The 229,547-nt window shown below is 42.9% G+C and overlaps 2 protein-coding genes across 3 annotated transcripts; both read left to right on the top strand.

Annotated features, from left to right (window-relative positions):
- The first annotated feature begins 38,410 nt into the window (after window positions 1-38,410).
- Window positions 38,411-179,824, top strand: grin3ba (glutamate receptor, ionotropic, N-methyl-D-aspartate 3Ba). Of its 2 annotated transcripts, XM_033643141.2 has the most exons (13): window positions 38,411-39,216; window positions 109,712-110,415; window positions 120,511-121,007; window positions 123,444-123,715; window positions 125,915-126,151; window positions 130,650-130,796; window positions 131,083-131,228; window positions 142,004-142,119; window positions 165,359-165,510; window positions 166,738-166,902; window positions 171,309-171,376; window positions 174,669-174,889; window positions 175,016-179,824. In XM_033643141.2, the coding sequence occupies exons 1-13, from the start codon at window positions 38,683-38,685 to the stop codon at window positions 175,642-175,644; spliced, it is 3,888 nt and encodes a 1,295-aa protein (XP_033499032.2). In that variant the 5' UTR covers window positions 38,411-38,682; the 3' UTR covers window positions 175,645-179,824. The 2 variants fall into 2 exon arrangements, with proteins under 2 accessions (XP_033499032.2, XP_033499031.2); XM_033643140.2 differs by having other exon boundaries at window positions 174,669-179,824.
- A 10,546-nt stretch (window positions 179,825-190,370) lies between these two features.
- Window positions 190,371-220,055, top strand: LOC117266604 (phospholipid phosphatase-related protein type 3-like). The gene is made up of 9 exons (XM_033641859.2): window positions 190,371-190,969; window positions 199,152-199,255; window positions 199,679-199,864; window positions 202,987-203,116; window positions 205,563-205,758; window positions 213,004-213,061; window positions 216,407-216,580; window positions 217,513-218,343; window positions 218,897-220,055. The coding sequence occupies exons 2-9, from the start codon at window positions 199,175-199,177 to the stop codon at window positions 219,914-219,916; spliced, it is 2,676 nt and encodes an 891-aa protein (XP_033497750.2). The 5' UTR covers window positions 190,371-190,969; window positions 199,152-199,174; the 3' UTR covers window positions 219,917-220,055.
- The last annotated feature ends 9,492 nt before the right edge of the window (window positions 220,056-229,547 follow it).

Raw genomic sequence — 229,547 nt, forward strand, 5'->3', positions numbered from 1 at the left:
GCCACTGGAGTACAGTGAACTCATTGTCATGTTCAAGAAACCAGTTTGAGATGATTTGAGCTTTGTGACATGGTGCGTTATCCTGCTGGAAGTAGCCATCAGAAGATGGGTACACTGTGGTCATAAAGGGATGGACACGGTCAGCAACAATACTCAGGTAGGCTGTGGTGTTTAAACCATGCTCAGTTGGTACTAAGGGGCCCAAAGTGTGCCAAGAAAATATCCCCACACCATTACACCACCATCAGCCTGAACCGCTGATACAAGGCAGGATGGATCCATGAGGCCAAATTCTGACCCTACCATCTGAATGTGGCAGCAGAAATCCAGACTCATCAGACCAGGTCACGTTTTTCCAATCTTCTATTGTCCAGTTTTGGTGAGCCTGTGTGAACTGTAGCCTCAGTTTCCTGTTGTTAGCTGACAGGAGTGGCACCTGGTGTGGTCTTCTGCTGCTGTGGCCCATCTGCTTCAAGGTTGGACGTGTTGTTGGTTCAGAGATGGTCTTCTGCAGACCTTGGTTGTAACCAGTGGTTATTTGAGTTACTGTTTCCTTTCTATCATCTTGAACCAGTCTGGCCATTCTCCTCTGACCTCTGGCATCAACAAGGCATTTTCACCCAGAGAACTGCTGCTCACTGGATATTTTCTCTTTGTCGGACCATCCTCTGTAAACCCTAGAGATGGTTGTGTGTGAAAATCTGAAATACTCAGACCAGCCCGTCTGGCACCAACAACCATGCCACGTTCAAATCACCTTTCTTCCCCATTCTGATGCTCGGTTTGAACTTCAGCAGGTCGTCTCGACCATGTCTACATGCCTAAATGCATTGAGCTGCTGCCACGTGATTGGATTATCAGCTATTTGCAGTTGAACAGGTGTACCTAATAAACCTGGCTGCTGAGTGTATAATTTTAATAGTAAGACAGAGAGCAGATGAATAGATGTAATTTATAAAAACCAGGATGGAGACATGGACTCGACTGCCTCGATACTCATTCTGCTTGAGTTTCTGTTTCAACAAGTGCTGAGGGGAAAAGAAAACATTAACTTCTTCCGGATGTGTCTCTTGGATGAGCATTTGGAAGGCAGGCTGTAAACTTAAGAGAGGTAAACAAGTTAATGGGGTAACATGGGACCAGCACCCAGGGGTGTCGGCTCATTCCAGGCATGTCGTGCTTTCTTCTCATTCCACTGCTTTAACATTTGACTTAAATTTTCTGTAGCTCCAGCACAAAGACCCGAAATCCCTTTCAGTTTTTTGGTGTCTACGTGTAGCAAAGCTCTTGATGTGTGTTTTCCAACATGGCGTGGTGTGTAGGATCATCCCCGGTGATTTCTGAACTTCTATGGGTTGAATGGAAGCAGTGGTCTTCAAATGAAAACTGACAGTTTGGTTTATTCCTTCGTCTCAGTGAGTTATCAGTCCCCATCAGCTGCCCCTCAAGCACTGTGGGGTAGAGAGCTTTTATTGGATGTGTGTGTGTGTGTATGTGTGCATGTGTGTGTGTGTGTGTGTGTGTGTGTGTGTGTGGTTACTGACACTAGCAGAAGGACAGAAACATCCCCAGGTTAAGAGAGGATGTAGCATTCTCTGATTTATTTTCATTTCTCGACCATACCTCACAGGAGCACCTCACCAGCCCTCATATTCATTTACAAAGACGGCCTCACACACACACACACTGTAAACACATATGCACAGCCTCACCAAAATCCGGGGATTAAAAGCTTCTGTTTGGTCACAAATTAAACGTGTGTGCCATCCCGCGCGTGTGTGTGTTAGTGTGTGTTATTAGTGTATGATGAGAGTGAGAGTGGGGGAGATTTTTTGGCAGTGTGCTGAGCAGAGAGAAGGTTCAAAGCTGTTGGCTTTTTTTTTTTTTTTGCCGTCTCTCTGCTTCAGCATGTGCACCACCAATGACCTCAATTAGCTCCGCGTCTGATAGACACACACAGAGCATCCTCAGATCACACACACATGCATACACTAGCAAATACTGGGATATAAGTGCAAAGAGAGAGAGGGGGGCGGCAGCGGCGATACGACAGGATTAGTGGGAGGAGAGCGTTTGAATTTGCTGCTCAAACATGTTTGTGTGCTTCTCCTTTTCATCATTAAAGGTAAACTTTCACTTTCTCCCCCGTCTTCTGTCCACTGGCTGCAAATATAAGGATTGTGACATAGAGTGAGAACGTGACAGAAGACGAGACAGACAGAAAATCACAGACCCTATCTACAAGGAGAGGGGCGAGACAGTGAGTAGAAGTTGGGCACAGATCAAAGAGCGGCTTTAGAAAAAAAAGAAGAAGAGAGGAGACGGAGAAGGGAGTCACAGAGCCAAAAAAAAAGGAGAATAAGTAGAAAAACGCAAAGGGACTTTCAGTTCAAAGACACCAGAAAAGAAGGAAGAATAGCACAGAGGGAGAAGATGGAAAACTTAAAGGCAGGGAGGAGGATGAAATAGGGGAGATGAATGAATGAAAGGGAAGCAGCAAGGAGAGCTGAATGAAAACCAGAAGCGAGGAAATGAAAATATGGAGGAGGATGGATGAGCGAGAAGTCAGAGCAGGAAGAAGCGGGCTGTGCACAGATGTAGACAGAGGAAGCGGGGATCTGTCAAACGGCAGGCTCACTGAGAAACAGCACTCTGACCTTCACGAGACAAGCTGCTACCACTGACAGGAATTTATGCATGCTCTCACTTTGTATTATTGGCTGAGTAGAAAAAAGAGAGTGTATATGTGTGCACAGCCATGCATGCATGCGTGGAAGTTAGCGTGCCAATGAACATATGAGGATGAGCGGGAGTGCGTGTGGGCTCTGTGTGTGGGCGCACGGCAGCCACAGCGTGAGCAAGGTAAAGATTGAGGGTTTTCCCTCCATCACACATGTTCTCTTTCCCTCTCTGTGCTCTCCGCGGGAACTCCATTAGACCTTGCGCTATGTTATCTTATCCTGGAAAAATAGCTAAACCGCCTGCGGTTCAGAGCAATTATTGTACACCATATCTCAGGAGGTGTTACAAATTAAACATGGCTTGGGTCATGCACGTTCTAGCTTTAAGCAACGGCATACAAGGGGATGTTCATGCTGTAACATCCCACTGTATCACATGTAATCATAAGCATCCCATCCCACCTGGTGCACACGCTTCTTTCATGTGTTTCTTGTGAAATGTTTCCATTTGTCATACAAATACGAAGATGTCAGCACAAGGCCGTAGCCATGGAGTCAACACTATGTGGGAGAGATCTGCCACAGAGGTCTGGGGTTCCCCTCAGGAGTAAAAATCAAAGTCTGGAAACTTGTTTCCTACCAGCGTATAATCTATGTTATTTATCAGCTACCACAGCTGTAAATGAAAGTTACTGCTGTCTACATGAATTACATGATTGACACAGTTGGGACCAAGACGGTGAGCGTGTTTACATGCACACTAATAAACCGATCATTATCTGATTTCTGGTTTTACCTGATTATTCAAGTGGTCATGTAAACAGTATTATCCGATAGGCTTTATCAGATAAAAGCCATTATGAGAAATCAGATAAACACACCTAGCTTTTTCCCCAATAGTCAGATTATTCGGTGCATGTATACCCTTTAATCTGGTTTCTTTTGGGTTTTGCTATTTTATACTCCCACTCCACTACATTTTAGAGGGAAATATTATACTTTCTACTCCACTATGTTAATCTGACAGCTTTTGTTTCCTTTCAGATAAAGATTTTACATAAAATAATATATTTTTATATTCTCAGTGTTTAAATTGTCACTTTTATTTTATCTTACTTATATGTTATGCACTTTGTGTGACAAGTTTATATACAATACACTTGCATATTGCTCTTTGCAGTACTTTTACTACGAATCTACCCAAAGTATGTAATATTGGCTCCACACTGATAAACTACACATTAGAATGCTCTCACATGTATTTGTTAATGATAAAAACAAACAGTACTGTAAGAATATAAGCTGTCAGCATGATGAGTGCTTTATTTTGCAAATATATGACGTGTACTTTTCAAGGTTTTTCAAGGATATGAGTACCTACTGTAACAGGAAGTTTGAGTTTTATGTCATGTACTTGAGGAGAAATCCATCTGAAGGACTGAATCATGTAAACCAGGTTTTTCTGATTATCAGATTATTGAAGTGCACGTTAACGTGTCAAATTGGATTATTACCATTACCTGATTATTCCCAGTTATCTGATTATTGTGTGCATGTAACCGTGCTCATTGTTCAGTATGTCACAAGTAAGGCTTTGCACTCAAGTCTCAAGTCAAGACTGACAGGTCCTGAAAGTTGAGTTCTGAGTCCAAAACAAGTCATGATGTTCTCTTTACCACATTTAATGTAAAAATATATTGTATTTACAAAAATCTTAAATGCTGAATAACTTTGGATTTATTTGTTAACCCATTCAGAGCCCAGTTACGTTGCAAACACGAACAAAAATACTGTCATGGTGAATTTATACTCTAAGTGCTCGCATAATAAGCTTTGTTTTTCATTAGGAAACTAGATTATGTGTTTGATTATGTGTTTGATGAAGATTCTGAAACATAGAAATCACCAGATTCCAAAAAAAAATTCCAATAAATGGTCTCAGCATACCTTTTGACCGAGACGAGACGAGACGAGACAAGGGTTAACTCATATGAAATTAATAAAGTGATGCTTTAAAACACCTTACATATATATGTTGCATAGTGTTCATCATCATGACTCAAAATATCCTTAATTTGTGAAGTATTTCCAGAAAACCGTATAATGACAACCTCCTGGGATTAATATTGTGTGTGCATAATCAATGATATGCAATATAAGCTGATTGTTTCATTAGAAAATCACAGAACAGTTTTTCCTCTGTTCATTTTCTGGTGACATTCAGATTCCCCGTCCATTCCAACAGAGGTGGGTAGTAACTAGTTACATTTACTCAATTACATATACTTGAGTAACTTTTTGGATAAATTGTACTTTTCAGAGTAGTTTTAATGCAAAATACTTTTTACTTTTTTTTGAGTTATATTGTTTTAAAGCAACAATACTCTTACTTGAGTACAATATTTGGCTACTCTACCCACCTCTGAGTACATAATTACATATTACAGTATATGTAAGAATATATTTGTGTTTCTTGTGCCTTGATTTATGTTATGTTTGTAAAGATTTAATTTATTTTTGTTTTAGTTAAAGGGGTATCGTTTAAAATACATGAATTTGCAGATTATTATTTTTGATTGATTGATTACGTTCATGTTCTTATTTTACAAATAAATCAGACGTGACTCAACAGTTACTCAGTACTTGAGTAGTTTTTTCACCAAATACTCTTTTACTCTTACTCAAGTAATTATTTGGATGACTACTTTTTACTTTTACTTGAGTAATATTGTTCTAAAGTATCAGTACTCTTACTTGAGTACAATATTTGGCTACTCTACCCACCTCTGCATTCCAGTGAACAGATTTTTTACAAAAAACCTCATGCTTACTTTAAAGACAGTCTAAACACAAATGATGTATTTCAACATCATTGTGCACTTGGGTGGAGTCAGATGACCGTAATCATAGATCTAGACATCCTAGTAAAGTTATGTCCATTGGAAGACATGGGGGACCCGAATGGTTTTAAAAAGATTTGTTGGAAGTTGTTGCTTCACACGTTTTGCATACTGCAATTTGCGTTTTGATCACCACTTGGTAGTTTTTGAACATTAGATTTTCACGGTTCCCTCCTGCAACTTGCTTGGATGCTTTTGGATCGGTTGAAACAAAGTGGATCTGGGGAATGAAGTGTTGTTTTTTTGGGAATGAATAGCGTTAACGTTGATTTGGGACATGAAGAGAATGAATTGATTTGTGCCATTCTTTTTTAATAGCACAATTGTGACATCTTTGGGCTTTGGGGGAAAGGTGTCAAGTATGTCAAGTCAAAAGGCTCAAGTCCAACTGAAGTCATGAATCATTGGCGTTAAAGTCCAAGTGGAGTGACAAGTCCTTTTTGATTTTGTAAAGTCTAAATTAATCAAATTTGTGACTTGTGCTTGACTCAAGTCCAAGTCATGTAATTTGGGTCATCACATCTCCTCTTCTTAAAATTTGTTTCATTTGATAGGGACAATTAGCCTGGAAATCCAGACTCAAATCTAGAAAGATTTTGAGTCTGGCCCTCACCGATACACCCTTCCTACCCAAGGGGTGCCACTAACTGAGGCATTTCAAATGCCGCCGCATGCAATTGGATAGCACGATGGCCAATCAGATCAAAAAACAAGGTGACATATTCATTGCACTAAGCCTCATTTGTTTGGCGAACAGTGGGGCTAACTGATATATTATGCTTTTGTCGTATCCCGTTGGCAAAACGGCAAAAAAGTCCTTCCTGGAAGCGAAGGCTTCTAGGGCAGTCTTCTGTTCCTCTCTCAAGGAAAAAGATAAGTGTAGTTGGCTTAGCGTTTCTGCCAAAGCTAAACTGAATAGACGCAGTCCTTTTTACTATGGCGCAGTGCTGTCCTCATCATGTTACACCCATCCAGAGCCCGCCTCTGTCAGATAGACTGATCTGATTTGTCCGATTTGTGATTCAACAGGCTTTGCTCATCGGGGCCAGATTCCCATGCAGTGCAAATTCGAATTTGCTGGGGGCGGGGCATCTGGATTTCCAAGTTAAAGGGATAGTGCACCCAAAAATGAAAATTCAGCCATTATCTACTCAACCATATGCCGAGGGAGACTCAGGTGAAGTTTTAGAGTCCTCACATCCCTTGCGGAGATCCAAGGGGAGAGGGGGTAGCAACACAACTCCACCTAATGCAGGCTGACGGCGCCCCAGATTAAAACGTCCAAAAACACATAATTGAAACCACAAAATATCTCCATACTGCTCGTCCATAGTGATCCAAGTGTCCTGAAGCCCCGACATAAAAAGTTGTTTGGAAAAACGTCATTTAAACTCTGTTTTTAGCCTCATTGTAGCCTGTAGCTCTAACTGCCTCTCTGTGGACCGCGCTCACGTGTGTGCACTTGTGCGAGACCGTGAGACATGGGCACCGCCTTCATGTGTGTTCACATGCTTTCGCTGGTCTCGTGCGCAAGCGCGCACACGTGAGCTTGGTGTACACAGAGGCAGTTAGAGCTACAGGCTACAGTGAGGCTAAAAACAGAGTTCAAATGACGTTTTTCAAAACAACTTTTTATGTTGGGGTTTCAGGACACTTGGATCACTACGGACGAGCAGTGTGGAGGTATTTGTGGTTTCAATTATGTGTTTTTGGACGTTTTAATCTGGGGCGCCGTCAGCCTGCATTAGGTGGAGTTGTGCTGCTACCCACTCTCCCCTTGGATCTGCGCAAGTGTTGTGAGGACTCTAAAACTTCACCTGAGCCTCCCTCGGCATGAGGGTGAGTAGATAATGGCTGAATTTTCATTTTTGGGTGCACTATCCTTTTAAGGGACAATGCAATTTAACATAGTTCCAATACAGAGTATGAGACTGATATGTTGCAACAGAGAGTTTATAGCTATTGCTAACTTTCAACTCTTGTCCCTAGTTGGGCTTTTACATGTAGATCTAAAATGTTATTAAAAATGTACAGTTTTAAACAACATTAAACCACAGTTCACTATAAACATGGCCAGCACAATAAAATACAAATACCACAATACATCTGCTACAATAGACATTCCACTACACACATACTACAATACACTAATACCCCTTAAAAGTTTGAGCACATTTAGCAAAGAGTTGGTTCAGCTCTAGTTTGCTTTTAGCCAGCACTGACACTTTAACGCTCATATCACATTCTAGTTTTCCATTTTTAATACATTTAAAAGTAATAAAACAGAGACAGTACAGTGTTTGACATTTATTGTACCCACCCACAGCAGTCAAGCAACGGCTTCTGCTGGGGACACACCAAACGCAGCACTGCAGTGTACACCCTAATGCTACAACCAGTGGCAATAATAATGGCAATTTCTCTGGGTTATATATCATTATGATTACATTAGCTAATGATTATTTTGGATGGCGGTGCAGAGTTGCCCGCTGCAGCACAGTACTTTCGTAAATTTAAATTTTTTATCAATATACTGGAGGGACAGTGGAGCATATTTGAATATTAGGGGTGATGTGTCCCCTACAATATATATTATGAGCACTGCCCTGTGTCAGCACCTCAGGTGTAGAGTATAGGAAGAGGTCATGCTGTATTGTTAATAGAGTTACAAAAACCCCAACCGTGATTCATCTTGAATGAGGGATAAATACAAAGTAGATTAGTGTGTGTGGTATCGGTGGCCTCAGGAAAATTTAGTTAGTGACTGAATTATATTGTGTTTACTTCACAACCGTTCGTCAGTAGAAAAATGATTGAATTTTTCTTCAAGAAGTTGCTCAGAATTAATTGTGATCTATCTTATTTCCCTCTGTGGTCAACATTTTAACCCCCGAGGACTAACACTGAAAACTGATGTGAGCCCGGCAGCAGTATTCCCTGGTACAATTAAGGCTGATGTATTAAAGGAGGAATGAGTTTCTCTTCATAAACAAGTGGTTCACGTGTTGTGAAAGCTTATCAGTGAGCAGCGAGATCACAAGTGAAACCTCATAACAAATCTTCCAAGGTAATTGGGTACTGAACAGGCACGGCTGATCATGCGTTGTGAATACTTATTTCTTTCTGTGTATTAAATTGTGCTACATTTATTATTATTTCTTTTACATTTTATGTTCTTAATTTGTAGTGTGAAATGACAGGAATTCTTTCTAGCTTATTCAGCTTATTTGCTGAATGTTTCCAATGAGTTTAGAGGTTTATGGTCAGTTACTTTTACAGCTCAACATTACATAACTGAATTAAATGCAGCCCCGTGGGGATGAATACAGATGAAGTGAGAAAGACATATTTTAGATGCTTTCCGCACCACTGCTGTACTTACGGAGGGAATACTGTAACCAAAACAAATTGCTTCCTTGTAGCTATCCTGCAGCACTAATGCGGGATAGCTGCACGCAAGGCGGAATTTCTACAATAGCCACCACTGCAGGCTCATTCTCAGCGAATTGAATAAATATCTGCTGTGCAGTTCAAAATGTCAGGGAACTTAAATAAATGTACACCAAGGGAGCAAAAAAGAAGTTTGCAGCGTCTGCTTTTTTTATTGTTTATTCCCCCTCCTGGTATCTTTTCTGATCTGCACGTGTGTGTGTGGATCATGCCTCAGTGTGTATCTGTGTGTGTGTGATGCAGATTGCAGGAAGCCCGCGCTAGCAATCTGGCTACTTTAGAAGCATCTGCACCGATGACGGCAGTCGTCCACCTGTTGTGCGAGCCAACAGTACAGACGGCTTTCCAAGAGCTCGGAGAGAAGGGGGGGAATTATCACAAACACAGACTGATAGCTTCTGATGTCTGGCCATGGAGCCAGTTGGAGGCTGGTGGCCACACCCCAACACGAGATTGGCAAAGCCGGAGGATGAAACTTTTAGCTTCTTTTAACTTCTTCTCAACCGGTGTGAAAACACACACGCAGGAACCTGCTGGCTTCACATGAGCACACTGATGCCCGCGGACACTCAGCTGGGCTTAAAATCCACACACACACATGGAGAAATACACACACATATATACACACACAAGTCAGGGGCTGTTCTGACATGTGATTAGTGATGACTCCTAAAAGTTAAACCAGCCCCTGGTTGCACACACACACACACACACATATACACACACATACGTGCTTTCTACACAGACACTCGGCTAAGTTAAAGAGGTTTTCTGCCCTGTGGTTGTCCTTGGGCAATATCATCACAGAGAGAATCAATAGAGCCATCGCTCAGAGTGAATGGAAAGAAGGGGAGAGACACTGAGAAATATATGAGGAGAGAGGGGGAGTGTACAGAAAGATAGTGGGAGAGGGGGGAATAATAGATGTGAGGCACGGGGAAGGAGGAGGGGAGGGCGAGCACGGAAGAAGGAAGGAAAAGAAAAAAGCAGAAAAGTGAGTAAAAGACTGTCATTAGAGCCAGCGAGAGCAGGAGAGTATCACAGAGGGATAAGAGGAAGAGAGGAGTAAGGAGCTGGCAACAGTGTTTGAGGCAGATGAGTACAAAAGGAAGCTGAAGACAAAGTGACAAGGATGGATGAAGGAAGCGAGTGAAAGTAGAACAGATGGAGAAAGAAAACAGGGAGGGAGCAAAGGGATGATTAAGCAACACATGCGAGCAAGTGGTGAGTGGAAGAGAAAAAAGGATGTAAGGATGCAGGAGCAGATAATCAGTCTGTGAGGAGAGGAAGAAAGGACGTAGGGAGAAGGGAATAATGAGAGACAAGGAAGGAAAGGATTAAGGATAAAGATGGACTGACTGAGTCTGAGTGAGTGAATAAAAGAAGGGAGAAGACAGGAGGGGAAGAAAGTTGCAAGGGAAGAAGAAAAGACTGAGTGAGGCAGTGACTAAGCAAGACAAATCGACCCCGCAATCAGGTTTTGTCAGACTCACGGTGAACTGTACATGAATGACACTATATTACGTCTCAGGATCAAATTGTGATGTAGCTGCTCCTGTCAACATGGTTCCTGCCCAGGCAGCAATAAATTCCATATAATAAAGTTGAAAGTAAAACACAGCCATAGCTACACCTCTCCTCAGCTCTACGGAGCATTGTAGCGTCTTTCAGTTCATTATTTTGATTTTACAGTCCTTAACTTCACTGTCTTGTCACTTTTTCTGGCTCTCATTAACCCACTTCCAGCTGCACCAGACAGCTGTGTTCAGTTCAATCAGGAGAGACAGAGGAATGAAGTAAAGATGATATTTAATACAAAATATGAGTGTACAGATTAACAGAGGATTTGTGCTGATTAAGATTTAACAGAAGTCTTTGGCGCTTGGACACCAGAGGGAGATATTTTGAGATTGAAGGACATCTGAGCAGCAGCGAGATAAATCCCCCCCATGGAGTCCAGACACTGGTGGTGGAGGTGGCTGATGACTCTGAGGCTGCTGACTGCTGAGGCAGATGAGGCTGATGAATCCATAAAGACTAGGTGGTGATGGGGAGGTGGAGGGCACGTACTACTACAGCAGAGAAAGAACCATATTTAAAATAAGGAGCAGGAAGATCATTCTCTGACAGAGAAGGTGTGTTGCTGTGGTAATGGTTGGATGTGAATCAGCTGATGACTGGACGATGACAACTAGAGATAGTGAGTGAGCATGTGTGCAAGGAGTGAATGGCAGGCTGAGAAAGAAAACTTACAGCCATGAAGGTATTGTCTTCCTGACTGAACTTTCCTTAGAGCTTCATTTAAACAAAACCAGCCCAGCACCAAACAGCAGACAGACAAAGTTAGCAGCTAGCTGGTGAACACAGCAGCATATTTAGCGCTTGAAGAGCCGGATGTTTTTCTCAGTAGCAACTAGAACAAAGGAGAGTTATTAGGCCCGTTTCCACCGCAGGAACTTTGGGGTAATTTTACGGGGCCGGGGGCGTTGGTGCGTGTCTCCACTGCAGGAACCACCCCCCGAAGGACAGAGTTCCGGAACTTTTACAGGGGCTAAACAAGTCCCTGCCTCAGAGTATGTACTCAGAACGGCCCTGAGAAACTCCTGGCTGGGGCTTGGGGATCACTTGGTGCTGACTGGATATACTCAAGGCGGGATGTGACGTTTTGTAAATAACAACATGGTTATCGTAGATTAGCTGGGCTAACCGTTAGCTGTTAGCGGTGTCTGTAATAACTCAAACGGTCCGTGAAAAAAATATTTTTTCCAGCGGATATCTTAGTTACAACATGATTGAGCTAGCAAAGCAGTTTTGTGTTGATATGTGTAGTATTTATTCAGTTTTGGGAAATCATGATGTCTAGAAAGCATCAGCTGACAGGGACAGCTAACAGCAGCAGCAAAGCTAACATTAGGACGTCATCTGTTAAAAGCCTCCCATTGTCAGATATGACATGAAACTACTCCAGTTAGCTCAATCATGTTGTAATTAAGACATCCGCTGGAAAAAAAATTTTTTTCACGGACCGTGACCGGTGTTATTACAGACACCGCTAACGGCTAGCGACATCCCTACGCCCCTACGTCACCCCAGTCAAAACGGTTACATCACATACAGAGCCCAGTAACTTTACAGGAACCTTCCTCCTACTCCGCTCTCTCAGTGGAGACACGGCGGTTGAGAAGGCCGAGCGAGAGGATGTTCCTGTAGTAGTTCCTGCACCCCAAATATTACCAGGAACTTCTTCAGTGGAAACGGGCCTATTATTGGACTTACATTTATTGGGTGGCCGAAGATGATACTAAATTAATGCTAATGTTGCTCCATGTCAGCTGAATGCTGAAAGCAGGAACCTGTATGCTAATGCCTTTACTGACTCTACGCTATAAGGTGATAACATTTCAACATTTGCTGTGTTTATATTGGTTTTGGATGTGGTCAGAAATGTGCTCTGTTTTAACCTGGGGGTCTGAAAAGTGAAGTCGGTACATGTGCCTTAAACCTGCATTCTTTCTAATGGCAAACAGGGGGTGACTCCACTGGTTTCAAAAAGAAATTGGATTGCGTACAAGTCTATGATAAAATGACCCTATTTCTCACTTGATTTATGACCTCAGTGAACATTTTCCTTATGAGTTATGCTCTCAGTTGCTATCTTCTTCTTGATGATAAGGCAGGTTATGCTTTAGGCCATGGTAGCCGTTCAGTCAGGATAGAGGTGTAACAATGCTTCATTGACACTGTGTCAGCCTGATCCACCCTCCCATTTAAATATGGTCACTTCTGGCTCCGAAACGCCAAGAAGTTGGTGTCCACAATACTAGACTCGAAGCTTCAAAATGGTAGTCCACAAACCAATGGGGATTTGTCACTGTGGTTACATTCATTTCTTTTATAAAGTCTATTGTTGCACTTTTAGCCTCACCCAAGAAGTGTTGTCTGTGGGTCCTGCAGTCAGGGTTGCAACTAATAATAATTTTCATTTTTGATTAATCTGCCCATTATTTTCTTAACTTAATTGCTTAACATGCCCTGTGTAATTTCTCAAAGCCCAAGGTGACATTTTTAAATCCATTTTCAACCGCTTATCCGAAGCTGGATCGCAGGAGCAGCAGGCTGAGCGAAGTATTCCAGATGCCCCTCCCCCCACAAATGCTTTCCAGCTCCTCCTGGGGGACCATGACGCGTCCCCAGGCCAGACGGGATATGTAATCCATCCAGAGTGTTCTGGGTCTGCCCCGGGGCCTCCTACCAGTGGGACATGCCCGAAACTCCTCTAACAGGAGGCACCCAGGAGGCATCCTGATCAGATGCCCGAACTACCTCAACTGACCCCTTTCAATGTGAAGGAGCAGCGGCTCTACTCCTAGGTCTCTCTGGATATCCAAGCTCCTCACCCTATCTCTGAGTCTGAGCCCAGCCAGCCTTCTGAGGAAACTCATTTCGGCTAATTGTATCTGCAATCTCATTCTTTCGGTCACTACCCAGAGCTCATGACCATAGGTGACAGTTGGGACGTAGGTGGAACAGTAAATCCAAAGCTTTGCCTTCTGGCTCAGCTCCCTCTTCACCACAGCGGTCCAGCACTACACCCGCATCACTGCAGACACCACGCCAAAACACTAATCCATCTCACACTCCATTCTACCCTTACTCGTGAACAAGACCCCGTGATACTTGAAGCCCCTTGCTGTGGGAAGTAACTCTTTAACCCTCTTTAAATGGTATGTTTTATTCAACCTGCAGTCTAAAAACCTAGAAATGTTCTGTTTGTTATCATGTACATCAAGAAAAACATCAGATTCCTCCATTTAAGGAGCATGGAACAAGGTAATGTTTGGCATTACCAAAACGATCATTCAGTTATCAAAACGGCTGATTAATTTTCTGTCAGTTGACAAATTGATGAAACAGCTAATCATTGCAGCTCTGCCTGGAGTACACCTGTACGTCACTGCAGCAAAGTGATAAGGTAAATCTCTGGAGGGCAGGAATAACAAGATCTTCAGAGGATGTTAAACTACTCTTTAACAAATTAAATAGCCAAAGATCGTTGACTTTACAGTGACATACAGTACAGGCCAAAAGTTTGGACACACCTTCTCATTCAATGCGTTTTCTTTATTTTCATGACTATTTACATTGTAGATTCTCACTGAAAGCATCAAAACTATGAATGAACACATGTGGAGTTATGTACTTAACAAAAAAAGGTGAAATAACTGAAAACATGTTTTATATTCTAGTTTCTTCAAAATAGCCACCCTTTGCTCTGATTACTGCTTTGCACACTCTTGGCATTCTCTCCATGAGCTTCAAGAGGTAGTCACCTGAAATGGTTTTCCAACAGTCTTGAAGGAGTTCCCAGAAGTGTTTAGCACTTGTTGGCCCCTTTGCCTTCACTCTGCGGTCCAGCTCACCCCAAACCATCTCGATTGGGTTCAGGTCCGGTGACTGTGGAGGCCAGGTCATCTGCCGCAGCACTCCATCACTCTTCTTCTTGGTCAAATAGCCCTTACACAGCCTGGAGGTGTGTTTGGGATCATTGTCCTGTTGAAAAATAAATGATCGTCCAACTAAACGCAAACCGGATGGGATGGCATGTCGCTGCAGGATGCTGTGGTAGCCATGCTGGTTCAGTGTGCCTTCAATTTTGAATAAATCCCCAACAGTGTCACCAGCAAAACACCCCCACACCATCACACCTCCTCCTCCATGCTTCACAGTGGGAACCAGGCATGTGGAATCCATCCGTTCACCTTTTCTGCGTCTCACAAAGACACGGCGGTTGGAACCAAAGATCTCAAATTTGGACTCATCAGAGCAAAGCACAGATTTCCACTGGTCTAATGTCCATTCCTTGTGTTTCTTGGCCCAAACAAATCTCTTCTGCTTGTTGCCTCTCCTTAGCAGTGGTTTCCTAGCAGCTATTTGACCATGAAGGCCTGATTTGCGCAGTCTCCTCTTAACAGTTGTTCTAGAGATGGGTCTGTTGCTAGAACTCTGTGTGGCATTCATCTGGTCTCTGATCTGAGCTGCTGTTAACTTGCGATTTCTGAGGCTGGTGACTCGGATGAACTTATCCTCAGAAGCAGAGGTGACTCTTGGTCTTCCTTTCCTGGGTCGGTCCTCGTGTGTGCCAGTTTCGTTGTAGCGCTTGATGGTTTTTGCGACTCCACTTGGGGACACATTTAAAGTTTTTGCAATTTTCCGGACTGACTGACCTTCATTTCTTAAAGTAATGATGGCCACTCGTTTTTCTTTAGTTAGCTGATTGGTTCTTGCCATAATATGAATTTTAACAGTTGTCCAATAGGGCTGTCGGCTGTGTATTAACCTGACTTCTGCACAACACAACTGATGGTCCCAACCCCATTGATAAAGCAAGAAATTCCACTAATTAACCCTGATAAGGCACACCTGTGAAGTGGAAACCATTTCAGGTGACTACCTCTTGAAGCTCATGGAGAGAATGCCAAGAGTGTGCAAAGCAGTAATCAGAGCAAAGGGTGGCTATTTTGAAGAAACTAGAATATAAAACATGTTTTCAGTTATTTCACCTTTTTTTGTTAAGTACATAACTCCACATGTGTTCATTCATAGTTTTGATGCCTTCAGTGAGAATCTACAATGTAAATAGTCATGAAAATAAAGAAAACGCATTGAATGAGAAGGTGTGTCCAAACTTTTGGCCTGTACTGTATGTAAGGCTACTGTTACTGGTCAGTGACAGCTTTTTTCCCTTTTGTTTAACCCTACAACATATGACTGTGGACAAGTCAGAGGTCTGGACAAGGCTGTAGAGGAGGAGTAGTACGAGGTGGACAGCGTGGATGGGGTTCTGTGAAGGCCTAATTACATCGGAAAAGTCCCGGGCCAGGAAGGCAGCCTGTCTGTCGTCAACTTCATTAGCAGGTCCCATGTTAATGCAATGACAAATGGCCTACACAGGAAAGAGGCTGATTAGATTGGAACAGATCATAGAAGACACAGATTAGCTCATATTAGCCTCATACAGGACCTCTCATTATTACCCAGCTGGCCTGTGCTCTTGCTCTGAGGTGAGCTTCAGCCCCCCTCCTCCTCCTCCTCCTCCTCCTCCTCCTCCTCTTCCTTCCTGTCTCCCGCTCTTCACATTGCAAAGTGCTGTGAACGCTTGGGGAGAAGCATAGTGGCCTATATTAATGTAATCCCCTGCACCTAGCACTGCCAGCTCAGCACAGTGCAGCCTCCTCTACGACAATAGGAGTAATGGGCATGGCTCTTACGTATTATCACCGCTCACTGTTAGCCAGGGAGACATTAACCTGTGGAACTCAACATGTACATCTTTCTCACCATGACAGTCTGCTGCAGCCTGATTTTTATTTTTTTTTTCTTCCGGCGGCACAGCGTGAAGAAACTGATCCAGGAATGTTAAATGTGGCTGCATCATTACTGCTGTTCCAAGGGATTCTCTGTCTAGCAGAGCAAGTATTGGGTACATTTATTTCTCTGCAGCTAAGAAAATTGCAGCTGAAAAACAGTTGCAAGGTAGAGCTAATCTTTTTACCCTGTAAATTAACAAAAAAAAGTAATTAACCCACACCTCCCTCAGGCATGAAATGACAAAAACACACACACACACACACACACACACGCCATTAGTTTACACATATCAGGTTGATCAAGGACAATTTGCTCTTTATTTGTTCAGATCTTAAAGATACATGTTCTCCACTGAAACAGGTCTAAAGCTTAACTTTAACAGGCCCAATCAATCTACGAAGATTGTATGGAAATGGGCAAATATTGAGGATCAAAGGCTTGAATGTGATGATGAAATGAAGAGCATGATGGTGAAATGAAGAAATTAGGCTTCTTGAGAAATATAAGGCAAGAATTCAAGTCAGCCAATCTTTTTTTTTGAAAGGCTAAACTTAAGGAACTTTAGACCAAGTGGACTCTCATGAAAGAAGAGCTTTGAAACATTTACAGGATATAATTGATGAGTGCTCAATAAAACAACATAGAACAACATTTACAGACCTCATCTTATGTGTTTTACACACTCTGCATGAAGAACCCAGCAACAGATGTTAAACATCGTATATCATTGTGAAATTAATTCCGAAGCCCTGCTGTAATTACCCCGCACAAATGAAACCATGGTTGAGAGGATTGGTATAGACTCCATCTCATGCTGCTCGTCTTGTTACTGTAGTGCTGCTAGTGCTTCTCCAAATTAACATCACATTTCCCACAAACCTCATTACTTACTGCGGTAAAGCGGCGTTGCGACTTGTCACTCCTCCTCCTCCCTAGCATCGCTCCATGCACACTTTTTTTTTTTTTTCATGTTTTACTTAAGAGGATAAATATGTTGGAAGTGATTCTTAAGCTTTTCATTCATTCTGCCATCTGCCATCTCATGAAACTCTGAAGGCTTTAATTAAGCTTCAGCCTCTTCCAGTTATGTGCTGTAGAATAAGTTTTCTGTCAATCTGACCCAATGACACACTTAAGGTGCCCACAGTTTCCCTGCATATGGTTTTTATTTTTAGATAGTGAGTCTATTTTCTGAAATGTCTTTATAGCTGCTCTCAAGGTGTTGACTTAAAGCTGTTTCTTACTGGTGCAATGAGAAAATGTAGTGCAGAAATACAGGCATGACCACCATGCACACCGGGTCTGGCGCAAATGATTCATGTTGCTGTGGGGCCCAGGCCAGGCCCGGTCAGATATGAGAGAGAGAGAGAGAAAGTGTCAGATATGAGAGAGAGAAATGGCTACAGGTTGGGGGTTGCAATTCACACATACAGAAAGAGAGAGAGGGGGGTGGTGGTAGAGATAAGTGGGAGGGACAGCGGCTTTCCGTACCTCCAAAAAATATGCCTTATTCATTCAGTGTTTACCCAACAAGCTCAATACATGGACATGCAATGACAATTTGTCATTAACTTATTACATTATAAAAAACGATGAAAATATGGACTTACTCATGTTTAAAATTACCTGTTGAAGTGAAAAAACGAGTACTGACGGGAACAGACGAGTGGAGTCGATGTTTAACCAGCGCGGAGAGCGCAGGAGAAATGCGCTGCCTGTGTGGACAGTCAAGTGCCTGCGAGTACAGGCACTAACGCGCTCGGTGTGTCCTTAGCGTTAATTATAACAACTTATTGAAAAATGTCGGGTTTAAATTGGGCTCGGGCCCATAATTGCAGTTAATTGGACGGGCCGGGCCGGTCCCGGACATAACGTGCACGGGCTCGGGCCGGGTCGGGCTGAATTTTTTGGCCCAATCTAAGCTCTGTTCTATGTTCCCAATAAGTATGTAATGCACACATTAAAACGTATCCAGGCAGAGAATGTCAAAGGGACTAACGATACCTACTCAATACATAAACTAAATGGACCCCAAATTGGATTCTAATGTAATGTACTAAGCCATATATTGTCCTTTATTTGGTTGTTGAGGTAGTCGTTGCAGTGTTTGAGTTGAAAAACCAAATTAAAGCAGTGTTACCCCATGTTAGCGCCAAGCTAGCCGTGCCCTGAAGGTCTGACACAAGTTCAAACAAAGGACTTAATTGGTCAAACATTTCCACCGGCAGAAATTGGCTAAATATGAAGTCCGTCTGAATATTTTTCATCCTACAGGTGGAAGAAAGTGCTCAATTTTTTGTACGAAAATCCATGCTCAGTGTGAAACGGCTTCCAGTCAACATTTTAAAGCATTCATTCTTTTAATTTAGTTTGCATTTGAGATGCTACAAACAACGTGTTCAGCCCATGGCTTTATCAGGTTTAATGAAGTTGATGTGTGAAACACACTGTTTGAAACATTTCAAATGAAGACTAAATTAAAAGAAGCTATTCAACCCTCTCGTGTGTTTACTATCAGTCTGATGTTTCTTGTCACCTGCACCAAGTTAAAGGGCTGACAGCGCTGTGCACGGGACATGTGCTTTTAAACGAGTTAAGTAATTTCTTTTTCAGTCACTTTGAGACAGTGGCAACTGTGGCAACATCGGCAACACCTTAAAAAGTTATGCCAAACATCAATGTAAACTGTTGAATATTTACACACCCAACAGACATGGAGCAACATTTGCATTTGGAGTTCTGCTGCTGGCCACCTGAACGAGTAAAGTCCGATATTTAGTCTTCTTTTAGCTCGGTTTTGGTCTCCCCCAGTTCCTGAGGGTGAAGATAGCTCTTTAGCTGGTGAATGCTCCAATAGCCTATGTTTGACAGCTACTTGCTAGCAACCAACACTAACAGCGAATCGCTTGTTGCTGTTTGTTGTTTGGTGCTGGGCAGGTAGCATACAGGCAATTTAGAAGTTTTTCACTGAAAACAGCTGCAACTGGAGATAAGGTTTATGAAAGCAGTGAGCCTAAATTAGAAAATTTAAAGGGAATGTCACAACAGCATCTAGCATCTACTGCTAGCTCACTTAGCACCACTGAGCTAGTTAACGTTACAGCTCAACCAAGGACGATGCCATTAATGTTTACATCTCCTGCTGCTATGGTTACGAGCAGTTGTCCATTAAGTGCTCTGTGGCTCAGAAGGTAGAGCGGGTCGTCCACTAATCGGAAGATCAGTGGCTTGATCCTTGAGCCAGATACTGAACCCCGATGGGTGCTCCATCGGTATGTGAGTGTTCCACCAGTGTATGAATGGGTGAATGTGACTGGTAGTGTAAAAAGCGCTTTGAGTGGTCGGAAGACTAGAAAGGCACTATACAGGTGAAGGTCCAGGTCTATGAGTAGATGCACGCTTCCTTCTGCACAGTGATATAGTTGACAGGTGTAGCTTGGTTGAAAGAAAGTAGTCCCTACAAACTGCTTACAACAAGTTCTGTGGATTGTTTTGAGTAACCGGGTCATCATTTTTTTGGAAAGAGACATTGCTGCTGAGTGGCGCTTTGAGCACCACAAGCTGAGTGCCATCTAGCTCCATTATATTTGGGAGAAGGCAGACACGTCTACAGGTGATATCTTCAACAATCGGACTCAACTCACACTAAAACAATCTAGACTGATAAACAGCACTACAGGTAGGAGTAAAAGTGTGTATTTGTGATTTTGAGGTGAACTGTCCCTTTAAAGTTGCAGCTGCAGATGCCAAGATAATAAGCTAAACAAGGCTAAAATGCTCTGTAGAGCTAAAGGTAATATATTTGGGTGATAATCCTCTATTGGTTCATCACTATGGGCAACCCTTTTCACATTACATATAGTCATTTGATCCACTGTTAATATAGAAGGACTGATTATAGCAGCTTTAAAGTCTTACTTAGCTCAATATTCTGTCTTTGATCGTATGAATAAAAGACATGAAATCACTATTGTCACAGCAGTGTTTGTCTTGTAATTGTTGCATTAGCGTGTGAGTAATTTATTCAGCAGCTGTCATACAATCCCCAACAGCAATGTCATGATTAAATAAAACATTTAATTCTAACAGAGCTAGTCTTTTCATAACACAGTGGTGTGCGATTGTCAAAGACTGGAGTCGCCATGGGAATTTCCAGTAGCCAATAAAATCGAGTTTGTGACAAAGTAAGGAGGAATACAATAAATGTCAACAGCCTTGATGTCGGTTTTGTGCCCCAAACAATCTCTGTGTCATAATACCGATGACACAAAACTTGTCTCCTCTTTGACAAGAAGCTTAGTTGTTTCTTTTTTTTTTTTTCCCATTGAGCCAAATGACATGTAGCTTTCTCGGCAGATTACACAGCCATTTTATACATGGTTTATACTTGTGCATTTCCATCCGTTTTTCTGGCCTGCATAATCTGTTTCTTCTGTGAAAATTACAGAACAAACCACAGCAAGCTGTTCAGGAACAGGCCCACCACAAACAGCATCTGTCGGCTTTCCGTCTTTTGTTTTACACCAGCGACAGGTGTTGCGTGCACGCCTCGGCTGAGATAAAAGACAGAGGAAAATCTGCAGGTGTCATTCGATACATGCGCGTCTTTTCATTGTTGCCGATGATGAGCACATGCTCGTAATGAATCTGAAGCCATATTCCCAACACGATGAGATAATCAAAGACCAAATGGGGACATAAAGAGGAAGAAACACAGCAAAAGAGCTGCAGGCCAGCCCAAACTTCCACCTTGGAAAAGTTTAAATGATTTAAGGGCTCACATAACCCCCTCCACCTTCCTGCTGCTCATTATACGGCGTGTCCTACTATTGGACCTCATCATTTTCTATAATTGCCCCCATTGGCCGGACTCCTATCTGGCCCATTTTGTCCCATTCTGCTGAGAAATTAAGGCATTCCTCTAGTGACCCTGACCTGTCCCAGGCCTTGTCGTGTGACTGACAGCCCATTAGCGGGCCATTGATTGGTTGAATCTCAGAATGTGTGAGCCAACCTAATTAGGCCCAAGTCCCTCCTCTCTGAATATCAATTGAGACCCTTGGAAGAAACAAACCTGCAGGCAAACGAGGTCTTTTTAATCCTGTGGTCGGAGATGGCTGTTTTTACACAACAGGATCAGTTTAATTTACAGTACAGAGCCGTGAAAACAACACGTGCATTTATGGTCACAATCAGTGAATGTTATTTATGTACAGTAAAGCATAATATGCACATATTAATCAGTCATGTCTAAGCATGCTATGTAAGTAGATTTTCCCTCGGGTATTTACCATACATTCCCTCTTTTATAAACATATATTCAGTGAAACATTGCCAGAGGTCCTGATTAACGCTTCGCCTCAATCACCTGCACAAACCCACAATGTCTCAGAGGGAGTGGGTTGAACGAACACACATTGGTATGCATAAAAACTTTCTATCCGCCTTCTTTTCTCTTGCAAACACAGACGCCGAGTTGTGTTAGTGTGCTTTACTCTGTTTAAACACACACACACACACACACACACACACACGCACACATGGTTTGACACACTCTGGCTCGCTGAGATGGGATACATGCTCGCATGTTTTTCTGGGAGCTGGTTTTGCTTACAGCACGTTTGGAGACTATTTGGGCTAATCAGTGCAGCGCTGCACCACAGATGGTCCTTGACTGAATCTACTACTACCACACCATTACTCATCTCGCCTTCTTTCTCTTCCCTCTATTCACGCAACAACAGCAATGTATTCCTCCCAAAACTTACCTTGACAGTTTGGGTTTTAATGGGTTTGTGAATTCAATCATGAAATCGGAGCCACTTGTGTGGTCACAGGAGTGTTCAAGATGAATTTTTTTTTTGTACTCGAGGCGAGACGCTAATGAGACGTGTTGTTGATGATGCTTTGGTGATGAAAAATTGGTGCGAGTGACGATGACAGTTTAACAGGCTGGCTTAGGGTTAGAGCCATACATGTGTGGCGTTCATGAACCTTCTGTAGAGTATTTCTACCATTTCTTTGTGGAGCAGCTCTTTGTGTAGAGCTACATCAGTGTTTTTTGTTTTGTGTCTGAGGGTCCAAGGTCTTTTTAAGGACACCGAGTTAACTCGATTTGCTGATCAGCCTCAGCTCTCCCCGGCAACGAGGGAAAAGAGCGGAGACACAGCTGATCAGAAAGCACACCGGTCAGTGCAAACATACATCCTGTGACTTAATGTTGCACAATTATCAAGTGACACATAAAACATTGACGCTGTATTTTAAAAATACATAAATATAAACACTAAAATGCAACATCGGCATACTCTACTCTGAATATTTCATCCTCATACTCAATTGTTTAGAGCTTTTTGTGTGAAATAATTTACCACTTAAGAGCATTTCTTTGTTGTGGTCGTCAGAGGAGAGTTTGAGTGTCCCGTGACTCGGCTGTTTTCAAAAGCCTTCCTTTCCTGCCAGTGTCATGACAACAGCAAATTAGGCTAATTCAGTTGGCATATACATGGCAGCTACCCGACACCCGACACTTGACCTGCATCATATTTTGTTTTCTAACAATTAATAAAAGACAACTGATACATCAGAAACACTTAGGGGTTTGAGGATTGAGGGTGTTGTATGTTGCACAGATTGTAAAGTGCTCTGGAGCAAAATTGTGCATTTGTTCTCTATAAATAAAACTGGTTCGACCTAAAAACAGTTTAAGTTGTGACAGCGTGTTTTCCTTACATCTCAAAATTGTGATTTAAGTAATATTACATTGCATGAAAACACGTAGAACATGTGTGTGTCCAGTATGTACCAAAGCAACAGCAGCAGCCTCATCTTCTTCCAACCATTCATCAAACTAAGTCCGCTGTATAGATCAAAATTAACAACAAAGCCATCCCTTTTGTTGCAGTTGTTAGCCTTCTGGTGTTTGCTCTGGCAGTTACAACGTTGCCATGGAAATGGCGGAGTACTATTTTAAGTGATGAGCCAGGTGTGCTGTTGTGGTGATTCGAGCACATTCTAAAGCCCTGTTTCCACCAAACGCTTTCGGTATGGTACCTGTGGAACCAAAACTAACCTTTCAGACATGGTACCTAGACCCTAGGTCCGTTTAGCGTTTTCACCACAAATAGAACTCTTAAATGTGGGCAGGGTTGTCGTTACTCACTGTATTTCCTCATTACCTGTTACAGAGTGTGCATCTCGTTTATCGTCCACAGAATGAGGCTGCACGCTGACATCTTCAGAACAAAACAGAACAGGCTGCAGTGAGAGTCTCTCGCCATGGGATATTTAAAAATAGCATTTTTGTGCATGTAGTCATTCTAAGGCAAGCTCAGGGGTTTGGTGTTGCCTGAGCCCACAGGAACAATGCTCTGGGACACTTTTTTTTTCTCTGATTAAGGATTAGAATATATGCGGTTCACAAAACCCGGTCGAAATTTATATACATGAACGCTTTAGGATCCACTCATTACTAAAAGTCATATAAAAACTAAAGTAATGGTCAAAGTTGTCACATTGAAATTCAAGGTGTGTTGATTGATTCAGGTCGTCAACTCATGAATATATCTACAATAATATCACAAGTTAATGTTCCATCTTAAAAGTTGCCAGCACTGGGGCGTCGGTGGCTTAGTGGTAGAGCAGGTGCCCCATGTACAAGGCTGTTGCCGCAGCGGCCCGGGTTCGAGTACGGCCTGTGGCCCTTTGCTGCATGTCATCCCCTCTCTCTCTCTCCCCCTTTCACACTTAACTGTCCTGTCCATTAAAGGCAAAAAAATGCCCCCAAAAAAATCTTAAAGAAAAAAAAAAAGTTGCCAGCACTTAGTCCAGTGAATTATTTTTTTCAAATACTCCAGCTGCTGTGAGAGGCAGCAACATCCTTTAATTTTATAGTTACAGTCTACAAATAAAACTCTCTACAGTATGAACAGTGGTTACATGAGCCTCAAAACCAGCCACAACTCAGCCCTGAGCAGAGTGACCGTCCTCTATTGACCAATCAACAGACTGCAGTGTTCACAGGTCCACCTTTTAGTACCAGATCTGTGTGCTAGGTACCCCAACAGAGGGGGGACCAAAAATGGGGACAGTACAGAACGGTTCCATTGGTACCATCCACAACTTTTCACAGTGGAAACGAAAAAAAAGCGAACTGAACTGAACTGCACCGTACTGGTTTGTGGAAATGGGGCTTAAGTGTCTTGTTGACCAATGAGATTGCTTGGTTTAAACTACTTGTTGTATAATCTGGATTTGGTGTCAACTCCTACATGAATTAAATTGCGCAGGCAATACCAAGTGATAAATTGCCACATTGTGGGGACACATACATGTTCACACTCTTACATTATGGGGACCCACCTTCCTTGTAAGGACATTATTGAAAAAAAAGAAGACTTGGTGAAAGTAGTGTCAGTCTCATAGGAATGAATGTAAGTCTTTGCATTTTGCTCCATGTAACATGCAAATGTTAAGACTTAAAGCCACGTAGCGGTGTGTGATATGGCCAAAATCTTCTACCACAGGATTTGTAATTTAACATCACATTACCGGTATAAATCATGATATAGTTATTGTTGTGTAAATTCAATTAAGAAATGGTTTAAAATAACCATACTGCACTTCATCACATCTTTCCTCTTTCACTTGGATCTTCAGCTCTCTCACATGGGACGTAAGTTATACACAAAAGACTTAAAACAATAAAACCTATATTCTTTCAAAATGGAAGCTTTAAGGTTCTTGAGAACAATAATTTCAAGAGTTAAAGATTTCTGTACTTTAACTCAACTTTACTCTCCTCGTCCATGTCCATCCAAATCCCATTACCTTGCAAGACAGCTGGATTTGCCGGATGACGTGATCATACAAGAATCACACGATCATGCAAGGATACAGTGCAACATAGCCAAAGCCCCCAGTGACTGGAATTACCACTTTCGGGCCTGTCATGTGATGCCATTGGGCCCACAAATACTTTTTTCCATAGACTTAACAGTGTGAAAGAGACATCTGTAAACTAGTGGATACATTTTTTTTCACAACCCCCATTAAATGACTAATTTCACCATCAGAGTTTGATCCATTTTGTGCCATGTAGTCTCAAAAATCTTGATAAACCACCTGATTAAATCATTTTATCCTGTTTCAAGTAAATGTATTGCTACATCGTGTGTTGTTAGAATCATAAATCAGACGTGTTTTATTGATTCCAACGGGGTATCAAATAGATGTATGTAAATATAAATGAATTAAATAAAATTAAACAGAAAAGTACATTAAAATAAAAATAAATGTGCATTATGCTACAGTGTTTAACACTAGTACTTAAGATATTACAAATTAAAATATTAAAAGCTAAACGTATATTGTCACTGTGCTGAGGCTGTTGGTGTGAAAATTTAACTACAATTAAAGTAAACATAACAACTAGAATTTAGAATTTTTAAACTAGAATTAAAGTAAACATAACAACTCAGTACAGTTATGTGTATTCTATGTTGAATTCATTATATACATTTAAGAGGTGAAAAATATTGCACAGTTGAATAATTGAACAGAATATTGCGGCAGATGAATTATTGCACCCAATATATAATTAGGAAATATAAATTCACATTGGTGGAAAAAAAAGTTGGTGTTAGCTTCTCGGCCAGCCAAAGTCTCTGGTGCACATGCTCAGTGGTAATGTTATACTGGAGGTCTAGCTGTTTTGGCTTCATGCACCACTGAGCATCTTTTATAGGAATGAACTGAGCCCTGCCTCCAACGCTGTATCCAGTTCTCTTTATACATCCATGATATAGCCTGCCCCAAAAAGCTCCCAGTAGAAAAAGGTGTTGCCAGATCTCTACCAGTGATCTCATTTCTACCGTCACATGGTAAATAGGCTATAGCATCATATATCCCATATGCGAACATGCTCACTCCCTCACACTGGCTGCCAATCAGGGCTTTTGATGTGTCACACACCTATAATTCCCACATGTGCAAGGCAACAAATGGTTCCTGGTGAAGGTTTTTGTGAATTAAATTTAATTACATTTTTAGCTTGAGTTTGCCTCTTCATTAGGAAATGTCTGCGCACAACATTCTGATACAGTCAATTAAAAATCCATTCATAACTTTTTGCATAGACCCAGTTGAATATTGCAGTAATAATGTATGGTTATTACAAAATCACACGGCACACCTGGATTAGCATCATGGCACATCATTTGAGAACCACCGATGTAGCAGATTCGTTGAAAATATATGTTTCAACAATGCTGTGGTTAACATTTGGTGAGGTTTACGTACATAAAATACTTGGTTATAGTTAGGAAAATATCACTTTTGGGGTTTAAAATATGCCCTTTAGGGAGCAGGAAAAGCAGCAATGTCTGCAAAATACAACTGTTTTTTTTTTTTTTAGCAAAAAAAAAACTGCTGGAAACACAGCAACAAATCGCCACAAAAGTCCCACGTTTGTTAGCTAAAAAGCTGTTTGCAACACAGCGATGACTACCCTAAATCACAATTGATTTTGTTGTTATTTGTTCTCAAACAGTCTGCACTGGTCTGCAGCTCAGCAGGCGTCTCGCATAGGTGTCACGCCATCCACTGTCTCCTTCACCTCCTGATGACAGCTCATATACTACGTTACTTTGGAACGTTGTTACGATACATATGAAACTTGGAAATGTAACATATTCGTAGTTTGTAGAAACATACAATGCCTACATTTTCCTCTGGCAGCTGAGATGTAAATTATTAGTCTTCATCGTTTGGTGCCTTCATCCATGAGTGCCTGTGCAAAATATCAGGACAATCCATCCAATAGTAGTTAAGATATTTCAGTCTGGACCGAAGAGGTGAACCAAGCAACCAATAGACTGTGACTGCCATCCCTTGATGTAAAATAACATAAACTAGTACAGAATACTTTAAACTGCCTTCACAGTAGAAAACTGAAAAATGATTTAACCTCTATAAAAGATCTTATAACACCATAAATGTGAGTGAGTGTCTTTAAACAGCCTTCAAAAATCCACAATAAGGAAACCTGTAACCACCTGAGTGCTACACGAGCAGTGGCTGGAAAACAAAACAAGGAAATCTTGGCAGAAAAGGGAACATGCACACAAGCACACACACTGAAGCCCTCACAATGCGTGCACTTTGCCACAGACACATGTATGGTACACACACACAAAGACACACACACACACACTGAGGGTGCTGCTGTTGCTTCCAGATAAGTCTCTCTCCATAGACCAGTGTCTTTGTACATCAGGGGGAGCAGAGGGTGAAAGGAACTGCGAGGAATGAACTCACGTCGTTAATTTGTTTCAATTCTGAAGACACAACGCAGGCCAACGACAAATCCTCCGTAAACATTCCCACTCCTCCTCACTCATGCACCTTATTCCCGCTCCCTGCAACCCTCTCCAGCTTTGCTTCCCTTGATTATTTGTCTTTCTTTCTTCCTTTCTTCCCCTCCTTCCTCTCCGTCCCTCCCCTTGTTAGAGAGCATTGTACTAAAAGGTGATATTAGTGCCTTTAGCGCTGTGCCAGGAATACTAACTCACAGCTCCCTGGCATTTCAACAGCCTCTGTGCTACCTAGGTTCGTACTGCCAGATTATTTAGGATTACATTTGCACACACGCATGCACACACACTCACAATGAGACGCACACACGCATAGACACAGACTATTCCCCTCACAGAGGAGCACTCACCCTTACTCAAATTGGCAGTTGTTGTTGGCTCACCCCTCAGCTGAACCACAATGTTCTCCAGCAGTCTTCTACTAGTGTAATTGCCGTTTCGGCTCAGGAATTAATCACTGATGTGGTTTAATGGCGTGGGATGTGTTTTTGGGGGCAAATAGCACATTTGCTGTCTACCTCAAAGAGACACAAAATATTAAAAGGCAGAGTGAGGGGAGCGGGAGAGAAAGATCAGAGGAAAAAGGGGATGAAGGTGAAGGCAGGACCGAATGGGTGGAGCTGGGGAGATAAACGAAAAAAGAGAATAAATGGGGAGAGGATGTGTGTGCACATTTAAAATGCAAAGACGGAGGGCAGGGAGAGGGAGGTGTGGAAGAAACAGAGGGCAGGAGGTGATGAGTGAACAGGAGGAGGGATTGCACCCTGTGTAACAGAGATGTGGCCCTCACTTGCAAAGATGAAGGGCTACTTTAATTGGGTTTCTGATGCCTGCTTAATCCTATTCTCCATATTAATCCCTAACAATGTACATAATCAAAACAAATACACCCATGGGGGTAAAGCTATTAATAGGAAACAGTAATACAGATTAAGTGTGCATGTGGGACACCTGTATAGAACCTTTGGGGACAAACTAAGGACGTGTCCCAGGCATCTCTCTCCCTGTGCAGTGATTGGGTGCCAGAGGAGGAGGTTTGCGCTCACACCTGAGACCCTTAATAAGCACTCTCCTCCTGGAGTGTATTGAGCTGCTGCAGTGTAATTGTGCAATCATTCTATTCTTGAACACGGCTTGATATCCATGCAAGAGAGCAACAAGTGGAAACAAGTCACCTTGCCCAAAAATAAAATTACATCTGCGTCTACCTTTTTTCTCTGTTCTGTTTATGCCTACTGCTGAAAAATATCTATTCCCAGTGCTCCCAGTGCTTCAATTCATCATGCAGCCACTAACCAGCCTTACCCTCTTTAATTTATTTTTAGAGTGTTATGTACATTTTAGTGACAACTGGGGGAAAATGCTCCCCTAAAGAGCATTTTCTACACTAAACAATACCATAAGCTGCCTCTAATGTCTGAATTTGGCAGTACATCCAACCATTCTAGTGAGCCAGCCCAGCACGTCCACATCCAGTTCCTTTACCTGCAAGATTGTCAGTGACCAGCCTCTTAAGGTGCTGACACACCAAACCGACATCAAAGAACTAGCGGCGACGAAAGCCAACTGTTGCGTCGTCTACGTCACCTCACGTCGCCCTGTGTCAGTTGCATTTGAACACACTACAAAGACTACATCCGACGGCCAAGTGGCACGTACATTCTGCGCCTGCGTGAGAGGAAATAACGCAAAAAGGGAAACCGGAAGTCCGAGGAATGCATGAGATAAACAAAGTAGCGGAGCGAGAGAGTGGTACATCCTGTCAGCCGAGGGGTTTCCTATCTGTGCAACCGAGCACCGCAGCACCTCCACGGACTATTACATCCAGACGGTCCCGGTGTTTTCTCCGCAGGCTCCACTTCACTCAGCTGCCAGATAAACCCGCTGCTTCTTCCCTCTTTAACCTGAATAACAAACCGGGTCTCGGTGCTCCGGTTGAATCCAAATGGAGAGCCGGGACTAGCTGGGAGGCTAGCGGAGGCTAACTGGCTGTGCTTCCCTCCGGTCATGCTGCGGCTATTCAGGTTAAAGTGGGAAGGAGCAGCAGGTCTGGCAGCTGAGTGAAGTGGAGCATGAGGAGGAAACACCGGTTAGCCCCAGTTTCACTACAGGCGGATTCCCTCACTACAGGGGCGAGGAAATAAAACCTGAACAGCCAATCAGAGTGATCTCTCTCACCGACAAGCTCCGCCGCCGATTCAACATGCTCAATCGGCCAAAAAGCTGCTGACGCCAAAGTGCCGATGGTGCGGGACACACCGCAAAAACTAGGGCAACAGACACTCACCGACTTTGACCGACGGCCAACCGTCTGTCTGTTGGCTTGGTGTGTCAGGGCTTTTAGATGAGTGTCTCGGAGACAGTTTCTGACCATCTGTGCAGAAATTCTTTGATTGTGTAAACCAGTTGTTTGGTGGCTGGTGTCAGACAATCTTGCAGGTGAAGAAGGCAGATGTGAAGGTCCAGTGCTGGCGTGGTTACACATTGTCTTTGGTTATAAGGCTGATTGGATGTACTGCCAAATTCTTGGAAACGACTTTGGAGATGGTTTATGGTAGTGAAATGAACATTCAGTTCATGGGCAACTGCTCTGATGGACATTCGTGCGGTCAGCAAGACAATGGCACGCTCCCCCAGAACCAACACATTCTCACTTCCAACTTCTCAAATACCGATGCTCAGTCATAACCCTACATCAAACTATGACACTAGATATGCGTTAAGCGTCAGTTTTGGACACTCAGGCATGGCGTGTCAATTTATGCTAGTTACATGCATAGTGTCTTGGTTTAGTATAAATTGGGATGTACCAATTTGTTGGCCAAACATCAGTATTGGACGATAATCGCCTTGTTGACTTCCATTGGCCTAGTAGCAAAGAAGATGACATGAACAGATGGCAGTGGTCGATGTTTTTCTGTTGTGTCACACCAATTTTGTGCTGGCTAAAAAAAGCAGGTCTTGATGACAAACAGTGTTCCATTGTCCTGGGGACAATAGAAAACGTGTTTGGGACAAACGGAGATCTTCCCAGGGATGTCTTGGGATTAAAAGGATGCAGTAAACTCACTACAAACATATCAGGGAATGCACCCAGTTCTTTCCTGTGATAACTGCTACATTGCGAACAACAAATCCATGTTGAAAACGGCAGGAGGAGCGCTAGTTAACAGTAGTTTTAAGCAGTCTGGTGGCCAGAACTAACACTTTATTTTAATGCATTTGAGCTGTAATCAGTAATAATGAGCAAGGTCGAAGGTAAATTATAATGTCCTCAGGATGTGTTCAAATGTAGTCTTGTAAAATGTAATTTTTTTTGTGATTAAATACAGTCGTTTGAAGGAAAACTGTGTTGTTTTCACAGCAACATAAAATAGATATCAGAGAGGTTATTAAGCTTTTGAAGCATTTTTTAAAATGATGTTTTTCATATGAAAGAAGGATATAATAAAGGTTGTTTAATTGTGTATTGTAAATTTGTGCTCATTCAAAAGTAGTATAGTGAAGGCCTGAATGACTTTTTAAAACAGTTCAGTTATTTTTTTTTATAATGAAGATTTCTCTGTTTCTGTGGCACAAAAGGAGGGATAAATAACACCAAAAACAAAGTAACCAACACAATCAACAAAAAAACATCAGTATCGAGCAAATTGTTATCCTAACCGTCAGAACCCCTAGAATTTCATAGTTGGTGCATTGCTAGAAAAAACATCATGGTTTGGCTTAAAAAACATATGTTTATTTCTTATGTAATGTCATGTGACATACATCACATGCGTCACAGGCCATATGTAACTAGCATAGAATGCTAAACATGCTAGCACGCTATTGACTTTTGGTTTCACACGTGACACAAACAACGGTCTCTAGGGTGAAAGTCCGGGATTTGTTTGATTCATCCAATCTCATATGTTGACTTTCTTGCTGTTTATACTTCAGCTGTTGCTCAGAGCATCACCTTGCCATTAAAGGGTGCCTCGTTGTATTGGTATCTGATACGGAGAATCATTGACCAACTGTTCGTGTTTGAGTTGGGAGTGAGACCAGGTTGCCAAACCCCTCAATATCTGAGGCAATGTGTTGTGTCATGAAACACAACACATTTTAGAGAGGCCTTTTACTGTGACTGTCCCAAGGCACACCTGTGTAATAATCATGCTGTTTGAACACTATCCTGATCTGCCACACCTGTCAGGCGGCTGGATTATGGAGGCTAAGTGCTCATTAACACAAATTTCTGAACACAATTTGAGAGCACCTAGTGTCTGTGCATGTACAGAAAGTATAAGATCTTTTATTCCAACCCGTGTAAAATGGGAGCGAAACAGAAATGTTGTGTTATTTTGAGGTGTTTGAGTGTGATTGCAGTGTGTACAGCATTGTCATGCATAAACCTCCTCACTCCTTGGGGTAAAATAAGTCACTGTAAAGGGGCATCTTGCCTCCGGGAGTAATTTTGAATTTAGATGTTTATAGATTTTATAATTTACATAATGAATGCCATCTAATCAAGAGCATTGCTTTTATTGATTTCTCATTTACAGAGTAGAATAAACGTTTTTTAAAAGGCCGAGTTCATTAAGATAGGCTACTTTAGTGGTATTTAGTGTTCAAGCATCAAACAAACAAAATGACAAACAATATTTCAGTTCCAGCACCAACTCTCCATTTTAAGGGGAGATACTCTGGGTGAATAGGGTAAAACTTTTAACAAATAAATATCACCATGAAACTCCTCCAGTTGGTTACTGCACATTAGGACAATTATTTTTTGTATTACAAGTTTTCTGAAATTGTTTGTGTAAATATACACATGAACCATTATCTAATTAAATATATGCTTTTTCCATACATTTCCAGAACAGATATGTGAAGTAAAATAAACACCTAAATGTCTATTTTGGATGTTTTTTTCCACTAGTGTGAAAGAAAATGTGTTATGGAGGCAAAGTCACCCAAAAACTCATAATTGACCAATGTGTGAAAAACTATGTTTTCACCTGAAGTTTCTCACCTTAGAGAGGTCTGTGACTAATTTGCCATCAGTGCATTTGCCCCAAACTACATGGGTTTGTCGTGTTGTTATCTTTTTAAACATTTTTATATTTATCAGAATAAGCTGTATTTTTCTGAATGGTTCCTCAGTCTCCTAGTTGGAATTTACAAAATCTTTTACAGTTTGTAGCTGCAATACATTAGCTCATTTGTTTATAGTCTTGTTGTTTCGACACATTCTCTTTTCACTCTTATGGTGAATTTGAACTGGACTACTTTTTCTGTGTTGTATTCTTTTCTTTAATCAAGAGATCTTATTATTTTTAGAGTGATATGTACATTTTAGTGGCAACTGGGGGAAAATGCCTCCCTTAAGAACATTATCCACTGAACAATACCATAAGCTGCCTCTAATGTCTGAATTTGGCAGTACATCCAACCATTCTAGTGAGCCAGCCCAGTACCTCCACATCCAGTTTCTTAACCTGCAAGACTGTCAAAGACCAGCCACATTGATGAGCATCCTGAGCTGGCATGGTTACACATTGTCTTTGGTTATAAGGCTGATTGGATGTACTGCCAAATTCTCGTAAATGACTTTGGAGACGTTTTATGGTAGTGAAATGAACATTGAATTCATGGGCAACCGCTGTGGTGGACATTCTGCTGTCAGCATATCAGTGGCACGCTCTAACTCTTAATTCGGCAAGATGGCCCTAACATAAGTCTATGACACTCTAGGTGCCCCTCTAGTGTTAGTTTTGCACACTCAGAGATGACGTGTCAACTTCATTTGTTACATGCATTGTATCATTTCACAATAAACTTCCATTTTCCCAGGAAATGTACAGTTTCCGCTCATAAAGTGCACACAGTCTCTTTTCAAAATTAACTTAAAGGGTAGGTACAAAACATAAGCAACAAACATATGTGGTTAGGTTTCGAAACAAAACATCATGGTTTCGCTATGTTTTTATTCGTTATGTCACATGACATACGTCCCTAGTGTAGTACACTTTACATACTAGCAACCTACTTGTAATTAAAATACCTCAATTGATGAGTGGTTTCACACAGGACACCAACAGCGGACTTCTTGTGAAAGACCCACCCACCTTGTGCAGACTTTCTTGCTCTTTATACTACAGCAGTAGTATCCAGTTTTTAGGGCCACTGACCCAGCGTCTATATCTGATGAGTGGGTGTGAGACCAGGTTGGTTATGTTTCCTATCATGTGTATTAGGGTATTAGGAGGGAGCTTGGAGCAGAGCCGCTGCTCCTTCGCATTGAAAGGGGTCAGTTGAGGTGGTTCGGGCATCTGATCAGGATGCCTCCTGGATACCTCCTGTTAGAGGTGTTCTGGGCACGTCCCACTGGTAGGAGGCCCCGGGCAGACCCAGAACATGCCGGAGGAATTACATATCTTGTCTGGCCTGGGAACGCCTTGGGGTCCCCCAGGAGGAGATGGAAAGCGTTGCTGGGGAGAAGGGTGTCTGGAATACTTTACTCAGCCTGCTGCTGCTACTGCAGCCAGGCTCCAGATAAGCAGTTGGAAATGGATGAATGGATGGATGTGTATTACTGTGTTCTGTCAGATCTTGTAATGATAAATCACCTCTACTGCACTTTAAAGGTCTAGTGTGAAGGATTTAGTGGCATCTAGCAGTGAGATTGCAGAACTGAAATGTGCCAAGCGTGTAGGAAAACTGTGGTGGCCAACGCGAAAACACGAATAGCTGTATGTAGAGCCAATGTTTGGATTGTCTGATGTGGGTTACTGTAGAACAACATGGCATTGAGCGGAAAGATGACGGAGAGGAAGGACGTGCATGAGTGAGCTCTGCACTAGGACCTGTTGTTCTTAATAATACTGGACTTTAATGACATCAGAATGTGTTTTTGAAAAGGAAGTCTGATACATGAATCAAAACATTCAAAACTGGACCTAACATTAAATCTTGAAAGGCCTCAAGAGTTTGTTTTTGAAACGCTGACGCTGGTGGTAGTGTCCTGTCGCATGTGAAACAATGGCATGCAAAAACGTAATGGACACAATACTCCATGTGATTGAAGACAGCAAAAAAGAAGTCCTTTCAAATATCCAAGGAACAGACAAGGAAGTTAATCAACTTCACACCTCTATGAATATATATAAAGCCGAAGATGACGTGGCAGATGCGTAAAATGCATAAACATATTGGGGAAAAACATGTCTTCAATATAAGCAAAGGTGGACTCCTTGGAAATTAAATCTGCTGATTGTTGGAGTTCTGGAGGGATCCGAAGCAGTCAGTATGATGGCTTTCCTGTGACATCTGATTCCTAATCTACTCAGGAAGGAGAACTTTCCTGAGCCACTTTGCTTTGAGAGGAGCCATTGTATCACTGTGTGTAATAGGTGGACTGACTCAGCAAAGCAACCATGACCCATTGTAATGAAATTCCTGAATCACCAGGATAAAATGAAGGTGCTTCTGCTGGCACATGAGAAAAGAGAGCTCCACTTTAACGGTAGAAGTCTTCACCTTTTCCCTGACCTCAGAGAGGCAGTTCAGTCCAAACACAAGGCTTTGCTGTTGGTGAAAAAGAAACTTCAGAACAACATGGCAGGCTCTGTGGGAGAAGACCTGCTCGGAATGTAGATATAAACTGCTCATATCCTCCTGAATCCTACGTACTTGACCTTTAAGTGATATACCGCATATCATCCATTGTATGCTACCGACATGCACTCATCGTCCACTTTATTGGGTACACCTGTTCAACTGCGCGTTAACACAAATAGCTAATCAGCCAATCACATGGCAGCAACTCAATACATTTTGGCATGTAGACATGGTCAAGACGACCTGCTAAAGTTCACACTGAGCATCAGAATGGGGAAGAAAGGTGATTTAAGTGACTTTGAACGTGGCATGGTTGTTGGTGCCAGACAGGCTGGTCTGTCAGAAACTGCTGATCTACTGGGATGTTCACACACAACCATCTCTAGGGTTTACAGAGGATGGTCCGACAAAGAGAAAATATCCAGTGAGCAGCAGTTCTCTGGGTGAAAATGCCTTGTTGATGCCAGAGGTCAGAGGAGAATGGCCAGACTGGTTCAAGATGATAGAAAGGCAACAGTAACTCAAATAACCACTGGTTACAACCAAGGTCTGCAGAAGACCATCTCTGAACCAACAACACGTCCAACCTTGAAGCAGATGGGCTACAGCAGCAGAAGACCACACCAGGTGCCACTCCTGTCAGCTAACAACAGGAAACTGAGGCTACAATTCACACAGGCTCACCAAAACTGGACAATAGAAGATTGGAAAAACGTTGCCTGGTCTGATGAGTCTGGATTTCTGCTGCCACATTCAGATGGTAGGGTCAGAATTTGGTGTCATGGATCCATCCTGCCTTGTATCAACGGTTCAGGCTGATGGTGGTGTAATGGTGTGTGGGATATTTTCTTGGCACACTTTGGGCCCCTTAGTACCAACTGAGCATGGTTTAAACACCACAGCCTACCTGAGTATTGTTGCTGACCGTGTCCATCCCTTTATGACCACAGTGTACCCATCTTCTGATGGCTACTTCCAGCAGGATAACGCACCATGTCACAAAGCTCAAATCATCTCAAACTGGTTTCTTGAACATGACAATGAGCTCACTGTACTCCAGTGGCCTCCACAGTCACCAGATCTCCATCCAATAGAGCATCTTTGGGATGTGGTGGAACGGGAGATTCACATCATGGATGTGCAGCTAACAAATCTGCAGCAACTGTGTGATGCTATCATGTCAATATGGACCCAAATCTCTGAGGAATGTTTCCAGCACCTTGTTGAATCTATGCCACAAAGACTTAAGGCAGTTCTGAAGGCAAAAGGGGTCCAACCTGGTACTAGTAAGGTGTACCTAATAAAGAGGCTGGTGGGTGTATAGTCAGATGTTTAGGAACTAGAAATTTGAGCACAGGTCAAATGAATGTGACATCAGATGATATTATAGGCCTGCATAATAACATAGTGTGACTGCATGTGATTATGGTATAAAGAGAAAGTGCTCTGTTAGCATGTGATTATGGGTATTTTCTGGTCTTTATGGATTCCATATCTTGGATGTAGAAAATAGCTCCAGCAGCCTGGTACATTCAGACACATTTTATGTAAGGCACCTTGCGATGAACTTGACTTGACCCAATAATCTTCACATTTTACAACATAAACTGCGAGGAATACATTTGGAAACATTTAGTTTGTACTTGTTCCTGCCCAGCTTCAACAGGTACCTGAGGGAGAGTGTGTGAGGAGCATGCAAGTTTAATGTTGCTGGTTTCTGCAGTAGAACAAAGCCCACAGTGTTGGGTTTCATCTCTTTTTCTATATGGAGCAAGTGGAGCATGAGCAGACGGAGGGAAAGGTAAGAAAACACTTTGTGCCCAACTGGATCAGATTTGTCAGTAAAGCGCGCAGGTATCACGCCAGGTCACCCAGCAGGCTGTGAAATGACTTGTTGATCCCGGGGAAGGCGCGTGTATGTGTGTGAGGCAGGGAGAGAGAGGCAGAGAAACCTTTTCATGTCAGACCACACAAAAAGGGCCCTGCAGCTGCACCCCATGCCAAAGCCGCAGAGAGCGAAGAAAGAAAAGAGAGCAGAGGCAGAAAAACAAGAAGAGATAGACATTTAAAGCATCAGTGGTGTCTGACAAACAAGGAATTATCAGAAAAAGAGAATGCGGGGACCCCAGGAGCCACACACTGCTGCCCAGATTTCTGCCGGACATAAAGATTGACTGAATGTTCTGCTCTAACGATGGCAAATTAGATCAGGGGAAGGAGAAGTTGAGTGCAGAATGAATGAAGGAAGGACTGAGTGCTGTCCCTTGCATGAAGCCAAATTAGCATGCACAGTAGATCTCTTTTATGGCGTTGGCGCTGTCCGTGGTGCTGAAAAGATGTGGTTACACAACGGATAATGTTCTACTTGGACGGCTGGGAAGGAAGTGGGAATAAATCTGAGAGGAAAATTGAGATTTCAGCAAGCTATTAGCTTTGTGTTGGCCAACCTGGCAGGGACACTGTGGTCAGAGCTGCAGAGGTGCTTAAAAGTGGCCTATTACGGCACAAAACAAATGGACACCATTTATTACACCATCCACTTTTTGGGGAAAATCAATCTTTCTGAACCTTACAGCAGTTTAATACTGCTTATGCTTTAAATGTGTGTGTTTTAGAAAGTATTCTGCCCAGGGCACAAGAAGGATTTTGAGATTTAAGTGAGTTTATCCTCCACTAAAAATGCATAAATACAAGAGTCCAACAGGAGCGAGCTAATTTCTGAATTGGGTTGTCTATCTTATGATAAGATTCATAAAATAATTACTGGGAAACATCGTTGGCTGCTTGTAGTTTCAATTCTGAATGAAAACACTCAGAGCAAATTCTCTCTGGGACCCGAAGAAGCGGAAGGAAATGTTACCCGACGAATTTTCATTAAAATTCAACAAGAGGCAGGCTCCGTGAGAGGTTAGATTATTGGCCGGCAGAGGCATGGACACACACACTCTCCGAGACACACACACACACACACACACGCACGCACACACACTTCACAGCTGGTGTGCCTTCCTCCAGCAGAGACTGACAGAAGCGGGGCGACCGCTCTAAGCTGTGAGCGCTCATCTCTCCTCTCCTCCACCAGCGCGTCTTTTACTGTTGACACAAAAACTTTGAAGAGGTGAGAGCCGAGACGTCAAAACGCCGACAAATCACCGTCGACAGCGCGCATCAACAAAGAGAAAAGGGGGGTGAAAAGAAAAGAAAACCATCAAGTCCGAGGAAAGCGGTGGAGCCGGGAGAAAGAGGGAGCTATGCCATCTCCCGCCGAGCAGAGCCCAGTCCTCCTGTGTTGTGTGTCGGAGCTGCAGCATGGTGTCTCTCTCTGGACTCTGGACCTACTGCCTCGCCCCCGGGAGACCCCATCTCCTCTTCCTCTCCGCCCGACCGCTCCTGCTGCTGCTCTTACTAACCGTCCTCACCTCCCCGGAGCCGTGCTTCCCACACCCGCAGCCTTGCCACATCCTCGCCCGGATCGGACACACCGTGCGCCTCGGCGCGCTCTTGCCGACCCGCCAGCCGGCACGGATACAAAACGCGCTCAACCGCGCCCTGGCTAGCCTCCGGCACCAGAGCGGTGGGGCTGACTCCTCCACCACAGCCTCCCAAACACCTTCCCTGCTGCCCTACAACCTGAGCCTGGAGATGGTGGCTCGATCGCCCGCGGGAGGGGACCCGGAGTCGTTGTCCCGTAGCGCCTGCCAGGACCTGGTGGTCAGGGGGGTGTCCGCCGTGCTCGCCTTCCCCCGCTCCAGGGAGGAGCTGATCCAGGTGGAGTTCCTCTCGTCTTTCCTGGAGATCCCCTTCATCTCCATCCTGGAGGACACAGAGCCTCTTGTGACAAAGGTATGGGTGGATAATGTGTGTGTGCACCTGTAGAAAAAGCCTATGTCGCTTGATATCATTGTTTTATGCGTTCTGCAGCTTGCTCTTCAATAACCAGCAACCTGTGGCCAAACATATTTTCATTTGGACCTTTATCAGAGAGTTGACACTCACAGATTGCCCCTGGCAGGGATTTTGGTGTCTGAGCTCATGCAAAACTCATCTCACCAGCCAGATTTTTAACTCTGGCTAAAGGCAAAGCAGCACTATAAGGAAAGGTAATTGTACCAGAGATAATAGGAGCAATTATTCTTAAGAAAGCTCAACGTAATACAATTAGGAACGGTAATAGTAAGCAAATATAATATGGATAATTGGAAAAGTCGATTTAAGGAGCGTTTAGTGTCTCCGGCTCTTAAGTTGCCCGACTAAATGTCTTCCCCCAGCAAAGTCTGATGCTCAGATTGATCTCCGCTGAGCTTTTGCTGGTGCACCTGCAGGCCCTTCACATGCATGTTTAATATCTGGTAGCTCTGCCTCAGTATTGGACTGAACCCTCCAGCTCTCCAGCAGCAGAGCTTTAAAGTGCTTTTTTTTCCTCCTCCTCTCTTTAAGCTCTCTTCTTGTGTGTGTGTGTGTGTGTGTGTGTGTGTGTGTGTGTTTGTGTGTGTGTGTTAACAGACTGTGAGAGTAAATGTGTGTGTGTGCATGTATGATTGAAGACGGCTGTGTTTTGGCACCTTTCAGAGCGAATCATTCAAACAGTTGAGATACTGATAGATGGGCTGCTGTGGAGAGGTGTGGCGCCTGCTGTTGTGCTATTTGAGCGTGTGGTCACATATGTGTTGTTTACGTGTTGCGAAATGTGCGTGTGCAAATTTGCAGGTAGGCAGTGTGTGTGTGTGTGTGTGTGTGTGTGTGTCATGTTAGTATTCCCAGCAGCAGTCGAGCTGCTTGCCAGTCAGTCAATCCAGCTCCAGTCATATCCGCCTCTATCCAACTGAGAAGCCAACTGCATCCCTCTGTCACACACACACACACACACACACACACACACACACACACACACACAGGCACAAAAAGAGGACTTAAACTTTCACACAGGTTCAACTGACACACACACACGCGCAGGCTCAACTAAGAGGCGGCATTAGGGAGACAGAGAGGAGCGAGCGAGGGAGGAGTGCAGGGGGAAAGATCTATAGTTTAAGTCTGAAATCTTTGTCCTGTCGCGTCTCTTTGTCAACAATGGATTGCTTATTCGATTTCAATAAAGCTTGCATGAATGAGAAGTCACACCACTTGACGAATGTGTCGGCAGTGCAAGGAGATAAGCAGGGGAGAGCAGAGGGAGAGACGAGGGGAGAAAGAGAGGGAAGGGGGTGGGCCGGGAAGGAGGAGAGGGCTCTTTTTTTGAGCTGTGGGAGGCCTTTCAGTTCCCCAGAACTGTGCCAAGCACTCAGTGGGCAAAAGAGAGACAACCATCACTCTCAGTCTCTCTGTGTCTCTCTGCTTCAGTATTTTTAGCAATAATTCCAAGCAGCGTTTTCACATAAATGGTTGCCTGTTATTTCCTTTTATTATAGCTGTGCTGTTGATGCTACAGAAAAGTGCTTCGGCCTTATATTAAATTCATGATTTTCTTCCCCCCCCTCAGTGTCGGGCGATGTTGGTTCATAGGAGGTGACGTGTTCTAGGTGTCTGGCAGCAGCAACATCTGTTTGTTTGTAAGCCGTAGAGGAAAAACAGGGCAGCTGCAATGAGGAGTAGCAGGCAAATGAAAGACCGGGGACGGAAACTGGGAATTAAAAACGGTTAAAGATGTCACAGTATTGAGTACGGTGACCAAGGAGGAATGAAGTGCAGAGGAATCAGTCATGCAGAGCCAGAAATATAATATTTTAAGATGAATAAATAAACAGTAGGTGCGGGAGGTAGAGCAGGTTTCCCACTGATCCCCGGCTCCTCCTGTCCACATGTTAAAGCATCCTCACACAAGATACTGAACCCCAAATTGCTCCTGATGATTGCAAGGTAGCCTGCTGCCATCAGTGTGTGAGTGTGTGTGAATGGGTGAGTGAAAGGCAACAACTGTGAGTCCATTTACCAGGGATACGGCAATCGCAAAGACTTGCTCAGGGCTAGATATCGGTGCTCGATACCTTTAAGGTTTCCACCAAAATAACCCGCTAAGTAATATCGAAACGTCCCCAGTTAAACGATACCTGCATCTGATCCTTTTTGTACCCAGATCCAGAGAGAAATTAATTTGTATGGTTTTGCTCGCAGCCAATCACCGCCAACGTTCTTCCATTAAATGGGCAAATTTCCGGCCTACCTCTGCACCCTCCTGTGTCCGCTTCGGTTACCAGCTGCGCCCCTTCAAGTGGTTGCTTTTTAATATACCCTGGGTTTTATCAGATCTGGGGAAAACTGCATTCTCCTACTCTGCACCTTGGACATGGAACAATCTTGAAAAAGGATCTAAATTTAAGGGCATCATAAAGAATGTGGTGACAGAGACGTGCTTGTTTTTCTTGAGAGGCCACTGTGTTTGACTAGTCGTCGTTTTATTGTGGATCTTTGTATTATATGTTGCATTTGTTGCATTTTAAATATGTTTTGATTGGCTGCTACCTCGGCCAGGTCTTTTGTAAAAAAGATTTCCAATCTCAGTGGGACTTCCTGGTTAAATAAATAGATAAATAAAAACGCAGTGTGTGATTGGCCCACTACCGCAGCAGCTGCAGCCTAGTCTGGGGCCGTTTAGTGGCTGTTTTGGTAAGGAACCGGAACCAGGGTGAGAGAGACAGGATCCAGAATTCAATTGATGCGTCTTTCCGTCAAAATAAAAGCACCAAGCTAATAAAAATGCGGTGAAACTTTTTAATTTAAAGAATATAATTTACAAGAAAGGCCCAAGCCACTGAGTTAATCGATTTTCTTACACCCCTCATCACCCCAAATTGATGGTGCGCCAGAATTTAAGGTTTTACTTTGGTCAACACTTTAACTTTGGTGAATTTGGTGAATTCAGTATCCACTCTCTAGACCAGAACCAGAATCCAGACAAAATTCAGAGTGAATGGAAACCAGGCTCTTACCTTATGTGAAGAGCCTGGTGACGCAAGGCTAGCTACAACCATACAGTCTGTAGTGTGGTGAAGTCAGGTGCAGTGTATGTGAAGGAGTTAGTACAATTTTTTGATAAATATTTTAAATTATTTATCAAAAAATTATGCTGTCAAAATGTGTGAAATTTATTTGGATGGGTAGGAGTGATTGTGGCATTTTATGCAGCTGAATACTTGGATTTGCATGATGGGTATCGAATGAAGTACTTTGCTTGTAAAGGTGTTACTTTAAGGAACGGGGTAGGTTTCATTTTTTGGGGCGGCACATGAAATGGAGATTTGGGGTCCTCTACCAGAAAATTTTGAGCATCAAACTCATTTTTAAAATGTTTTATACACCAGTTTGAGCCTTTCCTGGATCAATTTATGGTGTAAATGTCTAATTTTGTTGAAGAAAAAGTCCTCTGCTACTTCATGTTTTTATATTGGAGGGCAAATGAACATGTTCACCTGTGTTCACACTGAAATCTGTGCCTATGACTTCAAGGCCACTGGTGCTACTGGTATCATAATATTTTTAACAACACCCAGCTCTACTTTTTCATAGTATTAAATATTAAGAATGCACCTGTTTTGTTGCTGTAACAGTGTTTGTTGTTGCTTGGGTAAACAGTGTAGTGTTGAAACAGTTGCCTGATTGATTAATCGATAGAAAATAAATCAAAGAGAAAATGGCAATTGTATTTTATCAAACAAAAATGGAAAACTTTGTCTGATTCCATCGTCTCATATTTAAGAAATTGCAGCTTTTCTCCATTTTATATAATTGATGTTCTTCTATTTTCAAGCAATTTAGAGGCATCTTCTTGTGAGGAATGTTTTTCACTTGTTTCTGACATTTTAGTCCATCAACAACTCAATCAATCAAAAACTCAAATTATCACCCATTTGCTTTGTCAGAGGCAACAGAAATTGTTGGTTGCAGCCCTTAAACTGTGAGATTTTTAGCACATGGCCAGTCTTTTCTTTTTAATATCCAAACTGACTTTATTCTTTTGTAGAGTTCTCAGTTACGAAACAGAAATTGTACCCATACACTCAGAACACTTCCCTGGGTGCTCTCAGAGTCATCTAGAACATCTTTCACAATTCACTGTCTATAGAGCAGCTCCTGACTTTATACTCTATTACATCACAGATTTGAGTTTAGCACTCTAGCTTTTGGATTTGGGAGACAAGTGTTGAGGTTAACCAATATTTCTGGACTGTCTCGGACCACAGAAATAAATGTATGGATGTTTATTTGCAATTTTTCTCCAATTATATCACCAATATTCTTTTGATTTTTAAGCAATTTGAAGGCATCTTCTTGTGATGATTTTACTCAGTTAACAATTTAGTCAATCAAAAAATAAAAATCCAATTATCTCCCAACTGCTTTGTTGAAAGTGACAAAAATCATTAGTTGCAGCCTTAAAAGCTGGAGTTTGTAACTTTATAAAAAATAACTGCTGAAACTGTCTTTATATTCACACAGAGCTGAATGAGACAGATAACCTGTGAAAAAAAAAATCATATTCCTCTGCTTACTCTACTGCCTTGTAGCACCCTCAACAGAGTTAATGCATGTGAAGGAAAACAACCAATCAGAGGCGAGGAGTCTCTAATACAGCTATCAATCATGTCAATCACTGCTTGTGAACAGTGGTCAAACTGTCAAACTAGGCAGCACTGATCAAATATAAATCAAGATTCATTTACTGCAACTGTGTCTCACTCCAGAATCCTCAAAAGCTGGTGCTTGGGCAGGGACTTGCAGCATCAGACACAGACGAAAAAGCTGTCCTTTAAAGGGATAGTGCACCCAAAAATGAAAATTCAGCCATTATCTACTCACCCTCATGCCGAGGGAGGCTCAGGTGAAGTTTTAGAGTCCTCACATCACTTGCGGAGATCCAAGGCGAGAGGGGGTAGCAGCACAACTCCACCTAATGCAGGCTGATGGCGCCCCCGATTCAAACGTCCAAGAACACATAATTGAAACCACAAAATATCTCCATACTGCTCGTCCGTAGTGATCCAAGTGTCCTGAAGCCCCGACATAAAAAGTTGTTTGGAAAAACGTCATTTGAACGTCATTTGTAGCCTGTAGCTCTAACTGTCTCTCTGTGCACCGCGCTCATGTGTGCGTGCTTGCTTAAAAACAGATTTCAAATGACGTTTTTCCAAACAGCTTTTTATGTTGGGGCTTCAGGACACTTGGATCACTACGGACGAGCAGTATGGAGATATTTTGTGGTTTCAGTTATGTGTTTTTGGACGTTTGAATCTGGGTCGCCGTCAGCCTGCATTAGGTGGAGTTGTGCTGCTACCCACTTCACCTGAGCCTCCCTCAGCATGACGGTGAGTAGATAATGGCTGAATTTTCATTTTTGGGGGCAATATCCCTTTAATGTCGGCATGATGCGCAGTTGGTCCCCGGGTGGCGTCAAGAAGAAATGCGGTGGGACAAGAATGAAAGTTAAGGTGGCGAAAGTCCAAGTGGGGCAAGCGGGAGGGGTTGTGGATCGGTCCAACAAACACCAACTTTCACCCGAAAGAGTGGTGTTTGGTTCTCCTAAGATTATAAAGCCAAACCCAGTTCTTTTTTCCTAAACATAACTAGGTGTGTTAGTCGTTGAAGGAAAAGAAACATCAATTGGACTGACATAGTGTGTTTATTTTGAAAGAGACTGTATGTAACAGGCAGAACTTGACATGGCGTCCCAGAACGTCAACAACCAACACACCCAGGGTACCTTTCATGTTGAATGCGGACATGGAAAGTCCATGACCAAACAATAGGTGATGAGGCTGGAGTGAGAATGTGTTGGTTACTGAATTGCTTCTCACCTCAAATGAAGAGTGAGAAACAAAATGAGAAACATATTTTAGTGCACTGTTTAGCTGTAAAATGAGAAAGTTTGATCCAACCAGTGGACGGTGCTTCGGTTGACTGTATCCAACATGGTGGCTGGGTTGCAAACTTTCTCATTTGACAGCTAAACAGTACACTAAAATATGTTTCTGAGAACATTTGAGGTGAGAAATAGGCAAAGCAGTAACAGAATATTGATCTGTATTTGATCAGCACTGCAGTTTACGAACAGTGATGGACATGACTGACAGCTGCGTTACACACTCCTCAGCTCAGATTGGCTGTTTTGGTGTGCTGCGGTCGATTCTAGCGAATGCCATTACAAGCAGTAAGAAGGAGGAGGAGGGACATGATTGTTTTCACAGACTATCTGTCTCATGTACTTCTGACAGATTCAGCAAAACTAACACAATGTTATTTCCATCAAAGTTACCAGCTGTAGCTTTAACCAGTCTGTTTTTGGCCGGTGAAGGATTGTTATGCATCCTCATTCTCTAATACTCCAGGGTGCTCCTCTATAGACGAGGAGCAGTGTGAGAAACAGAAGAAAGGGAGGCTGGTAGGAGGTAGGACGGCTCTTTAAACACACACAGAGAGGGCAGTGACGAGTGGATTGGGTCCACAGAGAGGCAAATTGTTACCCTGTATAAACAGGAGGAACAGTACACTGGTTTCTCTTCTGATAGCAAAATACACAAACAGAAGATATAATTCTAATTAAAAATGCTATTTACATTCGAGCATCAGTGGGGGAGGAGCACTCCTGAGAGGAGGAAGGAGGGCTGGAGAAATGCAGAGACAAAACAAACGCCTCTGCCAAAAAAATTGCCGGATCCGTCACAGATTGATCCAAATAGAGGAGGGTTCTTCTTCTATATTTTTTTTTTGTTTGTGTCTGGAAGGAGACTCTTCTCCCTGGAGTTTTTTTTTTTTTTTTGAAACTGTGGATATTTTTCTGCAGGGTGTTGGGAATTGAGCCCATGTTTTTCTGGTGAACAGATCCGTCCTCTGGACATCAGAGAGAGAGGTAGATAGACACAGAGAGACACTTGCACATGCAGCGGGAGACGCTTTTATGCTTCCCTCCGGCTGTCAAGTAAATTTCTACACAAATTTTAAAATGCCAGAAAAAATAAAAAGGTGACTTGTTGAGCGTGTTTCCATCGCGAGCTACATAGACTTCCTCAAGGTCAAAGAACACGAGAGGAAACACTCATTGAAGAATTAATTAGCCTTTGCCTCTGTACTGTTGCTTTTCTTTACTGTCAGCTAATTTTTGCTGTATTTCACTTTCTATCTGAGCACAATAACAAAGAAAAAAGCTTGGCACCGCCGCGATGGGGGCGTCGTTCAGCGTGTGTGACATTTCTTGAAGGTTGTGATGGTATGTTTCCCAGACTATCTTTCTGTCACCCAAAGATACCGTTGAAGGGCTGTCATCATTCTATGAGTGAGTTCCTTTTAATTATAACAAGTTTGCTATTGTCAAAATACTCCTGTGTTGCAATAGTGGGGAAATTTCAGCAGCTGTGGAGGCAGGAAAGGACACAGACGGAGAGACAGAGGGACAGGGGAAGCAGACGGAGACAGAGGTCGGTTGTCTGTCTGTGTTCGCCCCTCTCTGCTTAGTCAGACAGAGCTGTGGGACTCGGTGATGCATCTCAGCAAGGAAGTGCTTATTCCTCCCAACCTACTTAAGCTAATTAGAACCAGTGTGTGACCCCTAACTGTAAATCTCTGCCGTTCATCTGTGGCAGGGAGGATGGGAGGAGAAAAGAAAGAGGGACAGAGGAAAAGGGGGGGGGAGGAAAAAAAGGAAATGGGCTTCTAATTCCCATCAGGGCCATTATGGGCATTTGGGCAGGTGATTTGTTCATCAGCAGCGTCTCATAGAACCAGAGTAAGAAATGAAATCGAGGATATTTGATGTTTAAGTTAAGAAATTCAGAAATAACCTTAATTAACCCAAAAAATGAGTGATCTGGGTTTTAGAATTGGTATTCCACTGGTATGTCAGGCAGTGTTGGTAATAGTAGCGCAGTCATTATGGAATAAAGTAATTTGTTTGCCCATTTGCCAGCAGATTTAATTGAAAAAGAACATCTATGCAATCTCAGTCCATTTCTAACGCGGCCGGCCTTTTTAAAGCGCCGTCTTACCAAACAATTCTAGGTTCGCTGATAATATCACAGAAATTATTTTGTGGATCATGATTTCTATTCCGGAAATGTATTAGCAGGGGGAGCTGAAGGAAATGGTTTTGCTGATTCCTGAATGTGATTATGTGCGAGGGGTGGTATGGTGTGAATTCATTATTTGTCATTCTTCTCAGTGGAAGCTGTGTTCCTGCAGCTCGGTTACTGTCACTTCACTCCCAGCTACACCTTTTGGCTGCATATTCATCCATAAAGCACAATGTACAGGACTGTATTTCACAGAGTCTGATTCTCAATGCCATTCATATTTTTCTTCCTCTTTGTTGTACAGTTGGCTCCATTATTTCCACATTAAATGTTGTATTATCATATTTGCCACAAAAGAGAGGAGCATTTTATTCATATTTCACAGAGTCTACCCTCTACCCAGTGGTGCTCCTAAGGGAGGGCCAGGGGGGCCATTAGGAGGTTAGGGTTTTATACTTCTGCGTCAACACAGAGCCTATGCCATATCCTGACATGTACCTCCACAGAAATGAAACTACACGTCGTGGAGATGCAGACCTCCTGTATGTTTTTGTAAGCTGAAACCATTTCCCTCAGTGGAAACAAAGCTTTTATTTACTGTAATTTCACAGATAAATTGTGAAGACAATAAAGCCTCCACAAAAATAGCATTTTAAGTCTTGTGTGTGATTTATCCTGGCTTCATATGAGCAGAGGAAATCTCTGCTATTTGCTAAGCTAATTTATACAATGTAAAATGCCATAGGCTTGTGCTAATAACATTAGCATGTTATATTTGTTTGGAAAACACGTTTAGTATAAGACAGTTGTTTTGTCAGTGAACCTTGTGAGTTGTAATGAAGCTGAATTTTGTAATGTCACCTTTGTTAAATGTTGCTGCTGTCCTTGGCTTCATATGAGTAGAGGAAAAGTCTGCTAGCTGCTAGGCTAATTTATACAATGTAAAATGCCATAGGCTTGTGCTAATAACGTTAGCATGTTGTATTAGTGGGGGAAAATGTGTCCAGATAAAGACAAGTGTTTGTCTGTGAATGCTGGGAGTTACAGTGAAGCTGATTTGTGTACTTGTGTTTGAAATTGTCTCTATTACGCCATGTTTAATGTGTGTTTAATGTGTGTTTTGAATCAACTAAACTTTACAGCACTTGATAGAAACCCCACTGCCAAATAGTGTTTTGGAGGTGTAACTTAAGAGTGACACAGACACACCACCGCACACGTATAAATCCTCACAATGACATGGGCCACATGTGTAGGCTACGGCGTAGGCTCTGCATAGAACTGGTGCACAAGTATAAATCCCGCTTCGGGCAAAAAAGCCAAGGTTACTGTTTTTAGGAGGCTGTTTTTCAATGCACTATTTAAGCTGGACAACCTTAAGCTGCTTTCACACCACCACACGGTAACTGTCTTGACAGCCGCCTACCTGCAAGAGCGATCCCCCAAAAAGCAAAGCGTTTTTAAATGTGGCTCCATTCACTGTGGTCAATGGCTGCGGTGACAGGCAGGTGGCTCATTGAACATTGGCAGAAGTGCAAGTGAGCTTCTAGCTGCGTACTATAAAAAGACAACGGACATCACTGAAAATACCAAGGATCTATTCTACATATTCAAACAATTTACCAGTCGTTAAGTTTGGTTGAAATTAGGGCTGCCCCCTGATAGTCTACAAAAGGTAAGGCGGAAATTCATTGGTCGCTTAGTTGCAGAAAAAAAAGGAGAAAAAAAAAACTCAATTAGGAGCTGCACCTTGTCAAAATAATTAAAAACCTGTATGACTGGACCATGTGGGAATTTAATTTGAAAGGACAGACACAGGAAGTGTCCATGCTCAGCAGTCAGACAGGAGTCAGGTTAATTTCCAGGGCTGGTACCTGCGGTTATTCCACAGGCTAGTTACTAACATGTCAGGCAGGAAATCCAAAGTGTGGGATCATTTTGAGAAGGTGAAGGATGAACCCAAGGTGATATGTAAACTCACTAAGGTTTGTACGGTTTTGTATTTCTCTGTAATGTAGCACAGTGTTAACAATGTTACTGATACTATTCTTTCTCACACCTTCAACTCAAACCATTGTGTTGCCCAAAATATATCATTTAATTATAAAATTGATATCGTAATCAAAATATGGAGCGTGGACTGGTAGCTGGAGAGGTGCCAGTTCACCTCCTGGGCACTGCCGAGGTGCCCCAGATCACGGCACCGAAACCCCCAACCGCTCGGAGCGCCTGTCATGGGAAGCCCACTCTGACATCTCTCCATTTAGTGCACGTATAGGTCCAGTTTGTGCATGTGTGTGTTCGTACCTGTGTGTAATTGACAAACAGAGTGAAAAATGTAATTTCCCCTTGGGGATTAATAAAGTATATAAAATTTAAAAAAAAAAAAAAAAATGTGGGCGACTAGTTGAATAATGGCCCTAAATGATGACTATTGGTCGACTAGGAAAGTTCTTAGTTGGTGGCAGCCCTAGCAGAAATGTTATCCCAGGCCCAGTGTTTCTTCTGGTTGTCCTTATAAGTTTCTAGTGCCGTAATTCTAGGTGTTCAGTCACCAACATTATCGGCTGCTCTGTCTTTTATCTGCTCAAGTGATGCCTGCTATTGGATCAGCTAGGCAGGTGGCAACTGCCAGAAGTTCAACTCAGTTTGTGCGGTAAAGCAAAATCTGTGCAAATGTACGTGGACAGCAACCACGGTGTTGCTTTCCTTCTGCTGTCTTCCTCTCATTAAAATGACTGGAGGTGGTGAGTTCCCATGTGAAAAGCCCCTTATGGTGTCCATTGGTCCAAACGATGTCAGTATAGCTTGCCATGAAGGGGGCTATAAAATGCTCCAAATTTGGGCTAAATTTTGGCGAGGGAACACCTGGCATTGACCTTTTCAAAGGGGTCCCTTAAACTCCCACCCTAAGATATCCGATGTTCTATGGGTACCCACAAGTCTCTCCCAAACTTACAATCAATGTGCTCTTCAAATTAAAGTGGGATATTTGTCCTTTTAAGGAAAAGGACAACCAGCCTATTTGAAGAGCAATGGATCACCTAACATGTATAGGTACTTAACGTGTGATTCTTAACTCTCAATAGTGACTCAGTTATCAATTCGACTATATACTTCAACAGCATAAGTGAATTCCTGAAATTCAGTCATGGTTTCTTGTTTTGGTGTGCCACCCCAAGATTTTCACTGTCCTCATCTGGCCACCCCTACAAAAAAAATTCTGGGGTCACCACTGCCTCTACCTGTCTTGTTTTTCTTTAACCAGACCTTGATCACATGTAGTGCAAGTTAGCTTTTAGCTGCATACTATAAGAAGAAATGATTACCAAAGATTCCTAAAAATGTAGACAATTTACTAGTCGTCACATTTGGTGGAAATGTTATCCCACGCTCAGTTTTTCCTCTGGTTTCTAGCACCGTAACTCTGGGTATTAAATCAGCAACATTATCAGCTCTTCCATCTTGACTTTTTTCTGCTTCTGTGGTGCATGCTATTGGATTGGCCGGGCAGGTGGCAACTGCCGGAAGTTTGACTCAGTCAGTGCAGCAGAGCAAAATCTGTGCAACCAATGTACTCCTTCACTTTATATTACTGGATATTTGACATTTTAAGGAAAAGGAATGCCGGCCTTTTTGAAGGACAATGAATTGCTTAAATGTATAGATACATAACGTGATTCCTTAACTCTCCATATTGACTCAGTTATCAATTAGCTCATTTACTTACACAGGATAATTGAATTCCAGAAATTCAGTTGTGGTTTCTGGTTTTGGTGCCACCCCAAGACTTTTACCGGTCCTATCTAGGGATAGACCGATATGGATTTTTTAGGGCCGATGCCGATACTGATTTTTTTCCATCACCCTTAGCCGATGACCGATTATTGACTGCCGATTTTCTTGAGCCGATATTTGGGGCAGATACTGCTTTTGCTCCTTCAATTTACATAAAAAAAAATGACACAATGATAACAAATATTACAGGTCTCAAGTTTAAAATAAGAAACATTTATTGAACAGTAAAAAATACTAAAACAAGATGGAAAGTTGAGGTAGAACAGGTAGAATATTATTATTATTATTATACATTCAAATAAAAAAAAGAGTTCAGCGCTCTTAAATCTTCCAGTAATGTCTTTATAAAATAAACAAATATTTAAGCTGAAGCATAAATAAAACAACAACTACTGTACACAGTAGGATTCGCTGCATGTGCACTGCAGGGTCTTCCGGCAACACAGAGCTGCCCATGGATGCCTGTCTGTAAATCATGCCAGGGAAAAATAAATCCGCGAACCAACGCGCGTATCGGCCGATGCCGATGCAAGTAAAAAACTCAAATATCGGCCCGATATATCAGCCGGCCGATGTATCGGTCTATCCTTAGTCCTATCACTATGAAAATACCTGGGCCTCGACTGTCTCTACCTGTCTTGTTTTGTTAACCGTAAGTAGGCACATTTTAAGTACCTTATTTGTTTGGATCCTGTTGCTTCGACCTCTTGCTCTTGTTATTGTGCCATTAGTAATGTTGATAATTTGATCTGAAATTATTTGTAATTAAGCTTATTGTGCAGCTGCATTTTAAGTCCCTCTGAATCACAGCATTAGTGAAAGCCTAAACCGCCAGTGCTGATGTCATTGTCATTAGCGCTTTCCCTAAAACACAATCGCTGCAACACACACACACTCAAATACACTCATGTAATGTATTATTCATGTTTTTTTTTTTTACTGTTTATGATTCGGAATAACCTTTATCGTTCTGGTGGGGAACTACTTTCCCCTCTGCAATCTATCCATCCTGCATTCTTTCATTAAGTCACTTTTTTTTTTAATGACATACCTCATTCTGCTTAGTAAAATGAAGATTAGTACAGTAAAAAACCCAATTTGCGACTTTGAATGAAATTACATTTTAATCCAGGGACCCTGCTGAATAAGACGCATTGTGGCTCTGAGCTAGCCCTGCTCTCAGAGGACATGCACACTGCACACACACATTCGCACACACACATTCATGCACGCACGTATGCAGGGAGGCACATGCACGAGCCACACACAAATGTATACCTGCATATATGTGATTCACGCACACATACAGTGTCGGCTCTGTGCTCACTAAAGGTTATTAAGCCTAATGAGGCTTTACAAGGCCACGCTGCCTTTAGTGTTTTCTTTGAGATGATGAGGGGATTTGTGCCCCGACCACAGTGGAATAAACGAGTGGGACAAAACTTGTGCCGAGCCAGAGCCGCAGGCGAACTGACAGTTTTGAGACAAGCAGGCCACTTAATGCAAACAGCTCAGAGCTTTTTCTTTATTAGTGTTATGATGACAGTTCAGCGCAGTCTTGACTGAGCCAGATTAATTGAGCAGAGCAGAAACAGCGGAGTGTGTGTTACCAAAAGGACTGTGGGCCTATTTGAGCTGCTCAGTATGGCATTTGAGTCTCTGTCCTAATGTTTGGCTTGTGTTTTTGCCCCCGGTGAAACAAATGTTTCCAGTAGCTCCACACCAGTGCGATATTCCTCCAAATAACTTAAAAAAAAAAAGAGAGAATAAGAAGCAGCAGGCCCGTGATGGATAGAGGCGGAATGGAAAGGAGGGGCTGCACGAATCAGGGAGAGACGGAGATGTGGTTGTCATTATAGATAGTTAATAGAGGGATTGGGGGGTGGTATGTAAGGATCAAGGAATGAGGGATGAAGGAAGAAAGAAGGAATCAGTTGGTAGGGAATACTAAAAGGAGGGATCAGGGAGGAAAGGAGGGAAAGGGTGTTAGGGGAAGAGAGATCAAGAAAAGAAAGCAAGGAATCCAGCAGTTGGGTGTGAGGTATTGAGTAAAGGTAAGATCAAAAGTGTTGCAGAATGGGGTAGGGGGGATAGAGAAAGAAAGGTGGAATAGTATACAGTAGTAGGGAACGATAGATGTAAGGGAAAAGGAAGACAGGGGGAACTAAGGGAGCAGAAAAATAAGAGGGGGGTGAGATTTAGGGTTAAAACACAGCACTCTGAAAAGAGCACTCCGAGGGGCAGGGGCTCTTGGGAACTGGTGGTATGGGAATACTTAACAAATGTCCCTTAATGAGTCCCGACAGGGGTTGGAAGAGCCTTGTGAACATTACAATAATTAAGAATTTTGGATGAAATCTGAGGGTACTGGGCCACTGCACATGTGGGGCAACAGGGACTTTGTTATTTCTTGAAGATGCTCCCGTCCCCCAGGGTCTCTGGAGAAATAACCTAGCGACTGCCGATGAGATTTATGAGATAAATAGATAGGTTGTGAAGTAGGTTGGGTTAGGGTTTGGGTTTCAATTAGGGTGCACTGGCTTGCTGATTTGGTTTGTGATATGGAAGGAGTGGAATGGCAATGTGGAAAAGTTTTACTCTTCTTCGGAGGACTATGGTTCAATTCCCAAGCAAAGGGTAGACCATCGGTCCTCAGGACAGAGACAGAAATATGTCCAATTAATTTTTGAGTGGGTGGTGGCTATTTGATGGGGTGACTAAGGGGGCGGGGTCCTGGTCAAATCTGTGGTTATGGTGGGGGTGATATTGGATGATGTTGGGTTATGGTAGAGTTTTGGTGGCTTACCGTCAAAATGAGTGAGGGGGAATAATATACAGTAGAAGGCACTGATAGAAGTAGGGGACAGGGGGAACTAAGGGAGTGGAAAAACAGGAGGAGGGTTAGGGTTGGGGTTAGCGGGTTAAAAAGTTTTGCTCCTCCTTGGAGGACCAGGGTTCAGACCCAAGTAAAGGGTAGACCACCAGACCCGAGGACTGAGGAAGAGGCATGTCCAATTTTATTTTGTAGTGGGTGGTGGCTGTTTGATGGGGTGACTCGAATCTGTGGTTATGGTGGGGGTGATATGGTATGGTATGGTAGAGTTGCGTTGGCTTACACATATAATTAGATAGACACATCTAGAAATGATAACACTCACTGCCCACGGTTGTCCACCCGTCAAGGTGAGGGGAGACATGGGCGGCCATGGGTCCCCTAATTATGGATGAAGGTGTGAGTAAGTGCAGAACACAACCATGTGGTGCACTAACAGATAAGACTAAGACTAATAGAGTGGAAAAATAGGGTCAGGGTTAGGGAAGTCACTGGAGGAATCCAGCTGTTTAGCACATGCAGGTCTCCTGACTAACTTCTAACAATGGTTACATGGGTGCACGTTTTCATTCAGGTGCACCCAAATTTTTTCACAGTGACTTTTGAAACCACAATAATACATTTTAAGTATTATCGTTTTTGTCAGCTCCCATACACATTGCTGATGTCTTTACTAGGGGTGTAAGGATACAGAGGAGTCACAGTTCAGGTTTATACTCCAGTTTAGGAGTCACGGTTAGGATATAATTCTCATGGCACCTCCATAATTCACCTGGAAGAACACGTACCATCAAGGCTGAGTCCTTTCAGCAGCGGCTGAGGTTCAAGTCCAGCCCGGGCCCTTTGCTACATATCATCCCCTCTCTTTCTCTGCCTTTCCTGTCTCTCTGTCACTATCATTACAAAGCAGAAAGGTCTAAAAAATGATCTTTTAAAAGGAGATGATTCTTTTTATTAATTTCTAAATGGATAAAATCCTCTTGCTGAGGACCGCACAGTCCTTGCTGAGGAGTGAGAGCATTTTGCCCATTGGCAACTTTAGTAAACTGTTTTTATTTCCAACAACTTCCGTATTAGACACTGAACAAACATTTTAACAAAACGCGACAGGTCACATCAGGCTACAAAACCAAAAAGCATACTTTACGCTATGAAATTGAAAATGCAAAATACACCTCTTAATAAAGAGTAAAACTACATTAGGAGGAGTGTTTAAATTAGTTCCACCTTGGCTATATGGAAATGTAAATGCCGATTGCTTCAATAATTTTTTTAAAATTCTGTCCTGCCTGTGTGTCTTAAGGCTGTGCTTCCATTCACAGCTCCCTCCCTGTTTCTGTTGTAGCAGACTAGGAACCCTACGGTGGATCTTCCAGCTCTGGCATTTCATTTGCACTTGCTATAGTGTGACAGACTCACATACCAATCTGCTTGTTGTGCTGAGCATATGTTGCTAACGGCTGAAACTTGTACTTGTACTTGTGAACTTTGGTTCTGCATTATGTGCGTCAATGTAATACATGTCAGGCCCACTGGTAGGACCAATGAAAATGTTTCGTCACACTTGACACATCTTTGGTTGCACTCGAGCTCTGACATAGTGAGACGGGATCAAGGACGAAACAGTACTTGAACGGCAGAATTAAGGTTGAAATGAAGGAATTAGGTGATAGGAAATGAAAGAGTGAGGCACTGAGGGAGACGGGGAGAAGTAAAGCAAAGAATCGGTGAAGGAAAGAGGTAGAGGGTGTCAGGAATGTGAAAGAGAAAACGGGACATCTGATAGTCGGGAAGGAGAGCTAAATAAAAAAAGAAATTGATCAGCTCAGAACAAAGGAGGGAAAGAATAACGGGACAATTTACTGAATACCAGCAGCAAAATTACAGGTGTCCTGCAGAGAGGTCTGTCTGTTCTGTATAACAGTCAGGCAGTGATCAGGGCAAATTCCATCCTGTCTGATGGCGCCCTCCCCTTTGATCACAAGTTTCGATCCCTGCCCTCTGGCACCTGTTTCAGATTCGCCTCAGTCAAGGCAAACAGATACAAACACTCACTCATCCCCACAGCCTCCTAAACTCAGGGATGAGGAGGTAGCTTGTCCATTAGGCATTTCTTAGCCTTGTTATAAGGCAGTGTTCATGCTGATATCTGATTATGTTGTTGCCTCTGGATGATTTTGATTACATATATTGAAGAGGTGCTGTGATTTTGATTCTTACACAAAAACTGGAAAGGTTTTGAATTCAATCATCGAAGCCAAAAACAGGCTTTTTTGTTCCCCAACTGACAATGTATTTCATCTTGTGATGAATTTGACAATGTAAATGACAGTTGTCAGGGTACGAATCAAGACTCAATAGTCTAACAATGGCATAACCTTCAGCAGTGTGTGAACTATATCATGGCTTTCTGGTATGCTCACGGTGTGTGTGTGTGTGTGTGTCTCAAAGAGAAGACAGACTGTGTCTCTTGTTACAAAGAAGTATTCATAGCTGCAAGCATGTAGGTGTGATTGCTTTATGTCAGCACATCTGATATAGGCTTTAATGATTAGTTAATGACCACATCAAACCTCCACACAGGTATCAAACTGCAGCAGGCTGTAGAGGGCCAACTAAAGCTGGACATACATAGAGTATACGCTCTAAAAATGATGTACCATATTCTGTAGTTAATTTGCACAAAGAAGACATGGATAGATCAAGTTGCAAAACACCGATATGGCCCTACAATAATATCACGATATTTCTGGGTATTTTTGCGATAACGATATTCTTGATGATATGACACATTAATTAAATAAAAAGTCACTATTAATGTAAGAAAATAGAATTGCAGCAAAATAAGTGATATAGTTTTACAGTTTGCCTTCAGATATTCAGTAAAAACTAAACAAAAATCATTCTTTAGTTTGTAAACAACAACAGTAACTCAGAGTGAGATTCAGATTCTGTATACAATATTAATAGCTCAACAAAATAAAATCTACCCCAAATTACACATTTAAACAGCTACCAAACACAAAACATGTCCCCTGGGATCTATATATATATATAAATCAACAGGGGATTTCACCTGGACCTTTATGCTCTGCCATTAGAGTTGCCACCCGTCCCGTTTTTCCCAGAATTGTTCTCTTTTTTCATCAGCTGTCCCGGGAAAAAAAAATCTCTCCCGGGACACAATTTGTCCCGTTTTTTGGGGAAAATGCAGCAGCAGCAGGCCAAGGAGTCCGTCCAGAATCAGTGCAACAGGCTCAAGAACTTCTGTGTCAGAGAGACAGCAAAGTAAGAAGAACTGTGGGAAGTCCTAACAGTTCACTTAGTATATTTGCACATCCGATCATGTTTTAATTTGTATTTTTTCCATTTATATTTAACCCTACGGGCCCGAACAACGCATAGTGCATCCAAATTCACACCTGTTCTTCTCTATGGTTTTTCTCCGCGACTGTGCGTCATAGCGAGAAGCCATGCATATCACGTGAAACAGCGGAATCGTAGCTTTCCGAATGTTTTCACAGCGAAAAAAATGATAAAGTTACACTAAAATGATGTATAACAGAGCTTTCATACAGCTTTGCACACACATTACTGTTGGATGGATTACTCGCGAATGCAGGGTCGCACAGAAATGCCACACATATCACATGAAAGCGCAGGAGCAGAGCTTTCCAATGATACCACACACATCATTGTGCTGTCATCCCATCATGCTATAAATCCAGATTAAAATACCACATAAAATCCTGACGAATTTCTTTACAATCCATTATACAGATCTTGTTATCAGTCACTTCATATAGTGAGGAATATCATATCTTACCACGTCTTAGGCTTGCGTGTGTTTCTCCCTGTCTATCCACATTTGTAATCCAGCTTTCAAGATGCAAATATCTCCATATTGTCCAGTTGACGCTCCATCAAACTTTGTATGACAAGACCAGCCACTTCACCTTTGCCCTCCCAGAAAAACTGCAGCACTAATTATACATGCTGACAGGGCCATAGTCACCATATACATTGAGGGGGACACGTCCCCCCCCACCAACAACAACAAACTTTGTTTACTGCAAACAAAGTGGCAAATATTATCTTGGAGGACATCACTGCACTTTGCTGACTATTTTTCTATGATCTTAGATGTAAATATTGCATGTTTCTTTCAGATAAAACACATTTTTGACTGAGTGAATGAGTCAATGGAATTTCTTGCAATAATGAAAAAATCCTGTCAATCATGTCCGCCTGGCACAAACCACATGTTTTGGACAACTGTGAAGTGACAGAATGTCCCATCATCATGGTTCTTATATTGCCAGATTCCAGAGAGTCTCCCCTCTTCATATATGGCAGAATATGTCAACTTTCAACTTGCTATGGTGAGATACATGTAAACATGTAAGAATTTAGTAACACGGATTTGTTTTTTTCATTGATATAAAAATTAATATAAAATACAGGCACATAGAAGGACATGTAATGATGGCAAATCTGGTCTCCTATGTCCGAATTTCATGTTCATTGGTCAGTCTGAACTGGTAATAACAGCCGAGCCCTCCGCCTCAAACGTTTGGTCGAGTGTCCCTTTTTTTCACAAATCCAAGGTGGCAACCCTATCTGCCATTTCTCCTCTAATCATCACGCTGTAACCTGTGACAGGCTGTTATGATACCACAACTATCACACATTCACATATAGGAGTTTTTTGTCAAGTCGTAAGAGTCACGTAGGTTTACATTACCAAAGGTTTATGATGAAATCACTTGAGGCCACCAACTCCCATGTATGTGCGTGAAGCAGGAGAGGGAGAGACGCTGTGCTGCTGCCAGAGGAGCCGCTGAATGAGTTCCCTCTGAGCGGTAAGTCGCTAAAAGAGTCTGAGAAGTCCGGGGCTGTTCATAAGACATTCAGGACGCCACATTTTATTCCACACTACTGAAGCTGCTCCTCTTTTTGGAACCACCACGGAGTCTGAAATAATTTACTTTCAGCAATGCTTCTTGTTGCCGTGGGTAACAGTGTGATGCCAATATGTCAACAAGTCGAAATATTGCAAGTATCATATGAATTTTTCATGATATTAAAAATTATACAGGTATTATCGTGACATGATGATATGGCACGTCCTACAGCAATCTATAGAAGGCTAACTAAAGCAGGACACAGTACACTCTCCTTATTGATAGGATGATGACGATTCTATTACTGGTCTCCCGAAAAACACCACTGAGAGACTTCAGCTGATTCAAAGCTCTGCAGCTCTGCTTTTAACCAGAACCAAAAGGAAAGAGCACATCTGGCCTGTCTTACCTGCTCTGCACTGACTTCCTGTTGCATTTAGAATTGATTTTAAGCTCCTCTGCCTTGCTGGGATCGAGCTACATTGCTAACTCCCTTGTTAACTATTTGCCTCCAAGAACACTGCGATCATCTGCTGCTGGTTTATTGGAGGTTCCCATTAACAGCCGGAAGAAGATCAGGTGTGCAGCCTTTGTCAGTTACACCCCAAAGCTATGGAGCACACTACCTATAGATATCAGGGAAGCTAGCTCGCTGAATATTTTTAGAAGAAAGCTAAAAATGTATCTGTTCATTTTAGCCTTTAAAGGGAAATTTCGGTTTATTTCAACCTGTCTCCTATCGTCCTAAATTTGGTTCAAGTGACTAGTGACATAGAAATAATAGTTAGCATGTTAGCCTTTAGCCTAGATACAGCCGGGGCGCATAGCAGCGTCAGACCTGTTAAAACGTAAGTGAACGGGCATACTTCAAGTGCAAAGTCCACTAAACAAGCGTTTTTTCCACAAAGACCGCCTCATATCGTTAGGATAAATGTAGAACATATAGAAAACGACATGCAAACGTGTTGTCTTACCTTACCGGTGTGCTGCCATGTTTGTTTACCATTTAGCTCTGCTTTCCAAAGCGCGGCCAAAATATCACGAGAACAAGCAGCGATCTCATACCGTGCCTGAAATCTCGTGAGAACAAGCAGCAACAGCTGGAAGGCAGAACCGGACAGTAGCCTGAAAAGTTCATTAATTTATTTTATGAAAGATTTATAGAATAATGGCTGACTTTTTGCCTGGAGGAGGAATTTGATTTTGCAGAGTTTGATGGCCGCCCTTATTTATTTGAGCCAGAATACGCTGACAAAGAGCTTTGTGAAACTGAAGAACGGAGGAGGAGAGAGAGAGAGGCGCAACAGGTAGAGGACGAGAGAGGAGGAATGGCTGCTGCAAGGCTGCGTAGCTCTGGAGATTGGTGGTGTACCTGTGAATGCTGTGCCCCAGTGCCCACAGAAGAGGAATGCCTCTGTTGCAAGGAATGGGACCGGTTACAGCCTTATTTTCAAGGTCTGGATGTGACCGAGGACGAAACACCTCCACCTGGAGTAGTATCCAGCTGGGCTTTATCTAGAGCTCGCGAGATATATTTCGGCCACGCTTTGGAAAGCAGAGCTAGAGGGATAAACAAACATGGCAGCACACCGGTAAGGTAAGACAACACGTTTACATGTCGTTTTCTATATGTTCTCTGACATTTATCCTAACGATATGAGGCGGTCTTTGTGGAAAAAACAGCTTGTTTAGTGGACTAACTTTGCGCTTGAAGTATGCCCGTTCACTTACGTTTTAACAGGTCTGACGCTACTAATACGCCCCGGCTGTATCTAGGCTAACGGCTAACATGCTAACTATTATTTTTATGTCACTAGTCACTTGAAACAAATTTAGGACGATAGGAGACGGGTTGAAATAAACTGAAATTTCCCTTTAACTAACTCTGACTTTCCTGATACAGGTCTGACACTGTTTCTTTTTACGCTTCACGCTGCTGCAACTCTTTAAAATCTTACTTGATTTTATGATTTATAGTTTTACAACTCTGTGATTTTATGAATCAGTTCTGTTTTAAGGTCATTCTGTCTGTTTTATTGTGAAGCACTCAGTGCTTTTACTGCCCTTATTGTAAAGTACATTGTGCTGCATTTCTTGTATGAAAGGTGCTATATAAATAGTTATTATTGTTATAGATTATTTGCACAGAGAAGACAAAGATAGATCACATGGCAAAACACCCAAAGTAGTAAGTAAGTAAATTTATTTATATAGCACTTCTCACAGAGAGGACTCACAAAGTGCTTCACAATATAAAATACAAAAAATACAATAACAGAAACAATGCAAAATACACAAAAACAAATAAAAAATAAAGTGCAGCGAAATACAGAGATGATACAATGGACAATTAATGGAACACAAGCCTAAACAGATGTGTTTTTATCTGCTTTTTAAAAAAAAAAAACACACAAATGCAAGAGCATTAAATCAAAAATAGAGCAAGCCAACAAGGGATCGAATCCTCACAACAGTTAGTTATCCATCACATACAGATGAGCACAAAAGGTTCTAGTACAATTAAGATATCGAGCAAAACAGCACACATCAGTAATAGCCTGCTTTTACACGAGTCATGGTGATGAAAATACAAAAAAATAATGGAAAACATGACGAAAGTAGCATATTATCAGTATTTTAAAGACCCCCCCAAACCCTCACAAATCATGTTCTATTGAAAGGGGCCAATCTCCCCCTGACTCCCTTGTATTTTACATCCAACCTTCAGTGTCGGGAAAAAAAACAAGTTGAATCAAATTGTAGATTTGGAGAGCCAAGACATCCCTGGTATTCTGATTGTAATGTTATGCCGGTCGTACTTTATGTTTATGCTGACCTCTGATTATGTCGTTGCCTCTGGATGATTCTGTTGATGCATTCTGATCTTGATTGTAATGCTACGCTGGTCGTAATTTTATGTAGGTGAAGATGGGAAAGTCATCAAGTGTTGTTCTTATTGCTGTTCTGATGATTATGCTTCACTGATGCAGTGCCGCCTAGTCTGTGTTGCTCTGAATAATGTTATTTCATGTTTGTTTTATGTTGCGCTGTATGCGGCAAAGCTATCGCCATTTGGGGACAAATAAAGCTGAAAATTGAAGTTGAATTAATGTGTGAAGTGGTGATAAAATAAGAAGGGAGGAAGTTACAAATATGGTGTGAGTGAAGAAGGGATGAGCAGAGGAAGGGATAGATCAAAGGCTGCAGGAACGGAAGATGGGATGACGGAGGCTGGGAGGGGATGAGGGTATTGAGGGAATGCGAGGAGGGATGACGGGAGGCCGGGGCCTTGTGCTTCCTCTTCCATTGAGGAGTTTGATGGAGGCAGTTTTATCTAAACTGTGCCGGTTCATTAGAGGATTAGTGAGTGATAACTTGGAGCTATCTGTGACTGAAAAACACCCTCACACCTACATGTGCACGCCCACACTGATAAGTGAAGGCACACGCACCCACACATACACATTCTGTGTGATGCTTGCTCACACTGTACTCATGCAAACTCAATTCAAAACACACCAAGATGAAAATACACGTGTTGACATACTTTCAAACTTTGCACATCCTCCTAAAGTTACTTCCAGCTTTCACTACTGTAGAACTAATGCTGTCGACTGTGCAGCTGTTGTTTTGTTGGTGTGTGTGTGTGTGTGTGTGTGTGTGTGTGTGTGTGTGTGTACACACATGAAAATGTGTCATTGTGTTAAAGTAGGTGGCAACTGAGGCAGAACAGCAGAAATCTAGGCCAGGTGGGCTGCAGTGATAAGGGCAGACTGGCAGACAACACACATACACATATACACGGGGCCCTATAGAAGCTCCCATAGGTCACAGGTGAAAGACGAGCAGACGGGAGCGGCAGACAGGAGCGCGAGACAGGTAAGAGGAGGTGAGAGAGACATGTGCTGATGTGAGATTAAACAGATGCTGACAGATGGCTGTGAGACACGCTTGAACAAGTGCCAAAGCGACAGGTTAGCCAAACACCCGCGGGGTGACGGCGAGAAAGTGGGGTAAATGTCCGGAAAGGGGGGGAAGACAAAATGAGAGTAACAAAGGATAAAGAGTAAGCAAAGAGAAAGAGCTGCAGAGGCAAACAGGCTGCGACAGACAGACTGAGTGATCCAGACAAGTTGAGAAGGGGAAAGATTAAAAAACTGAGAAATAGACAGCCAAAGTAAAGTGAGCAAGCTAGTAAGAGATAAAGGAAGGGAAAAAGGGGGACCAGGAGGTGACAAAGAAGATGTGACAGTGCGACAAGCTGTCAGAGATGAAGTTATTTGAGAGGCGGGTGAGGCGCAGACAGGGGGATTGAAAGATGGTAGACCCCAAGGTAACTTCTGTGTTCCTTCTGGGATATTTATGTTGGGAGTTGGCAAGAAAACAGGGATGATTTAGAGCCCATCTGGATGGGCTTCAACACCACCTGCCCACAGAGGAAAGGCTGTCTGTACGGAGCCACACACCAGTGCACCAGAGGCGCTTGCACACGACTGTGCATCGTTACATCGTTTACATGAGTTACATGTGTAGAAATGCAGCCATTTCGCCCATTTGGCTCCAATCCAGCTCGTTGGATTCGAGATTAAATGATCGGCATCCTGTTGAAATGCTGGGACAATGATCCTAAACATATAGACCAGGCAACCAGGGAGTTTTTAGGTGGCGTAAAAGTGGAATAGACTGATGGCATGAATTCCAAAACCAAGAAAGTGGAGAAACCAGGTGTCCTCTGATGTCCATGGGTCGGAGACTTCTTTGAAGTCCTCACTTTTCGTATCAAAAAGCATAACCATAGGCCGGCTAGTGTAGCTTCCCTTTTTTAAAAAAGAAGATGAAACCATTTTTGATTTATTTGTTGAAACAGTGACTTAGCCTTGAGCTCTGCTAGGAGACGCTGTCAACTTCCGTACTGTGCTGCTGACTGATGATCGTCATATTGTGTAGCCTCCGATCAGTAATACAGCAGGGGGTTTTCAGAGTCTGACACTGTGGGCCCCCTGCAGACAAACACCCTCTGTTTACTGTAGTATAAAAGATATATAGTGATAGTGCAGCAGGAAAAAAAAGGGACAATAAAGGGACAGTTCAGCCCAAAAGCAAAAATATGTATTTTTCTTCTTATCTGTAGTGCTGTTTATCAGTCTGGATTGTTTTGGTGTTAGAGATATCGGCCGTAGAGATGTCTGCCTCCTCTTGAATATAATGGAACTAGATGGCACACGGCTTGTGGTGCTAAAAAAATATATTTGAAAAACTCAACAGCAGTGTCTTTCCAGAAATCATTCCTCATTCCACAGACCTTGTTGTGAGCAGTTTGACGAAGGAAGTGTTTTCTTTCTGCTGAGCTACCACTGCCAACTGTACTACCGTGCAAAAGGAAGTGTGCATCTACTCCTCAACGACTTCAAACATTAATGGCGTCCTTCTTGCTGGAACTCTGAACATTAGCTTGTAGGGGTGTAACGATTAATGATCAATGATGCAATATCATCATCACAAAATGAAAACATCGATCTATATTGTCATCTTTGGGAAACTTTTTTTATTATGACAATCTGTGTTACTGTCAAACAGTGGCAGGCAGATGGTAAGCAGCCAAGAGACAGATGATGAGGATAGCATAATGTTCTCGGGACTAAATCAGCGGTGTGGAAATATTTTCAATTTCGGAGAAAATACATAAAACACGGCATTCCTGCCTGGATGGGCATCTCACTCAGCTGACTCCTCACCAGTGGTGGCTCCTGCCAAATTTCTCAGGGGGGGCAATTGTTGTGATGTGAAATACCTTTGAATGTAAACAGAGACCTGTTTTACCATTAATCAAATGAAACTGAGTAAGGTATTCACCGAGTCACTGTCAGTCTTAATCAGAAAACATTTTATTATAGCTAAGTGGAAATTCATTTTGTGTTCTGGTTAAATGCAGGCATACCCCACAATTTAATGCAATGCACATCACATAGTATCACTGCTCTTTGACCTGAACAGGTTTTTTTTTTTTGTTTTGTTTTTCAGTTTCAGTTATATATTGGGAGGCATTTTGGGCATTGGGGAACGTGTTCCCCTCAATGTATATGTTGACTAGGCTACTAATGCTAATTAGGCTGCAGTTGTCTGGGTGCGCAAAGGTGAAGTGGCTGGTCTTGTCATACAAAGTTTGATGGAGTGTCAGCTGGACAATATGGAGATGTTTGCATGTTGAAAGCCGGACTACAAATGTGGATAGACAAGCCTGAGACGTGGTAAGATACGATATTCCTCACTATATGAAGTGACTGATAACAAGATCTGTATAATGGATTGTGAAGAAATTCGTCAGGTTTTTATCTTGTAGACACTTGATCTGGATTTATAGCGTGATGGGATGACAGCACAATGATGTGTGTCGTCACTGGAAAGCTCTGGTCCTGCGCTCCGGTTCCGCTGTTTCACGCGATGCGTGGCTTCTCGCTAATGGTCGCGGAGAATATCCATAGAGAAGAATGGGTGTGAATTTGGACGCACTATGCGTCGTTACTTTATAACCTATATGGTTAAAAAGCCTCTTGGATCTGCTGGAAACGTTAGTCATGTTGATCTTGGATGTGACCGCTGCGCAGTGGCGCTGCCTCATGTGATGTCAGAATAATCGGAAAAATGAGTTTCCGACCGTAAAGCAATATTTCAGTGGAAACGGTTGACGACGTGTTTTTTAAACATTTTGAGTGATAAAATACAACACATCTTCTTTGTAATGTCCATGATGTCTCCACATTATCACCTAAACGCTCATGAACACACAATGAAGTAAGAACGACTTCCCGACATGGGAAATCGGACCATCCAAGGAGCACATGAATGATACTTGGTGGTTTATGTATGACGAAAACACGTTGGGGCAAGCCCTCCCGGAACCCATAGAGATTGCGTAGGAGTGCCTGCATTTAGGAAAAAAAAAAAAATTACATGGAAGTCAATGAGAGTGAGTCGGGGCGATTTCCAGCCAGGCTGATATCGCCCCAAAGGGCCGGAACTTGACTTCACACTGCGTCTGATGGGATATTCAGAGGCAGGACGAGTTGTTTCAAGTGAAAATGATCAGAATAATTAATATATTGTGTGTATATATGACAATAATGATGACGATAATCATACATTTATTATCATCATCTTTCTTTTCTTTTGTGGCTCAAGGAGGGGTGGCACCCTATCGCCCTCTATTGGCCAGCTGCCCCTGCTCCTCACTACAGCACCATTAGCCGCTCAGTTTCAACAATGTTCGCTGAAAAAACGTACCGAGCTGATCTGTCGGGAGATGCAGTGACTTAAACCAACAGTGAGTAAGAAAAATAATAACGATACATTTAATCTGTTAAGCTATACAGTAAGTAGAGCGGAAAAAAGTCTGCTAGCTGCTAGGCTAATTTATGCAATGTAAACATGCTGAAGGTAATAAGAATCAATGTAATATCGTATCGTGATGAAACTGGTGATTTACACCCCTATCAGCTAGCTAAGTGGTGCTAGGTGAGCTAGCAGTAGATGCACACTTCCCTCTGCACAGTGATACGGTTGGTGGGTGTAGTTCAGTAGAAAGAAAATAGTTCCTACATGACACAACAAGGTCTATAGATTATCTGTGGAAACCATACATGATTTCTGGAAAGAGACAATGCTGTTGAGTCTTTCAAATTTATTTTTCTCTTCTTAGCACCACAAGCTGAGTGCCATCTAGTAAAGTTATATTCGAGAGAGGGCATCTTTACAGCTGATATCTCCAGCACTCTGCAACTCACATCAAAACATAGACTGATAAATGACACTACAGGTAAGAGGAAAAATATGAATTTTTGACTTTGGGGTGAACTGTCCCTTTATTACTAATGGTTTTTGACACTCCTATTATTTTTTTATCATGAACAAATTTATTTAACTTTTTTGCTTTTTTGTCTAACCTAAACAGTGTCACTGACTGTTAATAAATCAAATATATTCCCTTACACAAGAGGAAAAAAAACACAATAACTAAATAAAATAATAATAAAACGATGTATAAATAACAATGCATAAGTAATTCTTAAAAAAAAAATCCTACATAAATATGCACCACAATCTTCTCTGATACATCCACACCAGCACTGTACTTTAGTAGTAGTAGTTAGTAGTTTCTCCACTTCGCCACATATTTCTCCGTCCCGTCCTTAGAAATGAAAGAGATTTGTTCATATGATGCAACTTTTGCTAACTCTGTGAACCATTCTTTAACAGAGGGCTCACCTGGTTTCCTCCAGTTTCTCATTATAATTTGCTTTCCCACCTTTATATCGGTGTGAATAAAGTGCCTGGCTCCACAGTGGGATGTCATTTGTGGGTCACTAAGAACATACAGCCTCAGGCAGAACTCGAAATAAGTCTGTGTAATGTTTTTATACGTTGGGAGCTTTTATCCTGTTGCTCTGAATCATGGGAGACTCCCAGAGTAGGTGAAGAAGCGTCTGACACTCCTATTATCCCTTGTCTCACTTTGATTTGGGAGATAATGGTGCTCAAATATTTGGTTTTACGGTTCCAATGGTGCACTGGGACATGTAACAGTAGGAATAATTTTGCCATGGAGTCAGTTAAACTGTGGGCTACAACTAATATCCTGTTTCTGTAATCTGTATTTGTTTACACTGTGGTAAAATGACACCATGAAAAGTATGCCCAATTAGCCATTAGCACTTCCTGTTTGCAGTAAACCTATAGATGCAAAGACAGCTGTCACTGGATTACTTTGATACTGAAGAAAACCTAAAAACGTGATGATTCTTAGACAAGTTTTACAAGGAGCACAATTTTGCTGTAATTTGTAGTTTTAGTGAGTTATACTTTCGGGCGACACGTGGTGCAGTGCTTAGCATTGTCGCCTCACAGCAAGAGGGTTCGGCAAGAGGGTTCCCAGTTCGAATCCAGGGTGGGGGGTTCGAACTCCAGGTTAGGGGAGCCCCTTTGTGTGGAGTTTGCATGTTCTCTCTGTGTGTAAATTGATTGTAGGTGTGAATGTTGGGGTACTCCGGCTTCCTCCCACAGTCCAAAGACATGCAGGTTAATTGGTGACTCTAAATTGTCCGTAGGTGTGAATGTGAGTGTGAATGGTTGTCTGCCTCTATGTGTCAGCCCTGTGATGGTCTGGGGACCTGTCCAGGGTGTACCCCGCCTCTTGCCCAATGTCAGCTGGGATAGGCTCCAGCCCTCCCTGTGACGGTAAGCGGTTACAGAACTTCCCACACTTTCCTACACAGATAAATGCACATTGCACACTCCTCCTGTAACACACCTGTGATCTCCTGTAACTGCCATGTTCTACATAGACATATTGCTGTAGATGCAATCACACACACACACACACACACACACACACTTGGACCTGTATGCAAAACACAGCCAAACACACACTTACACACTCTGACATGACAGTCAGTTCTACCCCACACATGCATGGATACACACGCTCAGTCAGATAGTATCCGGGAGCATCCATCATACACACACGAAGTTGTCATTTGTTGGGAAGTCTTGTTCCGGTTCTGTCTCTCTTCCTTTCTCCCACTCTCTTTGTCTCTCTCCCTCTCCCACTCTTTCCGTATTGACCTCTGTGTTCGAGCTGCCTCCATAAAGCAGAGCAGAGCGGAACGACTGATAAATCCTTGAGTGATATCCCGGGCTGACTGCTGGTGCAGGGGAAACATCAAGACGACCTGATATTCATATGCACAACAACTAACACATAAACACTGTTTATGGGTTTGAAGGAGACACGCAGACACTGTGCAAGCGACGGAGAGTCACCGCGAGACACGGGGTGGCAGGGAGAAAGAGATTTGGAGGGGTGAAGGGAATGGATAGGTGAATTAGGCAAGGAGACAATAAATGTGAGCTTAAGGGTGTGGTGACACAAAAAGAAAAGAAGTGACAGAGAAATAAAGGGTGGAAAAGTGTGATAGAGGGAAGAGAAATGGGATGTGATCAGTTTTCTTTCCTCATTGCCCTTCGCACAGAGGACAGACCGTCCTCCAGATAGCGCTAAAGCAGCTTCCCTGTCGCACTTATCTCATGCCAAGTCACGCAAGAGAGCGGAGCAATATTTCACTCTAATTCAGGTCAGTAGCATGCATATATCTTGCATCTATCCCCGATTCACTCCGCTTTTTTTTTAATAGGAGAACCGAAGAACGCTGTAAAATTACAATTATTTATAACACTTTTGTAGATTTATTCCGTGACCATGATCTGGACTATTTGGAAAGAAGAAGACATCTATGACAAATAGTATGAAGTGGAAACAAATCACTTTTTGTCTGAAAGGAGAGCATAATATCTCTGTGGCTGCATGCCAAACAGTCTCGGCTATATTGAGCTACAAGACATAAGTTCTTGGTTGAGTTCTTGTGTGGTTGATACAATATAGTACGAGAAACACAAATGCTTCCGGTGTTGTAAAGACGCTGTTGCAGCAGGAAGCTACAGAATTGAGCAGAATCAATAAGTTCTGAACTACCTCGGGCGAAGAAAACAGTAGTGGAGCTTTTTTAATTGAGGAAAAAGGGAGCAGACAAGCATAGAATTTTTTAAGGTATAAAACAGGCAGTTGGCAATGTTTGTTTATTTTTCTGTTTATGAGCAGCTGAGTGGACTAACATGAGGGTTATGCCAGGTTTGATGTCAGGCTCAGTTGTAGCTGTTTCCAGTCATGGCACATGGGTAGAGTGCACTGGCCTTGAGGCATTCAGGTGGAATGGTTTGGTTGAAAGGTCCTTTTCAGGCAGGACAGCCGGGCAGGATGGTTGGACAGAGATATCTTTTTCATGCTGCTTGCCGGTGAGGACTGCTGAAAGAAAGTTGTCAGGTATAAAATTGGACTGGGGAAGAGATATCTCAATTTTTGTTGACAGGCCACAGAAGACTGGATTAAAATCTAACTTTAAAAGTGAAGTATCATATCAGGGCTTCAATTACTTCTTTCTCTGTACATATACTGGTGGATCTAACTAAAATTGCTTGCACCAGTGCACCTAGAGTTGAGTTGATTTCTGGTTTTGCCAGTCTGGTCTGGTGAAAGATCTTAAACCAGTTTTATTTTATACAAACTGGCTGAACTGGGATTTTTTTTATGACTTTTTCCAGCAAATTAAAAAGTAGATTACATCAGCAACCTGTGCAGACAGCATCACAGCACTATATCCAACTTGTATTGTGTTAGTTGCCAATAAGTGATATGACAATGTGATAAGCATAATGTTATGTTTCAATCAATCAATCAATCAATCAGTCAAACCATTGTTTAATCAAGGAAAATTGGCTGAGCATTAAGCTGTTTTGCTAGAGTTGATGATACCAATACCAGTATCGGAAATGCCTCTGATACTGCCTAAAATGCGGTATCGGATATCGGCGAGTACAGCCTATGACCAATCTGATACCAGGTAATACCTCACGTCATTACGCATACGCACGCTACAGGCAAACGAAACGGAAACGGAGCGGAGTTTAAAAAGCATTCTACTGTAGCCTTTAAAATGTCTTTTTTACCAAATTGTGTGGCTGCACTTTAACCTGTGTCTTGATCTGTGTCAACACTGGATAATAATAATCGAAAAAAAAGTTTCATGCTATTCATTCTACTATTATGTATTCATTTCTTAATATTTTACATAGAGTTTTAGGAGTTGAGACATACAACAATTCATATCCCATCCATTTTTATTTTACGCGCTGGTATCGGATTGGTACTTGGTATCGGCAGATAGCTAAGGTTCAGGGATTGGAATCGGTATCTGGAAGGAAAAAGTGGTATCGGTACATCTCTAGTAATCGCAATAAGCCTGCTCCAGCTGACATTGGGTGAGAGGCGGGGTACACCCTGGACAGGTCCCGAGACTATCACAGGGCTGACACATAGAGACAGACAACCATTCACACTCACATTCACACCTACGGACAATTTGGAGTCACCAATTAACCTGCATGTCTTTGGACTGTGGGAGGAAGCCGGAGTACCCTCCATGCTGACACGGGGAGAACATGCAAACTCCACACAGAAGGGCTCCCTCCTGGGATTGAACCAGGAACCCTCTTGTTGTGAGGCGACCGTGCTAACCACCCAATGACACATACCTGTCCAATTTAAATATTTCTTGCAACTTGTTTCATCTATTTGGTGCGACGCAACAAGAGGCTAATTTACCGAGCTCTGCACTGATCTGAGGAGTTTCAAGGGATAAAAATTCATGTGAGCGTGTGCTGAGAGATGGATTTGATTTTTAAAAGAGAAGTGAGGTAGAAGCAAGCACTGCCTTATAAACAAAAAGGAGACAATGTTTTTCCCTTCTGTCAGTGAGAGAGACAACCATCCCACATTCTGATACAGCACAGTGGTGAGATCTAAAACCATCCCCAGTGATATGAAGAAGAGAACTGTGGTCGACTGTATCAAGTGATTTCAGTGTGGATTGAGCTGCATGTATATACAAAATATCACCATAATTTCACTGACATTATAGTTGATTGAATAATTGCATGCCCTGAATCTGTACAATGCACCCAATTCAATTCTCACCTTCTTTGTGAGCCTAAGCATGTCTGTTTTAAATGAAATGGCATCTAGCCAGATGCCGAGATATTTGTAATCTGCAACACCTTTAATGCGCCCGCAACATGAAGGAGATTGAATTTCAGTAGAAGTGGGATTGTCACCAGGAGGTTCAGTGTGTTTTGAGGTGACAAGAGCACTATGCCAATGTTGCAACATCTGAATTTGAAGCTGATGAAAAAGGTCTCCTAACCCGCCATAGGTGATGGGCAGTGTGCCATTTTGACACGAAAGTTTGTCCAATGCCCTGTTTCTATTTAAACCTGTTGTTTGCTGTGAAAGCGCTGCAATGGATGATGAACAAAGTTGAAATGAGGAATTATCTACATGACTTTTGACTACAAAAAACTAAAGCTAGCTGGCTGGAGGGAGGTCGCCAGGGAGCTGAAAGTTTCTGGTAAATGTATCCAGTGGGGGACAGAGGGCTTCGATGGTACATGCTGTGCCGTGATAGCCAGACACTCGCATACTGTTGGGAGAAGGTGTCATTATGTTCCACTTAGGAGCAGCTGCTGGCTCAAGTGTGACACCTAGTGGTAAAATTCAGTATACCAGTCCAGTGGTTGGTCTTACATCAAACCGGTGTGAAAATATTCACATCAGCCCAGTCCTAACTCCAACATTTGGTGTATTTGTCCCTCTTTATCCACACTTATACTGTATCCATACTCCAAACAGCAAGAGTGTAAATCGAAAGTGGGTGTGGTCTAACTAGATGTTGTTATGTCAAGCCTGAAACTGATGTAGATTTATCAAAAGTTGCTGTACTTATTTTTAATTAGAAAACTATTAACAGAACAGGCAGCTTTGGAATAGTGGTAGAACAGGTCGTCCACGAATTGGATGATCGGTGGGTCGATCCTCGGCTCCTCCAGTCTGAATGGGAAAATATCCTAAGGCAAGATACTGAACCCCCAATAGCTCCCGATGGCTGTTCCATTGGTGAGTGTGTGTAAATGGTTTCTGAGTAGCAGATGGCACCATGCATTGTAGCCTTGGCCACCAGTGTGTGACAGTGTGTGTGAATGGGTGAATGTGACATGTGGTGTAAAAGCGCTTTGAGTGGTTGGAAGTCGAGAGAAGCGCTATACAAGTGCAATCAATTTACCATTTAGAAGAGCCTCAGAATTGAACTTTTGACTTTCCAAATGATGATTTTCCTTCATCATGAGTACGAATATTGACAACTTTCAATCTGATGATACATTTGTAAAGCGGACCTTATCTGATATTCATTTTGGGCTCAAACCTAGACATTACAGTAGATAATTTACAGTGATGCTATTTCAAATTTTGTATTGTCCTAATATTTTGAGCAGCTTCTCTGAAAATATAACGAGGAAACTTTTTTAATCATATCAGGGCTTAAGTGACTTATTTTCCTCTATTTTATGAATATGTATAGGTGGTGATAATGTACCAGACATTAGAGCCATGGAAAGAAAGGGCTGCACTGTTAGTCTCAACCACGTGGCTTTTTTCAACCGGCTGTCTACATCAAGAAAAGGCATTCAGCACTGTGTCTAAAAATATTTTCCCAGCCTTTTCAATGCTGAACTTTGTGAAGAGAGTATAAAACTAAAGTTTTTTTCCCCAGCCTTCTACCGATGCATCTTTGCACTTTGTGGATGTGAAGAAATGTCCTGCACAAGGGAATAAAATTCACACCTCTGTCCATGTCCAAAAAAGGCCACCAGGCCACCGTGCTGGAATATTATTAGCTATCAATAAATATAAATCAATTGTAGGCTTGAAGTTGCCAAAAATACTAAATCACTAGGAAACAGTGTTGTTGTGCCAAGGTTACGTAACGCATTATACATTTATCACTCGGGAATGAGCTAGCATAAATGTTGAATGCTCATCCCTCAACTCTCTAGCTGGCAATGAAAAACATTAGGATACAATTTCCATGGGAGATTAAGCGTTAAAAATACTATTTCATGCCTTGAATTTTTGTCACATTTTTGCTGCAGCTGAATAAATAGTTGGGTTTTACATGTAAGTCAGCAGGGAGACTGGGGACTTCCTCTCATCCGGTCACTAGTGTGCATGGCTATCCAGTTATAGAGTGATTTTTTTTATTTTTTTTATTGGTTTGTTTGCTTTTTGGCAGAGACAAAGCAAAGCTTATGACTCAGCAAAGCAATCATTGTTTTGGACATTCCAGTGGCAGTCACTCCCAGGCTTTGTTTAATAGTGCTAATTTTCAAAATGGCACTGTATTACAGTTGCAGCATTCATTGGCAGCCTTGTCTGCTCTGGTTAGAGGATGCCTGATAGATCGGGACGTGCCTGGTTCGTCTATTCCAGTCCTCTGTCCATTCTTTGTCAGTCTCAATCACACCATCATGACTAGAGCAGTGCTGGGCTACAGGTCCACTGCCAAGGCCTTCCCAGCAGCGGCGGGGCTCTGCCAATGTTACTGTTTGTGGGCTTGTGTGCCTTTTGTCATAATGTTGGATGTGAAAAATGCTTTGTGTGGTCTGTGTGTGTTTAGAAGTCTGTATATTCCAGTCCTGTCTTCCATCTGTTGTGCAGAAAGGTTGCGTTGGATCTGGTACCAACTCAGGGAGAGCCTTTGATTTATCGAGCAGTGAGCGTAAAACATTTTGTATCAACATCTGGGGAAACCTGAGCGCTTTGAATGTTTGATATTTAGTTTTTATGGCTGCATTAATTGATTTTTGGCCATCTGAGCAGCACGACAAGCTGAAAACACAATGTTGACATATTCTCATCTGATACAGTTGTTAGGGTTAACGTGTTTGCCAACATTTGCCTATTTACACATCCTGCAGGCACAGAGCAGTATCAGCATTCATTTGGAGCCATGTTTCTGGCCACCTGACAAATGAATGTCCAATATTTACCCCTCTTTTTGGTTTGTTTTGGTCTCCACCTACTCCTGAGACTAATATGTTGCTCTTAGCAGCCACAGGCCTGTCTTACTGAAACCATTAGACTGTTTTCAGTGTTGCCTGGAAAACCAACACCATGAATTAAAGATGTTTAAAAGCTCTACAGAGCTTTGAAATACTTCAGACGTAAGAAGTGATAATTCTCTGTGGGGTTGTCACTATGAGTGACATCTTTCACAAGGCAGGCTGTCCTCATGCAGAGTTCATTTGTATACCTACTTTATGTTAACTGAACTTTCTGTTAAACTATACCTACTTTTCATGACCTTAACGTTAAGTATGTAACGTGACAACATCCAACCATGTTTCTTTTCTCAAACCTAACCTGTGTAACTTTACTTGCCTACATCTGACCTACACAACCTTATGTTAAGTATGTAACTAAATGTTAAGCACGTCAGTAGTGTGTATTTATTCATGGGGCACTAAAGCTCCGTTTCCACCGAGCAGTATAGTATGGCACAGTTCAGTTTGGTACGCTTTTTTTCCATTTCCACTGTGAAAAGTTGTGGATGGAACCAGTTGATCTGTTCCGTACCGTCCCAATTTTTAGTCCCCCCTCTGTTTGGGTACCTAGCACACAGATCTGGTACTAAAAGGTGGAGCTGTGAACACTGCAGTCTGTTGATTGGTCAATAGAGGACGGTCACTCTGCTCAGGGCTGAGTTGTGGCTGGTTTTGAGGCTCATGTAACCACTGTTCATACTGTGGAGAGTTTTATGTTTTGCTACTTTTAGCAGCAGCTGGAGTCTGAGAAACATAATTCACTGGGCCGACTGCCTGCGACTTTTAAGATGGAACGTTAACTTATGTTGCTCTGACTTTGACCGTACTTTAGTTTTTATTGTCATTCTTGAATGAGTGGATTTTCAAACATTTCAAAATATATATTGATTTCGACTTGATTATATGAACTGCATTTTTCCCAATCCTCACTTGGAGAAAAAAAAGTGTTGCAGAACATCGTTCCCGTGGGCTCTGGCATCACTAAACCCCTGTGCTTGCCTGAGAAGGACTAAATGCACAAACCTGCTTTTTTTAAAATATCACATTGAGAGAGACTCACTGCAGTCTGTTTTATTTTGTTACAAAAATGTTGGCATGCAACATCGCTCTGTGGATGATCAACAAGGTGCCGATTGATAGAGGAAGAAGTACAGTGAGTGATGGACGGAGCAGTGAGTGACAACAACTGCGTGAAAGAGTACTGTTTGCGGTGGAAATGCCAGGGCCTAGGTACCATGTCTGAAGGGTTACTTTTGGTCCCAAAGGTACCATACCGAAAGTGTTTGGTGGAAATGGGGCTTAATTCATTAGATATATGAACTGTTGAATGTGCATTTTTGTAAGATGTGTGAGGATATGTTGCGCCAATTAATTTGATCCATTGATAATGTAAAAGTTTTAAGTGGAACTTGAAGTTATTTCTAACTATATTTACAACTTTACAACTATGTTCTTTAAGGGATACGCAAACATTGACATTTAATGATCCGATTCAGGCCTGGATTCAGGACCAGGTCTTGTTGTATATCAACAAACAGCATGCTCTTATCCATATACAGGTCAAACTGTACACTATGAAGAGCGCTGGTCAGTTGTAATTCCTGGCTTGCACTTAAAGGATGAGATATTGATCGCGGCACACACAACTTATTTTCCCGCTTTACGTAATTCAGTTTGTGATTGACAGGTCCCGGACCTGGAGCTGTCCGTGCCATCGACTGTGGACTTCATCAGCATACCTACCTCCGTTCTCCCGGAAACCAGTGGGTTAACCCTGCTTTCAAATCAGCATCAGCCGCTTCTCCAAGAGCATTTATTAACAGTGGATATTTTCCAAAACCTAATAATATTGCTGGTTGTCTCTCTATAGCATGCCTGAGATTGCACAAGCCTAAGTGATTAGTTTTGCAGCGGCACAAATCGCTTGGAGGTAGATTGTCAGCGGAGAGTGCAGGAGGTCCTCGGGAGGAAAGCATTCAGTCCTCCAGCTATTTAATTATGAGGCCGACAGACCCCTGGGCGCATGGCTTCATTCTCCCACAACAGTGGCTCGCTAACAAACTCCGTTGAGTGCCTTTGATTGATCTGAAGCCATTTGAGGTGGCCGTGAAAAGACAAAGGCAGTGACAGAAGGAGGGAAGGGGAGAGGAGGAGGAGGAGGAGGGCAGAGAGGTTTGGAGAGGGAAGAGGGAGGGAAGAAAGATGGAAGGAAAAAAGAAGGGGACAAGGGAGCAGGATGTCTGCAGGGAGGGAAGCGTGGAGGCAGGGAGAGGGAATGAGGGATGAAGGGGAGCAAGGCGTGGATGGATGGCTACAGGGATGGGCACAGAGAGGAGGTGGGGGTGCTGGCGTCTTTTCTGGCACAGCGCTTCCCTGCACGCACAGCTACACATGGACCCGGGAGGTGCATCGGGCTCAGCGTGCAGAGACGTAGAAACATTAACACATGAAAACACACTTGGTTAAAATGTTGTTAGAGCTTCCTCAGTATCAGGGGATGGAGATGTGGATGTATTTGCATAAGTGGGTATTATGCTCTGAGCCAGTGGACAGTAGCGATGGCTAAAGCCGATAAGATAAAGCTTTCATTCTCTCTTCCTCCTCTCCCGCCCTTACCCTGTTACCACACACAAACTCTCCATTTACTGCCCTTTTTTTGCTCTTTTAACCGTCTCCTTTCCTTCGTTTCCCTCCGCCTGCGAACGCTCACCGACCAACCACGCTGATTCTTCCTGTGTATTTGTTGTGCTGCTAACATCCAACTTCTCTTTATCTGGTTTACTTAACTCCCAGCGTGAGAACTTTTTCAATTACCCCTGCCTCTACCTCTGTGGGTTAGGGACGGAGGCACTGTTTTGGCAGGATAAAGCGTCCGCAGAGGAGAGAGGGAGAGGAAGGGAGAGAAGAGAAGGATGGAGGCAGGGAGAGAGGGGAGGAAGGGAGGGGATGAGAAGTTGAGGGAGAGATTCCGCAGTGACTCCGTTCCAACAAGTCATCTTTCATTTTTATGACTTCAATCAAGTGTCCTTGAAGCCTAAATATGCTCAGATCATGCACTCTTATCCTGGCTGGAAGGATGGGATACCTTTTAAGTATAATACCTGCGCTGCCCATTGTGTGCTCAGATTTTAATGACTGTCACTCTAATGTCGTCATTTATTAGCAAACACTGTCCTGTCCCTGCTCCGCTTTGGCACAAATACAAAAACATTTCCTGTCTTTTTTTTTTCTCATGGTCATTGTCTCTCGCTGTGCAGTTTCTCTCTGTATCCCCTCCCACACCTTTTATTCTCCACCTCCACCTCTCTCTTTCCTCCACTCTCACACAGTCTCTATCTTTCCCTTGGCAGGAGACCACTGCAGTTTGTCACACACTGTGCAATATGGTGCAGATTGGAATCACTAAAAGAGTATTTCTATTTCTCTCTGTTTCCCTCTTTCTTTCTGTGTGTGTGTGTGTGTGTGTGTGTAATTATTTAGTCTCAAAGTGGCAATTATCATTTTCGTAATATTTTTATCACAGAGAAATGTTTGAATTAAAGTTAAATCATCCATTTTTGGGAGAATCAAAGATAGTTGTTGAGGTAAACAAACACTCATTAGGTGAAAGAATGGGTGTAGACCGTTCCACTGCAGCATACAGAGGTCCCCTCTTTAATAGATTGTCATTTAAAGGATGCAGTTCCCCTCTTGGCAACTCTATAAATAATTAAAAAACAGAACAGTTGCCATAAAAATATGGCAAAAGACCCCAAAAATACATTTTCTTTGCTATTTTTGTTTTTCAAAATAACCAGAAACAGATGTCCACATTTGGTTGGGGTGCTGCGACAGTCCACTGTTGGTAACGTAGGTATGCGTGTGTGTGTGTGTTTGAAAACATTATTCATGCTCAATTAAAGTGGCAATGATTATTTGTAATATTTTTATCACAGAGAAATGTTTGAATTATAGTTAAGTGATCCATTTTTGGAGGAAACAAAGAAAGTTGTTGTGGTAAACAAACACTCATTGGAGCAGCAAAGAATGGGTGTAGACAGTTCCACTGCAGCATACGGAGGTCCCCTCTTTAATAGATTGTCATTAAAGGATGCAGTTCCCCTCTTGGCAACTCTATAAATAATTAAAAAACAGAACAGTTGCGATAAAAATATGGGAAAAGACCCCAAAATACATTTTCTTTGCTATTTTAGTTTTTTCAAAATGGCCAGAAACAGATGGCCACATTTGTTTGGGGCTGCAGCGACAGTCCACTGTTGGTAATGTAGGTGTGTGCATGTGTGAAAACATTATTTATTCTCTGTTACAGTAGCAATGATTATTCGTAATATTTTTATTACAGAGAAATGTTTGAATTAAAGTTAAATCATCCATTTTTGGAGGAATCAAAGAAAATGTTGCGTTAAGCAAACACTCATTAGGTGAGAGAATGGGTGTAGACAGTTGTACTGCAGTATACGGAGGTCCACACTGTGATAGATCACCATTTAAAGATGCAAGTACCCTCTTGGCGATTTCTTTAAATAACTGACCTTTCGCTAAGCCCCGCCCCTTTGTGATGTGGTCCGACAAGCTGCCGGAGTAAGCATGGAGCGCACACTGTAACTAACTGCACTCCCTGAAGAGATATGATCATATTTTTGGAAAAATGAAACAGTGATTCCAGAGAGAAGCAGACAGAGGGGTCTACAGTCTGTGTTTGAAGGATATATCCAGGATGTCAAACTGACTCAGCAGCAACAACAGGTTAAAAAGACAAAGATAGTTAGAAGCTAAAGCCGAACTATAGGCTACAGATCACAGTGTAAAAGTGAACCACCACATCACTGCTGATCACCACACAAGACAATGAATATAAAGGGAAACTTTGCTGATATTGAACCAGCTGTGTGGCATCACAGTGTGTGCAGATGAAAGGTGTTTGGCTGCACCTGGACCTCCACCACTGTTCATCCGCGCACACTGTGATGACACAGAGCTGGTTGAATATCAGCAAAGTTTCCCTGCTTCCCTTCACTGGTTCCTGTACAGCAGGGTCGCTCTTTGTTTCACTGTTATAATCATTAAAGAGCAAAAGCAGCATGTGTATACATTCAGTAGGCTATATCTTCAGTAGCTAGCTAGCTAACCCTACACTTTTCAGGGTTTGATTTAGGTTTTGGAACAGGGAAGAAACGTATATCTTTTTCCAACCTCTCCAGGTAATGAGTATCATTAATACACGACGTGCCCCAGGCACAACATTTAGCTCCAAATCCACAAAACCAGCCTGAAAAGGAAGGAAATCTGAAACGACTGCATTAGAGTCAATGGAGCACAGCTGTGTTGTTGTTGGACCCTGGTCTGAGCGGGCCTGATGCTGCATTATGATTGGCCAGTCTGTGTCCAGTGGCAAGACTTAGCGAAGGGTCAATTCTCTCTTGCAATAATATTATGGGAAAAGACCCCAAAAGTAAATTTTTTTATTCTAGTTTTGGTTTTTCAAAATGATCAGAAACAGATGTCCACACTTGGTTGGGGTGCAGTGACAGTCCACTGTTGGCAGTTTGTGTGTGTGTGTGTGTGTGAGGGGTAGAAATAGAGACAGAGAAAAACAGAGAGTGTAAACTTGCTGAGGAAGTAACCTTGCCCGGAGAACTCTTGCTTTAGAAAGTCAACTGTCACCTTTGTGTGTGTTCCAGAACAGTTACAGAGTTATAGGAGTGTGTAATTCCATCTGCCAGAGTCTACCTCACTGGGATGCACTCTGTGTACGTGTGTGTATGTGTGTGTTCATCTGAGAGCGCGCACAGCAGGACTGCCTCCTGTTCCTTCAGCCATTCAGATCCCTTGTCCCTTGCCCCATTTCCATCCTTCTTTTTCTCATTAAGACTTGTCTTCTGCTCTCTCTGTCTCTCCATCCCTCTTCTCTTCCTGTCCATTTCCCTCTGCCTTTTCTTCTGCCTCTTTTTCTCCCCTTCTCCGCCTCGACTCCTTGGTCTATCAATCTCCCCCCCCTTACTCTCCATTTTTGTTTCTCTCACCCTCTCTCTCCCTCTTATCGCTTGCCTTCCCCCCTCTTTCCCTCCTTCTCATTTCCAACCTGCATGGGATTGCTGTTCAGAGCCAGCGAGCCCGGCACTTGTAATACCCTGACCAGAGTTATTTAGCCGCGCTATGACAGGTAGGGAAATGAAATCACCACTTGGCCGTGCGCGTGTTTTCCTTGCCGTTCCCCTTTACTGTTTCTCCTTCCCATTTATGAGACCCTGCTGCAGGGCTATTTTTAGTCGGCTGCCACCTTCTCACTGGCTTGTAAAACCCGACCGCCAGACGTTCACTTAGGCAGAAATTCTCTATCATGATTGGGGGATTGATGAATGATATCGTTATCTGCAGTTGTGTTTGGCATGAATGAAAAACACTTCTCTCTCTCTTTCTCTACTGCATGATTTCATTTTTATAAGTACTTTGTAGAAGGGCTTAAAACTCCAGTAAATTTAAGCAGACTTTCTGCTTTTAGCTGGTAATAAAATGACCAAGTGATTGATGGTCTGCGTCATTCACTCACATGCATGTTATATTGTTATTAACTTGTTTTTAGTCGAGCTAGCAGCTTGGGATGGCAATGTCCATCTGTCTGCCCATGACTGCTTTGGTGCAGACTGAAATATCTCAACACATTGAATGGATTGCCATCAATTTTTGTACAGACATACATGTTCACCAGAGGATGAATCTGAATGACTTGGGCGATCCCCTGATATTCCCCGTAAAACAACCATCAGGTTGACATTTGTGTTTTCAAGTGAAATATCTTCACATGTATTGGTTGGACTGCTGTTAAATTTGGTACAAACATTGATGCTGCCCTCAGGATGTGATTCCCTGAATTTTCTTCTAGTGCCATAATCAAATCTGAAGTTTGGTTTTATTTAGCTAAATACCTGCAAAACTAATGACACTCCCATCAGTCTCAGATGGACTTCTTATTCAGTGCTAGTTAGCAAATGTTAGCATGCTAAGGGGTCATACACGTGCTGCATCTTTTACCACTTGGAAAACACAAGGTCAGGCACTTTTTCTGTGCCAGCTTATGAGAGCATGGCGGCAAGTTGCGTCCAAGGTTGCTAAACACCTTTAATGAGCACTGTATCATAGCTAAGTGCCGAGCTGATCGTCTCCCAGGTGCTGTTTGTGTGTAGGCCTATTGTCTGTGCAACAAATGTAAAGCTCTGGTAGCCCTGCACAAACCCGATCAAATTCTCCTCCATATCTATCACAGACTGATATTTACTTATAAAGAGAAGGATATCTGTCGGCTGACATGTGGTGCTCACTGATGCGTTCCAATAGTTGAACTATATCTCACGGCGCAGCCCTTGCACCCTGAAAAATGGGCGCCTGCTGTGCGTCCACATTGAAAACAATGAATTTGGCTTCACCAATCACCTCGTTGTAGACATGTGATTAACCATGCCTGCATCAGCTTCCAGACCGTGGTCAGGAAGCACAAAGACTCCCTGCTCCAATCGCCAGCACCTGTCTGCTCTCAGCTCATCCACATTATTGCACTCTTTCTCTTGTTCGCTCAAGCACACACGTTTTACTGCAGACAATGAGACGACGTATATGTAAACATGCGCACTGCACTTATACCCAGCAAGGGCCATTTTCACTGAGAGCATCAAAGCTTGCACATTGCATTTTTTCATGCCTTGGCGCCAGAGATGGCTGTGGCTGGCAGCGATGTGTTTTCAGGTTGTCCATCCGTTCATCTGTCCGTCCCATTCTTGCAAATGAAGTGATTAGATCTTGGTGGTCAGAGGTCAAGGTCACTGTGACCTTGCATCAGTGTTATTCTCACGAACACAATATCTAATTTTTTTTTTTTTAAATATTTGGCACAAACATTCACTGGGACTCAATGATGAACTGATTAGACTTTGGTGGTCAAAGATCAAGGTCACTGTGACCACACAAGACATGTCTTTGGCCATAGCTCAAGAATCCATATGCTAATTGTGTCAAGATCTCGCACAAATGTCAAACAGGAGAGGCATACAGGAATTCTAGTTCTTCATATACTCTCATTAACACATGTCACGTACAGTGTAGGGCAGCGTGTGTGCGTGTGAAGCGCTGGGAGCCAAGTGTTTCTTACTAGTTTATTTGACATTTGCAATTTGAAAATTGCGTTCTACTACATCATAATGTCATTTTTAATGTGGCTAATTGTAGAGAGAATCCATCTTTCATTCCTGAAGGTTTGTGAAAGTAGTCCAATCACAAAAATGGGCAAACAAGGGACTTGAGGAAAAGAAATCAAACTGTTAGATTAAGATGTGTATTAAGTACAGAATATGACTCAAACTAAGATGTCAGTAATCCACACCTTTGTTCACAAGGACATCATAAGATCCATGGCCAGGGCTGTTGTTATGCAGCACGTCCAACCAGCAAACTGTTGCAAAACTTTGCTTCTGATTGTATCATAGAGTTGTACTAAAAAATTTAAGGGGTGAGACTGTTAACATGCTGCAGTCTTGATCCATTTAAAATGCGTCCAAAATGGCTGCAGATCAGCCAGAAGAGGGGCTTTTGTAGGTGCAGCCAAGGGCTGTGGGTGTGTTCTGCTTTTTTCTTCCTCTGTGGATTCTTCATTCTCATGTGTAGCGTCATGCACACTGTTGGTACTGTACGAGTAACAAGCAAGTTGGTCACCCCAGCTCTCAGGCAGAAGAAGGTGGATTGTGCTCTCTGCAGCTCTCCCATAACTCTACATTTTGTTCCCAAACAGAAAATGAAGCAGCGGTGCCGATTCCAGAGTCCTCATATTTCATTCAAAACCTTTCACCCTCTCTGAAAGGATCCTCTATCAGTGCTAGTACCATAAAACTCCTATGTGGATCGATTTGCTCATGCCTCCGTAAAGAAGTGGGTGTAGTAGCCTGGAGAAGCAGGTGTGGATGTTATGGTCGCTGCTGGGAAAATGTGGGGAAAGTACAGTATAAGGTGCTTTTTAAGCAAAGTGGTAGAGGATGGAAGAGGACTGGTGTGAAGGTGCCAAACTCTGAATGCGAAGCAGAGTGAATGTGACAAAGCTTGTGCATGGTTGGCTGATATTCCCTGGAAAAATTTACAGTTGAAAAGAAAGAAACTTTTCTGAAATGGCTCTTTTGCAGGAACAAAACATACTCCTGCTTCTCTGTAAGTCAAAAAAAAAAAAAAAAAAGAAAATCGGGTACTACTTGAGAGCACACCATTTCCATCTGCATGTTTTTTTTCCTAAGCTCAGGGGCCCCAGCTGAGGTGACAGATCGGTCCCAAGGAAAGGACAGGCTGCCTGATGTTCAAGAATGGAAGACGTGTGAAGTTCTGATCCGTAAATGTCATTTTATCTCTTGGCTATCTTTCAAAAAATCATTCACTCTCTATCTCTCTTAAGGGTGTAGTTTTCCACACACACACTCCCTCTGCCTTCCTTGTCTGTCAGATGCCTAATCTGTTATTAAACGTACTCCCAAATGCTACACTACCCTTCAAAGCTCCCATTTACCTCTGAGACACATGCGTACCTGCCAATGACATTCCCTCCTCTCTGTCTTCCTTAAATACGGGGACACACCTGCCAAAGACATTGATTTCTTCCCCACCCTCCCTCACACACACACACACACACACACGCAGAGCGACCTGCCGCTGCCACAAAGCACCTTTTCTCTTTGAGCAGCCGCCCTACAAATGTCAGTTGGGGTAGCGGAGGGGGTGACGGAAGAGGGATGTTGGGGGCGGTTGGGGATTGAGTGAGAGATGCGCACATCAGACACGAGGAGGATTTCACTTTTGCGTGAAATCACGTTATCAGACCGGCACAGGGTTTGCCAGTCGGGAGAAGGAAGCAGGAGGGGGAGGGGGCTGAGAGACAGGAGGAGAAAAAGAAATGTCCTAGACACTGTAGGCTTTCATATCCTGGCTGGCTACGGAATCTAATATTGAAAAGCTGAGATTTTTTATTGATGAATTATTACCAGGAGGGCTCACATTCTGTGCCGGGGACTGTTTAAGTGGTTCATTTGGATGTGGAAGTGGTCCGGCCAACAGGATTGGGTGTCAATTTCATGGTTACTTTGTCTTGTACACCAACCTAAGCTTCAAAGAAATGTCTTAGATAGAAAGAGGAGCGTATAATCGGCAACATAATATGCGCTCACACATGCTCATGCATACTATACACAGTGTTGGCATAATCTCCTCTGCTTTGGCATGTGGCTGAGCACTCAGAAGTGCTCACACGTTTATTGTACATGCATCATAGTAGACAGCGTTTGAGTGCCTGCCACACACACACACACACACACACACACACACACACACGTGTATAATATGGGCAGCAGAGACGTAGCGCGTGTTTTTAAGATGAGTTGTGCACACAAACACACTCACACGTGCAAACACATATCTGCTACTTATATTTATTATTGTGTTATTCTTCATTTTCTATGGGTAATATTAATTATTCATAGCGTCTGTTAGCCCACAAATATCATCCCTGGAGATTAATATTAAAATGTATCTGTCCCACTTCCACACCGACGTGCACGCTCGTGGCCAAGCCGCACCTGACGCTGAGCGAGGAGCCTATTTGCTATGCAGGGGAACCTCCGACAAGCCGGAAACCTAAAGTTGAGTTAATTAAACATTAAGCATTAATCAAAATGAGATCGTTAATCTCGACACGATTATCTGTGATATTTTGTAAATTATGTGCTCTTCCTCGGGCATGCTGAGCGTAAGGGGACACACACTCGGGCACGCACACAAGCTGACAGATGTATATACACACAGAGGAGACGATTTACATAGCACAATGTGTGTGTGTGTGTGTGTGTGTGTGTGTGGGTGTGTGTGTGTGGTTGTGTGTATGGGGCTGACAAGCAAGTCCTCATTGCTCTTTGATGCCCTTTACATGTTTCAATCAACATCAATCAATGTGTGGAATGCGGCTCTTCATTTTAATTGAGACTGAAAAATGCAGCTGCAGAGGCAGGGAGGACATTCACAGATCACTGAATATGGCTCTCATTCAGCTCGAACATAAGCGGGTCAAATGTCACCGCAGACCACAGTAACTTTGCTGACCTGCGCACACCACACACACACATACACACACACAAATCATACAGCCTCACATCTGCTCCCGCCTAATTGAAAGATCACACATTCTGGAGGTGTTTGCCAACTAAGGAAATTAAGTTTGGCTCCTAAAAGTCCCACTACTTAGGAAGATCTGACGCATGCAATCTTTTTTATGAATCTAAATTGGAGGTGACTTTGTGGAGTGTTAAACTCTGAGCTGGCATTTACAGAAAGATTATAGCTTTCTCTTTTTTCCCCCCTCTTTTCTTTTGCCTGCTCTTCAGCTTTGAGCCGCAGAGCCGTGGTTATCACCGGGTTCTGTCAAGAGAGGGACTACTGTAGGTCTCTGGCTCCGAGGCGAGTCTGGGTCTTATCGCTGGCTGACTTTGTTTCTGGATATGTCTGTTGCCTTTTAGCGTACACATGCAGTGTTGACGCCCTTTCATACACATAAGCAAACACGGACACCCTGGAACACTGTTTCTCACACGGCTCACAAACATATACATGTGTACGTTCAACATGCGGCACCAGTTGCCGTCTAATCCCAGCATTTCCTCGGAGCTGACAATAGTTGCGTCGCTCTAAGTGGGCCACCCTTGCGCCTTTGTTGATGATAACACCAAGTCATTTTCCACAACTATGAACTGCTGCAATTATACCCCCCGGCTAGAAGCACTAATGGCAGATAAGTGATTAGGACCTAGTGCAGAGATTTGCCCCATTTATTTGATGCAGCAATTATTACTGAAGCCGAGGTAACAGAGAGCCAGATTACTGACTTACTGATTTTTTTTTCCTGCAGCCCAAAGGGAAGAGGCCAAAGTCCCAACAATGGTATAGTGATTACATTTGTACACAAATGGGGGGTCTTAAGTCCTCTTGGCTTCGAATGATGCAAATTCTGCCAGAACATTCTCCTCTGTTTTCTCGACTCTAATGCATCCAACGCGGTGCAGCCTTCCAAAACCATATCTAAGTAAAAAAGAAACAGCAAAAGGCAACTGGACTCTCCCTGTACAAGAATCCAATCAGAAAATATGCTTATTGGCTAAAACCTCCTGGGTCTCCTCATGCCCCAGGTAACTGTTCGGAGATTACATAGTTTGTGGCAATTTCACTGATGGCGAATTTGTACGACTAAACAGCATTATAAACTTAAATGATAAAGCTCATAAAGCAGCTCCTGAATTTTTTATCAGTCTTGAGGCCCTTTTTTTATTGAATGGCTCCATATGAAAATCTGTTTTTAATACTTTTATGAATTAAGTTGATGTTATGCTTACATGGATATTCCTGAATACATTTGGGCTCAGATAAATTACCTGACACGCAGCACACCAGGCACACTAGTTGTTTTCTAGGGTGGTCTGAGTTGCTCATTTGTCAGTATTTATTTGACAATTAGACATGATCTACAAACAAGCAGACACACATAAAGAAAGTAATATTTACATATTAGGAAAGCATGATAAAAAGCAGTTGTCAGTGTATAGTTGGTCTGATTTACACACGTGAAAAGGAGTGACAGGAAGTATAAACTCATGAAATTCAACCCCTTCTCCATAAGTCATTGAGTGAAGTTAAACAGACACCTTCCTTTTATAGATGAACCTATACCTTTAGATTTTTATAAATATGCCATATATATATATATATATATATATATATATATATATATATATGTGGCAGGCGACGATATACAGTACAACATCACGACCTCGAGTGTGATATTGCTTTTATACAACAGTTCAACAACAGCTTAAACAACAATGCTGAGTAAGTGAGCGATCACACCGAGATGAAACGCTAGAACCGCGACGCCAGTAAAACCATTGTTTTCATATGATGCGGCCCATCTGACCGGCGTTCAAGCGTCTTTTTAGACAGGTGTTTTTCCAGCGTCTTTTTAAATGCGCGTTTTTAGACGCATGTAGATGCTGAAAAGTTAAACTATTTTCCACATTTTTGAGCGTCAGACGCCAGTAGCTAGCGTGCATTGAATAAGCGCTTCCAGCGTTTCAAGTGTCTTTGAAGCGTCCGCATTTCTAGCGCCTCATTTCTGTGTGATCACCCCCTAAGGAAATGTTAACAAAAGGTGATGAAATAAATTATTTAAGTATGTTATGTAGCTCCGTGAAAAAAAAAACAGTTCCCCCAGTCTGTTGCCAGGCAACGCAGCACACACGCCAGGAACTCACAAGCTACGCTGTATTTACATTGATCTGCAGCTGTGTAACTTCGTCCAGTTTGGCTGATGAAACGTTGCGTTGTGACAGTTGGTTAATTAACGGTTATATTTATATTTATAACACCTGTGAGCGGAGTGATTTTACTGTTACATGTCCCAGTGATGTTGTACTCTATGTCAGCACTCATGGAATGCCTCTTGTCCAATCAAATTACTCGGTCGGAACTAACTGTTGTATAAATTACTGTATTCTCTGGTGCTCATGGTTTTAGTGAAATGAACTGAGCGACAGAATCTTGGAGAATCTAACCGAGCTAAAGACGTGTAGCATCTCCATACTGACAAAAGTTCAAACATTTATATCTGCGATCTAAGCAGCTAACTAATGTCCTCTCCAGTGGGTAGTCAACAACCTGATTTTATACCAGACCAGGCTCCTAATTGAGACAGGCCTTTATTTGTCAAAATATGTAGCCACACAGGGCTAATAAAAAGCTACTCTTACCTTTCTTGCATTTCACACAGCACAAAAATCTGAACATCCACAACTTTCGCCTCCCTCCAAAGGTCGACTCCCCCCTCCTCCATTACGACCTCATCACGTCTATGATAGACGTAGGCGTTGGCAAGGTAACGTTAGATACACGGAAGAGGAGAGTGAGTGTAATGTTACAACCAAGACAGTCAAACGCACCCCGGAGTTTTAAAACTTAACCGGAGTCAGTGATGACTTATGAGTTTTAGAATAAGGTTACAGTGCTAATGTTAGATAGTAGTGTTAACGTTACTAGTAAGTGGAAACGCACAAGGAAGATAACGTTAATGTTTCCGAGGCTAAGCTACAGTAAGCTAACGTTAGCCATTAGCAACTGGATGTTGTGTTTTCATAACATTATAGCCTGTTACATTAAAGGCAAATTCTTTTTCTACCATGTTTTCTACTACTACTGTGTTTCTGTGGGGGTTTTTTCCCCCCTGTTAAAGGCTTTTTTGGGGGGAGTTTTTCTTTATCCGCTGTGAGGGTACAAAGGACAGAGGGATGCCGCATGCTGTAAAGCCCTCTGAGGTAAATTGTGATTTGTGATATTGGGCTTGATAAATAAAATTGATTGATTGAATTGAAACCAAAAATACCTGTCCATCAGAAACTTGGCGACCATCTCGTCCCTTTTTAGCTCAGGATGAAGCTGCATCAGTCTTCGCCATCGCTTGAAAGCAGAGCCGATGTTAACCCGAGTTACGCAAGGTTACGTCAGTTGGAGGCGGGCACTCGGCCAATCATTGCATTCGGTCCGTTGTATACACATAACTGATGACTATCAGAAATCTTCTTGTGTAAATATTTTGTGAAGCACCAACATCCAACCCTACAATGTTGTCGCAATATCGATATTGACATATTTGGTCAAAAAAGTTGTGATATTTGATTTTCTCCATATCACCCTGCCCTAATTTGTCAACATGGCTCCAGTAAGAGCTTCGTGGTTAATGCTGGGGAACAATCATAGTCATGGCAAAAAAAAAAAAAAAAAACAGTGTTGACTTTCTGTAGGAGGAGAGACGCAAACAGCGGTCCTCTGTGCCAAAGTCGGAGGTTTTGTTGACCCATCTAATCAACCCAACCTCCTCCCTCTGCGGCTACGATGGAGGGCTTGTCACTTAAATGTAAACATGTTTAGTTTGGGGGCATTTGCTGAGAACACAATCTCTCTGCCATGCATTGTGTACCTGTGGATCAACGTGAGCCCACTGCTAAATTTTGCCCAGAGGCACTAAAATGGGTTAACCTGCTCTGTCTGTGAACCCTCCCTGCATCAGTTATGAAACTGCCAATGAGCTGGGTTAAATGTAAATGAGACTGTATGGAAATATTCTCACATGCTTTCACCCACAGGCAGCTTTATGTGAATGTGTGTCTGATGTCGGGGTTGTGAATAGAAATGAAACAATAGTATGTTTTTTGTCAAAACCCACGCACACTCCTCTTTAAGGTTGCTTAAAGGTTACATCTGAAGGGAGAGGGTGCTGCATGTAATTAGACCTCTGTATGGAGGGTGAGTCATCAAAATGACTAATGGCATATTTACAAGGAAAAAAGGGCTCAGGGGCTATGTTAAGTGCAGAGTTCTTGTAATATTACACATGATATTTTTTTTAAATCTGTATCATTCCCCCAGAGTATGTTAAGTACACCACTTTAGGCCTGGGAAAAAAAGTCCTTGTTTATTAAATGGGTTCCTTAAGTGAGCAGAGTGACAGCGTATTATCCTGTTGAACACATCAGATCCATTCACCTTTCATGCATTTAGATGGTGCACAAATCTGGTGTGACTTGCTGGAAAAACTGTAAATGAGCAGGCAGGGATTTACTGCTTCGCTCTTGATGGGAAGGAGGATAAATGCACATAAAACTGTGGCTGCAAACGACTGAAATTTTGCACTTCGGTTATCTGATAGTATCTGTAACCACTGGGGCATTTTGGCTATTTTATTACAGCTACAGAAAGTGTTTGTTTCTTAACAACATCACAAGGCTTACAATAGTGCTCTGCATGCAGGTTGAACGTTATTCTATGGAGGTTTGACCCTGAGATCAGCAGAAGCTGTGAGTGAACTGTACTCCTCCCTCTGTTCGGATGAATAATCAAGCAACCTGCAAAAATATGACTGTTTACTGTTATCCAAGGAAGGGAAACAGGACAAAATATTTTCCTCCTGAGAGACATTTACTGCATTTTGAAATCTGCATTTGACAGCTGCGCTGCTGTTGTTTATGTTTTGTAGTTTGGGCTCTGATGAAAAACATAGTGTGAGGCGTGCATAATCATAATGTAGCAGCTTACGGGGCAAACAGCTGGCTGTCAAGGTCACCGGTTTGAATCCCACAATATGTTGGTGTGAATGAATGCGAGTAAATGCACATCTTCCCGACCCTTACTAATGTCCACTGGACTGTCCTTGAGCAAGGCACTTTGTCCCGTCAAGGTTAAAAGGATGTGCTAGTGCTGTGCAGCTCTCTCGATTTGACTGTGTGTGAATGTGAAAGTGGCAGCGAGTGTGTTGCTGTAAGAGAACTTGCGTGCTCAGCAAATCATCCCGGGATAAATAAAGGTTTAAATATAGACATTACAATGGTAGCTGTTGTAGGAAAAATGTCTACATCTATCTTGAATTAGTGCTGCAGCAGCTACTGCGAGTAATCCCCTCTTGAAAGTTATTAATTAGAACAACATTAGCACGGTTTATTGGCAGACTGAGCTAATGACAGGCCCAGATGCACAAAATTTATGTGGGGCTGTTTGTGTTTGGATGGGAGAGTCAGTGGAGTCTCAAAGTGAAATTCTGGTTTAATGCAAACTGGGTTGATCATACAGGTGGGGCTGTGCCATATCATCTTGTTCATGGCAATACCCGTATAACTTTTAATATATGAAAAATTCATGTCATGATACTTGCGATATTTTAACTTATTGACATATTGATGTCATACTGTTACCCACGGCAACAACAAGCATGGCTGAAAGCGAAATTATTACCAACTCCGCGGTGGTTCCAAAAAGAGGAGCAGCTTCAGTAGTGTGGAATAAACTGTGGCGTCCTGAATGTTTTACGAACAGCCCCGGACTTCTCAGACTATTTTAGTAACTTACCGCTCAGAGGGAACTCATTCAGTGGCTCCTCTGGCAGCAGCATAGCGTCTCTCCCTCTCCTCTCATACTGCGTGCACACAGGAGTTGGTGTGGTCAAGAGATTTTGTCATAAACCTTTGTTAATGTAAACCTACGTGACACTCACAGCTCATCAAAAAACTACATATATCTGAATGTGTGATAGTTGTGGTATCATAACAGCCTGTCACAGCGTGATGATTAGAGGAGAAATGTCAGAGCATAAAGGTCCAGGTGGAAAAAAAACAACTCAATCATTTAGGATTTTACTAAAAGAAGGAAATCACCTGTTGATTTATATATACTAGTCCATACCCATTGGTAGCTTTGTCACCTTCTACCTATGCCAATCCTCAATGCCTATGTGCAGTTTCACATAGATTGACATGGGACAGACAGAATGACACACTGACAGTTTCCGTGATTATAAACAGCATACCATACCATGACTTAAGGCCCAAACATACTCGGGTTGTGGACGTCTGCTTTGAGTTCGCGCGGACCTCCGCGGAGTCCGTTGCACGTACGTTCCGCCCGAGTATGTTCGGGCCTTTAGTCATGCCAAAAATTAGAAAAAAACAACAACCTTCAGCCACAGGGGGAGCCACAGCGATCAGTTGCATTTTAGCCATTTTTAAGCATTTTTCTGTTGTTATAGCGCCACCCAGGTGCCAATTAGAGTTAAATTTCTCCAGTCACCTTGAGGCATCCTGTTCTACATATCTACCAAGTTTAGTAAAAATCAATATGGTGGTTAGGCCCAGATAAGAAATTAGCTCTCTAGCGCCCCCATTTTGTTTGATGGGGTCAATAATGGAGGGGTCCCCTCAAATTATGTGTGGTCATATGCCTACAAAGTTGTGTGGTGATCGGTGAAATCTTTGAGATGTTATACACCTTTATGTGATGAGCCACGCCCTCCGCAATATTCATTGCCTATAGAAGCTCAGTTTTAGTAAGTTTTCCAACTTTTGCCAAGAGGGAACTTTAGATATTGGTCCCTAGATTATGTTCACCCAGTTCACCCAGTTCAAAATGGCGGATAATCTATATAACCGGAAGATATGGGTTCTTGAGGCATATTTGTTCCTCATGAGGAGAGGCATCTCTGTGCAAAGTTTCATGTCTCTACGACATACGGGGCATGACATATGCCCATTCAAAGTTTGCAATTTCAATTGGCTGCTATAGTGCCCCCCTTTGGCCGATTGATGTAATATTGCTTCATTCGCATCCTCCCATGACCCTCTACCACTGTGCCAAATTTCACATGGATTGACCAAATCAGTGAGGAGAAAAACGTGGAACAGACACACAGACACACACACACAGACAGAGTTTTCGTCATTATATACAGTAGTAAGATCGATCCCAGGGGACATTTTTTGGGATCTGTTTACATGTGTTATTTGTGGTAGATTTGATTTTTCTTGAACTATTAATATTGTATACAGAATCTGAATCTCACTTTGAGTTACTGTTGTTCACAAACTAAAGAAATGAGAGATCATTTTTGTTTAGTTTTTACTGGATATGTGAAGGCGGAACGTTAGGTTGACATGTAAAACTACTGTGTATCACTTATTTTGTTATTTTTTAAATAGCTTGTCATATTGTCAAGAATATAGTTATCGCAAAAATACCCTGAAATAGCATGAAATTCTATTTTAAGGCCATATTACCTACCCCTGCCAGTTTAGCCGAACAAAACAATGGGGTTAAACTGTTGGTTTGGGTATAAACTGCCCAATCTCTATGAACAGATCTGCATATGAATTAGGGATGTCATGAGAACTGATACTACTGATACCAGTACTTGTTTTTCCACCAGTAACATTGGAATCTATGGTATTCCAGACTTGACAGGGGAGCATATACACCTACACCTACAAGTAATGCTGCTGCCAAAGGAAGAGGAAGAATGCCTACCATCTAGGGCTGCAGCTATCGACCCTTTTAGTAATCAAGTATTCTATCGATTATTTTGGCGATTAATTGAGTAATCAGATTAGAAATACTGCGTGTTTTCATTGAATTACTTTTTTGATTTATTTAAGGGCAATAGTAATATATGAAAAAGAAAATAAAAGCCTCTGAAATGAAAAATGAGCAACAAATGTTTGTCTGCAGTGTGCACTTTAACAGTTGTGACAGATCAAATGATGCGTCTGCTGTCTGTAAACTCAGCTGCTTGCTTAGTGGAACACGGTGGAACCCTCTGCACAAAGCTGTCCAAAGTACAACTCTGCAGCTTCTTGAGAAAGTGTATAGTTAACATTTGTATTGATATATATTACTAGGCCTTCATAGATATTATATTTCAAGTTCCTATGACTGGGTAGTGCCTTACACCTGCTGACCTTACTTGCTGCAATCCAAATTAATATACCTGCTGTTCTTGATTTGTGGGATTTTTTTTTTTTTTTGTTGTTGTTGTTGTTGTTTACTAGGATATCAAATTGGATATTGAGAATCATGGAATTTAAGTGGCACTGGTATCGACCATTACATTTCTGGTACCGTGACATGCCCGATATGGATGCAGAATCTGTATTCAATGGGACGAGATTTTGTCATCAGAAGCGTTCTAATTTTCATTAGTCGTTTGTGGTGTGAGTAGTATCGACAGTCCTGTGAGAGTGGGCTTTGGTTGCACTGCAGGTAAACAGTCCATGTGGAGAACAGAAGAGGCATAACGTATTGGTCGTACAGCAACCTTGGAACCCATCAGCTTTTGTCTGATAAGATTAGCAAAGAATGACCAGCACATGGAGGAGGAAAACATGGCCCAGATATTTGTTATCCATTGTCAGTGTTGTGCAAGTTACTGAAAATTAGTTAGTTACAGGTTCCTTCTCACAGAAGTAATTGAAGTATTTAACCAATCACTGCATATAAACGTATACCAGGGAACTTTTGCATGCCTTTGAAATATCTGCTTTAATTCTCTTATTAAGACACATATGTATAACTTAATTATTTTGGTGTTGCTGTGAAACAGATTGGAACAAGACAACTGTCAAATCGTATCTATGATTGTACCCATTATCACTATGATGAAGAGTAAGTGGTGGAACAATAAAACATGATATATTTTGATGGCCTATTTAATGTAGCCTTGACAGGGCTTCAAATCAAGCATTACAGACAGTTTTTAATGTTCTTGGCAGAGAAAAATTAAACAACTGTTACTCAGATATCTGACAGTAATTTCTTATCAGGACAGGCCTAATGAAATTAAAGTAATTAAAGTTATTTACAAAAACATAAAGACACTGAGGTTTGTCCTTTGTAACCTTAACGATAATTCAAATCTTGTGCATAAACTACAACTCATTAAGCATATTTTTGTCCTTGATCTTGAGGCGGGAAAAATTAATGTCCATACTCGCAGACAACAAGCTCTATTTGCCTAAACTGTTGGCCATTGTGTGCAGTGACAGTCTAACACTGATTGATTGAAGTGATTCATGCCATTTGTTGTGCCGCCGTATGATCTAATGATACGTTGGTTGACTGACAGGTCCCGCGGCTTTCTGGGTAATGTTAAGTTACGCTGCTCACCTGAGCCCCTCATTAGCGGTTGCATGATGTTAGATCATACCCAGAAAAAAATCAGGAAAATAGGCTGCATTTGTCTGCTGTGATCAAGACAACAGAAACAAGTAACAAGTAGTGGTGTAATAATACATCGATCTGGATTGACATACAGATTAAATGATCAGTGACCCAATATTATCGATGCAAAACATTGATGTATATCGGCAGATTTAAGAAACACCTTTATTTTGAAGTTCCCATGGCACATCTGTGTCACAACTTCCATCCAAAACCTTCAAAAAGTGAAAGTGGCCTAGTGACAGGCAGATAAGCATCCAAGAAAAAGACATGAAGATATTTACTGATGTTGTCTTGTATCAATTGAAGTCCTAGGAAGTGAATTGAATCAAAATCATGTCGTGGTAGACTCTGTGATATCAGTAAATATCGCATTGTTGTCTAAAGCCCAGTTCAGACCAAAGATTTACGACGAGACCCATTGAAACAGGCATCTACTTGCAATGCGCCTTTCTGCAACGTTCTAAAAACCTGACGGATCACACCAATGCAACTAGATGAGATGGTGTATCATCTCTATGCAACAACTCTCTGTACTTCTGTTCTGATTTCCAGCCTTTCAGGTTTATTTTGTGGCTGAATATAATTTGTAGCTTCTTAAAATATAAATGAAGATAGTGATAGTGAGATACTGGCTACAGCTGCATTTGTAGTAGTGATGAAACACCCCAAAATTATAAACAAAACGAGCATCAGATGGACTGAATTCATGACAAATACCCTACGATAATATGAATAACCAGTGCCAATTAATCAGTCAATGAGAGTATGTGTGTGGGCAGGGCATAAGCACATACAGTGAGCAGCAGCAGTGACCAACCATCTGACACTGGCACACCGTGAGGACAGAAACAGAGGGCTCGGTAGGGATGGAGCACCTGCTGCAGCAAGCTCATCGCCATCTGCACTCATTTTGACTTGATCAGCAGACTTCACTACAAGCTGATAAGATGTAAAAACAGGTGACGTGCTCTAAGTTCTAAAACCAGCCGCCAGCGATTTGACCAGCTGAGTTGCAGGTGACACCATCAGCCAGCTTGAGTCGAGCTCAGACCGGCCAGTTCACACCGCTGCAACTTTACTCTGCAACTTTCTATACGGTTTCGTCTTGTGAGTCATTGGTCTGAACTGGGTCCATTGCAATTATTTATTTGAAAGAGTAATGAGTTACATGTCTAGTTACTGCCAAAAGTAGTGGCATCACAGTAACGTGTTAGGCGTTACCTTGTAATCCGTTACACCCAACACTGTCCGTTATCTGAATATCCACTGGTGTCCAGAACCCCGAAATATTGGCTTTTGCCCCCAGAGGCTTAATCGCTGTCAGATGTATAGCCAGTGGGTTCCCAGATTTTCAGACGGCATGTTGCTGTGTTCCCTAATCTGTATTGTGATATTGGGTTTTTAAATTGTGTTATTGACAGGAGTGATGGACAAAACAACAAAACTAAGACCCAAGTGGAAACTATTTTCTTTTAAGGTTCCTTCCTTTGTATCTTACTGCAGCCACACTGCTTGCATCCATTTCTATGGGCATCTGTATCCATGTCCTTGTCTCCACTTTTCTAATATAGGACTCATGTCCTTTAAAATTACTTTCTCTGAGCTATTTTCTCGAGCCTCTTACCGAAAACTAAAGTTGACGTCGAGAACAAATCAGAACTCTCAAAGCGATTCCCCTGAGGGTGGGTGGAGTGCAGAGGAGGACGGCGGGTTGGGTTGATGCAGCAACAGCACACCACAAGGACATTTTACTGCTGGATTTCATTTCCTGCAAAATGCTATATATTCATCTAGTAAACAAAACAATTTGCTAAAAGGTATTCAGATGACTCATGTTTCATGGATCTAAAATGCGCCTCGCGTTGATGCCTGGAATCATTTTCATAGTAAGCGTCATTCTCTTTCAAATGCTTGATGCTCGAATTTGGAGAGAAACTCTTGATTTCTACATATTCTGCTCATTTCCTCAGCAGAGGTGGACTGAAGCCAAACATGTTCATCTGTGCCCCAAAGCAACTCACCCCAAATGGCCCCTCAATCGACTGGAACTCATAGTCACATTAGAGCGGCACTTCTGGCGTGAACAGGGTGCTGTTTGTCATACATATTACCCCAGATTCAGATTGGACTCTAATAGTCTTTTTGTTCACTTCTTCTGTCTGCGTCGCTCTTGCTCCCAAATTTTTTCCCTCGTCTCTAATTAGCCCCTTTATGCTCGCTCTTGCACTTGAAATCGTTCACTCTCCGCTGTGCATATTCATCTCCTCAGTCTCTCTCCGTCTGCCTCTCCATCTCTCCGTCATCTCTCTCTTATAGAGATGGATGAAAGGGGATATCAGGGAGTCTGGGTGGAGAGCTCAGCTGATAGGCTGAATCAAGGCAGGTCATTTACTCACAGCGAGCCCATCCATCCTGGAACCCACACATACCCCCATCTCACACCCACACACTCTTCGCACAAACACACTGCCCCTAAATGACTTCCATCTCTTGAGGTGTATTATTTCACTCCTGGGAAGTCTGAGATTCGGTATTCAACACGAGCGGAGCAAAGGGATCTTTTCCATTAGGGGACTTGTTTCGGTCACACATCCGAGCAGACGTGCTCGCAAAAACAAACACGCACAAAAAAATGCACACACACTCCAAGACGAGAAATATCACATACGCACTCGGTGCCCAAAGCTCTAGACACCTCATTACTGGCATGGCATGCCTTTTCCGCTGGGGTGTTGTGAATAAATGTGCCCCCCCCTGAAGTTTTTTCTGTTTGCGGCTATGCTCCCCGTGGGCTGACTCTTAATGACATCACGCCACTGAATCTGTACTTAGGGAACTGTCGGTATCATTCTCACGGTAACTAAATAATGCCGCCGTCTCATTGGTCCAGATGCCTGCTGGTCGAATTACAACCCAGCACGAGGCCATTTTCTACCCTCGGGCCCGGAACACCCAAAACAGCTTATTTTACCCCCAACGTGATGGCATGATTACAGCAAACGCTTGACGCCACCTCCAGCAGGTTAGCGAGAGAGGAAGATAAAACTGGGTTGCGCGGAAAGGGAGAGTTATGAGCTAGAAAACCGTGGTGATGGAAAACCAGCGGAAGGTGTTTTCGAGAAGGAGCGGGCCCACGTTGCCACTCCGTCGTGGCGTGTTCGTTATTGACAGATGTGCGGTGTAATCAGAATACGGCATGTATGCGCTACTGTAGAGCGGATGGATGAGTCAGGGGAGAAAATGCGATTACAGCGGCAATCATAACTCAGATTAGCCTTCTGCTGTACCTCTCTCCACTGCTCAACACAGGAATCAATCACCATCACACTCAGTACGCCGCCTCATATCACACACAGGGCCACACCAAAAGGACAAATATTATTCTCTCTGGCAGAGAAAACAACATTGTCTATAGAGCAAGGACAACAATCGCTCTCTTTAATAAATAACGGCAGCTATTATAATCATAAATAGTGAGGGGGCCAGAGGCTGTTTGTAGGGGGGAAGGATGATACATGAATCCATTCAGCATATTCCTGCTGTGGGCCTATATCTCTGCAACTGAGGGGATCAAAGGAGCTCCTGACAAAAGAGGCGCCGATGCAGCGTGCTGAGATGACAGCCTTCACCGATGCTAGCAGTGCACTCAGCACTAACATTGGCTGACTAGAGACCTGACTAACCAGTCCAGAACAGCACATTCAGTCCCCCCTGCTGTTTCCTCTATCAGATTATTATTGATGACATCAGGACATTCGCGAGCCCGTGGAGGCTCATTAAATCACAAGTCAACTGATAATGAAAGTGAACACTCTGCACTGGATTACTCCCGTTTACTCCGCACTACAGAGTCGCAGGGAGGCATTTGCATGCTTTGATACGCACTTGCATTTTTATTAATTCCCTCTGGATCGCCATTTGATTAAACTGTGCGACTTGAAATTGTGTGGCACAAAAAAAAAAAACGTCTTCATGCTTAATGTACAAAGCCCAAAGCACTTGCTGGGTCTGAGTATGTGATCAGTCAGTCTGTGTGTCGTAGAATTGTGTGCGCACATGCGTGTGTGTGTGTGTGTGTGTGTGTGTGTGTGCAGGAGTCGTCTGGTTCGCTCTGTTCTACAGTAGCTTGCAGTGCTCCAGGCAGGAGAATGCTGTGTGTGCTCTGTGTCTTGATCATTCAAATTAATTTGAAGCCATGCTGGGAACAATATTCCATCAAATGGTTTGTAAATCACAGGCATTCACATTTACAAACATGCAGCGCACAAATACACTCATCTCAGGAATATTTTGTGTATACAAATGCACGTTTTTACTCACACCACTACACAAAACGCATCCACCTCGTTACGGTTGGGTTGACGCCGATGTACAAAACGAGCGAATCCCATTTTCTCTCAGCCTTTTCTCCCATTCGGAATGATCCCCATAAACTCTGAGCCTGGAGGAAAAGAGGAGACATGGCCCGTCAAGACTTTTATAGCTTTTCCCACAATCGCTCAGGACTACAATGGTGTTTTTACGATGTTACTGTATAACCCCCCCCCCCAACCCAGCCACACCACCAGGGAAACTAACAAGGTCCTTATGTTTAATGGACTCAACACACTCACACCTCCAGCAGTCACCAAATTGTCACAGCTACGAGCGGCCTCAGCGACAAGCGGCCATTTCCCTCTAATCAAACTTAATTCGAAGTGTGCTTTACACTTTTCGCCTGCTGTTTCATCGCGCTCCCCCGTGGGCCACATCCCCCCTGTGTGCTTTTTTCCTGCTCAATTGTATGGGAGATGGTGGGCGGAATTGGACCGAGTCAAGGTATTTGCATATGTAATTTAGCGGTGACAATCGGAGAGACACGGCTCCATCACCATCTACTGTTAACTGTGAAACAAGATTTAGCCCCTCTTTCAATCTGTGGCCGGTCCTGTGGTGGCGCCTAATAGTGTGTATCTTACTGCTTATCACTCTGTTTCTCTGAGCCAACAGGCTGTTATGCTTAGATAACCATAGTCATTTGCTGTGTTAAGTGGCTGATTGCTCCACAGTCGTGTTTTGCGTGCATGCGCGGGTGTGTGGTATACTTTCATGCATGTGTAAGCACGTAAATGTAATTTTCAGCAGGGGCCTGTGTCTTTATAGCAGTTGGGTGTGTGCATGCACATGTGTCTAACAGCAGCAGCCCCCCCCCACCCAACAAAGCTTAGCTCCACTCCCCGGCAGCATGGCGGAGTAAGATTAAAGTCACCCATATTACACTTAGCGCCAGGAGACGTAAGGAAATTAGGTGGAAATTAAACAATGCTATTTGCATACAATTACACAACAACCCGGTGAACAACTCCGTTAGCCGCCGTCTGGTCAACTAAAGAGCGCTGCTCAGTGTTGCCTCATTAACTATGCAAACAACTCCGACTGGCCTTATTCAATCACGGCTGTTTGGACTGCGAGGGAAGAAAGTGAAAAAAATTACACACATTCAACAGTTTCTTTATTCATTATGCATGAGCTAATGCGAGCGTGTGATGCTACTTCCTCCTGTCTTACACCTCTGACAGCAGCCAGTTCTGCACTGCGGGTTAAATCAAATCGCTCAGGCTGGATTAAGATTATTTCACGCGTGTACGTGCGCCCACATCGGCTGTGACATTTGAGTCTGACATTCAGGTTACGATAGGCTCAGTTTTCATCTCAGGTGTTTGAAATATAAGACTCGCACCCTGCTGAGAAAATCTTCCTCCGTCTTCCTCAAGACACTACCATCACTGTCTCTCCCACTCCTTTCAGCGACACACACACACATTCAGATGCAAACCATCACCTTTTGGCTCCTTTCACAAATACGGATATTAAACCACATATCAATTTCTCTCCCATCTTTCATCTCAAACATATATTCACATTCACACGCCGCTCTCCCTCTGTCTGCCTCCCTTCCTATCTCTCCCTCCATCCTCCCCAACACAGCCAACTCACCTGGTGAAATATTAATGTGTTCAGTGAAGTGTTCTTGTTTGGAGTGTTGCCCTGACCATGAGCTTTGTTTCTGGACAGGATAGGAAGCTAAGCAGCCATTCAGAGGGCTCAGGCAGAGGTGCGTGCTGTTGGATGTAACAGCGAGGACAACTTTGCTTGATGCGAGCGTTAAGCCCGACCAGGACTACGGCGAGCTTTCGGAATGAGTCAAGCTGCAGCGAGTTAAAGAGCTCCCTCGCCTGAAGCTGTGGAGGAAGGAGCTTCAGCTTACATCTTAGGCCTCTTTAGCTCCCCTCAACCGCCAAAACCCTCCAACATACACCCACAAGTCCCACCTCTTTGCTTTTTGCTCCAACTTGCTTCTAATAAGCTCTGAAACTGCGTGTGCTGTTGTTTCTTCTGCGCCCTCTTCTTTGTTCTCTGTACAAGGAAATCTTTTTTTCTGCTTCTTCTTGGCATTGTGCAATACGGTTGCACACCTTCCAAGTGTTGATGCTTTTCTTATGGAGGCCTAAATAAGGAATGAGCTTAGTAACAGCGAGCTGCTCCCTCCTGTTCTGATTCAACGCACTCCTGTCGGTTTGCTTACTCCACATTGCCCAAAGATCCCTCTGGGTTTATGCTTGAGTATTCACACCATGGCGTGTTTGTACTGTACTTGTGTGCGCTTGCACTGGTGCCTGCTGTACGTGTGCCTGTCTGCTGTCAGTGTGCAGGGGTTTCGGTGCATGTATTTGCTCACATGCGGTTTATTCGAAGACCTGGAAATCTCCGGGCCTGCGCATCAAACAGCACTTTGTTTAGCAGAGGCAGAGGTGCAGTTCATGGCTCCTAATTTGCAGATGTGCGAGAAGCCGTATGGATTTCATATTCTCTACTGGAATATTGCTGACAATCCTTTTAGCTGTGCTTATCTTGCATCCTTAGTTAGAGTCTTTATAAGCTTGTTCTTGTGGATGGAGCTTTTACCTGAGCAGAGAAAAAAAGATAAGAGCATACAGACAAAAATGCACACACTGGAGGGCCTTACAGGATGAAAAACATCCATTATATTTCAAACCAAGCTGGAAAAAGACCTGTGTGAAGGATCAACCTGGGTCTGGATTGACCTGGACTCAGACAGCTCTTTGGCTGACAGAGTCAAGCCTGTTTGTGTCAAGCTGGTGCCTGAAAACTGGAAAAAAAAAAAATCCGAAAAATCATACATGCCTCTGCGTTTCAAAAGAAACCGACAACAGTCTGCAAACTTTGCAGTTCCAGACAGCACCGCCACCTTTTATCTCGTCTAGACTGTGACATCATAACAAAAAAATACTGCTTGCATTTCTCAGGAGAGCAAAACTCGAACTCGGGTTCCCCGAGATCTGCTTAAAAAATGACATTTTAAATTTAAATGTCCGATAACTGTAACAGCAGAGCTGGCCCCGACCCAAGGCAGCAGCACAGCATGTCAAAAACAAACACAGATTCGTGCAGGCAGCCTCGGCGGACTTGAAGATCTGTCGTAAGCTTTTGCGCGGGTATGCAGACATACATTACACACATACATTAAATCTGGTGTGTCACAGGGATAAACACTGATGCTGCCATCTTATTTTGAGGATGTGCTGGATTAAGCTGGAGTGATGACTGGCAGGGAATTCATTGTTCTTGTTACAGTGAAATACTTTAAGATGCTACATGTAGGATTTCAGTCACTGTTTGATTAGAGATCATTTCAGCCTGTTGTGGAGAATGAGCGGCAAACAGCTCTTTATTAGTGTTCATGCAGAGCCTAAGGTGTGTGTGTGTGTGTGTGTGTGTGTGTGTGTGTGTGTCTAGAAGGGAAGAGTCATGACTAAAGGACAGAAATAGAGGCTGGCTGGCAGTAAGTCGTTTGGGACTCACATGAGTTGGAGTCACCAGCAAGCTCAAACAGTGTCCCACTGAGCAGACGGCTATGGACTGTCCCAAACTTGACAACATAAACATTATAAATAGGTCCCTTTGTATTTCCTGTTGAAAAGTTTCGCAGTGTGTGTGAACTGCTGCCTTCAAATGGAACACGGGAGCCCAAAGTCGTGCACACAATATGCCTGGCATATCACGACTCGTGATGGTTGAGTCGTGAGAACGCTGCTGCCAGGCAATGTAGGGTTTCCCCAAGCAGCAACCTCCAGGGCTGACGAGCGGAAGTGCCAAAAACTGCAGTTCATCGACTGGCCACTGGGGGGTGGCTGCAAAACAGAGCAAAACCATAGACTCCCATGTTAAAATGCCCAACTTTACAGCTAATATAAACATGTTTACAGCCTGTTACAAAAACGGTTTTAGTCTCTATGGCTTGTTTCTTCATTGGTGACAACTGTACGGGGGAGAATTTTTTATAACGATCCCGTTTAAATGTTATTAAGGCTTAAAGTTCTGCATAATTCAGGGTGTGGCCATTTTGACTGACAGGCTGTTAGCTAGGCCCCATTCTCAGAACCCATCAGCTGTATTCGGTGTCTGACTTCCGGCAGACGGCGATTCAGCCTCTGGGGGCAGACCCCCGATTTTTTGGCATTCCGGTTTGATTTGGGCGAAGGAGGCGAATTTCCCTTTCCGACTTCCGTTTATATATAAGTAAATATACTGAACCATTGCGATGGATTCAGAGTTTGCAGTGACGGCAATTATGTTCCGCCTCGTTAGTTCACCGCACGGACCGTTTAACCTGGCAACAACTGCAGCCGGCTCAAACGTGATTGGTCAATATCACGCGGACTACAAACAGCCTACTACCGGGGTTTGCCTACAGACTCTACATTCACTGAATGTAGAGTCTGTATATAGAGACTATATTGTGACAGATATCTTTATCGTAAAAATACCCTGAAATATTGTGATATTATTTTAGGGCCATATCATCCACCCCTACAGCTGTTTTTCTCATCCATTGATCTGATCTGATCAGCTCTGATCGGATCTACTCACCAATTATCCGCACCGTGACTCAGAACACCACAAATAGCTGCTGAAAACAAAAAGAAGATTTCTGCCTGTGCTGCTCTCCGCAAATACTGTATACTGATACACAAATACACACAAACAGCTACCGCCACACATATTGTAATACTGTGGGAGACACTACAGTGGCACCATTGATGCTGCTGTCAGCATCTAGAAGCCATAGAGGCTAGTGAGTGGATAACCTCAGGGAGGAAATGCAAAGGCAAAATACTAACATTTTTCTCATAGGGTTTAAAAATTACTATGAAAAACTGTATGTGACTAAAATCATAATATATTAACTTCATATTTATTGGAAAATGACCTTCCATGGCCTCTGCTGTTTCTGAAAACATCAGCAAACATGTCTCAACTTGTAAACTTTCAGAAATTTTCCACGTATATGGACATGAATACCACAAGAGCAGGGTGTACATATGTACTCCTCTCGTGAACCAGCAAGTGACATCAGCTGACAGGAAGTGAACATGGACCCAAGCTGTTGCCTAGCAGTACAATTCTAGTATTCAGACAAGATGTCTTATTCCAGTTTTCTTGTAGTTCTACCTATCAGGAAATATATGCTTTCGGGCAAAAGTTGAGCCAAGTTCAACTTTTCTGACAGACCAATGCTTTTTTGCCAGATCCCTGTGTGTTGGCACCCCTGCTGCATCACTGGCCTCATTTAAATGAATGAGGTGGCTGCATTTTTTCATTCAGTGTTGTTGTGTGTCTGAACACAGCAGCCTAGCAGATCTCAAGAAAAGACAAGTAGGCAAACAGGTGTAGGCTCACTCTCTGTCCAACAGCAGCTTCTAATATTAGCCTCATACTAAACCTTACACAGGTTGGAACCACACAAAGGGTTGATAAATTCAGAGTGCAGGTTTGTGTTTACTCAGAAATATTTGTGATCCTTCATAGTTTCATAGTAGGCTAAAGAACGCTGTAGCCACGTTTCCGAAATGGGCTGCAATGTAGCTAATCATGAGGGCAACAGTACACTGTCAAAGTATGTTCATTAATGCCTCATTTCCACTGTGTACGTATCAAATCGAAATCCATTAATTCCTATGAAAACCTCTGTGATCTTCAATGTGTTTAAGAAACTCGTCCTTTCACTTTTTTTTTGGTCCGAAATTTACCTCAAGTGTGTCGAAAAACTTTTGTGGCAGATATCAGACAGACTGTATCCACTGTGCCACAGGAAGTTAGCGTCACTGTGCTGCTTCATGTGCATATTCCACAAGATAGAATGATTTCACGCCGTCGCGTTGTTGGATTTAAAAAAAAATGGGAGGTGGGAAGTTTGCCCCGTTCACTGTTTACTGCATTGAAAATAGTAGTGTTTTGAGAGGGAGGCAGCACATACCAAGGCGAGAAAGCGACAAAATCCTATCTTTCCAACGATTTCCCAAACATTGTAAGGGGGCTCATTTTTCCACATTGAGCGAAATGCCTTCGCTCTCACAGCACTCCCTGCCTCACTCCTCCTGACTGTAAAATCATATGACACCAAACATTAGCATGAGATATCAATTAAGACAGTAGAGTACACAAGGCACATAGTAACTTGTTAGTTAATGTTAGCTACGGCAAAGCAGCTAACGTTAATGCAAGCTTGAACAAATTACAATGCATTTTAAGCTTAACGTGATGTGTGTACTGTGCGGTCATACTGACGAATAACAGACTTTATGGAACTAATGAAGAGTGAAAAAGGTGACAGATACCGGGGCAGACTTAGAAACTACTCAGAAATAATTATAAGTGCCCTGTTTTGGGATCGAAAGGTGACTGTCACATTGGCTACTCTAAAGACAGACTAGTTAGCCATGAGTTTTAGCTAGCCTGATAACATTATCACCGACACGACCTGACACAACCCAAACAAATGTTACCTACCTTCAATGTCAGTAGCCATGTTTCCATCAGCCTGTTTAGATGCGCATCTAGAAGTATCACATCGGAAAATTATGATGGAAACGCCAAAATTCAAATTAAAATCCCCTGATTCGCACAAACTAAAATACGCTCGCTTTAGCCAGGTTTTGGTTGATTCGAAAGAATGTTGATTCGCAAAACGGGGGATGGAAACAGTTATGTTTGAATTAACAGTATAGCGCACCTCTCTCCATGGTGATATCTACACTCCGGGTCGGGAAGGCGGAAATGCATTTACAAGCTGGTTGCCAACCGCCAGAAAACGTAGAAGAAGAAGAATGCGAGCTTGTTTTGTTTCCGGTTCTGCGGAAAACTCGCGTGAGTTCGTAGTTTTCACCAAAGTCCATACATTTAATGGAAACACACAGGATTGGTATTTCTTTTAATGCGCATTTCCCAATGATTCGAATCACTTTTGGATGGAAACATAGCTACATTGGCTACTCTAAAGACAGACTAGTTAGCCAAGAGTTTTAGCTAGCCTGATAACGTTATCACCGACACAACCTGACACAACCTGACACAACCTGACACAACCCAAACAAACGTTACCTATGTAGTCCTCAATCCAATTGCTGTAGCCTTTCAGCAAGACAGCTCTAGGTTTTCTGGATCCCTCTTTGGCCCAGTTTTCAACATTATTCATCGAAATGGGTGGAATTAGCTCCAAATTTTTACTCCACACCATCTTTCTTCCCCTCCTGCACTAGTATTTTCAGTGGGGGGCAGGGCTATCTTCCCACCGTTTTTTTTTTTTAATCCAACATGGTGGCGGTGTGAAATGAGCATATTGGGTGGCAAAAAACACTTAACCTTTCTGCCATTTCTGTGGTGGTGTTTCTATCCATTTGTAAAGAGATGCATTCCTTTGTGTTGAACACGAGGGCCATACACCGTAAACTTCACCGAAATACAGACACAAAACAAAACTGTGAGGCAAAGAAACTGACAGGCTCAGATTGTTATTATACTGTAAGTGTCTGACAAAGACATAAATGTTTTTCTTTACCATTTGCCTGATTTAGTCTGTTTCTTATGTGTCTAATCAAGTCTCACTGAAGTCTCATTCTAATGCTTTGTGAGTGTAGTTCTTGCAAGAAGACAATACAAAACAAACCAATCAAACGAAAATAAAAGAAAAAGGTTTTATTTCTGACAATCTGAGCCTGTCAGTGGCAAAAACAAGCACTTTTATTGGACAGACATTGACGGTGTACTGTTGCCCCAAAGATTACAATGCAGCCTCTTCCACAGCTGCCGGCTGCAGCGCTTTTGCTCAGCACTGGACCAGTTTCAAAAGTTGTTGTCCCCATTAGTCACATAGACACATAAACAGGATAAAATAGGATCCAAGCTAAAAAATACCAACATTTCCCTTTAATATACATTACTTTAAACTAGACTTTTTAAGAAAGTACTGTACATCACATTTGTACCTATAAGCACAGCAGAGATGCTCTCTTGGGAGTTATTGCTCTAATATATCACTGGAATTAATTGTGCCAAAACATTCAAAAGCAGTCGAGGAGGGACTGCAGTTGTAATAGGCAATAACTCCAGTTATGTGGTTTTTTTTTAAACTTTCATTGGGTCCACTTTGGTGCTTGTCACGTTTGATTGCCCCCCGAATTTCTGAATAAATCCTTCCTCCTCCAGTCAAAACAGTGCTTCCCCATCTTATGAGCTGGAACTCATGCCTTTACGAAAAGCCTCATATCATCTTATCTCCTCAGAATCACATCACACAGCTCTCCACATCTGTCTCCTCCATCCACTCTAATTTGCTTTCTCTCCTAACAGCAGCAACTACAAATACAACTTCTATTCGGCCCGCTCTTATTATTACTCTCACGTCCCCACTCTTGAAGTAATTCTACCGCTGTGCTCATTGTGAGTCGCTCTGGATAAGAGCGCCGGCTAAACGCCTCAAATGTAAATGAAATTGTAAAAGAATCTCTCTAAAAGTCAAGCAAGTTAGCTGTAATTGTCAGTGCAAGAGAAATAATAAAGTAACGCTGGTAAGAAACAGCTGACACATCTGTGGGATGTACCGCAGATGATCATTATTACAATTAATTTGACAATGATATATTTTGTAAGATTCCGTCTCTGGTTTTCTAACAAGCTGAATTCACTGGGAGCGTGATTTACAGCCTTTTCTACATAATGTGCACTCATCTGCTGTTAAGACAATGTTTCATTTTTGTGGCTTTTCCCTTTTTTTATGCATACTTTATTCAGCAAAAATAACATTAACATTTAGCCATACATTAATATTTAAAGACTAGATGGCATAGATGGATCTTACCCAGAGCAACTTGGAATAAGAGCAGATATAGTTGTACATGCTAATTCCTCCAGCTGCCTTGAGGCTCTGTTTTGATCTTCTATCATCACATTTCGGGCTCTCGGGGTCCTTTGACAAAATATGCATGATGTTAGCTTCATTTCCGAACAGTAATATGTTGAATAACGCTCACACCTGTAGCAGGCACCTTTCTTCCTATCTCTATTCCTCTGTGCCACCTGTCACCGTCTCACCAACAACCCCCACCCAAACTGCCACTGCTACCTTTGTGGCCCCCCATTGAGTTCAAACGAAGAGGCCTATTTTCACTTGCCCCCCCCACCCCCCCCCCCCCCCCCCACACACACACACACACACTCCTAGCCCCTCTCAGGAGGATAAATACATACGCTGCATTAATTCATCCATGTCTTTCCAGACTTCAGTCAAATGGTTTTTTTTTCTCCTACTCTCTTAAGGGACTCAAGGACTTTCAGCAGAGGGTCCCTGTGTTTACTTTGTACTCCCGGGTGGGATATTTCCATTTGAATGAATGCCTCGGGGTGTGGGCTGGGTTTAGATATCTCATCTTCAGATGCGCACATGTGTGTGTATTCCAGAAGTTTCTGTATGCACACTGTATCCACCTGCGTGATTCCCAGCATATGAGCAGATTTAATGAAGCTCTGCATGTTTTAAAGAGCACCTGCACCCCTGCATATGTTATAAAGATGCTGAGAATAAAGTATGCGTTTGTGTAAGATGGTGTTTATGAGCGTTGTGTGTAGCGCATACCTATCATCTCAGTTCAAAGAGGAAGTGCAAATCTTAAGTCATGTTAAGCTATTGGCTCTCTATGGGCTCTCTATATAAAAGCGGTCTCCCCCCTCAACCTTGCCTGGAGCGCTGATAGGATGAAAAATGGATAGAAGCCCCAAAGGAAGGAGGGGGAAGGTCCATCTGTGAGCTGCATTCAAGGACAACAGTGTTATCCATTTTGGAACAGTATGAAACAAGCCAGTGTTTTCAGAGGGGTTTGGAAATGTGGGCTTCTGGATGAACTGTGGGTGCTACTGTTGTCTTGCCAAGCCAACTGTGATGTTGCAGATTAGATGCGAATCATTGACTCCTTGTTTGTTTCAGCGCGGCTCTCCTCATTCAGAGTGAGAGATAATGAACAAATGTGACTGATTGTTTCTGATCAGTGTTGTGGTGAATTACCGCAGCAACAGGGATTGTTTTGCAGTGCTCTGGCGCTCATAAAAGCTGCGTTTAATGTGATTTTATGTCGTTCAGCCCGGAGGTGTTGGGGTTTGGCTATATCTATTAATCTCTGTTTTGTTCTTGTTTTCTCTTCTCCCTTCTGTCTCTCCCTTTTCTGTTCGCTCCTCCATCATTTCACTTTTATGTTCCCCCCCGAACTTTCTTTGCGCTCTCTTTTTTCCCTCCTTCCACTCCTCCACCTCCTCCTTCCTGTCCTCTCTGCTAGAACCAATTCCACCTGCAGATGTCGGCCCGCGTGCCTCCATCGACCCTGGGCAGCCTGCTGCTGGCGGTCCTGCAGGGTAGAGAAGGGGACAGGGACAGAGGGAGCCGTGGGGAAGGCAGCTGGGGAGGAGCAGCTGTGATCTGCCCCGGCTGGGAGGAAGGGGGTGATGGGTTGCTGTCTCACCTGCAGGCGCACAGCGGTTCTAACTGGCATTTGTGGGACATTATCAACCTGACCATCATCTCCGGCGGCGGCGGAGATAGAAGGGGGGAGGCCAGCGAGGAGAAGAAGGAGGATCAGAGGGAGGAGGAGGCTTTAAAGATCCTCTCCACCCGTTTCCTGCGCTCCCCCTCTCCCATCTCCTCTGTTCTCCTCCTGGGCTCTGACCCCGAGTGTCTCTCCTCTGTCCTGCGGGCCGCTCAGCGCCTCGCTCCGACTCTACCAGCACTGCAGTGGATCATGGGATATCCCTTGTCTCCAGATTCGCTCCACACTCTAGGAGGACCTCTTGGACTGTTAGCCTACGGGGAGGTGGGCCGCAAGCCAATCAGCTTCTACATCCGGGATGCTTTGCAGTTGATTGGCCGCGCGGTCGCTGCGGCGACCATGGTGAGGCCGGACCTGGCGCTGATTCAGAACATGGTGAATTGTTTCGACAAACCAAACAGGCATGAGCTGCCCTCTTCGGGACAATACCTGGCCAGGTAAGTCCACACATGCACTGTATATTATTCATTCACTCATTCATTTTCTGTAACCACTTATCCTGTTGGGGGTCACGGGGGGCTGGAGCCTATCCCAGCTAACATTGGGCGAGAGGCAGGGGTCACCCTGGACAGGTCGCCTGACTGTCACAGGGCTGACACATAGAGACAGACAACCATTCACACTCACACATATTATATAGACATTAATGAAAACAGTCAGTTCATCCAAATTATAAAGAAACGAACATCGTCTTGTTTACAGCTGGTGGTATCTAGAAATACATATAATTTTGGTTTAATGTGCAATTAAAATTAATTTTTGCTAGGAAAAAAATGCATATGTACATATACATAAAGGAGAAAGTTACACTGTATTCATTTTTCTCACATGACAGTGTCACCTGCATTAGTGTTCTCCAGGAGACATCAATTTTGGGTTCCACCTGGTGATGTTAGCCATTGCTCACTCCAATGTGTGATTTAAAGCTATGGGAGGCAGTTTTATGTTGGCATCAATGGACAAAATTCCCATCATAACCTTTCACTACCATAATACAAGTGGTCTGAGAAAACACTTCTTGGCTCTGTTTCCAGGCTTTAGAAAATCTATCCCATGATGGGAGACTTAAGCAGGATTTATACTTCTTGGTTGAATCGATGCCATACCCTACACCGTACCCTACACCATAGCCTAACGCATACCTCTCCAGAAATGTAACTACACGTTGTGGCAACGCAGACCTCTGTCTATTTTTGTAAGATGAAACCATTTCCCTCAGTGGAAACGAAGCTTTTATTTACTTTAATTTCACAGATAAGAAACAATAAATTGTGAAGACAATAGAGTCTCCACAAAAATAGTATTTTAAGTTTTGTGTGTGATTTATCCTGGCTTCATATGAGCAGAGGAAATCTCCGCTAGTTGCTAGGCTAATTTATACAATGTAAAATGCCATAGGCTTGTGCTAATAACGTTAGTATGTTGTATTTGTTTGGAAAACGTGTTTAGTATACGACAGTTGTTTTGTCAGTGAACCTTGTGAGTTGTAATGGAGCAGAATTTTGTAACGTTACCTTTGTTAGATGTTGCTGTTGTTCCTGGCTTCATATGAGTAGAAGAAAAGTCTGCTAGCCGCAAAGCTAATTTATACAATGTAAAATGCCATAGGTTTGTGCTAATAACAGTAGCATGTTGTATTTGTGGGGGAAATGTATCCAGATAAAGACAAGTGTTTGTCTGTGAATGTTGTGAGTTATAGTGAAGCTGATTTGTGTACTTATGCTTGACATTGTCTCTAATAAGCCATGTTTAATGTGTGTTTAATGTGTGTTTTGAATCAACTAAACTCAACAGCACTTCACAGAAACTCCACCGCCCAACTAGTGTTTTGGAGGTGTAACTGCAGAGCGACACAGACACACCACCGCACAAGTATAACTGCTCACAATGGCGTAGGTGACGGCGTAAGATCTGCATAGAACTGCACAACTATAAATCTGCCTTTTGGCCAATCCCCAATCATTTCAGAGAGAGGGCATTCCTATTGGCTGTTCTACAAATGCAGATGCATTTGCATATTCCAGATAATGAAAGCCTTATTCAATGGCAGGAAAATTTGCAGCAACTGCCTGCAAAGCAACCACAAAAGAGAAGATGGATATATCAAAAAGAGACTCAATAAAACATGTCAATATCAGGAAAGCGTTTCAGAGATGGAGAGAAAATGTTGCTAATAGTTTGTGGCATGGTGGGGCCACAATATGGAGGGTTTCGTGGAGTAACAGCTCCTCCAAAACTTTAGGAGGCACAGGGGGTACATTCCAATATCTCTGTCGGCATCTATAAGGCTGTCACAGCAGGACTCAAAATGTAGACAAGCTGTCCCCATCATAAAGTGTCTGGCAGTCGGGCTCTACTGGCTGGTGACTGAGGCAGCAACCGCAGCAGCGGAACAGCTACGGCAGCCTTCTGTAGTTTTTCAGCAGACCGCTCCGACACTGTATGGGAAGTGATGTGCTCCTGCACAGTGAAGTGTGATATGGAAAGAACATGGATGTATGGGAAGAACACACATGAATGCTTCCATGACCACTCACAGCAGCTGCATGGCCAGTGTTTGGACATATATTCGACTTCTGTGTCACACTGGTTTTCTGTATGGAGTGCATGCATATGTCTGTGCTCATCTGGAGGGAGAGGTTTAGGATAGAGAGGGGAGAGCTGCAGGAGGAGGGTGTATTTTCAGACTGGCCTTTTCTAGAAAACTGCCTACCACAGCTTTAAACACTCCCTATTTTACTGCATGACTTTGTGTGTTACTCCATATCATGATTTGTAACATGGGTAAGTGCTGAGGTTAAAGGCCTACCCACTTGCCGTGTAAGTTTTGACAGTGCGGTCACTCGCCATTATCACATCCAGAACTGTGAAAGAGAGCTCAGGGAAACTCAGAGACAATTAAGGCTGCCCCTGACTAAGAATCTTCCTAGTCGACCAATAGTCATCATTTAGGGCCATTAGTCGACTAGTCGCCCGCATGTTTACGATATTAATTTAATTTAATTATTAAATGATATATTTTGAGCGGGGCAACACAATGGTTTGAGTTGAAGGTGTGAGAAAGAATAGTATCAGTAACATTGTTAACACTGTGCTACATTACAGAGAAATACAAAACCGTACTAATGAACCTTCATTAATATAGGCCTATATTTTATCTACAAGTGCACGTCACACACTGAGCGAGCCGCCTGTTAATGACGCTGTGGGCTAATGGGCATGTAGCTACTTCCATGTTTCAGATGATACGTCATGTTTGTAGTTGACCAATAAAGATGAGTTTACATATCACCTTGGGTTCGTCCTTCACCTTCTCAAAATGATCCCACACTTTGGATTCCCTGCCCGACATGTTATTAACTAGCCTGTGGAATAACCACAGGTACCAGATGTGTAAATCAGTGTGACTCCTGTCTGACTGCTGAGCGTGGACACTTCCTGTGTCTGTCCTTTCAAATTAAATCCCCACATGGCCCAGTCATATAGGTTTTGGTTTATTTTGACAAGGCGCAGCTCCTAATAGAGTTTTTGTTTTTTGTTTATTCTGTGACTAAGCGACCAATGAAATTTTGCCAACTAATGACCTTTCTGGTTGACTAACGTCTGATCAACTATTAGGGGGCAGCCCCAGAGACAATTAAATTATTTCATGCCATGCTTCTCAGCCAAACAAATCTGTGCATTCTGATAAGCATTAAGATACAAGTGAGTGAGGTACACACACGACAAGAGAAAACAGTCAGAGAAACGAGTCAGAGAGAAGTAATTTCACATGGTGTGCTCTAAAGAGAGAAAAGTAGACAGTGAAAACAGAGCTTTTAATCCAGACTGGACAGACTCTTCTATGTTCCTCCTTCCCACGGGCAGTTTAAAACCAGTGTGTCTCATCATATGTTCTGAGACCATGGCGATTATTAAAAGCAGCGATATGAAACGCCACTACGAGACAAAACTGAGAGTAGAGCATCTTTTGAGCAAACATACCCAATCAAATCCGAACTGATGGAATAGAAAATAAAATATTTTATATGGCACTGAGTCACTAGGGGATTAAAATATTATGTTATAATCAGACATAAATATTGAATGGAATTGATTAGATTGGTTCCATTGTCACCAAAATCCGATCCAGCTATTAGCGTCAACATCAGCTCGATATCTGACATCAGTACCTGATTGTGCATCCTTACCTACAATACTGAAAATTTACATTACCCTTGGATAATCCACAGACCTGTCAACACTTTTAGTCTAAGCTTTTTCTTTAATAGCACATACTTTTTAGATGTCTTTGCGTAATTTAGGTGAATTCGCTCCTAAAGACGAAATCACAGAGAATAATTTTAGTTTTGTGGCACTTTGCTAAAGGTCAAAAGGTCACTTCCAGAGCTGTGCCCTGCAGCTGGTAGAGACTTGCTCAAGAAAACTTCAGCAGAGTGGACGATTGAGAAACTTATTCCTCTTCCAAAAATTACATATATAGCTTTAGGGCAACATGGGAGAAGCAGCGGTCTGCTCAGGATTGGACCACAAATACTCTCTTTAAACCCTGCAGCCAACTGGCCAGCCAGTTTCTCCTTAATGCCTCCTGGTCACTAAAGAATGCTTAAGCTAGGTCCCAAAAGTATACCCATTTAAATCACCAAATGATATATGGAAGATTCTGACAAGCTGCAATTAAATTCCCCGGGTCACACCACTTAATGTCTGCAAGCTCGTTATCTTTCTGAGTGACACTTTGGCATTTTTATGAGGAGTTGCTGGCTCTACTTGTGGTACTATACGCTCCGGTTGTTGCCCTTGTCTGTCCTCTGCACCACGGGGGTGGCTCCTTCTGAATAGCGCTGTCATACTCGGGGTAGGGAGGAGGTCTTTATGGCATACAGATTCGCAGACTGACACCGCAGAGTTTTGTCTGTTCGTCTCCGCCGTTGCTGCTGCTTCAATCCCCGCAGCTTTTAAAAGGGCCTCTGACAGCTTTCAAGGGTTCTGTCAAGGTGCGGTCTGTGATAACGCATACACGCACGCATTAAAAAAACACGCTGAAATACATATTAAACCATAAATGTTTTCACTTAAAGCAGAAAAAAATGAATCCCCAACATTTGTAGACAGAAAGAAGGAAAAAAAAAAACTCACACTGGCATCCATTGCAACTCCTCTTAAGTGGCGGAGCCCGGTGCCATAAACTCACTCCAAAGTTAAGTATCTCTGCTCTGCCGGCTGACATGGATATTTTACAATGGTGCTTTGGATAAAACAGCATGTATCCAACTTCTGTGGTCATGTGGTTGTGGTGAGAGAAAGATTTGTGGTTTGAGCCGGGCCCCACAGCAAATATTGAACACACACGGTGCCTGCCAGCCGAGAGTGATCATCAACACCACCCACATAATCACAAGCTGGATTCTCACAGCGTTCCCTCCTTCTGCAGTTAACTTGAGCACTGGGATGCCAAAACAATTTGGCATGGAGGGCCAGAGGCTAAAACAAGTGGAGTGGGAGTTGGGTTACAAAGCAATATTATTGGACATTCATTATTAAAGTTAAAACAAGTTGATGGAGTTTAATGTGATTAAATTGCTCAATTTTAGCCACGCTAGCAGCGCAGCAATATGGATTGCAATGTCTGTCTGGCAGTTGGTCCAACACTGTGTTCCAGACTGAAATATTAAATTAACTATTAGATAGATTGATTCGAAATTGTGTACGGACATTCATGGTACGCAAATAATGAGGCCTACTATTTGGTAATGTGCTGACTGATTATGTGGGAAGTCATTACAACTACTGGTTAGACTGCCATAAAATCTGGTATTCATGAACCACTCTGATTGAATTGCATTAGCTTTGCTGATGCCTTTACTTTCCATGCAGCACCATCATCAGGTCAAAATTTCAACTTGTCCAATACTTTAATTAATGACCAAATACCTGCAGATTAATGACACTCTCACCAGCCTCAATTGCACTTTGTGTTTAGGGCTGATTAGCAAATGTTAGCATGCTAATCTAAGAGGATTACAATACACTTAAGTATCACAGTTTTGTGATACTGTATTGATTCTTAAAAACACTGTATTCATTTTTACAAGTAGTTTACATGCAAAGGTTTGTGGGAGTGGTTCATTTTGTGTTGTGTCAAACTTCCAAATGTTAGATCCATCAGTGTTTTAATCTTGCTTACAGTATCGCAATATATTGTACTATATTGAATCATAACCTGTTATTGTTACACAAGGGTGTAAGAAAATATTGATACACTTGAGTATCATAATGTAATGTTTTGTGATACTGTATTGATTCTCCAAAACACTGCATCCATTTTTAATTAATAGTTTACATGCAAAGGTTTGTGGGAGTGTTTCATTTTGTGTTATGTCAAACTCTGTCAGTGTTTTAATCTATCTTCGGCCATATTGCCTGCATAAACACAAAGAACACAGGCCTATGAAACAGGCAGAGTCATAAGGGGCACATCACTAGCACTGAAAGTTTTCCTAAAATTAGATTTAAAAATAGATAAATATATCGCCTTGCTTACAGTATCGCAATATATCACCATGTATTGAATCATAACGCCTGTATTGTGATAAGAATCGAATCACCAGATTCCTGCCAATACACAGCCATAATGTTATACCTGCTAAACATGGTAAAAGACTACTCCACCAGCATACATCAGTTACTCACTGCGTGCCTCCTCAGTGAATGGAGAATCCAAAAAAGACAAACATTGTTTATGAATTGAAGTAAACCAGGACCACATTTAACAACAGCAAAACTAAATCAAAACATCCGTTTACAAACTCTCACACAACTCGTGCAGTATAATCCAAGTCTCATTTATCCAGTCATGTGCTCAGTACATCCCAAACATTTTGCATTTTCACTAAAACATTCTGATTCAAAACACTTCCGCCTACGTGTAGCTCAACCCAAGTGAACTCAAGCATGTGCACACATGTGCCCAGGCTTGCTACTCACCCATGCAGCAGACTGTTTGTATTGACATGTGTGAAATGTTTTAGCAAATATGCATGTGTTTGGGAAGTACCGAGAAAACAACTGGATAAATTGGACCTAAAGTATACTGCAGGAGTTGTGTGACAGTTTGTCCCCATTTACGTCAGTTCATGAGGAATGATCACCTTTTTTGGATTCACCGTTCACCATGAAGGCATGCAAGAAAAACAAATTCACCGTAACACATGGTGAGTAATTTATACTCTCCTTAGACCGGAACTTTAGTTTGGTATGCATTTTTTATTTCATCTAGCTATTTGGGATCAGCAGGACCTGATAAATATAAAAAAACTAAACACTGTCAACCAAAATTAAGTCCCAATGTCCTCAAACGAGACAATATTAAAGTCCCAACATCTCCAAATGAGTACTTCCTAATTAACAGCGTCTTAGCTTGTTACTGTTGCTAAAATTGGTCAAATTTGTTGCCATATTAAACTACAAACATGATTAATCATTAATAAACAAGTTTCAACAATAAAATGTGATCATGATTGTCCATTTTTGTGTCGGGATCGGCTGCAGACTGACTTAGGAGAGATGGCATCTTATTTTAACATGGATTAGTGTATTGTGCTCTTACTGCCACTAGATGGCACAAACAAAGTCCACAAACGAGGACAACAGGTCTAAGTTAAGTTGAATAAAGTATAACGTCAAGTAAACTCAAAATGTGATGTCCTCATATAAGGACAGTATTGCTTTAACATTGTCACTGTGAGCGTATTAGATTGCCGATGTTACCAAAACACCACTGTGCCAAAGTGTTTGGCTGTACACTCATAGTCTTGTCGTACTTTGAACAATAAAGGAAACAATACGTAATACTTTCAAAGTGGCTCAAACTTCATCAGAACACTAGAGAAAGTCAATTCTGTGGAGGGCCAATTAGGACACAGTCTAGACTATCAGAATAGACTATTTATAATAAAGTCCTCCCCAATACAGTGTCAGTGACCTTTGTTTCTGGCCTGCGAGAGACTGATAAAACAGGTCGCTCTATCGCACTATTCATACCGGTCCAGTTAGACTCCATGCCCTCCAGTGTACCTCCCGATTCTTATCCCTCCCCTGCATCCGCCAGACATGCCATTGCTCCGGAGAGCCCTAACAAAGCTGAAGGAAGTAAGAGACTTCCACATGGAAAAGGCAATTAACAGCTCAGTGCCCTAGGGACAGAGCGAGGAGGCAGGGAAGGGAGAGAGTGCGTCTGGAGATATAAGAAAGAGAGGAAGGTGTGAGGGAGGACGAGAGCGAGAACAGCACAATGGTACTGTTTCTGATTCAAAGCGGCGGACCAATGAGGATAAAGCCATATGAGAAACCAGCTATTTTTGATGATGTTCTTCCGAATGTCCGGAATCAAAAGATCCCTCGGTGTGTATTCCCAAAAATACATTACAGAGAGAGGAGAGAGTAGTTGAAGACAAAAAGAAAGATGAAAGACAGGGGAAGTAGGAAGCAGCTGAAGGAAAATAGGAATAAAGTCAAAGAAAAGGAAGAAGAACCTTGTGTTGGAAAGGATGTGCGGGAAGAGAAAACAACGTAGAGGAGGCAGGGAAATAGATGGAGGGTTGTGGTTATCAGAGTGAGATCTGCCAGTCAGTGCCATCTCACTCGACGCAGCTGCCACGCTGATTCCATCTCCCCTGAAGAGATTAAAAGCATTGAAACAAGCAAGCCTCGTATCGTCCCAGACAGACGGACAAAGACAGAGGGAGTAAACTTTCCCACAAAGTAAAAGAGATGGAGCGATAAGGGAGTGAGACACATGCCTGGGACTCTCTTATAGAGTCATCATTTACCGGCCACTCTGCTGACATTTACTTTCGGAGTGTGTAAACCGGGGCCAGGTGTTAGTGAGGGGAAACCATCCCTCTCTGACACCACTTGGCTGACTTATCAACCCGGCTTTGACATCCACAGTCATTCTTTAAATGCAGCCTCTGGCCCAGTGCAACACAACAGAAGCCGTAGCTAAAAAGCAGCGGTGCTTAAAAGCGTGCTGTACTTTTCACACCCTTGCTCTTATCTCTGTACTATCTCACACACTCCCATCTCACACTCTCATCTCTGGGCAGGAATCCAAAAATGTCACAAACTGCGGGGAAGGGGGGCTTTGCACTTCCCTGCTCAGATAGGAGATGTAAAGTGAAGCCTATGGTTAATTTTTTTGTGGCCAGCCGCAGCCATTACAGTATAGTATATGAGTCTGGAGTGGGCTGACTTGATGAATCTGCTGTCTATGGGATATGATGATTCAGCCGCGCTATTACCATGAGTGATTTCAGCTCAAGGCAAGGCTAGCACTTCCGCTTTATGGTCACAGAGACAGAGGGGGCTGCTGATGAGGAAACATAAGTTAACGTGGAATGAGATGAGAATGACTTTCAAATCAGAGGCATTTTTAATCAGCTCTTTAGAATTATGGTGCGTGGAATGGGTTTATAAATTGATATTGTGCCGTTGATGTAAATCCCAATGTGACGAAAAAGGGTAATGAAGAGAAACGCAAGCAGAATACACAAAATCTCACATACATTCACGTTTCGTTCTTTCTGTGTGTGGTGCAGACGGGCTTTAGTCCAGCCTGGGCTTAGAGGTGAGTTTAATGACCCTCATGATCAATTTAATCTTTTTCATTTTCCTTCTCATATCCCATATTTAATGGAGAAAGTTCTCCTGCTCAATTCTGCACTCATCAATTCAACATGTAACTCAGAAGATGAGAAAGGGAGATACAGGAAAGAAAGAATAAAACAAAGAGCAAAAGCTATTTTCTGCTCTGAGAAAGAGGTTACGGCTTTACCATCTTTTTCCATTAACAGGAAGGAAAACTTGCCATTTCTCGCCTTGACCCAGACGTAATCAACAGTCACTGCACGGTTCAGCACCCACACTGAATGCAGTGATCCCTGCATACTTTAACATTTAAACAACCACCCCTACCATATACAATGACCTCCTGACAATCCCCCACTAATCAAGACATGATCAAACGGTGCTTGTATCCCTCACATTAAGACATCACCTGAAGACGTCCACATGATCAGATGCTAAGACGTGAGCTAATAATCCCAGTATGGTTCAAGAGGCCAGGGCAGATTTATGTGCAAACGGGGATTGCTCTTCCTAATTTATTCCGCCGTGAAGACCAATGCGGGGCCGCCAGGCAAGTGAGACGAATGGCAATGACTGTCTGTATGGACTGGCAGATAGGAGGAGACCCTCACTGCACTGCATTAACTTTTAATTATGACTTTCGGGGAGATGCAATTACCCATCTGAGACTAGACTTGCTAAAGCTCCCCAACCAGACCATGCCCGTCTGTACCATCATTTGTAACTTTTTCCTTGCTTTCCCCCCAAGTTTTTTATTTATTTTTTACATCTGGCTAGTTTAGTGTTGTGTATCACTGCGGGCTGTATTTCTAAACTGCAGTCACCCAGGATTGTTCTTTCTTGTCTCTCACTTACCGTCCATTTGTCTCTCTGTGTCCTTCGAGGTTTCTCTCCAACACCTCCTTCACCGGGGCAACAGGCTTGATCCAGGTGGATGCTGGCCTCTCTCGGGTCCTCTCCTCCCAGCTGTTCCACGTATGGAGCCTGAAGAGGGGTGCTCTCGGGCAGCCGGCCTGGGTGACTGTAGGCCAGTGGACCCGAGGCAGACTGGAGCTAGAAGGAGGGATCCTGGGACTGGTGGGAGGGTTCGGGAGCAGCCAGGGACAAGGTCTTGGAGCTGGGGTGAGGGGAGGGGACGGCCAGGGTGACAGTAATGCTGGAGAGCGCTGGAGGCCTGGAGTATCCGTTGAGGGACACCGCCTGAGGGTGGTGACGCTGGTGGAACACCCGTTTGTCTTCACACGGGAGGTGGATGAAGATGGATTGTGTCCTGCTGGTCAGCTCTGTCTGGACCCCAAAACCAACCGGTCCGACTTAATCCAGAGCCTCTTCAACCAGCTGCACAACCCTAACACTACAGTTACAGACTGGGAGGGCATTGGTAAGTTTTACAAGTTTTACATTGGCATTTGTCCTCAAAATACTTCATGGTGAAGCACTTCTATGCTGAAGAACTCCAGCAATACCTGTGGAGAAACCTTTTAACTCGTGGGAGGCATCAGTTCTAATTTATGAAAGCTTCTCTTGTGTAAACTGTTAGATCTCTTAGCTCAGATCTCATAGCTGTATCGCCGGCCACTTCTCTACTGCTACTCCTCAAGATTTAAGTGAATTTTTAGAAGTAAAATCAATAAAGGATCATGGCTGGTCAGTCCAGTTCAAAAATATACCAGGTGCAATGTGAAGGGCTTAGCTACAGCTACAGCTCCGTGTCATGAATGAAGAGGTCTAAAGGCATTAAATCAATAAGAGATCAAGACTGCAGAGTCAAAGAAATACCAGGTATGACGTCTCGGACTTCGGAGACTGTTGGCCACAAATACAAGCAGCCTATTGTATAGCAGGAAAATGTAAGGCATTTTAACTTTGTTTGACTTGAATCAGCAGATGGCAAATGAAGGACAGCTAATTGAAATTTGTATTGAGGATGACATAAGAATTCACAAAATCTCATATTCTGGTGCTTGGGCAGAACAAGTGGAGACCTTTGTGCCAAGTTTCAAGAGCGATTGGCATACTGCTGAATTTTGATTGACTGAGTTTGCAATAAAAAAGCTTTGCCAAAAGAATCAAAGTGACAGAAAAGACAAAAATTGCCTGTCCATCCTGCCAGCTCTTCTTTTTTCTCTATACCCAGGTCAACAATTGTTACATTTTTCTAGCCCAAGGTTAAATGTGACTAGGGACCAATCCCAATCCCTATTTGTACCCCTACCCATTGTTTTCAAATGCCCTTTTGCCCTTCAGGACGGGATTACAAGGGGTAGTGGTTCAAATCTTTTGCTAAGAAATGGGACAACCCTTTAGGACCCTGAACCGTCATCAGCAGTCGTCAATGGTGTTTTTATAGACAGATGCTATGGCAATAATGGCATTATCACAATGACATTTGCCGTTTATCTGATGGAGTTAGTAAAGCATGGACGCTTGTGATTTGTTCACAACTTAAATTTCACACTATCAATCAATCAAACAAGTTATCAAATAAAAAACGAACACTGCCTCACTACCGGGCCACTAGTGGTGCTCTGTAGGCCAGTGATTCCTTTCTGGTCCAGCCACGGGGTCCAGATTTCTTCAAGGTCTGCATAGTTCAATGTATTCAGCGTCATACTTGCATTTGGCCATGTCTTTGAGCTAGTTTGCTGTCTCTGTCATGTAGCTGTCTGTTAGTCACCAGGGAACAGATCTTCAAAATAAAAGCTCTGTGCCTTCGCAAGTCACTTGGGGTCCATTCGGAATGGTCCAGGGACCCACTTTTGGACCAGGACCTACCACTTTGGAACCACTGGTGTAGGCTAACATTAGCAACCCGTGCTCCCCCCACTGCCAGTCTGCACTGACGTTAGAGGAGCGCTAGCAAGTGTAACAACTTTGCTGCTGGATTTAAGTTAAATTTCGGATGTCATATGTCAAAGGAGAGGAATACAACAGGGAATATGTCAAAACGCAGGACTGTCATGCACAAATCAGAGCTTGCAACGTAACAATAGGTAGTCAGCTAACATACCACTGCAATTTGTTAAAAAGTAAATGACACATTGAAACAACATTAAACTGAGATAATACAATGGTTATTGTAATTATTAAACCTTGAATTAAAAAAAAGATTAGAAAAAAAGAAAAGAAAATACATTTTTGGTTTTATCTTGTTGCTTGTGTAGCCATCTTATCATTTTTCCACTTTGGAGTTATTTCCTGACACACTTAGGCCTCTATAGTCAATATGTGGAACCTTTGATACTCACTTTCTGTACTCCTACGTTCACCTTTGGGGGTACCCCACCTATAAACGGGTGTCTCCTGCCTTATCTCTCCCCTTTTGCTGTTGTACTCCATGAGAGAGGGGCTCGAGTTATATGGTCATAATTGACGGAGGATGTTGTTTTTACCTCTTGCTGTCAGAGCTGTCAGGAATAAACGGAGATCGCCTCCAAAGATATCCACGGTCTGGGTCTCTTCATATCAACACAACACAGACAACACTAGAGTCCACCAGTTACACATAAATCCTTTACACTTTGCCTCACCCCTCTATTCTAACAAGAACTGGGACATCCTACCCTCAGACGTAAACGTGCAAAACAAAGGGGTAAGGGCAAAGTCGTAGGGGCAAGGGTTGTTTTGGGATTGAGCCTGAATGTATTCCTAGCCTAGGTGCAGGGGATATTTAATACACATATGCACAACTGTCTTGTGAGGATCCATAAACATTTTCCATGATTCGTACCCAACAGTTGAGGACAAAGTCCCAGAAGTGCAGCCCCTGTCCCTGGGATAGATACATTTCAAGTTATTATCATTTCTTTTCTGTCAGAACTACCGGAGGACCTGAGGAAGTGCTGCTACGGATACTGCATCGACCTGCTGGAGAAGCTGGCAGAGGACATGGGTTTCACCTTTGACCTCTATATTGTTGGAGACGGGAAGTACGGAGCATTGAGCGGGACGGGACGGTGGACAGGGCTGGTCGGGGACCTGCTGAGTGGAACTGCTGACATGGCTGTCACCTCCTTCTCCATCAACTCTGCCCGGAGCAGAGTCATCGATTTCACCTCACCCTTCTACTCCACCAGCTTGGGCATTCTGGTACAAATTGCTTGAAGTCATCATTAGTTTGTTGGAGTTTTGAGTTTGTATTTTCATGATTGGAGAAGACACGGGGCATGTCCTGGAAATCTACTGCATCGTGAATCAGTGGCAGCGTCGCAGTCTTCTGTGTTTCTTTGATTTGTCAATCTCTCCCTCCGTCTCTCTGGCTGGCACTTTTTCTGTATGATTTGACGATATGGTCCGCAGCTACTTAATTTCAGCCTTATGTCCCACTCACTCAGTCTTCTGGGGAGGAACGCGGGATCATTAGTTGTGAATAATTAGTTTGCTGAGTTTTCAGTGGACAATTATTAAGGTTCAAAATGAAAGGCAGTTTAAGAGTGTATAATGAGTCTGAGAGGCAATTTGAGAAGCTGTCCTCCAACATGCTGCAGTTACAGTATTCTTTGATTTGTTAACATCTCCCTCCGTGGCTGAGAAACTGCAGCACATAATGTGATTTGACAATATGGTTCCATTTGAAAAAATGATTTCTTGCCCTTTCAAAATGATGAATAGCACAAAATAAAAACAATGTATGCAATTTTTTAAAAGGTAATTATGCCCTGGAGAGAAGTCTGGCATGATCAGTGCTGGACCTAGCACATATGGCACCCTAGACAGGCACCCCCAGGGGGGGCACCTCTCTGGATGCCTGTTTAGTCCAGCCAATCTGTGGTTTGACCCAGGGAAAATTGCAATAGTAGTCATTCAAGGTTTTTTTGTGACCTTTTGGGACATCGAAATAACATATTAAAAGTATACCACTATATACTTGGATCAAGGTCAATTCAGGGCTCAGAATTCGACGTCATTATATCACACAAAGAAGTGCATATATCTCCTTCTGAACGGGATATTTTCATACAACTTATGTCCAAACATTACTTTTCTGGGATGTTCTTACACATATAACCATCAAATATAACCTGTTTTCAATGGATATGAGCACTTAGGGGCTACCTATACCCCAAATTACCTTTTTGTATCCAAAAAAAATCAGTAAAATTAGGTATTAAAGAATATTATTAAATTTTATGCACATACAAATTTGTTTTCCATGAAAACCATGTAGCATATCAGCACTCGGACTGAGACCCTAAATGAGACCAAGCTTGAAACATGTCTCGGCTCTAGGCCTACATGTACTCTACACTTCCTGTCCTCATCCAGACGTCGTGCTGCCATATTTGTGCAAACACATCTACATTCTGAAATCAAGTTCTTGACAACATTTGCAGCGCATAGCGCCACAACCTGACCTGCAATTGCAGCGCACAAATTCCAACAAGGACCAAAGAATAGGGTCCTGGTCAGAATGGATGGGAATAAGGCATGAGCCTTGGATCCTCTAGCCCTATTCCTCCAGTGGTAGTAAGTTTCCCATCCATTCCTGAATCTGATGGTACACTCTGAAGCTGTAAAACATTGCACACGTTGTTGGCATGTTAGTTGTGAGGGTGGGTAGCTGTTTTGCTGTAAGTCAACTTCACATTCTCAGTTATTCATGGATCAGTATCATTGCCCTCTTGGTACAGATTGATAATCTGAATGATCCTTTACTTTTATCCATTATAAAGCTGGGGCGATTCATCGACGTAATCGATATCATCAGTTATGGAAATAGGTCAATTTGCAAAATGTGCCTCGGCACATCGCAATTAAGTAACACCTGGGACACACTGTCTGCATGAGCAGCTCCTAACGGCTACCTCACTGAACTGATGCGACTTGCACGCACTTTAAAACAGCAGCAGACAGCACCGTCCTGTTTACTTTTTGTCTCCGTCCAGGTATGATATATTAGGATTATCAGCACGCCGAACATGTTTCTGTTTGTGGTGGTCACTTAATGTAATATTAACATGATTTCACACAGACTATATAACTGTAGAATGTTGAAAGTTTGCTTTTGACCTCGAAAAAAGAATGTTCCACCAAATCCATGAAGGTATACTTTTAATATATGATGCAGGAGGGTATTAAGGTCAATAAAAACTATGAAACATTAGTAATGCAATTTCTCCTAGGTTGGGCCTTATCTTTGAGTCAGATTGACTGGACTAGTAGGACATGATCTTACAAGCTGTAGGATGAATTCTAACCACAATTCAGCACAAAAAAACAGTACATGTGATTCTTACAGTGTGACTGCAGCAAGCCAGTTTTTTCAGTTTTGTCATTCTGACCTACCAGGTTCGGAGCCGGGACACTGCAGCACCCATCGGAGCCTTCATGTGGCCTCTCCACTGGTCCATGTGGGTGGGTATTTTTGTCACGCTGCACCTCACCGCGCTCTTCCTCACCTTGTACGAGTGGAACAGCCCCTTCGGCATGACGCCCCATGGCAGGAACAGGCTGCGCGTGTTCTCCTACTCCTCTGCCCTCAATCTCTGCTACGCCATACTGTTTGGACGTACTGTCGCCACCAAGGTAAAAGCAGCTCTCCTCTGTGTGATAAATAGGCATCATGCAGGGTGGGGCGGGGAATAGAAATTGCCAAGAAAAGGGAGGAGGGGATTTGTGTTATTAATAAGAGTACACCAACAGTGAGGGCAAATCGAAAAGAGGAAGTTAGAGAGGAAAAAAGAAGAAAGATGATCGCAATGGCCAGGAAGGGGGAAAAGATTGATAGGGGAGAGGTTAAGAAGGTAGGCAGTGATGAAGTGGAGAGGTACAGGGAGGATAATGCACATACAGCGAGGGAGAGGGGAAAGGGTAAGTGGGCCGACAGAGATTGAAGGAGTTATGGTGAGGATGATGGCGATGGATGAAGGTGGAAAAAGCGGGAGCGAGTAGAGGTTAACTCCCCGAAGTAGTGAGACACAAAGTTGAAAACAAGATGGCGGGGGGGAGGAGGGCCAGCGGGGGGGTGGAGAGGTGAGAGTGCAAATGAGGAAATGGGCTTCAAAAAGAAGGTAATAAGGACATTGACAGAGACATGGGGAGACGGGGTTAGAAGGGTAAGTGGCCATGTAGAGAGCAGCATCAGAATGAGGGTGACATGGAGGTGGGCGGACAGAGGATGATGTAAAGGGGAAAGGGCAGCTGGGTGGGCACAGTTGGAGAGCCAGTGTGAGAGAGAAATGTGAAGCAAGTCGTCAGCGAAGACAGATGGAAGTCAAACTCTAAGACTTAGGCAAATCTGTCCATTTAAAAATATATACAGCGAGAAGAAAAACAATGTATTGCCTTTCAAAGATTAGAAAAACTGCTCTTATTTTCATGTCATTTTTTTTGTATAAACACGCAAAGAGATTAAATGTACCTTTGCAGTAGCGGCATTCTTCAGAAACCTGTCAGATTTGACTGATGGTGTCATACCCATAGTCACACCGAGGCACACACTCAGCCACGACGCCAATGAAAAACTCTCCCCTGCATTCTTTGTTTTTTAAACAGCAGCACACTGTGCCAGAATCCATCATTATGATAACTTATGCTTGCGCTTCAAATTTTCATGCAGCACATTCTGATAAATACCTGGAACACCATTTGCTTAAATTATTCCTGTAACTCCTCTTAGTGAGTATGCACACCATTAGAATATTTCTTCAGTTGTCCCTAAAGGAACCAGTGCAAATGACTCGGGTGGAACAGAGGCCAAGTGATTAGAGAGACCTTCCCATAATTGAAAGGTCACAGGTTTGATCCTGGCAACTGGCAATGTGTCAATTAACAGGTTTTGTCTATTAGCAGCTGTGTGACCTGTTAAAATGCCCTTGAGCAACACTCAGAACCTCTGTGTGCTGGGTCAGAGCCAAAGAGTCATGTTTATTTAGGCTGTGGGGAGGGCAGTGGGCAAGTAAATCGATTGCTAAATTGCTAATAATAGCTTGTTTCCCTGGAGTCACCTTCATGGCAGTGTCCGGACTTAATTCGATTTGGACCATTTTAAAAGAATTTGAAATAAATAAATGAATGGAAAAGCACTTTTTGTTCTTTTCAAAACAAAGACACAAAAATGCTATAAAAATGCTGCAATCGCTATTATGTGTGGCTATTAGCTTACTACCTATTGTACGGTTGTAACCAAGCATTACTTCCAGGGCCAAGGAGCACATCATTAACTAACTACATTAGTTTGTGGAATTACAAGATAGGTTGAAACAATCTGTTCACGTTCACTGCATAGCATGTGTCCATTGTGTGGAAGCTAGTCTTGGATACTAGCAGAGGGTAATGTAGCAGCTCCGTTCTTCTTTGTATTGGATTTGGTTTTAAAGGTCAGTTTACCCCAGAATCAAAGATATTTTTCCTCTTACATGCTATTTTTCAATTTAGATTGTTTTGGTGTGAGCTGCTGAGTGTTGGAGAAGTCAGCCGTAGAGATGTCTGCCTTCTCCCCAGTGTAATGGAACTAGATGGTGCTCGGCTTGTGGTGCTCAAATCAGCAAAAAAATACATTTGAAGTCTCAACAGCAATGTCTCTTTATAGAAATCATGACACGATTTCTCAAGATAAGCGTTTGTTGTGAACAGTTATGTAGAGGAACTATTTTCTGTCTTCTGGACTCCACTTGCCGACCACATCACCACGCAGAAGGAAGTATCCACCTACTGCTAGCTCATCTAGTATCACTTAGCTAGCTAATGTTACAGCTCAGCCCAGACCAGAGGAACTTTTTCATGGAGCACAGACATCCAGAGGGAGTTGGGAGTTGAGCCATGGCTAATCCACGTCCAAAGGGGTCAGTGGAGGTGGTTCGGGCATCTGATCAGGATGCCTCCTGGGCACCTCCTGTTAGAGATGTTCCAGGCACGTCCCACTGGTAGGAGGCTCCGGGGCAGACCCAGAACACGCTGGAGGGATTACATATTTCATCCAGTCTGGGAACACCTTGGGGTCCCCCAGGAGAAGCTGGAAGATCATGGATCATTTGCTTGGCCTGCCACACCCACGACCCGGTCCCTGGATAAGCGGATGAAAATGGATTAATGGAACTTTTTCATAGTTCTAAAACCCTGCTTTACGTTGTGTCCTCATTACAAAAAGTAAGAACAATCATAGCTGTTAGAATGCCATTTTGAGGGACATTTTAAGCTCCTATTTTAGAGTATGTACTCTCCCAGCACAAGAGGAACCATGATTGACATAAATGTCTTTTGATTGAATGAAAACAACTGATGCAGAACCAGAAACTGCCGTTTCCAAAAAAAACAAAAAAAAAAACTCTTAACCGTCTATTTAAACAGCTCACAGAAAGGTCTGTGGAATATCTTGAGTATTGATTCTGGAGGGAGACATTGCTGTAAAGTTTTTCAACCGTATTTTTTTTTTTTTTTTTTTTTTTTTTTTTTGGTGCTATGAGCAACACAAGCCAAGATTTTGGCTACCCCTTTAGGACCTCAACAACCCTAGCCAATGTTACCTGAAATAGTGTTCAGTCAGGACCACTTAGTCAAAGTGAACTTTATTTCTATTTGCAGTATTATATTTGGCAGTATGGCTCTGTTCTGGGACCTCTCTGCTTTTCCTAGGCCTACGCAGAAAGCCTTAGGCAGAGAGAGCACACCTCCCTGCCCTTCCATGCGCCTACATGGAAAGCCTGAGGCAGGATCCCCTGGGAACAGAACAGAGCAGCATCAGTGACAAACAGTTTGACATTGATAAGTCAGACACAGCATGAAAAGGAGGAGCAGGGGTGGAGGCGAGTTGCAAAGTGGCTTGCAGAGGAAGCAGCAACAGTAGGCAGGTCAGAGCAGTTTAAATAGGGCACCCTGAGTGAGATTCGCCAGTCGGTTGCATAGAAGGGAATCATGTGATCTGTCAGCTGCTCCATCAGTTGATTGGGCTGCTTGAGATCAGCTGATGTAGCTGGGATGTGAGCTGAGCTTGACATTGTGTCCTGCCTGAACTAATGCTATGCTCAATTTATCTTTGCCAAACATACTAGCCTGTTAGCCTGTATCCTTAAAGCCTTTGCTCTTGTAACGTTATCGTTAAAGCATACTGTGTGAATAGTATGGGGGTTGTGTTAGACAGTCTGATCTTACATTTTTCTCTACAATCCACTACACTGCTGAAAAAAGCGCCAGTCATAGTCAGTGTCTTCAACCAACTCATGGGACTAACGTAAGCTTCATTAGCTAGCTAGCTACCACTGATGAAATCTGCCAGCAACAGTTGCCATTTCAGATGTAAAATTGCCCGTTAGAGGCCCGAAATTAAAAGCCTGTTTTCATCTAGCCTGGTCCACATTTCTTCCTGAAGAATCTGTGTTCACAGTGTGCATGGCATCCTCCCTTTCTGTCCTTCCAATTCACCATCTAATTATGCAAAGAGTTGAAAACATACCGAACACCTCCGTAATAATGGGTTACAACCTTGTTTGTATAATTAATGCCTCATTAATCCCAAGCCTTTTAAAACACTAGAAATTCATCTCTTTTTTCAGTTAAGTGGATTTTAATTGGAGGAATAAATAAATGATCACAGTGTTCAGGTGGATTCATTCCCCTAGGCAGGCAATTTCATGGAAAGATATTTCTGATGTGCCTCAGAAAAAGTCACACTTGTTAGATTTTTTTTTTCCTCCTCTACATTAGCTCCTCTTCTGGTCTGTTTTGATTAACTTGATTACCCTTACTCTGGGTTAAATTGTGATTTTTAAGGAGGGTGAGAATGAGAGGAGGGCAGGTTGAGAGTCTCGTGGGGCTCTACATTTATGTGCAGCCTGAAAGCACCTCTCCACATGCATTTGTATTTTTAATCCGTGTACAACCCCTGTAGAATTTTTCTTATCTCAGTTTCCTCCGTGTTGTTTGTTGTCAGTCTGTTTCATTTCTGTCCTGACATCCTGACATTTTCCAGTTTTGTGCTGAGGTATTTTTAGATCTGCTATTTTTTCTTCTCTTTTTGATCTGTTAATTATTTTATTAATTAGACGGAAGCAAACAATCTCTCTTGGCATGCGTCTCCGCTCTGCAGACTCCTAAATGCTGGACCGGGCGCTTCCTGATGAACCTCTGGGCCATCTTCTGCTTACTGGTGCTGTCGAGCTACACTGCAAACTTAGCCGCAGTCATGGTCGGGGAGAAGACCTTCGAACAGGTCTCGGGAATTCACGACGAGAAGGTCAGACTGCATGCAAGGACACAAAGTTGAAACTGCATGCATGTCAGCGCCCCATACACATATACAGACCCACATGTACACACAAACTAATCTTACACAAGGACAGGCTAATGAGTATAGAGTGGAATTATTTGTGAAGGATTATCACTTTCCATATCCCTAAACCCTGTGGGGAGTTCAGGGCTACAGTGAATTTGATATGCACCCCATCATGATACCCCCCCTCCTTCCTTTATCACCTCCACCACCATCTCCACACTCATGTCTTCCTGTGTCACCTCCACAGCTGCACCATCCATCCCTGGGCTTCCGTTTTGGGACGGTGAGGGAGAGCAGCGCTGAGGATTACATGAAGAAGAGCTTCCCGGAGATGCACGACTACATGAGACGCTTTAATCAGCCCACCACCCCAGAAGGCGTACATATGTTGAAGTAAGACATGCACACAGTGTACATTTGTTTAAAAAAAAAAAAAAAGCCTCATTAAAATGCAATCCAGACCTAAACAATCCAGTCACGTTTACATTTGTTATCTGCGGTTGTCTGTATTCTGTGCACTTATTTTCCATGCGCACCGTGCATAACAAGTCTGACTCCTGACAACAAGAGCAAACGTGGCAGATTTACAGCCGTCTGAGGCTATTTTAATACAGAACCTACTGTAAACATCGGAAAATCATCTCCTCAAAATAGAATTCATGTGTTGCTTCTCTAATATCCTGTAGGAAATACTTAAAAACTGTGATTTTCTTATGTTTACGTCCCCTGAAATGTCTGACCTTGACTATGCAGGCTTGTAGCTTTGCAAAGTTTGTCACAAGAGAGGTGTTTTTACATCCCTCTACTCAAGGGGACGATGTGCACTTCCCCAAAATCTGAGAGTCAAACGTACTTTGGGCAAGTTAGATCAAGTATGTCACTAATACAAAAGCCAATTGCTTTCTAATATGGGAAACGCTTATCAAATACAAGCTAAGAAACCTGAAACGTCCTGCACAGAGCGGCCTTGTCAGTGCAGAGAGCAGAGTTAGCATTAGCATATTCAAAGTTTTGACAGCAAACAGGGTAGAGTGTTTTGCATGTAAATTGGACCCTGAAGCTTCCTTACACTATCTACCAAAAACCCCATTGTAGCAGATATTATTGTGTGTTTCCATAACAGGAATGCAGTGCCAGCCACTTCCTGTTAGCCTACAAGCTAACAAAATACACTAGCTACACTTGACATTCTGATACGTCAGCTGGTCAATGATTTTGTTGCACAACAGACTCATTTGATTTTGAGTCAGACTGAGGTTCAAACGTGTACAGCTGAATCTCTTAGCCAGACATCTTAATGCACGCTGCTCTTTCACTGGTCAACTTAGCAGTAGCAGCACTGCAGAGAACAACACCTACTATAAGCATATTTATCAATGAGGGAGAAAGACTTACAGTGTTCACACTATGAGCGATACAGCAACAGGCTACAAGTCATTTTCAGTGGAAGTCAGTAACATGACATTACAAACTGATGCTCGTCACTTGTCGCTGCAGATAGGCATGACACACTGCAAATTAAAGTTAAGCTGGCCTCAACTTTTTCTCAGCTCTCGAATGATGCAGTGAAATGTTAAGCAATCATATGTTTTTGTTTCTAGCTGTGGTATTGTGTGTTGCACACAGCGACACAATGTGGCAGTGAAAGGTGATGTTAAAATGGGGTTCAGACACTGATCAAAAGCATAGATTTTTTTTCAACCAAATACAAACCTTTGATGACGTTCAGTCGAGGTGCTTTGTAGCATACACAAATGCGTGACGACATATCTATGTTAAAATGAAGGAATACCTTGCACATCTGTTTTCAAACAGGTGTGTAGGAGAGGGATGAGAAGAATAAAACTTGTGACTCTGGCACACTGTCTAACCTGCAAAAATAATGATTTTAATGCTGCAACGTTTCGGTGACTAGACCTTCATCAGGCAAACAGTTTTGTAACAAAGAGAAGCCGTCTTAAGTAGGAGTGGCTGTGAGTTTGCAATCAGTCACATTACCCACGTGCGGTGGGAAGACATTACAATAAGTTAACTATCAACATTATAAATAAAAATGGAGGAATAAAGCGGTAAAAGTAAAATCAGTTTAGTGACAATCTTCAACATACCCCAGAAATTCCATTTAATAGGTATGTTCTTGAGAGTAAATGCCTAAATTCTTATTGTTAACTTGCATTCTCTGAAAAATACACATCCAAATCTTGTTTACATCAAGAATAAGTATTAATACCCAATAGAAAACTAGACGTATCTTAACCAGCGCTTGAGTAACACTAGTCAATAATCAGAATCAGAATCAGAAAAACCTTATTGATCCCCAAGGAGGACATTGTGATTGGTTACAGTCACTCCGATGTAAAGAATAGAGAATTATAAAAAGTAAGAATAAGAGTATGAAATAGAAGTATGTAAATATATAGCAATAAAAAAAAAATTGGAATAAAAATGTGCATTAAAAATAAAAATTAATGCATTATGCCACAGTGTTTAACACTGGTACTTAAGATATTAAAAATAAAATATATATCATCACTGTGCTGAGGCTGTGTGAAAATTTTAACTACAATATATACATCAATAAAATAAAACAAAAATAAAATAAGAGTAAACATAAGAAATATGTACAGTTATCTGCACTGTATGTTGAATAAATATATACATTCAAGAGGTACTGGTGAGAATAGAGTCGATACTAAATACCTCAACTGCCACAAGAATATTGTGGCAGTTATTGCACCCAATAGATAATTATGAATTATAAATGCAGTAGGTGAAAACAAGTCCAAATGCATTTCTATTGGCACAGGCAGCAATGACTTCCTGTCGTGCTCAGTGGTGCAACTTGGGGGAATGAGTCTGTCACTGAATATGCTCCTGTTTGACCAGCATGTCAAAGAGTGGGTGGGAGACATTGTCCAAGATAAGATGTAACTTAGACCCCATCCTCCTCTCTGACACTGCAACCAAAGAGTCCAGCTCCACCCCCACCATGTTACTGGCCTTGCGAATCAGTTTATTGAGTCTGTTGGTGTCTGCTACCCTCAAACTGCTGCCCCAGCACACAACAGCAAACAGGATCGCACTGGCCACCACAGACTCATAAGACATCCTCAGCATTGTCCGGCAGATGTTTAAGGACCTCAGCCTCCTCAGAGAATAGAGGTGACTTTGGCCTTTGTTGTAGAGGGCTTCAGTGTTCTTAGTCCAGTCTGGTTTGTTATAAGTATGCAAGGCTGTGAGGTCCAAAGGACAGAGGGATGTCGTATGCTGTAAAGCCCTGTGAGGCAAATTGTGATTTGTGATATTGGGCTTTATAAATAAAATTGAAAATTGAATTGAAGGTACTTGTAGTCCTCCACAATATCCACACTGACCCCCGGATGGAAACAGGGGTCACCGAGGCCTTTGCCCTACTCAGATCCACCAGCAGTGTACCTGGTCACACTGTTGCATTGTTGCTCGCAGTATGAATGTAGCATTAATCTGCTTCCAGACTCTTTTCACAGTATGTGGGAAAACCATGTTAAAATATAGTATCAGTATAAGCATTTTTACATTTTTTAAAACATGTCTAGAATGGAGCGTGAGATGGATCGGCGGTTTGGTGCAACTTCTCCAGTGATGCGAGCGCTGCACCGGTCTGTCATGGTGAAGAGGGAGCTGAGCTGAAAGGCGAGGCTTTCGAGTTACTGGTCCATCTACGTCCCAACCCTCACCTATGGTCATGAGCTCTGGGTAGTGACCGAAAGAATGAGATCGCGGATACAAGCGGCCAAAATGAATGTCCTCAAAAGGGTGGCTGGGCTCAGCCTTAGAGATAAGGTAAGGAGCTCCAACATCTGGAGGGAGCTTGGAGTAGAGCCGCTGCTTCTTCACGTTGAAAGGGGTCAGTTGAGGTGGTTCGGGCATCTGATCAGGATGCCTCCTGGGTGCCTCCTGTTAGAGGACTTACGGGCACATCCCACTGGTAGGAGGCCCCGGGGTAGACCCAGAACATGCTGGAGGGATTACATATCTCATCTGGCCTGGGAACACCTTGAGGTCCCCCAGGAGGAGCTGGAAAGTGTTGCTGGGGAGAGGGACGTCTGGGGTGCTTATCCAGGGCCTGCTGCCCCCTCGACCCGGCCCTGGATAAGCGGACTAAAATGGATGGATAGAACTGGAGAGGGACTGTGAAACAGTTCACGATGTCACCTGGAGGTCATGTATAGATAGTGAATAATGTCAGTCTGAGACAGTCTGATTCAACAGCTGAATGCCCTTCAATAAGATTTAGATCCGATATTTTAATCAAAACTTCTAAAAGCCTGCAAATCAAGTGTCAGTGTACCAACTCCAAAATGTGTCACCCGACGACATCAATTCGAATCGAGGCTGTTTTTAATGTTGGCACCTTCTGACATTTCTATCTAACATCAACGTAATTTGTGTTTTAGGGTTGATTTTCCCTTTGATCTCCCGCCGTCTGCAGTGATGTTGTGTCGTTTGTGATGTTGTGTCGTTTTCTTATTATAGTGAACACGCTGTTTGCTTTCGCATCTGACAGAGATACCATCAAGTACTCATCACTTTGTGAGCTGCAAATATTTACACCCTGCATCAGTGTGAGCTTTTCCCCTATCCAGAGACGCTACGTTTTAGCACGAGGTAAAAGTGAGGTGAAAGCCTATGAATTACATAAATTACATTAAAAAAAGAGTCTTACCCGTTAGAGGGAAAATATTTTAGTTAATTAAAAGTGCTGAATGTGGAGATGAATGAGGGCCAGGGACAAATTGATGAAACGAGGGCCGAGGATGAATGGCTGAATCGGGTGTCAGAAGGGGATTGTGAGAAGATGAAAGCGGCGAGGCAAGGCAAGTTTATTTATATAACACGATTATTCACAAAAGCAGTTAAAGTACTTTACATAATGCATTAAAACACTGAATACAACACAATTTAAGGAATAGGAACAATTCTGAAAGAATTTCTGCAGAAATAAATGGAAAGTAGTTCGGGATGATAGAGAGTGGTCATGGTTCATTCAAAGGCAGGGGAGGAAATAAGAGTTTTAACCTGGATTTAAAGGTTGAGGAGAGTCATATCTTTAAGAAGTTTTCTCGACAGCTCTTTGCAGCATGCTGACTAAATGCTGCTTCCTCATGTTTAGTTGTTACTCTTGAAATGGTAAGGCGACTGCTACCAGATGACCTGAGAGATCAAGAAGGTCACGTTGATGAACTTATAGTTTAACACCAAGTCAGTTAAACTCCAGGGTTTTCAATCTGTCCATTCAGGAAGCACAAGTGATTGTGAATCAGTTTCAGCTGCTTTTGTGCAAATCAAAGTGACAACAGGTGCAATGGAGAGGCAAAAGCAAGACAAGCCTCAAAAGGGAATGGTTTTACATGTGGTGTCCACAGACAGTTGCTCTCTCCTTATCCTTCCTGACTGATTCTTCTCTAGTTTTGTGTCCTTGTCACTACTGGTAGCATGAGGTGGTACCTGCAGCCCAATCAGGCTGCACAGGTAGTCCAGCTCCTCCAGGATGGCACAAGAAAGTTTGCTGTGTCTCCCAGCACAGTCTCAAGAGCATGGAGGAGATACTAGGAGACCGGCTGTTACACAAGGAGAGCTGTACAGGGTCGTAGAAGGGCATCAACCCAGCAGCAGGACTGGTATCTGCTCCTTTGTGTGAGGAGGAACAGGAGGAGCACTGCCAGAGCCCTACACAATGACCTCCAGCAGGTTACTGGTGTGCATGTTTCTGACCACACTGTCAGAAACAGACTCCATGAGGGTGGAATGAGGGCCCGACGTCCTCTAGTGGGACCTGTGCTAACAGCCCAGCACTGTGCAGCTCAATTGGCATTCGCCAGAGAACACCAGAATTGACACATCCACCACTGGCGCCCCGTTCTCTTCACAGATGTGAGCAGATTCACACTGAGCACATGTGACAGGCGTGAAAGAGTCTGGAGATGCCGTGGTGATCATCATCCAGCATGACTGGTTTGGCGGTGGGTCAGTGATGGTCTGGGGAGGCATATCATTGGAGGGTCACACAGAGCTCCATGTCATAGCCAACAGTACCCTGCCTCCTGTTAGGTACTGGGATGAAATCATCAGAGCTGTCAGACTATCAGACCACACTGGTATAGTTCCTCCTGGTGCTCATGTGGCCAGAGTGTGTGGGTAGTTCCTGGATCATGAAGGCATTGATGCCATTGACTGGCCCTCTCGTTCCCCTGACCTAAAACCAACTGAGCACCTATGGGACGTGATGTATTGGTGCGTCCGACGCCATCAACTACTGCCACAGACTGTCCATGAGCTCACTGATGCCCTGATCCAGGTCTGGGAGGAGATCCCCCAGGACACTATCTGCCAGCTCATCAGGAGCATGCCCAGAGTCATATTATGAGTTGCTGTGATAAAATTCACTCAAACTGGATCAGCCTGTGATTTAAATTTTTACTTTGATTTTCGGTGTGACTTTGAATCCAGCCCTCAGTGGGTTGATGATTTTGGTTTGTTCTATACATTATACATTGTACATCAGTAAAGATTTTCAACTTGAATTATTAGTTCATCAAGATCTGATGTGTGGTTTAGGTGTTCCCTTAATTTCTTTGAGCGGTTCTGCATATGATGATTTCTTGTAACATGTAACCTGTTTATTCAGCTCCCTCAATACTTGACTTGTATGTGCCAATGAAAGCATGTTTGTACCTCCACATCTAAAAAGATCTGTCATTTCTCAAAGTACTGAATAACCTCAGCGGTTGAGGATGAACCCACTTTGGTTTCTGTCTGTGTGAACTCTGCTGCCTTTCATGGTTTGTTGGATTTATCCTCTCCATCTGATCATCAGTAATGGAAGACAGGACACATTTATCCTTCACATTACTGGTGTCAGACTTTCAATCTCATTTGCACGTGTGGATTATCATTACATCCTTTGTTATATATTCTTTTTGAATTAGTAACCACTGCGTATCTTGAGTTGAGGAGGAGTGCACACAAACCTTGCCACAGTGTCCTTGTTCCTATTAAATTAGAACAGCCAGCATATTTGTGTTTCTCAAAATCTGCAACCAGGATATAATATTCACACATGTAAACACATGACCAGAATACTCTGACAGCCGAATCATACCCAGGATACTGGTGTCCATGTCACTGATGTGGCATCTCATGGCTCTATTTATAGTGCTGTGGTCTTTGCAGAGGAAGGAAAGCAGCACACCTCATAGGCTGGGAGAGGAGATTTAGTATGAGCCAGTTGTTTTAGTTTAATTTCTATCCTTTTCTTTTAATTGAAATTAAAACATCGTGTTTTATTCCTGTCTGATCTAATAACTTTAATTACGAGCTTTAATAACATGAATTAAACACACATTGGGGTCATTTGAACTCTTACGTGGACACCCAGAATACATTAATTCAATTAAATCAGATCCTTTACCGCTAACTGCACTATAAAAACAAGTACACGTTGTGCAGTCACAATATAATTTAAGTAAAAGCACATATTATTGCAGAATGTACTCCAAAGAAGCCCCCAAATGATTATTTGTATATCAGTTGCTCAGCCCGTGTTGTGTTCAATTTGTGGAGAAAACTTTGATTTTGCAGCATGCCTCCACTGCAAACGAAGAATCCAAAAACTGACGAGAACTCTTGATGAATTAAAGTCATAGGGGACCACGATCAACATCTGTAAAACCATATTAAAACAGCTGTTTACAAACTCTCACACAACTTGTGCAGTATAATCCAAGTCTTATTTACCCAGCCAGACGCTCAACACTTCCCAAACACATGCAAAATTGCTAAAATTTGATTTAAAACAAGATCTTATAAATAGTCCCAGGCACGGAGGAGGAGTGCATCTGCACTGTTCATGTGGAAGTCTTTTGAATAGTCATGTTTTAATGAAAATGCATGTGTTCAGGAAGCACTGGAGATACAACTGGATAGATGAGACTTGGATTATACTACACGAGTTGTGTGAGGGCACATTTGGTGCCCTAGGCAAACTTAACTTTAAATTACAAATTAACTTGTTTAGAGGAATAAAAAATAATATATGACATTGTAAAATGATAATGAAATGCACAAATTAACTTTTTAATTGAACTAGGGATGCACTGATTTTTGAATTCTGGGCCGATACAGATATCAGTGTTTAAAATAACAATTTTCCAAATAGCCGATAATGCTTTTTTTTTTTTTTTTTTTATAATGGTGTTTGTTTTGTTTTTTTGTTGTTATTTATTCTTTTTTTGTGCCAGAAAACCAAAAAAAAAATCTGCACAATAATAAAATAAATGAACAGTTTTAAAGTCGTTCAGTCCTTCATTACACAACCTTTGAGTGAGCACAAATTCAATAATACACATTTATGAAACAACCTTTAACATAACCTTCTTTCACATGAAAAACATCTTTAAAAAAATAAGCAAAAAGCATTTTTACTTTATATGATACATCATAATTCTCCTCTAATTTCTATTTTATAGTGCTGTGAAAACATCAATAAATTTCTCCTTCAAACAGCCGGATTCTTCAAGTTTCTCACCAAAAGCACCATTTTACAAGATTCCATTGAACACATCATGAGAATGTTATAATTTACCTTCACCCAATGCTCCTTTTTACTGAATAGAGCTTGAATGCTTCACACAGTAAATCAATGCAACCTCCACGAGCTGTTGGTTGTGGCTACCACCTGATAAGAGATTACGATAACTAGCTGCTAACAGCTAACAGCTAACTTCACTAGCTGTCCTTCTGCTGTTGCACACAGATTTGTTCTGTTTGTTTTTTGGCATGTTCTTTCTCTCCACATCCACTCCTCTCAGTAGTGTAGTGATTGTTGAGTGGGCACCAGAGAGCATAGGTCGTTTTGAAATGATAATGGTACAGCATGTTTAGGGGTTTACATGACATCAGATAACTCGCCCATCTCCCCCAGAGAGTGGGCTAAGTGTGAGCTGGAGAGGGGGTCAGGGGGCGGCAGGAACCCAGAAAAAAACAAGGCCTCTTTATTATGTAGTAGGCTTTGTCGTGTAGTTATGTTTTTGTGGCCTTATGTAATAATCCAAAATAATAGCAGTAATAGTACTAATAAAAAGATAGTAAAGAATTAACATTTAGATTTTTTTTAGATTTTTCTTCCCCCATTGTGGCGCCCCCTATGGACTACGGCGCCCTTAGCGTTCGCTTATACTGCCTATGCCACAGGTCGGTACTGTGTGCAAGAGTTTGTAAACAGATGTTTTGATATTACAGTTCGGCTATTGATAAATGCAGCCCCCTACAACAATGAGTTTTTTTGGATTCTTTATTCACCGGAGGCTGCAAGAAAAACAAACTTTTCTTTTTTGAATTCAACATAACTTGGGGATAGTAACTAATATACAAATGGTCATTTAGGGGTGAAGTATTCCTTTAAAGTATCAAAAGTAAAAGTACTCAGAAAGCAAACAAAATGGCCGCTCTGTGTGTTATTACATATGATGTTATTGTGATACAGCTGCTGATGCATTAGGTAAGATTTTACTATTGTACTTGGTTGAAGTGGAGCTAATTTGAATTATTTTATATACTTTTAAGATCTTAATCTGTAAAGAAACAAATAACCAAAGCTGTTAACTTAATGTAGAGGAGTACAAACTACAATGTTTCCCTCTAAAACAGAGAGGAGGAGGAGGAATATGAAGTACCATGGAATGAATAATGCTCCAGTACACAAGAGTACCTCAGATATGTACTTCAGTGCAGCACTTGATTAAATGTAATAATTCCATCACTGAAATTCAGACATGCTGCAAAGACAAAAATGTGTTTATCCTGGCTTACCCAACTACAGATACACAGACACTCTGTACCACACAGCAAACACACTCCCAGCTATAACCACACACGCTTCTCCGACACAATGCCTGCTCCATAGAGCACCAGCAGAGATGCTGAGATACTGCATGTGCTGACTTTGTGATACAAGTGGGAAGATACAAAGCGCTTGTTCAGAGAAAGAGGATGAGAACAGGGAAGATGAAGGCGGCGTTTGTTTGCGTGCGAGGCGAAGCAGAAGTGGAAGTCACAGCAGTGCAGAGAGCCGGAGTGAGGCTGTAAAATACTGTGTTGGCAGAACTACTGACCCCAATACTGCACTCAAATCTTAGAGGAGGAGAAAAAAAACCTCTCAAAAGCCTTCTTCTCCTGGAGAGACAGATCACCCCAGGCTACACATGCAACTGCACATGAACACAGATGTATAGGCTCAGTGCAAGCACATACCTCCACACATGCTTTCAACTTATACCTACACACTTTCATGCCGTACACGCTCATGCACATTTCACTCTTATCCTGAGGCCCGGCATCGGATAACTTCCGACCCTCTTTAGTCCCAAAAGAAGTGTCTCCTCTCTCTTCTCCCCGTGCCTCCTGTTTGACAGGCCTAGACAGAGAAAAATAGACGTTTCTGCTTCGCCAGCACAGCAAAGACTTTGTAAAGTCAACCTTTTGTTTAGCGGCAAACATCCTGAATAACAAGAAGTTTCAGGTAATTTGATCAGTCTGCTCTATTTTTTTTTTCTTCTTTTCCATTAGGCTGTCTATGTGTGGGTGCATGATTTCCTCCAATACATGCATTTATGCTTGTTTATCCGTCTGCCATTCAAATTAGGTGCATGCGAATGTGGTTTGTGGGTTTGTGCGTCAGAAAATGTGTATTCTTCTTCTGTATCAATGTGTGTGTGTGCAGGTACATTATTCAAATGCAGTGGGTTTCGTTTGCTATCCTGAAACTTATCTCCCGTCAGCGGCTCAGGCTGCACACAGAGGAACAGTCTATAATTAGGGGTCAATTAGGGTCAACTGGATCGATATTGCCGGAGCAGGAGAGTCTTCGGCAGGGTGTATAATGCCTTATCTGTCCGCCACAGAGGCTGTTGGTTTAGGTAATGATGTATGTGTTTACACAGTGTATTAGAATGCAGTTAATCTCATCCTCTCTGTATAAATGACACAACAGGATGACAGACCCAAATACGGGGTTTCTGCACAGGTCCCAGGAGTGCGAGCAAAGTTTGGGGAGTGAATCTGATCCGCAGGTCTTCAATTAACGCTTCCCTCTCACTCCTGTCATCTGTGTTTGTGTGTTGGTGGTGAAGGACAGATCCTCCTACCCTGGATGCGTTCATCATGGACAAAGCCCTGCTGGACTTTGAGGTGTCCATCGACGCAGAGTGCAAGCTGCTCACTGTGGGGAAGCCGTTCGCCATTGAAGGTAGGCACAGGCTCACACACACAAAGGCACACTTGTGAGTTTTGTAAGGACATCGTGTTGACCTAGAGGCATTCTCTCATTCCCTGGTGGCATTTTCAAACTGACTCGGTTTCTTTGGCATTTTCTTGATCTTATAACATTAGTTTTTGTGGTTTTTACATTTCATGTTCTTGTTTTTATAGACTCTTTATTCCCTCTTTTTCTTTTTCCTCTTTGTAAAGCACTTTCCCAGACTCTTAAAATGTGCCATACAAATCAAGTTTACTTTACCTCAACCTTTATACAAACCTTAACCTAATAATAGTTGAATTCCTTACTCTCAAAATTGATTCTTAAGGGTCTAGTGTGTAGGATTTAGTGGCATCTAGTGGTGAGGTTGCAGATTGCAGCCAACTGAAACTTCTCCCATGTACCAAGTGTAAAGAAGAACTACAGTGGCCGACATGAAAACGTGAATGACCCTATCTAAAGATTTGTCCGTTCTGGGCTACTGTACAACAACATGGCAGAGTTGAATGGATGGGGCCTGTTCTGTACGTAGATATAAACAGCTCATTCTAAGGTATCAAAAACAATGATTCTTAGAGGGATGTACTGATTTGTCGGCCGCACTTTGGTATCAGCCAATATTATTATGACACTGGAAAAAAAATTTGCATGCTGTATGTTGAATCTGCCCTTTAGTTTAGTTATTTTCTAATGGGAGTCTTTTCACACATACCTCCATTAACAAAATGGTTTAAAGTTTCAATTACAGCAATTAAATGTTGGTGCAACCACCACTAACCCTTCTGTTTTCATTCCTTTAAGGGTAATTCAAACTGATAGTAATATAAATTCAGTAATACCCTGATCTACGAAAATCTCATACCGTTGAAACCCCAGCTGGTAGCAGCTGGTGGCCAGAACTAACTGCAGATGGAGGTTTCTTAGAGTTACATTATGATGCATTCAAGTGTTTTAAAGTAAAAATGAGTATTGGGAAAAGGTAAACTATGCCGATCTCATAATGTGTACAATTTTATCTTGTGAAATGTAGTTCTGGGCAAGAAACTTGATTAAATACAGCTGTTTGAAGGAGAAACTTGTTGATTATTTTACAGCAATATAAAATAGATATGAGAGAGGAAATTATGAGATACTACAGAAACTTAAAAGGCTTTTAAAGCAGTTTTTTTTTAAAATTCCTCGAAAAGGTCATTTTGTAAACACGTTTACTGATTTTAAACATTTAAGAAGTTACACAAAACATATACAAACCTCCCAAAGTTAGAATTTATGGCATTAAAAACAAATAATAGTAATAAACAATATTAAAATAGTAATTATAATAACTAGTCCATACTCATAGGTAGCTTTGTCACCTTCTACCTATGCCAATCCTCAAAGCCTATGTGCAGTTTCACATAGATTGACCACGTCAGTGAGTAGAAAAATGTGGGACAGACAGAATGACACACTGACAGTTTCCGTGATTATGTACAGCATACCATACCATGACTTAGTCATACCAAAAATTAGAAAAAAACAACAACATTCAGCCACAGGGGGAGCCACAGCGATCTGTCGCATTTTAGCCATTTTGAAGCATTTTTCTGTTGTTATAGCGCCACCCAGTTGCCAATTAGAGTTAAATTTCTCCAGTCACCTTGAGGCGTCCTGTTCTACATATCTACCAAGTTTAGTAAAAATCCATATGGCGGTTAGGCCTAGGTAAGAAATTAGCTCTCTAGTGCCCCCATTTTGTTTGATGGGGTCAATAATGGAGGGGTCCCCTCAGATTATGTGTGGTCATATGTCTACAAAGTTGCGTGGTGATCGGTGAAACCCTTGAGATGTTATACACCTTTATGTGATGAGCCACACCCTCCACAATATTCATTGCCTATAGAAGCTCAGTTTTAGTAAGTTTTCCAACTTTTGCCAAGAGGGAACTTTAGATATTGGTCCCTAGATTATGTTCACCCAGTTTCATGCAGATTGGTCAAACTTCCTAGGAAGAGATCGATTTGAAGTGTTTTTCAAAAAATTCAAAATGGCGGAAAATCTATATACCGGAAGTTATGGGTTCTTGAGGCAAATTTGTTTCTCATGAGGAGAGGCATCTCTGTGCAAAGTTTCATGTCTCTACAACATACGGGGCATGAGATATGCCCATTCAAAGTTTGCAATTTCAATCGGTTGCTATAGCGCCCCCCTTTGGCCAATTGATGTAATATTGCATCATTCGCATCCTCCCATGACCCTCTACCACTGTGCCAAATTTCACATGGATTGACCAAGTCAGTGAGGAGAAAAATGTGGAACAGACACACAGACAGACAGAGTTTTCATCATTATATAGTAAGATAATCATACAAAAAAATATATATATATATATATATATTTATAATAATGCAGTAAAAGAAGGTTATTTTAAAACATGTGTCACAAAGGTGTGTGATTAAATTTGTGCTTATTGGAAGGGAGTATAATGAAGGACATAGTTCAGTTACTTTTTATAATAAATATTTTTGTTTCCATACCACAAAGAGTTGAAAAAACCCCAACAAAACTAAAAAATAAAATATAGAAAAATAATAATTAAAAAAACATCAGTATTCACTATTGGCCAAATTGTTATTTCAAGCATTGGTATTGACATCGGCCCTGAACTCCCTAGACTCTTAGTTTCAGGTGATTATAAACTAATAAAAACATGGTTATAAATATTATATTCCATGTCTACCAATGTATCCCCTTAACTCTGGGACACTGGAACTTTAAAATCCTAAAATAACTGACCTTGTGGGGACCTGCTGTTTGTCCCCAAATGGCAGGTGGGTCCCCACAAGGCATTTAACACAGACATGCACATTAACAAAAAGCAGCTCACACACATACACACTTGCACTCACATACATGTAGATATACTGTGCCCGTGCACACATGACGTACTGTATAAGAGCGCCCTCTTTCATGCAACATTCATGCAACACAGACGAACATTAACACAGACAAACATACAGTATATACAACCACATACTGTGTATAAAGAAACCTATAGTATGCACACAAAGGAGATCAAATACTGTTAGCTACATGACTGACAGAATAACACAGTGATTCACTGGGTGAACTTATAACGCTGCAGGATGAAAGTACTCCGCCATCTATTATTAACTACAGTGTCCAGTCAGGAAGCTCTGGACTCGACGCTTACAGGTCCCATTAACTGCAGCACAGTCATGAAGCATATAGACAAATGAGCTGCCAGTCAAAAACCAGCTAATGATCCACGAAGGGAGTTATCATATTCAAGTTCACATGAATCAAGTTTTTTTTTTTCTTATGACTACATGGTGAGACTGGTGGAACGAGCTGGCTCATGCAGGTGTAAGTGTGTGAGAGTGCTGATGGTTGCATCCTGGTGTGCTCAATGTGTGTGTGTATTCTTGAGGGAAATTGTTTTCCATTTTGACTTTCAGAGGGAGGACGTTTTTCCAAAGTAAACTCATTGCTGCTGCTTCTATCTGAAAAAATCACCATATGAACCATGGCAGGCAGAGGGAAAAAAGAAACGCCGCAGAATAGAGCCTGGAAATATTTTACACTGCTGTCATGTTTTCATGTTTAAACGAGAATTTTCCACTGTTTTCCTTGTTCTCATTCTCCTACTTCTACACCAGGGGTTCTCAAACTCTTTTAAATAATGTAACCGTTCTGAAATAGTTTTTTCAGCCAAGTATCCTCTGACCAGCGCAAAACAGTTTTGATGGAAACACACAGTGAACAGACAAACTTAAAGCTGGCAGTCACATTGAAAATAGGAATACTGAATACAGAATTTGGTTAATGGAGCTTAAATTTATTTTTTTTTTAATTTAACTTTTACTACAGTTATTTTAGTCAAGGCATGACTGATGTTTTTTAAAGTAACATTTTTTAAAAACCCCATATACCCCCTGCAGTTCTTCATTGTACCTCTATGGGTACCCCTGTTTGGGAAGCACTGTTCTACACCTACACGTCTTGTGTACCATCCAAACTTAAACTACTTGAAAAGTGTGCATTCCTCCTACATTATTTATAGCCTAGCCCAGGCCTATTCAGTTAGCGGCTGCGGGCTACATTCGGCTCAGAAGTAACCAAAGGATGGCCCTGCATACGTAAATCTGATATGTGGGTTTGACATACGTTCTGCTGCCTTCTCATCCTTGTTGAGTTACACACATGGACAGTACTGATCCAGCAGGATCAGATCAGTACAGCAGTGTTTTCTCATGTGACATGGTTCCGACCACACGTAGTAGCTTTTCAAAACATCTGGGCTGTGGTTCAGTAGTTTAAAAAAGTGTATTTTTCTAAACACATTGCCTTGACCTTGATGGACAACATAATGAGCTGTGTGTGTATGTATACATACAGTACAGGCCAAAAGTTTGGACACACCTTCTCATTCAATGCGTTTTCTTTATTTTCATGACTATTTACATTGTAGATTCTCACTGAAGGCATCAAAACTATGAATGAACACATGTGGAGTTATGTACTTAACAAAACAAGGTGAAATAACTGAAAACATGTTTTATATTCTAGTTTCTTCAAAATAGCCACCCTTTGCTCTGATTACTGCTTTGCACACTCTTGGCATTCTCTCCATGAGCTTCAAGAGGTAGTCACCTGAAATGGTTTTCCAACAGTCTTGAAGGAGTTCCCAGAGGTGTTTAGCACTTGTTGGCCCCTTTGCCTTCACTCTGCGGTCCAGCTCACCCCAAACCATCTGGATTGGGTTCAGGTCCGGTGACTGTGGAGGCCAGGTCATCTGCCGCAGCACTCCATCACTCTCCTTCTTGGTCAAATAGCCCTTACACAGCCTGGAGGTGTGTTTGGGGTCATTGTCCTGTTGAAAAATAAATGATCGTCCAACTAAACGCAAACCGGATGGGATGGCATGTCGCTGCAGGATGCTGTGGTAGCCATGCTGGTTCAGTGTGCCTTCAATTTTGAATAAATCCCCAACAGTGTCACCAGCAAAACACCCCCACACCATCACACCTCCTCCTCCATGCTTCACAGTGGGAACCAGGCATGTGGAATCCATCCGTTCACCTTTTCTGCGTCTCACAAAGACACGGCGGTTGGAACCAAAGATCTCAAATTTGGACTCATCAGACCAAAGCACAGATTTCCACTGGTCTAATGTCCATTCCTTGTGTTTCTTGGCCCAAACAAATCTCTTCTGCTTGTTGCCTCTCCTTAGCAGTGGTTTCCTAGCAGCTATTTGACCATGAAGGCCTGATTGGCGCAGTCTCCTCTTAACAGTTGTTCTAGAGATGGGTCTGCTGCTAGAACTCTGTGTGGCATTCATCTGGTCTCTGATCTGAGCTGCTGTTAACTTGCGATTTCTGAGGCTGGTGACTCGGATGAACTTATCCTCAGAAGCAGAGGTGACTCTTGGTCTTCCTTTCCTGGGTCGGTCCTCGTGTGTGCCAGTTTCGTTGTAGCGCTTGATGGTTTTTGCGACTCCACTTGGGGACACATTTAAAGTTTTTGCAATTTTCCGGACTGACTGACCTTCATTTCTTAAAGTAATGATGGCCACTCGTTTTTCTTTAGTTAGCTGATTGGTTCTTGCCATAATATGAATTTTAACAGTTGTCCAGTAGGGCTGTCGGCTGTGTATTAACCTGACTTCTGCACAACACAACTGATGGTCCCAACCCCATTGATAAAGCAAGAAATTCCACTAATTAACCCTGATAAGGCACACCTGTGAAGTGGAAACCATTTCAGGTGACTACCTCTTGAAGCTCATGGAGAGAATGCCAAGAGTGTGCAAAGCAGTAATCAGAGCAAAGGGTGGCTATTTTGAAGAAACTAGAATATAAAACATGTTTTCAGTTATTTCACCTTTTTTTGTTAAGTACATAACTCCACATGTGTTCATTCATAGTTTTGATGCCTTCAGTGAGAATCTACAATGTAAATAGTCATGAAAATAAAGAAAACGCATTGAATGAGAAGGTGTGTCCAAACTTTTGGCCTGTACTGTACTACATAGTGAAACTAGGGCTGGGCGATATAATGTCTCTGTATGATATATCAATATATTTTCAAGCGAGATATAAATTTAGACAACACTGTCTATATCGATATAGGGTCATGCTGAGTTAGGACGTAGTGTGCATCTCTCCTCTCTCACACTCTCAGCCCCAATCATTCACTCACAAGTTCTCCAGCACTACTTTTTAGAGCCAATGACGCAGACCTCCTGTCTGTTTCTGTAAGCTGAAACCATTTCCCTCAGTGGAAACAAAGCTTTATTTACTTTAATTTCACAGATAAGAAACAATAAATTGTGAAGACAATAAGGCCTCCACAAAAATAGCATTTTAAATCTTGTGTGTGATTTATCCTGGCTACATATGAGCAGAGGAAATCTTTGCTAATTGCTAGGCTAATTTATACAATGTAAAATGCCATAGGCTTGTGCTAATAACGTTAGCATGTCGTATTTGTGTGGAAAACGTGTTTAGTATAAGACAGTTGTTTTATCGGTGAACCTTGTGAGTTGTAATGGAGCTGAACTGTGTGACGTTACCTTTGTTAAATGTTGCTGCTGTCCCTGGCTTCATATGAGTAGACAAAAAGTGCGTTAGCTGCTAGGCTAATTAATACAATGTACAATGCCATAGGCTTGTGCTGAAAACGTTAGCATGTTGTATTTGTGGGGAGAGTTTGTCCAGATAAAGACAAGTGTTTTTAATCAACTAAACTTTACAGTACTTTACAAAAACCCCGCTGCCCACTAGTGTTTTGGAGGTGCAACTGTTGTGCAGCTGCATGTTTTCAAACAGAGGAATAAAATCCCTGTCTTTGCATTTTATTTTGATCACAGTCTGTTTAGGGGAGCGGTTAGAGTTAGGATTAGGCATTTAGTTGTGAGGGTTAAGGGTAGGGTAAGGGGCTAGGGAATGCATTATGTCAGTGACAGTCCTCACAAAGATAGAAGTATAGGAATGTATGTGTGTGTGTACTGGTAGAGAGAGAGAGCGTATGATTGGTCACTGTTATTGCCAATTTTTATGGTTCTGTGCTTTGGTAGCTCTTTCTCATTCTGTTTCTACACTTCGCGATATGTCTGGGTTATATATGACTGTATTTTTTTTATTTCAAAAATGAAATGGTAAACATTACTCTTTTGTTTTTTACTTCAGTGGTTTTAAAACGTTTTGTGCCCAAGGCACACCAAAGGGCAAGCCAAAATCTCAAGGCATACCTGTATTTCTATCTTTGCACAATAGCCTCTATAACGTGTGTCATCACTCTTATCACGACATAAATGTTTGTTTGTGTTTTTATTTACGGTTGTCAAATAACAATTGACAACCAACTATTACTCATAAAATATTTAACAAAATGATTCAAGAATTTATTTTAAACTTTTTAAAATTACACCAAAGCACCAATAACATATCCATTTAAATGGGAAATAATGTAAGATAATGTAAAATAATTTGATGTGTTGATGTTACATTCTTGTTTCAGTACAATGTTCTGCAGGGAAACCTTGGGTCCTGGCATTCATGTGGATACCATTTGATGCATAGCTCCCACCCAAACACTGTTATGGCCCTCGTATACCCTCTCATGGCCACGGCGCTTCTTGATGACAATGACCCCCCCAAGCAGAACAATGCGCCATGCCACACTGCAAAAATTGTGCAGAAATGGCCAGAAGAACTCTCGTGAGAGCTCACTGCATCGCCCTGGCCTCCAAATTCCCCAGATCCCAATCTGATCAAGCATTCATGGGGCGCGTTGTAACCCCAGAGGTACCCCTGATCCACTGTGGGGCCATTTTGGATCAGATTCTGCTCTGACATGTCAAGGCATGGACACAAGACCTCGGGGGATGTCCTGTGGAGTCTGGTACCAAGACCTGTGGGTTGTGAGGTGGGGTGCTGGCATGTCCCATGGATGCTCGATCGGATTGGGATCTGGGGACTTTGGAGGCCAGGTTGATGCCTTGCACTCTTTGTCACATTCCTCGTGACCAGGCCCAAAGATCTCCCAGCAGAACATTGCATTGTAACGAGATAATCAGTATTATTCACTACATTCGTCAGTGGTTTCAATGTTTTGGCTGATCGGTGTATATGTGCAGCATGTCATGGAACATGCTGACCTAAATATCCTGGTTTCACTTACAGTATCCTGTAAGCACTGACATGAAATCCTTAACGTACAAGGCAAACATGACTGCAACTTGAATCGCTGCAGCATTGCTTTGTTCGTCAATGAACCAGTCAGTCAATAAGGTTTTATTTCATTCTGTTCTGAGGTACGGATACTTTGGTTACAAGATTAATGGCCATTGTGTTCAATAGCTAATGATGAATTACCAGTAATAAATCATGTTTTGCCAAAGTAATTAATTCCTTTGCACAACTATCACAGTCAGACGTACATCATTATGACTAGTGGTGGCTGTAATGACAGTGGTAGCAGTTGTAGTAGAAAAAGCATTTCCCTTAAGGGGTACGTGTATGCAAAACAAGAGTAAATCCTATCATTTTTACAAATAAAGCCTGCTGACGACCTGTCTAAAGAAATTATGTCTCAGCTCTAATAAAAATCCGGTGCTCCTTTTCATTGAGGTAAATAAAGCTTCCAGCCATTGCAGCAAGTTTTATTGTATTCTAGTCACATGTCATCTGCACATATACGCCTTCTCAAGGTGACTTTGAAGTGAAATTCTCGCTTGCAGAACACATTTATTGGATATATAAAGCATTTAACCTCTAACCCAGACTCTGCTTAGTCACTACAAGGTAAAGAATTAGTGTGTGCACTCCTCCCTGGCTCTGACATACATTTATGCACATATATATGTGTGCACATCCGTGTGTATTTTCAGCCTTCTCTTCCCACCTCTGAGACAGATACGGAGACAGTAAATAGATACTTGTAAGAGGGCCACACGGGACCAAAGACTAACTTTGATACCATTTCTCTGTCAATCAAAGTGTAGCCTCAGCAAGACCCCACTCCCACACTCCCTACTCACTGTACAACCCGTGCTCGCTGGGGATTATCTGCTGCTTTCTTCACCACATAAGACAAAATGAGCCAAGAGACATCGGCGTAACATTCGTCATGATTGCGAGGATGAGAAGGCAGGTCTCATTGGTATGTAGAGTGGGTCAGTTTGACGACTGCTTGATTCATTGTCTACATGAAAAGGCGGGCGAGGAATCTAAGCTGCCTGTGGTAGCTATTCACCCCCACAGCCTGTGTGAGGAAGAATGAGATGGGAGTGAATAACTCAATAAGTCTGAACAGTACGAGGAAGAAAGAGCAGGAAATGGCCCAGACAGGAAATGTGTGAGAGGGGAAAAACACAAGAGGAGGAGGAGGAGGAGAGGAGATGAGGGGGAAATAAGAGGAGACAGAACACAAGATGGAAAAAGTAAATATAAGAAAGAACAACAGAGGTAAAAAGAAAGGGAGGGCCAGCGAGGGGGTGTGAGCGAGGTGGGAGTTGAGCACAAGAAGGAGATAGAGGGCTTTCATTTGCCCACTGCCAGTTTGCGCCTTTCTGCACAGCAAGTGATAAAAGAGCCAGCCAACAGAGTCCCCTAATCAAGACAAACCTTCACCCCAAGCAGATGGAGTGAGGGAGGGGGGGAGGAGAGGACAGGGAGAGAGAGAAAGGATGAAGGGGTAAAAAAAAAAAGAGAGAGAGAGAGGAAGTGTTATTTGGTCCATGTGAGGATGCAGGCAGGATTTATAGAGCGGTTTGTGGTCAGGAGATACAGAGAGAGAGACCGAGGAATTGGGACTGTGGAGGCGCTGCAGGCGAGGTGCTGCTGCTGAAATCTTCAGGCTACTTAAGTGGAGAGAGATGTGGGGGTGTCACTGTGCTGTGCGTCTGCTTTCGCTGAGTGCTGTTGGGAGATGTTTACGACAGCCTAGACACACCCCATTAATAATATTGCCACCGAACACGCAGCCGCTTGCCGCTTGCTGCTTGTTTGTATGTGTGTGTGTCCCTGTGTGCATAAGAGGTCTACACGAGCTCAGTGGAGCAGGACAGAGCGCGTCTGAAGATCAAAATGAGGCTGGCAGAAGAGTTTGTTGCCTGGGCGAGACTGTTGTTGGTCGGGTAGCTCACGTCTGGCAGGGGTGACGTACGGACGGCTTTATCTGCTTACGAGTGTGTGAGTGTGTGGAAGTGCGGGTAGAAGAGTTGAATTCCAAAGTAAGAAGTGTCTTCATTTAAAAAACGGGCCTTAGAGATTGCACTGGCTAAAGTCAGGCAGATTATGTAGAGCTGTCGATCAGCAAAAACTATTTTGATAAGCAATTAATCCAGCTTCCCTTTCTGTGTCTTAAGAAATACTAAACTATATCTTTTGGTTTTGGATTGTTGGTGGAACAACAAGCAATATAAAGATGTCACCTTACAGGGCTCTAGACATGTTTTATACTTTATGTAAATACAATCAAATTTATCTTTTTTCTATGTATGTATTTTGTATACACCGATCAGCCAAAACATTAAAACCACCGGCTGGTGATGTGAATAACATTGATCATTTTGTTAAAGCACAATGTTCTTTTGAGGAACCTTGCCTCCAAATTCCCCAGATTCCAATCCGATCGAACATCCATTGGGCATGCCGGTACCTTACCTTACAGCCCACAGGACTTGAAGGATATGTCAACAAGGCCTAGGTACCAGACAACACAGGACACCCCCAGAGGTCCTCTGTCCAGGCCTCGACAGGTCAGAGGCTCCACTGTAGATCGGACTTGACTCTGGCCTGTGGAGGCCTGGAGAAAGGATCTCTGGGGTACCGGTTTATCCCACAGATGCTTGATCAGATTGGGATTTTGGGAATTTGAAAGCTAGGTTGATGCCTTGAGCTCTTTGTCACGTTTCTTAGGCCATTCCTGAGCAGTTTTTGCAGTGTGGCATGGTGCATTGTCCTGCTGGGGAGCTACTGTCATCAGGGGTACTGTTGCAATGAGTGGGGGTACTTGGTCTATAACAATGAGTAGGTGAGTGGAGTGCGTTAAGGGGCATCAACATGATTGCCAGGACCAAAGGTTCCCCAGCAGAATATTGCATTGTATGTATACTCTCTGTTAACACCTTATTTTGAAAAGCAAACATAGTCACATGGTCGTTTAAATGCATTTACTGGAATTAGAATACGGGGGCACTCCAACTTTAGTGATACTGGTTTCACCACGGAGATGCGAGTGAAGGCTAGCTTGATGCAGACACCTCAGACGCTGCCTCTGGACGCCTGAGAAGCACACATGGACAGGATTTGATCCAGCTTGGCTGACTAAGAAAAAGACTGCAGTCAAGCTAGCTGTTACTCAAATCTTCAGGGTGAAACCAGCCGCAGCCAAAGTTGGGCACAGACATGGGCAGAGCAGAGCAAAGTTTTGGCGAGTAGAGCAGATGTAGTAATGTTGCTCACTGAGCAGCAGACACAAACCAGTTCCTAATCCCTCCTGGTGTTTTCACATGATGTGCAATGATGATTTTAAAAAAATAAACAGAGGGCATATTTGCAAGTCAGACTGGTGCTCTCAGTCATAAAATTTAGTTGCACTGTCTCCAAAAATATTTGCAAAATGTGACTAAATGGTCGCAGTCTGCAGCCCTGCCTTGGGTTTGATTTTATATTAAATGAATTGAATTAGACATTATGAATCTCTTACCAACCAAAAATTACTCCTATTCCAATTTTAAGTAAATGTCTACTGTATAAACTGACAGCCACTGATGGCTACAACAACCAGTTTCTTCCAAGCAGAGGTCCAACCCACCAATCAGCCAGCAGTTCAGTATCTGTAACATTGTAGTGGGCGTTTTATTTTGGTGTCACTTGGCAAGACCCCATAATTACAGAGGCCCAGAAGTCTGGAAAGTGGATATTTTTTACTTTCTGTACATAGGTTAATTACCTTGTTGAAACAAGTTACTTATCTTGTGTGCACAAGATAATTAACTTGAGCACACAAGATAAAATAATATCACCTTTCGGGACTTTAGGGGCTCCATACATAATAAACTTTCAGCATATTGTTAATTCAAGTGGACTGAGAGGAAACTTCCGCACCTCCTCTTGTCTTGTTTTCAGGCTTTAGGAAATCTAGTGTGTGACTTCAGACTTAGCCAGTCACAGGTCATTTCAGAGAGAGGGCTCTTAATGGGTGTTCTTCAAACGCAGATGTATGTCCCTTTGGTTTAAGCCTGATTCAAAGGTGGAGAATCCTGCAGGGAAAGTTGTGATTCCAGCACTGGTAGTAGCTGCCTGCAAAACAAGAGGAAGACGGGGTTATCAAAAGTGCAGTAACACTTGTCAAGCTAGAGAAAAGATGTTGCTAATAGTCCAGACCTCTGCAAAGCCAAAGACTCCCAACTGTGGCTTCAAGTTCACATTTATGTAGCTAATATTAGCTAACATTAGAGCCTTGAATCACAGCCTGTCCTCCACTTCACTCCACGCCACTCCAGCCATTGCAAACCCCAGCTCCGTTTCCACAAAACAATTTTGGTATGATACCTTTGGAACCAAAAGTAACCCTTAAGACATGGTACCTAGTTCCGTTTAACATTTGCACCGCAAACAGTACTCTTTCATGTGGGGTTGTTGTCACTCATTTCTCCGTCCAGCACTAACTGTATTTCCTCTTTTATCAGTCTGCACCTTGTTTATCGTCCACAGAACAAGACTGCACGCTGACATTTTCAGAACAAAATAAAACAAGGCTGCAGTGAGAGTCTCTCTCCATGGGATATTTAAAAATAGCGGGTTTGTGCATTTAGTCCTTCTCAGGCAAGTTCGGGGGTTTAGTGTTGCTGGAGACCACAGGAACAACGCTCCACAAGTGTGAGGATTGGGATATATGCAGTTCACATAATCCGGTCTAAGTTAATATATATTTTTAAACGCTTGAAGATCCGCTCATTACTAAAGTGTCTGTCATATAAAAACTAATGGTAAGTAATGGTCAGGATTGTCACAGTGAAATTTAAGGTGTGTTGATGGATCCACGTCGTCAACTCATACATTGAGTAACACAAGTTAAAGTTCCACCTTAAAAGTTGCCGGCAGTCAGTCCAGTGAATTAAGTTATTGTTTCTCCGACTCCAGCTGCTGCAAGAGGCCACAAAACATCCTTTCATTTTATAGTTACAGTTTACTAATAAAACTCTCCACAGTATGAACAGTGGTTACATGAGCCTCAAAACCAGCCACAACTCAGCCCTGAGCAGAGTTGACCAATCAACAGACTGCAGCTCCACCTTTTAGTACCAGATCTGTGTGCTAGGTACCCCAACAGAGGGGGGACCAAAAATGGGGATGGTACGGAACGGTTCCATTGGTACCATCCACAACTTTTCACAGTGGAAACAGAAAAAAAGCGTACCAAACTGAACTGTACCGTACTGCTCGATGGAACAGGGCTAAAGAGTCTAAACCCTTTCGGATCAGCTAACTTTCTGTTGCTGCCTTAGCGCAGCCTGCGGAGACACCCAACACTGGGGGGTTTGCACAACTGGCTGAATTCAAGCTGCTACAGCCATTCTTCCAGACGAAGAGCGTTGGGGAGTGAGGTGAAGGCACTGTGAAGTGGCAGCTAGCAAATAGTTGTGTCATTTGTGGTCTGATGAAGCGTGTGCGTATACCTGTGCTCATCTGGTTGGAGGGGCTCAGGACAGAGAGGGGAGAGTTATTACATTTGTAGTCATCTGATAATTCATCTTGATATGATATAAATTTACAATACAGATTTTGGTTATATCCTCCAACCCTAACTCATAGTATATCAAACTGCTCTGTCACTTATTTAATCATTACAGCTTTAACATCTTCGACATTTGAACTAAACTAAATTAGGGGAAAATCCTTCGGCACACAGGAAGTCCATGTTTTAAATTTGTAGCAGCAATAACAGAAGACCAAAGGAAGGCTACATTAATAAAGTAATTAACAGAAGTACAAGGAAAAGACTTGATAATACTTGGCAGTGTTTGATTATGAAATAATCTCTCAGAAGTACAGCACAAAACACAAAAGACAGCGGCGCTTTGAAGCAGAGATGCCATAAAGGAAGCAGCAACACAAAGATAATAATTTTAAAGTTATGAAAGATCATAAGTTGTGTGCTTGGGAAAACAGTTCCACTTTTGATCTGTATTTCAAAATAGAGTTGTAAAATTTTTACAAGGCTATATAAAGTGTTTTGGAATAAAAGTCGGTGTGCGCGGGCGTGTCTGCGAGCGAGCAAGTAGGTGTGTGTGGGACGTGAGTGACAGCTTAGGGACTCGTGGTGTCTGGGGGAAAGAATCAAAACAAATGACAAGTGGCTGCCCACTTGTATTTCACTATTTGACTGAGTGCTCGAAACAAATGCAGATGGAGATAGGCTGATGACAGAAAAATACTGTCTGTCTGCTGGAGAGGGAAAAAAAGAATGAGGAGGGAGACATACGGAGACAAAGCAGGGGACTCGGGAGAGGAGCCGAAAGATAAAGAGAAGAATGGAGTGAAGCAGAAATTGAACGAAATTGAAGGGATGACAGAGATAAGGAGGGGACTAACGGAGGAAGAGGCTGGTGGCAATGGTGGGAGAGAAATGACCTCGGACAGGGAAAGGGGGAACAGAAGGAGAAAATGAGGAGAAGGGATGGTAAAGGAGGGTGAAGCTTAGACAGTCTTTGTCATGTAGGAAGCAGAGTGTGACAGTTACGTGAACCTTAGCTATTCTCCGTTTCTGTCCGCACACACCTTGACAGCCCACGCGCACACACATAAACTCCCTCGAAAACAGCTGCCAAATCTGCGACAATCACGCACACACTCCAAAAAAAAAAAAAAAAACGCTGTTGGCATGACTGTCTTTCACTGCAGTACAGATGAAATGAAACAAACAACCCCAGGAGGTCTTGTATAGCAATAAATCTCTGAGAGCGTCTTTTGATTCTAAGCTGAGGGACAGATTTCTCTCATTTTGTACCTGCGGAAATGTGGACTGTAATGCAAAACAGATGCCGTCGTCTCCGAGTCTGGGAAGGGCAGAGAAACATTTCTCTGCAGCTTTCAAGTTATAATGATACATGAGTGTGCTGCTTTTGAAATTAAACCAAAAAAAGTGCTTAAATCTTTTACTTAATTAAAAATATTGTAGTTATATAATTTCATTGCGGTGTCTGCTCTCATTAGTCCACGTTTTTACCTTTAACAGGAGGGAAATAAGGAAGTCGAAGGCAATACCAATCAATGGTGAAACAATTTCGACAAATCAAGCGCAGATTAATATTTAATGTACTATAACAATGATTTGCATTACCGACTGCATAATTAAAATATCTTTAAAGCTATTAAATCCATATCTGCGACAGCGGCAGGTTTGAACTCTAATTGCACATAATATTTTATTGCATGTAAACATCGCTGTGCAAAGTAATCAATAACTGCAGCTGTCACTTGCATGTGCCAGTGGTTGGAAGAAGGTCTCACAACACCACACAGTACTCAACAGTGCTTGTTATCTGTGTAGATTTAAACTTAACGGCTGTCAATGTGTCATTAAAGGGCAGGTACAGCTGCGTTCTTCTCAATTTTTTTTTTCTCAAAAGGAAACGTCCACTCAACACCAGTATGAGGTATTGTTTTGCTGTCTTGCTTTTATTGGATAGGACAGTCTAAGATAGAAAAGAAAGGGGGGAGGCTGCTGCAGTAAGGACTCAGCCTTTCATACCTGGGGCGCACGCTCTATCAAGTGAGCTACAGGGTGCCCCGAGGTACTGATCCATACTCTGTGTAATACTTTCATCACTTTACTTTGCTGTCAGACAGAACTTTTCCATGGGGAACTGAAGCTGTTCAACCAACATATACCTTTGACAAAAACTGTACCTTGTTTACACTGGTCTACCGCTGCTTTGATTGGTTTGTTTGCATTGTTGTGTGACTTTTGGATCCGAACTAATGTGAGGTCCACAGCAGCACATTGTTTAGCTTCTGTGCTGGTTATTGAGTTAGAGGAATGCGGCTATTTTGGAAGATTTATAACACACAGTTGACCCTTCGCTATGTCCCACCGCCGGACACAGACTGGCCAATCATATCGTAGCATCAGGCCGGCTCAGACCAGGGTCCGACAACAACGCAGCTGTGCTCCATTGACTCTAATGCAGTCGTTTCAGATTTCCTTCATTTTCAGGCTGGTTTTGTGGATTTGGAGCTAAATGTTGTGCCTGGGGCACGTCGTGTATTAATGATACTCGTTACCTGGAGAGGTTGGAAAAAGATATACGTTTCTTCCCTGTTCCAAAACCAAAATCAGACCCTGAAAAGTGTAGGGTTAGCTAGCTAGCTACTGAAGATATAGCCTACTGAATGTATACACATGCTGCTTTTGCTTTTTAATGATTATAACAGTGAAACAAAGACCGACCCTGCTGTACAGGAACCAGTGAAGGGAAGCAGGGAAACTTTGCTGATATTCAACCAGCTGTGTGTCATCACAGTGTGCGCAGATGAATGAGGTGCAGGTGCTGGCAGCAGCACGGGGGCAAAGCCAAACACCATTCATCTGCGCACACTGTGATGTCACACAGCTGGTTGAATATCAGCAAAGTTTCCCTTTATATTCATTGTCTTGTGTGGTGATCAGCAGTGATGTGGTGGTTCACTTTTACACTGTGATCTGTAGCCTATAGTTCGACTTTAGCTTCTAACTATCTTTGTCTTTTTAACCTGTTGTTGCTGCTGAGTCAGTTTGACATCCTGGATATATCCTTCAAACACAGACTGTAGACCCCTCTGTCTGCTTCTCTCTGGAATCACTATTTCATTTTTCCAAAAATATGATAATATTTCTTCAGGGAGTGCAGTTAGTTACAGTGTGGGCTCCTTCACAAGGGGCATGGCTTAGCAAAAGGTCCATTCTTGCCTCAGTCACACAGAGGCCCGCTTGGCAGGCTGGAGGCTATATGTAGCAACCAATCCTGTACACTTAAAGTTTTACAAACCTGCAAAGCTCAGTATGAAAACTGACCTGTTACTTGTGATTATCTCCATGTTAAATCTGGACCCGCCCTGTTAATATAAGTCTCATGATTAAACACACTGTTTTGCCATTATGCCGTTTTGCATAATGAACCGTCCCGTTCAGATGTGCAGAGCACTCGTTCAGTCGCTCCCACTTGTTGGTGTCGTGCACAGAGACAGAAGGATAACTGACTTTGCAGTAACCATCTGTCAACATATCCAAAGTAACTGCCCTGTTGCGATCAGTCAGCCACATCCTCAGATCTGGAATGATGTTTTGACCGTTTTGACAAACGTCTGCTGCGTGATACACTTGTCAGATCAGGCACCTGTGAGTGTATTTGTTCTCACCTGCTGCCCCATCACATTTAGTTCATTTTTACCTGTCTGTGAATTAATAGAAATGTAGTTTTCATAACCTTGACAATAGCATTTTGACGCTAAAACTTAAAATTTGAAAGCTCAGATTCTAATACATGAGAAAAACTACTGAAAACTTCAAAAAAGACCATAATAATAATGGACTCGCCCTTTGAAGTTAGGGTATTAACATTACAACTCCTGTACAATTCAAAGGTTATTACAAAGGAACATCTTTCAGAGAGGAACCGAAAAAAAAACAAAGGAGCTGTAATGTCAGCATGTTATTAAGTTCCCCTGCAAATGGAGTGAAACTGGCCTTTGTTTGGCCTTTGTGCAAAACTGAGTCTTCTATCTGTAACCCGAGGGGATGAATGTGAAGTGAGCGTGAAGCGGATGCTCTGCATCATAGACTACGATAAGTGTTGTGCAACTGACGGTTGTGGTGAGGAGGTCAGGGTAGGTGAGAGGTAAGAGGTCCAATTATTTTTCATGCTGCGTGGGTGATTTTTACGGATTGTGGACGTGTGTTGGAGGATGGTATTCTCTATTTACATGTTCAGATTTGTGTGTATTTTCTTTTAAAGTTATGTCATAAAACTGCCTGGGAAAGCAGATGTGTTATAGTCTGATGGCTGAAGTGATATGAAATGTCATACACCTCTTAATATTCTCCAGGCAAGCTTCAGGGGAGCCTGTCTGAAAACACTAATGAAAATGTAGTCAAGTAACAAATTAAAAAATAATCAAGCATACAGGAAAAGAAAAAAAAGGAGACTAATAACTTTAATTGCGGGCGACAAAGGAGCGGGGTATTGTGTACAGGTGTGAAAAGACTAATTTAAGGAAACCATCTCCTAGAAATTACAATGTTACATAACATAAAAAATAGATTGCTTCGCCCGAATTTTGTCTCACCTCTCATAACACACATGGTGATGTTGAACCAGCTCCTCCCGCATCGTGTTTTCATTTACACTGAAGTGATTTATACACACTAATAAATCACCTCAGGGTGACCACAGCCATGTGAGAGCAGAACCCAAGGGAACATAGCTGCCTGTAAGAGGTACAGTCAAGGAAAATATGAGCGTCTTTGCACCCTTTTCTCTGAGAAGAGTCTGGAGGGCATTGAGACAGACTTGATCCCACTACAAGCCCCAGATCAGACGACTTGATGTCAGCCAGAAAGTCTAATGGGTGTGGGATACTGGGAATGGGAGTGAGCATTGGGCTCAACAGTTTGTCATTTTATCTTGTTAAATGGGTCATATTGTAGGACAACGCTAGTCCAGGAGCAGAATGGGCGATGGCTTTTGGGGCTCCTGTCCCAAATTCATTCATTCATTCATTTTCTGTAGCCACTTATCCTGTTAAGGGTCGCAGGGGGGCTGGAGCCTATCCCAGCTGACACTGGGCGAGAGGCAGGGTACACCTAGGACCCTATAATACCAGAGTAGCGACACACATTGGTCACGTGCCCTCTAGTGGCGGACTGACTGAACTTCAGTATTGCTGCATTGCTGCTAGTCTCGCTCACCAGACCTTTCTCAAGAAAAGAAAGGTCTGGCTGGGCCGTCTCTCACTTTAAGATTGGAGAAAAAAACGCCCCGGCTGCTTGTATTTCTTTCAGCCAATCACAATCGTTCTGGGCGTTGTCACAGCAACGGTGCGCTTGCAGAAATATTGCCGGGGGGAAACAGGTTTTGGTGTAACACTCCCACAAAAATATTGCCTACAGGACGCGAACCATGGCAGAAAAATGGCTACATCAAACACCGCAAAAGTTCGTAAAGGACGTGTTGAAAACGGTTGAAAACTGCTACACAACCAGAGGTGGTAGGGCGGGACTTCAGCAGGTGGCTCGTTCCGCCCAATGAGAGGCTGATCTATGTACCAACTTCCGCCCACTCAGACTACATTGCTGCCAACCAGGAATTCTTGTGCGTTTCCAAAGTCTAGCAAACCTAAAAGCATAATCTACCATAATCTTCCATAATAGGAGCATCCGTTAAAAAAAAAAAAAAAACAGTTTCTACCATAATGTTACTCTCTACATTTTGAAATAAACAAATTATAAGCATGACTTAATATGACCACGACACCGCCGTTTTCATCAACTTACAAGCAAGTGCGCGTCAGGCATACTGTAAGTGAATGGGTTTTCTGGTCATAAAGGTAATGCCCTCATGCCCCACTAGAGGGCGCGTGAGGCTTAACTTCAGCATACCACAGGAGTCAATGGAAGTGTCGTCACTCTGGTATTGTAGGGTCCTAGGTACACCCTGTACAGGTCACCAGACTATCACAGGGCTGACACATAGAGACAGACAACCATTCACACTCACACTCACACCTGCAGACAATTTAGAGTCACCAATTAACCTGCACGTCTTTGGACTGTGGGAGGAAGCTGGAGCACCCGGAGAAAAGCCACGCTGACACAGGAAGAACACCCTACCCCTAGACGTGAACTTTTTTTTTTCAATTCATGGCAGCTATACGCAGTATTTTTCCATCTATTTGAGGTAAAAGAATGCCTAAATATCAGGGGCTGGTTGCCCAAAGCACCTTAAGTTAAGATTTTCCTTTAAGTCCGAGTTACGGTTTCCTTGTCAAAAACTTGGTCGCACAAAACATCCCCAAGTCCTCTCCTTAAAATGTTTACTCAAGGATTAATTTTGTTGCCTTATCTTGTTCTTATACTTTAGGAATTGATTAAAGTTTGTTAAACCGCTGCACAAAGAACCTTAGTAACCAAAGTAAACGTAGTGAAGTACCTCTGACTCCATCTTAACCGTAACATGGGTGAGTTTATGGAGATTAATGAGAAAAATTAAGGCATCCCAGGAAGAATGGGCGACTGGGAGAACCTGATGGATGTGCTTAACGATGAGCAACTGATTTTGCCCTTTCAGTTTTGCCAGAAATCAGTTTATGATTCAGAGCCTCTTGCTGTGAGGCGACAATGCCAACCACTACACCACCGTGCCACCCCTGCCCCAACGTTTTCTTCAAAGCCCCAAATCCTTGTCATTCCCTAAAGAAATTTAGTATAATTGAGTTAGTCTTAGAGTTTTGGATCTTTTTAGGTGGCAGGAGTGAAAATTAGTCATCCTCAACTTTTGTTGTGTTATTATTTCAGAATGATAAAAGCAGTTGGAGAACAATTGGATACAATAAGATGTAGACTCTACAGGATGATTTTTCTTTCTTGGCAACTAACATGTTTTCCCCAAATGATGGGCAGATCTTTAGGCATTCTGTTATCTCAAATGGATTGAAAAATAGTGCGTATAGCTGCAATAAATCCCAATCCCAGTACGCTGCTCGCCCTTACCCTTCTGTTATGTGTTTTCACATTTAGCAGAAGGGTGTCCTGATTTTTGTTGGGATAGAGGGGTGGGGTGAAGTGTAAGGGCCCTCCAAAAGGGGGCTTTTCGGAGGCACACTCCAAACCCAGTGTTATGAGAAATCAAATGTATTTTCTTCATTAATGAAGATTTAAAAATAATGATAACCCTTGTATTATCTTAGTTTAATGTTTTTTCAATGTATTATGGTCCTTATCCAAGCAGCACAAAGAAATCGCCAGTATGCCAATGTCTTGGGAGCTAGCTAACGTTAGCTGCTGTTGCATTGTTATTACCGATTTGTGCATTACAGCCCCGCATTCTGACATATTTCTGTCATATTCTCCACCTTTGATGGCATATGACGCCTTAAATTTAACTGAAGTCGAGTAGCAAAGTTGCAGGAGCACGGTTGCTAACTTTAGCCTCCACTGCACCGCTAGTGACCTGATGATGAAGCACTGTTCTTTTTAAATTGATTGCTTGTTTGTTCGGTTGATGGTGACGGATCATGTCCTGACAACTGCAAAAGGCTGTCTGCAGCCCACGCAAGAGAAATCAGTGCAGAGGGTAGCATATTTCCACTGGCAACACTCGCATCTGTTTACATACACGCCAGTATACCGATGACGTATCAGGGTCTTGAAGGGTTGTCCCATTTCATAGGGGAGGTTTTCAACCACTACCCCTTGTAACTCCGTTCAGAGGGGCATGTTGACACTCAAAAACAAGGGGTAGGGGTACAAATATGAAATGGGATTGGGCCTAAGGCTGCTTTCAGACATAGAGTTGTCTTGCTTTGGTCCGAATCAGGAACTAATTTTGTTATAAAGTTGTATAATTGCCTAGAGTTGGTTCGTGTTCTCACGGCAGCATTTACAAGCGGACCAGATAAAATGCCTTGTGCGAGAAAGCTGCTCTTGATTGGTCAGAATTTCCATGTGGGAAAAATCCAGGAAGTGAACAAAACGTTGAAGAAGAGTACACTTGCAAAATAAATGTGACACTTTCTATTGTCACAATGGAGGGACAACTACGCAGGTTGATTTTAGCGCTGCTCATCGTGGACTATATTGCTGTCATTGTTCATTTTAGTCAAACCATACAGTTTGAAAACGAGGCGCGGCTCCAACTAGAAAACAATGTTTTGATGCATTGGATGTGCTGAATGTGCATATTAAGACAGTACAGGAGGAGGTGCACATTAATAATCCTCCAGGACTGAAACATGCTCATGTTTAACCCAAACAATGTGTCATGTGACTGCAGTTAGTTCAGCTTGAGGTCGGAACACCACACTCACCACAAACGCACCAGAGTGTAACCAGACAGAGATCACCTCTTCAAGAAGGTCCGGTTGTTTTGGTGCACACCTGAGTGTGATTGCTGAGTTCACACCTGCCCAAACGAACCGCACTTAGGGGGCAAAGGAACTTGAGTTTGATTGAACCGAACCAAACAGGGCAGGTGTGAAAGCACTCTGAGAGTAGGATGCCTCACAAGACTTGTAGTGTGACAGCGTCTACCACGTGCTCCGTGATGCTTCCAATGCCTCAGATGTTGACACTGATCCCAGGAGTCTACCCCTAGCAGAGGCGTGCTCTAATCCATCCTTTTCTCCAGATAACCAATTCCAATTCCTCAACTCAAGGTAGCGATCAGATACCAGTGCTCTCTATTTAACAGCTTTAAAGATTTGGAAACCTCCCTGCATGGACTCATTTTTTAAGAAGGGTACATGAGGCCAGGGATTGCTGCGAAGGTGGCAGCCTGTTGTGACTAAATAAATGTAGCTGATAGCGGGAACACAGAATTTTTATGACAATGACAAAGGAAGTGTACTTAATATGGATGGGTCACATCTGGCCAATACCTGATCCACTTAATAAAGACAGCACTGGCCTGATACCAAATCAGTCTCGCAGATCATAAAAGACGGCAGGCTAACATTTGTCCTCTTGTCTCATCCTGGCATTAGAGACGTCTCCTTTTTTGTCGTGAGAAGCTTCTCAAGCTGCAAGCATGGAAGAGATAAACGGAGGAAGAGACAGCTCAATACCAGGATTTGATCCACTACACTATGTAGTCTGTGCCACCAGGGAAACCTCCATCAGCTTTAGTGGTTTTGTGCTTTGTTTCCCTCTAAACAAATAGGCTACAGCAGGAAAATACCAGGACAGAGTATTTGCACTGCATATGCACTGTAGCAGGTGGACACAGTGTTGATTCTAATTCTAACTGAAGCCTGTAAACCCATAAATGTTTTAAATAAAATAAATTTTTCTAGAGGGCATCTGCCCTTTGGCTAACCACAACTGGCTGACTGTGGTTTCCTCCGCATCAACACCAAGTCAGATCCTAGTTTCTAGTCTTTTCCTCAGGCATGGCTTTCAGATTCTGTTACAAGTAGCATATGTATTTACACCTGTGTGTGTGTTTCTGTCTGTCCTCTTTCAGGCTACGGTATAGGCCTGCCCCAGGGCTCTCCTCTAACCCGCAATGTGTCAGAGTTCGTGAGTCGCTACAAGTCTGACGGCTTCATGGACATGCTACATGACAAATGGTATAAGGTGGTGCCCTGTGGGAAGCGAGTCTTTGCAGTCACTGAGGTAAGTCATTGGCGGGAGTGTGTTCATGTATTGTGTACGTGTACAGTGTGTAAAGCAAAGCCTTCTGCCGCTGTACTCCTATAAATGAGTCTCTCTTTGGGACGCAGACAGGATTGCCTGCCAGCTAAGCACACATACGCTGACGGGCACACGGAGACAAACGTATACACAGAGACAAAGACATACAATCACGTAAACTCAGGCCTATTTACTGACCTTAACCAGAGTTACAGGCACGTACTGTCTGAGTGTCGATACTTATTTGTGTCTTATATGTGCTACAGCAGAGAACTCTCAGTTCTCGCCCCTCCCGCTCTTCTTTTCCCTCTTTTTTAAAGAGCTGGGGATCTCTAGACAGAGCGCATTGTCTGTATCTATATCTCTTGTTTGTGAATAGAGAAGCTATTCAACTCCCTTTGGCCATCCCTTTTAAATCCCACTTCAAAGTTGAATCATATTATAGCAACAAACGCAATTACACAGTCATAGGTTTCTCCAGTGAAATGAAAACCCCAACTTCACCCTGCATCAGGAAGTTATTACTATTCATCCCAGCCAAAGCCTAGAGAGTGGGCTACTCTCAAACAATGTGGGTGATAGTGTGATCTCGCCCTCTGGATTGGGAGCAAAAGGAGGTCGGTGTTGTCGCTGATGAATTTGTCAAGTCAGCATGGGGCTAATTGCCATCGGAGGCGACGCAGGAATGAGCCGGGCAAAGGCGACGTGATTAGAGAGTATTCGAAAAGCTCGCCACTGTCTCTTCCACTTCCTCCGGGCCCATGAAAGCTTCATAAGAGATAGGCATTATGTCAGGGGGAATGTGGGCGAACCAAATGGGAACAAACTGCTCTTCAATTAACAGTTGTGTCTTCATACCGTCTCCCTTCTAACTGCTGTTGCTTTCTATTACTCTCAGTTTTGCTTCCCCCTCAGCTCTTTATTCTTTTCCTTTTCACTGCATCCTTTTCTTTCCAAACATGTCTTTTACGCTGTTGCCCTCTCCTCTTTATTTCTATTCTTATGGGCTTACGCAGACAAACTAGATACACAACAGCAGAATATCAATTGCTTATTCACAAAAAGTGGCCTAAATTGTAATTATGTAAATACAAATCATCAATCTCTGTATTTTGCTCTGTGTCGGCTTAAGTCTTTACTAATCTGTGTCACTCCCCCAACCCCTCCCTCCCTGTCTCTCCCTTTCGCTTTCCGCCATCGCCCCCTCAGACTCTACAGATGGGGATCCAGCATTTTTCAGGCCTGTTTGTGCTGCTGTGCATGGGGGTGGGTGGAGCCTTGCTGACCTTGGCAGGTGAACACACCTTCTATCACCTGGTTATCCCTCGCCTGCGACGCACGCACACGCTGCAGTACTGGCTGCACACCAGCCAGGTGAGTAAGAGCCCACTGCACAGGTACACGCACACACTCTCACACACAGTCACAGGCAAAAAAAAAGAAAACTAATCATCGCATTACTCACATGTGTGTGAGCACACATATGAGAGCAGTCACACTGACTCACACACACCAGCACACTGCTGTTGGTGAGACCTCCTTACCCCCTGGAGTTAACTCTTATTTTGCAGGTACCCTACGCCCTCTACTGTTGGACACATATAATAACAGTCAAGAGGAGCACTAGTACAAACAACTTGAAGATGAATGCAGTGTTAAATGGTAAATGGATGGACCTGCACAGCGGCTCTTTAGTCTTCCGACCACTCGAAGCGCTTTTTACACTACCAGTCACATTTACCCATTCACACACACATTTACACACTGGTGAACGAGGCTACTGTACGAGGTACCCTGCACACTACACTCAAACAGATGGCACTGCCATCGGGAGCAATTTGGGGTTCAGTATTTTGCTCCAGGATACTTTGACATGGGGGCTGGAGGAGCTGGGGATCGGACCACTGATCTCTAGCCGCCATGTTATAGTCAAGACTACAATTTAAACCAATACCAAGTCATGACCAAGACCAGAATCTATCGAGACCGACACAAGACCAAGGCCTTGTTCAGACTGCAAGCCAAAATCTGATTTTTAGCCAATCTAGATTGGAACCAGATGGCTCTTATGAAGTCTGAACAGTCATAAGTGACATGAAATTCGATTTTTGCAAACCAGATCGAAACAACCTTTGGGAGGTAGTTTCAAATCGCATTTGGACAGATGTGTCTGAGTCTGAACAGCTCCTTTTAAGACTTCACACAGTACACGCTAGATGACGCCTCCGCTCCGACGTCGTTGTCACAGCAACCTGTCAGATTGGTCAATAATGTTGCCCAGTCTGAACAGAGCCAAATCCGATTTGGACACTTGCTAAAAACAGTGTGGACAGTTAGAAGTCAAAAATCGGATTTGAGAAGGAATCAGATTTGAATCAGATTCGCCTGCAGTCTGAACGCAGCCCAAGATCAAACCAGTGCGAGTCCCACACTACCTGACACAATTACAACAAAATATGGTACATGCAAACCACAGGCACTCCTCTAACTGATCTAAAAGATCCAGAGTTCCATGAAAACGCCTCCAGAAAACAAATGACGATTGGTCTTCATTCGCCTCTTTTATTGCCAGACTGTATATATGTGTGCAGACAAAGTCTCGTACACTGTCTAACTTGCAAAAGAAATACATTTACTTCAAGGTTTTGGTAACTAGACCCTCATCAGGCAAAACTCGTCACAGAAAAGTCGCAATAGATTTATATCTTTTGCAAATCAGTGGACGGGAGTTTGTCTGCAAAGTGTGTCCTGTTCGTCCCTCTCCTACGCACCTGTGTTGAAATACTGTAAAACTTCAATTAAACACCCAGCTCCTATCCCTCAATTAGACGCCTGGTCTGGCTGCAAAGCAGTTCATTTCTTTTATGCGTTCTTCGGACGCATAAAAGCTGTTTGTTTGCTACCTCAAATTACGTGTCCATTCCTTGATTACCCTGTAAGTTATTCATATTCCTTTAGTCCGTAATGCTCCTCAGATCAGAAGAATCAAAAGGGTTTTTCATACAAAATGAATCCAAGTTGTGAGTTTTGTTTTAACAGGATAAAGTTGTGTCGGTGTGCCTGGTGCTGTAATCCTTCAGTGCTGTAACTCTTTCTCTAGATCAAATGAATGATTCATAATTGATGTGTTATCTGAAGCCTAATTTTTAAACAAGTAATATTCATTCTGGCTTAAATAAATCATTTGGTTGTATTTCCCAGCTTTGCCGAGCAACAGTTTTGTGTGAAAGGATTTAAAGACCTGTCCCAAATATAGGCCTGTTGATTCCAGTGTTTTAAGCAAATAGTAGCCCGGGCTATTAATTGAAGTTTTACGGTAGATGTGTATTTACAGTATGTACAAGTGTACCATGAGAAATGTCTTGATGAGACAATCAAAAAGCATTGCAGAGGTGAATTTTATGCATGAAACTTCCTTTGTTTTCTTTAAGCAACTACGGAGCTAAAATCAAATTAACTTTCTTTCATGAACACTCCTTCTTTGATAGGCAATTTAGTGATATCCCTGCAGCTGTGGTTTTGATCTGCCTTGAAATACAAGTCCTCTTTGTCTCAGACTTAGACAGAACCAAGTAAAATATACAGTCGTGTCCAAGACGAAACAGAGACCATCAAAAAGTCGTTTCATGACCTATACCGAGCTAAAGTGCAACTGGGTAAATGTATTGCTAATTAACTACTAAAAAAACTGTTGATTAGCTAGTTAATTACTTAATTGTGCTCTATAAAGTTACCTCAATATTTGAAATTGATTAGTTAATTAAGTAAAAAGTTATTAAACCGTTCCCATAGGCAGCACTTTATTAAATGGTTCATGACCAGCACACAATATGCATCTGTGCCTTTGTTTGTTTCGCTTTTTCCTCCTTTGAGACAGCTGATTTATCTTATTGTTCAAACTCTGTCTGCTCTGTCTATTGATTTCTACCCTGTGCAAAACAATTTTGAAATATATTTTATTGAACTTGCAATTCATATGTTATTTTGTGAAGAAGAGGATACAAAGAAAAGGAATAAAAGAGATTGGTAGAAGCTTTTTCTTTCTGAAGCACTGTTGGAGAATTGGTGTGTTTATGACAACATACACCAAAGGAACCACAAATTGGGGATTTAAAGGTCATATTTTGTTTTTTATGGAAGTCTAGCCATTACCAAATGAGGTGCCTGTGGCGATATTTTTGAGTGAATAATGGATATCAAGACTGCTCGCATTTGTTTGCTGCATCTCTCTAAAAGGGCAACCACTCCCGGGCAGCCTTTAGCATTCATCACAAACCTCACCGTTATCTGAGAGGATGACATCTGAGTTGGTCCCTCAAGATAATCCTACCCAGAGTGAAAGTCTCCCTTTCCCTTGGATATCTTAAGACGTTTATAAATCAGGAGGAATTAAAGCAGAGTCGTACTTTACAACTTAAGAGGCTGGTTTGGAGATTTTTTCTTCCAGTCTAACTAAAGCACTTTGGTACCTAAATCAAAATGAGCTCAAGCAACTGATACCTTAACCTCTGTTAAAATTTTAAGCGCTGTCTCTCACTGAATTTACAATCACTTAATTAAATTATTCAGAGGAGCACCACAGCAGGATTTGTGAAGAATGGCTGTCACAGATGTTCTGCACAACTGGGTAGAATAATGTCTCTTTGAAATTCCAAGTCATTATTCCCCTTGATTTATTTCAGAGCTGATGAAGTGACAACAAATTTCACATTACAAAGCCAACCCTGTCTCCCAGAAATTACTTTTGTCCATCACTAAATTGCATTCGCGATCATGCTGTGGTGACAACATAATCACTGCCTGGATTATGTTCAGAGACAATGTTTATTCAAGTTAACAAAACACTACATTTATGTGTCACGCTGGATTCGCAGGGAGGTGTTCGGGTTGGATGGCGGACATACAAAGTGACACCAGAATCATGGGTTCAGGTCTAGACTTCTACCTTGGATCAGGTTTAGGCAACAGAAGCACTTCGGTTAAGGTTAGGGAAAGAGCGTCTGCAGTGATGCGGGCGCTGTGCTGGACCTAATGGTGAAGAGGGAGCTGAGCTGGAAGGCAAAGCTTTCGATTTACTGGTCCATCTACATCGCAGGGCTCACCTATGGTCATGAGCCTTGGGGTAGTGACCGAAAGTATAAGGTCGTGGATAGGGTGAGGAGCTCAGACATCCGGAGAGAGCTTGGAGTAGAGCCGCTGCTCCTTCACGTCGAAAGGGGTCAGTTGAGGTGGTTCGGGCATCTGATCAGGATGCCTCCTGGGTGCCTCCTGTTAGAGGTGTTCTAGGCATGTCCAACTGGTAGGAGGCCCTGGGGCAGACCCAGAACATGCTGGAGGGATTACATATCTCGTCTGGCCTGGGAACGCCTTGGGGTCCCCCAGGAGGAGCTGGAAAGTGTTGCTGGGGAGAGGGACGTCTGGGGTGCTTTGCTCGGCCTGCTGCCCACATGACCCAGCTTCGGATAGGCGGTTGAAAATGGATAGATGGATGGATAATAAAAAAAATAATGTTGTAGTCAGTGTGTTGCAAGATGATTTTGGAACAAATCAGTGAACATTGTGCTGACTCTTTAAGTATCAACATTTTTGCAACTTGTGAGGTACGTTCATTAGCAACACTTCCTCATTACCTTAATAGAGAACGTAATTTGCTTGGCATTAAATTTTCCCCATTTCCAGCATTTGCTGTGTCAAATTAGTTGGATATGAACGTAATTTCTAGGAGACAGGGCTGTACGAATCAGCAGTTCTTATATTTTGTCTTTTTTCTCTTCTTGCAGAAAATCCACAGAGCCCTCCACACCACGTATGAGGATGTCGGGAAGGAGCTGACCGACCTCGACCAAAAGTAATGGAGTCACTAACTGACTTCATCTGCATTCACACGTTTTGGTGTCATGTTTCATTTGAAACATCCAGGATAATCAGTGGGCAAAGAGGGGGAATATGGGGGGATAATGACCGAAAGGCGTCCTGCTTGTTAACCTGCCATCCTTCTCGATTGTCCATGGGTCTGGGTCTGGACCCAGATGCCGTCCTATCCCAACCCAGACCCATTACAGCTAAATGATTGAGAATTATTAAATTTTGACAGTGTTTCTATTTTAACCAATGCAGCATTTGTACCACTGGTTTAGTGACCAGGATACCCACAGACCAGTTGCATGCATTAAATCATCTCATTTGATGCTACTCAGCCAATAAAATCCAAGCATTTCGATGAGCATTGCAACTCAAGTGAGTGAGATACACACATGTGAGTAAGTCAGAGTGAAGCTATTTTACATGACATGATCTGAAGAGAGAAAAGTAGACAGGGAAATAGCAAGGTCCAGTGTGTAGGATTTAGAGGAATAAACTGGCAGAGATAGAACATAAGATTTATAACGATGTTTTCATTAGTTTCTAATCACCTGAAAATACAAATCATGTTTTCGTTACCTTAAGCCCAGTTCAGACCAAATATTAGTGACAAGACAAGTTGAACCGGCAAGCTACTTGCAACTCACCGCTCTGCAACGTTCTAAAAGCCTGCCGGTTCACACCAATGCAACTAGATGAGATGGTGTATCATCTCTATGCAACAACTCTCTGTACTTCTGTTCTGATTTCCAGCTTTTCAGGCTTATTTTGTGGCTGAATATAATTTGTAGCTTCTTAAAGTATGAATGAGGATAGTGATAGTGAGATACTGGCTACAGCTGCATTTGTTACAGTGATGAAACAGCAATAAACAAACAAAATAAGCATCAGATGGACTGTATTCACAATAAATACGCCACAATGATATAAACAACCAGCACCAAATAATCAGTCAATGAGAATGTGTGTGTGTGTGTGTGTGTGTGTGTTTGTGTGTGTGAGTGGGCATAAGCACACACAGCGAACAGCAGCAATGACCTCACCTGCACACTGTGAAACAGAGGGCTCAGCGGGGACAGAGTACCTGAGGCAGCAAGGGAACATGCCCTCTAAGGTTATTTTGATTTGACCAGCAGACTTCACTACAAGCCGACTGGCTGCTAAAACAGGTGATATACTTTATGTTCTAAAACCAGCCGCCAGTGATTTGACCAGTTGGGTTGCAGGTGACACCATCAGCCGGCTTAAATCGAGCTCACATGGCCAGTTCACACCGCTGCAACTTTTCTCTGCAACGTTCTAAAACAGTTTTGTCTCGTCATGAATCATTGGTCTGCACTGGGTTTCAGAATGAGCCATTTATATCTACAAATGAAGAGGGTCCTCTTGGACGGAGCCGCCATGTTGCTCAACAGTTGTCCAGAATGGACAAACCAAACACTGGATCAAGATAGAGCCATTCACATTTTTGTGGCGGGCACTGTGGTTTTCCTACATGTTTGGCACATGAGAGAAGTTTCAGTTGGTTGCAATCTGCAACCTCACCATTAGATGCCACTAAATCCTACACAGTAGACCTTTAATTCAAGGATGGATAAACTTGCACGTTCATTCTTCCTACGGGCAGATTAAAACCAGTATGTCTGCTCATATGTTCCCATTTTTTGAGCAAACAAAAAATTCTAAGAATAAGCTAGTTCAAATGTATCAGTACTTTGTTCAGAATTTTTACATTTATACAAGTTACACTATTTATATCTGGTAACAAGTTGTTTAAGAGTTTTCTAGAATCAAATGTCACAAAATCTGCCTCATTCTGTCTTCTTTCAAAGAAAAACCTCCTAATATACCAAAATTCTTAAAGAAATAGTTTCTTTCTTGTTGAAAGTTAGTTAGGTTGCATTGTCATGTCTGTACAGTAAATATACAGCCACCAGCCGGGTAACTTATCTTACCATAAAGACTGGAAAGAGGGGGGAAACAGCTAGCCTGGCTCTGTTGAAAGGTAATATAATCTGCCTACCAGCTCTGCTTAAGCTTTCTAATTAACACATTATATCTTGCTTGTTTAATCCGTTCTCAGCTGCTGACGTCTTAATATTTAGTGTACAGGCTGTTATCGACTTTCTCATCTACCTCTCTGCAAGATGGCCAATAAGCATATTTCTTAAAATGTCAAGAGTATTTTGTTGCAACAAGCCAATTTGTATTAGAGATAGAATGAAACAGCCACACTTGCAGATATTGTGCACTTGTATCACTTGACAGCAAAACACATTTTTTGGAGTGACAGCCTCGTGATAGATCTTAAAAAGACATGACAGAACAGATATTCTTATCAACACAAAGTAAGTGGTATTAACATCAAGTCAGATAGTGCTATATAGTCTGCACCTGATATAAAAAGTGTATACATCGATCAGCCGAAACAAAACCACAGACAGGTGAGGTGAGCAACATTGATCATCTTGTTACAATGCAATGTTCTGTTGGGAAACCTTGAGTTCTGATATCCATGTGTGCGCTCCACCCACCTAAACACCAGCGCAGACCAGGTACACCCTCTTATGACAGCACTAATCCCCAGTCGCATTGGCCCCCAGCAGGACAATGCACCATGCCACACCACTAAAACTGCTCAGGAATGACCTGTGGAACATGACAGAGACCTCAAGGCATGACCTGGCCTCCAAATTCCCCAAATCCCAGTCTGATCAAACATCTGTGGGACATGCTGTTACCCCACCTCACAACCCACAGGACCCAAAAGATCTGAACCCAACGCATTGGTGCCAGACACTATAGGACACCCCCAGAGGTCCTGTGTCCATGCCTTCACAGGTCAGAGCCAAGTCCGTACCAAGAAGGACCCAGCGTGGATTGGGGGTAGCTCTGGGGTACCAACACGTCCCTCAAATGTTCGATCAGATTGGGATCTAGGGTATTTCGAGGCCAGGTCAACACCTTGAGCTCTTTGTCCCATTTCTCGGGTCACGCCTGAGCAGTATTTGCCACTGCAATCGACAAGTGCTATTGTTCAGTGGGTGGAGCACATCAGGTATCATCCACATGAATGCCAGGACCCAAGGTTTCTCAGCAGAACATTGCACTGTAACAAGGTGATCAGTGTTATTCACTTCACCCACCAGTGGTATTAATGTTTTGGCTGATCGGTGTATGTCGTGTTTGCTTTTAGGAAAATGTTTCCATGCATTCTGCTGTACAGTATATCTCACTGGATGTATACCCTTTGCTGTGATCTTCCTCTCTTTCACTAGCCCCTCCTCTTGTATCTCAGAGAACTGCACCCTACACAGGAAGCAGCATCACCCTCCTCCCCCCTCCCCTCCCACATCCCTTCCTGCTTCCACTACAGCTGGAGACACCTGTAACTCCTCACCGTCCCATGAGCCCAAGGAGAAACGTGTGCACTTTGACCTGGAGACCCTTCACAGCTACCGCCTGCGCACACACACCGCCTCGGTGCGAGGCAGGCCCGGTATGGTTGGCCGTCCCGGCCTCGGCTTAGGAGGGTGGGGGCTGGGCACCCTGGGGAGTCTTGCCTCCCCTCCACAGATTAGCCTCCATGCTAACGGGGGCCCTGTCTCTGCGCTGGCTTCCTCAGGCTTGATGCTGGCCCCCCTGGGGAGCCGGGCGGCTCAAACCAGCCTGTGGGAGGGGGAGCTCCAGGACCTGCAGGGGAAGATCGAGACCTTCCGCACCCAGCTGAGAGAGGCCCTGGCCAGGAGAGCGGAGATCCAGAGCAGCCTGGAGAGAGAGAGGAGCGGACTTGTACGCAGGGATACCAGCCTGGAGAGGGAAAGACAGAGGATACAAACTATTAACACAGACAGAAGTAGCTCCACGCAGCCCAAACTCCCTGAGAGAGACAGGACCAGCCAACTGCAAACCCTGAACAATCAGCAGACAGGGAGGGCTAACCAATCAGGCGGTCCTGGGACTCTGGAGCACGGGGGCAGGAGCAGCCAATTAAACACTGTTAACAGTTTGGACAGAGGGAGAGCCAACCAGTTACGCTCTGTTAATACATCGACGGGAGAAAGGACTGTCCAATCACGCACTTCCACCAGTTTGGAGCGAAGTCGAGTCGTCCAACCAGGTGCTGGAACCATAACTGTCCAGTCGCGGAACACTTCTAGCCTGGACAGACAGATGGCTAACCTATCACGCACTCTGAACACTTTGGAGAGGACAAAAGCCAACCAATCAAGTGTAAGCAGCAGTGGGACTTGATTGTCTTGATGAAGCTTCGCGGTGTGTAGGACTGCGGAATGAGTAGAGGAGCAAATTGGTGCTTGCATAGCCGTGGGAAGATTGTTGGAGTGGGTCAAGTTTAGGGGACGCTTGCTGAAAAACTGACAGTATATGTTAACTCACACCATTACTTACTGCAACCTAATAATTTTCACACTCAGAATTGTTTCCACACTCGCTTAAAATTCCAACTAAAAAACTTTAACTGCGATTCAAGGACTCGTAAAATGTCTACATTATCCATGAAATCATAAAAGAAGCAATGTAATCTTGAGGGAATGAAAGCCAATACGACTTCAGCAAGATCTCAGTATACTTCCAAGAACCAGATCAGAAAACTGGGATTAGCCATGGCAACATGGGTAATCTGACAATGCTAAAATCACTGTGCCAACTGAGGAGACAAGTGGTTCAGGTGAGGAACCATCAGCCACAGCTGTCTGACAAACACAAATATCACCTGAATGAAAAAGAGGCCCATTACACTGGTGAAAGAGGCCTACAAGCACATAGAGACATCAGCGCCAAGAGCACAGAAGAATCAAATTTAGCCCAATGTGACAAAACAGCAAACGAATATAGAGATACAGATGCAAAAACCTATATATTTTAAATAATAATGTCCCTAAAATGTGAATGACAAAGGAAGGAAACTGTGAAGAGAGTGTTTAAGCCCCAAATCAATGCACCTAAAAATCCCATAAAGTAGGAAAAAGCCTTTTGTGTGTTGATGCCTTTTATCCTCGTGTGTATTGTCCCGCCATCAACACTACAACACTAATACCGCTGTCAAAAACGCATTTTTAGGATATTTTTATAGTAAAATCCCACCCTCGTAAAATGTGTCAAAACTAAAAAAGGTGTTTTGCAAACTGAGCCCTTCCCAAACAGACGCTTTGAGATGGTAATTTTCCCCTGTGATTTGATGGGTTCTGCATAAAAAGGGGATATTAAGGCAGGAAAGTGCACATTAATGGAAAACGGTTTGTTATACTGTCTGTAGTGGAATGGATTCGAGCTATTTAGACCCAAATACACACCTCCAGGCCATTTTTTGGCTGCGAGGTTTAGTTAACTCAAAGTACCGTGCCATTTAAATTGTTTTGTCCTCACTGTTACCTTGTGTCGTTATGGGAAAAACACAGAGTCACAAACAGTCTTTCATAAAGGGCAGCTCCAGTAGTCACGAGTGGTATAGCTCAGCTCGTGAAAACAGTAGTGTAATGTCTGCTGTGGCTCTGAAATTTGCCTCAGGTCTGAGAAAGTAACCCCTGCTGACACATAGTTACTTATACGACTTTCTATGAACTTTGTTCTTGAACATAAATGTGCTGTTCAGTTGGCTCAACCCTGCTCCACATCAAGTCTGCAACCCTGGTTTCACAAAAGTTGGAACACTGTGTAAAAGTTAATAAATCTATGCAGTGCAGTGATTTTTTTTTTTTTTTGGACATATTCAGTCAAATACAAAAAAATATACGCTCATCCTGAATTTGATGCCTGCAACACTTTGCAAAAAAGTTGGGTCAGGGGCATGTTTACGACTGTGTTACATCACCTTTCCTTTTAACAACCCTGAATAAGTGTTTGGGAACTGAGGACACTAGTTGTTGACGATTTGAAAGTGAAGTTCTTTCACATTCGTGCTTGATAAATGACTTCAGTTGCTCAGCAGCGCAGTGTCTCAGTTGTCGTATTTTGGGCGAAATACTGCGCCACTCTTTGTCAATGGGAGGGCGGTCACAATTGCAGGCAGGCCAGTCTAGTGCCGCCACTTTGAGGATGGAGTCATACTCGTGTGTCAGGTCTATGCAGAGCCTACACACGTAGCCGACACAAATGTGAGCATTTATACTTGTGCGGTGGTGTGTCTGTGTCACTCTGCAGTTACACCTCCAAAACACTAGTCGGCAGCGGGATTTCTGTGAAATGCTGTAAGGTTTAGCTGAGTGAAAACTCACCCAAAACATATATTGAACATGGCTTAATACCGACAATTTTGAACACAAGTGCACAAATCAGCTTCACTATAAGTCGCAGCATTCACAGACAAACACTTGTCTTTATCTGGACACATTTTCCCCACAAATACAACATGCTAATGTTTTTAGCACAAGCCTATGGCATTTTACATTGTATAAATTAGCTTAGTGGCCAGCTGACTTTTCCCCTACTCTCTATTCTCAGCATATGTTGCTCCAAAACCTGTATGTACCTTTCAGCATCCATGGTGCCTTCACACATGTGCAAGTTACCATGATGCCACGGGCACTTACACACCCCCATGCCTTTTACTTTGTAGCCTGGAGGACACAACATCCAGGATTTCCAGTAACAGTTGTCAGACCACGGCACACATTTCCACTTTGCGTCAGTGCTTTCACTTTGCATGGTAGAGTCTTAACTTGCATTTGGAGATGTAGTGTCAAATTGTGTTTAGCGACACTAGTTTCCAAAGTGTCCCTGAGCTTGTGCACTAAGAGCGTTTATACATTGCCGATTTTTAATGTAGTGCCGTCTGGGAGGTCGAAGGTCACAGGTGTTCACTGTTGGTTTTCAGCCTTGCCCCTTACGTGAGAGGATTCTCTGAATCTATGAAGATGATGATAGTGTGGATTGTAGATGGTGGGATCCCTAAATTTGTTGCATCTCTGCATTGAGAAACGTTGTTGGACTATTTGTCCACACAGTTTTCCCCAGAATCGTAATCCTTGCTTGTGAACAACTCAGCCTTTCGAGAATGCCCCTTTCATTTCCAATCATGATAATAACCTGTCAACATTTAACCAGTTTACCTGTGGAGTGTTCCAAACTGGTGTTTTATGAGCAATTCACAACTCTCCCAGTCTTTTGTTGCCCTTGTCCCAAGTGTTTTGGAACATGCTGCAGGCGTCAAATTCAGAATGAGTGTGTATTTACAAAAAAACAATAAAGTTAAATATCTTCTCTTTATTTTCGTTTTACACAGTGTTCCAACTTTTTCAAAGCTTGGTTGTAATAAAAAGATGCTATGGGGAAATGTATCCAGCATTTTTGGAGTGTGACACATACTAGAGACAAAAAGTCAGGACTTTACCCCAACTTTATGAAGTGCAATAATAATAATTCACTGCAGTACCCCTTTAATTGAAATCACAGCCCTTTCCTGTGTAATGAGTTTTTGGGTGGAAACCCAGCTGACCCATTTCATTACTTGTAGTACTACATTAGCATTTAATGTGTCCATGAGTAGCTGCAGCAACACAGGTCAGAGATGCAGGTGCTATTTGGGTGTCAGTGCTCAAAACTGTTTCCATTTTCCAAAGTGCTGCAGTTAATGTCTGGGTGGCATAATTTCAAAGATGGTGGTCTACATCTGCTTCAGACTGTTAGTAATAATTCAGCAGTCCAACACCATCTCTATACAACCCAATCATTAGAATAAATGTTGGCACTGTATGTCTCTGCAAACATGGATATGTAACAATTTTACATAATTATGTAGCTGATGTGTTGAAACCTTCCATTTGGACAGTGCTGTGGTTAACGTGGCACAAAAAACACTTACGGTTAAATAAAGATCATGTTTTGGCTTGAATTACCAGGTTGTGGAGCCACAGTCACAGATGGGAATGCTGGATGTTTCACAAAAAAAAAAACACCCACACAATTGCTGTTGGAAATACTGCAAAGTCTCACTAAAAAGCACCCAGTTTTGGTGCCACAGTCACTGCTGGAAATGCAGCAATGTCTCACTAAAAAGTACCAGAACTGGTGCCCCAATTGCCACTGTAAATGGCATGATGTCTCGCTGAAAAGCATGCAAATTTGATGCCATATTCACTGCTGGAAATGCAGCAATGTTTTGCTAGACACCCAATACACCCAATAAAACACACCCAATTTTGGTGGCCCAATTGCCACTGTAAATGGCATATTGTCTTGCTGAAAAGCACGCAAATTTGGTGCCGCAATCGCTGCTGGAAATGCTGCGATGTTTCACTGAAAAGCATTCAAATTTGATGCCATATTCGCTGCTGGAAATGCAGCAAAATCACGCTAAAACACACCCAATTTTGGTACCCCAATTGCCACTGTAAATGGCATGATGTCTTGCTGAAAAGCACGCAAATTTGGTGCCACAATCACTGCTGGAAATGCAGCAATGTCTCACTAAAAATACCCAATTTTGCCGCCACAGTTGCCACTGTGAATGGCAAGATGTCTCACTGAAAAGCACGCAAATTTGATGCCATATTCGCTGCTGGAAATGCAGCAAAGTCTCGCTAAAGTTTTGGTGCCCCAATTGCCACTGTAAATGGCATGTCTTGCTGAAAAGTACCCAAATTTGGTGCCACAATCACTGCTGGAAATGGCACGTCTCATTAAAAAACACCCAGTTTTGGTGCCACAGTTGCTGCTGGAAATGCAGCAATGTCTCACTAAAAAGTACCCAATTTTGGTGCCACAATCACAGCTGCAAATGCTATGAAGTCTTTTAAACACCTAGTTTTGGTGCCACAATTGCTGCTGGAAATGCAGCAATGTCTTGCTAAAAATCACCCAGTTTTGGTGCAACAATCACAGCTGCGAATGTCACGAAGTCTTGCTAAAAACTCCAAGTTTTGGTGCCACAAGCGCTGCTGGAAATGCAGAAATGTCTTGCTAAAAAGCACCCAATTTTGGTGCCACAGTTGCTGCTGGAAATGGCATGATGTCTTGCTGAAAAGCATGCAAATTTGGTGCCACAATCACTGCTGTAAATGGCACATCTTGTTAAAAACGCCCAATTTTGGTGCCACAGTCACAGCTGCAAATGTCATTTAGTCTCGCTATAAACACCCAGTTTTGGTGCCACAATCGCTGCTGGAAATGGCACATCTCACTAAAAAACATCTGATTTTGTGGCTTGTTGGTCTCGAACAGCAGTCTGCAGCTCCGCAGCCATCTCACCAAGGTGTCACACCAACCACCATCCCCTCCACCTCCCAATGACGCAGCCAGCTCATATACATATAGTCAGCACTACATCACTTTAGAAATGTTGATATGATTTGTATGAAACATCCAAATGTAACATATCTGTGGTTTGCAGACACATTCAATGCCAACGTTTTCTTCTGGCGCCTGGGCTGGTTTATAGGAAGCCATGCAAAACTACAGAACGAAATTACAATCTCAAAGTCATTTAACCGAACATTTTAATCATCCGCCCTCCTCAGCTCAAACCAGTTGCATCTCTGCTCGGATTTGCAGCTCTTGCCAGTAAACAAGTGCCATCAATTTGGAATGAAATTGTTCACCATATTCATTACAGAAGCAACCTATCATGAGTCTGGCAACGATTTTGCGCTCAGTGACTGTATTGCGCATGAATTCACACTGATTACAATTTGCTCCCTGCAGATCTGACTGAGCTCTGATGAGTGGGACCTCATGCTGTGTTTTTTAATCTATTAATCATTAAAAGAGATGTACACTTTTACACCATTTCCACTCTGATAAAGCATTATCTGTTTTGCTTTTTGACTAAAACAAAGTGAAGTTCATGCCACATGTTTACGATGCAGAGAGACGGCTCTTCAGGGGCTGATTATATTGGGACTCTCGTTCAGTTACTCACTCAACCACCAGAGGGAGCTGCATCCCTGCTTCCCGCGGCTATGGACAGTGGAGAGTTTATGGGCTGTGGTTTTATTCCAACAAAACCACTTAAATAAATGTGACAGATTGAAGCTGCATTTTGTGCTGCATGCAACAGCAGAGGACCTGGGGAAATAAGGCCTTTATGAAATCACTCCAGCACTATACAATGCGATGTCACCTAACAGTATTGTGATAATCAATCTTGTGCGAGTCTCTTAACACTTTAAACAGGTGTTGGGAGTTTCAGCGGCCCGCAGGTCTGAGACACAGGCGCTGATGTTACTGAGACAGACCTTTACGATGGTACTGATGTACATTTAAACGTTTCAAATTTTGCTGTGGTGTGAAGTGGTTGTGTTCACATGCCATGGTGTCTATGAGGAAAAAAATATATATTTTAGGTCTTTAATGAGAAAGAGCTTGTGGTACTGGATATTTAAACAAATACTTTTAAATTTACCGCTTATAAAAATTGTATCAGCATATATTATTAAATTTTATCATAATGATCATTCTCATGTTTTGAAATAAACATTTATATACTTATTTACTTGCGTTATCTCGTATTTTCAGTGTGAACTGCACATAGGGACGACAGCTTTGACCTCTGATAGTACACTGTAAGTGAACACAGTGACACCTTGTCTAATTTGGCCTCCATCAAATCCATTTAAAACCCATTAAACCAAATGTCGTTTTAATGATTTTTGCAGATAGACATTCATCCAAAATTTTCAAGGCCACTTCACGTGAGTACAGAAACACACACACCTCCCACAAATGACACTCAGACTCAAAAGCACTGATATAAAATGTGTTGTTAGCGCATATTTAAATGCAGATTGCCTCAATACGCCCTTACAACCTCTCAGTTCATTAAGAGTGCAAAACAGAGCATCTACCTTTAATTAGTAACATGAACCAGGTGTGAAAGAGGCACAAGTGTTCTTAAAGGGACAGGATACATTTTCCAAAATAAAGGAAACAATAGCCATAATTGAAAAGCAAGAAGACATGGAAATGTTGCAACCTGAGATGAATAAACAACAATAAAATGACATGCAATAGCTTACAGATACAAAATGTGATTTTTTTTTTTTCTTGGTCCACATTCATGTCCTCAGGAAAATTGTATGAGACAGTAAAAGATCATGTCCTTCATGTGTAATTTTTTAAGCATTCTGATCATTTTTTCCCGTATCTGATATTGTGATATTGTCCATATTTACATAGAGATCATGTAGCTGGGGCGCCCACTAGCTCACCTGGTAGAGCAGGCGCCCCATGTACAAAGGCCATGTCCTTGCCACAGTTCTGTCCTTTTAAATATAGGCAAAAAAAAAAACTCTCAAAATTATCTTTAAACAAAAAACAATTAAAGGAAAAATAAATGTAGCGTAGATTTTAAAGGGATAGTTTGTACTTTTAGAAGTGGGGTTATATGAGTAACCTACTTATCCATAGTCAGTGTATTACCTACAGCAGATGTTGGGGAGCAGGAGTACCACCATAGAATCTAAGCGATGTGGACAGGGGCTGCAGCAAAAACATATTTTAGCCACCTAAATAAAAATCATATCAGTATAGCTGTATGCTATTTTTAGAACAGTGGTTCCCAACTGCTCCAGCCACAGGGTCCAGATTTGTCCTCAGTCATTAGTTCAAGTTCCATAAAGTTTAATATATTCAGCGTCATACTTGTGTTTGGCCATGTCATCGAGCTAGTTTGCTGTCTCTGTCAAGTAGCTGTCTGTTATTCATTCACTCTACAGCAGGAAACAGCACTTCAAATTAAAAGCTCTGTGCCGGATATTCACTGCACTTCAAAATAAAGTGTGTTTTTTACAACCTTGACACGTTCGCGTGTCACTTGCGGTCCATACAGAATGGACCCAAGACCCACTTTTGGGCCACGACCCACCAGTTGGGAAACACTGATTTAGAATATTTTCACCGCTTTACCTTGCCGCAGACGGCCCGTTCAGATGGAAACGCCGTTATTGGCTTTAGTTGCACATCCACGCTCTCGTCAGAGCCACTAGACTCTTTGAGAATAATTTTAGTTCACTGAACACAAGAGTCGCAGGTCAACCGCTTCCTCAATCGGTAGTTTGCTTGTGTTTTTGTGTGACTTTGGTGAACTAACCCTCTAAAATGTAAAAGTCACACAATAACACATGAAACTAACCCATCGAGTCAGGAGTAAACCAGCAGCTCCTGTGTTCTGGGAGGCAAAATTACTGTTTTCCTCAAAGGAGTCTGGTGGCTTTGAAGAGAGCAGAGATAATGGCTTCCGTTCCCCGTCGGAAAGTAAAAACAACAGTAAGCTAAACATAGCATTCACTCAAATCAATACTGATTTTCTTTAGGTGGCTAACTTGTGTTTTGCAGCTGTCCCTGTCCACAGCAATACATTGCTTTGTTTATGTTGCTGTACACTTCAATCTGGTGGCCTACTAACTGCCTAAAGGTATTACCTATAGGTAATGCACTGACTTTAGATAGGTACCTGATACAGCTCCACTTAAAAAAATCCAAACTGTTCCTTTAAGATGTTTTTCCCTTTGGACATGCCTCCCCACACCTGTCACTTGTTAACGCTAATTGCTTATCCAGTATAACAATGTGAAAATGTGCTCCTGCTCTGTTTCGCACTTGTGAGGATGAGAGGAGGAAGAGCTGCACAGTAATCGTACAGTAGCATGTCTACTAGAGTATTCCAAGAACACTGGGTGCACCATGCTAGTTGGGTCTCCACTAGGAAAATAAGCACCGAATCGCTGGCGTATGAGCGATTTGTTGTTTACAAGCTAAAGGAAATGGGCAAAGTCTCCGCTCCACACTCGTGTTTTAGCACACACAGTGTTGCATGATAAAGGTGCAGCATTACTTTTAGTGAGGAAAGTAAGAAGTAGCAGCCGTAAAGCTAAAGAAACTTTACAGACCTGCGACTACCTCCTGTAATTTTAGGTATAAAGATTTGAAGATGTGAACATTTTGACAAAATAGGACGATTCAATCAAATACTGCTGCACAGTGAAATGTAAGAGGTGCTGTATTAAGATATGTCTCGAATGAGTAAATCTGCTCCCATTATAACAAAGTGTTACCATGCAGCACTTAAGCAATTGATCTACGTGCGACTCGTGGATGATGATGGTGTTTATCTTGTCAGAGAACAGATAAAACTTGAATATCTGTAAGCCCTTGATCAATTGCTTTATCAAACTTATTCAGGGTTCCTACATCTTAAGGAGAGTTTAAGACGATTTAATGCCAGTGGGAATGACATGTCAGACTGATTTTACAATAACCGAAACTGGAGGAAAAAACATGAGCTCACATAAATGACTTAGAGCTCGGGATGATTTGGCCCAAATGTTTATTGTAACATAAAAAATGACTTCTTTTTTTTTTGTCTCATGGCAGAGACGTGAATAGAACAGAAAAGGGAACTGCGTAGGTTTGTGGCGAGTTTTCTTGATTTTGTATTTTTCACTTTGCATGTGGGACTCCACTGTCTTGATTGAGTCCATGTCATTGGTCCGACATCCCATTAGTCCGACGGTCCACGGTGCTGAATGGCTCCCGGTGAGCGTATTTCTACCTTGATGGTGCGCCGCGACCGGCTCTGGGTCAGCTGGGAAAGGCTTGTGGCGAAGCAGGCTCACAGCTTATGTGTTTGTCACTTTCTTTTTCATTTTAACCCACACCATGATCTTTTCCTGACCCTAACCAAGTGGTTTTTGTGCCTAAACCTAACCAGACCTTAACCACAGGGCATCATGATGATTTCGGAACAACGGGACTTCCGAACAATGGGTTTAATATGGTCAGAACAATGGGATGTCGAACCAATGGGCAGTTCCCATCTTGATTTCCCATCGTGAGTTTGAAATACTTTTTGCATAAAATACACTAAGCCTCTTGCTGGTTTCAGCCATGCTCCAAATCTTGATTGAATAGCCAGTTTTCCTTGAATTTGCACTTCCCCGTGTCATCCAGGGTGCAGTGACAGCTAGCCAGCAGACAGACAAATTGTCAATAATTTTAAGATTTTACAGCATAACATCAGAACAAAAACAATTCAGAAAATCTTGCTTCCCATTCTTAACATTTTTAAGACCACTGAAAGATTGATTTAAGATATTTTCATAACCGTTAAGGCCTTAATTTTAGATTAATTAAGTCATTGCCTTTTAAGACAAAGGAACAGTGTGTAAATTTTAGGGGGATTTAGTGGCATATTGGTATGAAGAATTCAGATTGCAACCAGCTGAAATCTCTTACAGTTAGAATTTCTTCAGTGTTGATTGTTCAGAAGGTTTTTACCAGGAGCTGATTTATCTGCAGAGGTCTCTTCCTCTTCAAAAGTAACAGTCCAGGTGATTAAAATCAGTAGAAACACTGAATAAAGCAGATTCACGTTACTCATCAGTGTCTTTCCTAGGCTGCTTGGCTCGTCCTAGTTGGCCTGCTTGCCTTGCCCCATTCTCGGAACCCATTGGCTGTATTCGGCGTCTGACTTCCGGCAGACGGCGATACAGCCTCTGGGGGCAGACCCCCGTTTTTTTGGCATTCCGGTTTGATTTGGGCAGAGGAGGCGAACTGCCGTTTCCGACTTCCGTTTATATGTAAGTAAATATGCTGAACCATTGTGATGGATTCAGAGTTTGCAGTGACGCCAATTATGTTCACCGCATGGACCGTTTAACCTGGCAACAACTGCAGCCGGCTGAAACGTAATTGGTCAATATCAGGCGGACTACAAACAGCCTACAACCGGAAACCAGGGCTCTTCCGCTCTTCTTCCGGAGGCAAGATCTCCAGGGTTTGCCAACAGACTCTACATTCACTGAATGCAGAGTCTGTATATAGAGACTAGCCTAGCACCTACTGATGTGTACTCACCTTATTTCTTATCCTGACGTTCAAGAGGTTTTTACTATAAGCCGAATTATACGCAGAGATCTCTTTGTCTCCAAAGCAAATTGACCCTATGATTTAAACCGATAAAAACACTGAATAAAGCAATTTCACTTGGCATGTCAGAGGCCACCCACAAGCATAGCACCTGCGAATGTGTGCTCACCTTTTTCTCTGGAATCTTGAGATCCAGACGTTCAGGGGGGTTTTACCTGGAGCCAAATATACGCAGAGGTCTCGACCTCTCCGGAACAAACAGACCCCGCGATTTAAACTGGTAAAAACACATTGAAAAAATCTGTGTTTTTACGATGCTCTCGATGTGGAGGGGCTGCTAACTACGGTGGCCAACACAAAAACTTGAACAGCCTTATCTAGAGCCAGCGTTTGGTTTGTCCATTCTGGGCTACTGTAGGAACATGGCGGTGAAGAGCCCTGTCTCACCCCGAATTCATCGAAATTGGCACATGGGCGTGACTTGTGGGGTCAGAAACCAACGAAATGTCAGTATGATACGCAGCCGGTTGTCGTTATAATTTAACGGTGCCTGCAGTGGTGTAGTGGTAGTTGATGAGGTGGGTGTACCACTAGGTAGGTAGGTAGTGGTAGTGGGCATACTCTCCTATATATTACAATAGCTTTTTAGCTGATAGGTGGGTATACTGTAACTGGATAGAAAAAGAAGTGGGTATACCTGAGTATACTCTCCACTACACCACTGGGTGCCTGGTGGGGTCAGGGGGAAACGCAGCAGGACAAGGATGAAAGTTAAGGTGGCGATAGTCCAAGTGGGGTGAGTGGGAGCGGTGGTGGATTGGTCCAACAAACGCAGACTTTCACCTGAGAAAGCGATGTTGGTGTCCCGTAGGATTCTAAAGCAAAACCCTGTTCTTTTTTTCTAACCACATGCTTTTGTTGCCTAAACCCAACCACGTGCGTAAGTTGTTGAAGGAAACGTCAATTCACAGTACATTTATTCTGAAAGCGACTGTAGGTAACGTTAAATTTCCTGTAGAAATAGAAGTGTATCTTGAAAGAAGACAATGCATGTAACAGGCAGAACTTGATACGGCGTCCCAGAACGCCAGCAACCAACACACCCAGGGTACCCTGCACGTTGTATCTGGACAGGGAAAGTCCATGACCCAATGTCGATATGTGGCGAGGTCGGAGTGAAGAATGTGTTGCGGTGAAACATGGCGATCTCCGTAGACGAGGACCCGCTCCCTGTGTGGATATAAACAGCTCATTCTAAGGTAACAAAAACACAATGATTCTTATTTTCAGGTAATTAAACACTAAAGAAAACATACTTATTATATTTAATTCCATTTCTGCCAATATATCCCACTAAACTCTACACACTGCACCTTCAAGGACCCTCAGGAACCCTGTTAGTGAATTCCATCTTAAAAAATATCCATTGTAATTCAGTAAAGTAAAGTGTGGGATCCCAGTTGTTGTTTCTTCATGTTGCTGACATCTCACAGACATGCTTTTGTTCCCGAGGCCACTGAGGAGGAGGAGGAGGTGTAAGCACCGCTCCACCTGAGGGTATAATGGTATTGTTTAACTCGTCGTGTAATGACAGCTTTCAGCCACACAGAGGCACTTGAACCTGTCCCTGTAGGCACACCAGTGCAGTGTGTGGAGTGGAGATACCTGCAGAGAATCACATTAGGGATGTTTTACTGCCAGCGTGACGGAGACGTGTGCTCATTTCCAATCATTCCATCCAAAAGATACAGAGTCATGTATGATCTGAGCGCGTGTTTGCTCCCCTCATGTATATTTGCCAGTCAGTCACACTTCAGTCCCCCCCCCCCCCCCCCCCCCCCCAATGTAGCACTGGCCTAGATAACATGGCAGAACAAATCACCGCTACACATTTCATCCCTATTGATCTTTAGCCTTGTGTTTCATATTCCAGTGAAATGTTTTCTCAACCACATAATCACTGTGACATTAATATTCTTTTAAAACACCATTTACTAGCTAATGCTGGAAATTGAGTGCTCATATGAAAGGTGACACTGGGTGTGAAGGAAGAATGGAAACTGACACCACAGAATGTAACTCCTCAGTACAGATGAGAGCTAACAGCGTGTGGGATGTTTGAAGAGGATGAGAGAGACAGAGAGAAGGGTGTAGCATGCTGATGATTTAGCGCCGGTGCATCGACCAGAGTGTATCAAGTGAAGATAATTGCGCGGTGATAAAGCCAATCAATCACATGTTCCCCGCGCTCGCACATGGCTGATTTCTCCTTGTTGTAATAAAACAAACAATGGGCTCTTTGTCAGGTGAGAGGGTGTGCCGAGAAATCAATGGGAATCCAATGGCAGGATTGTGTGGGCTTTCATAGACGGACGATTGAGTGTATCAACATGCACAGATCCACCTATAGACGCTTTCATGCAGCACATGAGCCTGGAAGTGTGCGTTTACTCTATGTACAAGCTGGGACGCCTACCCCTGCTGTGCAAACACGCACATGTGCTGCATGTGTGGGTGTCTGCATGTGGTTTACACATATCTGAATGAAGATTTTCTTTTGCTCAGGCGAAGTAATTGGGTCACATGTGTGAACAGCAGTCAAGAAGAATTTTAATCAAACTTAAGATTCCCCAATGCACATCCCTGCGGCAATCAATTACCATCCAACTGGGGTTAATAGCAAAGAGTGCTGATAATGCACTAATGCTGGTTGAAAGTAAAACAAAATCGTGGTGATTTCTGCATCTCAGAGGCGCCGTTACTGCCATCCACCATGTTGAGAGGAGTATGAGTAGTCTGTGGGAAGCGTAGAGGAGCGTTCATCCACCTCCACCTCGGATGTGTCTCTCCCTCCCTCTTTATAGTGCTTTGTCTCATAGGTAAATAGGAGGCAGGCACTGTGAGTGATGAGTTTATTAGCTCCTGCCAGCTGTGACCAGCCCTTGGGTATTATTGGCGGGGTGGTGGCGGTGGCGGTGTGTGTGAGATGTTGTCGGGGTGGGGGCTCTGGGCAGGGAACGAGGAGGGGAGCAGGGGAGGGAGTACCCCATGAGAACCAGAGAAACTCCCTGGCAACCAGAGACAGGATCAACACTAAATGGGGCACCCCCACCCTCATTCATCTAGCACTGAGCAGCACAGAGCCAAATGACAGAGATTGAGAGGCAGAGGGAGGATGGTGTGTGTGTGTGTGTGTGTGTGTGTGTGTGTGGGGGGTGCCCCTGTGTGCAAATGCATGAATGAGTGTAAAACCATTGGAGGCTGGTTGGTCAGCAGGCGCCTTCCTCTGAAATTAGCCAGCACAGATATTAACACACAGCCTGCAAGTGTCCGTGAATGTGTCACAACACCCATGATTGACATGAGAGGAAGAAACGTGGAGGGATGGTGCTAAACGGATACTTAGGCTCAGTTTTGAAGCCCCATTAAGAATTGATAACCGTGGGAGAGAGAGATATGGATTTCTTGCAGAGAACATCTCCAGCAGACACACAAACACACGCACCAAAGTGCACGCACAGCCCACTCTTTGATGTTAATTGCCGCAATGTCATTCATGATGAGTCAGGGAATCGCAGAGGTGTCTGTGAACGTGATGCTCAATGTGAATGTGAGGGTGGCAATTAAAAAACGGTGCGTGCGCGCGTGGCCACGACCTCCGGGGGGGAATCCAAATGCACCACAGTGGTCAGACGCCTGCCACACCCTTGTGGAGTAAACAAAGGCATCCGAGGCATCATCCGTGGGAAGATGAAGGAGATGAAGGGGGTCAAACAAGCGGGTGTGATGCTGTTTACACAAGAGGCGCGAGGCGTATCTGATGCTCAGCCTCAATATTATAATTAAAACTGGCTCCTGCTTATAGATGAGAGGTTATCTCCAAAAAAACCGCCCCCTCGCTTTTACGCGCACATGCGCACGGCCGCGTTTACTCCACACGCGCACGCACACATTCCCAAAATCTACCCCTTTGTCTCGGTCGCCTCACGGCGGTCGCCCCGAAACAGGAATTCAGCAGGGAAAGGAGGAGAGAAGCGTGGACCAGACTGTCTCCTCCCCCCACCATAAGCGCACACACCACACTCTCTCCTCCCCCTGTACCCCCCTCACCACCACCTCCTCCACCTCCACCTCCTCCTCCTCCACAGCCCCATGCCTTTGTGTGTGTATGTGCGCGCTGTGAGGCTGACTGCGTACCCGAAAACCGCGTGACGGATGCCTTGCATAGAGAATAAGCTTTCTGTTTTTGGAATTTCAAATGTGTCCGTGTGATAGATTCTGTGGGAAAACTTGCAGGTGCAACTGAAAGGAGGGGAGGAAGCAGCGTGGACGCACGTGAATCTCTCACTTCTCCAAAGCCAGGAAATAGAAAGGAGGAACGCGTTACCAGCAAGTGCCGCAAATTGGACTTTTCCACCATCAGCAGCCCTCCTCTCTCCTCTCTCCTCTCTTCTCTCTTTCGCCATCCCTGCTCCTCCTCTGTAGGTCTCCCCACTTACTCCCATCCAGCCTCATTCTCTTAGTCTCCTTCACTCATCCCAGAATAGCCTCACACCGGAGGAGCGCTCTCTAAATATCAGAGGGGAGGTTTCTTTTTTTTTTTTCTTGTGGATTTCGGGGTGACTTGGGAGCCGCTGGAGAGGATGGATTAAAGGGACGGTGTGCAGACACGCCAAACTGGAGCAGCACGCACGACCACGCCGGGGGGGAAGGGGGCGACGGGACTCGGTGAATTCACGGAGCCCCCGGGACAGAGGTGAGTGGCTCGGGCTGTCCGGTACCATCGCAGTTCTCTCTCTTCCCTCCCCAGCATGCATGCATCCCACCCCCCCTCTCGACAGCAACCCTACCGCTCCTCCTGGCACGAGCTGAGAGGCGAGCAGGGAGAAATCTGCACATGGTTTTCACGTTCATAATTGATGATCTCATACGCAATCTGCTGATTTGTGCTTGTGGTGGAGTAACAGCTATGTTATCAATAGCCCATACGGCATTGTGTTGCTTTATTGTGGCCCCTTTTATATGTAGTAGCTTCAAAAAATCAAACTGTAAGCACCAGAAGGGGAAACAGTAATTAAAATTAAATGCAACCATCATACTCATCTTTAATACAGCTTTTGCATTCATATTAATATCATTAATACCCTCCTAATATGATGCTTGAACTGTTTTCCTATTTAAAGGCAGGTAATCTGAGTTGTGTAAACCCTCCTCCACATTAAGTGGAGCATATGGCCCTTTATGTCTCTGAGGCTGCTGAGGGCCCTGCAGTGGACATGGCTGTGCAGCTACAGTAGCACTGTAACTTTCTTGATGGATGAGTGCATCAACTGTACTGTTATACTTTACGGTCACCTCATTAATTCATGTTGAAGTTTATCATGTTTGTTAGCCATGGATCATCGTAAGAATGCAGACTTAGTGTAGACAATCTGATTTTAATGTTCGCTTAATGGTCTGTTGGAAGAAGGGATCCATGTCAGTGTTATACTAAACCAAATGGTAATATTGTAAATACTGTATAGAAATCTTTGCTCATACAGAAGCATACCTACATACATTTTCATATGGCAAGTGCTTTTTTCCTTCTAATTTGACAAAATTCAAAATCCTGGTGATGTTATGAAAACATGACACTTGTCAAATATCACTTTGTCTTGGACATGATTAACTAAAATCTATGGTTTTCCTAAAGCAACATCAAAAACACATTTTTAAGGCAGCATCACACATTTAAAGCCGAAGAAAGATCTTCCTCGTTCACTAAAAATCATAAATGTACACCATCGACATGTTTACCAGTCATTTCAATCATGTCATAGCCCCTTAGGTTCAAACACTGTTATATTGCACCATGCTGAGACTGCAACTATCAATTATATTGATTCATCTGCCAATGATTTTCTATATTAATCAGTATATTCAGTTGTTTGAAAAATGTCACCAAATAATGAAAAATGCAGATCAGTTTGCTAAAGCCCAGTGACATGCTCAGATGTTGTTTTAGCCGACTAAAACCCAAAGATATCAAGTTTATTATCACATAAATCAAAGTAAAGCAGTAAATCCTCACAGTGTTTACTTGAAAAATGAGTCATAGTAATCCCAAAGTAGCTGCAGACTAATTTGCTAATCAGCTAATTGATTAATTGTCTGATAGTTTCAGCTCTGTGCCATGCAGTGCCGTACTACACTTAAATGAGTTATAATATACAGAACATATAGGCTATAATAGTGGTTCTCAACCAGAGGTCCAGGAACCTCCAGGGGTCCAAGAGGGAGTTCCTGGGAGATCCCCAGAAAAAATGGAAAAAAGTTTAATATATTTACAGGTTTTACTTCCTCCACAGCTCTCAGCGGGCACTGGACGTTAGTATGGCGTCAGAAAGACGTTGGACTCTTACGTCAGACGGACGTTAAATTTTGGTTGGAATGAAAATTGGGTTGACGATATTGCACAGTGGTTCAGTAGTTAGCATTGTCACCTCACAGCAAGAGGGTTCCTGGTTTCGAACCCCCTGTGTCAGCGTGGGTTTTCTCCAGGTACTCCGGCTTCCTCCCACAGTCCAAAGACATGCAGGTTAATTGATGACTCTAAATTGTCCGTAGGTGTGAATATGAGTGTGAATGGTTGTCTGTCTCAAATGTTGCTGACATTGGCGTGAGATTTTTTGACAGACAGTCGATTTTGTTTACTTCACAACATAAAACCAACAAAATATCAACGTCATTTCTCGTCAGTATTCTATGTAAGATTAATGTTGGCATTAGACGTTGTCCTGACATTAAATTTTGGTCACCCTATAGGCCCTGACACACCAAGCCGACGGACGGCCGTCGACCAAAGTCGGGCTGTCGATGAGCATCTGTCACCCTAGTTTTTGCGTAGTGTCCGCCGGCGTCGGCGGCTTATCGGCCAGTTGAGCATGTTGAATCAGTGGCGGAGCTTGTCGGTAAGAGAGATCACTCTGATTGGCTGTTCAGGTTTTATTTCCTCGCCCCTGTAGTGAGTGAATCTGCCTGTAATGAAACCGGGGCAAACCTGTGCTTCCTCCTCAGGCTCCACTTCACTCAGCTGCCAGACAGACCCGCTGCTTCTTCACACTTTAACCTGAATAACAAACCAGAGCTAGCTGGGAGCAGCTAGCGGAGCGTTAGCCGCAGCATGACCGGAGGGAAGCACAGCCAGTTAGCCTCCGTTAGCCTCCCAGCTAGCCCCGGCTCTCCGTTTGGATCCAACCAGAGCACCGAGCCCCAGTTTGTTATTCAGGTTAAAGTGGGAAGAAGCAGCAGGTTTGTGAGGCAGCTGAGTGAAGTGGAGCCTGCGGAGAAAACACCGGGACCGTCTGGATGTAATAGTCCGTATAGGTGCTGCGGTGCTCGGCTGCACAGATAGGAAACCCCTCGGCTGACAGGATGTACCACTCTCTCACTCCGCTCTCTCTCACGCAGGCACAGAACGTATGTGCCACTTGGCCGTCGGATGTAGTCCGTGTAGTGTGTTCAAATGCAACTGACACAGGGCGACGTGAGGTGACGTGAGGCGACGTGAGGCGACATGAGGCGACATGAGGCGACGTAGACGACGCTACAGTTGGCTTTCGTCGCCGCTAGTTCTTTGATGTCGGTTTGGTGTGTCCGCACCTTAAGTCCATCTATTCATCCGTTTTCAACCACATATGCGAAGCCGGGCAGCAGGCTGAGCAAAGTATCCCAGACATCCCTCTCCCCAGCAACACTTCCAGCTCCTCCTTTGGGACCCTGAGGCGTACCCAGGCCAGACGAGATATTCAATCCCTCCAGCGTGTTCTGCATCTGGATGCATCTGACCTCTGTGGTGTTCCTGGTGTTCCAGGCCACCCTATGTCACAATCTAAATTCAACCAATTATCAACCTCCAACCAAATAGGTGGCCCGGTGGGTTATTTCCTCAGCTGTAGTTAGCAGCTGCAGAATTCAGGTTGTAATCGTATCTGACAACCAAAACCTTTCGGATAGAGGTCCCTGAAGTAGAATCTTATCAAATGGGTGTCCGTGACCAGGGGTCTCATTTATGGAACAGTGTGAAGGATCCATACTTAAAATGTACGTATTGACAAAAGCCATGAATGAGACCCCTAATGAGTATCAATTTACGGGTCCTTGACATGGAAAGGTTGAGAACCGCTGTGCTGTGCTCTAATATATAAATGGGTGACAAATTAAGAAATACCAGAACAAGTGAGAGGAGAAACTTAACAAAGGTAGATGAGGGCTCACGGCATGGTTTGATAACCCTATAATTCAGTCGTCACTAGATCAGCATCAATGGGGATTCTAGGCTGGCGTATTTGACAGCATTCTCCAACACCATCACTTTAGGTTACATGTGTAAACCCAGTTCTTAGAGTAGCATGAGTGAGATTCTCATAGTGAGACATCGAAACGAAAACATCAAATTAGGGATTAATTTTAGGAAGACTGATGTTAATCCCTCCAATAGTCTCCCAGACACATGGAGAATCTATGCCAAGAAGCGCTGAAGCTTTTTCTTACTGAGACATTTGATATTTGTCACCTGTCTGTACATAAAGCGTACTTACATACTGTAGATATATACATGTACGATATCACCATGAATCTTAAAGTAACTCAACAATAATCTGACATAAAAAAGTCATTGCACTACACTGAACTGTTCCAAACCACACTACTCTGTACTCTAACACTTCCACTGCGTCTCCGTGTTGGTGGTCACTGAGTCTTGTATCTTCCTCGCTGTCTGACAAGACTGACAGACTGTTTCTGTCCACCGCAGGCTATACAGCCCACCTCAGTCACACACACACATGCACACACACACACACAGACGTGACATGCATTGCTTAGACTACACACACATGCAAACGCCGCCTTGATGTTGCAAGCACAAGCACACAGCATACACATTCTGCGGTCTCACACACATATGTCGAGCCCCAGAGGACAAATGCTGGTGTGACAGATAAACAGGCTTCTTTCTTCAGTAAAGAGGCTCATTCTGTGTGTGTGCATGTGCGTGTATGTGTGTGTGTTGGGGTGAGGTTTAAGTGCTGACTGGAGTAGGTCACTGAGACCAAGCGGCTGTGAGAGTGAGACCCAGGACCCAGCGTCTTCCCTAAGCTGCTTTCAGCTACTCTGGAATCCATCCATCCCAATATCCTCCCTGTCTCTGATCCTCATACCCCCCCAACCCCCCACTAACCCCCCTGTCCCCCCACCAGCACCACCAGACATACGCATATACACAAACTGGCGCTACACTCCTCTGCTTTTATCGTTCCTCTTCTTTACGTCTTTGATCTCCGCTTATCTTGTCCCCAGTTCTTTCCTATTCTCCTTTCCTCTCCTCTCTTTTCCTTTCCTCTCCTCTTCATTTCTAGCGGTCATGGAAATTAGACTGTAGAAGTCTTTGATTCTCTGCCTCACACCGCCTCAGGGTCAGGCCCTCTTATCTTGAAGAGAAAGAGAGACAGAAAGTGAGGAAGGAGGATGGAGATTAAAAGAAGGGGGGAGAGGTAGGGAGAGAGGTGTTAAGACAGAAGGACAGATGGCGAGAGAAGGGAGGGTGCAGAAGGGTCGAAAAAGCAGAGACGGGGATTTGTACACAAACTGCAAAAAGACAAAAAAAGTGAAGTGAAAGAAAGTGCCAGTGAGGGGGAAATAAGCAAAGCTAAGCAAACACCCAGCAAACGACAATAAAACGGAGAGACAGGAGATGAAAGAGGCAGAAAGAGGCAGAGATGCCGAGACAGCTTTCAGCCAATCTGAGTTTCTTGAAGGGAAGTATTTTTGGAATGAAGCTTCAGATCAGCTGATTTTGTGCTCAAATTCAATCTGCCTTAAAGATTGTCATTTTGTGTGCCAGAAAAAGGAAATTGCGAGTAGAAAACCTCATTTACACAATAATGGGAGGACAAAACTCTCCACTGAAAGCCATTCTGGATAGTATAATTCATTTTTCGTTGGCTCAGCAGGTCCGTGACACAAAGTGCAGCAGGTTTCATTCAACCTGGTCTCACTACCAACTCGCCAAAAACTGATGATTGGCTAGTGACCCTTGACATCAGACACTGATGCACAGAGGTACCCTTAGCGGCGGTATGAGAAGCACTGGGCAGTGGCAGTTTTTGACACTCCTGGCAATAACTCTGCCATAAAGGGGGAGGAAGTCCGAATACGGCGGGAGGGAGGCTGTATGGGTCAAACAAGCTCAGAACTTTTATCCTGGGGTCCACTGTTTGTGTCCCATGTGAGACCAAAAGTCAATTGAATTATTTGAACATAGTGTGCTAGTGTGTGTAGTGACAATCATCACGTGATGTTACTTTATGTTAGTAACAACTCGGGCTGCCCCAGACTTGTCACCCGCATGTTTACGATATTAATTTAATTATTAAATAATGTATTTTGGGTGGGGCAACACAATGGTTTGAGTTGAAGATGTGAGAAAGAATAGTATCAGTAACATTGTTAACACTGTGCTACATTACAGAGAAATACAAAACCGTACTAATGAACCTTCATTAATATAGGCCTATATTTTATCTACAAGTGCACGTCACACACTGAGCCGCCTGTTAATGACGCTGTGGGCTAATGGGCATGTAGCTACTTCCATGTTTCAGATGATACGTCATGTTTGTAGTCGACCAATGAAGATGAGTTTACATATCACCTTGGGTTCGTCCTTCACCTTCTCAAAATGATTTCAAAAGGATTTCCTGCCTGACATGTTATTAACTAGCTTGTGGAATAACCGCAGGTACCAGCCCTGGAAATTAGGGGCCAAACACATGCTGCATCTTAAACTGCTTGGTAGTCTCTATATACAGACTGTAGAGTCTGTAGGCAAACCCCAGAGATCTTGCCTCCGGAAGAAGAGCGGAAGAGCCCTGGTTTCCGGTTGTAGGCTGTTTGTAGTCCGCGTGATATTGATCAATCACGTTTGAGCCGGCTGCAGTTGTTGCCAGGTTAATTAACATAATTGGCGTCATTGCAAACTCTGAATTCATCGCAATGGTTCAGCATATTTACTTATACTGTATATAAACGGAAGTCGGAAAGAGAAATTCGCCTCCTCCGCCCAAATCAAACCAGAATGCCAAAAAATTGGGGGTCTGCCCCCAGAGGCTGTATCACCGGTGTGGATGACACACTCGGTTAACATGGGCTCCGAAAGGAAACTGGCTTTGCTTCACGGCGCTTCGAGGCTATTCGCAGCGCTTCCGCGTCCGGTGTGGCCCTGGGGTAACATGATCAACTTTTCCGTATTTATCAGACTGAATATTTACAGAAGAAGGGAAAGATATCTGTCAGCTGTGATTGGTTCGTAACGTGACTCCTATCTGACTGCTGAGCGTGGCCTCTTCCTGTGTCTGTCCTTTCGAATTAAATTCCCACATGGTCCAGTCATATAGGTTTTGATTTATTTTGACAAGGTGCAGCTCCTAACAGAGTTTCATGTTTTTTGTTTTGTTTTTTTTCCTGCCACTAAGCAACTAATAAAGTCTTGCCGACTGATAACCTTTCTGGTCAACTAACGTATGTTCAACTATTAGAGGGCAGCCCTGGGTGTCCAGAGCTGATGCTCGAGGGTGGCTAGAGTGTCTTGGTTGGATGTGCAGAGCCACTGAACAACAGTCAGTATTTAGGAGTTGGGAGTGAGAATGTGTTGTTGCACACCTGAGTGACACACCTCTGAGGCTTTTAAGCAAAACCAGATCCTCACGTTCATCATATTGGTTGGTACACAGTCTATATTAACAAGTGCGAATTTGCAATAGCTGCAACCATGTATACATATGCATCCATGCGTTGGTCCATTTTACCAATCAGCATGAACAGTTAATCAGCTTCATTTGGCTCAAAACAATGTTCTCATAAAATCTTGGCCCAATCTGTGAATCCATTTGGAACCTATGTGCCTCTTGGCAGGAGGCCACTCCCATCCCCCACCCCTATTTTAAGCCAATCAGCAGAAACACAAAATAACACCTTCACACACACACACACACACACTTGACCTCAATGCTAAATATCAGCCTACTAGACAAAACTGTGGCTGCCAAAGGGTCATGTCAGTACTGACCAAACAAAGCAAACTGAGATATCGGGACAGATGTGGATGTTGGAGTAGGAAACCAGACAATCCAGACGAAGAAAAAAAGAGAGGCGAAAAGAGAAGTGTTAGAAAAATGAAGCAGACTGGAAGGAAAAGGGAAGTATATATGGAGGGTGATTGAGAAGGTGATAAAGGAAAATGGGACACAGCGTGGTAAAGATGGTGAGATTGAGTGACGGAGAAGGAGGCAAATGCAAGACAGATGCAGAGATAGAAGGATGGGCAGAAATGGGGAGCTGTAGGGAGAGCTGTGAATATTTAACACTGTTTAGTTTTCCATTCGGGCCCTTGGCTCTCGCTTCTCTCTGAGGCCTTCTGATCGCCTACAGGTTATTGATGGCAGGAGATGTCGGCATGCGTGTATGTCTATGTGTTTGTGAGGCGGATGAATTTGTTGTCTGGAAACCACTTGGAAGTTAAAAGCTTCCCTTGGAATTTAATATTTCTGTTTGTAGATTTCGCCCTGACTTTTCGGCATCTAGAGCATCTTAATAACCTTGTGTGTCTGTGTGCAAAGACTAATAATGCACCTCATTACCAACAACACCACAACAACATTGTTCTGAATACATTTTACTAATGGGAGGTCTCATTTTTCAAACTAATGCATTGTAATTCATGCACTGTGAAACCTCTCGCCAGCCTTTGAAAACTTATCGAACCTATGTTTCATTCATCAAACCGAAGGAAGCTGGAGTGGCTTTTTGATGCTTTCAGAAATATTGATGGTGGAAATCCATGAAAGTGCTCTGAAGCCTCGTCCCTGACACCTCTCTGCAATCTGTTATCCCAACAGGCTGTGACTGGTCCCACCCCAAGATGACGTCCCCCAAAAACAAAGCCAAGAAGAAACCACCCAAAGACAGCATCACGCTGCTGCCATGCTTTTATTTTGTAGAGGTACGTATAAATAGATTGATGAATCATCTCTTTTTATACATCAATGCTTGGTCAACATGACTCACTAGATTTACCGAATCGATCACCGGCTGAATCAGTCGCTCTGCTGTATGGAGTCATACCAGCAGTGAGCTTTTATGTTCATTGCATCTGGAGGCATCTGACCTCTACTGAAAGCAGACTGTGATGTTTTTCACCGGCAAATATTGTGGTGTCATCGCTTTCTTCTTGTCCCTTGTGTGTGTTAAAGGTGTGTGTGTTAGCTGTGGCGGTAGGAGCTGAGATAAAACACTGGATGAATCGCACCTTTCCAAGCAAATATTGGATGCTAGTCACTCTTTGCTTTGTCCTTGTCCTTGTGCGTGTGTTGGGTGGGTGTGTGTATGTGTGTGTATGTGTGTGGGCGTACATGCCTCTGTCTAGCTCCCCATCGTCCTCTCCTCCTTGGTGTCCCTGTACTTCCTGGAGCTGACAGATGTGTTGTCCCCGGCAATGGTGGGCTTCCGCTGCCATGACCGTGACCTCTCCATGCCCTACGTGGAGACGGGTGATGAGCTCATCCCTTTGCTGATGCTGCTGAGTTTGGCCTTCGCTGGTCCTGCAGCATCTGTAAGTCCATCACACACACACACACACACACACACACACACACACACAAACACACACACACATTGTTGGAGGGGATAAAAGGAAGTTTCTCGCAAATTGAAGGGAAGTTTAAGCACCACTGACATTTTTGGGGCAATTGTGCTCTTTTTCCTTGTTGCCTGCAGTTTTTAAGGCATGTGAATGGTAATGTTAGACAAGCTTAGTTCAATTCATGGATGCCTATGGTACTGTGTGCCAAATTCTCTCAAAAGCCGATAAATATTCTCTTAAATTTTCTCAAAAATGCATAGCTGATCCAATGGATTTTTACATGGTGATTTATGTATTCATATTTTTTCCTAAAAACAAAACAGGATTACATTAAATCAACCACCGGCAACAACAATCATGGCTAAAAGCAAAATTATTACTGACTCTGCTATGGTTCCAAAAGTGTGGATTAAATTGCGGCTTCATTAGGCCTGGGGTTCCTGAATGATTTATGAACAGCTCCGGACTTTTGTTTTTAAACCTAACAAAGAAAACCTAAAAAGTAGGATAAGTAAATCTACATTGGAAGTTTCCTTTGTAAAGAGACTGTATGCATTTAATGAAGGGAAACTGTACATTTCCTGTGAACACAAAAGTTTATTTTACAGGACAATATGAATATAAAGAGCTGAAACTGACTGTGTAGGGCCACTGAGCAAGTGTCTGTATATGAAGAGTTGGGAGTGAGATACTAGGAGTGTGTATGGTATTGATAGTTTTGCTGATAAATGTGAGTCCGCACTGGATAATGTGTATTGTTATTAAAAAGAAGCTGTTTCTTGATCCAACAGAGAGCTTAGATAGGCTGTGCTCGCTGATCTTGGTTCTGACTCTCTAGCCTTTTAATTTCACTATTGTGTAATGTTACCAGATTTTTTTCCACTTGAAATAAAAGCATTAGTGACTGCTCTAGTGTTTAGCAGCATACAGAATTATTTCAATCGGGAGAGACTCATTTTAATAGTAAAAGAATATTAACATGTGCACTTAAGAATGAAAAATGTGAAATGTTTTTGGCGATTACCCCACCTGGTGTCTAGATGCTGGTGGTGGTAGAGGTGGTGAAGATGAGATGAGAGGAAGATGGAGAAGTGCTGATGATCTGGATGAGTAGAGGAATGAGCCTTTGTTGGGCTCATCCTGGACTCTGGATGCGATGGCTGGAGGTGAACGGGATGGAGGAGGGCGCGACAATTCTGCCTAAAAAGACAGCTGACAGCAGCAGAGGAGAGAGCAGATTTAAAATTTTGCAGTAGCATCCTGATTGGCTGAGAGAGATCATGGCAAAGTGTGATTGGATAACTAGAAGAGTGAACACTCATAGTCAGCTGATTAGAAGAAGTAGTGGGAGCGCAAAGAAAGTCTTCCTGATTGAACTTACGCTGAGCTTCATTTAAAGGAGGTGTATGTGATATTCAGAGCATATCTATAATTCAGAGTCTGGGGTGGGATAGTCTGTACACGGTTCTTAAGATGGAGGTGTCTGAGCCTACAGCCAATAGCTAACCGTGCTAACTCAACGAACAGTGCTAACAGCTGCAACCGTACTGACAGAGCTAACAGTGTTACCTGTGGGGAAACTGGAGGATGGGCGCTACGCTTCCACGACAGCACCATCCTGATAACAGATAACCATTGTATGTGAACGGGGGCGATGGCGGTAAGCTAGCCAGTGGGACACTCTCAGGTCCCGCTCTGACTGTTGTATATAGCTCGTTTAGACTTGGTGAATGTGAGGTCAGAGTCTTTCCTTGTAGCTCTGTTTTGGTCGCCACCAGCTCCTGAGAAAAATATCTTTTGCCTTCCGGATGTTCCACTTTCTTTAGTCTGAGTGGGCGGAAGTTCGCTGCATAGATCAGCCTCTCATTGGGCGGAACAAGCCACCCGCTGAAGTCCCGCCCTACCACCTCCGGTTGCAGTTTTCAACACGTCATTTACTAACTTTTGCTGTGTTTGATCTTGCGGGGATGTAGCCATTTTTCTGCCATGGTTCGCGTCCTGTAGGCGATATTTTTGTGGGCGTGTTACACCAAAACCTGTTTACCCCCGGCAATATTTTTGCAAGCGCACCGTTGCTGTGGCACCGCCCAGAACGATTGTGATTGGTTGAAAGAAATACAAGCAGCCGGGGCGTTTTTTTTTCTCCAATCTTAAAGTGAGAGTCGGCCCAGCGAGACCTTTCTTTTCTTGAGAAAGGTCTGGTGAGCGAGACTACGCTTTCTTTAAAGCTAGTTGCTAATATTCCTGTTGGTGCTGGGCAGGTGGAGCACAGTTGGTTTATGAGATCTTTGTATCATCGGAAACTGATTCCACTTCTGCAAACTGGCCTGATAGGAGGAGAATTACAGTCTGTACCACCTAAAGCCAAAAAGCTTGTTGAGTAATAATACCCTGCGGCTTTGTCATTGAGCAACACTTCATCCACTGTTCATGTAAAAATCTGGTCTAGTGAGGCTGTACAAGAATAAAATCTTCCCATAGTGGAGTCAGAGGGGTAAAATCTTGTCTCAGAGGATCCGCAGTCTAATTTGTCGTGGGGTTTGGGGGTTTGTTCGTGCGCTCCACACACACATACATCACGCCAAAACACTTCTTTACCAATGCGTACATCACACACATATATGCAAACGTATGGCTTCTCCAACACTCACAGAACAAATTCAGTCTCCCCTCAGAAATGCAGAATCAATGGACACGTTGATAAATACACACCTGACATTCCAACACACACCATCAACCATGCCACAACCCCCCCTCTCCCCAATCAATACACACACACTGCTAATCCATCAGCAGCATGGAAACGAGCCGAGCTCCCCAACACTCATCTATCACTCTGATTGGAAGTGATCACTATTCAATAGCACCTCGCCTCCATTCTCCCAGTAGCTTGCTCTCACCGTAGATCACAATCACACAAATGGATATTTGACTTTAATAGCGCTCTTATCCTTTTTCCTCTCCTTTTCTTTCTTTGCTCCTTTTTATATTCCTCTCTCAGTGCCTCACGCTGTGCTCTAAACAACATAAATAAATACACAGAAATGAGTTTTTCTCCCACATTTTACCTCCCTCTCTCCCTCTGTCTGTAGATCATGCTGGGGGAGGGCCTCATGTACTGTTTGCAGTCCAAACTGAAGACGTGTCCCAAGTCGGAGAGCAGCATCAATGCTGGAGGCTGCAGCTTCAACTCCTTCCTACGCAGAACAGTGCGCTTCGTCGGTACGTCCAACTGCTAATCCTTCTGGGGCTTTTTCGGAGGAAGTTTGGGAGGATAAATGGCAGTTGTTATGGACAGAGCCGGAGTTGCGGTGCAGTTTGCCTTAGGGGCCATCTTTCAGAGGGTCTCGTTAACTGCATGGTTTGTCAAACAGAATTATTTTCTCATAAATGCTTTTTCTGTCGGTGATGAAGAAGCATATAAAATGATCCAAGACAAGCACCTCACTGAAGTGAATCCTTGTGAAGTGTATTTAAGTACATTAGTAGCTGTGTAAGCGTGACAGCACTGCAGAAGCCGTGTTCAGGCTCAAATGTGTTCGGATTTATCTATTTTGTTAATTCTTTTAAGTACTTTTCAGTCTAGACATATATCTTTCTCCTTTAGAGTCATGCATTGCATTGTGTTTCGTTTCTCTTTTTGAGTCATTTTGAGCTATCACTGTAAAAATAACGAAAATATGATAGTTAAAGGTACAATGTGTAAGATATTGCTAGAGTTATAGGGTGCTTTCAGACCTAGAGTTGTCTTGCTTTGGTTGGAGTCACTGACTAAATTTGTTACTAAGTTATATAATTACCTAGAGTTGGTTCGTGTTCTCACGGCAGCATTTACAAGTGGACCAGATCAAATGTCTGTGCGACAAAGCTGCTCTTGATTGGTCAGAATTTCCATGTGGGAAAAATCCAGGAAGTAAACCAAACGTTGAAGAAGAGTACACTTGCAAGATAAATGTGACACTTTCTAATGTCACAATGGAGGGACAACTACACAGGTTGATTTTAGCGCTGCTCATCGTGGACTATATTGCTGTCATTGTTCATTTTAGTCAAACCATACAGTTTGAAAACGAGGCGCGGCTCCAACTGGAAAACAATGTTTTGATGCATTGGATGTGCTGAATGTGCATATTAAGGCAGTACAGGAGGAGGTGCACATTAATAATCCTCCAGGACTGTAACATGCTCATGTTTAACCCAAACAATGTGTCATGTGACTGCAGTTGGTTCAGATCCAGGTCGGAACACGTTCTCACCACAAACGAACCGCACCAGAGTTCGTTTGTGACCGGACTTCAAGAAGGTCTCGGTCCGGTTGTTTTGGTGCGCACCCGACTGCGATTGCTGTGTTCACACCTGCCCAAACGAACCGCGCTTTGGGGGCAAAGGAACTTGAGTTAGACTGAACCGAACCAAACAGGGCAGGTGTGAAAGCAACTTTAGTTTACCATCAGTACTGCCTCAGTTCTTGGTGGCATAGATTCAACAAGGCACTGGAAATATTCCTCATAGATTTTGGTCCATATTGACATGATAGCATCCCAGAGTTGCACCTGGTGTGGTCTTCTGCTGCTGTAGCCCATCTGCTTCAAGGTCGGACGTGTTGTTGGTTCAGAGATGGTCTTCTGCAGACCTTGGTTGTAACCAGTGGTTATTTGAGTTACTGTTTCCTTTCTATCATCTTGAACCAGTCTGGCCATTCTCCTCTGACCTCTGGCATCAACAAGGCATTTTCACCCAGAGAACTGCTGCTCACTGGTTATTTTCTCTTCTTCGGACCATCCTCTGTAAACCAGATGGTTGTGTGTGAAAATCCCAGTAGATCAGCAGTTTCTGACAGACCAGCCCGTCTGGCACCAACAACCATGCCACGTTCAAAGTCACTTAAATCACCTTTCTTCGCTGCCACGTGATTGGCTGATTAACTATTTGTGTTAAAGAGCAGTTTAACAGGTGTACCTAATAAAGTGGCCAGTGAGTGTAAGGGTTACATTTTTGCCCTAGGATACTTTGATATATGGCTGTTGGTTGACATAGTGATTCCTGATGCAGCGTATTGGTAATGTAAGCACATGGCTATCAATACAGAGGATTAATCCTTCAAAGTAAGGTCAGTGGGAGAGAAACACGTCTCCATGTGTATTTCACATTTGGTCGTTAGGCTATCAGCAGAGTCGAGGTTGTGAAAAACTGCCTGCTGAGAGTAGTTAAGAACAAAATGCTGTTGTTGTTAAGATGGAAATCAGTTTCGGCTCAGACAAATTGCTCCAGTTACCAGCTGAGCCTCCAACTTGATTCCACTTTTTAGAGTAGGGAAATAAGCTAATTACATGCATTAAATGAAGGGTGACTTGAAAAGAAATAGGCATGATATAATGCTCCATGGGAAATATCTTGAGGCAGACTTTGAGCTTTGAAGTGAAAAGAGTAATTAATTCACCTTGCTAAATTTCACTGTCTGCAGAAAAGCTCTCACAACGTAACAAACTGAAGGCTCGTGGTGTCACTTCGGGTTGTTGGAGCAAATTTAGTGTCGGTTTTTTTTTTCCCCGCAGGTGTTCATCAGCGAGCAGCTCATACTGAAGAAGTCACCAGGGGCTTTTAGTTCATCTACTCAAAGCCGCCTTATCGTTTCTATCTCTGTCTCCTGCCTCTTTCTCTCCCTCAGGTGTTCATGTGTTCGGTCTCCTGGCAACAGCCTTGGTGACAGATGTCATCCAGTTAGCGACCGGTTACCACGCCCCGTTCTTCCTCACCGTCTGCCAGCCCAATTACACGGCCCCAGGAGTGTCATGTGACAATAATGCCTACATCACACGGGACATCTGCATGGGGAAAGACCAGTATGCCATCATGTCAGCGAGGTAAGACAGCCGACAGAGATAGAGAGCTTCAGTTTCGTTTATCAGGATCCTCATCTGCTACTGCAGCAGCTGCTATTCTTCCTGAGGTCCACAGCAACTTTACACTTTACAGTGCACAAAACATCTCACATATAACACTTGAAATAACAGCACTAGACTATTACAATAATTAAGATTTATGTTTTTTAATGATTGCATTTGGTAAGTAACCGCCAGTTTGGGGCTTAATTTTGCTCTGATTACCTGATGATGCTACATTATTGTAATATTAGATCAAGTATTTCCATACATACATACATGAGTTACATGTGCATTAAAAGGAATAGTTCCCAGGAAAAACAACATTTTTACCACGCATTAAGTTCAGTGTATGAGTCATATTATATAGGTATATTTCCCACCTGGACCTTTATGCTCTGCCATTTCTCCTCTAATCATCACGCTGTAACCTGTGACAGGCTGCTATGATACCACAACTATCACACATTCAGATATATGGAGTTTTATGTCGAGCCGCAAGCGTCACGTAGGTTTACATTACCAAAGGTTTACGACAAAATCACTTGATGACACGGACTCCCGTGTGCGCACAGCGTGAGAGGAGAGGGAAAGACGCTGTGCTGCTGCCAGAGGAGCCGCTGAATGAGCTCCCTCTGAGCAGTAATTCACTAAATGAGTCTGAGAAGTCCGGGGCTGTTCATAAAACATTCAGGACGCCACAGTTTATTCAGCACTATGGAAGCTGCTCCTCTTTTTGGAACCACCGCAGACTCGGTAATAGTTACGCTTTCAGCCATGCTTGTTGTTGCCATGGGTGACATTATGACGTCAATGTCAGCAAGTCGAAATATCGCAAGTATCATGATATGAATTGCTCATATGATATTAAAAATTATACCTGTATTATCGTGAACCTTATGATATGGCACACCCCTATATATAGGTCACCTTTTCTTGTCGTCTCAGTTGGAAAACATGAAAATATAAAACCATCACTAATTAAATATCCCTGCACCACAAACAAAGACAGACCCTTAACACCCACACAGTCAAACTTACCTTTGGTATTTATTAATTAGGCTTTTGTCTGTTTTATGGATGATTTAAGTTTTAGTCAAAAGGCACTGCTTCAATAGAATTTCAAATCTATCTTTATTGTTTTCCTGTGTGATATGTTGAGGGAATTAATTCCATTCATGCATACCTCTGTACATTACTAGTAAATGAAAACGCCTGATGCACCTTTTTACCCTATGGCGTCCTTACACCAACCTTCCCGTTCAATCAGTCTACCGTTTTTTGTTTATTTCACAGTAATTAGTATCTAGTTCCTAAAACGATGAGGCAGAGGGTACTTGCTGTAGCTCTGGTTGAGGGTGAGAGGCTGTCAGCAAATAGTTTGTTGGGCACAGGGAAACAGAGATCTGTGTGGGTACATGAGACCCTAAAAAAGACGGTGGATCACAGGGAGTACCACCAGTTGGTCCAGGAGCTTCTCCTCGATGATGGCCATTTCCAGGCATATTTTAGGATGAGTTTGACAACCTGCTATCTAACATCGGGCTGTATAGCTATGGGTATCCAGCGACTGTTACCACCAGTTTCTCCTCCATTGTTTACCAACTGTAAACTTGTTGTCGTGACCACCACAGAAGGCCCGCCTCTCAAATCATCCGATTGGACAGTGGGATAAAAAGATGATGGAAAATAAGATGAAGTGGAGCGTTTTCCTGCTCTGAGTTGGAAGTTTTTTCAACTCGAGGAGTTGAGGAAAAAACGTGAGCAAAAAGCTTAACTCCCATTGAAAACAATTACAAAAGGCCGCCTCCAGCTGCTAAAAGTCTTTCTGTGTGATCAGGGCTAAACAGAGCAGACGGATAAAATCCATAACAATCTGATTTTTTTAAAGTAGTAACTCAAGGTCAGTTATATCTGAAAACAGCATCCATGGACACACAGAAAGTCTCCTGCCTTGATTCAAAATCTGCATCGAAGAGAATAAAAAAAACATATGAAGAAGACACATATATACATAGACATGTGTATATATATATATATATATATATACATATATATATATACAGTACAGGCCAAAAGTTTGGACACACCTTCTCATTCAATGCGTTTTCTTTATTTTCATGACTATTTACATTGTAGATTCTCACTGAAGGCATCAAAACTATGAATGAACACATGTGGAGTTATGTACTTAACAAAAAAAGGTGAAATAACTGAAAACATGTTTTATATTCTAGTTTCTTCAAAATAGCCACCCTTTGCTCTGATTACTGCTTTGCACACTCTTGGCATTCTCTCCATGAGCTTCAAGAGGTAGTCACCTGAAATGGTTTCCACTTCACAGGTGTGCCTTATCAGGGTTAATTAGTGGAATTTCTTGCTTTATCAATGGGGTTGGGACCATCAGTTGTGTTGTGCAGAAGTCAGGTTAATACACAGCCGACAGCCCTATTGGACAACTGTTAAAATTCATATTATGGCAAGAACCAATCAGCTAACTAAAGAAAAACGAGTGGCCATCATTACTTTAAGAAATGAAGGTCAGTCAGTCCGGAAAATTGCAAAAACTTTAAATGTGTCCCCAAGTGGAGTCGCAAAAACCATCAAGCGCTACAAGGAAACTGGCACACATGAGGACCGACCCAGGAAAGGAAGACCAAGAGTCACCTCTGCTTCTGAGGATAAGTTCATCCGAGTCACCAGCCTCAGAAATCGCAAGTTAACAGCAGCTCAGATCAGAGACCAGATGAATGCCACACAGAGTTCTAGCAGCAGACCCATCTCTAGAACAACTGTTAAGAGGAGACTGCGCCAATCAGGCCTTCATGGTCAAATAGCTGCTAGGAAACCACTGCTAAGGAGAGGCAACAAGCAGAAGAGATTTGTTTGGGCCAAGAAACACAAGGAATGGACATTAGACCAGTGGAAATCTGTGCTTTGGTCTGATGAGTCCAAATTTGAGATCTTTGGTTCCAACCGCCGTGTCTTTGTGAGACGCAGAAAAGGTGAACGGATGGATTCCACGTGCCTGGTTCCCACTGTGAAGCATGGAGGAGGAGGTGTGATGGTGTGGGGGTATTTTGCTGGTGACACTGTTGGGGATTTATTCAAAATTGAAGGCACACTGAACCAGCATGGCTACCACAGCATCCTGCAGCGACATGCCATCCCATCCGGTTTGCGTTTAGTTGGACGATCATTTATTTTTCAACAGGACAATGACCCTAAACACACCTCCAGGCTGTGTAAGGGCTATTTGACCAAGAAGGAGAGTGATGGAGTGCTGCGGCAGATGACCTGGCCTCCACAGTCACCGGACCTGAACCCAATCGAGATGGTTTTGGGTGAGCTGGACCGCAGAGTGAAGGCAAAGGGGCCAACAAGTGCTAAACACCTCTGGGAACTCCTTCAAGACTGTTGGAAAACCATTTCAGGTGACTACCTCTTGAAGCTCATGGAGAGAATGCCAAGAGTGTGCAAAGCAGTAATCAGAGCAAAGGGTGGCTATTTTGAAGAAACTAGAATATAAAACATGTTTTCAGTTATTTCACCTTTTTTTGTTAAGTACATAACTCCACATGTGTTCATTCATAGTTTTGATGCCTTCAGTGAGAATCTACAATGTAAATAGTCATGAAAATAAAGAAAACGCATTGAATGAGAAGGTGTGTCCAAACTTTTGGCCTGTACTGTATATATATATACAGGGCATTTATTACAGGATGTTAGTGTATGTAGAAGGCTGCTCCAATGCCACAGAATAAGAATTCAGCAATGTTAGTTCCCTTTGCTTTCCAGTTGATGCACAAAGCCATTTACAATAATACCATATATTGTATATATGCCTGCAATCGAAGCGGTGCTCATATGAATATATGCTTTATCATAAAACGCTACAGAACACAGGATTCACAGCAGTTGCACAGTGTACTGTAAAGTCCTACTCATCACTATCTGCAGGAGAGTGTATGCAAACTAAGGCGAGGAGTCATCAAAACTCATTTGCATCTGAAGAGGATTACAGGAGATTAAAAATAGCAAAGGAGTGAAACTGTTCCAGTTGGATGTTTGAAATAATACAGTGTTTGCTTATTAATATGTGCTGCTTAGTAAAGTTAAGTGTTTATTTGTACAACAAAACTTACAGCGCCCTCTCTAATTCTCATTGTGCTCAGCTCAGCTGTAGCGTCTCATCTGCAGGTGCTGCGGCTACGTTCAGCTTCTGAAGGAACTCTTTAGCAGTGCAGAGCGTAACAAACTGACAGAGGTCGGACAAACAAGATACAGCATATGGGTATTAGACAGGCATAATAAGTGCGTACAGACAGAAAAGATTACAGCAAGAAAAAGCTGATATAGGGATAATCCTTGTAGTACAAACACACACGTTTGTACTTCTGTGCTTGTGAGGACCCTTATCGGCGTAATGCATTCCCTCGCTAACCCGAACCTTAAAGGAATTATTCTGATTACATTTACGTTTGGGTACCAGATATGGGTTAAAGATGTAGCTACAGCCAGCAGTTGGTCATCTTAATCCGTACAGCTGATATGGAGAAATGACAATCAACCTTTCCACAAGGGGTTATGTGCCCCTCTTGTTAGAGGCCAGTTGCTAGGAAACCAGCAGACACTTCAGGAAGTTGCTGCACCTTGACAAGAAGCCAGGCCAGCTGTTTCTCTTTGCCCAAGCTCGTGCTAAGCTAAGCTACCCGGCTGCTGGCTTCGCTTTAATGAGTGTGTTTCCCAAAGTATCAAATTATTGCTTTAACAATCACAACTAAATGCCAAACCCTAACAATTAGCATAAACTTAAAGGGGAACACTAACCAAATTACGACTTCCACTTTAGTCAGTTAGTAAGTTAAAGGGAAACAAAAGGTTTTGAAACTGGTCCAGTATTGAGAGGGCTGCAGCTGGCAGCAGCAAAACAAGATGCCATGTAATCAGTAGGGGCAATTGCGCAACCTCAGTGTATGTCCACTAAAAGTGCTTGTTTTTGGCACTGACAGGCTGAGTGTCTAACAACATTATGGAAATTATCCTTACAGAGATAGACCTTTGTTGTAAAGAGTAGGATTCTTTTTGTTTGACCCAAAACAGCCCCAAAATTGCCATTGCCAAACCCACCAGACTCCATTTAAATATACAGTAATTTTAGTGTGTGTAGACCCAGTATATTTTCACATCTACATGGGTGAATAAAAGGTTTAATGCAACCAAACCAGAGTAGGTGGTTGTTGGAACAGTGGGAGGAAGAGCCAAGATGGCTTTTGTTAGTGTAATTTTGTTTTTGTAGACTCTGAATGAAGTGTGTTTTATGATAATAAAATTCTTGTTTATTTAAATGGAGTCTGGTGGCTTTCGCAATCATGATTTTGAGGCTGTTCCCGGTTAAACACAAAGGACCTCATCCTTTAATAAAAAAGATCCATCTCTGTCATGATTCTTCCATTATATTGTCAGACACTTACAATAACAATGTGAGCCTGTCAGTGGCAGAACAAGTTTAGTGGACATAAAGTGGCGATGCACAATTCCCCCGAGTTTCTCTGCTGTCCATCCGCCTGTACGTCCGTCCCATTATCATGAACACTATATCTCAGGAACACCTTAAGGTAATTTCTTAAAATTTGGCACAAATATCCTCTTGGACTTAATCGTGAACTAATTTGATTTTGGTGGTCATAGGTTGCAGGTCAAGGTCACTGTGACCTCATCTGTCTCATTCTCTTAAACACAATATCTCAAGAACACCTTGAAGGATTTTCTTTCTTTCTTTTTCAGATTCTGGCACAAACATTCATTTTGAATCAAGGATGAGCTCATAAGAATTTAGCTGTCAAAGGACAAGATCACTGTGACCTTGCACCCATCTTGGTCTCTTTAACGTGATATCTCAAGAAGGCTTTAAAGGAATTTACTCAAATTTTGTCAAATGTCCACTTTGACTCAACAATGATCTGATTAGAATTTTGTAGTGTAAGGTCAAATGTAAAGGTCACTGTGATCTCACAAAACATGTTTTTGGCCATAACTCAATAATTCCTACTTAAATTACGACAGAATTGCTCACAAATGTCTAAAAGGATAAAATGATGACATTTTATATCTCAAAGGTCACCTTTGCTGTGACATCATGATAGTTTGCAGTAACACCTTTCGGGCCATTCCTCAACATCATGAATCAGGGATAGAAGGGGAGACATTTGGTCAGATACTGAATCAGTGACATTAATCTTGGGTGTTCACCTTGAAACTGTACTGATTGTAAAGATCTTCCAGGAAGGAAGGTGTGTGAAACATCCATGTTTTCACAGACATGGATGCAAACTGTAACTGCAGCTTGACAGGTTTGCGAAACCGCAAAACGTAAATTTTAGTTTCAATAAATTATGGCTTTTGAACTATACAGCGCTCTGGAGTTAACTGTTATTGGAGATGTTTGGATCAGACCAGTTGTGCCAGTGAGTTGGTATGTCGCCATCTTTGAAATAGCTTAAATGTGGAGTTTTCTGACATAGTGTGCTGTGATAAGGCCCTGGCTGCGTTACTGTTGTGCCAGTAATTATGGTAATGAACACTCTCCTGTGTAGTTTAATTTTAGAGTGTCTCAGACCACAGGGATAACATGTATGAATTTTGAAAAGGGGCCGAACCTATAGGTAACTGTAGCATGAGCCTAAATCCAAGTCTTCATCCTAAAGCAGTCCTTATATAAAAATAAGTTCTCAAACTTAAATTGGTCCTGACAAAGACAGCAGAACACTCACCCAGCCTGCCCACACATACACACAGGTTTAATCCTGAACAAGTGGGAGAAGGTAAACACAAGGATAAAGACACTTACATAAACAATGCATTAGTGAGGCTAATTAAATGACATTTATGATTCAGTCTCCCTAAACTGTAAATTAGCAGCTCTGACCTCAGCTCATTCTCTCTCTCCTAATGTTCCCACTAATGCCCCTTGGTACTCGCTTTGTGTTTATTAATGCTCGCATCCAAGGACGCACGCTCCGTTTGACAAACACACAGATGGGCAGCCGCACGGGTTTTAATGTCAGATACAATCCCAACATCAGAAACAGCTTTACACAGGTTTATTCGAGAGGCAAATAAACACACTCAGAATCCACTCGGCTTATTTTGGTGAAAAAAACAAATCTCTCTTTGTCTCTCTGCCTTCACTCTTTCACACCTAACTCTCCCCTTTTCTCCCCTCAGGAAAACATTTCCATCCCAGCATGCAACGCTCTCTGGCTTCGCTGCTGTCTATATCTCCGTAAGCACCTCTGTGTCTCACTTGCCGTCTGTGGTGATGTACATTGAGTATGATGTATTTGCATCATAAACTGTGTGCGAATGTGTGTGGGGTTTTCTGAGTTTGTGTCACATTTTGGTTAAATCCTTGCAGATGCCTTAATATTAATGCACCACATTTTCTTTATCCTTTATCCTTGCATACATTTTTATGAGTTTATGCAACTGACAGTTTATCTGCTCAACTATCTGTGTTCATGATAAGTATCCAGATGTTCCTCTACTTACTCTTAACGAACGTGGCTGCTGGCAGCACAAGATTAGCTCCTCCATATCAGAGGATTTTTTAGCTGGAATGAAATCACTGTTACTTCATACATAACTTGCAATTGCATTATGGTGTTTACTCGCTCAGAGATTTCCAAATTCGACACAACAGTATCCCCAGGCCAAAGAGCTGTCCAAATCTTACATTAAAACCTAACAGGACTTTTAAGGTCAGATTTCCGTTTGCTGTTACTTCCTGGTGCATATGTGCAGCAGCTTTCTGCCATTCTGTGGTCCGGTGCTGACAGCAGCAGTATGTCAACTGTACAGCAAAGTAGCAATGTCATTTTTCCATGAGGTAACACCCTCCTACACACAAACACTCTCCTACACTCTCCTCCACCAATGGCTACTCAAGCTACTGGCCATATCACTGCTGCCTCGCTGGGCTCAGAGTGTGCTCATTAAAGCTCACCAGACCGATTTCTGATGAGAGAGAGAAAAGGCAGGAGGAGGAGGAGGAGGAGGAGGAAGAGGAAGAAAGCGGCTGTTGTGGTTGCTAGAGTTACAACGTGTTGTCTCTGCAAAGTTGAGATGCAGCCCATTAATTCTGTTGTCAGATTCCTCTACACTGATCGCCACATTAAAACACATGTCTTATAGTCAGTCTCAGAAAACCTTCACAGCAAAGTAAAGACTCCCACTTGTTTCCATACCTTCCCTTCACACCTTTTTTTTTTTAGAAATATGCAAAAGCTCGACAGAAAGAGACTGAAATTTGAATTGCATTGGGAACAACTGAATGTCAGCCTTCTGTCAGAGTCTTGCTTCACGAAAAGTTGGGTTCTTATGCTCGCGACAAGATGGACAAGCTTGTTAAAATGGATATTTTTGCAAAGCCTGCTCCTCTGTCACTCAGCTGTCCTCCACTTTATGTAACCCAAATATAGAGTGCATGCACAGAATCTCAATGTAAATATATAAATATATTCTCTCTCCCCTCCTGTGGCCCTTCTGCTTACATCCCTGTTCTGTTTTACTGTCAGAAAAATAGGCCTGTTCATCTTAATGACCCAGTTACCTCATATGCAGCAGACTTTACTCTTAAAACACCTCTAACAACAGCTGAGGTAGTGTCATTTACTTAACTTTCATGGAACATAAAACAATATAGTTGCATTGGAAACAAGTGAAATTATGTCACCCAGTTGGATAAACGTTTTTGTGTCTACAGGAATAATAAGACATTTTGGCAAATACAATTATTTGCACTTTTGCTAGGACAGCAAGGACACAGTTAGCTTAGCTTAGCAAGAAGAATGGAAGCACAGGAAATAGGCTGATAGTTCAGTCAAATATTAAAAAAAAAAAAACCTGACACTTTGAACCTCAAAAACTCTTTTTTTTAATCTGCACAAAAGCTGAAGCGTAAAAATGACAAATGGTGGTTTAACAGGAAGTCACTGCTCCTGGCCAAAAAGTAATCTGGGACGGGCAACTGTGTACCATAACAATTTGTCATTTTTGTGCTGTTTTAACTGATTAAATATTGAGATGTAATGTAATAATTAGTGAGCTTTACAGACGCTAGTAGGTGGATTTATCCTTTGAACGGAGCCAAGCTAGCTGTTTCCCCCTGCTTCTACTCCTTATACTAAGCTAAGCTAACTGGGTGCTCGCTGTAGCTTCATGTTTAAAGGGACAGTTCACCTCCAAATCAAAAATATGTATTTTTCCTCTTATCTGTAGTGCTCTTTATGAATCTAGATTGTTTTGGTGTGAGTCGCTGAGTGTTGGAGATATTGGCCATAGAGATGTCTGCCTTCTTTTAAAGATACTGAAACTAGATGGCACTCAGCTTGTGGTGCCCAAAACACCGAAAGAAACCATTAAAAAAAACTCAACAGCAATGTCTCTTTCCAGAAATCATGACCCAGTTACTCAAGATAATCCACAGACCTTGTTGTGAGCAGTTTCGTGCAAGAACTGTTTTCTTTCTACCGAACTACACTTGTGAATCCTGCAGAAGGAAGTGTGTATCTACTGCTAGCTCCTTTAGCACCACTGAGCTAGCTAACGTTACAGCTCAGCTAATGTTTACATCTTGCACTGTCACAAGCACAAACCTCTCCACCATGAGCAGATGCATGCTTGCTTCTGTGCAGCTGTAGTTTGGTAGAAAGAAAGTAATTCCTGCAGAAAGAAGTGTGCATCTACTCATGGAAAATAGGCTTGTGCTTGTGCGAGATGTAAACATTAACGCCATCCTCCTCGACTGAGCTGTAACTTTAGCTAGCTCAGTGGTGCTAGGTGAGCTAGCAGTAGATGCACACTTTCTTCTGTGTGGTGATAGGATTGGCGGCTGTAATTGGGTAGAAAAAAATAGTTCCTGCAGAAGGACATGTGCACCTACTCATGGAAGACAGGCTTGTGACAGTGCGGGATGTTCGCATTAATGGTGTCCTTCTCAGTTGCGGTTGCAACATTATCTAGTTCACTGGTGCTGAGGTGAGTTAGTAGTAGATGCACGCTTCCTTCTGCGCAGTGATATGATTGGCGGGTGTAGTTTGGTAGAAAGAGAATAGTTCCTACATGAAACTGCTCACAACAAGGTCTGGATTGTCTTGAGTAACCGGGTCATGATTTCTGGAAAGAGACATTGCCGTTGAGTTTTTCAAATGTATTTTTGAGGCACTTTGAGCACCACAAGCCGAGGCCATCTAGTTCCATTATATTCGTCTCCAGCATCTCCAGCAGTCAGCAACTTGCATCAAAATAATATAGACTGATAAATACGACAGGTAAGAGGGAAAATATGTATTTTTATTAAGGGGTAAACTGTTCGTTTAACAGACAGATATGAGAGTGGTATCAATCCTTCCATTTTACTCTCAGCAATTTCCCAAAATGTGAGATTATTTCTTCCTAAAGTTTAAGATATACAAGATGAGGCCTGCAATATTTTTCCGTCACAAAGTAAAACTGTGAATTTTCTCACTTCTCAGGTAAAACCTTTTCTCCAGTGTGTTGTCGTGCTTTTTATTGACACCTGCACCTCATTCTCCATATGCCACACTGATGCGTGTCTCTCTGTCCACAGATGTACTTTAACGCCAGCATCAGCAGCACGACCAAGCTGCTGAAGCCGCTGCTGGTGTTTGCTTTCTGCATGGCGGCGGGCCTCGCCGGGCTGACACAGATAACTCAGCACCGCAGTCACCCAATAGACGTCTACGTGGGATACCTCATAGGAGCCGGCATCGGAGTCTACCTGGTTAGTCACGCAAAAAAAAGCAAAAAAAAACCCACCAGACTGAAATCTGTGGGCAAAATGTATTAAAGGTCCTAATTTATTTGGCTGGTTTGAAGATAATTGCACCTTTTCTACTAATGTGACTCGCTGAAAGACATTTAAACAAGTGGAATAGTCTTAAAATGGATTTCCTATTTCAGGATTTAGTTTGTGAAATGAGTGCCAGCATATGTTTGTAGGCATTTAGGGATTTGTTTTGTCCCCAGGGAGTAGTTAACAGTCAGCATGCAGCATGGTGGGAATGACCGAATACACATAAATAGATTTCGTTTTTTTTAATTAAGTGGCTTAGTTGTTTTGCCGTGACTGAATCGTCCCGTTGTATTATTCTAACGCTATCGCAGCATGTGCTAACAAATGCCTCTTTTTTTAATCACCTCTCCTCTCCGTGCGGCTTCCATACTTCTCGCTCCTCGCAGTTTTTTTGGCAGGCTCTATATATAGCCTTTTCTATTACGGAGGGGAAGAGAGAGAGAATGAATAATCGGATAAGAATTCTCTGGAACAATTTCACACTTCATTTTAAGAAAACTTGTCGTTGCCATTCTCCACGCTTCCCTCCTCCTCTAGCTCTCTTTCTCTATCGTCTTTCACATTTTAAGAGGGGGTGAGCGCTTGCTTCTGTCATTAAAGGATGAATCCTGAAAGAGGGGGAAGAGAGTGATTCATGCTGACCTCACTAAACAGGAGGAAGAGGGAGAAATGCCTATTCATGCACTTGCTCCCCACTAACATGAATATCAATTTTTTTCCCTCCCAAAGATTAAAGAAAATACGTTTCACGCTTCAGCCTTTATTTAACATGCTGGGTGCTTCAGCCTTTATTTAACATGCTGGGTGCTTCAATCTCCTCATTTGTTTCTCCTCCCCACCTCCTTGTATCCCTGTGTCAGGCTGTGTATGCAGTGGGAAACTTCAAAGCATCAGACGAAGATGCTCCCTCTTTGCAGAGGCTGGCCCCGGCTCAGCAGAAGGACAGCCTGAGGGTGCTGAGCCAGCGGGGTCATGACTCCCTGTACAGGAAGACTCCCAGGGTGTCTGAGAGCAGAGAGGAGCTGGGGGCTGGGCTGGGGTCTGGGGCTCGCAGTAAGGTGAGGAGGGAGAAGGCATCCTTGGCTTCCCTTAAACGAGCGAGCGCCGATGTGGAGCTCCTTGCGACCCGAGGTCCCATGGGCAAGGAAACTATGGTAACCTTCAGCAACACCTTACCCCGAGTCGCAAACGGGAACAGCCCCATCTCCCCCTCGGATGAGCTCCCCACCACGCAGCGTCACATGACCTTCCACGTGCCCTTTGACCCCCAGAGGTCTCGGCAGCTGGTGTCAGAGTGGAGGCAGCGCTCGCTGGAGCTGCGCAGCCAGAGCTCACGAGACGAGGAGGAGGGGATGGACGGGAGGGATGGAGGAGATGAAGGAGGAGCAGCGGCGGGAGAAGGAGATCAGGAGATGCCTTCGTCTCTTTATCCCACAGTACAAGCCAACAAGGGCACCGCCACGCCAACCGGAGCCAGGATGGTGGTGGCGCCCCCGCTCGTTCACATCCCAGAGGAGGCCACTCGGCCGCCTCCTGTTTCACCGAAGAGTGCCAAGACGCGCGCCAAGTGGCTGTCGCTCACCGAGGGAGGAGGGGTGAAGGAGCCGGGGACGGGGCCCATCGCAGTGTCGACTCCTCGTGTCCCCAACACGCAGCCCAACCAGCCGCCCAGCCAGCAGAGAGTCACTCAGGTGAGGGAGAAATTACAAACTGAACGCCTGCAAATCAAAATAATTACATTGTTTTGAGCTGTAATTTTTCATTCTTTGATTTCCAGTGGCACGCAGCCAGTCCTGATAAATATAGTTTAGTCTGGAGATTTAATAGCTGCCAAACGCTGTGTGTGTGCGCGACACACCTGATGATTTATTTTGGTGGTAAAATCATAACAGAACAACACGGTCAGAGGCAATTTCACTGATTACTTTCCAATATGAAATACTCTCCCAAGGGTTCAAACACTTATTATAGGTGGAGTTAAAGCTTAATAAAATGTCTGTGAGGGATATTGAATTTGTTGCTGTTACCCTCTACAGTATTTACTGTAATAAAACTGAACTTTATCGTGGTGCAGACCTGTTTCCTAAATACAAATAGCTCCTTTCTGCAGTGGCTGCTTTCATTCATATTGAAAGTTCACTTTGGAAACAGCAGGTGATAAATCAGAAACAGGTCCACGTGCTCGCTGATCTGGAGCAGCTGCTTGATCGTTCCTGTCTGAGCATCTTTCCTTCTGTCCTCCAGGTGATAGCCATGTCCAAGCAGCAGGGTCATGGAGTCACTTCCTCCACTAAGACATCAGAAGGTGGCTCCTCTTCAGGCGGAGGGTCCAACTGCTCCGAGTCGCCCTACTACCGGATCCCATCTGATCGAGACAGCTGCACCGGGAGCAACCCAGGGAGCATTGCCGGGAGCGGAAGCATCGTTACAATCGACGCTCACGCCCCTCACCACCCGGTGGTGCGTGTGTCGGCCAGTAACGGCAAGCCGTGGGAGTGGAGGAACACCATCAGCGGTAACATGATGGCCACCGACACGGCAGGGGACAAACACCGTGTGGCCCTGCAGCGACAGGACAATGTCAGTCACTACCGGGATTACCGGACACTCCCCGTGAAAACGGACTCGCTCTGCTCCTCCTCAGCCAGCGGCAGTGCCGAAGGAGGACAGGAGCTGCCTCCCCCGCCTCTCCCCACCTCCTCCTCCCCCCTGCCTCCACCTCCCCAGCTGTTGTCATCCCCTCTACCCCCACCGCCTCCTCACTCTTCTTCCTCTCCCTTGCCTCCCCCTCCACACCCAAGCACCTCTCCATTGCCTCCAAACCTCCCTCACCCTGCCTCCTCCCACATGCCTCCGCCTCCTCACCTGTCCTCTCAGATGTCCCCACCACCCCTCCCAGTGTCCTCACACATGCCCCCACCTCCTCACCCATCTTCCTCTCAAATGCCCCCACCTCCTCACCCGTCCCACTCCCACATGCCCCCGCCTCCTCACCCATCCTCCTGTCAAATGCCCCCACCTCCACATTCCTCCTCTTCCCCTATGCCACCTCCACCTCACCCCTCATCCTCCATGCCTCCACCTCCTCACCCGTCCTGCTCCAGCATGCTCCCCCCTCCTCCCCATCCCGACTTGCTGATGGACAGCCACAGCCAGGCGCTGTCCCGCTCCTCCACCCTGCCTCGTCGGCCCTCTGTCTCTGCCCGCAGCCACGCCGAGCAGGAGCACTACTACAAGGCCATGCAGAACGAGAGGATGTTATAGTAAAGACATGATTGTCATGTCAATGATTGTGCTTCAGAGGACTCAGTTGAAAGAGACAGTGAAACAAAATAGATTGTGGCAGGTGAATAGAGATTTATGACTTTAGAAAAATGACAAAAAGGTTTCGAGACTCTGATACCAGAGCAGACGCTTCGGTCAGAATGCTGCAAAGGAAGAGGCAACAGCAGGGGTGGAGGAGCACGGGGAGGTCTGGCAGCTCACACGCACTCAGCGGGGAATCTTGTTTTCTCCTGCTCACACGTACTGCCCACAGCGCCGGCTCAGCGACACTGACTGGGAAAAGAACAGACAAGAGAAGAAAGGGGAGTCAAAGAGAGAGCAGGGTGCAGAATTAAAAAACCCAAGATTCAGCACGCACATCCTCTGTGTTCCTTTAAAGCACATTCAGCGAAGGAGTGGGAGAGGCTGCAGCTGAAAGAGAGATATCACAATGAACGGTCTGGGATTTGCTAAATCAAGTTTCCCTTGAGAGGAGGGATAAGACTGAGAAAACAAAACAACTACAGGCAATACTTGCTCTCCTTAAACCAGCGCAGCTGTTTGAGGTTGCCAGCTATTACACACAGAGAATTTGCCGTCGTAACCAGCTGAAAAACTTGTGCTTTAAAGCACCCAGAAGCTCTGAGCAAAGAAAAGAATGCAGTAATGTTAAGTTCAACCACAGGTTCAAGAGTATTAGCCACAACTCACAAAAGCATGAGAGTCTTTTTGCCCCTCTGAATACACAAACCAAAATGGGGAATTTTATGTTTGACGCCAAGCAAATCTGTCAGTATCCACCAGAGAGAGCCGGCTTAGGAAGCGCTGCCTCTGGTTGGGGTGTGAGAAGAAGGAGGAGGAGGAGGGCTGGGCATAAGGAGGATCACGCACAGTTGGGCACCCCAATACAGACGTCACCAAATGGATTACTGCTGTAAACATGAGAGGCGGTGGAATGGAAAGAGAATTGTTCCTTAAGTGAAGAGGGTGGTTGGGCCGCGCGGCACAGCGAGCTCGGCAGCCAGTCTGTCTTTGCTGTGTGCAAAACCTGCCACAGTGCCTGAAGCAGCACTAAGGAGATTAACGTTTGTTTATCAAACCATGCTAGCGCACTCTTCCCTCCGCAGCCCTTTGCATTTGGCCCTCTGGCAAATCACAATGGTGACGGCACTGTTAATGGAAAGCTGCCCAGCCAGGAGTGCAGCATCACCACCAACATGCACACTGGCTCAAACAGGTGCTGGTGGGATGCAGCTTACGGGCTTGTGTTGCTAGCAGTGTCTGTACCTGTTAGCATTTCAGAGGTTTTGGTATCACTTTCTAACTGTGCAATACTTTATCAATGATCATTTATCGATTTTTCTTTATAGATCAGTATTAAGACATTCTTAAGAGCAACTTTTGGGTTGTCAGGATGTAAATCTTGGAACCTTTCGGCTATCGGCCTGATGACAATTTAGCCTCTGGGGACAATGGCCAATATTTAAGGGGTTGTGGCGTAGCTAGCGTGTATCCAGACCAAGACTTTACTCTTCCATACATCGGTCATTGTTAACAGTCCGATTAGCTACTTGAGATGTTACAGCTAATCTTTATAAACAGATATCTACACATTAATGCAGATAAATTAAAACAATAAAAGCTAATAAAAAAAGCCAGACAATAGCCACTGGGTTCCAAATGTTAATGTCATGAAATGTAAATGGTTAACCACTAACCAAATATTTTAAGGTTACGGATGCCAGTTCATTTTACTGACCTTCAGTTTACTGCAATGTGCATCACCCAGCTCCGGTGGGAACTAGCTAGCAACAGTAATTCAGAGTTTTCCGCCAGTCCTGACCCAACAGCGTTGCAGTAAAAATGTGCCTACCCCTTGGTCTCCTCTCAGGTCACACCGGTGAGTAAGTGGCTAAATTTTTTGCTGTAAAACCCCTTTCTATGCAATCCCTGTTAGCACTGTTAGCAGTATCAGCAAGGCTAGTAGTGCTAACAATGCTAAAGGGCATTGTGGCTCAAAACAAAGCACGCACATGGGCGGGAGACCAGAGGATGGCCACCATGTTGTTTCCATCAGCCTATTTAGATGTGCATCTAGAAGTATCGCATTGGAAAATCATGATGAAATGCCAAAATTCAAATTAAAATCCCCTGATTCGCACAAACTAAAATACACTCGCTTTAGCCGGGTTTTGGTTGATTCAAAAAAATGTTGATTTGCAAAACGGGGGATGGAAACAGTTATGTTCGAATTAAGTCTGACGTAGCGCACCTCTCTCCATGGTGATATCCACACTGCGGGTCGGGAAGGCGGTAATGCATTTACAAGCTGGTTGCCAACCGCCAGAAAACATAGAAGAAGAAGAATGCGAGACTTGTTTTGTTTCCGGTTCTGCGGAAAACTCGCGAGTTCATAGTTTTCACCAAAGTCCGTACATTTAATGGAAACACACAGGATTCGTATTTCTTTTAATGCGCATTTCCCAATGATTCGAATCACTTGTGGATGGAAACATAGCTAGTAACCGCGAAATGAGCGGCGCAGCTAGCAAGCTTCCAATGGACTCGGGTGGTGCTCAATGCAGAGCAGCCAAGGCTAACACTGTGTTTCCGCATGTTAGCCCCAAGACATTTACATCACAAAATATTAAAATTTCACCAACTCTAAATGGATAACAGTTGGTGCTTTGAAATGAGAAGCTAAAGCTCACTGAGTCAGTGAAGTACCATGCGTTTTTCTTAAAAATTAACCAGTTAGTATTAAAAATATTAAGATATACAATTTACAACAACAACAACAAATTACAAATGAATACATGAAGCCTTAAGAGTCTTTGCAAATTAGAGTCCTTTTCAGATGTTTTTGAATAACGATGATGTTGATGATTGTAGAGATGGAGGAAGGTTGTTCCAAAGAGATGGTCCTCTGTATTTCAATGAGTATTGATTAAGAAAAGTCCGACAATATGAAAGATAAAGGTCCTTAGAGTGACTTGTGGGATACACATACAGTACAGGCCAAAAGTTTGGACACACCTTCTCATTCAATGCGTTTTCTTTATTTTCATGACTATTTACATTGTAGATTCTCACTGAAGGCATCAAAACTATGAATGAACACATGTGGAGTTATGTACTTAACAAAAAAAGGTGAAATAACTGAAAACATGTTTTATATTCTAGTTTCTTCAAAATAGCCACCCTTTGCTCTGATTACTGCTTTGCACACTCTTGGCATTCTCTCCATGAGCTTCAAGAGGTAGTCACCTGAAATGGTTTTCCAACAGTCTTGAAGGAGTTCCCAGAGGTGTTTAGCACTTGTTGGCCCCTTTGCCTTCACTCTGCGGTCCAGCTCACCCCAAACCATCTGGATTGGGTTCAGGTCCGGTGACTGTGGAGGCCAGGTCATCTGCCGCAGCACTCCATCACTCTCCTTCTTGGTCAAATAGCCCTTACACAGTCTGGAGGTGTGTTTGGGGTCATTGTCCTGTTGAAAAATAAATGATCGTCCAACTAAACGCAAACCGGATGGGATGGCATGTCGCTGCAGGATGCTGTGGTAGCCATGCTGGTTCAGTGTGCCTTCAATTTTGAATAAATCCCCAACAGTGTCACCAGCAAAACACCCCCACACCATCACACCTCCTCCTCCATGCTTCACAGTGGGAACCAGGCATGTGGAATCCATCCGTTCACCTTTTCTGCGTCTCACAAAGACACAGCGGTTGGAACCAAAGATCTCAAATTTGGACTCATCAGACCAAAGCACAGATTTCCACTGGTCTAATGTCCATTCCTTGTGTTTCTTGGCCCAAACAAATCTCTTCTGCTTGTTGCCTCTCCTTAGCAGTGGTTTCCTAGCAGCTATTTGACCATGAAGGCCTGATTCACGCAGTCTCCTCTTAACAGTTGTTCTAGAGATGGGTCTGCTGCTAGAACTCTGTGTGGCATTCGTCTGGTCTCTGATCTGAGCTGCTGTTAACTTGCGATTTCTGAGGCTGGTGACTCAGATGAACTTATCCTCAGAAGCAGAGGTGACTCTTGGTCTTCCTTTCCTGGGTCGGTCCTCATGTGTGCCAGTTTCGTTGTAGCGCTTGATGGTTTTTGCGACTCCACTTGGGGACACATTTAAAGTTTTTGCAATTTTCCGGACTGACTGACCTTCATTTCTTAAAGTAATGATGGCCACTCGTTTTTCTTTAGTTAGCTGATTGGTTCTTGCCATAATATGAATTTTAACAGTTGTCCAATAGGGCTGTCGGCTGTGTATTAACCTGACTTCTGCACAACACAACTGATGGTCCCAACCCCATTGATAAAGCAAGAAATTCCACTAATTAACCCTGATAAGGCACACCTGTGAAGTGGAAACCATTTCAGGTGACTACCTCTTGAAGCTCATGGAGAGAATGCCAAGAGTGTGCAAAGCAGTAATCAGAGCAAAGGGTGGCTATTTTGAAGAAACTAGAATATAAAACATGTTTTCAGTTATTTCACCTTTTTTTGTTAAGTACATAACTCCACATGTGTTCATTCGTAGTTTTGATGCCTTCAGTGAGAATCTACAATGTAAATAGTCATGAAAATAAAGAAAATGCATTGAATGAGAAGGTGTGTCCAAACTTTTGGCCTGTACTGTATACATAGACTGTTAGCTACATGACATCAAAGCCTGCTAAAACATGTTTGGTCAGTTCTACTCGGACTACAAACTGAAACCAGAACACCTCCAATACCGAAATAAATTGTGCCCTGTTGCATACAGATTCTGCATACATATGCAGATATCTGTTTATAGAGATTGTAAATATTTTTCATCAGTGTGCATCTTTTTATATAGCTGTTTAATTTTTCAGGAAGAGCTCTGCAGGAAACCCAAGTAATGTTTACAATGTTTACAGCTCCAGACTTTACTCCTCTATCCAGCCACCCATTATCTACACCCGTTTATCCAGGGTTATGAGACATCTATCTACCACAGGGCTTCCCTTATTTAAGTACGCCTTATTAGAAAGTGATACCAAGATTTTTTTTGTTCCTCTGTTTACATGAAATAAATTAGATGACCATGTGAACAGCCAGCCAACACAAAAACAGGCCAGCACAAGCTTAAAAAGATGTTGGCAAAACAGTCTCAGCTAAAGGTCAACTTGCTTGTTTGCTGACCGGCAGCATAGAGTCTTCATCAGCAGATGTTGTTTCCACAGTTGTCATGGGAATATGGGCAAAATACATTGGCTGATGAGGACCGTGAAAAGCGGTCAAAAGGTCCAGAACAAGTGAATAAGCGCACCTTTAGTTGAGATTGTTTTGTCAACTGCTGATTCATACAGTAGGTCAAGAAAGAGTCGTCCACTTAAAGGTTAGTTCTTGACTTAATAGGTGAAACAATTAACCGTAGAATTAATCCAATTATTATCTGCTAATAATAGTAACAGTGGTTGCAGGCTTCAGAGCAACATCAAGTTGAGAGGAAGTGCGTGTTCTTCCTGCTCTCCCCTGCCTCTTGTGTGTATTTATACCATGTTGTATAAAGTCGTTATCTGGTACCTATCATTTCATACAAGTCTTTTTCTAACTATCAGAAGATATTCCGTCCAATGACAAGTGCTTTATTTTAGGTCGTACTTTGATCATATTTTAACGAGAGATCCAGACTCACAAACACACAGATGAAAGAGCTGGTTTTCACCCACGCGCCACAAGCATCTGAAGGCTACATGAACTGATTTTCGTAACGTTGTGCCAGGAAGGGGCGAGTTTAAATGGAACAAGTTGTATTTTGTAGTGGAGCTCCCTCTGATGAGGAGCTGGTAGAATAATGTTGCTCGTCGGTTTGTGCTGCATGTGTGTGTGTACGAGCGTGTTGTTTTTGTTTGTTTTTTTTTCTTAAAGACTTCTGTGCTTCAGGTCTGCGCCGTCGCATTTGACGGACAGACGTGCTGCATTTTTCAGTGCTGGTGATTATCGTACTACTTTCCCCCCCATTTTGACTGTAAAAAATACTTGATATTACCTAATATTATTAATACTATTATTATTTCAGTCCTCTTTTATGGGCTGATGTTTTCTATCTGTGGTGATGTGTAACATTAATAACCTGATTGAATAAAAAAGCCAAGACTTCTTAACTGAGGTTTCGTCTTGTGTTACTTTAGTGCCTCAAAATAGACAGAGGGTCATTGCCGGAGCGGCTTTTACCGCAACTCTAATGAAAAGGATCTTCTCCATTGATTCTTGGGTTATGAGTACTTTCATGCTCATTCATACTGTACACTCACACATGCACACACACACACTCGCATGGATACACACAGCCAGACGGATCCGGCACAGTTGCAACATTTGCTCCTTTCCTGTGGGCTAGTGTCAGGTTTCTGTAATGAATTCTGCGAGAATGTTGGTCAGTCCCAGATGACCTGCAGGGATGCAGCAAGCATTGGCTGAGGCCTCTGTCTGTGTGTGTGTAAAAAACTGTGAAAAAATGTATACTTACATTGGATTTTGTGTGTTAACGTGCATGCAAAGGCTGTTTATTTTGGTAAATGTGCCCCTTGGTTTATTCTGACACAGCATGATTAACGTGGATGATTATGCAGAGATGAGTTGGGCTGTGTGTGTGTGTGTGTGTGTGTGTGTGTGTGTGTGTGTGTGTGTGTGTGTGTATGTGTGTGTGTGTGTGTGTGTGCACGTGGTCCAGATGTTGTGAGGTTATGTGTCCATTCAGATATTTGTCAGTTTTGGGCATTTTTCTATCTGCATGCATGTTTGAGTGTTTGTTTGGCCGTGTATGCATATGTGTGTGTGTGTGTGTGTGTGTGTCCGGTGCTTCGGAGCATTGAGCTGTGTGATGAGGCCGTACAGGCAGCGGGGTGCAGATGGTGTACTGAGGCCTGAGGACAGTCAGCCTGTCCATGACTCACACTCAGCAAGCCAGTAGCTCTCCCTCTCTTACTCCCTTTCTCTCTCCCCTTGGTGGCCCAGAAAGCACAACACAACAAGTGTGTATTTGTGTGCAACTGCAGGAGGCCACAGAAAATGCGGCCTGAGCTGTCTTTGCGCATGTGTCTATTTTTGCCACTGTGTGTATATGCTTACATCTTTGTCTGTGTGTGTGTGACAGTGAGAGCGGCTGTCCAGGGGAAGCTGCTGACAGTCTTTTCAGGACTGATTTACCACCGCAGAACAGCACAAAAGCCCTTTGTCCGCAGCTCCACTTTTATCTTACTCACTTTGTCACTATCGTTCTACCTACTGCCATCTCACCCGGCTCCTAGTGGACCTTTACACACGGAGGAAGAAGAAGGGGTTTCGGAGCTTTGGAGCTTATATCCTGATTTTCCTCCAGCTCTCAGTTTCTTGAATGAGGGATTAGGATTCTGAAGGGTCGCAGGGATCATTTTACTTCCAGCCATTAAACAGGACATTAAAAATCAAATATTGATCCTTTTTTTTTTTTGCATGTAAAGATTAGGCTCATACGCCTGGAATGTGGACGAGAAAAAGCTGCAGTCAAGTCCGTTTCCCGACATTTTCCAGCAGCCTTCAGTCCTTACAGGATGTCACACTCACATCCTGTCAGATCTGATGTTGATAATGAAATATTAACAGACTCATATATCAGTTTGTTCTCAATCTCCAATTATTTTAATTATGATAGACTGATATTAAAATGCGTTACAGACGATCTGCAATTTATGTTCATGGTCCAACCTCCATTTCGCACAAATTCCCATGTAGCTCTGCATCATATAGCAGGATTTATACTTGTGCGGCAGACCCTGCGCCGTAGCCTACACACATGGCCTATGCTGTTGTATTTATACTTGTGCGGTGGTGTGTCTGTTTCACTCTGCAGTTACACCTCCAAAACACTAGTGGGCGGTGTGGTTTCTGTGAAGTGCTGTAAAGTTTAATTGATTCAAAACACAGATTAAACACACATTAAACATGGCGTAATAGCGACAATTTCAAACACAAGTACACAAATCAGCTTCATTATAACTTGCAGCATCACAGACAAACACTTGTCTTTTGCTGGACACAAATACAACATGTTAATGTTAATAGCACAAGCCTATGGCAGTTTACATTGTATAAATTAGCCTAACGACTAGCGGACTTTTCCTCTACTCATATTAAGCCAAGGAAACAGCAACATTTAACAAAGGTAGCATTACAAAATTTGGCTCCATTAGAACAAAGTTCACCAACAAAACAACTGTCTTATACTAAACACATTTTCAACAAATACAACATGCTAACGTTATTAACATGAGCCTATGCTAAAAAAGAGACCATTTCAAACTCAAGTACACAAATTGGCCTAGTTATAGCTCGAAGGATTCACAGACAAAGCATTTTTCTTTATCTGGACACATTTTCCCCCAAAATACAACATGCTAATGTTTTTAGCACAAGCCTATGGCATTTTACATTGTATTAATTAGCCTAGCAGCTAGTGAAAGTTTCCTCTACTCAACTGAAGCCAGGAACAACAGCAACATTTAACAAAGGTAACGTTACAAAATTCTGCTCCATTACAACTCACAAGGTTCACTGACAAAACAACTGTCTTATACTAAACACGTTTTCCAAACAAATATAACATGCTAATGTTATTAGTACAAGCCTATGGCATTTTACATTGTATAAATTAGCCTAGCAACAAGCAGAGATTTCCCCCGCTTATATGAAGTCAGGTTAAATCACACACAAGACTTAAAATTATATTTTTGTGGAGGCTTTATTGGCTTCACACTTTATTGTTTCTTATCTGTGAAATTAAAGCAAATAAAAGCTTCGTTTCCACTGAGGGAAATGGTTTCAGCTTACAGAAACAGACAGGAGGTCTGCGTCCCAGCGACATGTAGTTACATTTCTAGGCCAAGTCAAGATGAAGTCGCATCCTATATTAACTGGCATGCATTGTGTGGCAGTTGCTGGTGATTGAATCCATGCAGGCCTGGCTCATCTCAGATGAGCATATTGTCATATCTAAAATATTGCCTTTCTGGTTGGATTCACAAGGATTGATTATATTGACACTGCACACCAGCCCTTAAAGAGTTATTCCTCATCAGGCTTCATTGGTGAAATGGTTGAGGAAGGTCTGTTTAACAGCCCTCTTGAAGGGCCTCACCAATTATGACAAGGAAATGAAAGTAGTGGTTTCATATTCCTATGGTGTAACGGTTGTTAAAATCCTCAGCCTGGGACCCACAGTAAATTACACTTAGTCTCACAAGGGCTTATTAAACCACGTTAGAAGCCCTGTCATTTGCCGACCCACCAGACACAGACCTTGTAGCGAGCTCTCTCGGATCCCGAATGATAACCAGCTTTAATGTGCCAGTCAGACATCGCCTGCCACAGCTGGGGGCTAAGACTGACATTTCTAGGAGCCTGGCTTCACTGAGTCAGTTGTTGTATTCCCTTGTTTCCACCTACGGGTCCAAGACACTTTTCTTTTTTTTTTTAAATCCACACTTCATCTGTTTTTTTATGTGACCAAATAAAAGACAACAATAAAATCATGATGTACCACCTGCCAGAGTAGCGTACGTAACACAACATCTACAAACAGAGTTATTTCCCTCCATGGATGCATCTTGAAGATATATGCTAGCCT

The sequence above is a fragment of the Epinephelus lanceolatus genome, chromosome 15, assembly GCF_041903045.1.
Source record: "Epinephelus lanceolatus isolate andai-2023 chromosome 15, ASM4190304v1, whole genome shotgun sequence".
Lineage (NCBI taxonomy): Eukaryota > Metazoa > Chordata > Actinopteri > Perciformes > Serranidae > Epinephelus > Epinephelus lanceolatus.

Bases quoted from the DNA above. Each gene is read 5' to 3' on its own strand.
- LOC117266604 (XM_033641859.2), top strand. From the start codon at position 199,175: ATGACGTCCCCCAAAAACAAAGCCAAGAAGAAACCACCCAAAGACAGC. The intron at 199,865-202,986 runs GTAAGTCCATCA...CTCTGTCTGTAG, and splicing joins TCGCTGGTCCTGCAGCATCT to ATCATGCTGGGGGAGGGCCT. The intron at 213,062-216,406 runs GTAAGCACCTCT...CTCTGTCCACAG, and splicing joins TCGCTGCTGTCTATATCTCC to ATGTACTTTAACGCCAGCAT.
- grin3ba (XM_033643140.2), top strand. From the start codon at position 38,683: ATGGTGTCTCTCTCTGGACTCTGGACCTACTGCCTCGCCCCCGGGAGA. The intron at 131,229-142,003 runs GTAAGACATGCA...TTGGTGGTGAAG, and splicing joins GAAGGCGTACATATGTTGAA to GACAGATCCTCCTACCCTGG. The intron at 165,511-166,737 runs GTAAGTCATTGG...TCGCCCCCTCAG, and splicing joins GAGTCTTTGCAGTCACTGAG to ACTCTACAGATGGGGATCCA.